General features: G+C 37.6%; 2 protein-coding genes across 8 annotated transcripts; both read right to left on the bottom strand.

Moving 5' to 3' along the window:
* Positions 1-34,019: 34,019 nt before the first annotated feature.
* On the bottom strand, positions 34,020-66,060 carry POSTN (periostin). Of its 6 annotated transcripts, XM_071552416.1 has the most exons (24): positions 65,908-66,060; positions 64,315-64,413; positions 60,328-60,392; positions 58,910-59,067; positions 58,141-58,305; positions 57,147-57,293; positions 56,042-56,183; positions 55,213-55,425; positions 54,918-55,052; positions 53,337-53,485; positions 52,740-52,876; positions 51,853-51,983; positions 49,552-49,682; positions 49,278-49,380; positions 48,827-48,894; positions 48,198-48,243; positions 45,989-46,036; positions 42,746-42,841; positions 42,045-42,134; positions 40,452-40,529; positions 39,975-40,055; positions 37,751-37,837; positions 35,779-35,820; positions 34,020-35,250 (listed from the first exon to the last, which is right to left on the bottom strand). In XM_071552416.1, the coding sequence occupies exons 1-24, from the start codon at positions 66,027-66,029 to the stop codon at positions 35,213-35,215; spliced, it is 2,571 nt and encodes an 856-aa protein (XP_071408517.1). In that variant the 5' UTR covers positions 66,030-66,060; the 3' UTR covers positions 34,020-35,212. The 6 variants fall into 6 exon arrangements, with proteins under 6 accessions (XP_071408517.1, XP_071408526.1, XP_071408475.1 ...); XM_071552425.1 differs by lacking the exon at positions 45,989-46,036; XM_071552374.1 differs by lacking the exons at positions 37,751-37,837; positions 39,975-40,055.
* Positions 66,061-92,621: 26,561 nt separating this feature from the next.
* On the bottom strand, positions 92,622-233,795 carry TRPC4 (transient receptor potential cation channel subfamily C member 4). 2 transcript variants are annotated; one of them, XM_071552354.1, is made up of 11 exons: positions 233,252-233,795; positions 183,066-183,470; positions 162,730-163,248; positions 131,708-132,044; positions 118,650-118,789; positions 110,453-110,766; positions 108,048-108,243; positions 106,218-106,412; positions 97,345-97,386; positions 95,429-95,518; positions 92,622-95,151 (listed from the first exon to the last, which is right to left on the bottom strand). In XM_071552354.1, the coding sequence occupies exons 2-11, from the start codon at positions 183,441-183,443 to the stop codon at positions 94,435-94,437; spliced, it is 2,928 nt and encodes a 975-aa protein (XP_071408455.1). In that variant the 5' UTR covers positions 183,444-183,470; positions 233,252-233,795; the 3' UTR covers positions 92,622-94,434. The 2 variants fall into 2 exon arrangements, with proteins under 2 accessions (XP_071408455.1, XP_071408462.1); XM_071552361.1 differs by lacking the exon at positions 233,252-233,795 and adding an exon at positions 183,664-183,691.
* Positions 233,796-288,358: the final 54,563 nt, after the last annotated feature.

The raw sequence follows: 288,358 nt of genomic DNA, 5'->3' as shown, positions 1-288,358 counted from the left end.
TTGTCTCAGATGCTTTGAGGCTTTATCAGGCAGTTACCGCTCAAGACTACTTAGTGTTTGTGAGAAGTTAGTCAAGAGATGCAAGTGACAGAAAACTTGCTGGCAGTTGTCGTACCGTCCATGAGAAGAAAGGGAATAAATCCATATGGTCTCCAGATGGCATTGGCTGATGGCACTTTGCTGAAGGAGCAGCATTTTGCTTTCATAAAATAAAAACTACTAGGGACTGTGTCCATGGTGTGGGATTAGGGTTCAGTTCTCACTGTCTGTACAATCCAGGGCCTGGATTAAGAATAATCTGACAAAAAACACCACTCTTTGTTATTTTTAAGTTGAGTCATTTTCCCAGCCTGAGTCACTGAGCAGCTGTATATGCAGTTGCAGCAATACGGGAGCAGCTGCAGGGAAAGACATGAGCACAGAGGGGAGGAAAACAGAAACCTGGAGGCAATAAAGCACTTACTGATGCCAAGTGGAATTGTTCCTCAGGGTCTGCCCTCAGGAGGTGAAAGGAATGTCTGTTTGAAAGTGCCTGGCAGGATACACTGTCACCTGACATGGCTTGGGGATCTATGTTTCAGTAGTCTCCATTGACTTCACTGAGAGTTTGCCTATCTCCTCAAAGATGGACACCCTCATCAAAACAGCTGTAATGAAGTTAAGAGGAGGCTGAATTCCATACCTGATGTTTAGAAAGCCACACTTGCTTCTACAACCTGAATCTAAAGGTGAAGCATTCTTTTACCTGCAGACCTTCAGTCAGTTGGCTGGAGCTCTATACTTTTAAATATGGTATGACAGAGATTAGTAGAACAGTGAAGGAGGCTTGCTGCATATATGTCTTCTAATCATGGCTCCAGTTTCTTGAGGTATTGTGTAGGTACTGGAAAACAGTCTACATACTTTGCTGCCATGAAAAAACAAAAGCTCAAAGCCTCTAACAGGAGGGCATTCACAGGCAGAGCCTTCCCTATATAGAATATCTCAAAGTTGAGGTGACCCATAAGGATCCTTGAGTCCAATATTCCACCTTTCAACTTGAGCTCTCATCTTTAGAGATTTTTATATTCTCCAGTGAGACTGAATATCCTTCAGCAGAAACTTAATTTCAAGAAAACCTGATGCTTTGCCATATTGCACTCAGCACTCAGTTGAAGCAAGTTTGCTCCATATGCATATAGGAGGGTGTGAAGCTCCATTTGTGGTAGTGATAATGACATTTAGTATATTGAATAAGGGACAACAACAGTGACTAATTGCAACACATGAGTTCAGATTAAACATAAAGAAAAGCTTTTCATTTACAGAGGGATGTAACATCTCTGTTGTTGGAGATTTTCAAGAATTTATACAAAACTCTCACTGATCTGGTGTGGTGTTGGCTGTAATGCCACTTTGAGCAGGAGGTAGGATTGTGTCAAGAGATCTCTTTCAGGCAACATTTCTATGCTCCTGCTCTATGTTATTTAATTTCCAATTGTATGATTTCTCTGACAGTATCTGAGCAGCTTTTTCAGCACCTGTCATAATGAGGTCTTTATATTTTGAAGATCTTGGTTTTAATATAGTCCATATGAATAAATCTGACATTAAAAAATCTTTTTGTAAATTCTACAATATTGAACAATTTGCTGGGAGTTTTTAACCTATCCATGAGCTTTATTCTACCCATTTACACATTAAAATTTGTGTTCTGCCTTGTTACTGATGAACTGTGCATTTGAAATCCAAGAAGTCTTCATCACTTTGAAGAACTGTAGTCCATGGAAAGAAGTATGAGAGAATGTATGAGTATTCTATCTGTAAATTCTAGTAGGCTGAACAATTCACTGGGTGTTTTTTTTACCAATGAGCTTTTGAAATACTATTTGCACATTAAAATATTACTGCTGTACTTTGAAGTCTACTATGCAAATAGTTCCTTTCATTAAATCAGAAAATAGAATGTTAAATATGTACATGGATAGTTGCCAGATGGCCAGAACAACAGTCTGGATCTACTTAATGGAAAACATTCTTCTTCAAGAGTTCAAGGTAAAAACATATCTGTTAGGCAAAGCCCTAAATCAGGTATTTAGAAGTAAAACATGTCCAAGAGGGAGACAGAAAATAAACCCTTTAATCCTAATGAGCTGAGACCTGTCTATGGTTCAGTTGAGAGAGAGATGTCCCTTCCTCTCTTTCCCATTCTGCAATCTGATATACATCACAGTTCCAGAGAGCAGGTAAGAAACATCTCTGTAAGTTTGGTCTCAAATTCTCTGGCTACATCTTCTAATTTATGGAACCCTTACATAAGGACAAGTTAGTAAATTTTTTAACTTATCTGTTTTGCTTCTTTTGTCTTATGTTGTCCTAAACTTTCAAATTACTACCTTGGATCTCTAGTAGCAACTTTTGAGAAGACAATGCCATATAAATAATAATGACGTTATTGACTTAGTGTCCATTTAACTCAGATTACTGTACATTTTATTTACATTAGGTTGTCAAAAAAGCCAAGTCCTAAAATGTTCAAAACATATCACATGCCTTGGTAAAAACTGAAATATTCGGCTATCTTTTCAACCACTTTTGATGTAGCTACTTTAAATCTTTTTCAAAACCACAGATATATTTTTGGTACACAATATATTGACAAATTATTTTAAATGAGTCACTAAAGAAAAATAATCAGACTGCCCTGCCCCAAATGTGAACTACTCAGGACAGCTCATGCACTTTCTAATGTTTTATTGAGGAGAATGTCACCAGTACCAGAGGTAGCACAAATTTAATCATGTAACTGATTTTTTTTTTTTCAGTGAGATGGTACAGTAAAAATATTACTGCACAAATTAATTTCAAGCTGTAATACTCCTTTGAGCAAATCAACACCACAGATTATTCAGTTCTTTTGAAATCAGGAGCTCATAAACCCCATAAAATATCTATTTAGAAATTAGAGATTAGCCGGCCTTCTCTGAAGGTTGACATAATTTCATTTTCTCTCTTGAGAGATATTACTTTTCCTTTCTCTTTTCTTCAGAGCTACCTTCCAGCCATCTGGACCCTGCACTGTTGCGTAATGTTATTCTGTCCCAAAGACAGATCTGTGCTTGCTAAACCTCAGGAGGTTTTGTCATCTGCAAAGTTAACTCTAGACATATAACTATTTTACAGTATGTATCTGTTTGTTACAGGATTGAAATTAGACCATACAAATCTGCTCTGAAAGCTGTGTCTACACAGCAAATGAAGATGTGATTGCAATTTTTGCTAACTTTAATCAAATAATACCAGGTAAAATATGACAGTTCAGGTCATATCCCAGTGGGCTTGGACTATGCAAAAATTCTTGGCAACAGGCTATATTCATGCATGTGTGTAGAAACCTGGATGGTAGGGAGTTAATGCATTGCTATATCTCAAACACCAATGGACATTCAAGCAGGCAAATTAGACAGGATGTGACTGAAAAAGGGGGCCCATACAGAGGTAGGGCAGCACCTTTCTGGGGCTGATTTCCCTGTTCTAGTTTATGGTGAATGCACAACGTAGAAGACAGCATAAGTGAGAAATGAGATCTAAAAGTGGGTATGAACTATTGGCTGCAAGTAAGACCAGAAGAAGGGGACTGAGAGCACCAAAAGCCCCTCAAACACCTGTGACCCATTTATAGAAAGGTCCAGAAGAATGGACTGCTCATGCTGATTTGTTTACATGAAAAGCAATTAGCCTAATCCCAGGAAAGGGAAAACTTACACCTAGGACCCTGGACATCCTGTTGACTGGAATGATGCTGGACCAAGGGCTAGTGATCTTCTTTCCCCTCCTATCTCATTTCCCTTTCACAGTCTCCTTGTTCCCTCTATCCTTCTATACTTTTATTTCTTGTACTAGTAGAAGACAATGGCAAAACATATACTAATTTCCGTGCCAAGTGTGTAGTTTGTCAATTAGGCTTTGTGAGCTTTTTTGGAGGAGACTATTTTGGCTTCTGTCATTCTTTTTCAACTGTGGGTATCTACAAATCTTGGGTGTTCCCTTTTGTGTGTAGGAGTGGGACGTGACATTTTATTGGCTTTATGCATAGGATGCCATATCATCTTCTCTCATGGTGAAGGAACATCCTTAAGCTTAGAGCAGTACTGTTTCTATAAATTAAGAGAATTACTGTTCATGGATAGATGATGATATTTTATATATGTAACATTTCTGCTGCCTCATTCCATAGAAGCTTCTCACCAGCTCACAGTACTGGATGAGCCCAGTGTATGAAGTACAGGTTAAAGAGAAAAGGAAAACACTTCTACAGATCTCTTTATCAATATTCGTTGCTACTTATCAATAGGCCATTTAAATCAATTGTTGAATACAAGTTGGTGCACGAAAATTTGTTTATCAATTATCATTGATAAGCACTTTATTTGTTTACTGCCATTTCTGAGAGTTACTTCGCTTATTTACCTTCTTCCTTTTGAGCTTCCAACCATTTGCACCTTTTCCACACACCTCAGGTAGAGGTTTCTCCGAGTGTTTAGAAGACAGAGATATAAACAGTTCATTTACAGGCATGGTCTGAGAGAGGGTAAGCAGGAATGGATACAAATATAAAACTCCTTCAGGCACTTCTAAAAAGGGAATTCTCTTCAGCAGAAGGAAATCTCTTTTCCTTTTGGCAGTTCATTTCCACTCTCTTCTCCAGATACTTACGTCCTTTGGGCTAAATATTAAATCTACAGTTTGTGTGGCTGCAATCAGAGAGCAGAAAAAAAAACCCAAATAAATCATTTGAGAGAAAGAAAAATCAATCTTTGGTTGGTCTTACAATGAAAATATATAGCCTTCCTTTGAAATGCAGGGGTAGAGTATTATTTGCAGTGGTTCTTCACCAGAGATTAGTACCTTTGCACATTTGTTTAATTACAGTATCAAATACTGTCAATTTCTGAGCTTGGATGAAATGCAGTTTTTAATTATCAGCTTAGAAATCAGAGGAGATTTTCATCTTCCAAGCTTGACTGTACTATTTCAGTATTAATAGGAAAAAATCCCCTTTAATATTCAATTAAAGCTATGCTTTATGAATTATATTTTTATGCATGAAGCTACTAAATAAAAATCAGTAGGGGCATGAATTTAGAGTATATATATCTAATTAATGTCGTATTTATTACTTTCACAATACAAAATTACTGGGATTATTATTTCACTAGGCTACAAATGAAAAATCCTCACTAAGTTTCAATATAGGCAGTTGTCAACATTGACACTTAAAAAGATTTTCTGTTCACTTTTTTTAAAGATTCAAACCAGAGGAAAAGCTATAGAGGACAATTAAATGAAATGAGACAATCAAGAACAGTGGTGTCACAGTGAAGGCCATTAGCAGCCATGGATGGCAGGGGGAGGTGAACAAGCTTGGTGTAGAATTGCAGTATCACTTCTGTGTTAGCTGAATCCCATGGTTGAGTGATCAACTTTGTGATTATGCTCAAAAGGAATGGGAAATCAGAAGGTAATTTCACAACCCACCTTAAACTGCATTCCCTGACACTGACTTCATCTTGTGTGGCAGACTGTTGTGATCCCTGTGGCATAAGTCTAGCCCTTGACTGTTTTCTCATGTCTCTGATGCTTTTGTAGTAAGAAAGTTGTGCACTCAGGGATTTACCATGCAAAATGGTGTCGAAGAGGAAGAGTATGAGAAGCAGGAACTTGCATGCTACTGGTATGGCTGAGATAGTAGCATAGTCCCCAGCCCCCTAAAGGTGGGCATGGATAGAAAGTCTGGTGTTACAATAGCCTTATAAGATCCAGTGGTTTTACATCAGTAACAAATTGAAATGCATTAAAGAATCCTCTTGACTCATCCAAAGTGTAAGATTTTTAGGGTCTTATTAGTATATTTATCTCATAATTTTTGAATTTAAGGCACACAGTTCAAAAGATTAAAGAAGAAAACAAATCTGTAAATAGCATTTTTCTCAAGTCCATCTGTTGAACTAAAGAAGGGCCAGGTAGGTCTTTGCTGCCTCCTACAATGTAATGGATTCCATGATCTCTGCAGGTAACCTGTTACGGAGCTTTGCTCCACTTAGAATTATGAAGTCACTCTCTAAATCCATGTTGTGGCCCTGATTGCCAGTAGAACTGGTTGTCATCTTCTTTACAGTACCATTACAGTGCCTTCATTTTCTCCTTCCACTTACAACTGCTCCCTAGTTTGTCTTCTCTTCACAGAGAATAAACCCAGCTCCTTCTCAGTTTTCTCATGCATTGTTTCCTTTTTTTAGCCACTTAACCAATAATTTCCTACTTGTCTTACTACTCCATACTTTTTAATGAATCACATAATTACATCTGTGCTGCCTTTTTTTTTTTGTATCAGAATGATATTTGTTACTCATTTGCTTTTAAATGTCAGTGACCTTCTGCATCCTAATCTGCCAGTTTTCTGCCTAGCCATGTATCTAATTCCTTCAGTATGTTTGCCAGCCTCCCAGTTTGGTGTAACTGACCAAATTTATAGAAATATTCTATTCTATTTCTGGTATTTCAGCAAGTTATTAACCAAATCCAGGATAGGTGTTTACGGGAACCTAATAAAAATATACTCGATACTTCAGGGCTAATGTTTTGAGAATCACTTTTCAAACACGTGTGTACTTTGTGGCAATTTTCTCTATCCCATGTTTTATTGGCTTGCATATGGAAATTTCACAACATCTGTGTCAAAAGACTTAAAGCCAAACAATATTATATGTGTTGGCTTTCCATTACTATCAGCCATGAGAGAGAGGAGAATTATTTCAGAATGGCTGAACAGCATAATGGCAAGTATGGGAGCACAATGTAATAATTTACATGACACTCTGTATGTTCTGTCTTGCCCTGTCATTAGAGGTCTATGGATGGATGTTTTCAGCATTTCTTAGAGATATGGTTTTATTTAACTATGGTAAACCAGCAATTTCAGCTGGAAGAAATATCTTCCTAACAGAATATATTTACAGATATTACACAACATGGAGTAGTCTAATGTTATTGCCTAGGTGCAGGAGAAGTCTTTAACCAGTTAATTCTTTTTGTGAAGTCGAAGTCCATATCCAGAGTTTTGATAAAACTTGAAATACATTAGATGACATGAATTTATTCTGCTGTCTAAAAGTTCTGCATCTAGTTCAAGCAAATCAAGCTGGATATTAATAGGGTTAATAAAGAGAAGTAGACTACTTTTTGGATGACAATATATTTTACTTGTCCTAAATCCAAGATCATAAGCTGTAAGCACAAATGGAAGATGCTATACTGCTGAAAAGGAAAATGTCAAAATGGAGAAAAGATGTGCAAATTGAGCAGCCCAGGATGTTGGAAGGTACCTGCTGGGAAGCCCCAGGCTTGGTTGCTGTCCCTGGGGGACCTCAAGCCAAACCCACTCTTCTGCCCATAGCCTATATATAAGAAGAAATTATGGGTATAGGAAGAAATTAAGCACTGTATAGTTTTTGTATCCTTGTGTTTATGTATTCATCACATGACACATAGTTTTGACAGTATATTCACTGTTTCCAGACCAGTTAGATTTTTTTTACTAATTTAGTGTTAGTATAAATTCAGTTTTTCTATTTTTTCAAATGGTTTCAAGGCTTGTCAGTACAGTTTTACATTCAGTCTTAACATAAAAGGAAACAACACCCCCATATTTTCGTTAAGAAAAAATTGCTTACTTAATAGAGGTTTCCGCTCTTGATGTCTCAAAATGGCTTTCATTAGGTTTTTCTTTTAAATATCAATTCAGTTTGCATCTTTTCTTGGCTCTAATCTCACTGTCTTAAACTCACAAGCATTAAAATTTAAAAATGTAAAAATGCTTCAGCAACCCATGTTGAGGACCACCGTATGGTTAACTATTTTATAGTCAAGTATTTGTTACTCTACCCACCAAGTAAAAATCTCTATCTTTTGGACTCAAAAATGAATAACATCTGCTGAAAATTCCATTGTTTGAAATTTTTATATGTTCCCAATACAGTGGAGTATTCCTTTTAGAACTGGATTATGGAGAAGGCAAGAGTTAATTTAAATTATTTTTTCTTGTCCCATACACTCTTGGTTGCTATCTCAAAAGCTATGTTAAAATATACACATACATGAAAAAGCTTAAGACATCATTATTTTTTATCTACTGAGGCTTTCTAAAATATATTTTAATGGGTTTTGTCAGTAAATTGCTGGTAATTATGGCAAACAGGCACTTTTTCCTTATATGGAAACTTTTCTGCTATGAAATATACACAATATATGTTTATGCTAAACTTGCTTGTTCTTTCTCTCTTGGAATGTGCTGGTTGATGTCACTTTTTTCTGAAGCTTTTCTGATTATATGTTCTCATGGTATATCTACTATCCTCTTCAAGAAAAATAATTGCTCACTACTTACATGGCCATTTCTGGATATTTTCTATATTGAAGGACTCTTGGCTTTCCCCCGTTCAATTAGTTATTAATTTAAAACAGGAAAAAAGAATTCTAATGCTTTCAGTAACATGTTTGAATGTAAGTTCATGTTTTCACATAAGGCTGAAATTAAATCAAGAGATAATCCATCTTCCTGAAAAAAAACCCAGAAAGCGTAAGATGTGTTTTTATTGCCATTGTGATAGAAAGAGGTATATCAGGAGAAAAACTTCTATTGACCAGGTTAATTAATCATTATTGGTGAATGATTGATTGGCACGGATACGGTGAATGGGGTCAGTGCTCCTAGGAGAAGGGCTCGAAGAGCAACAGCGTGTGCTCTCGAGGGACCAGCTCCTTGGAAGCTCAGGGACGGCTCCTCCCACTCCCAACCCGGCGATGATTCCTCGAAGGAAGAGGTCCACATGAGTCAGGAGTCCACGAAGAGAAGCAAGCTTTATTGGGGTGCCCGAACTTATATAGGGGAGCATAGGACTTTCTAGAACATGGGCAGAGTAAGGGGAGGAGACAGGGAGGAGTGAAACATCGGATTGGTGGGCATGCAAATGAAGGGGAGGAACAAGGGGAGAACCAATGGGAGAACATAACCATATAAGGGAAATGGTGCACTGCACCAACTGGGGACCAATCAGGGAAAGCTTGGTGGGAAAATGCCCTAAGGGTTTGTGGGAAGGAGAAACCTGGACAGGGATGACTAAGGGAAAAAGACAAGGGAAGCCATCTTAGGGTATATAACAATCAAACTGGGGAAATGTCCAAGTAGCTCCTAAAGCCCCAATGGTCCTCATCGAGCTACTTCCGAGGTTTCCCCGGTTCCCGGACCTCTGCATCTTCATCCACCCATTTAATCCACTAGGTCTCCTCCGACAAATCATGATTTTTTGAGGGTAAACTTCTTATACCTCTCACAAACTCTCATTAGGAGTGGCTGTCTGGTTGGTTGGTTGGTTGACCTCAGTGGTATTTCTGCACTGAAAAACAGTAACTTGTGTGATGAAGGGTTTAGCAGGACCCTTGCTGACAACAACTCTATGGCTTTACTGTTTTTCTTAGGCTTGGCAAATATTTCTGTTGTTAAGGGCCGATTTTAACTTTGCATAACCACAAATGAGGTATTTTATTCTTTCACTTCCTGACTATAAACAACACTGACCCTCTATATCCACTGCTAAAAGCTTCACAGGGTTATGTCCTAGCAAAGAGCTGAAATTTCAGAATTTGTCAAGGTATTACAAAAAAGGAGATGGAAAATTCCTAAACCAGAAGTCAAAGTGTATCTTGTACAATAAACTCCAGCACACAGAAAGGCAAAACGTTATGCTGCTCTCAGGAAATAGTGTGGTAGTCATTGGAAACAAAACAAAAATCAAATATCGGGTCATGAGTTAGTACATGGCCACTCTTAAAAATGACACTTTCTGAAAATTTTCTCAGATTTGCAATGCACTGCATAAGCAACTGAAGAAGAAACATTCTCAAACATGGGTGGTGAATAGTCATTCACAGAAGTTCATACTCAGCAAAATAAAAGACAAGACTGGTAATAAGTCCAAAGCCAGCAAAAAGGAGGTCAGGAACCTTAAAATATTTTAAAATGAAGTTGAACAGGATCATAGATGTGTGAACATTTGCTACTAGTTTCAGAAGTACACTCTTACACAATGGTGTATAACAAGCTGAATATTTGGAGAAAATTTTAGGCCATAAATCATAATAATTCCAGAAAAAAAATGTTATTTAATGACTATGACTCCAAAGATGATGCAAATACAATGACAGATATCATTATCATTATGGAAAGTAGCATCATGCTTTACATCATGATTTACATTCACTGCAGTTTGGAATGGAGCATAAAATGAAAACCAGGTAGAAAGCAAGTGCTCCAAGATTTTGTTTCTCTTCTCCTGCTGCATCCCTTGCACAAAAACAGGGTGGCAGACTCCCCACATGAGTGCCTCAAAGCAAGAGCCTGCCAACCATTTTCTGAAGGGCAACCAAACCAACCCTTCTGAATACACTCCAAAGACACAGATTACTATGATTTTTAGACACTTGAACTTGTAGATAAGCATGTTGTGGGATTTTCCAGAGTGCTTTTCACCTGACCTCTCTCCACCAGCCACAGGATGTCTTGGCACACTCCAAAGCCCTGTGCATGTTTGGCTGCATCTCTGGCTGCTTCAGATATACCTGTATAGCATGCAAGGCTGTGACTGGGCAAACATAACCTGCCTCTGATCAGAGGGGCACCTCAGCCTCACATGTCAGCTGTTGCAGCTAGGCACTGTCACAGTTCAGCTTACACCACAGTGAATCTGTCCTGTATCCAAATATCCACAGTTGTGGATCTCACAGGCCATTTTTTAATCCTAGTAGACATAGTTTGAAATAGTTCCATGAATAGGATTTGGGAAGCAAACACACTTGTTAGATGTAAGACTGATCAAATCATAACCCTTGAATGTGTTTCAGAGTCCAAAACCATGAGCCATTCCATGTTTCAGCTTTGTATAAGCTGTCTGTTTGCTGCTTCCACCCACTTACTGTAGTCACAGTGAAATCATTCTTCATGTTTTCTTCATTTAGTCTTAATAATCTTGTTAGGAATAGTCTTCTGGAATGTAATTCCTTCCAGAAACATGCAAAGTATGAGTCTTCTGTAATTTTATCTTTCATAAGGTGGTTTGTTTTTAATTTTAAAAATGTTACTGCTATAAGACTACTAGGAACACCTTTCTAGTAAAAATGTAGTTGAACATTTCTTAGCCTTACTTTACTATGTATCATTTTAATGTTCTGACTCCCTCTGATTTCCCACTGGTATGTCGTCCCCAAAGCAATGCAAGTGTTCCAACTGAAAACAAATCCACATCTTATCCCAAGTACAGCGTGCAATCAGGTTTTGCTTTGCACAGCAAATATCATGTCTCATTTAATTTTTCTGTTCTTGATATATTCCAGTAGTTCATTTGTCTTTAACTGCAACCACATTTTAGACTGATATTTCATATTTTTTTTTTTACAAAAAATAGGTAACCAACAAATACCCCATTAAATCTCCTTCTTTGTAGTTTTCTGCAGTGCTTTTTCACCTTGGAATCAACTACAACAGCCATTAGAAATGTTCCATATGGTTTCATTATGCTACTTTTCCTTATATCCTACACATTTACCAAGTCACTGCCTTTTGTTGCTGGTGTTGTTTTTACTAGACACTATTTCAAATACAGCAATCTTTCTTTTCCATGAGGCCTATAATGTTGATCTTTCTGAGTCTAAAAACCTCTGCATGCTGAGATGGACCATTTCTATACATTTGTACAAGTATTGATTTGAAACCCCTAAATGTTCAAGTACTTCCTTAACAGATCAGGCTACTGGCAGAAGAGAACAGTCAGTCTATAGCATGTTTGATCTAAGTTGAATTTTGTATCAGGGTTCTGCTTGTCTCCCATTCTGCTGTGGTGTTGCTGCAGTTAACCAATGGCAGTACAGTTTGTTTTCTTGTTTGTGGCAGTTGATTATCTAATTTTATTATTTATTATGTAGTGTTAAAATTAATAGACCAGATTAGCCTACAAATTATGATGTACAACTAAGGAAGTGCAATGTGTTTCCTGGAAATTTTATTCTCTGGAAATCATCAAAGCTTCCACAGATTTGTAAAGCCAATAACCTTCTGGAGTGTTGTGAGGTGACCTGACATCTCCTAGAGGGTGGAAAACATAGCGAAAGAAGCAAGGTGATAAAATATTAGCAGTGAAACTGGAGGTTTGATCCTGGCATCTGTGCCTTACAAAGTGCTGAACATCAGTTGTATCACCAAGGAAAATTAACTACAATGAGTATAACAACTCCTTTTGAGGGCATGGTGTGGGGGGAAGGTAACATACCTCTCTGTTTTAATGTATGTGGAAGAGGTGCTGCTTAGCTTCTTAGCACCCTAAGCACTTCCGTTGCAGTGTAGCCAGATAAGCTACCAAAGAATGGGAAAGCAGAATTTCTACCACTGAAATCCCTGTTGCTGGGTATGAAAAAACCACATGGGATTAAAGAAGTTAGCATGTTATCTGAATTTTGTATATGAAAGAAATGGGTATAATGTACTTAATTTTAAAAGTTTGTTAAGTTGTAACTTTTACACATGAATATTCTACTACCAGCTTGGGATTTATGCAGCAGATTCCCAGACCCTTTTCAGTTCATAAGTTAACACACTGGACTGAGTCCAAGCAAGTGCTCTTTCTGAGTTCAAGTCCAGTGCCTAAGAGAGCACTCGTCAGCTTTCTGGCAGGCATGTCCTAGCCTTGCACTACAGTGCTTCCAGGGGTCACCGCTGCAGGGCAGATCATACAAATACATAAACCCATGCTTACTTTTCTCAACAGAGGTCTTAAGCACCAGGGTACAGATTATTCTGTGTAATGGCTCATGATTCACTCCCCCCCTCCTTTCTTTGGAAAACGTAGTATTTGGCAGCAAAGGCTTGAGGAACTGCTGGGCTCAACGAGTGTCAAGAGGTGCAAGGCTGCATAGATCAGTACTGGACTCAACTGGGAAAGGAAGACTTTGTACAATCATTGCTTTATTTTGTCCAAGCTATGCTGAATGTGCATGAAATATGTATAAAGTGATCTTGACAGCAGGGACCCATGTATGGGACCTATTCCAGTGGGGTGTACCTATTGACTGGAAGAAAATATTTTCTTTTCCTTGCTCTCTTTCCAGTGCTCTGAGGGCTTTTACTTTAAAGTGGTAAAGCTTCAAAAGAAGAGGTGCAGAGTACCTCACTTTACCAAAGCAATTCTCATAGATATTGATTTAAAGCTCTTCAGACTGAGGTGAGGTCTAAGTCTTTTCTTTCCTTGATGAGGACAGATTGCTAGATAAGAAATGGCTGCCACTGTCATAGTCTTCCTTGCTTCCTTTAACAGTTTTTAAAAGAAAAAAGTCACTAGTCTACCTTAACATGTTCTAGCCAAAACACATTCATAATTATAATACCTAAAGATCAGATCCATCATTAGTCAACTTAGGCAGATAAACATGTGGATTTCAAATGAATGACAGAATAGGTGTCAGTTTACTCAGCTCTGAAGTGTTTCTGGGAATATGAACCCAGATACCTAAAGAACTTCAGAGTAAAAGAGTAAATTGCCCACAGAACCAATATACTTTTAGCTTTAGTTGATCTGACCATTGAAATGGCATTTTCTAGATCACAGTTTAGGATTTATGAAGCTAAATTCCATTTAAGTGTCATGTCAGATGCATAAGCCTTTTCCTGGATTTCAGCCAGCCTTCAGGCTAGGGAGCTATTTGGCCCAGTAGTTTAATGGGTATCTTACTGTGTGAAAGTTATCAGCACCCTGTAAAACAGAGTAAGTAAGCCAAGTTCTCTCAGTTTCATGGAAAAACTCCCTTAACCTCCTGAAGTACTGTAACATTTACACTAGTGCATCTTGGATCTTCCCCCTTGGATATTTTTCCCTGCCTTGGTTAAGTACTATCCTTTTTCAGGCTAATTTATAGCATTTCTTTGGTAAATGACAAGAGAAGAGCTAACTACTATATGCTAATGATATATATAATGATATATATTCATGTTTAAAAAAATGTCAATAGATCATGACTTGAAAAAGTTATAATCAGGAGAAAAAAGTAATTTGTTGACATCTCAAGACAGTCCCATCGTGCTGTGTTTATGGCTCTGATGCACATATACATCAGTGATGTGCCAGGTACAAACTCTTACCTCTCTGAGCATGCGTTCAGTGATGTGCTCCAAGAAACGATAGTCCTGATCACAGCTTTGTAAAGAAATAGCACTTAAGTTATTGGATTTCTGAGAAAGCACAGATCTCCTTTCTATGCAATCGGCGGTCAGAAGGTTCTTCTAAAGAGAATGTCAGCACAAAAACTTCTGATCTCATACAGAGTTAAAATTAGATCATCTGAAGCTTACTACAGTGTAGATGAAAAACACCAAAATTGGAGATGATTCCCAGCTAGTGAACTTGTGACTCCGGTAACTATGGACGGTAAAAGAAAGGAAAAAAAAAAGGTAAAAACTTTGTTGTTTCACTATCTCCTGCTTTGCTTGACCTGCTGAAGGTTAGCAGTGCCTTTGTCTGATGGAAATACTAAACAAATGGCTTTATCACCTATGAAGTTGTGCAGAAGTTTTCAGTGGACTTGCAATCCTGGTGAGCTCACACTGGTGTGACACCTCAAGACATCTGAACTCTCTCCAAATGTACGTCTTTATTTCCTGAAGCTATCAGTGTAAGACACCCAGAGTAAACAGAAGTGACCTTTCTTCAAAGTAGTAAACCTTCTCTTCTGCAGGATGGACAGTCCCATCTTTGTCAGCCTTTCTTCATAGGAGAGATGCTTCAGTCCCTTCATCACCTTCACAGCCCTTTGCCAGACTATCTCCAGTACATGCATATCTCTTTTGTACTGGGGAGCCCATCACTGCACCCATGTCATGGTTGGAGATAAGCAACTGCCAACCCACCCAAGCACAGAGAGAAAAGCCTCCCTCCTAACACCAGGGAAAGGGAGGAAAAGAGAGGGGAAAGAAAAAAACACTTCAATCCGCATTTATACTAAAACTACATATATTTTTCACAGAAAGAAAGAGACAATTAGAAGAGAGTACAAATATTCACTCACACAAGTCTGCAACAACAAAGTCCCCACTTCTTAATGAACACACAAATTCTACTATCTTAACTACACATTACTTTAGAAAAGACTTATTCCCCAGGGAGACAAACTCAAGCAGAAAGGAGAGACCCAGAACAACACAGTTTACTTTCCTGAGGTACCCTGTGAGCCAGTGGTGGGCCTGGTCCTCTCCATCCCCCCTGGGACAGCATCGTGCGTCCTCCCAAGAGGAGGGCTGAGAAGTGACTGCCTTAACCACTCCCACACTGGTTCCTACTTCCCTGGAGATGATGTCATAATGTGGTATGGAATACAAAATTACTGGCTAGAAGAGGTCAGCTGTTAGCTCAGCCCAGCTCAAGTCAGCTGACAGCTTCGGCCTAGTCCAGACTTCAGAGCCCAAATTTAGGCCCACCTAGGGGAACCCATAACAACCCAGTACTTAGATTTTCCTCACCAGTACTGAGAAGAGAAGATTCACGTCTCCTGACCTGCTGGTGATGCCTTTTGTTAAGTAAAAACTGCAGTTGCCAGGGTATTTTGGAAGGAATTCAGTGTAATGTGTCACACTGAATATGTTGGGCCTTTTGGATGTTTAGGAGGAATATGTCGTTCCTGTATCACAGGCAGAGTCAGCTGTGGGACCATTATCTTGCCAAGACTGAGGCATCTTTTGGTCTACTCAGAATTTCACATCCTGGGGGAATAGTCAATTTGTAAGTCAGTTTGTACTGTGCAGTTTAGCAGCCTTCAATACTTAGCAGGAGCTTAAGATGGAGGTAGGAATGATAGCACTGGATACAGGGGCCTAATTTCTAGTCAGGTACCATTTTCCACAAGTGAACAGTTATATAAGAACCTGTTTGTTGATCAGGAGTTCAGGGACACTGCCAAACTGTGAGCCAGCACAGAGATTTCTGAGTTAACATTGCCAATGTTTTAGAAAGGGCTGGAAGGCAATGCCAGTAATATGAGTGTTGTTCATTACAGTGTCATTAGTTCATTCTGTTTTGCTGGTGTTTGGAAAAGGGCAAATGCTATTCTTACCACTCTTTAAATGGGAAAGGAATTGATTTCTTTGTTACTAATAGATGAGAAATATGATATTATTTGTAAAAAATATTATGAAAGAAAGGTTAGACTATTTATCTATTTTTGTAACTTAGAATTTTTCAATGTAGACATAAATGTTGAATTAAAAATCTTGATTTATAAATATTTCTGGAAAATTCAACCATGTGACTTTATTAATCATTAGTTAAATATTTTTTGCAGATAATTTCTAATGAAAAAGGGTTGCATCCTTTAGTGAAATGACAATGAATATCCTCATCCTTGATGACTTTGCAAACTGTATGATTTTTAAAGGACCTCTGAAACCTCTGGTGCTGAGCTGAGGCTAATGTTCCTACAATGTGTTTACACAGCTCTGTGTCCAGAAATTGCGTATTCTTTAGGTTGTGTGTAACGAGATTGTGATGGGACCACCAATGAATTCTTAAGTGACTGAGTGACTAAAGTACATAAAAGTGTACTTGCAGTTGTATTATAACCTACCATGATTTTTTCCCAATAACTATTGGACAAAAAATTATTATACTATAATGTTATAGCAGTCAGATCCCCTATCAGTGTCTGTAATTGGGTGTCTTTTTGCACAGTACTATTAAAATGCACTTATGGCTATGCTAATGATTAACCTCTGGCTAACAAGTAGTGGTGAAACTTTTTTAGGAAATTAATCAATATAAAACAGACATCTTGTTTTCTTTGTCAAACAAAAAACTAAAACCAGCAAGTTGATGTTCATAAAAATATCTGATAAAAAACCATTTAATTATTTTCAGCTGTTATTTAATCACATTTTGTCACATTTTGTTCTGAAATTTCATTTTAAAACACAAACCAAACTGAAAATGCTAAAATAAACATTTCCTCCACTTTTAATCATAATTATTCTGTGAGCTTTATATAGATTTATACACATGATTAATCAAAACAAAATAAAAAGTTTTGATATAATGTATTTTTTATTCTTCTGAATGCATTTCCCCCCTTCCCTTAAACATCATTTTAGCTTCGTTAATTTTGATCCTTTGAAGTCTCAAGATCAAATCAGTAAGGCACATATTAGATTATATGACTGCAAATACATGGAAATGAGAGATCACAACGTTCATGAAGAATCCCAAGCACCAGTCAGACAAATGACTCATGAAGTGTTTTATATCTCGACACACTCTTGTATGAAACTAATGAGACACAACTATTGGTCTGAGAGTTACAACAGATCACCTGAGATTTTAAGTTCTTTTTTTAGATGGCAACTTACTTAGTCTCAAAGTATTTTTTGAATCCTTACTGCTCTCTGTGTTTTCTTTATAATTGCTACAGATTCAGTTAAGAAAATTGAGCTTGATGGGCCTTACATGAACTAGAATCCAAATCAGTAGTGAAGAAAAGTTACATCTCTTTACTTTCCTTTCCTTCATTTTCTTCAACAGCCTGAGCTGGGAATGCACCACCTAAACTTTGTTTTACAAGCTGGACATCAGCTTTTAAAGCATTTCCCTCCTCTTCATGAGACAAATTGTTAAGTGATTTGAAAAAACACATAGGTAGCCAAAACTGGACAAATTTCTGTTGCACTTAGTGCTGCATTGCCTAAAAGTCTGGTTCCTGGCTCTGGTATGAGAAGTTACTACATTGGCCCCTACAGGGAAGGGCTTAGTCTGGACTAGGAGGATTCCAACTGGTTTCTTGTCTGCCCCAGTGAGACACCTAAAATGTAACCTTTGTTTTAAACTGGACATGGGTTTGCTTGGTGCTGGGTCAGCAAGCTACTCACTCTGGAAGACATTGCTAGTCCAGCCTGTGCAATGGTACCTCCAAAGTTATATGGTCCCTTGGGAGAAGGCAACTGACCACTGGAGGCTGGAGAGAGGACTCTGCTGAAGTACTCATCTGTTTTATTCACCAGGCTTCCTCTTGAGCTGCAAATGCTGTAGCTGAAATCTCTTCCTTGAGTCTGAGAAACTCCAGGCTCTTTGAATGATTTATGTGATTATGTGAAGCTATAAATCTTCTGCTACAGCTAAATGCAACAATGATACTGTTTGTATAACAATTTGCGTCAACTTTGCCTGACCATATCTGTGTAGATGCTGAATTGCTGAAGGACTGAGTAATGGCTGTAAAGAGAGCGTGACTGAAATAACACCAGGCTCCCTGGACACCAAAGGGAACTGTCCCACCTTCAGCTTGCTCCCAGGGAATTATCAGAACTGGTCGAAGCAGAATCTCTGAAGCTACAGTTAATCTCTAGTAAAGTGGCCTCCTTTGAAAAAAATTAAGATAAAACCCCTCAGGTTTGGCTGGCAGAAATGTCCACCAGCAATGTCCAGCTGACCTCGTCAAATGGAGGAACACTTCTCTTCATGGGATGGAATAATTACTCTCCTGCCCACCACATTCAGTGTCTGGACTAGGATGCCAGAAAAACACTAAGAGCTCGCTCTCTTCCATTTGAAACTTCTTCAATAGTTTTAATACTCGAATTTTTTTTCTTTCGCTCTGAATTTTGGATTGGTGACAAAAAAGGAATTACTTGACTGACATGAGATGCTCTATTTAGCATTTTCATAGTTGAGAATAAAAAATGTGTAAGAAATATTACACTTTCTGAAATTTACAACCTCCTTCTGTAAACTAATAGACATTTGCATAAACACAATATTTGAATGAGCTTTTGTTTCAGAATAAAATATTTGGCCTGTCCAAGGGATATGTATGATCTCATGAGTGTGTGCTAAGACTAGCCTTTGACAAAATCAGCACATTTTCACATGGCCCATAAACTGCCCATATAATGCCTAATTGCAAAAGCAAAACAGTAAGTCTTAGACTGAATCAGAGCAGATTATTTCAAAGGCATGTCAATAAAAACTTCTCCTATATTACACATCATCTTAGATATTTTTGTAGACTACATATGTAACATAAACAAACTGTTTTAGGAACATTTAGAGAGCTTAAAAGAGGCAAGTGTCAATGTTTTATTTTCAATGTGTTCCTCTGCTTGCATCCAGAAAGTCCATTACATAGAAGGAAGACATGTATTTTTAACTTGAGTTGTAATTGACCACACTCTCAATTATGCTTCTCTTTGTTATTTACCATGTGCCAAAAGATTGTTTCCTCCATAACTTTTCCAGGATTTAAGTAGTTTTCTAGGACCGTACTGAATTCTATCCAGTCAATAGGACTGAAAATTCATGTTTTCTGTTTTTCTCCCTTTTTAGCAACACTTGTAATTTTCTGGTACTTCCTTTCTCCCAAAATTCATCAAGATAAGCTTTTTTCTTCTGAGATTAGGTCAGTTTCTTTTAACTACTGTAATGGAATTCACCAAGTCAAATCAATGCAATGACATTCAATTCTCCAAGTATATTATTTTTCATTCTACTCTAGGGAAACACCTTTGCTCTTGTCCCTGGAGTTGATTTTGATAGCAACTATTCTGACCTATCTGGAGACCACAATTCAAAGGTTTACAAAAAGCATCAGGTTGGTTGGAAATTTTCTCTTCCAGTGTTTCTGCACAACACTTTTATCTGCCTCTTTGCTGCTTAGGGACTCATCAATTGTATCCTGGTACTCTCACTGTATCAGTCTCATTTAGTTTTTGCCATGCTCTTTCTGATACTCACTCTACATGGTTGGCTTGGTATAGTTTTTGTTAGCAATTTCGTCTTGGTTCCACTGTCTTTGTGTTTGGTTTCTGTGTTGAAGAGGAACGCAGAGCTTATATGCAAGTAAAGTTACATCTTACTGCATTTTTTATTTGTTTCAAGCTTAGGTATGATTTGTACTTGTGTTGTTCTCTTTATTTTCCCCTGTAGATGTGCCAGCTCTTTTAGGTAACATTTCACACTTCTGTATTTCATTTATCAATACTGTTTTTCGTCACTATCCAAATTATGAGAGCAAAGACATTGATAACCAGCTATTAAAATTAAACCTTCAGATCTTCAGCTTCAGTTCCTGTGTTCTACTGACATAAAGGGGATTTTGTCATTGCTTGCTTTGAGAAGAGAATAGAAACTCAAGGGTAAACAAAATTATTGATAAGTCCTTTAGGAGTTAAAATGAAAATCCTAAACAGTGAAAGACTTACTGGTGTGAAATAACACATGGCAACAGGGAAAATTATATTAAATGCAAATATTGGATAAACCCAGAATAATGTGCCTCCGTAAGTAATTTTTATAACTTACTGAACCATGAAACCAAATTAAATTACACTGTTATTATACATCACAACATTCTTGTGCTGTACCTCTAAACTAGCAAACACACATACACAGAGTAAACCAAAAACTGGTCGAAACTGCCAGATTGGCTTTTCAAGAAGCTGGGTGATAATGAAGGCATATGAAGGAATGAGAGATTTTTAAAGGACCTAGATGGTGTTTTAAGAGCAGCTGAAGCTACCCATTACATTGCACCGCAGAAGCATGTACTTCTGACAAAAATGTGTGCAGAAGTGGTATGTCACTTATCCTAGAAGTTGGAAATGTAAAGGCAAGGAAAATGTACTGTGAATGCATGACTCATGAGTCCTGGTGCCTGTGGCTTTCTCCCATATTCTTTTTCAACCCTGAGATTAGTTCAGTTGGTTACAGCATGGTGGTAATAACACCAAGGTTGTAGATTTGATCCCCATATGGGCCATTCACTTAAGAGTTGGACTTGATGATCCTTATGGGCCCTTTCCAACTCAGAATATTCTGTGATTTCTGTGAAATATTCTTTGAATAATCATAGGATCATAGAATGTCCTGGGTTGGAAAGGACCTTAAAGATCATATGCTTTCAATGCCCCATTATGGCCAGGGGCATAGCTCACAGCTCTATTCAGCTTGACTTTGAACACTTTCACGGATGGGGCATCCACAGCTTCTCTCACCACCCTCACAGTAAAGATTTTTTCCTAATACCTAATCTAAATCTACTCTATGAAAGAAAAAGAAAAATACTCCCACTAGAGCAAGTGTATGGCTCATAATGGCTCCATAAACTCCAAGTTTTAAGAGAAATATTTAACTAGAAATTTTTTATTCCTGTTGTGTTCTTTGACAATGTATAAATAATTCCAGAAAAGGCTTTGTGCACTTCAATGCAGTGTTTTATAAGATATATTACAGATTTCAAGTATTAAAGCATTATATTTTGAAAAAAAAAATCATTGCTTTCAAACTACTTTTGTAACTTGAAAAATCAGAAAGCAAGGTTGTTACCAATTTCCCCAAAGACCATAAAGATGGAAAGCTTATTATTAAACAGAAAAGTTCTATCAAAATGTAAAAGCAAAAATTGCACCACATGTGATGACAATTTGTTTGTCTAAAATGTAGGGCAACAATAAGGCTTCGTAAATGCATTTTCTCATAGAAATTTTCAATTTTTTTAGGGGAAAAAGTTATTAATTCTGCACAAGCACAAAATTTGTTGACTGAGAAACACCCATGGTGATCTCTCCTGGAAACTGAGCATTGGTATCTCACATGATTGTTCTCCTGAGCCTAGGTCAGGAATATAGACTCATACAACCCATAAATTATTGCAACAAAATCCATTTCCATCACAATTTTTGGCCAATTCTTGGCAACTCCTTTACTGTACAATTCACTGCCATGGAGGCACTGTGTGTAGTCACCTATAATTAATGATTCTACCTGCAGTAGAGTTTACTGTCTTCTGCACTGACAAGGGAAAAGACCCCTGGGGAACACTATTTTCTGCACATACACAGATAATGGACAGTTGTGGGAAAGTATGGAAATGAGACATTTCAAGGTACTCAATGGCTACATGAAGCCCTGGGATTCCCACCTAGCCATTACATTTTCTAAGAGTTATTTTTATTCTTATTCTTACTCTTATTTATCTTGTAATTTTTGAAGAAATATTAATTATGTTGCTAAATATTTATCATTTATGAGAGGAAAAAATGTAATTAAAAGAACTGATCTCTTTGCGATAAAACATCCCCCCACTTATTTAAAGGAATTATCTGACAAAAAAGGAAAAACAGCTTGTTTTTCAGACAAACATAAGAACTTGGATGAGGGTAAACACTGGTCTTTTTCCCTTAGCAAACACTATTCAGGCACTGCAAAATCTCAGAGAGGCAAATTAAGTTTGAAGAGGTGTTTTCTCAGGAAAGACAACATGGGTGACTGTAAAGGAGAACTATGAAAGTTAAATGCAAAATAGAGGGTAAAGAGCAGATTATTAATATTACAATAAAGACAGATCACTGCTCCGCACAAGTGTCCTGTGTCTTGGAGAAATGTCTTCAATGCCCCTCAGGAAATGAAATCACTTTGCAACAAAGGGTACACTTGAAAAAAAAAAAAGAAAAAAAAGGAGAACACCTGACCAAAGGTGAAAGTGCAGGGAAAGATCACCAGTTATTTAAACAAATAAAAGAGTGGTAAGAGAATTTTAAAAGACAGCCCTTATAATGAAACAAACTTTTAACTTTTTGTATGAACATATCAGCTCTAATATATTTATATCTAGTTTTAGTTCAAATAAGTCATTGTTATTGTTGCCTAGGTTCAAATTTGAGCAACTCCTAAAATATGCAAATTAAAATTACACAACACATAGATTGAATTGGATATTTTATATCTATTTTCTTCATAGAAAGATTGACAGTAGTGGAAATTACTATGACCAAAACACTGCCCTTGTCTGCATTTTCATATTGGACATTATCCAATTAATTAATTAAGGGTGTGGATACTCTTTCCATTGACTATCATTCCAGCTATTTTGAGATGGATTGTCAGAGTGCTTATGAAAAGAAACAACAAACCTTATTTTCTCTCCCTGGGAATTGGAGCACTCAAGTTCCCCTGGCAGAACATTGTGGCACTTGAGGTGAATAGCAAAGGATGGAAGGAGCTGAGAGAGTGGAAAAATGTGCTGGTCTATAGTCAGATGTACCTACAGCCCATAAAATGACCAATTGTCAAATATGGCAAAGAAGGTCCCACCAGAGAGCCTCACAGTTTTTCTCCCTGTAGGTGGCAGTGCTTAGAACTTTTTCCTGAGGAAATTTTAATAGGATTTTTCTTTTCCTTAGTGATATTTAAACTTGTGCTTAACAGTCTTTTCCTTCCTTCATTTATCCTTACAGGCACAGACACTTTTTGAATCTTGACTTCAATTTGAAAATCAGTGAAAGCTATGTGCCTACATCTTCTGAATCCCTTCAAAACATATATCCTGAAATGCCAAATGCAGAATTTTCCTTTTATATTCACCGCAGTCCTGTGGTCATGAGGATTGCTCAAGAATTTTGCTATGCATAGATTTTGCCTCTTTGGAAAATGCTGATATCCATAAAGAATATTGTGGAGAGTACTAATGTGTCACGTTTCCTAAGCTGGTCCATTATGATATCTACTTGTAGTTTCAAGTTATTTTTTCCCGTCTTTATAGAAACTAATATTCCATATGGCACAGCTGCCTTTAAAAAAAAAAACTCATAGAAACTTCTGTCTCTCTCTCCAGGGCTACAGAGAGATTTCTGCTTTTTCTTTTTCTTGCTTTTTTACTTGTGGCATATAATCTCTTAATATGAGGAACATACATGTTTTAAATGGTTTCGGCATTTCCTTTAAATAAGAAGGCAAGCAGTGTCTTTTACACTTTTCCTCTTTAACAAGATAGGACAATGCAGGAACCAGACACTGTCATAGTTTTTCCACATGTAATGTGTATATAAAAAGCTTGTATTAATGACTTCTAAGTATTTTTTGAGGCTTTCAAGATTTATTATTATTATTACACTGAAGATGATACTCTTTATCAGAAACAACAAAAACAATGCTTTTTATTATTATTTAATTATGTGTATAGGATTTGTTTGCTATCTTCACATAATTTTTATTTTACACACCTCCTCAAACACTTTTGTATTTTTAAAGTTCATAAAAAATTGAGACTGCCTAAATGTTTTGACAATGAAGTCTAAATGCTAAAGATTAATTCTGACACTGGATACCCTAAAAGACTTAAATTATGATAGCCAAATGCTGTGCACTCTATGCATCAGGCTTACATTCATTACAATGTCTCTTCCTTTTTTGGGTGAAGAACACTCACACAGGCCAAGTTAAACAAAGTAAATTCCCAATTTAGAAACATGAAATATCCCCTGGATAACTCAAGTGTTTTTATACTTACTGAAAAGGAGATTGAATTCATTACAGAGAGCCCCACTTTTGCACAGATTTATGCATGGCAGAAAGCGTTATTGCCAAAGGTTACAGTGCCAGAGACTTTCCTGTGGTTCAGGGTGTCTGTATCTCCAGAGCGAGAACATACAGGGTGATTGCACCAGCACTGCACTTCCACCAGCTTGTGGAAATAGTCAGAAAGTGTTGGGTAAGGGTGACATGAACTGGTCTGCAAATCACTCAAAACTGCAATTTCGGTTAGCTCCACATAGAGTGCATTTTCAGCTGGTTTTTCATTGAGCCTAACCTAACTACTAACAAAAAAATATATGGATAAGAGTAATCTAACAATATTGAGATGGAGGTGCTGTGTGATCAGTCCCAAGATAATCTGTTCCATAACCTTGCCGGGCACTGAGGTCAGGCTGACAGGCCTGTAGTTTCCCAGATGACTGTCATATTGGACAACTTCCAGTCACCTGGGACCTGCCTGGTAAGCCAGAACTGTTGATAAGTGATGGAGAGTGGCTTGGCAAGCTCATCCGCCAGCTGCCTTATCACCCTAGGATGAATTCCACCTGGTCCCATAGACTTGTGAGGATCCTGGTGGCTCAGCAGGTCCCTAACTCCTTCCTCCTGGATTACAGGGCAGCAATTCGGCTCCCCATCCCTGTCTACCAGCTCAGGAGGCCATTTGTCCTGGGGAGGACCTGTCTTACTGTTGAAAACTGAAGCAAAGAAGGTGTTAAGTACTTCAGCCTTTTCCATGTGTTTAGACTGTGTTCCCCCCACCCCTTGTTAAATAAAGAATGGAGGTTTTGCTTGCCCCTCCTTTTGTTATTGATGTATTTATAAAAACACTTTTTGTTTTCCTTAACAGAAGTGTCCAGATTAAGTTCAAATCGTACTTTTGCCTCTCTCACTTTCTTTCTACATGACCCAACAACATTCTTAAACACTTCATGAGCTGCCTGCCCTTTTTTCCAAAGTTGATAAGCTCTCTTTTTCTCTTGAAGTTCCTGCAAAAACTCTCTGTTCACCCAGGCGAGTCACCTATTCAGCCAACTCAACTTTCAACACACAAGGACAGCCTGCTCCTGAGCCTTTAAGTTCTCTTTCTTGAAGTACATCTATCTTCCCTCAACCCCTTTGTTTTTAAGGGCTGTTTCCCAAGGTACTCTCTGAACCAATCTCCTAAATAAGCAGAAGTCTGCCCTCCAGAAGTCCATGGTAGAGATTTTATTGGTGCCCCTTCTTGCTTCACTAAGTATAGAAAACTATCGTTTCATGGTCACTGAAGCCCAGATGGTCTTCAACCACCACATCTCGAACCAGCCCATCTCTGTTCGTAAAGAGCAGGTCTGGTGGAGCTGCACCCCTTGTACATTTATTTATCAGCTTCAATGGGAAGTTATCCTCCATACATTCCAGGAACTTGCTAGAATGCCTTTTCTCTGCTGTGTTGAGCCCCCAGCAGACATCCAGCAGGTTAAAGTCCCCAACAAGAACAAGGACTGGCAATTTTGAAACATCTGCCAGCCGCTTGTACACTATTTCATCCACCTCTTCCTCCTAGTTAGGTGGTTTATAGAAGACCTCTACCATGACATCAGCCTTGTTGGCCTTCTCTCTGATTCTTATCCATTGGCACTCAAAAATATTGTCACTAGCATCATGTTCTACAGAGTTGAGACTCCCTAACATACAAAGTCACATCCCCACCTCTCCTGCCTTGCCCGTTTCTTCTGAAGAGGATGTAGTCATCCATGTTCACCTTAACTTCTCAGAAACACTTTTTAAAACATGGAAGTGATGATCTGCCAAGCTGCTAATGATGCCTGATGTGATGAAAAGGATGATTGGGTTAGGTGGGAGAAAATCTTAAGAGCAAATTAGCCAGGCCTTTTGCAGGGAGTTTGGGAACACTGTCATCCAACAAAGACTCACTCTTGTTTAGGTGAAACATCAGGAAGCAGTTTCCCCGGTTACGCTTCTGTTTCAGTAAGTCATTCCCATGAAAAAAACCCTGACCATGAGTAACTTACATCAAGCTGTGTTTTAACTAACTGTATCTTAGACCATAACCCTAAAGCTCAATTTTTCACACTGGTATTTGAAGGCCAGTAGTTTCTGCAGCTTCATCTAGGTGTTTTAGCTGCTGGCTTTCTTTTTTCCTTCATACTGAGATGCCAAGAGCCATGATCTGTTCATTTACTGTTGAGCAGATGACAGACTTTGGTATACACCTCAGTTTTGAAGTCCAAGAGGAGAGTGGTCTACATTCAAACCCCCACCCTTGAGGACTTCCCACGCAGAATGTCTTTTGTTGTAGTTAGCAAGTGCTGGAAGCAAGAATATCTCATGTACCAGCCCACTGACACCAATGTGTTAAAAAGTTTTATTCAGATTCAGAGATACAGCCCCTCCTTATTAGGTAACATAATAATTTAATGGTGAAGAGACAGTAGAAAAAGAAAGGAAAAAAATTATATAATCCTGCCTCCACTAAAATTGACAAAATTCCCACTGGTGTGTAGAAGGGTAGGATGTCTGCTCCCAGATTATGTCCACCTACTGACTCTAATGAAATAGCTGGTAAAGTCTTTGTCCCATCAATACCTTTTGCACCCCCCAAATTAAGCTTATGAAGTGACCTATACATCTGGTACTGTGTGGATCAGGTAATGAATACTTCAATTTTAGCCCTGATGAAAGGTTTGTGTAGCTGGAAGGTTGTTGCAGCTATAGCCATTGCCCAAAGAAAAATCACTTACTTTCTTGTAGATTGCTGAAATGACAAAGATAGTAAAAAACCCCACAGTATTATCATAGAAGGAAAACCAAATAATTGAATTTCAGATGTTAAAGTTTACCATATTAAATACTGCAAAGAAATTAATGTAGGGATGTATCTAACTATGGACAAGGTTTGTTAACTTGATCGTGCCATTCTTGTGTGACCAACCTGAGAGTATTTCTTAAGTGTTGGACTTGGGTATGACATGCCATCACCGTCATGTTCAGGTGAGCCTGGGTCATACAAGGATTTGCTTTCCATGCTGCGGCTTCTCTGAGAGGGAGACATGGTGATCAGATGGGATAGTGAAGGAAGACTGCCTTATGATAGTGCCTCATCACACTTGAATGAATAAAAGAGCATCCAGGAATAGGTATACAAGAAGTCTGGTTTGTATCTTCAACATTCTTTGCTCCTTATGTGGTAATTTTTCACTGCAAAAATATTTTCAATAGCATTCACATAGAAACCACAGAGAGTTAGATCATAACTTCACAACCTGATTATATGGCCATGTGGAATTTTGAACAGGGAGAAAACCATAGATCCAAAAGAGCTGTTACCACTTGGTCTAGGATCTTAGTGCTGAAGGTATCAGTGTAGTGCATTTTAATGATTAAATCAGACTTTACCATTAAACTATCCTTTAACAGAGGGAGGACAGTCCATGATTAATGGCATAGTTGGATACTAAAGCATTTCAAACCACAGGCACATATAAGCAACCATCTGAATCTGGTTGCTTACATAACATTTAGAGGCTTTTTTCATGTATCTGTTAGGAGTGGCAGGTTGCTACCCTAAGCTTGTTTGAATCATACTATGAAACTGGGCTGTAAGCTTTGATATTTGCAGTTGAGCTCATAGTTGCAAAATGTGCAAAACCATACACATGGTAAATTCATGGTAACTGTGTGCACACTCTGTATGGACAGATTAGGCAGACACAACATAAAGATTCCCAATGAACAAACTGAAAATGCATATACTTTGCCCATATATTTTCTTTCTCTCCATGATCAGTTAATACAGACTGATTTACTCTTGTTATTTCAGTTATTTGTGCTCCTAGTCACAGGCAATTCTGTCTGTGAAGCCAGAAGCCTAGGGACTTTGTGAATTTTGAATCTCAGGGTCTAGATGCCAAGAGCCAAATGACTTGAAATGGTTTCCTGCTGCCTGATTCTTGGGCACAGCCCTGGTATCATGGCTGCCAATGGATGAAGTCTTTCAGGTCAGTGAGATTTTCAATGATGAAACTGAAAAGAATGCTGAATTTTATAATCATCTCATTTCTACTGACATTACTTGATTCATGAAGAGTGTCAACAATTACATGAAATAGTTTCCCATTGCTCTGGTGTTGAAAAAATATTTTGATTTTAGAATAAGGAGGAAAATACATAGGGGCCTTTCTAGTTCATAAGACATTATTCACAAATGCAACTGAGTCTTTAAGTACTTTTTTAGAGCTCTAGTTGACCTTAATGGAGTAGGGATTTTGGATCAGTTGACCTCCAAAGGCCCCTTCCAACCTTAAACATCTTGTAGTTCTGTGGATTCATAAGTCACATATTCGGAATTAATACGGCATCATATGATGGGAAAAAAAAAAGGTGGCAAACCTATGAGGCTATCCAAAAACTAAATCCAAGTCAGTAGTTTGTTCTAAACCAAAATAGTTTTACAATTGTACAGAGGTTTCAGGAAAATATGAGCAAGTTAATTACTATCACATTATCAGGGATGTTCAACCTTGGTACAGCTAAAACAGTTGTCATTTCTGCTGAAGGAGTACTTGGTGGGATATATCTGCCTGGATTGATGGCAGTTAAGCCACAAAGGGGAGAAAAATATAGGAAGTGGCTCTGACGAGGGTGTGAGAGAATGACTGTGGGAAGGTACCACTCGTCTGGGTAAAGCATTATGGACTGTAGTAGTGGGGAACAATCCAGCCTTGGCAAGCAGACTGATAACATGATCTCATAAGACTTTTCCATCTGTAATGTCTCTTGGTCTGTAGCTGGAGAAATAATAAATACACGTTTGATATACAGCTGTTTAGTTCCAGACTTGTTTCTGTTCGGATTATGACATGACATCTCTCTGGCTCATGTTTTCAGAGACCTTTCTCAGGACCAGAGATAGAGAAGTATACACATTCAGCTATTCTTCAGATAGAGTTAGGGCATATTTTTACACACATGAAGATCAATTATCTTGGAAATGCTCCCGGGGCTTCTGCAGAGTTATACAGGAGGTGTGTGCCTTGCAAGTGGTCTCATGTGATACTGATGAGGTCTTGACACTATGGTATATGTCTTTCCAAAAACAGCCTCATCCATACTCAATTTCAAATGAAATTCAAAAGAAAAAACGAAACAACCGCAATATATTTTTTATTTTACAAAAGCTCTTTGCCAGGATTCCTTTTTAAAAATTGTGCTTACAGTATTTCCTGTCTCTGACCAGCTCAGATGCAGAAATGAGTTATTCTTCTGCCTTCCCTGGAAAGAACAGACTTTTCCAATTATATCACACTGGTTTTTGTTGTTTGGTGTTTTGTTTTTGTTTTTTTTTTTTTTTTTTTTTGTGTGTGTTGTTTGTTTGTTCCCCCCCCCCCCCCCTCCCCCCGGGAGATGGAACAAAGGGTCTCAGAAGTGTCCCTTACCACTCTATCTTCCACTGCCATACAGGCATTTTGTAATTATGGTCTTCATAGAAGACAAAGACAAATCCTGCTAATTCCTCCAGAGAAATGGATCTAGGTGTCTGCAGACAGTTTTTGCCATTGAAAACTGTGGAGTCTGGATTTGCTATGGACATGGTGACAGAGTGACAGTGACAGGCAGGCACCTGAACTCTGGGGGATTGCAGGGACACTGCAGACCTTAAGAGATCATTTTCACTACAGTCAACAACCTGAAGAGATGGGGGTAAACTTCTGCAAATCATACCTCGAGTTACTCCTGTCTATGCCCCTGAAAACATTTTGTCTCTTGACAGTAGTTTTGCTTTGATGTAATTCTCTCAATTAACAAACATGCTGTTCTAATCCTGTTTAACATCACAATCACATCACATGGCTTCAATGTGGTCCCGATTCAGGCTACATGTTCCACTGGTGGGAACCACACCTGTTGGAAAAACTGTTAAGTATTTCAATTAGAAAAAAATGAAAACACAATTGGACTAGCAATTAGAGGGGCAAATGCCTATGATCCCACCCAGATATGATTAAAACAGCCCTAAAAATTATCAAGAGGAGTTATAATGAAATGAATGACTATAAAGCAGACATGCAGAAAGCAGTGCTTCTCATAGCTTAAACATTCAACACACTATTACCAGCAGTGGTATATCCCTCAGGAAGTTTGCAGATGATACAAAGCTGAGAAATACAGCTGACACAGCAGAAGGGAGGGATGCCATTCAGGGGAACCTGGACAAATTTGAGAAGTGGGCTCATGAAAACTCATGAGATTTAACAAGTCCAAGTGCAAGGGGCTGCATCTAGGTTTGGGTCATCCAAGGCATGACTACTGACTGGGAGGTGAACTTACTAAGAGCAGCCCTGCAGAGAAGTACTTGGGCATTCTGAGGGATGAAAACCTTGACATGACTTGGTAATGTGTGCTTGCAGCCCAGAAATCCAAGTGTATCCTGGGCTGCATAAAAAAAAGAAAACATTGCCAAAAAAGTAAAACACAGGGGCAGTAGATGGCAAAAGAAGCTGAGGACAAAGTGCTGTGTAGTATGGATGCAGACTGCATGTGCCAGTGGATATAAATACACAAGCAAAATCACTTGTTCTGTTTTTATTTAGCAGTATAGATATGGAAAATAGAAACAAAAGTCAAGGTAACAGAGCAGGCAAGAGATGCATCAGATCAGAAAGTGAAGCAAGAACACAACCCAGCACATGAGGATGGGCAAACTTTGTGATCCAAAGTGTAAGTGCTGATGCCATTCCTCTGAATTGCATGTTCTGTTATGGAGGTTCCTTTTGTTTAACAAGGAAGAAATCCATAAAATAAAACTTAACCTCTGTGGTATTTAAAGGATGTTAGTTAACACAGCAAGAAAAGAAGCATTTTAATCTAGTACAACATTAGGAATAAATTGGTATGTCTGTCAAGGAGACTGAAAAATCTGCTAAGTAGAAACGACTTCTACCTCTCAGTTAATAATGTGCTGGGATCCTAAGGATCTACAGAGTCATCCTGATCCTAACTACTTGTACCATGCAAAATTATTCTCCTCCCCATGTCAAATCTCTATCTAATTTTCCTCTTTTGTGCCAGCTGTTAAACACAAAACACATAAAGCACAGAATGTTTTAATTAGTGTTGGTAAAAACAAATTAAGACACTGAAGAAAAAAAATTTTAGTACATGTTAAAAATAGATTATTTCTATATTGATAAAGAACTCTTGGCAATACTGACAAGCTTCCATTTTCTTAAAATGCTATAAAAACATATATTTGGAGAAAAGGCACACACAAAAAGTGAACCTTTGAAATCTTCACACTTGGGATTTATGCAGAAGAGAAGGCAAAGCTTCCTTTAATAATCTAACAGGAAGACCTGTCCCACCATGAATTTCTAAAAGATTTTCTACATCCTGCATGGTCCAGTAACATGTGTCATGCTATCACCAGGAATTCTGCAGCTCTCTACTCAAAGTAATCAGGTTATCTTTCATTTGAACTGTGCTTAGGCTTTGGCATCCCTACTCAGACATTCCATTCAGAACTGGTGTTTAGCAGTCCCGACCTTCAGAAAGTTAAAGAGTTAATCACAATAAACACTTATCTCTCAGAACAGCTTCCTACACCAATTATCTTACCAGAATACTTTGTGGACTAAAAGTGGAATTCATTAGTTCAGTATTGCTATTCTGGATCTTTTGAAAAATGAATGACATTCATTTAAACATATTAGGTTTAGATTGAAGACAGTCACTTACCTATTTTCATTTGTCAAAATGGAAATGGTAAAAAACATTCTTCCTGACATTGCTTCAGATTTCACACCATTTCTTTATATAGGAATCAAATTATTGATTTTGTTTTACTTAGTGACTTTTAATAGTTATTTCTGCAAATGAAAGAATCTTGGATGTGAGAAATGATTGGCAGACTGAAAACTCATTAAACATTATTCACCCAACAGAGACCTGCTACATTGTAGGAGGAGACCGTGTCTGAGCTTTTCACTTTAGTACCCCTTCTCATGCAATGAATTTTCAGTCTAGGTTACAGCCCTTCTATCCTGGAGCAGAATGTAGTCAACACAGATGATGGATTTTATTTTTAAAATATAATACTGCTCCTTTCCCAAGAAGTGGTGATGCACCTTGTCCCTCCTGGAGCAGCAACTCTGCTCAGCTCCTCCGCTTGGCTAAGGAGATTGATGAGCACCTACAGCTGAGGAGGGAACTACATACAAGCTCTTACCCAGCTTGTATTATTTTTAAGGCAGAAAGGCTATTTCAGGTTCCGTATAGGTAAACCACTGAAAACAGACATTTAAGAAGAGGAATAGAGGCAGCAGGATGTTGACTGAACACAAGACTAGTGTTATACACACCACTTATACTAGATAATAAAGATGGAAGATGTCCTGCCCACAGCAAGGGGTTGGAATGAGATGATCTTTAAGGTCCCTTCCAACCATTTTATGATCCTATGATTTATTGCATATTCATTGGTCTGTACCTCAGCTTTATCTGAAAAACTCTTTGTTGAAATCTTTACTCATTAATCTCAAACCTGGCAACATGTATGTATGTGTTTATTTATTTATTCACTCCTTAGTTTTTCCATCCATGTATCAGTTTTGTGTCTGAATTATTTCAGTCACATTGAAAAAGAATTTAGTGCTGGGACAATTTAGAGGTCCTTGTCTGTCACCCCAGGGGTTGTTATTATGATGGTATTTGTCAACTGTCACTGTTTGAAGATGTTCTCTTCCAGTAGCCTGTAGATGAACCCTTTAGCTTTGGAGTATAGACTTGTAATTTCCCGGAACATTGTTGGCTTTCTCTCATGTGTAGCAGTGCAGATATACCTCAATACCCTTTGATCCTCCTCTCCTGCTGTGTTATTGCTTATATGGCACAGGTTAATTGAAGGGAGATGAGACCATTGTTGTTATGAGTCTGAAAATGACCGACAATAAAGGCCTTGATAATGAAGAACACAGATAAAGAATTCAACATATAGTGATATTTAAATGTGAAGTTATTACCATTCCATTTTCTTCCCCATCTCTTACTCCTTTTTAAGGAGAGAACACAGCCACATTCATTCCCTAAAATAATTACTGTCCTTTCAAATCTTACTTGACTGATGGATCACAGTGGCATAGCAGTGAAGAAAGAAGTTTAAATCCAATGATTTAATGACAATCAAAGGGCTTAGGGAAAGGTGACAACTCCAGTTCACCCTCTAGACAGACCTAAAGGCTCTCCTTATCATTCAAAAGCTGTCTAGTCCTTGCCAGGGTTAAAATGTTTCTTTCCACTAAAGCGCTATGATAGTAGATACTGGGGCACCTCAGTGGCAGTCTGACAGCCCAGTAAGGCTACCCAACTCATCAATCCAATGCTCAGATAGCTGTACCATTCTGCGAGCTGTGCTTGTGGTATGTCATTGCGGAATTAAGGAAGGTTGTTAATTGTTTAAGGAGAGTGATGCAGTTTAAGTGCATCAGCATGTGCTAAGCGAGAAAGGGAAGGCATATTTTAAAATTATAAATTACAATAAAAATCTAAAGAATATTTATAATTTGCTTTACTGTTAAAAATATTACAAATGAAAACAAGAAGAGTTCAGCCAAATTCTTTATTAAGCATTTGTTTCAAAACAAAAGTAGAAAAGCACATTAGATAACATCTCTGAACTTTGGTCTGCAAAATTAAGGAACTTTGAATGCTTTTTCTACTCCAGAATAATTGTGGGGTTTTGTCTTTTGTTAATAAAGGCAAACAACTTTTATGAGTACAAAACTAGAGTTATAAAACTGACATAATTTACAGACAACTTCTCATTAGCACCAGACATTAGCAAAGCATGTTTTGATACAAAAGCATTCAGACTTAGCCTCATTTTTGTAAGACCTTTTCCATGCTGAGTTTACCGTTTGCATGCATTTTATTTATTCCTTTTATAAACCACTTTAATAATCAAAAGACACAACTAGGGAAAAGTGGAAAAACACTTCAGAATCTTGGTATATGTATTGGTATAGGATTCCCTTACTGGGAATGATTTTTCTTATAAATAAAGAGGTCAACATGGTCTCAAATACAAAGCAAGAAGCTCATAAGTTTTTTTCCTTTTTTTGTTTTTTTTTTTTTTTTTTGTGAGCTTCCGTTAGTCTTGTTACTAGAAGACAATGTAGGACAAAATACAGGATACATTTAATATAAGGCATGTTTTTTTGCTTAAAACCTGGTGTTACTCGTGTCCTTATGACTTTCAACACATGATGAATTTTGATTTACAAAAAGTAAAAATTACTACTGAACCAAAAGTGCTATGTTAACATCTCATGTTTCCTTAGTTTACTCTAAAAGTCACCTGAGGTGATATTTTTTCCTAGAAATTATCTAATTTCATTTATATTTCTTATTTAGTAGAAATAATAATAATAAAAAAATACACTCTGTATTGTTCCCTGCTTTTTTTAATCCAATCCTGCAAACACTGACTTGCCAGCATAAGAAGGAATCCTGGTTTTACAGAAGTTGATGACCTTCAGCTGTTCCAGGATCCGACCCTACATAGTGCTTTTCATTAAGAGCAGCTACAGCACCTTCAATGGACTACCCCCAATGAGCACTGTGCTGGCAGTATTTGCAGCTTCACATATTTTTCTGGATTCATGGTTCAGTTTACATTATGTTATCAAAACAACATCATTTTCTAATGTTCTCATTTTTATAAAAGCATTCTTCTTCCTCACAAAGACCATGTTGTTAATTTGTAATTCTGTGGATTCTATCTTGGAAAGCTTTTAGGAATAAGCTAGTCTTGTCCTCCTTCTTGCTCCCCCTGCAAAAAATGGGGAAAGAGCCTTAATTATTACCTATAATTATAAGTAACACAGTTAAACTATATACTCTATCTACTTCAGAAAGAGACATGTGAAGAGGAAAGATGAAACCTGGTGCTGAACATTTCACTCTTGTTCTGGTTAAGAGATTAAAGTGATCTCTCAGCTTCTTCATTAATCAAAATAACATAGAATCTGCAAGTTATAAATCCCCTGGTGGGGAATCCCAGAGTGCCATTTTCACAATGTTAGGGCTCCAGAGTCAGATCTCACTTTGAAGGCTTATTCCCATCTGAAACAGTTTGACTATAGCACATAGTCTCCACTATTTTCAGATATAAGAAAAATAACCATAGAAATGAAGTAGTTAAAAATACCAAGTTTTACTGATTTTTTTTTTAATGCAGAAATGCTACTCTTTCCTTTTGAATTCTGTACTCTTAAGAGTACTTTTATTCCTCCTGACTTCAAAAAAGCCCGAGAGTAATACACAAGCTATAATGTTTGAATATATGTTTTGCTTTTACCTTGTGTCCTCCTGGTTGGTTGTGCTCTCCGTGCAGGTGCTTCTAGAAAACAGAAATATGATAATCAGAAGTTATTTGTTTGAACCTGTGAATTAAAACTCATTATAAATGCTGGAAACCCATTGCTGCGTTTCACAGTTTATTCTTTAAGGTTTTCAGTAAATTGAGAATTTTGTCCCATAGTATATTGATTAGATCACCTGAAACATGAATGCCTATAATACAATTCACACATTTCTGTCATATGTAGTCATGCATTAAATCTTAGCAATATCCACAGTGGTCTTCTACAGATGGTCACACGATGCAGGGTCAGTGAGGTACAAGCTCAGGTTAGTGCACAGTCCAGGACTCTGTTTCAGCTTTTGGCAGTGGATGTCCAGGTCTGCTCTATAGACATTACTTAAGAAATTATTTATTTGCTTGAAACTTAACCATCACAAGACATTGACCACATTTCCAGCTGTGTTTGGGCTTGATTTGTAACTGAATTGTGAGTCCACAGTACGATTCTACATTTACAGCTCATTTAATATTCTCAGACTTCTGTTGTAAAAGGTAGAGCACAGCCAGGACTACAGAATAGGTACTACTGTTATTAACAGATACATCCATTTTCCAAAATACTGACTGAGAGAAACTATGGAAAATGTTTTGTCTTTCTCACCAAACCTTGCGACATTTTTAAACTAGATGTCTCCTCATTGGGAGAAAAAACATTTCACCAACATAAGAGATGATTCTTCTATTACTGTGGCAAAAATGTTAGTGTGGTATTTTTTCCTTCTTTACAACCATGAAATACTTGCAGGTTTACTTAAAAAGTTGCAGTCAATTGTCTTTTCATCCTGAGTTGTCTTTTCATGCTATGCACAAAAGCACAGACCTGAGATATAGGCCTGACCTCATAAGAGCTGAGGATAAACACTGGGTATCTGCACCATTGAGACAGAAAATTTCAAGCTCTGCACTGCTCTGGCAAGGATAGAATATGGTTCATCCATGATATGTTTTCCATATTTATGTGTTCTCCATATAATTATGCTTTCAGATATGCCTCGTGTTTGAAGATCACACCTGTCTGTCATTGTCAGGCAATAGTAGACCTTCCAGCATGCCTTGTACTACTCAGCATTGGAGCTATAAAACACTATAGTACAGCTTCAGTAATTGGCATAGACTTCAAAATTTAAAAAGTAGAAACATATTTATTTAATTTTATTCTCCAAAAGAAACAGTATTTTTTCCTATGAATTTAGTTCAAAGGCTGAAAGAATAACTTATTCTGCATTATTAGAATTAGAAAAGGACTTACATACAAGTACAATAGAAACCCTAAACAAGGTACTGCTTAACTGGACAATGATTGTTAAACTTGAATAAACTCCTGGTATAAAGCCGGGCTGAACTGTATTTGGCTCATTTTGGACCTTGACACCATTCATGTTCTTCAAACGCAAGAGCTTCTCTCATTAAAAACAGGATAAAGGTAGAAGAATTCGCAGACCTTGTGAGATATTTACTCAGCCTCAGAGCTTATAGACCCTCCACCCTACCCACCCCTTCACAACACTAGAAACCCTCACAGCCACAGATCACATTAACACTGACAAGAAAGAACTCAAGTTAAAAACAACTCACGTGGTCTTCTTCTGTATGTGCTGCTTAAAGAAAAGTCAATTCTTATGATGAGTGTTCCTTCAGATGTTTGACCTAAGCTTGTGGTTAGACATTTCCTCTTGTCTACTATGCTTGCCAATTTTCTAGTTTACTTTTAGCCACATGATAAGCCTTAACATTTTTCACTGCAACGTCAGTGAAAGAATTCTTTTCCAAAACAATTATAAAAGTCTTCTTGCTAAAATACTAGCTTCACACCTGCTAATTTTTGTGAATAGATACTATAAAACCTCACCTGGAATGATCACTTTAGACAAAGCAAGTCTCAGTGATACTGGATTTTTAGACTAACCTTCCAGATGAACTTCCTTGATTTCTCTCTCGATAATCTGTGGCTCTCCCTCAATTACTTTAGTAACCTTGGTGTACTCAGTTCCAGCTATGATAAGCAGCAAAAACAAATGAGTTAAATCTGGCAGAGCATTTTACCATATGCAAGGAGCCTTCAGTGGAAACAATGTCATTTTGGGGTGTAGGTGTTGCAGGCTACCATGCTATTCATGCCGTAAGGCATGTTATTCTAGGGCTGAGTCTTTTATTGCAATCTTGGTTTAAAGTTTTGTTTCAGCAAAGACTGCAGATTTTCATAAGCAGTGCTGAATATTTTATGAGTAGAACTAAAGCCCATATGAAATCATTCTTTTATTTAGACAGTAATAATACATTTATTTGTGACTGTACTCAAATTTAAATAATTAAGAAATTTTCAGTAAAACTTAAGAAATTTTATGTAGACAAGAGGGCTATAAAGCATTATCACCATTATCACCAACAACCCTAAAGTAGCATGTGAAAATATCTGCTTTTATTGGCTAAACCTATGGTAAAGTATTATCATGGAAGCCAAGAGTAGCTGTCTGGGTAAATAACAAAAAAGATGGAGAAAAATCAAATTAAAGCAAGAGATAAATCTGCCTATTTAGTCCATTCTGTAAAGCAGGATGCTTATGCAAACTAGCATATAATAGCAAGGAAAAATAGCAAGAATTCAAGAGATGATATTATATTTTCCAAATTTCCTATAGAGAAACTATTTATCTCTTTTCCATACATCTACAGGATCACAGTAATATGCATTTCTATAGATTATGTCTCTTTAATTGTATACCCCTATAACTGAAGATGATTACTATTATAGTTATAATTGTTAGATTCAAGTTTCAGACCTGTGAATTTTGAAAAGTTCTACAGATAAAGTTTGATCCTGCTCCTTGTTGCATAGTTCGCACCAGTAGAACATAGTGCAGTATATGGGGGAACTTTCCTTCTAAGTATTCCGTCCTGAAAAATAGGCATCTCCAGAAAGCAAGTGTTTTCACGTAGGTGCAACTCTTAAGATAGGGTAAGATGAAAAACCCTCTGCAAACTTCTATTTCTCTCCAATTATTATAGGCAAATCCTGGCTTAGACCTGTAAAACTAAGATTAAATGCTTAAAACAGAACAAGGAATTACAGTCAACAGGATTCATAGACATATCTTGCCTTTTCTCTAAAACTGACTGTGTTATCAATTAGCATGGGTTTGTTTGGTGCAAAGCTGTTCAGCAGTTCATCACACAATTTTTTACTTAACTGAAGTTTAAGTCACATGCACCGAAAGGTGCATTTAAAGGACAACTAGATTTAGTTCAGTGAACATATAGCTATCTGTGAGCTACTTTACTGCTATACAGCTTTTTAACTTAATGAAAATTTAACATAAAATGAAGTGGATTCAGTTAATTTATTTAATTTCTGTCAATTTCTGTCAAGAGAAATATCCATTTTTGAACTTCTGACTCAGGTTTACACTAATATTTACAAAAAGACACATCACTTGAATTCTTTTATTTTTATTCCCCCTTGCTATTATAGTTTTTCTAATCTACATTAGGCAGAGAACATTCCAAATCTTAGGTAAAGATTAATCTCATAAGCAGAAGTTCTTCTACCAGTTTTCTACAACTATTGGTTAAACATTGCCAAAATTGTTAGAATTAAGAGAGCAAGAAGGAAAGAAAACCATTCCTTGGAATGCTATATTTGAGGAGAATTAAGGTTAATGTCTGGATATCCATCACCTGTAAGCATTGAAAGAAGGATGTCAAACATGCCTTAATTATTAATTTGAGGGCAATGAATATTCATTTTTGAAGAACTGATAAGCAAAATTAATTTGGTCTGTTATAATACTTTCCACTTCATAAGTGTTTTCCACAGATAAAAATTTGGTGGGGAAAAAAAAAGTTAAACAAATCTTCATTGCTCCCCTGAGTTTTAATTAGATAACTTTTTAAAGACTGAAAAAACCCAATTTTTTTTTCCGTTATCAATGCCATTAAAAAAAAAATTGAAATTTTGTCCTTATTTTCATTTCACAGATGTTGTAATTTGTATACAGTATTCTATTTTTTCTCCCATTAAAATTACACTTTCACTATGTCAGTCTTTAAAATGTTGAGATCAATATATCTGAGAGGCGTTTCAGTCATCATAACCTGTTGCAAAAAAGGTTAGTTATAATACACTGAATTACCTCCCTGAAGAAGTCTTTTGATTTCTTCATCTTCCAGTAAATGACCATCACCTTCAATAAATTTAGTCACCTTGGTAACCTCTGATAGGATACAGGTTATGGCAAAAAAATTGATTTACAGAAAATATTGACAATCCCACAAGAGCATATTACTCAATCCTATCATAGCATTGCACTGAATTACAAAATTCATCTGTTATTACATAAAATTTCACATAAACACTGAAGACACCATATTTTTATATATTAGACCCAAGAAGCCTCAACTGTGGAGCTTACTGAAATGTGAAGATCAGGGACTCAAATGAGAATGTTACACTTGGACATTTTTGAGGTTGTGAGCTTTAATCTCTGGGTAAGATTTTGCAGTGTATGAGCATCATTTCTTAAAACGTGGAATATCCATTCAGTATACTTAAGCTGTATATAAAATAATTATATATATGTATATTAAAGAAAGAAAACAAGTATACTAACCTTCTTCAAGCAATTTCTTTAACTTCTCTTCATTGTCTGAACCACCTGCAGTAATTCTGGTATATTTTATTTCAGGACCTGGAAAAAGATTTGTAAGACAGTGGCTTTAATCAGATATAATAAGATTGTCCTTTAAGTTATTATTTCCTAATTAATACATATTGTGGTTCCATGTTTAATCTACTTATATGATAACTTTATCTTTCACCATGTCTCAAATTAAAAATAGTAGGTAGAGCTATTCAGGAAAGTATTTAGACAATTTAACATATTTCTAGAATGTATTTGCTTACATTCTTAAAGTAAGATATAGTTTTAAACTGTTGTATTAGGTCATAGATAAGATATTTCTGAAGTGATTAGTCTGGTTTGACAGTTGCAAATAGACATTGTTGCTTTTCTTACTACTGTTAGGAGTTTGAGCCCTTAACATTTGAGATTCTTTGTCATTTTCTACAGATGGAGGAGGAGATACTAGATGTGAAATACTGGCATTTTACATTATGTTCAACATTTCACATGAGATATTAGTGAAACTTGAATTTGAGATTTGAGAAAATTGTATTTTAGTTTCTCTCCCAGAAATTTTCTCCCCAGGTTTATTCAGAATCCAGTAATGTCTTTCATTCCATTATTTATATTATAGTAAATAGTTGAGTGATAATAACTTAAGTCTGGTTCTTTATTTTTGTCTTGCTTTAATGACTTCTTTGGTTGAAATTTAAGATTTTCTAAACAGACTGAATATTACCACTTTCAGCTAAATCAATATATTGCTATAACAGTGTCTTTTCCTTACAAGTGGTCTGGTAGACAGAATTTTAATGACAGCATTCAAACTGATATTTAACCAAGGGGGTTAAAAAGTGTCAGCAGATAACTATATATATCATATTTTATGATTACATATGCCTCACTCCATTTATCAATTTCTAGTATTCTTAAAGTATCTCTTTAGTAGGTCCAATACAGCTGAAATTGGCCAAGGACTTTGGGAGTTACTGTGTGAGAAAATCAAGGGATGCAGATGCACATTAATTTTTATCTTACATTAGTGTAAGGCAAATGTTCCACTTGTGGATGTCAGATCAAGTCTCCACATTACAAAGAAACAGAGAATATGTTTTTCTAAAATGACTGTCAGGAGAGTCTGGAATGACATGCAAAAGTAGATGTCTACACACTGAACATCTACTTTTGGTCAAACGAAACCTACTTGGAGATACACAAGCCAAAAATTAAGGAAAAAAAAAGTCTTCCCTTTAAAGCAAGTCAGACTATAAAAATGCAATGAAAGCTGTCTCATTCTGAAACAGTAGCAAGAAGCTTGCAAGGGCAGACACTTAGTGAATATATCAAAATAAAAGTTAAATAAAGACAAGTAATTTTCATAGTTTTCATAGTTTTGCATACTGTTAAAATATTGTTGCCATTTCCATACATGTGTGTAGCCATACACAGACAATGGGAAGCATTAGGGAAAATTCGTCTCTCCAGGAAGTGCAGTTTAGGCTTTAGGACACAACTTAAGACATACTACTTTTGTATGTAATGGTAAACTTTATTAAGAATGTATAGCTCAGCATAATTTACCTTGAATAATTCTTTCTTCTGTTACTTTTTTCTCTGTTACTTCCACAGGTCGTCCGTCTATGATTTTGGTGTATGTTTTAATAATTGGTTCTACAAAGATTTTTAAATTGAAGATATTAATGAAGTGATGAACTTTCAAGTACTCTTTTTGAGTTGTGGAAACTGGTTGAAGCACACAAGGAAATACCATAGCATATTTTACGAAAAATAAAAATGTTCAGAGGAGACAAGGAACTAATTTTTCTCAAAGTTTAGGATGGCCACATACTGTTTACCTTTAAAACCATCCTTGATGTGAAGATCTCAATGCCCCTAGTGAAGCAGAAGGCAGAGTTTACCCCTCTATCTGAAAAAATTGCCTATCTCAGTATTGCGCACTACATTTTTCATTGCAGGACAACAACTAGCAAATAATTCTTAACTAAGACAGATGTTATGCCATCATGCAGAGTATTTCTAACATTGTTTTGACTCTAGCTACGGAACACAGCTAGGCAAAAAACTCACCATTTTTTGATATGCATTAGAAGCAAGAATGAAATTATGCAATAAAATTATAGCACTTCACAAAAGTCTTGTTAAAAAGAGAACATCTGTCTAACATGTCACATGTATCACCTAGATAAAGTGCAAACTGATGGGGAATAGTGAATGTTTCAAATTTTAACTAAAACATATTGAGTTGCTGAAAGCATACCAACCTCCATGAATCACTTTAGTTATTGTCTCCCCTTCCCTGACTATTTTGAACTCAGGTTCCCCTTCAATTAATTTAGTTATCTGTGTGATAGATGGGTCTGTGACATAGAAAAAAAACACAACATGTTACAAATAGTCATAAAATATTTATAGTATTCCATGGGACTGAGATGAAGCTTGCATTTTCTCCCCCTACACTAAATGAACCAGATTTTAATAGAGAGTTTAAATCTGAGAAGTCATTTGTGGCAGTGTTGTACAATCTTATGCTTCCTCACATGCAATCTTAAATTTAGATCCTATTGCATACTTAATTTTTTTTTTTTGTTAAATTTTGTGTACCTGATATTTTTCACATTTGTTCACAAGTCTCAGGCAACAAACCAGATCCTCAGCAGCATAAGGGAAGTCTCTTCCTATATATAGGTAAGAAGGATACTCTGCAGCTTTGCTGGAATCCTTAAGCAATGACTCCAGTAGTGATCAGCATGTGAATTATACAATGAAAATGTTTGTGAAGTTATTTCCTACTAATGGTAAAGATATCCAAGAGGAAATTAATTATGTTGGTTTGTTTGAATTTTCTTTTATTTTTTTGCTTTGAGGATTTTTATGTGTCTTTATTTTTTTTCTTTTTAAGCTACCAAGACTTGGACAGTGGTCATCCAGCTTGAACCAAAAAAACAAACTTCTGAAATCAACCGGAACAGCTGCAAGGATATTTTTTAGTATTAATGGCTATCATTAGCACGTGTGAGGTCATCTTGATTGTAATTGCCAAGACAAACCTCTTAATTTTGTGCAGTTCCTATAGATCACACTGATCCAACATTATCTGTCTGATGGGCCAAAGCAGAAGATATCAAATAAATTAGGAACACACCATTGATGCAGCCAATTAATAGTACTAATATGGTTCTTCTGTAGTGAATGTTATGGAAACTCCTTCTACTTAAGAAGCTACTGTAATGCTTCCTTTATTTCCCATTCAGAGTTAGAAACTTAGCATAGTCCGTCTCTTTTACTTTTCTTTAAAATCCCTTTGATATCTTTATATGAATTTTTGTAATTGTCGATACTGCATTGATGATTTTTTTTTAATTCTTACTGATCAGGATTTAACAACAGGTATTGCATATGTGTGCCTGCTGCTAATTGTTGAAAACAGTCAATTCAGGCTAACAAATCAAAGCATTATTTTTTTTTTTTTTTGCTTTTGTACCAACAGCAGATGTTTGCTAAGTTACAATTTAGAGCTAAATGATGGGATCATAAAGATTCCCCATTTTTATAGAGCTCTATTCATCTACTCTGAGTTCTAAATTACTGAATAAGCTATTGCTTCTTTTATTTTTTAACACATCTGGATGAAAAACATTCATAAATATTTTAAAGAAACATTCTAAGACAATTCATTCCCATGCTTCTGTTTTAAACTCAGAGACATTTTTTGCAAGTTTAGAATCCATTAAATACCAATATACATTGGTACAAATGTGAATATAAATGAAATAATATTAAAGGTATATCTATGCATGTTCATAAATACATTTTATGTTTACATTTCCAAATACCTTCTCATTGATTGATACAGCACATATATGCAAACTTAAAGGTGAAACCATAGCTTGCTATGTTTCCTAGTATAGGAACAATCCTTTGAATATTTAATCCATTAAGATGTTGGTTTCAATCAGATTTAACTCTTTACATCTCTTTAATCTTTTATATCCCACGCGTGTCTCTGTATGGACAGTGGATGCACAACACAAATAGAGAACACTAACAAGAAAAAGCAGACTTTGCCCTCTAAACTGGGTGGATAGTGTCTTTTTTTTTTTAATGGAAATCTCCTTTTCATTGTGATCTGATAGAACTTCCTGAAAAAAATTAACATGCACTTTGACAGTTTTTATCTGCAGGTAGTTGTCAGTTTATGTGGTTCAAATGTGAGCTGCTGCTCACTACTGTTACTACTAGCAAGCTCAGAGGAACCACAGTTGGCTTTATTGGATCTATATCTGATTTATCACTGGCCAGACATCACTCCTTGAAGTATGTCCCAAAGCAGAAACACTGTACTGGCAATGAAAAGGAGTAGCCCTTCACTACTCAGAAACTTCTAAAGTTAATTTTTGTCTTCTTTTATATGAAGAAAACTTTATTCTACATTTGGTTATAGAAGTGCTTAGACATTTCATTTTTTTCTTTAAAAGACAATTTTGTTTCAGTGAACCTTCAACTTCTAAACATAATGCAAATCTACTAAACTACATACCCTATATACCCTATATCTGGATTTAACAGAGAGGAGCAGGTACTTTCAGAGAGTGATTCACCCTCATTGCAGGAAGATTTCTAAACTATCTTGGAGGTATTTATGAAATAATCTATCCATTTATACTGCACTGTAGATCTGATTTAATGATGGAGACTAGGCAACAAAGATCAGCCTATATGCTAGATGGTCTGTAATCCTCAATAGGATGAAGCAGACAAGCTGCTGAAAAACATAATATATAACTACTGCTGGGATGAAATCCTCCAAAGACAGAAATTAAGCACTCTGGATAAAAATTTTTGCATGACATTTTTTACTGCCTTTGTCAGTTGAGCTCCAACAAATTCCCTTTGAGCATTTTTGTTTCAATGGGAAACTGGATCTCATTGGCTTTAGTTAAGTTATAAATCAGAAGTGATTTTAGCAGTCCCAGCCCCACATTTTGTTCTCTTCAGTCCCACCACTAATCTTGAGGTCATTCTTTAGTCTTGAAAAATTAAAAAAGAAACTTTGGCTAAATATCTTTTCCAGGCACATGACAGATATTGGTAGTTAGAACTGATTGAAAATAATAGAAAAAGTAATCAATTTTTTTTGCTTCAAAGTATAAGAAATATGTCTACTTCATTTTTAAAAATAATTCTTTTAATGAAAAAGGGTCTTTATTAAAAATAAGATAATAAAAGAAATGTTTTGCAAAAAGATTATTTATAAAGTATTTTTAAGAGCCTGTAGAAAAATGAGAAAATCCATTTGTGTGGAATTACTGTGGGTAATCCATTTATACAAAATATTTCAGTCAGTTCTAATTGCAATATTTGTATCTTTGCTTTTCCAGCAAAGTGCTTAGCATTCTGCATTTGCTATGTACAAAATGCATCCCATTAAAGAAATATATACAATATATATTCTGGATATGTATGTGAACATATGCAGAAATATATATACCAGGGGCCTCATTTACCTTCCTTTGTGATGATAGGCTGGACGTTGCTTTCAATTATGTTAATTTCTGAAAACATAGAAAATGGAATATACAGTACATTCCACTCTTACTATTTTTTTATGTCAATGATCAGTTGGATTTGGTCTCCTCATAAGGATGTGGATGAAATCACAGATATTAATGGGTGGAAAATAACTCTAAAGGATCCATAGTATGAATCTCAGTTATATTTGTGAAATGGTGATGCATGTGAGTCACCGGACCACATCTGCTGGCGTGCTATTTGACTTTGTTTGTGCCTTATGAAACTCTCTGGTCATGAGACCCATGATAATATATGGTACATAATAATAATAATGGCTTGTACAATTGCCTGCATAAAAGTTTGAACAATTCCCTGACATATCTGAAATCTGAGAATTGTCCTTTTCATTAGGGACCTGATCTGGTAAACAGAGGAAACCTTCTGACATTCAGAACTACAGATAGAACATCACAGAGAATATGCCTGTGGAGCCCTTGGGAGATGAAGCTATCCCTCTACACCTAGGACAGACTCAAGTATTCATTGAACATCTCTGATAGTCATTTGACTTCTTTCCTTTTAATGGTAGAGAACCCCTTACTGGTAGAAGTCACAGTCTTCCAATTCCCATACTCAACTAAATGAACAGCTGCCTGACATTCCTGTCTGACACTGACCTCTCTTGCTTCATTGCTTCTTGTGCTAATCTTGCTGGACATAAGAGGTAGAATATTGTGAGTTGGAAGACACTCATAACGATCTTCAAGTCCAGCTCCCTTGTTCTCAAAGGACTTCCTAAGACTAAACCACATGACTAAGAGTGTTGCCCAGAAACTCCTTGAACTCTGTCAGGCTTGGTGCTGTGACCACTTTCCTGGGGAGCTTGGTCTAGTGACCAATCAGCATTCAGGTGAAGAAATTTTGCCAAATGTCCAGTCTGAACTTCCTCCAATGTGCTTCATTCCATTTTCTTGTGTCCTGCCATTTGTCACCATAGGGAAGAGACTAGCTCATCCCCCTCTGCTGCTCTCCTTGGGAAAGGTGAAGGCTACAATGAGGTCACTGCTCAGCAATGAGGTCACTTCCCAGCCTTCTCTCTTACCCAAACCAAACAAGCCATGTGACCTCACACACTCCTCATAAGTATTGATGACAAGACCTTTCACCATCTTGCTCACCCTCCTCTGCACACTGGGCAAAGGAGGGACATCAATAGTTTAATGACCTTCTTATACTGCGGTGACCAAACCAGCACACTATATTCAAGGTGAGGCTGCCCCAGTGTAGAGCAGAGCAGAATGGGACATTCAACCTCCTCAACTGGCTGATGATGCCTTGCCTGATGCCTCTCAGGACACAGTTGGCCCTCCTGGCTGCCAGGGCACTGCTGCCTCAGATTCAACTTGTCATCACAGTAGATTATTCCATTTTTTGTTACAAAAATTTTTTAGCTTCAGTATGTCCATTCTCAACTTTCAAAAGCCTAGTGCAATGGTTTCCATTTCTACTCTGATACATTGGTAAAACCCCCTAGAAATGTAATCATCTGTCTAAATTTTCATTGCCTCACAAACTAGTCTAAGCAGAATCTTTTTCTTCTAACAATTTGTTTCAACAGGTTCTACTTCATATGAGGAAAGTAAATGCAAATCCTGAGAAAGGTTGCAAGAGAACAAAAAGGGATTCTATTTTCTCTTTACTCTCTAAAGAGAAAATAGAACAACTTGCACATCTGGGAAGCACATGGAACCATACACTCTGTTCCTCTGGAAGCATTTATGAAAAAGAAAGGCTCTCAGTGCAGTTTGGTCAATGCTGCATCTTAGAGAGTGAGTACAGTGCAATAGTAAGTCTTGGAGAGAGTGGCAGTACAACTCTTCTACGTACTAAGCACTGAACCTTGGCTAAAATCTAAAACCCAATCTTTTTCATATATATCTTGCCTACCCCAAAAAGTCTGAACAGCTTACTTGAGGGTTACTTTCCAGTCATACATCTGGAAAGGTTAAAAATACATAAAGTTGCTAACAGCCAGAAACACTCTACTTTGACTCTTTCTCTTCCTTTGCTTCATCAGCACATCTTACTTTCCCAGAAATTCCTTTCTTTTTGATTGAAAAAGAGAAGTACAATTCCAAATTGGAATTGGCAATGTTTAAAAGAATTCTCAAATCCATCTGGAAGTATTTGAAATGAACTTACTGTAAAATGTCAGTGGAATCTCTTTGAAGGTACTGTCACGAACAAACTATAAAAACAGAAAAGCAATTGCAAAGCTTAAGAGAAGTAGCACTTGCCTTATAGTTTCCAGGTGAGCGTGGGTAGGATTTACTGCTTCATTGACTTAAAAGTTGGGTGGTGCTATACATCTAGGTTCTGTCATTCATTGTTGAGGGAGAATGTAATCTCAAGACAATAGCTGAGATAGATAAGGATTCCTACTACTCCTCACAGGGTATCGACGCTAGTGGCTCTAATGACATAAAAATTTAGCCACTCAATATTTTATTTAAAGAGGGGCTGCCTCAAGTATTTAGAAGTGATTTATTTTCCAAGAGTGATAAATTGTACCTGAACTACAGAGTAGATTTGGGCCAGCTCAACCAGAGTTACCCAAATGCAAATAAGCTATAATTATTAGGCATTGAAAACTATAAATTCTAACTACTGAGTGCAGGCTATGATTCCCAATTATATTTGGGTTATTAGGAACTATTGTATGTGTTGTCTGCTGAACAAAGGAGGGGTGAGAGAAACACTTATGAATTATGATGTGCACAGTGCCCCAGGTCCTACCAATAAATACAAATGGATAATTACTGAAAAAGTACCTTAATTTGAATGTACTTAATCAACTTCTTAAGGATTGTGAGCAGCTGATCATTTCCAACAGGCAGATCTGACAAAAAAAATAGGCATGTAAGAAGAAATATATAACTGTGTGCATGTTGCTTTCATTTACAGTGATCAGGAGTTGTAATGACTCTCAAACACTCACACAATCATCTAATTGTGTATATACACATTGTTCCATATCAGCAGAAAAAAAATTCTACACCTAGTCTTGTCTTCCTTATACTTGACTTTCACAGATTTTCAAAATATTGGCATGGTTTCAAGAAACATTCTTCCATAAAATGAGAAGTGAGGTGAATTTTCGGTTTCACATTCCATGTAAAAATTATATGCTTAAATTAATTAACTTTTTTAAAATTGTTGGAGTGACATAACATGCAAACAGATTTCAAAGAGTGTGTATTAATTCCATATAATAATACTCACCTGCTGGATATAGGAGTTTGTCAATGACGTGAATGACACCATTCGTTGCCATGAGATCAGATTCTCTTGATTTCAGTTCATTAACCAGAAGAGTATCATTCACCTGATAAAGGATAAAAAGAGGACAGAAGTTATCAGGGACATTAAAAAAAGCCAAAACCCAAACCCTATTGTAACATTTGGAGAAATGCATCCAACTCTGTAATGGGGATAGACATGAAATATCAAATCCCTGCTACAAGGCTGTAGCAGGGAGACTTTTTCAATGCTTAACTGTTTTCAGGTAGAGTTTGCCTCCTTGGATGGTTTTAAGAATATTTGTCACACCAGGCTCAAAGCCACTTCCAATGAAAACGCCTTGTGTCAAGTGGTAAAGAAGAATATTCCTGAGAGCATTTTTGTCTCCTATATAAAAAGAAAAAAAAAAGGCAGGAATAAGAATTAAATGGTAAGAGATAGTTCTTTCTGGAAATTATAAGGATTCACACAGGCTTGAGCTGTAATTACACATAATATGAAAGAAAATGCCATGAACACATACAATTTGAATCTGTAAAAACGATGAAAAAGAGAAACCAGCCATATGTCAAAAAGGCACTTAGAACATCATCATAAAGAATGTATGAGAAACCTTGTACAAAAGAACAGAGAAGTTGTCATTGGAGAAGTTACGAGTGCTGGTTTTGTCTGCTCTTACAGAGAACACATGCAGCTTGGAGAAGCTGAGAAAAGGGAAAACCACGTAATTTTAGGGATGATTTCCATATTTCAAAGTTTGGCATTCATATTTGGGATGAAGAGAGAAAAAATCCAACATTTTCATGAGTGTCTTAAAAAGCAAATGTATCCTGAAACCCATGTTAATGTCCTGATACAACTCTCTGGTGTTCTGGATCTGTGAAGGTTGAAAGACATAGATGTAGAAAACCCCCTAATGTCCCCAGGAGACAGGGTGTCAAGCAGAGCAGCTTAAAACACATCTGCTTGCCATTACATGAACTATTGACCATTCTAAGTTTAATGATATTGATATGGATTGCTCTTAGGGGTTTCAGCATTGATGAAATCCTATCTGGTCCTTATTTTTCTATCTGGTGTCTCTTTCAGTAACATTTCCTTTTTTACTTGTTATATCCCCACCCCCACCCCCCGTCCCTGTGTTTTGCTCCAATCATTTGTATTACTGCAATTTACTTTACTACTGAAATGCAGTTAACCGATCTTTTTCTTCCTGGTAAAATCAGAACTGAGATTTTGCTACTGGACCATTCATAGATACCATCAGATTACATACAAAGCCTAAATGCAGCCACTCCAAAGATATTGTCACCAACTATTAGACTACCTTTGTTCTATGCCACAATTGTTACTGGTTAAAATAATCTTTGGTTTGTGTCTTTGGCATTGGCCTCGACTGCAATTTCAAGTTGCAAATTGAAGACAAAAATAACAGACTTCAAAAACTCAATCTTAATTAATAAAGTAACTACATAGTACAATACAAACAGAACAATGGCATTTATCCAGTTACTTCAGTTCACAAACTTGTGACAAGCTCTATTTCCTTTTATGGCTACCTCATTTAGGCTACCAGTTAATTTACTGTTAGTCACTAGAGACAAACCCCACTAGAAGGCAACTTAGAGCACAACCATAATTTTAAATGACTGAACAGATAAATTAAATTCCCAGTGCCTCATTAGTGAGTTAAAGACTGGGATTGCTGTTTATCAATGCTCTGAACTTGAGTCTTCCAAGTCATTAAGAATTCATGGGGTTTTGCTTCCTGCCTTTGAACTTTGATCTGAGAAGTACAGGAACGGAAAATGTGACTGACCTTCTGGATGTAGCACCTGTGTGAAGGGCACATTCACATTACTTTCAAATAAACTAAAATTATTTATAGTGCCGTGGCCACAGTCTACCATCTCCAAGTGGGAATTCTGCAGGAGATTTGAAGTATTCACTGGGCAGTTCTTCTCTTATGGAAATAAAGCATGACACTAAATAAACTAGTTTTAAATCTTGTGAAAAATCCATACATTCCAGAGGTTAGAAGTGTTAGATGGAAAGAAATCACAAGCACTTGCATCTAGGAAAAGATATTCAATATTTAACTTGGAGAGCACAGGTGCTATCAGAGATCACTGGGTGGAAGCAAAGGGAAGGAAAGGTAACAAAACTCAACACTAAATATCTCTTAATGCAACAGTTACAAGTAGAAATAAAAAATGTGATAGAATGGAATTTTCAGTTTAAAAAAGCTATTAGCAAGGTTGGATGATGAAAAGTTGAAGGTAATAAAATGAAAGGAAATTTTAACTAAGTAGGTAGTAAGACCATAGAATAAGACATTAAGGAGTGAAATTTAAATTTAAGTTCAGGTTGGATGCTTCTTTCCAAAGAAATATTTCCTCTAACCCCCAAGAAGGAATTGATTTAAGGAAGTCCTCGGAAGTGCTCTGTGGTAAAGGTAAATTATTTCACCAGGCAGCTTCTGTGTAAGAAATGCATTAGCCTCCTTTCCAAATGATTTCACCTTTGCTTATAGTTCTAGTTTTCTTATATTACTTACTTATCAATATATCCTTGTCATCATCAGTCAAACCTTTAAAGGCATCGTTAGTTGGAACAAACAGAGTCCAGTGTCCAGGACGTGACAGAACATCATCTAAATCCGCAGCTTTCACCAGACTGAGGAAAACGCTGTTTACAACAGACAAACCAAAAATATATTTTGTTGAAATGTACTAACTACAGTTTAGTCAAGGTACTTAATTCTGTCATTTTTTTTCTGATAGTACATCAATCTTCAAACACTTCAACTATTTCCCAGAAATTAAGATGGTGGAGGAGCAAAAATGAGGGGGAAAAAAAAAGAGTCAATCGTAGCAGACAGAGGAAAAATGTTTCAGAAAAAAAAATATTGGCACTCTGGATCACACCAGGATTCATCAAATAGAAACACCACAGATCAAAGAGATAAAGGAAGGATGCAAAGGTTAGTTGCTCTCTCTAGAAGTATTGAGATACACTCAGGAAAGGGACAAAAATACATACTAAAATGCATTCAATCATGCTGCACCCATGTGGAATTGTACTGCTCAGTAATTAAAACTCCAGGCTCCACTGCATTTGTAGCTCCGGATGCATTATCCAATTCTTTTTGTTCCCTTTCTCCTCTCATTCTGGCATCTTACTGACTCTTATGTGCCATTAGCAACCATTCTACAATAGAGTGTGGGAGCTTTTTCAGCACACAGATGGAGAATAATACTTTTTCTTTCATCCCCTTTTTTTTTTAATTTGAGTAGGAAATAAGTCCTTCCCTACCCTCCTTGCCCTCTAAAATTCAACAAATCCCAAACTCAGTTTATAACTTTTCCTCAGATTTGCTCTTCTGTATATATATATATATACCCTCCACAGGAAATTCTTAGTGCTGTCAAAACTGCAACTCACCTAAACCGCTTATCATTTCTTAACATTTCATGCAATGTCTTTTCTGCTGGATTGATGATCTGTCTGAAGACGTGAATGAAACCATTTCTTCCTTCTTTACTTCCTCTGATCATGCATGAATTTTCAATACATACAGCCTTATTGAAAGAGAAACAAGTGTAGCTATTTACACAATGTTAAAAATAACATTCAGATGTATTTCTTACAGCCTAATTGTGTGTTCTTGCCAGGAAATTTAGCATTACTTGAGAAAGCAAAAATAGCAAAATCTACAGTAAAATACCTGGTGAAAATATTTTGGAACTTGAATTTGCTACACTTGGGAATGCTCTTCATTATTTCTAAAAATTAGCTTTAACATTTGTAATCAATGGAGTGCCAAATCTGAAATCCTGTTCCATTTTCCCAAAGAATTTTCCATGCAAAGTTCCAATCTATAAAGACCAGATTTGCTTTTTTTTCCTATCTTAAAAGCTTAAAGATTTTTTGCTAGATAGTCATAATGGTAAATGTTGGGATTTCATTCAGATTTGCCTTTTATTGACTCTCCATTTTCATAGTTGGGATACATATTGTTAGAAAGCCTCATTCACTTACTGTGCGATACACAAAGACTCTAAGTAGTTTTCCTCCAATTGTTTCCAGCTCTTGTCCATTGTACAGTTCATTGAGCCCAACTTTCACTTTTATAATGTGATTCTGCAGGATTGTTCTAAGAAGACGTTGATCCAGCCTTAAGGTGTCATCTACAAAGCCATTTAGATATCAATATATAGTAATCTATATAGTAAATTTTCATTGAAATAAAGTTAAAAGACTATGGATAAACAGAATCTTTCTTTGAAATGCTTGAGTTAAAGCTTGGACAGGTCTTTGTACACAGAAAATGAATTGCTATGTAGTTCCTGCCAAAGGGCCATTCCTTAAATTCAGTCATGAACTTTTGACATTGCCCTGATTAATTACTATAACTAATATGGCTGATGAATTATGTGTGTACCATCTCCATCTTCTGAGTTACTGCTACAGCTCTTTCCTTTCTGCATGTGCACCTTAAAACCTATTCAAATTTGCTGCTATGGTGGTGGGTTAATGCTCCAATTCTTTGGGGAATTCTTTGCCCATGTAGTCACCTCTGCAAATGTACAAACACCTGCTTTATAGTATGTTTATAACCGTTTCTCTCTGCTTTATTATACTGGAAAATACTAACTCTCTTTTATGTCCTGGTATTGGCCAGGACAGAGTTAATTTTCTTCTAGTAGGTCCTACAGTGCTGTGGTTTGGATTTAGGATGAGAATAATATTGGTAACACAGTGATGTTTTCATTGTTGCTAAGTAGTGCTTAACCTAAGTCAAGGACACCTCAGTGTCTCATGGTCTGCCAGCAAACAGGTGCACAAGAAGCTGGAGGGAGCATATTGAGGACAGATAACCCTAGGTGGCCAAAGGGATATTCCATACTATAGAAAGTCACGGCCAGTATAAACTGGGGGCAGCTGGCCAGTAGGGGCCACCCCTTGACTAGCCATCAGTCAGTGGTGGGGAGGAATGCCGTTGTGCACTACTTGTTTCTCTTGAGTTTTAATTATATTTCCTTTTTATTATTTCTATTAGTAACATTAGTATTATTACTATTAATATTTTATTTTGTGATACTTATTAAGTTGTTCTTATCTCAACGTATGAGGTTTGTTTGGGGTTTTTTGCTTGTTTTGTTTTTCTTTAATTATCCTGATTCCCCTCCCCATCCCAGAGTGGGGAAAGGTGGAATAATCAAGTGGCTGTGTGGTACTTAGTTGTCAGCTGGAGTTAAACCACGATATTGTATGAATTTTTTGAGAATAAATAGTGAATCTAATGGAAGTAATACAATGATTAAGGGAACTGGCAGATCCTTAATATCTTTCCAGTCCCACAATCTGTCTGTGCATATTTTGTATCTTATTTTAGTGATACTAGTTCCATTAACAAATCACACGACTGAAAGCAAACTATGCAGCCTGGTTGTTAGCTTGTTTTGCCTTTCTACATGGTATGTTATTTGAAAGGTGAAGTATCTCTCTTTGGCTATGGCACTTTTTTTGTGAGACAGAACAAATGCTGGGAGTGATTTGTGAAACCACTAGGGTATCATACTTTCTTGTTTATCTTGATAGTGTTTTAGTGCTACTAACCTGAGAAAGCACCATTCAGAGGTGCCAGGAGAGTATATTGGCCTTCTGGTCTTAGAGAAGATGCCAGACCCAGCTGTGCCACCAGGTCAGTAAAAGTAGTCTGCTGGACACCTCCAAGCTCAATGACTTGTTTGGCTGCAAATAAAGCAGTAAGAAAAAGTATTTTAACACACAATTTCTCCCTATTCCTGATTTGGATTCTCCATGCTTATCCATAACTATATATTTGAGGGAATCTAGGTAAAACTGTAGAAAATATCTTCAGTGTAAGAAGTTTTTCATGCACATCACTGACCAGAGTCAGGGATTAGCACTTGATCAATGAGATGGATAACACCATTGCTTGTCACAATATCTTTGCGTTTCACCATTTTCACTCCATTCACAGTCAGGCTTTCACCATCACAACCAACTTCAACGGTGTTTCCTTCCAGAGTTTCATAGACAGCTCCACCTGTGATGGCTTCAGAGCACTGCAGAGTATTTAATACATGAAACTTCACAAGAGCTGCAAAGACAAGAGCAGGAAGTTCACAGATGTAATTGTTTGGACACACATTTATGTATGTATAATTCATATATAGATATGAGATAAATTATTACATCTATACTATTTTTAAAAGTATTCTAGCTTAGCTGGCATATTTGTACTCATAGACACTTTATTTAAAGTTATTGATACTATACTATAGGCCTTTAAACAACATTTATGATCCAAAATATTTCACATTACTTATATTATGAAAACTCTGCTAGTTATGCTGCAACCTGCATGTAGCAGAGTGGTGACTGCAGACAATATACCCCCAAAGGACCTATGAGTACAGAATTCCATAGGCTATGCAAAGGTATGTGAGAATCTCACATTCAGGTAGCCCTGAATTTCCAGAGATAGGAATGTCTACCAAAACTATGCAGCTGAACTATTAGAAATACCAATATGCCTATATTTTCACAGTTCCCTTTAAGGTGTTTTGGAAACTAAATTTTCTGTGCCTTTGAATCTTTAGGCAACTGAAAAAGTCCAAGACAGAAGAAATAACTCCTCTTCAGAAAATGTACTTTGTATCTCTCTCCCTGGATCCACTCATCTGTATTTCTTATTTGTAGAAAAGGTTATGTACCTTCAGAAGCCACCTTGTCACCCATGATTCTTGTTAAAACTCCCCTCGGAAGTCTCTCAAAAGCTTCATTAGTAGGAGCAAAGAGTGTGTAATGACCAGGCCTTCCAAGAATATCCATGACATCTGACGTAATGGCGGCACCCTAAAAAATAACTTTTTCTTTTAATGTTGATTATTTCAAATATTACCAAAATACATTATCTGTCTGTTTTCACCTCATGCCCATGGGCACTTTAATGATAGACTGAGATCAGTGTTATAGAAAGATGAAGAACTGAATCAACAGAGAGTTTGTTTTTGAACTGAAGACTACAAAGAATTGGCTTTGACATTAGTGATGTTCTTTTTTGTTGTTGTTGGTTTTTGCTTGCTGTTTTTTTTTAAAGGGATTAATGTTGTGGATGCTGTAAAAATCATGCTCTGTATTTGAGGGATTCAAAGAATCTCCTCCACCTTTATGCCTCTGTATTTAAAATACCTTTTATTTATTGAGGAGAGGGAGAATGGAAAAGTTATTTGCAAATGAATAGCATGGGTTTTTTAAAGATGTAGCATGAAATCCTATCACACTGCACAGACATATCTTCCAGAAGAAGGAAAAATTAGAAACTTGTACAGAAAAAAGCATACTTCCTCTCTGCAAGAAAGATCCTCCTTGTGTGCATCTATTGGTGCTCTAAAACTTACTATGAGTCAGGTTCTGGAATTTATTTGGTGTTTTTACCATTTTCCATCATCCATTTGAAATTATTTTAATTTATCTAGCACCAGACACTAACTTTACACTAACATGTTTCATTGCCTCAGCGATTGAAGAGAAGACACTTTTTATATACAGGGACACATTCCATCCTGATATGGTCCTATTTGATCCACAACAGACAGTAGGGAGACTCCTCATGTAAAATATGCTTTGCTTTTTTATATAGATAGATTTGCAATACTAGCTGGAGTTCTTAATATAATTAAAAACCTAACCTTTCTTCCAGATATCATAAACAAATAGAAAAGAAGTAAGAAAAAACCAACCAAAAAAAAGAAACCCAAACAAAACCTCAAAACACCCATAAAAAACAGAGAAGAGCTTTTATTTTTGTTCCCTTACTCTAAGAGATGAGAGATCATCCTCGACTTCAAGGAAATCTTGAATGGTACTTCCAACAGCAGTCAGGACACGATCAATGACATGAACAACACCATTGGTAGCAATCTGGTTGCCATGGATGATCCTGGCACAGTTAACAGTAACAACCTGTATTTGAAGAATCAAGTAGTAGAAGAATAAGTGTTAATTAGATCATAAACTTGGAACCCGATTCTTACAGACTGGCAGTGTACGTACTGTACATTGTGTATTCACTATTGGTATTTCATTAGATTTTTAAAAAATTTGAAGTAACATTTTGAAACATTTGAAAGACTGATTACACTCCTGGAAAGGTAGCATCCACTTATTCAGGTTACACTGATTTCATATTCATGTTTTATTTCCTATTGCAATTATTAGGATTTGTTTTCCATATCTGGTTAATATGGTGATGCTATTGGCTTTTACTGATGTAATCTGTAGACCAACAAAGACATTTTGATGTATGTAAGGCAACAAAGATGAGTGACTTAACTGGGACTTTTCTAGCATTTATAAAAATCACTTTTCTTTCAGACAAATAATGGATGTGTATTTTCTACAACCTAAATGTTCCTAACAAGCTCTCAAATTCAAATAAAATATTTGATTTAATATTAGTAAACACATGAAGATTAATAGTAGATTTTGCAAATATATTATGATCATATATTTTGGCCACAAAAGGCTTTGATCTTTATGAAGAAAGTTCATTCTCATTTGAACTCTGATTTCTAAAAAGCAAACAGCACATTTTTATTCACTCTTTCTTAGTAATTAGTCTCTACAGCAGTAAAAATTCTTCAGGAGAAAATTTATTTGTCAGTGGCAACTGACTTGCTAGATGTTAAACTTTCTATAACATATTTTCTTAGTTTAGTCTTAGCTTTCCTTAGTCTTAAGGAAATAAGAGAAATAAAGGCTATAAATGAATAAATATGATCAGGAAAAAGAAAAAAAAGAATAGACTTACCCCATTAGGATAATGGTTAATAAGTAATTTCTGGCCATTATACATAGACACCAGAGTCATACCATTCTTAAGGTCTTTTGTCAACATGCGCTTATTTACCATGTGGAGGTGGAGAGCATTATACAGTTCAATATTTACATTGTCAACTAAATTCCTGTGAATTTCCTGAAAAAGAAAGAAATGTAATTAATTAGAAGCTTCAAAACATTCTTCCACTCAGAAAGATGTACATACTGTTTTACCTTAATTTTCAACTTCTGTTAGGAAACACAACTTTGAGCCCTATCAGCCTCGCTCTGCTTAAATGATCCTTCACTCTGATTTGCCCACAAATGGAAGACCAGAGGCTTCATCAGAGACAAGTCATTGAAGGAGCTTTGATTCAGTATTTATTTAACTAAAACCATTACTAAGAGGACACCTGAATCACTGACAATGTACAACTATACATCATGCAGCAGCTGGAATTCCAAAAAGTTTTCCCAAAACTACGCTAATAGCACTAACAATATAAATATTTCTTATGCAAGTGACAAATGAATCCAGCCTCTCTAACTTCAGAAACCTGCGTTAAACATTTAAATTATTTAATTATAACTTGCATAATGCCTTTTTATGTCTAAAAGATCACTATAATTTCTAATCCTTTTTATTATATATACTAGCTGCTTCAGCTAACTCATGCACATCCATGTGCTCACACACACACACACACACACACACACACACAAACACACACACACACAAACACACAAACACACACACTTACTGGATTTAATTGCTCCCAGGCTTCATTGCTTGGTGAAAAGAAAGTGAATGATCCTGGTCCCTCAATCTCTTCTCTCAGCTTTGATATGTCAGAGTACTGCTGTGTGGAGGTAGCTCCCACAATACCAAGTGTACCATATACATGATCAATAGGAGCAACTAAAATAAACATGAGATAAGAATACCATAAACTATTCAGTCATCCCATTCCTCATGATCAAATTTACATTGCTTCTTTTGGTTGGACAATTGTTCTGAAACTGTTTAAATCAATATTAAAAAATGTGCCTGGATTAAAAATTCCATTGTCGACATACTCAAAAATAATCTAAACACATCTGTTAGTCATTTATTTTTTTGTATTGCTTAATGAAAACTTAGATCAAACAATACTGAATATTGTAAGATTTTCTTTGGAAGAGCTGTCATGCTTTGTACTAGGCCAACATGAAATGGGAGGCCATCCACTGAATATAGGAGTAAATTCCATCTATAATCACAAACATTTCTGTGGAGGGGATCTCATTTGGTCATGATGGACTAGAATTCATCTTGTGAGGCCTTTTGCTCTTCTTCCCATGTCTGGTTTGTGTGTGTATTGATTCACACAGAGTACGAATGGCCATAGCCTCACAGTCAAAACACTGCTACATGAGAACAGTATTCATCTCTCCTAATTTCAGGCATCCAGAAGTGAGGCATTTGCAGGTAATTAAGTTGTTCTTGGCTCTTTTTATGTTTATGGAGAGGAACAGGCAATTCTAGAGTGTGACTGACCACATACTAACATAACAATTTGAAGGGAGATTAATTCATCTAAACAAACTGCACTCTGCATTATTGAATGTTAAAGGATTACTTCAGATACAGGGATCAAAGCTATGAAATATATTCCTTCGCACATTACTCTTTCCTGCTGAAATTAATTTTATGTATTAAAAACAGAATAGCATTAATAGAAAAAAATCAAGAATTCCTGTCTCCATTTTCACTCTTTCTTAGTAAAAGCCTGTAAGACTCTTTAAGTAAATTAAATTCAAGTCTTTTCAGGAAAAGCAGTAAACAGAATTTAGATACATTACATCTGGTTTTCTGACCTTGCTGGTATGCTTTAAGCTATTCTGGAATTTGATGGGAATAGGAGTGGAAGTTCTTGGGCAGCTTTGAGAACTGAAGACACTATCATTCCTCACCAATCCAACATCTAGAAGGAACTGGGAAATTTGACCTAAACTGCATGATCAAATTCAGTACTGGCTGATTTTTAACTTGGTTGATTGTATGCAAATGAACCTGTCTATTCTCAGGAAATAACTCTTAAAAAGAGCCAATCATTTCTCAAGATGGCCACCACTGAAAATCTCCAGTGTTATAATGCTTCCTATATACTGATTTATCCATGTGAAAACAAGCTTGTACCTGCAGGACATCCTCTTGTGCCATCCATCTTCATATAGCCAGGACAGCACTCATATAAAACAGTTCTGTGGGATATAGACAAAAGTGGAATTAAATAATGTACAGGAGAAGAGCATACTAATTTTAGCTAAGTCTAATATTTTTAATTATTATTAGTTTTTCATTAAAAAGTGCATATTCTCCAGGTATTGATTCTTTTTTTTTAAATCATTCAGCCTCTTCTGTATTGACTACACATTGATCTTTTTTTCCTAAATTAGAGCATTTGAATTTCCAGAATGACTACTATCATGAAATTTAAGTACTAGGAAGGAACATGGGAGGGGACGTGGTACTCAGTAGTAGAGTTATTAAAAGATCATGCCACTAGAACAGCAGTTGAAGAAAATTGATTTATCTATTCTATGTTGAATTGATTAGATGACACTGAAGAAAAACAGAAGTGAAGACATTAAATGAAAATCACAGCAGATGGGCTGTAAATGAGAAAGAACAATTTAAATAAATTGAATAGAAATTAGTGACAGAACTACGTGAGATCACCTAAATACTGGCTATAGGAACTAAACAGGAGAAGCTCTTGTGAATGATATAGCAATAAAAAGTGGCATAAGGGAGACTCTTTTTTTTTTTGAGGAAGAATTTTAAGAAGCGCAGGAATGATGGAGGGAGTTAATTAAGAACAGATATGAAACAGTTTATAGAGAAGGAAGTCACTAAAGACTGGATGGGTGGATGGATACAAGGAAGAGTTCATGGGTAAATGTAGAGAGGACAAAAACCAGTCTCCAAGAAATAAAAACCAGAGTTAAAAAAGTATGTCATCACAGCATACCAAGAATTTAGCAATACCAGGGGGTCAGGAGTTGTTATAGAATGATGTAATTCTCGAACACATGTAAGCTACACATATTAGCAAACAAGGGATAAATGATAATTCTATACTGTAATGCTCAATTTAACACTGTGTGTCTTATAAGATATATCTTCTTTATTAATAAGAGAGAAATAAAATTCTACCATAGACCTGCTTATAAAATTCTCCTCTCTTGTAAGAAAGTGCAAATTCACTGACATTATCACAGAAGTGATTTTGGCTCCTCAGGAAGGGGAATGCCAACAAATTATGTCAACTAACCAAAGTCTAAACTGTAAACCTTAATACATTAGACTTCAGATATTACTTTTGAAATTATTGTACACTGTACACTATATGGTACAGTATAATGACAAGGAAAACTTGTCCTAACTCTTTTACATGATAGTTTTATTTTTATAGATGTGGATGATGTTGGCAATTCAAAAGATCTGAACGCTAATTCCTTGAAGTATTTTACTAAGTCTTTCATGCTCTTTGGTGGCATCTGAGTAAACTTCTCTCTTTTTTTCATAAACTAAAGCTGAAAAAACATTAACCACAACAACATTAAAATCAACAGCTTATTCAAGTAAAAAGTTGGACTCAACACCTTCAACATCCAAACTAACTGAAGAGATTAAAAATGAAAACTAGACTGGAAGAACAATAACGTTACAAAGTATGACTGTGAAAGTGAGGATTGTAATTTCATAATTGAGAGCAACCAGTCTTTTATTCCTCTGTTCTATGAAAATATTTTTTCTCCATTCTTTCATATGCCTACACATACGTACTGTATACACTTATCTGCCATGTGCATGTTTCCAATTTAGAAGCCATGTAGTGGAAGCATTTGTATAGTTCTTTTTAGTACATCTTTAAAGCAAATTGGTGGATGGTTATTTTATGGGAATGCAAGAATAGCATACAATTTAGGCTACAGATTTTCAAGCTAATAATAAACCTTATACTGCTACTCCCTCTTGCATCCTTGCCAGAAGCTAATATAAAAAAAATAATCATCTGATTAAAGAAAATTGTGTAGCAGAATAGGAATCAAAAATTCTCCCAACTGTGTGAACCGCTTTGTCATGAGAAAATACTTTTTCTTCCCTGTAATAGAAAATCTCTCTTCCTTATCCCATGGGAAGATATGAAAGATCGTGGTCTTAATTAGCTCTTGGAAAAAGGAAAGAGGAAGCTCAATTTCAAGCACAGAGTAAGTTTAGTCTTTGTACCGCATCCAAAAATGATACAATTAATGAAATACAGAAAATTGGCTGAAGAACATACTTAGGTAGAAAATGCTTCTTCAGCCACACATGTCAAAATCAGTCTTTTTTGTCATGTATCTTCTTATGTACGTCCCAGGTTTCTTTTCAGTCAAGGATTACTGTAAGGTCCTACTAAGAATATTCATGTTCCCTTACAGTTTTCTGCAGTTAGGTTTTTTAGCTGTTCGCAGAATGTGAGAAAGATGAGATGGGAGAAAAGGTGTTTGCCTGGAGCATACCACAATAAAGCTAGAACAGTATAAAACTCCATGCAAGATGCACCTGCCTCAGTACCACTCATGATGCAGACACAGTACACAGGGGAAATACCACCTCACACAAGACCAGAACGTTATTTCATCTGTATCCCTACAAGTTCAATATATGATGGTGGCCAAAGAAAGAAAGAAATTGCTCACATAAGAAGCCATGTTGCATTCTTGAGGTTTTGGTGGAGTTGTTTGTCTGTTTTGGGATTATTTTGTTGTTGTTGTTGTTGTTACTCTTTGGGGTTTTTTAGCACAAAGTTGTCCTGACCTTATCCAAAGGAGTATATTCCAAAGGAAAAAGACAGAGCAACTCTACTTTAAGTCCTTGTTATTCTTGGCTAATAAAAAGATTTCAGTTTATTCAGATCAGGTCTGTGACTCATCTGTTTCTACTCCTTGCTGGCATGGAGATAAAATACTGCAGAGAAACAGTGGAAAGACTTTTGGTCCAACAGACCTTGATTTTAGCAGATATGTAAGTTACATCCTGATTCTAAACTTATAGCAGTGGAAGGGGAATGTACGTAATAAAAGCACTCAGCATTTTATAGATCATATATATGTTAGGGAGGAGTTGTTAACATGGGGATATTAATGTAAGAAGATGTGTTGTCCTTTGGATTAGCATTCTTACTACACTAATCTTTTCAGTCATGTCTGCATTTCTGGTTTTAATATGCAGAGTATAAAACTCTCAGCTAAGACTAAGTTATAACAGATGCTCTATTATAGCCACAAACCCCCCCTCAAACAGCCCTCAGGAGTTCGACTTAACTTACTCTTGTACAAATTCTTTTCCTCCTCTATCTGTGCTCTGTGAGTGCTTGTTCTATAGTAGGAGTGTTAAAATAGGATAGAGAAGGCAGGTGGTAGTTTTGTGTATACTCTCATGACCAAATCCACTCTGTCTCACTGCTCAATGTCTTCCTCTGATTGGCTGTACCAGACTTCTTTCTTAGGGCCTTGCCCAGGCTCTGCAAAATGTTTTACAGCTTACATTCCTCTAAATTCTAGTCAGAATTCGAGTTAGAAAAAAGTCTTTACCCAACTTCAGTTCAATGAATCTAAATTGCCTATTGCTTCAAATTATTTTTCCTAACACATGAAGGTATCTATCACTGCTTAACACATTTTGCTTCTGGATCTTGGCAGAGAAATGAGTTCCCTGTCTGATTTACTCTGACAGCTGAATTTTCTCTCATGAGAAGACATGGCATCTATCTAGGAATAAAACCACAGGAGCAGGTTGTTTTCCAAAACTGCCTTTGAGAATATCAAAGTTTCAGTCTAAGCCATTTTCAGGAAATCCCCTTCTTCCCAATGTGTCTGTGGTAGAATAAAATTTAGTGCTAAAGTTGTCAGCGGTATGGCACACTTTACTGAAAAAAGTGAAGTATTTTGGATGACTTGCAGCATGTCCAGTGAAGGAAAAGGGAAGTCAGTATTACAATGCCACCTGGAGGAGAAGTAAAGATTCTAATATAAATTATAAAACGCTAGTTTGTCTGTGAGAAAAGGAGTTTTCTAATCGTACATTATATTATCTCAATAAACGGGGAACAGTTTGGAAGCAGAGCATACTTACGCTTTCTTTCCACAGATGGCTTGCTGATACCAGTTTCTGCAAGTGCTGAAGTATTTCTTTTTTGTTCCCATAACTTGCTGAAGAGCACAAACATTTGGGCTATGGGTGGAGTGAGAAACATTTAAAAAAGATATTTTTGTACATTTCTGGAAAAGTTCTGTATGAAATAGTGGCAAACATTGTTTCTGTTGTGCAAGAAATTAACATCTGGCTTTAGTTCCCAGGGCAGGTGTGTTTTCAAGCAACTACAGTGCAAGCTCTGGTGACTGCCCAGCTGGGTTCCTAGGCAAAACCTCCCACCCTGCAGGGACAGAAGCTTCCCCTTCATTCTGGTTTGACCCTATGTCTTTGGTGGGCAGTGATCACCAGCTGTGCCTAGTCAAGTCTCTGTATGCCTTCCATTTCTCCCTTCCCCCTGCAAAGTGAATTACCATCCACCAGAGGCTGAGTGGTGAATGCCATCATGCTCTTTTCATTAAGGATTCTTTCTTGCACACATCTGTGCAGCTGAAGGTTGTGGGGAGACGGGGAAGAAAAGTGCCTTTTTTTTTTCCTATGTAGAAGGAAGCCTTGTCTTCTGTAAATCAATCAGCTATTTTGATTAGCAACCCTGTGGATTACCACAGACACCTAAATAAACATTCTGGGAATTACTGGGGACCAAAGGGTAAATTGACATGTAAATAAAAGAAGTCACAGACTTCAGATGAGATATACATGTTCCTTAGCATGGTAGTGTACAGAAGAGGAATTTCTTATGGTCAAATTCCATGGTGCAGGGGTATTTTGCCCCTAGTTTTCATACTTCTGCAATTAAAAAATCCATCAATTAGAAAGTTAGAACATCTATTTTGCATTACTGGGAAGCCAGTAAATTTATTTGAAAAGCTCATTGTGTCTGTATGTAGCAGGCAGAGGGGATTTAGCAAAAAAAGGTAGGATCATAAAAAATTCTTATTCACAGAATGTTTTTTGCTTAAGAAGACTACAGGAAAATATCTTTAGACACATGTGTCTCCCTGACACCAGCTGTTCAAATTATTTCTGTGTCTCCAAACAGCCTGGCTTGTAAGTATTGTCTTTTGGGAACCCTGCTGAGCAGCTTGCCACATTGGTCTAGTGGGAATAGAAGTTTCACAAAGGGTTCTCAGTATATGCTCCCATGTTAGAAAGCAATTAAATAGAGTTCAGGATTTTCATTAGGATGGAATAAAGAGAGAAAATATTATAAAATAGATGTCAACTCTATTCAAAAGTTTGCAAACAACATATCTGATATCCTGTAACATTAATTATGAACTGTAATTAATTTCAGTGATTCTGATTTACGTGAATTTTATCCATTGAGAAATATTAATTTTAGATTTCTCCCTTTTTTATGAAGTTTAACAGTATTCTGTTTCCTTTAGAAACTCTCTGGAAAGCTTTTTATTTAGGAACAATTCTTGTAAAATTTACTTAAAAAGAAAATTCTACTTGAATGACAGTAAGAAGTCATAGTGAAAAATAACATTTAACACAATACAAGACAAAAGGGGAGAATAAAGATGAACAAGTTTCCTTTTATATTAGAAACAAAAGCCAGTTACTTACCCCTGGTCGCGTGCTCTTATTCGACTATGAGTTAAAATCTTGTCATAGTGAGCAAAAGCAGCTGCTTGTTCAAAAGCAGACAACAATAAAGTAGAAAAGGTGATTAAGGAAAAGATCTTCATCTTTAGTCCTCTGTTGCTTCTGGCAAGTCAAGAAGAGAGAACTGGCAAAGGGTCTGGAGAGTGACAATTTATATACATGCTAGAAGGTGGTGGGAGGGAACTACATGATCAACCTGAAACTTCGTACCACCCTTCTTAGAACAGCAACTTTTGCTGCCAGCTTCAGTAACCTAAATTATTACCATACACTAACTGTATAAACCTTTTCTTTTATTGCCTGATTGACTAATTTCTTCCTTTTTACATTGAGCTTAGAATTTTATTCTGCTGACACAACAACAAAGAAACTTTGAGAAGCTTATGCTTTGACTTATGCTTTAGTATTTATAGCACTGAGGCATCCAGAGGTCATGATCATTGCGTGTGGTTTTACTCAAACCCAGAGGAAGATGTCGTCTGTTCCCACAAGAACAGCATTGCTTTCATTTACCATGTCCTCACTATTTATTATCAGCTATGAACTGCTTAGCTAGAGAAGTTGATTAAAGTTCCAAATACTGTGTCATTAACCTGAAATAGCATTTTTGTTTTGAGAAAAAAAGCTGTATTAACACACATTCTGATTATGTAATTGCTCAATCAAATGCAATATTAGTTTAAATATTCATTTTAATTCTAATGATAAGAATTGTTATTAGATAATGCTTTTAGTCAAAGCTTTATGCAATATATGATTACATATCATATTAAAATTTCTAAGTATCTGAAAATCTGAATGTATACCTTTCTATCTTTTTTAGTCTATCCTTCAAAGCCTCTGGTGAAGTAAATGGAAAATGTAATTCTGAGCTGTAACTGAGGAAACTGAGACAGAAGTGGCAGGATCAAGCCTCCTATGAAGTGACAGTCTTAAGGCTCCAGGGGCAATTAGTGTTTGGACTGCAATCTAGGAGTTTGCAATTTTCATGTCAAGAGAAAAAAATTACCAGTTTTATAGAAGTTTTTTCATATGAATACAATTTCAAGGGATAGTTTATATATTATTTCAGATCTTTATGAAAAAAGGTGAGTTACCATGGCTGTACTTCACTTTATCTTCTTCCTCCAACGATAAGTGAGGTGAATAACTAGAAATGGATGCAACATTGGACTGACACACCTCACCTGGGATCAACCTATCACTATAGAAGAGACACAGATGGGGCAAAGAGCAGCAGACAGAGACAATGACTATTTCCTAAATATAATCATAGGCAAAGGTTATAACTAGGCATACGTATCTACATGTTATTTTATTGAGGTCTTGTCTTAGGTAGCCAGACTTCATGTTTTCTAAGATTAAGAACAGGGATGTTTGGCTAAGTGGTAGGTGGGCTTGTATTCTACTGTGACCTCTACATATCCTATCTGCAAAAGCTCAAGGTAGCTCATCTCATCTTGTCTCATCTCTGCTGGAAGTGCCAGCATCTTGACTCACACCATATGAACTCCATGCCTATAACCTCACTGTTGGATCAGCTGATCGAAGTGTCCGGTCAATTCTGTGATATAATATTACCAGTATTAGGAGAATGCCAGTGCTGTGCTCCTGTTCCTCTCAGAACTTTTTATGTGTTTCTGGTCTTTGCAGCAAGAAATAAAGTGAGAAATATCACCTCTTAAGTGTCTAGGTATGACATTTCCAGCTGCTAATTGTCCTCAGTTGATCGCTGTTTGCAGTTCTCCATCCAAAGATGAAAAAAAAATAGAAGATATTCTGTTAAATTAACTTGGAAAACTTCAGAGAGTCACAGAACTGTGCCAGTGACCTGTCTTCTCAGGAGAACCTCCCTGCCTCATCTATCACCTCTCAGCATTGCTCAGGTTCTTCTCTTCCTCATTTAGCATGTAGTATCAAAATTTAGTAGAAATTAATGCTGCTGCATGCTGTTGTTTACAGAACTATCTACCACAGTTAAAGAGAGAGCAATCTGAGCAGGATGAGCCTTTCTCTTTCCAGCTTTTTGAGCTCTCTGATTATCAGTCACCTGATCTCCAATCACAGAGAATCCCATCTGTTCTTTGCACTGAGTACAGTAGGCTATAATTCAATACACCTTACAACAAGCCTGGTGACATCATTATATTCAATGAGGCAAGTGTTACTGAAAACTAGTCAACGAAGACATATAGTTCACTGAAATAAAATGAGGAAAAAAAAGAAAAGCAAATGAACTTGATTTTCCAAAAAAAAATCTAAATGGTTGAGTGAGTTGTTCTCATGAGTTTTGTAAAAATGCAGAGACTCTAAAATGGTTATAGCTGATTTTTAAGTGGAAAATAATTTTTGGAAAATAACCCAGTGTAAATTGAATATTTATAATTTAAAAACTTCCAGGAAAACCAAACCAAAACAAAAAGTCGAAACAAGAAAAAACAGCCCAGCTACTGAATCCTATTCCTCATTTATGTTTACATTAGCCTAGATAAAAAGATAATAATGGATCCAGGCTCTGGTTTGCCTGTGATATAATAGTATTCTAAACAGCACAACAGAGTAACCATATTTTAATTTGTACTAATGCTGTCATGGTTAACCAACAGTTCATTCAATGTTCATTGCTACTTTGTTTATTTCAATTTGTTGTTTAATTAGAAGGTGGCTACCCCGCCAAGCAACAACCTTAGGGGTTTTTGTCCTTTGGCTAAATACTTTATGTAGTGTACTTCCTATGTGATGTCGTGTCGAAGTCGCAATTTCAAATGTTAAAAATTTTATTAATAAAATGCATGAAAACACCTCATGGATTTTAATTATTATTGTAATAATAGGAATCTTTATTATTCACAGCAGAAGGAACATATCCAAATAAATACCTGGAATAAGAATAGAACAAGTGTTGATTTTAATCTTCCACTAAATGTAAATAGTGTCAGGAAGCAAAGCCTAAGGTAGCTGCTATTTCGAGCAGTTGCATTTCTCTGGAGACCTCTAGTGGAGACAACTCTGTAAAGTCGTTTTCTGAAACCAGTGTTGAGTGTTTACAGTAAGAATTTACTGTGTTATTAAACAATTCCTTTTATTATTCCTAAAGAGTATTTGTTTAATTATATGAAGGAAAACCTTTGCATTCAAATATTTAGGGGCTTGAATAACTGCTTTTACATCAAACTGAAATAGAAGCATCTACTAGTCTGTTATGGCCAATATTGCTGCTGATGTGCAAAGATTTAGTAAACATGAATGGAAGTATATTAAGGGTTTTGCAAATATCATTTTCTCAGTTCAAATCTGCAGGTGTTCCAGGTAATTTACAAAGGGTGATGTGTTATAGCTATTCTTCTGCTTTATTTTGAAACTTCATTTTAAAACTTCATGTGTTTACTTTTTCTTGTGTGAGTGTATGCTCAGTGGAAAGAGAAAATGGGCACAAAGTTTCTAAAGCAAAAGAGAGGCTATCTCAGTCCTGCAATTGTTTCTTCATTGCTTAGGTTTCCTTGGAAACCTTGATTAGATCTGGGGGGGGGGGGTGTTTGTGATTAATTTCACTTAGATCAGCAATGTGCATCTGGAGTAACCTTTGGTGTGTCTTCTTAACAACTACTTTGTTTTCAGGAATGCCATTGGTACGTACTGGAAGAAGCCAAATATCCTGTTGCCCTTTTGGACAAATTAAGAGGCTAACAGTAACATGTGTATAGGAGATTTAGTGCCTGTAAGTGCAAGCTGATACACTTTAGAAGTAAGGTGTTCAGTTGTAACGTAAATGAAAATGAATGCAAATAAAACTATCACCACAAATGTGAAATGAAAATAAACCCCAAAGAAGTAGCAGGAAAGATACGTTGGTACGTCCTTTGAAGAGGATGATCATGGATGCATTGGTTGATAGTCATAGTCAATCTTGTTGGGAAATTAAAATAAAACAGCCAAAGAACATACCTCATTTTTTCTTCCACTATCCCAAGTATTTAGATGCTAATAAACCAGCTTAAGTTACCTACTTACTTTCTGTCACATAAGGGTTTGACTTTAAAATTTCCTAGCTCAGTTCTGAAACATCATGACCCTGCTTAACTGCTGATTTTTGATGTGATCATTTTACAAGCTAAGCTTCACATCAACTAAATTTAGCCATCTCAAAGTCAAAGCTAGTCTCCTTTTGTCCCAGGTGGAGAAAGGGCAGATTTTACATGTGAAAGATTTGTGTTCTCACCTTTAACAGCAAAGCAGATCCAGCACCTAGTTTGAACTTGACTCCTAACCTTTAGAAATCCCAATGCCATGTGAAGAAAATCCCAAGCTTCACGTCCTTCCTTTGGTGGTTTGTTTTTCAGGAAACATCCACTTAGAAATATACCATATTGAATAAGATTCCTTAGAGTACAATATATTTTCTGGTGATCAGCTGGTGATCTGGTGATAAGCTGATATTTCCCATCTTAGTGACTAGCCCCACAGGGCCTCTCGCTGGTATTCTGCATAACTGTTCAGTTTTATTAAGGTCATACAGTTAAAGAATAGCTACACCACACCTCCAGGAGCTAATTAATTTTCCTTCTACTGTTCCATGTGCTTTAGACTCTTTTCATAAATCTCATTAGGTTTCTCATTGCCAAACTACCCAATTTGGATCTTTAATATTTCCCCATTACCCAATTCTTGATCTACAAATCCAGGGAAGGATTGTTTCTAATAAATCTCTCAAAAGTTCTTTATAGTATGTACTGATCTTTCCTATCTATTTCGGGAGATAGGTACAGCCCCAAACATTGGAATATTCAGCTTTCTCTGTGTTACAGTGAAATTGCTATTTACAGTCAAAGTTATGTGCATATGGCAAATTTTAGAAAATGCTACGGTTCAACTTATATAGCCTTATTCCTCAATCATGAACTGTATATTCAGCTCAGCTACCAGGAAAAATAAAATAATGATTAGGCAAACTCCTCAGGAAATGAGACTGTTGATTCCTCATTCAACAGCAGGTGGTGCTGTTGCCATAGACAAACAATTTTCTTCCTTAGTGAGGGAGCACATCTGATAATGCAGCCTTGAGATAAAATCCACTGTATTCTCCAATACTTGTGCTTATACAGCACAAGGTGTCAGTGCAACACTGGGTTAAGAGTTGAGTGAACCAATCAACAGGAGTTAAGAAATTCAGGGAGCAGTAGAATGTCCCAAAAACACAGCAGAACCCTACATCAAGGGTGCTTGTGCTGGCCACCACTAATTTTTCAAGGTTGCCCTGCTATTAGACGGTATGGCAGTGAACTACACTGTGTGACCATACTCTATTATTTACTACTTAAAGGAAAAAACACAGACGAATAAACCAACAAAAATCCCATGAGTTCACCAGTACCATACAGTTTATTTAATTCGTGAACATGCCTCCTTGCAAGAATTTTTTTGCTTGAGGATGAAATGATAGCAAATTGTCACTGTCAGTAACATGTATCTAAATGGCCCAATTAAATTCTTGTTTACTGTGTTGAAAAGTTTTTCAGATTCCAAAGGTCATTTAAACTACTACAGTGCACATAAAATTTACCAAACTTTTAGTTAATCAAAAGGCCATTTATTGCAGCATCTACATTGTCAGAAACACTAAGGAGTAGCCCCCAGGATATATATACTACAAAAATAGTAGCTGTTTCATCTGGTTTGAATTTTGTGAGGATTACTGTCAACTTCAGGTAAAATTCTAAGCTTCTCGTTATTTATAGACAGTACAAACATGATTGTCACAAGTACTTCACGTAACAACCAGGCTTTCCAACATGGAATATAAAGATACTAAAGCATGAATGAAAAGTGTGAAAAAGATACTGGAAATTATTGAGGTGGTGATGTGGTGTATGCTCATTGAGAAAACTTTGCATAAGAAATCAAGAAAAGAGTAGGAATAATCAGCATTTTGATGAAACAGATCTTTTAAATTAGGTCTTTGATCAATAGACTATAACAATAAAAGAGCTGGTATTGCTTTGCACTGAGTATAATGCAGGAAGTCTTAAGAGTGGCTCCAAGTGAAACAAATACTTTCAGGTTTTATAAGGTGGTAATGTTAGACACAATAAAGGTGGCATTCTGGAAGATGTGAAAACAAAGATTAGCAAAATTGAGGTGGAGTAAAACTTTAAAGATTAACTTGCTCAGGTTTAACTTGTGTATATATGTCTATGGAAATGGAATTGACATTAAAATGAAGGTTCATTACTGATTCTTTGTCTCATGTTTCAAATGCACAAGACATAGCAAAATAGACTTTTTGCTAAGTAAAGAATATAGTAGAGTCAACTGAATGTGGGGATAGAGGAGTGGCCTAGGCAATTAGATGTAGTTTTTTGATAATTATCTGCCAGATTCTCCAAGATTTCAAGAAACAGAATTCCAATATTGTTAGCAAGATCTAAAAGTAGTTCCTGTTCAAATTATTTTTTAAGTAGAAGCAATGTTTCAGAAGTCATTATAGACACTGAATGCAAGATTTATCACTGATAAGACATTGATGAACACTCAAAATAGATAAAAGTATTAATCATTGAAAAAATATACCTCAAAAAGTTAATATAATTTCATTTCCAGAGATGACTGTAAAACACATTAGAATCTTGAATTTCAAGACCTACTGGATGTCCACAGCTTTCACTTAAACTGAGCAGGGAGGGATTTGACCCTGAATTTCCCCATGGTGTGAAATATCAGGCATCTCTATTTGTCTGACATTCAAGTTTGTGTTCACTGCTCAGAGGTGAAATTAAATTCACAGAGCCAGATCCAGACATGACAAGACAGATTGTCTTACTTCTTGCCATTTACATTCCTACTCATCCTGTCTAGAGATAGGGCAATTGTCTGGTGTCTCTTCCCTAAAAGCAGTTTTAGTATGTAGCACAAATTTTAGGGCTTTCTTAGTATGTGGTTAGGCTACAGTATTGTAAATGTAGAATGAAAAAACCCAAACAAAACAAAACAGCATGGGTTCTGAATCAGGGATTATCCTTACAAACATTCACTCCAAAAAGTAGGTAGTTTTTCTGAGCGTTGGAGAAGCTTAAGATGTAAGCTTTCCTAAGAAAAAAATTAGCTCTTCCAGGAATGGAAGTATATAGCTTTTAACTTTAAAAAATTATAAATTCACTCAATAAGCCAAATAAATAATTCTAAGAACTCAGTGCTGGGGCACTGTCTTATACCCATGTCATAGTTTAATTCCACCTGGAAATTAAACACCACTAGTTGCTCACTCAACTCCTCCTCATTCCCCACTCCCAGTCCCCCCTACCCTCCCACCCTCAGTAGAGTGGGGAGGAGAATTAAAGTAAAACTTGTATGGTGAGAAAATAATGATTTAATATTGAAAATAAAGTAAAACACAGTGGTAGTGGTAAATTATAATAATGATAATAAAAAGGGATAAAAAAGTGATGCACAACGCAATTGCTCACCACCTACTGACCAATGACAGACCTCCATTCCTGAACTCAGATCAGCCACCCTTTTGGGTTACTCCCATCAGTTTATATACTGGGCATGACATTGTATGATGTGGAATATTCCTTTGGTCAGTTCAGGTCACCTGTCTCATCTATTCTCCCTCCCAGTTTCTTTGTGTACCTCCTCACTGGAGAGCATGAGACAAGAAAAAAAAAAGTCCTTGACTTAGGGTAAACACAGCTTGGCAAAACCCCAAAATATTAGTGTGTTGTCAACACAATTCTTATTCTGAATCCAAAAGACAGCACTGCAACAGCTACTGAGAAGAAAATAACTCTACCCTGGCTGAAATGAGGACAACCAGTGAGCCTCCTTCATTGGGTTTACGTTTGTGAAAGAAACAAAGGACAATGAAAAAGACATCAAATGTGGTCAGACTTTAATTTTCGTATACAATGTGATAAGGTAAAAACTTAAATGCTTTTGTGACAAAAAAACATGAGACTGCCTTCACCGTGAATATCTTGAAATTCACAAGATGTCTCCAGAAGATGATATGAAAATATGAATAATGTCACCTTTCTAAAGCAGATCATACAAACCATCTTGAAGAAAATAAAACTTCTGCTTTTAATGGGATCTCATATAGATTCACACTTACATAAGGTAGATGAAAATGAGTTCCAGGTTCAGATTTCAATTCAGCAAGTTATGTGAGAATTTTTATTGCATTTTAGACTTTACAAACCATGCACAGTCAATTTTGATCTGTACTATGCATGTCCAGATGCAGTTTTTTCACATTTGCACATCAGGATTTTTTTCAGTACTTTTGCAACTTTTCATAAGAGGTGACATCTACTGTAGCTTTTATTATTGAAGTGAAACTTTATTCAGTTTAAAGATCATGATTTGCAATGCAAAATTACACAAACAAAGACATGAAAAATATAGTCTATGTTGACAAATCAGTAGATTTAATGTTGCAATGTTAAAGAAAATTTATTTTCTGCTTGACATGGGTAAAGGGTTGAGAGAAAGATTGAGTCTAGCAGTATTGTATTTGGGAGGGGAAAATGAAACCTTTATATATAATGTCAGGCACACAATAATTATTTCAATGGTTCAGTGGGTTACCATAGCAATACAACCCAGTGGCTTTTGAAATACTTTAGTTATCTTAATCACTGGGGGAGGAGTTATTGTATTCAGAATCAAGCTGAATCAAAATGAGAGAACCATAATCTCTTGCTGCAGAAAAGCCGAATTAATAGGAACAAGACTGTAATATTGGCTTTTAGAGTAAAAACTATGGAACAAAACAAGCATCCCCATCCACAGAAAATCAGAGATGTGGCAAAATGAAAATGAGGTTGATGAAAGTTCATGGAAATATCTATGTATGAAATTTCTAGATTTGTTATGCTGATGAACAGAATTGCTGTTCAATGGTTAGGTATGTGAAAAAAGTTTTATGATTTCTCAAATCATGTAAAATAGTAAAGTATAAGCCCAAATACTGCACTATATATCTTGGAGCCAGAAATACCTTTCTTGAAGTTAACTATTGCAAAAGGAAATGCAGTTTTTTGTGTGTGCGGAACAGATTTTCCTTTTCAATCATAGATTAAAGTTAAAACCAGATTGTATAAGTGATTGGTTAAATTTATACATTTTGAAGCACAGATTATAGTGGTAAAGTATATGCTACAGATGGCACCAATCTGTCAGATCATTAAATAAATTTTGACTTCACTAAATATGCTTGTTTTTAAGGAAATGACAGCTAATAAACTATTAGACAGCCTCCTCTTTAAATACCTACTCTGTGACTTACTCATTTCAGTGCTGCTCATTCCTGAGGAGCATCAATATTAGAAAAGTTAAATATTATGTGACTGACTCATAAAACTCAGACTGTTGATTGATTAGTTCTTATGTTGTGGAAAGGATTAGCTTCTTAGACCCTACTAACACAAAGAGAAATAAGTTTACAAATCTAGTTATAACTGATAAGGCACAAAATAAAAATGAACATATTCTATTAACTTTCAGTGGGCACCAGACTTGTAAATCACTGAGTGACAAACTTGCTGAAGTTCTTTGCCAACTTAGAGGATGCGTGCTCACACATTGGAAAAATTCCACGTACAGTTCCATGCATCTTTAAGCTCTTTTAAAAGTCTGTCCCCAGGACACCTTCAAAAAGATGAACTATTTCAAAGTCAGGACTAGGGCACCTGACACTATGCATGACCAAACTTTCATTTTGAGAGGCCGGAAGACAACTTATGGAATATAGGATGCCCCAATATAGAGTCAAGTCTTTGTCAAAATGATATAATAATAGCCAGGTATACAGTGAAGAAAGAGATCTTCAGGAAAAATTCTACTTTAGGGAGAAGTTAGCTTAGGTTGAATTTCTGCCTTTTTTTTTCCTCCTTAGTTTTAGGAGAATGCAACAGTTGAGGCGCACCCAGGTCCCAGGAACTAAACCGTTACCTGGAGGGGATGTGCTGCCACGAGGTCTCTGACTGCCCCGGAAGAGACACACAGAAACCACACATGAGTAGAGGTATTTAAAGGTTTTGGTGAGATTCCAGCTACAACCAATAGGAAATTGGGGATAACAACCAACAAGAAAGGGTAAAATAGGGGCCAATAAGGAAACTTATACAAACTTTTCAAGGCCAAAACTCAGGCAGCCATGGCTGGTGAGATAAGGGTCTTCTCTGAGGGGATTTTGGGAAGAAGGCAGTAACTCAGGGAAAAAGAACAAGGAATCAGTTTTGTAACATATATTTACACAACAGTAAAAGCTTCTGTTTTAAAGGCATTTTGGTTTGCTTCTTCATCATATTCATGAGCTCATTTCTTACAAGATTTTTTTCCATTTCTGATATTGCAGGTCCTCTGCCACAAGAGAAAATTCTCCACTGAGTAGTATGATCTTGATAAGGCCTGAGAAATGTAAGGACTATTTTGGTCCAAGAAAGGATGTGATACTGTGTGCCCCCCTGCCACTTGGCATGAGTCTGGTTGAGTTTTTTCTGACTTCTGTGTTTTACACAAACTTTCCTTGATGTGAGCATTTCATCAAAGGTTTATTGAACAATACTTGGTTTATATTAGGTCTTATGTTACTTCTAACTATAATAATCTCCAGTTCTAGCTTGAGTAATACTAGATAATTCTAACAGGAGTAATCATCAGTTCCAAGGTTTCCTTTTTAATACAAGGTTGTGTCTAAATGAATTTAGAGTTTCCACCTATGTTCTGCTCATACAGAATATTAAATTGAATATGATAATTCTCCCATCTGCAGTTAAGTCCTGGAGTTCAAGAGGATGAAGAGCAAAAAGTGGGACAACTGCAGCCCTAAAGATATTAAGATTGATCTTTGTTTCTAACAGATGGTATAGGCATAGAGTTTAATACTGAAAAACATAATGCTTTGCTCTGTCATTTTTTGCAGTGCTTCCAAATGCTTTGCCCTTTGTCACACATTGCTTAAAAATACTTAAGTCCTCCTTCTGTTTCACATAGATCCCTCTGGCAGAATAAGGATGGCTAAAGTGGTAAGAAAATAATCTACATGCAATTTAAGGAAGCCCATAAGTCTCCCAGAACAAAGTAAAATGGAAGACAAACAAAAGAAAATGAGGCTGTCAAAATAAATTATTACCAGTCCAAGCTGTATATAAAATTTAAAATAGACTTTTAAACATACTGCTAATGTTTAAGGAGGGTTGTGACTGTATGTGGGATTTTTGGTATTGAAGAGCAACTGTACATTCATGTTGATGTCTTGTCCAGACTTGCCTTAAAATTTTATCTGTTACCATCAAAGCTGAAGAAAAAAACATTTGAAGTCTTGAACTTTTCAAATGAGTATAGACATAAGTTATGTGACGGAGGGCACGACCCAGCCTCTAAAGCTCTGTACTGGGGAGCCATGCACATACTCTTTAGGAAACTCCACTTCACTGAAGGTGCCATGGAAAATGATGCCTTACTTTCTTCTGGTTCTCAGAAAGTCAAACACAATGGTCCTTCAAATATCTAATGTCTGTCTGTAGAAACCTCCTCCACAGCTAAGGGTTCAGACAGAGATTTAAGAGAAAGGGACACTGGAGAACTAAGCTCTTATACAGCACATGGCTGCTCTTCATCTCTGGAAGGAACATTTGGAATCATCTTCAGCAGAATTCATTAAATAACAATGGACATCTGACTGTGGGGATGCAGGGTGGGCTGTGCCAGAGGAGCCTGGGGCTGCCCTGTGCCAGTCACAGCTGTGTCCAAGCAGCTAGTAGCAGACAAAACCCACTGCTGCTTACCCCATGCCCACCAAAACTGTACCATTTCAATTTTTGTCCTATAGCACATCCAGCAAGGTCAACAGGTTGAGATTTTAAAACGCTTGCTGTCTTCTTGGTTTTGTGTTTTTTGGAGGTCAGGGATAATGTTTCACTGAGAATGTGTGTATGTTTGTGGCAGTCCCTGCAATTGGAGAGGAAAGGGTAGAGTTGAAGGCTGCTTGCTCAAATAGGTCTTAAATACCCATTTAGCAAGGTGAAGGTTGGGATATGTCACACAACCTTTTGTGTTCCTGAGCATTCATCATGAACTTAAATTTTGTGTAGTATTATCTGTCTAAAAAATGATGTTTAACACCATAAGAAAAATCTGATTCCCCTGACAAAAATTTTAGTCTTTCTTTATTTGTCTTTGAAGACAAGATTTGTTTGGATTTAAATCAAAAGATGTCTTAAGGGTTTTCCTTTTCCATAAGACTTTGATTAATTTGACTGTCTCAGTACAGAGGCTCTCACGAGGTAACTTTTCAGCACCTACCCTGAAGCTTTATGATTTATGAAATGAAAAATTAAACATGCACATGTATTTCAGCAAATAAATTAATCAAGTTATGGTGCACTTTTAGTTGCCTTTTTTTAAATTTTTCTATTAAACTGAGGGCAAACAGTTGCCAATTTTTATAGGTCTTGAATATTTGAAGACATCAGATTTGTGTTCAAGCTGTGATTATTTCTGCAGGCAAGGTTTCTTTGGAGAAACAGCTTCTGGAAACAGCAAATATTTATTGGTGCATTTCAGAGAATTATTATGAAAACCAAATTTGGTAGAATGCATTCTATAAACACAGCTGGGCAAGGAACTTTGCATTCCTTGGTTGTCATGATACTATTGGCACCTGCTATGGAGGCAGAATGTATGCTGTATGTGCCTGTGTTGGTGTGCAGACCACAGAGAATCTTGCTCAAGCAGCTGCATTCCAATGCCAAACAATATGTCTTGCTTGCAAATCCTCATGAAGCTACAGAAATCTTATTGGGAAAGGATTAGCCTATTGGGACACCTGTATGTATGGCCAAACTTTGTGAACAAAGACTTGGGAAGGCCTTTCCCCATGTGGGGGTGTGCCCTTCGAGCCTGCGCAGTGGATTTTTTAGGTGAGGCACAGCATGCGCAGAACTGGCCCCACCGTTTAAGTCCCAAGGTTCATCTGCCACGGCCGAGCAAGCTTAGATGGTGACAGTGAAGTCCTCAGGGCTGTCTACAGCACCCGGGACTGACCGGGGCTGACCCTGCTAAGCATCCGAGATCTGACAAGATCGGATGGCAGGGAGGCATTGAACTGCCCAGTATGGTCTCCACTGAGACTCGAACTCACGACCTTGTGATCAGAGTCCAGAGTGCTCACCATTACACATTGGGACACCTAATGGCTAAGTAAATAACCCCTATTTTAACTTAATGACACCTAAAATAGAGATGTTTGATGGTAAATAGAGGATGGAAGATTATTTATGGTATTCCTATTATTCAAGAGTAACCACAGTGAGGCTAGCATTAGAAGAAAACACAAACTAAAGCTAATGAATTCTATTCAATAAGAAATATTAATGTGTTTTCAACAACATGGGCACTTCCATGTGTGAGTAAAACATTTTTGTCCTACACTAGACATAGAATTGGAGGTGCTAAATGGAGCTCAGTGTCTGAGTTTGAAGTCAGTTCTTCTAGGGAAGAAAAATCATTCCCATCCCTTTGCAGATCAAGGGATGACAAAGAACAGCAAACAGATGGATCTGGTGTCGTTACTCTTAATGCTCTAGAGACAAAGCTGTGACTGAGGAGCTATGTCTGTGGAAGTCTGTATTCAGACTATGTTGCTTAGTTCTTTGGGACTACTGAGAACTGATAAAGCTGTCCTTGCTTGAGTCTCAGCCAGTGCTAATGGCTTGGGATCAGGAAATTAAAAACGGAAACTGAATGTAAAAATTCATTTCAATCAGATGGTTTGCATTTACCCTTTATCAAAATGCTGTAGTCCATAAGTGTTCATAAGTGTTATGGAAAGGAGAGCATAAATCTGAAGGTGAATCTAATACACAAACCAAAAAGTTAGAGGAATTCCTTTTGTCATTAACAAAAAATTAAATCCAGCAGCACTTTGATATGAGTTGAATGGGGGAAAAAAGGAAGTCTCATTTTAAAATATTTTATACTTGAGTATTTTAAAATTATTGTCAGACAAACACTTCTAAATTTAGCAAAAAGTTTTTTAAAAAGCAGACTAACTTATATTGCTCTTCAGCTTTATAGCTGAGTCACAGTTTGCTTAGATTAAGTGACCACACATAAATGTTAAAAAAGAATTTGAAAGGCACCCACTCTGCTAAAGAATGTTATGTTCCAGAACACAGAGTTTTCCTTCATTTGTTTTATACATTATAGCCTTTTCAAGATACTCATTGGTGAAGTGAGCATTCCTCTAGGGACTGCAGATGCTATAATGAGAGTAATGACTCAAAGAAAAGCTGTAGTTGACAGTGGCAGGGGTCCTCTAGGAAATGAATAAGTATCCTCTGGCATAATAAACAGCAAGAGTTTTAAATGAGTCATTGCACTTTATAAAGTAAATAACAATTCTGTTACTATAAAATTGTCCATGACAATGATTAGAGATTATCTGGAAAATATCATTGCTGCTATAGAAATGCCATGGACTTTTAAACACTTGCATGCATCTTAACCTCCTCAAACACAAAAATTTCTTTCTATGCCCACTATTCAAGAAAAAGCACATGCCAATCTAAAAGAGTATGCCACAGACCAGAAGAATCAAAGGAATCAAATGATTTGCTACTACTCCTCCCGTCTCCTATTTTGGGGCTTGCAGTCAGACAGGAAGCGTTGACCATGCTGAACACTGACCTCTCAAGGATGGATGGGTTTCTGTCTGTGGAGAAACTTTGGACTGGTCGTGTGACTTCCCTGAACTCAAAGGTACAATCCATGTACTCTGTCTAGTAGTTCATCACAGGCATCAACCCCCAGCATCATTTATCACAAAGCAGCCTGCATCACTCTATACAGTTCTCATTGTAGGTGGACAAATGAGGTGAGAACTTAACTCCTGAGCTCTCTACAAGAAAGTTCTTCAACGTTTTTCCTTCTTGAAGTCTTCCAGAAACTCACTTCATTGTAAACCTAAAAAATCCTTAATTAAATTGTAAGTGGAGAGGGTATGTAGATATGGCAGTTCTTCCAGATGTGTACTGTTCAAATTTCAAGCTCTTCAGTTTTAAAAAAAATAGAGCTAGAAAAGAATGAGGAAAGAAGTCAGCTCTAGGCATCACCTCATCCAGTTCCCTGTTCAGAGCAGAATCACAGTAGATTGCTCAGAGCTGTGTCAGGTTTTGAGTATCTTCAGGTGTGGACACTCCACAACCTCTCTGGGAAACATGTTCAAGTGTTTGTTCACCCTCAAAATAATTTTTTTTCTTAGTTTTAAATTGAATTTCCTGTATTTCAGTTTTTGCTTATTTCTTCTTTTCCATTCACTAGACACCACTGGGTATCTGCTGTCTTTATGCCCTCCCGTTAAATATACGGCCTTTTAAAAATGAGTTATCAAAGTTCTTTCCAAAAAATATTTAGAAACTCAGCTGCTTCTTGTGTGGAAAAAAATGTGATTTTTTGTGTTTCTGTGAACTGACGAACCAAGAATATAAAATCTGAGTGATCATTTTATCATTAAGAAAGTGGCAACACAAGCAAGAAGTTATGAACATGAAAACTTATCTGCATGAAAGATTTTAATTTTTAAGCCCAATGTCACATTTCTGTAAGGCCTGCAATGGATATTTTATTCCTCCTTACAGATGTAGCACAGGGTACTTCACATTACACTCCCTTTGAACTCTGAACATGAAAACATAAGCATTCAGTTAGGATAATAGATCCTATAATGGTTCAATTTCAATTGTTTTATATTAGCCTTTCATTATTGCAGACTCCAGCTTCTTGGTTACAGAGGCAATAAAAATGAAAGTGGTTTTAAGGAAGTTTAATTTGCTGTGGCTTATTTCTGTGTTACTTCCACATAGTAGTTTTCTAAACCCAAAGATCAGGCATGGATCCTAAGCTAAGCCAAAACACATTCCAATAAATAAGTACTAGAATTATCTGAACATTTGTGCTGCTTTTGGCTGGGGTGGAGTTAATTTTCTTCACAGTGGCTAGTAGGGGTCTGTGTTTGGGATCTGTGGTGAAAACAGGGTTGACAATATAGAGGTGTTTCTTTTATTGATGGGCAGTGTTTGCACAGTGTCGAGGCCTTTTCTGCTTCTCACCCCACCCAACCAGTGAGTGGACTGCGGCAGAAAAGGAAGTTGAGAGGGGACCTGGCCAGGACAGCTGACTCAAACTGAATAAAGGGATATTCCATATTACAACGTTTCATGCCAGCATGTAAAGCTGAGGGAAGAAGGAGAAAAGGGCACATTTCGTGAATGTGTTTTTCAGAAATGACCATTACACATGACGCAGCACTGCTTTCCTGGACATGGCTGAACACCTGCTTGTAGCTGGGGCATTAATGCTTTATTTTGCTTTGCTTGCTTGTGCAGATTTTGCTTTACCTATTAAACTGTCTTTATCTCAACCTCTGTGTTTTCTTGTTTTTACCCTTCCAATTGTCTCCCCTATTGTTGGAGATGGGGACTATATGGACATGCAGGAATGGAGGAGGGCAAGGGATCGCCGTACAGAGTTCGACGTGTGGAAGGTCCAGGAAGACCCCTATGAATCCGGACAGTGACTTGACAATAAGGACTTTACCAGTTATCAGTTATATCCCCACTTTTTATTAAATTAAAGTTGTCTATTGCTCTCCCAGTTCCAGAACCTTCCCCCAGGCAGGCAGGAGCTGACACCAAGTGTGCAGCTACCATTGGCCGGCTCCCTCTAGGGGGCGGGCCTTGCCCTGCCTGTCATCAGTCCACACCCCAGTTCACTCCCCCTCAGTTCTCCTACCCTATAGTTGTTAGCGGATTTGCATGCTCCGCCTTAGTTCCTCCCCTTTTCCAGAACCTTCCCTATCCCAAGTTATATAAACCCCTGTTCCCCTCAATAAAGGAGATCGGCGGATCAACCTGGATCTTCGGATCAGGTCAGACCATCCTTGGCTCCTGGGTGTTTGTTCTCACGTCGCGAGGCAAACCTTACCTAGGGTCAGGGAATCACGGCGAGCGACAACTCAATCGGCAGTCTGCGAACCCCATCACTGGTCTGGTCCCTTCCCAAAGAGACCAAGACTGCGACACCCTATCCTGGTGCAGTGGTGTGAGTGAGGGGCTGTGGGGGACTTAGTGGCCAGCTGGGGTTAAACCACAACACTACTTTTCTAAAAAAAGCTCCAAACAAAATAAAAGCCCACAATCTTAAAAGATACATGTTTCAAAAGACCTACTTAGAACAGACTGACTGAAATACTTTTTAGATGTGGATGAACTTTAAAGGCTGTTGGCAACACTTTTGCTGCTTTGCCTTTGGTAGGTGAAAGCTTAATGAGCATCACCCACTATGAATCTGCTGTGACTCATCAGAGCTAATCAAGACCAGACCAGGTTTGGGTATTGAGTACAAAGAAGAAATTGCTTACATACTATTTACAGCCCAAATTGTGTTACCAGATTTAGAAACTGCTTAGTTTTCTATCAGTTAAATAGACTATCAGGAAATGTATGGCCTGAGCAATAAGTGAAATAATCATGCAAGCATACGATATGAACTATAATTAAGGTAAATGAATATGCTCATATAAAAAAAGCTGCACGTAAACTGGTAAAAACTCAATTCAAAGTCCATGAGATATTTAAAAAAAAATCCTAGAGAGTCACTTATATATGTCTTTTCAGCTCAATACTTTTAGAAGCTGTATATTTAAACTAGGATCTCACCTGCTTTGGTTTTTTTAGGTTATGGTCGTTTCAAAAACTTGTAACAGTTCAGATAGTGCCTGATGAACAGAGAATAATATTTTAATGATATTACTCAGAAACACTGTAGACTCTTTCTTTCTTTTGTTCTTTTCCTCCTCCTCCCCCCATCATGCAAGGAACCTAATAATCTAACAGATTTCTATAAAAAAACCCCTTTAAAATAATTTTCCCAATTGTAATTATTTTTTCCACACTTATGTGTGTAAAGACTGCCATGGAGACATTATTGTAATAATATCTTCCTGTTCTCCTCCCAGTTTTAACAGTAGACTCAAGCCCTATATTTCCCAGTTACAGGATTATACTCATGCCTTTGCTCACAATGGGAAGCAGATATAATTAAAATATGTAAGGGTAACTGTTTGGCAAGTATAGTATAGTTTCCTTTGCAATCTCTTACACAAATTAAATCCGTGATTAAAAAAAAACAAAGAAAAAAGAACCTGAATTAGAAATTTCACCAACTTACATTTTAAAATGTGAGGAACACTTTAAATAGTATCATAACTTCTGAGGATTACTTTGAAATACTTATTCCAAAAGAGGTAGATGCTTAGCTCAAATATAGAGTCATCATTAATATGGTCCCAATACCGCTGTCCCAAAAGGAGAAGTTTAAACTGAGATGCAAGTGTAAATAATAAGAAGGAAAATAGATAAAAAAATAGTGTAACTAAAAGCTGAAATCTTGCACTGATGTATTTGCAACACAGAACAGTATAGGGCTGTTGATATTATTTTTGATGCACACCATATTGGGTGTAAATTTGATTTCCAAGCAGTGCCTGTAGATGGGCCATATTTTATTCTAACACATACCTATAGGTAGGCCCTAAGGAAAGAGCAGAATTCTGTGCAATGCAAGATGAAGAACCCCAGTCATGGTCATTCTAGACTCCTATATGCCACTAGGCATGTGAGACCGAATACACTTTGACCAATTGCAATTATAAAGGTAGAATTAAGTCCTGTTTGTCAGAATGTACAAACAGAATAGTAGTAAGAATTTTTGTAGTTTTTTCAGAACAGATGTAGTGTATTTTACATTCCTGCTTTCCTCAGTGCCTTGGAGGGCTCTTTGTGCTACAGGGAAAACCTCAGAAGTATTACAACAAACTATTTAGCACAAATCTGCAACAGCCTCCAAGTATCAGAGCTGAAGCCTGCAGCTTTCTATCAAAACTCTGGGCAGTTTTTGAGGGGAAAGACTCCCTTTGAGTTTCATAAAACAAAGTATTTTTGAGATTCAAAGTGTTCTGTGTTTGATGACAAGGCTAAATCATGTTGCTCTTTTGATATGGGAAACTAATATAATGTACTGCACTTTTCTAGAAGATTCTAGTGCTTTTAAGCCCAATCAGCTGCGCAGGTGATGGCACCCTGCATTAGTGCACTTCTGTTGCTTCGTTGACTGATTAGATTCAAGGTGGCAAACTGAAAATGAAACAAGGCCAATAATAAGAGGAAGTTGCAAGTGTACATTCTATCCATAGTTCAATCCAGCTTCACTGTCCCTCGGAGTTCAGGTGTGAAAGCTGTTTACTCTTGGTAAGAATAAGCGTCTCTAAAAGCAGAAAAAACTTCTTTGCCAAAAGTCTCCTGAAATAACAGAGTTATCAGAAATAAACAGAGGCTCGTAGGTGTAGAATTTTCTTTTTTTTTCTTTTTTTTTTTTTTTAATAAGAAGACATATGTTTTAGTCCAAGTTATTCCAACTCAGGAAAATCAACATTATTTTTCTGTTTGCGAGCTAAAATTTTTTTAGAAGTAGGTCTAAGTGTGTGGGACTCAGACTCAAAAAGCTATTCCAGTGCTTCAGTCTTTGGTTTTGTTTTATTTCCCCTTCGTTGTATCTGCCATTTTAGGTATGTATAAAATATTTATTTTAATTTATATTATTTTTTATGCTATCTGATTTAAAAAATTTCCTGTGTTTTGAACATATTCAAGATTGTTAGATGCTTGGAAGTGTTTTCTTATTTACTGTAGTGTTAGCTGGGATCTGTAGACTCTCTATAAAGGTCTGAAAATTGAATATGAAATTAAATTTTAAAACACTGAAGTGATAAAAGTAGTCAAGAAGCAATTCTTGACAAGCATCAAGACTAAGCCATCAAAAAACTAATGGAGAAATAAAAAATGAATGCAAAAAGAGCAAGACACCAAAACCATTTTCTTGATTTGTTTTTTCAAATGCAATGTCAAACCAGTAATATAGTGCTTCAAAGAGCAGCTCATTTTATTTCACAGAATATTAGATATCCATCTCCTGAATTTGTTCAAGGCAGAAAGAAGGACAATGGAAAAATTTTTTAAAGGTATCTTTTAGCCTTTTTGCTATGAAATTCAAATCTATCCATTTCCAATATTTGAGCTCAGCATGTGATATATTTGTGTTCCCAGGGATTTAGTAGGTGGGGGTGAGATTCTTGTGGGCTCAAGTTCATTGGGGGGGTGCTGTTGCAGAAGTCACAGCTATACTCACTCAGTGTCTGCCCCGTTTTGCAAATGGAGAACCCTCTGCAGCATGGGGTAAGGTGCAACTCCAAGTCCATTGTGCCAGAGGGATGCAAGCTGTGTCAAACCAATCATTTTCTCAGCTAGGTATGGATTATTTGTAGCCTTTCACACCAAAATAGGATAATACTGAGAGAACTCCAGTAGTCTCAGGGAGACTTAGCTACTTGCTGATTCAATGGCAAAGTTCCATCAGAGATAGTGTACTGCACCTGGGAAAATGCCAAAATCACTAGTTAGCTGGGGTTTGGGACACCTAGGTTTCTTTTACAGTACAGATTTCATGTAAGAATGGGAAGCTTCCTCCAGGCTACCTAAGATCCTTGAGAGATATGGACAGTCTTTCTGTAGAGGTGCACCTCAGGGAGAGCAAGAATGGCAACCTGTTCTAACTAAGCTGTGTCCTTTAAAATAGGTCTATCAATATTTTGGGAAGAGGATCAGTCCTTTTTCTTCTCACATAGAAGACTAAGTCAGAAGAAACACTTCATTCCACTTTGCCTCTTCAGTTTTGCCCAGACTAGCTGAAGTGATTCAGTACATGGTGTTCTTTCTAATCCTCAAAAATTGTGAAGAAAGCTTGTGTGCTAAACAATGACATAGCAAAGTACATCCTTTTTTCCTTTTCTTTTAATATAAATGCCTAAGTCTGCTTCCACATATAGCAGTGAAGTATTTAATTTTCAATATTTTGTTAACAAGGCCATAGTGCAATACAGCAAATGTTAGCTTCTCTTCTGTTGTGATTGTTTAGAGAACCTCTTTGAAAAAAATGCTTGGATATTAAAAATATCTGCTTGTTCACTTACTTGATGTCTTATCAAAAGCACAACCTAAGTGTGCCCAAGTCATTTACTGAAAGTATACAAAGATGACAAGGTCATGATTAGGAAGCAAAACTAAGAACAGAAAATATGCTCTTAAAAGACAAGATTTTCTCAGGGAGTGGAAGAGTAGAATATTTCTGTGAAAGAGGTAAAAATTTAAGTATTGTTTCATAGCCAATAAACAAAGTAAGAATCAAAAAGGGAAAAAAATTGAATAGGTTATTTCAACTACTTTTTAAAAGTTAATTTGTATGTAAAAAGGTTAAAAAAGAAACCAAATCAGTTAATAGATTCTCCAGCAAATGGTGGGAATTCATCAGTCATCTTCATGTTCACTTCCTCTTTTCATTTACTGAAAGGTTTATCTCTGAAAGAAGCAGTTTGAAACTCAGATAGAAAGACATAAAAGACCAAACAGGTTCCAAATGGGAACTTGGAATTATGAGATATAATCCTAAATCTTCATTGCTTACATAATTAAAAATCTGCTGTCCTATTGTGTAAGTAGGCATATTGCACTAAATGTGTTAACCAAACTATATTGAAGATAAATTCCAACTGAAGTTTTAGCTGCATATGGTTTTCTTCCTTCTCGATTTAGGCTCTTAGATTATTCTTTTGTTTAATGTATCCTGTCCAAAGTCAGCTGAAAAAATTCATGTAGTAGGATGATGTCCTCACACAAAAATTGTTCTTAGGTGTTCTGCCTTAATACTGAAAAATGCTTGAAAAAAAATAGTTTTGCGTCACAAAACATGTGAGATAAAGAACAGGATAATTGAGTTCAACGACTGGTTGCATTGTTGTGATACATGAAGAATGAATATTCTAGTTCAGAAATTGTGTGTGACTGAATAACTTGATTGAGTGCACATCAAGGACAGAGGAGGGAAAGAAAGTGTACAAAAAGACCAAGAGATGTAAGAACAGAGAAAAGAATGGTGGAATAGGAAGAGATACACTGAAGGACTTGTCGCAGGTTTGGCCTAGCTGTTGCCAACCCTGGACTGGCCCCCCTTCTCCCCCCAGAACCTTCCCAGCAAAGGAAAGAAAAAAAACTGAAAAGAAATGCACTCTAAAGAAACTGAACTGAATAAAAAGAATAAATTATATTTACTAACATTTACAAACCACACTGTATACACAACACATAGGATCCCACCTCCCAGGGGAGAGGGGAAGGGAGAAAAGGGGATTGATTAGCTGGGAAATAGGGAAGACACCAACCCAACCCAAAGAAACCGAATGAATCAAAAGAAACACAATTAAAAACCTCAAGGAAGGGGAACAAGAATGAAACAATCTCACCCAGGACAGGAGAACCACCAGGCACCGGAGGGACCAGGCTTCAACCACCTCCCTCCAGCTCCTCAGCCAAGGAAGGGAAAAAAAACGCACCCAAACCACTCCCCCACTGCTAGGTGGAAGACACGTGTGGAATACTTATAACTTCCTTAGATACAATGGTTACTGAGGAAGCCATGGGTCAAACCATTACAGGACTAAATTTCAAAGGATGTAGAATCAGTAGTAAATTCAAGGAGAAACAGAAGGGAAGAGAATTTGGAATAACAGATGCAAAAGCCTGAAAAAGAAAGAACTAAAGTGAGCATAGAGGTTTGCATATTGTTCATCTCTGTCATTTACTGGTTGAGTAGATTCCAAAGAACCATTGACTGAATGATTTTGTGTGAAGCAGTTGCTGAGTACATGACTCAGCACGCTGTTTTCTGTCTCATAAATTCAATTCACTATGGCTATTCCCCTTGAGATGGCATGGGAACAGAGGCATAACCTTCCTGTTCATACCATGGAGCTCAGTCTTCTGCCAAAGTGCAACTGCTGCAGGTATAAATATTTCCAATAGTCAGCAGTATTGGCCTGTAGATAATACAGCGAAAATACATAGTAACACTGTTGTAATTTACTTCTAAATTTCCCAGCACATCTCTTAAATTATAGAGATGAGTGAGAGAAGTTTTTCCATCTTGCTCTGCAATGTACTTGTCTCTGGGATGAATCATTACCTCTGTTTAATGGGATAGTTAATCTCATCTGAATATAAGGATGTGAACTAAGTAACATCTTGCTTCCAATTTTATTTCTTCTCTGTTTTTTAAACTGAGAAAGAAATATGCTAGAGAGGGGGAAAAAAAACCAACCAAAAAAAGGAGTGAAATATTTCTCTGCATTTGAACAATCACTTTGATGTTGTTATGCTTTCCTTGATATTGGTGATAGTGTCGTAGGAGATTAGTAAGAAAATCCCAGGTGAGATTCCAGAATTTGATTAATGAAAATACTTCAAATGATATTTTACTACTGTCTTTACATGTAAAATTGATTTCCAAAGTAATTTTGGGTTTTTTTAGTTTCTTATAAAAACTTCTGTCTTTCGCAGTACTAACAGCCAGTTCCGGGTTTATAATTGCTTTTATTTGGTCTTTCATCACTTGCTTCTCCTAACCATGCTGGATAAATCTTGGCTCAGTATCATACATCTGGTTCTCTCTTCATCAGCTCCCGAGTGTGAGTGTGTGGGAATATTTTAGGTTTCAGAGGTTATTCATGTTGTGCAGAAATAGAAAACAAACAAACAAGCAAAGAAAGAAGTAGCTCCCAAAATGAAGTGCTCCTTCTCCACCATACATGGTCCTTAATGAAATAAACCTCTCCAGTATTCACTTCTCTGGGGAAATATGGGCCAGATTTGGGTTAGAGTCTGAATTTCTGAGGCTCTGGATGTTTGATGTTTTGGGTTGACCTGTTGTAGACAGGCTTAAAAACTGAAACACTCTTTCACATATATAGTGTTTTTATATTTTTTGTATTATTATTATTATTCTTTATATATGACTGTTAAATGACTGTAAGTCATATCTAATGATTTGGTAAGTAAATAATTAAAACGAGCAGAGCACACCTCTCTATGTCTGAAATCCTGATACTTCCTCTATGTGGATCTGATTTCACATCAGATCCATGTGATTCAAGGGCAATGAATTAATTCTGGAAATGGTCAAGTAGTTTTAGATTTGGAAAGTTACAGTCCTGTAAAAATAAAATCAGTAGAACTAGTCCTCGGATGAGGTCTCTCATGATGGTCTCCTGATTTAGAATCTCTCAGTTCATGAAATTCTACTTAATTATTAAACACAAAGTTTTGGTGTCTTGCAAAGCAACCCAAGGAAGCAACTATATCATTTGAATAGTAGATGCTGAAAAAAAAATCTCTAAATTTACTTAATAAAAGTGAAGGGAACTAAGAATACTAATAAACACTACACTAACTCTAACTTCATAATAACAGATCTCTCTCAATTTTCTTTGCTTGCTTGTTTTTCTTGGTGTAGAACTCGTTTTAGTTAAAAACTGTTTCCATGCTTTGGTACCTGCATATGGATATTCATGCTTGGGATATGGCTGAATGATATATCTCAGTACCACATGCAATTAATTCAAATAAAACTATTTGTAGTATTCCTAGTAAACTATCCTGTATTCCTATGGACAAGGTCCCAGGTTATAATGAGATCATGTATCATAAAATATTGCACGATTTGCTCTTACTGTCTACTTTTAGAAACAAGTAGAAAAAAGATTTATTAGGGAAGTAACACAAAACAACAAAACAAAACATCAGATAGTGAAGAATAGAGGGGGAAAAAGAATGAAAATTATTTCAGAAATGAGCATTTTTGTGGGGCTGCCTGAGTTTCTCTAAATGTATCTGAGACATGCTGACACTTTCAGAAGATGGTGATGTATGCATCTCCCGACTTGTATACTCTATTTTGTATACTAAAAATATTAATCATTAACCAGAATGAGTTATTTTGCAGTTACTACTCTCATTTGGCTACATTTATGGAGCAGTCTATGCTGTCCATTGAATTTATAAAATATTAGCTCAATGCTTTCAGATGTTGTTAGGGTACTAATTGCACTACAAAACCTCATGAATCTCTGAAATCCAAAAAATCTCAGAGGATTTTTGGGGGTTACAGGGTTTGGTTGAGTTTTGTGGATTTTTTTTAAAGGGAAACTGGAGTTTAGGAATACAGTATTTCAATCTGCAAAGAGAAAGACATCTTTTTACTAACCTGCCAAATTGAAACATATGCATTCCTAGTAGGTTATTTTATCTTGTTCACTAACCATGGACTTTTATTGCCTCCTTAAAACCTTATGGAATGATTTTATCATGAATGCCTTGGGCTTTTTTTTTTTTAAAACCAGCATGACAAACAGATGTAGATGGGGCTATTCATGCTTTTTCAGTTCCACTGAAGAAAGTATATAAGCTCGTATGCATTAACTATTCATTCCATGCAATGGAAGAGTTTTTCAGGAGTTCTCCATGTGTGAGATTCCCTTGCTAATTTCCAGACTAGAAAGCATTAGTAATGGTAAGTAGTAATTAGAAAGCATTAGTGTCTTTAGAGGCTTAGCCTTTCTGGAAGCTTCTATGTTACATCTTGAGTGCTGCTTCTGTCCCTACTGTAAGCATGGCTCTCATACTCTTAAAATGCAACAGCGAGTATGTTGCTGTAAAGAGACTTCATTATCAAGAAGGTCATCATCAACTGCATTGTGAAAGAAAAGTGAGACAAAGCTGAGTAAGCACTATGGGGAACTGTTATTCATTTCATATGTCAACTATTGGAAACCTAGGTTTCCATCTCTGAGAGGGTTTTGGTTGGTTTTGGCTGCCTGCAAAGCAATGAGAGTCCACTACCATTTCAATTTAGGACACATTTTGGACTCATCTATTTTCATGGAATGAGTTGTTTATTTATCATTAAATTTAAATGGAATGGCATCAGGTCCTTACTGATGTCAAGCTTTGATCCTTAAGGATAACATAAAATAGAGCAAATGTTGATTTTAAATATGCTTTATTTAATAGACCCATGTTTCAGTATTTGGTTATTAAAAAAAAAAAAGGTATCAAAAGACTGATGAACTATTGCTATGCAGTACAGCTTGTCCCTATGACTAAGTATCCTGCCCATATGTGCAGGTCTTGCTGTTCTGTCTTGTATCTGCTCCAAGACTTAGACTGATGCCCAGCAAAATGGGGTCATGATGTGTTGCTGTGGCTAATGTTTCACATTAATGGTGTTGGGAACTTCATGCATAGGAGACACAGGCTTTTATGATGGCAGAATAATATGCAGAGCTCAAACCTGTGGTAGTTAACTGGTATTACAAACATTCTGTTCAGGCACATTTTGTCTGGAGTTGAAACCATGTGCCTGAATATATTGAAAGCCCCTTTTGAGGAAACATGGTTTGTTTTGAATTTGGCTACGGAAAGGGTAGTGAGCTTAGGACTCAAAGGTGTTACAAACCATGATGAAGAATGAGAAACTGAAATCAGTGGTGGAGAAGGACTGTTAACTGCGATATAGAAAACTTTATGACAGCATGAGACACATTTGCTTTATGGTATTTTTAGCATAAATGTAACAGTAGAAAAGAGAACTCTCTAAAAGAGTTGACCTAATAAAAATGATATGAAGGTATTCCACCATTCTTCTTATTATTTATTTCTTTTTATACTTGCAGTATTTCAGGTGCTTTCCAAACAGAAAAGCTGCAGGCCCTGCCCTGAGGAGCTTACAATCTAAAAGTGGACAAAGAGAGAGACATGAAAGGAGAGAAGGTCTACAGAGCAGTCGAGGCCAAGATGGAAATCAACCAATGGTTGAATGCATTGTTGCGAAGCTATACAAACTCTTTTCCAATTACAGTTCATATTTTCCACTTTGGTTCAACTATATCTGCTGTGACACAAACAGATGTGCAGGAAGGAAGATTTCAATATGTGAGCTCAGAGAGAGAGTAGCACTTGAGTAAAGTAGAGCTGGAAAACTCATCTTAAAGCATAGAGATGAGAGGGATTTGCCTGAATTTTCAAAACTCAGTTCAGTACAAGGACAGTTTAGATCCAGAATGATATGGCTTTGGGTCAGGTCCTACAAGGTGGAAGTAACATGTGATAGATTTCATCTGAAATGTAAATGTACTCTGTGCATTTGGAGTTTCCTTAATACAGGCTAATATGAACTACAAAATTTCTCATGGCAGGGCTAGGGAAGACTGAAATAATGACATTTCTGTGGTATATTCAGGGAGAAAAAGAATGGTGCTGAGAGATCAAGGGTGGCCATTCCTAGACCAGTTGTAAAATTACACTTTTAATAATGCAGGACAGCAGTCAACAATTACAAAGAAACAGACCATTTAATTTTAAAAATACTGGTTTTGACTAAGATGGTAAGTCACTCATCGGTTATTAAAAATACTATTACATTTTCTTTATACATTTAGGTAGTTTTTATAAAACATCCAATCAGGTTTTCCCAGATTCTGCAATTGTCAAAGAAACTCTCTTAAATCTTGCCTTTTAAAAGTTCTCAACAAATTGCCACATTTCCCCAAGTACTCAGGGGATCATTGCATGTTTGCTTATTCCTGAAGTATCTTTCTCTTAGCAAATGCAAGTGTATTGTGAAGGCAAAAGCTAATAAGCAGCTGAATATTAAAGTGCATAGGTTGTTCATGTTAGGAAAAATTAATGGTTGAAGAAGCAGTAGCTGTGGTGATTACGGATTCCTAAGAAGTAATCCATCACCAGTTTTTACCAAGCCACAGATATTTCTTTTCCTGTAAGAAACACTTTTTACAGTCTTCAACCCCTGCAAATGCATTTCTAGCAATGGTATCAGAACAGTGATACTCCTGTTGCTGTGAGGGAGAAGCTGTAATTAAATAATCAAGTAGACTGATCTTTCGTAATTTACAGGTTTTCATGTTCCTTCAATAAATAAAAGAATATAATTTAACTTTTACTTCTGTATAGCTTTTGAAACAAATCAAGTTTCTAGCAATTTAAATAAATGATTCTAATAGCTTGACATGAATTATGCTGACAGGAGCCACATATAATTATTATGGTGCCCAGAATCTTTAAACAGCCTACAAAGTTAAATAAAGGCTTACAAGTCTCTTAAGCTATTTTTTATTTGCATAGAAAAATATTTATCATAGGAGTCAACTACCATATGAGAGAAATTGCATTTGTTGTAATTGAAAAAGATAGCTAAAAAGTTTCTGTGGGTTATTGCAACAGTACAAGAATACAAGATGCTTCCATTTATTAAAAAATGTAAAACAAATCGTGAAAGCTAAAGCAGACTACAAAACAGAAGGTCCTCATATTTCTCTTGACTACTATGTTACAAGATCATGTGCCACAGTTGAGTACTATAAAGTGTAATTCTGCATTTGCTATTATAATTCTTAAAACATTGCCCCCCATCCCCAAAAGCACTATGCAAAATATATATATTTGTAAATGCTTCCTCCTGTAAGCATCACAACCTTGTTATCATGTAGTCACCCTGAACAATTGTTTCCTGTTTCCCACCAGAGTCAATGCTAATGTTCAACGACTTGTCCAGCTGATCCTGCGGTGTGGCAGGTTCTGAGTTCTGTAACTCCATTTTCTCTGTTTCTGAAGCACAAATACTTCCCTCTTCCTGTGAATCCAAAGAGTTGCTGTTATTTTGTGATTCAGCTAACATGCATTTTTTGTCAGGACTTTGGATGTTTAATTCACAGTTCATGGTTAATTCTCCCTGTTCCAGTTCATCAGTTTTCTCACATTGCTCTTCTGCCTGTTGACGGGAAACTTCTTCAGAAACAGTATATATTTTATTTGTACCCTGCTCCACAGAGTTTGTTTTTGATCGTCTGTGAAACAACCCAAAATTTTTTATGTCTGTTACAAAATTCACACGCTTTTGTTTCTCCTGAGTGGACTCTGACACCATCATTGCTGAGCCATTGCTTACATTATGCCCTTCAGAGGCAATATTGGCTGATCGTGGGTGAATCATGGTTGTTATGTCAAAAAGGCTGAAGGGTTTTTTCTTTCCTTTCTTGTTCCCTTCACTCTCACTATTTTCTTCATTTTCTGACAGAGAGCCAGTGTCCTTGTTCATCTTTGCAGTCTGCAAATTAGGCAGCTTGCTTCCTTTCAACAAACCCAGGACTTCAAAGCGAAAGCTGGAAATATCTTGTTTTAGCTCCTAAAAATTGCGAAGAAAGATGAAACATCAAAACATGAAAGCTAATTTGACTTTTCCTTTTGTAATTAAAAAAAAAAAAAGAAAGCAAGAAAGGTTTATGCTAGGGATCAGTAATACACTTCATCATCTGGAAAATACCTGGTATCTTCAAGGTATAAGAACTTGCTGTAGGAAGCAAGTTATATGCTACCTGAACAATTGAGTGTGAAAAATATGAATCACACTCTTATCTTAATAAAACACTAAATCACTAATAAACATAAAAGTAAATGTGTACCTTAAAATTTTCTTCTGTCAATCCTTCCTCAGTTTTGGCATCTCTTATCATTGCTGCAACGTACCTCTTAACCAGATTTCTCATAACTTCCTAAAAATATAAAGTACTGTGTTAGCTTTCTTGGTATTAGTTACAGTCACAGGGTCTGCTTGGGCTTTCTGTGCTTTAGGAACATGATAAAAATGTACAAACCTTAGATCTGTTTGAAAATTTGTTCTGCTTTTTGATGGAAAGTACTAATGTTTATTAGCCTGAGAAGGGTTATGTTAGGTTTGACCAAAGGTCTGTCTCATGTCAGTAATGTGCAGTCTGACAGTGGAGAGTAAGTCTAGTGCAGTTGTACAATGTTATTTCCAGTTATTCTCTCTCAAGCTTCCTGTGCTGTGAGATTCATTGACTTTCTGACGGAAATGATAGGTCTAGGTTTAACTGGCTCTGTCAGGTTTTCCTACACATTTTGAACTCATGTAAACTTTCAGCATTCAGAAATCCTCTGCCAATGCACTCCCCAGTATAACTGGTGTAAGATTTCATTTGGGGTTTTGTTTACTTTTTAACCTGGACTCTGATAGTTTCCATTGTTGTCTTCTACTTCTAAAAATCCTAGAAATTACTTAGGTTGGAAAAGATTCACGGAGGCTGTCTGATTCAGCTCAGGGCCATGCCCAGTGAAGCGCTGAATACCTCCAAGGATGAAGAAGCTGCAGTCTCCATCAACAACTTTTTCCAGTTCTTTACTTCCCCTCACTTTGAAGATGGTACTCCTTACCTTACAGAATTTCCCTTTCTGCATTTTGTGTCCATTGAGTCCTGTACTTTTGCTGTGTACTTTGAAGAAAAATCTGGCTCCTTGTCTCTAACCACCCACCATGTTTTTTAAGACAGCATTTATATTCCCCTTCACCTTCTCCAGGCTGAAATCCAAACCTCTTTTATGTCAGCCCTCTAACCATTTTGGTGGCCCTTTGCTGGATTCCTTCCAGTTTGTTAACATCTCTGTTATAGTGTTGGGCCCAAACAGGACACACTGCTCCAGATACAGCGCTACAAGTGTGGGCTGGAGGAGAATAATCTCTTTCCTCAAAGGGCTGCTTACAGCCTTACTAATGCAGTGTGGTACGTGTGTGGCATTCAGTTTACAGATAAATAGTAAGCAGCTGCTCTGTGTTCACCTTCCCCTTGATTTTATAGATCCCTGTTTTTACTTTCCACAGCTGTCTTTTTCAGGTTGGAAAAGTCCTAGTTTTCCTAGTTATTTCCCATATGGAATTCATTAATTTCCAAAACTACAGCCCACATCTTGTTTAACTTGTAGCCCTTCTAACACACACACCAAAAAAAAAAAAAAAAAGGAAGCTGAAAATCATTCCTTGTGTTACGATAATCTCACAAAATCAGAACCTGAAGAAGGCATGATTAATAAGAGGAACTGATTACAGGGGATCCAGGCAGAGGGGTTATTAAGGGACAGAAAATTGTCTATGGGAGACTAGAGCTGGAGAGATGAAGAGCAGATTCTGATGGAGCATGTCAGTGAGCATGTCATAGATTCTGATGAATCCTGGCAGGGAGGTGGGACTATGTGTTTGCGTTTTTAAAGGCAACCCATGTTACAGTAGGCAAAATACTGGTTAGCATGTTTATTGCTCTAGAAAATACCCTATTACTTCTAAAAGAATATAATCATACTCCTCAATTTTTTTATTTTTTTGAACACCAAAATTACTAAGGTCATTTGCTGAAGGGGAAATTAGTATGAAATTTATGTGGGTTATTTTTTAAAAAAAATTATCTTTCTTTTCTACTTTTTCATGAAATTCTTCCTCCCCATTCCTCCCCCCTCCCTCCCCCCTCCCCCGAAGACATTCTGGAGTCATAGTAAAAGAACTGCCCAAAAACTAAACATAGGCCTGTACCTGGTATTGATGATGTCTTCTCAAATTGTCAGCTGCACGTCTCTGAAAAATAGAAAAAACAAACAAACACAAAAAATTTAATCCATGTCTGGAAGTAAAACACTTAACCACAACAAAACAGCAGGTCTTTGTATTATGTAGTGTCTAGCAAGCTGTGAGAAATGGTTAAAGTCTGTTGAAAAATGATAGTGGTGGAGCTAAGTCTATCATTTGCTTTACAGAAAGGAGAATGCTGCTGTTGGAAAGAGGATTTTCTACATTTTCATCTAATTCTGTTATTCCAGCATTATCATGGTTGTGGTGGGGCAGCCAGGTCACTGCTTGCAGAGCCCCAAGGTCTCTGATCTGAGATAGAAGGGGAACAATGGGATCATGTCACTCACTTGCACAGGCTTAAGCATATTTTACTGAATTGAGAAAAGTTTGACTTATGTCAAGTTAGATTTTTCTTGGAGGTGCAGAGCAAGAGAACAGGAGTCAATAGACTTGCAGGAAGGGAAATTCTTCTAAGGAAAATCAACACAGGGGGTTAGCAAAACCATGATGTTCACAAGACACTTGCTATGGCTCTTAATACCTCATTTAAGATAAAGCTAACCAAACCCTGAACTATAAAACTATATTAAAGAGAGTTCTCTGTTATAAACAGTCATAGAGAAGTGTATGGAAGAAGGAATTTTAGCTTTCAACACAGTTTGGTGTCAATAAGAGGGGAGAGTAAACAGGAAAGTAATTCTGAAGAGAAGCAGCAAAAAGAAATGTGTTAGGATGCAACAATGGTACATGCTTCAAGTAGGTGTTTCATTAGATTATACTGCTATAACTAAGAAGACAGGGAGAAAAAATCCCCCTGAATTACGGTTATCCTGTAATTACTGTTGTCTTCAATCATATATTGAGTACCACATCCCTGTCTCCTACCCTAAATATCCCTGACTGGTGAAAGAAAGATTTACAGCTTTAATTGGGGTTAATATATCTGATGCTGACAAGAAAAGAATGTGTCTGACCACTGACTGTATTTCTACAAAACTGAACACTTACAGCAGCTTAAAACAGGAAAAGAACATCCAAGGTACTTGTTAAAATTGACCTCAGTTGCATAATGAGGCAGGCACAGTAAGTTATTTTGTCATATTCTTTTATTTGAAAGACGTGATTAACAATTTCCCTGTACTTGCAGTTAGTTAACACTTCAAGGTTGATTTCTTGTTTGCAGTTAATATGAGGGATACCATGGTTGTGTTTGGGCTTGGCAAAAAATAATAGAAAGGGGGAAAATCATTATTTTTTAATCAGTCTGAACAGCCAATGTGGGGTAGGGCTTTATACATAAGCATCTTGCCTTCAGTGTTTTTTCAGGTCATATTTCTGTATCTATGCTTATCCAAAGAGAAGATGGAAATTCTTTGTGTTTAAGGGTGGAGGGATGGGTGAGCCTGCCCATCACCAGGGCCGAAGGGGCAAAAGAGCCATGGGAAGGCTGGTACCCTCCTAACACCCATCTTTAGCCCATTTTTAGAATAAAATCTCATTTTTTGCAGTTGACCACACGATGGAGATGTTTCATTCCTGCTGAGAGAGCACTAAAAGAGTCTGTGGCTAAGAGAGCTCTCAACAACAGATCTGACTCAGAGGTAAAGGGAAAAACACTTCAAGGTGTAATTGAAACACACTTCAGGTAAAATTAATAACTCCTATAAATAAAACAAATGCTGTCTGGCAGAATATTTTCTGCAGCTGCTGTCTGCTCAGTTTTATTGTACAGTGAAATGTGAAACAAATGCATAGGTTTAATTTTGTAACTATAATAAGAAATACCTAAAACATGCTTATCTTTATTTTGGAAACTCCCAGAAAGAGAGGCTATGGCTTCTCTCCTCAATGCAATGCCAAGTGCAATTTGGAATGACTATGTAAAAATATTTATTTATCCATACCACTGAGAAGCTGAAAGAAAATTGATTTTATTGTATGTTTTCATACATAGTCACATACTTGCTGCAGAGGGAATTATGCACAGATGTAACCTATCAATGTTATTACTCCATCAGTTCTCTATCTCCTGTTTAATTGTTTGGGTTCAGTCTCCCATTCATAATCATCTTCTGATTTCTTCTGAAAGCAGAATGAATCTTTGCCTAAACACATCTGAAAATCAAGATATTCACTGTAAATAAAATATCATTAACACTCATATTGTTCTTACTTAGTTCTCAGCTGGCCTGCTTTCTTCTACCCAGTTATAGTCTAATTTGAGGTTTAAAATTTGTTTAGAGTAACCATTGTGCTATCTGCATGACGAAAGTGAAAAGTATGGCTGGCAGAGGGATAAAAGACAAATGCGACTAAAAATAACAACAAGGGGAGAAATGCCCTTCTGATGACAATGTTGAATGAGATAATGAAACTGAAGGGGATACTCCTATCACATTCCAAAAGGGGGCATTAAGATCCTTTAGGAAGCACCACTAGTACTGATGCTTATTTTGATCTTCCTGTTCATGTCATTCCTAGTAATTTGCATTGTTTGGAAAAAAAATTTCTTTAGCAGTCAAAAATTTGATAATGTTGGATTACTTCTTCTGAAGTGTTTTATCAAAATTACATCATTCATAAAGCAGGAATTCAGACAAGGTCTGCATTTGACCTCAAACTCCTTAGGGATAAAGGTCCAGAAAATGTAACTATTATCTGAAGTCATGGGATATATTCCTCATTTAGATTAGAAACATCACATCACTAGTGGTGTTCCCCAGGGTTCTGTGTTGGGTCCAGTCCTGTTTAACATCTTTATTGATGATTTAGATGAGGGGATTGAGTCCATCATCATCAAATTTGCTGATGACACCAAGTTGGGAGGGAGTGTCGACCTGCTGGAAGGCAGGAGGGCTCTGCAGAGGGATCTGGATAGACTTGCGAGATGGGCTGATTCCAATGGGATGAAGTTCAAAAAGGCCAAGTGCTGGGTCCTGCACTTTGGCCACAACAACCCCCTGCAGCACTACAGGCTGGGCACAGAGTGGCTGGAGAGCAGCCAGGCAGAAAGGGACCTTGGGGTACTAATTGACAGGAAGCTCAACATGAGCCAACAGTGTGCCCAGGTGGCCAAGAAGGCCAATAGGATCCTGTCCTGTATCAAAAATAGCATGGCCAGCAGGACCAGGGCAGTGATCCTTCCCCTGTACTCTGCATTGGTGAGTATTGTGTTTAGTTCTGGGCCCCTCAGTTCAGAAAAGATATTGAGGTGCTGGAGTGGGTCCAGAGAAGAGCAACAAGGCTGGTGAAGGGACTGGAGCACAAGCCCTATGGGGAGAGGCTGAGGAAGCTGGGATTGTTTAGCCTGGAGAAGAGGAGGCTCAGAGGTGACCTCATCACTGTCTAGAACTACCTGAAGGGAAGTTCTAGCCAGGTGGGGGTTGGTCTCTTCTCCCAGGCACTCAGCAATAGGACAAGGGGGCACAGGCTCAAGCTCTGCCAGGGGAAATTTAAGTTGGATATCAGAAAAAAATTCTTTCCAGAGAGAGTAATCAGGCATTGGAATGGGGTGCCCAGAGAGGTGGTGGATTCACCATCCCTGGATATTTTAAAACGCAGATTGGACGTGGCACTGAGTGCCATGATCTGGTAAATGGACTAGAGTTGGACCAAGGGTTGGACTCGATGGTCTTGGAGGTCTTTTCCAACCCAATCGATTCTATGATTCTGTGATCAAAAGGATTAGAATTTATCTGTGTTAACAAAGAGGTTTCTTCCTGAGATGGTCCCTGGCTATAAAACACTCCAGACTACTGATTTCCATGCAGGTGGAAAATATTATCTCTTCGCTCAACTTTCAATGGCATACATTACAGAGAAATTACAACATGCTTATATTGACTTAGAAGTTGCATCATTTTCCATTGTGTTAATAAAAGAATAGGAGAATGGAGAAGGAGATTTTCTCTGACAAATGAGAACAAAATTGTGTAGGATACTTAGAAAATGGCATAAAAATCTGGATAGCTGAAAAAGAGGTAGGAGCTTATTTAAACATCAGATGCACACACACAAAAAATAATTACTGAAGAAACCTTTCCATTTCTCCTCTGAAATACTTAAAATTATAGGCAAAACACTTTTCAGTGACTGATCAGATGTAAAGAAGAACGTAATTTGAGGAAAACAGTAAAATTTATTCCTGTGGGATTAGAGTTTCTTTTCCTAAATATCTTTTTTGAGCTAGCAATGGATTCCATGTGGCCAGCAGGAGTAGCATTGACACACCCCAAAGCCTTGTACAGTCAGGAAAATGTCAGCATAATCAATAGAATACATTACTAATCTGGGTTTTGCAAAAGTGAGCTGACAAAATTAACAGAGCTAATACATACACAGAGAGAGAGAGCAGCACACACTGTTATTTCAGAGTTTCAAGTGTAGGAGATAACTGTGATAATAGCTAAAGAGAATGATGCATACCTGGGATATATCAAAATGACAGAATATAAAAATGTGCTGAACTCTGAATCTGAATGGTAGAAGTGCTCTGTCTGATTCATAGCAGAGATGAAAATCACATATAAGCATCCCAACCTTCCTTCAGCTGTAGTTGTGGCTAGAGAAGCTGCCATCAGCATGGGCATATACTGTGTTGCTTGAGAGGAAAAACCTCTCTCTTGAAAAACCTCCCCTTGGCTTCACCACCCACTGCTTCAGCTGTCCTAGTGCAACAGAAGATAGAAGAATCGTGGAACTGACATCTTGGGAGAAGCAAATCAATTGGCTTTCTTCAGAGGCACCTCACAGCCCTACAGACCCTGTTCTTGCCCATGATAGTTTTGTTATAAAAAGTAATATGGAGGGTCCTTCCAAGCAACCATGTCATATTTACTAACATTTCTCTTCTTCCTACAAGCCTGATAAATCCTTTCATCAGCATTTATACTGTGAACTATCCTGACCTTGAACCCTTTCTTTACATGTTCTGCCTGCATATACTGAACTCTCAAGTGTACGCATATATAAATTTTACAGTGGACTGTTGACACATTCAATACATTGTTGATTCAGTTCTAGCTTGTGATTCCCAGTTCTTTGGTACTAAGATTTCTTGTGCAGAAATCATACATGATCCTTGCCAGCTCCATTTTATCATCTGTTTTGCATCCTCTTGCACTGACTCACACTTTGGATGCACACTATTGCTTTTTCTACTGGAAAACACCATAGTATGTCACTGCTGATTAGTGCTTCCTGACAGGAAAGTTAACATTCAGAAATTTCAGAACAGAATGTTTTGAAATCTGAGTTCTTCCTTACAGATAATGCGGCATCCATATATCCATATAGCTAACAAAAGAAAAGCAGTTTATATTGTTTTGGTTTTTCCAGTCCTCGTTGAGGAAAGGATTCAGAGTTTATAATGCAGGACTCAGTGAAAAGGAGTAGGTCTCAACAAAGCTTATCTTCTAGCTCTGAAGACAAAGTTATTACATGGGAGATTCCAGTGAGCTGATGTCAGAGAGCTGTCATTGGAGATCCTTGAACAAAAGTCAAAGAAAACTCACTTCTGGTTGAAAGTTCATAGAGGTTCCAAATTTAATTTGTGATGTAGCTTGTTGGGACAATTGAAGAAGTTCTAGGAAACCAAGGCTCAACTGCGGATGATGGGAATGTTTTTCAAAATCAGAAAGTAGTGCATTCCCACAAGACAAACTGCAAGATCACCATGGTGTGTCCATTTGTTTTCTGATGACTTAACCTTTTGGGGAAGAGCCAGTTAACAGCATTTGGTTTGCATCTATCCAATGTGGAAATCAGACAGCATAGTGCATACCCACATCTTACTCTTTTTTGGAGCTTGGATGCACAGCTAGGCCTGGAAATTGCAAAATGTTCCAAATTCAGATAGCCCCAACAGGGCTTCCTGTCATGCTGAGGAGATATCTGAAGAACTTCATAGTTTTATGAGATGCTCATATGGTGGATTGAATCTGCCTGGTCAGCCACAGTCACTCATTTTTGCCAGGCAGCTGAAAGTCTGGTTGTCATGGTGGCTGTGCTGGTGAGCTCTTTGCTTCAGAGGGGTTTGGATGGATATGGCCCTACTGTCTCACATGCTTTAAGAATTCCACTTTCATCAAGCAATTTTTTAAAAACTTTACAGAAATTAACTAAAAATGTCCCACATCTCTTCCTTGCTGATCTTCTCCACTCTCAAACAGTTCAGTAATTAATGGTTCACATACATATCATAAGGAAGCCAGATTCAGCATCTTCTCTTACGTTCTCCCAAGAGAGCACCTTAACCCATGCAAGCTCTTAACGACCTTGAGATGGAAATATCTCCTGTCAGAGCTGTTATATTTGGAGTAAATAATTAAATACCCACTGGAGAAAAGAAGTGAACTTGGGTATCCCTTAGCCCAAGCTATTTGCTTTACATGGCACCTGCTCCTTCTTTCTTCAAATAGAAATTCCACCCTGAAGCTGAAAAGTCTTTCCTGACATAAGCTTCTTTGAAACTGGAATATATTAATTAAAAAGATAGGGAGTTACAGATTCTGTATTTTTTGTCATTAAAAAAAATTCTTTTTTGAAAAATTCTTAAGTAGCTCTGTGACTAGACTGCCTGCCTTTTGACCCTTTGCTGCACCAAATGCAAGACATGGATTTCTAGAAGGTGGAATTCATGTACCCTAGCAGGAGGTAGCTCCAGGAAGCAGGGGATGCTCTTTCCTCACCATGCCATTTGGCATAGGGCTGGGAGCACCTCATAGTTTTCTTTATTAATCTACAGATCCAGGAATCAGTTTACTCACAGATCTACTGTTTGAGAAGGTAAGAAAAAGGAAACAAAAAGTCCTTATCCTGGATGGAAAGTCTGACAAAAACTATTGCCCTGAAGGTTTAGCTGGGATGTATAAGGGCATTCTAGATGTGTCTCAGTCGAACAGGGATATTTTGTTAATCAACTCTCTGCTATACACTGGCATCATGACATATAATTTTAATATCACTCTATCAGTTTACACTAGCTAATCATCCCTGCCAAATGTTTAGCAAATGCCTAGAAGCATTGTGCACTCTCTCCCACACACAAGTACATCACTCTCTGTCTTGATTTTCTCTTTCTAACAAAATCTCATAGTTTTTCTCTCCTGTTAGTCTACACATTTACTTCTTTTCCTTCCTACATTGCACAGAGATGTTTTATTCTTAAAATCATTCCCCTCTCATGCTAGTTAATGTTATTTTCTAAATTTCTATATGAATCAATGTTTGTCTCTCTTTACTGCTTTTCTAATATTATTTTAATGGGTTTTATTCAGTATGTGTTTCTCATAGTCATTACTGCTTTGTTTTAATGTCATTCTCATGCTTACAGTCTTCCATTTCTGTCTGTTTCTTTCCTGTGGACAAGTATGACAGCTAAGTGAAGCAATTTTCATTTCACATCACACAAACTGGCCAACCAGATCAGTGTATTGCAATAAGCTTGAATGGACGCTTTCTACAAAGAGGACAAAATTTATTCATCAGCTTAGTAATTGTGAATTAGCTTTATATGTCACTGTTCTTCTTTATCATATATCTGTAGACTGATGTGAACTTGTTCCTCCAAGTATATCTAGAGATGTAGTGAATTCTAGGATATGACAGGAGAGTAGGTGTTAAAACCTTATCCTTATTACTCACTTACCAAGAAATAGGGAAGAAATAAAATGTTGATATAGTAATGCTCCATCAAAGAATTGTATCATATCCCCTGGCTTCTGGGAAGGAAATGAATGGAAGATTTTCTTCCAGGGTCAACAGCATGGCGACTACATTCCTTTCTTTTTCCCCTTACCCACAATCGACTCATATTCTCACTTAATGCTCGGCTATCTGAGTTCCTAACAGACCTGAAAACATTTATATTGCCCAAACCCCTATGGAATAGAGAAAAGTGCACTTATCCACATCTTACCCAGAACAGGGTTTTTTTCACTCTGGAGTTGGCTAAATGCAGTCTAGTTACTAAGGTACTGACTTGCTCATGGGCAATGCAGAAAACATAACTAGAGAGAGTTATTTATTGGTGGATTAGGATGCTGCCTGGATATTTGCTCTGACAATTCAGAAAACTGTGTTGCTGACTGAGGTGCCTCAACTAGATGAAGTTAGGAGGGACAATTTGAATTTGTTTTACCCACTGGTACCAGAGAAAGTATGTGTCTGAGAGATCACACAGGCATCTGCTGAATCCAGGTGCTGAGTCTTGGTCTCCTTGTGTATCTTTTCCCTTGTATTTTTTCCCGTATAAATTCCACTGCTAATGAGCAGTAATAGAATTGGGTACCAATGTGATTCTGAAATAGCTCTACATGTAAATTCAAGTAAATAAGTGCCATTACCTTTCAACATGTTTTCTTTAATGAGAACAGCTTTGGTAAGAATGCTTTTATGGTAAACCAATTTCATTACATGTAAAGAACAGAGACAGAAAATAACCCATGATGAATATTTTTTATGAGTCTGTCGTTCATGATATGTCAAATAAGCATGAAAAGTGACACTTGAGCTGGAGATCATCAACCAACAATTCTGTCACTGGTATACAAGTATATACATTTGATCTCTTGTGTTTTGTATTGATTTTAATTTTTCTTGCATTATCTGTAGAAAAGGCACAGTCATGGTTAATATTGTCATTGCACAGGGATAAGATGATGCTTTCTCTTCAGTCAAATACACTGATATGAGTGTAAAAAGGAAACATTCTCTGTTAGAATTATTCTCTAACTCCTGTGCACATTATTTGACAGTTCGAATGCTCAATAAGCCGAGAAAGACTCATCTATATAGCAAAAAGGAAGACTACAGGCAGAGTAAATCCCACAACTTACCCCTATTGTTCCAAAACTTTCGGGCTTTCTTCTAATTTTTTTCTTGCAAAGGTGTCTCCATAACCATTTAATCAGATACCACAGAGACTTTGGGCTTGGTATGACATTAAAAGGAGTGGGCAGAGTTCCTCCTTCTTCAAAGTAACTCATCCAGAGTTTTGTTCGAGCAAACTTCCACTCAATGTCTGCATGGTCCTGCACACAAGAAACACATCAGCACAGGTGTTGCTGTAATTAAGGATATGAAACAAACCTCTACAGAAATCTGAAAAACTAAAACTGGAACAACCCTGAAATACTAATAAATTGTCTTGCTAAAATACTACCATCTTCTTTTGACAGGAGATCTTTAACAGAAAGCAAAGCTAAGCTGCTTTACTTAAGTAGAGATGCTCAATATGTAAAGTATATAACTAGTTATAAGCACTTCTAGCCCTCACAAGCTACCTTTTAAATTATTAAGTCCCTCAAAAAACTGAAAGGGTAATTACCAGGAGAAAAAAACTACATTTTGGGAAGAAATGTTTTATTACAAAAGCAATTCATCATTATTCCACATAGATCAGTCTAATTAATGCTGCTCTGCAGCAGCTTCTAGAAGACAGTAAGTTACATACATTTTCTTTTACTAATTTCCAGCACCTAAAATTCACAAAGAAGTAATTGAACAGATCATGAGGCTACTAAAACTGCTGAGTCAAATATCTTTTTTCTCCTACTTCACAAGTCAATATTTGAAATAGGTTGCGGGGAGGGGTTTTTTATTTTTATTTGAAATTTTGGGGTTTTTTTTGATTCCATATAGTATTGTATAATTCTGGAAAGTTTGGAAAAATCAAAACTAAAGTTCATGGAAAGATTTCTAAATCCTAGCAGTTGAAAAAGAAGTTTAAATCACTAATATTAGATTTGGATAAAAAACATAGTAGCCAGGTCTAGCCCTAGCCATACAGTAATCAAAAGAGCAATTTAGAATTTGTAGAAGGAAAAGTATACTGTCTACAACCCGAGAATGGTGAATGGTATAATTGTGCACCAGACTTTGCCAACTAGTGTTATAAAAATACAGGTAGTCAGTATTTATTTTGTGAGAAACTTGTAATTTCCAGATTAGAAAAAAAGGCACATTTTAAAATTTTAAAACTGTGAAGCTTTCTTTTATTTGTTTGCTTTTTGCATGGTCATATTTGAATTATCATATGATGAATCAGTGTTTATTTTCTTTATTCTCCCTAACAGACAGTTGAGAAATAAAAATAAGTGAATAGGTCTGATAAGGATAAAGACATTTTTCATTAAAGGAGAAAACAGAACACGGCTGAATGAGATGGCATTTTACTAAATCGCTAATGGGTCCACAACTGTTCATGAAACATGGGCATCCAATTTTTGTTAACTGTATATTCATGTATTTTTATGCCAGATAAAAATAAAAAAGTAACAGCCTGTCAAATGTTAGCAAATATATTAAAAATGAAGCAGAAACAGTGGGCAGTGTCTTTCTTAGAAGTAGTCCTGCACAGTGCAGCTTGGGAAGGACTGTAGCCTGTCTCTTGCCAGAAGCATCGGGACATCCTTATCAACCCACAAGCTGGCTTCTTTGTAAAGGTCAGCTCTTCCCCATTCAGTGTTGTGGGAAGATTCCTCTCTACCCATTCCACCCTGGATTTGGTTCCTGTGTCCTTCCAGAACAGTGCAGAAGAATTAGAATAAATTAGAAAAGTTATCTCAGTGTCCTGTCTGTAACAAGTTTTACTGCCAGAGAAAAGGGATGTAGGAATAGCGAGAAGGTATATGTCATAAGTGATCTAAGAATAAGGAACAACTTACAGCAATAAGTTGGTAAGAATTATTCATCATGGCTATTAGCATGTTGAGTAGAACAACCAGAGATATTACATTATATGTACCAAACATGGTGGCTCCAACAAATTCGGTAAATTCATGCCTTGCTTTCACATTGGTCACATAGAGATTGATGAGTCCAAATATAGACCAAAATAATGACTGTAGCGTTTCAAATAATCTGAAAAACAAAACCCAAAAGCAATAGCTGTATAACAACAACACATTTAGTTTTCATAGTGTTCAGTTTTCCCAAAATGCACAGAAGTCCTTGACTATACTTAGGGGAATGATATTTAAAACAGTATAGTCAACATAGATGGAATACCTTTCCAGGGAAAAAATTGCCTGATGTTTCAAATATGAGCCTCTAGATATACAATACAGAATCTAGAAATAAGCCTTCAAGCAAAAGTCTGATTTTGTTCAAACTTCAGGGGGATATAGTTTCAGATATCTTATATGAGGGACACCTTCCCTTGAAGCATTTTGGCCTTTTGCCTTTACTGAAGGGGGTAGAGTAAGGATCCAAAAATAACTCCTGGTGTTTCACCAGGATGCTGAAAGAAGTATGGTATCCTCATACCTAGTCAGTTTATGCAATTCTGGTTTCTGTTGAGAGCCACTGAGATAAAAGGGGTTGTATAATTAGAAAGACATTATTATCATTAGCATATGTTTTGTTTAGCAAAGAAGGCAGACATAAAAAAGACAAGCATGCTGCTCTCAAAAGAAACTTGTGCTTTTATAACTGAAGTATATTGTATTCCCTTAGAGAAGTTTGGGAGAACAGCTAGGAAGCTAGTAACAATGACAAACTTTGAAAAATAATCCTCTGCAACTAGATAGCTTGAAAAATTTTCACTTATGTACAATATTCTACTACAGTGTCATAAGCACGCCCCTATTTAGGCTTTTCACTCCTCAAAAGTTTGGAACAAATTTTTCTGCATATCTTGGCCCCTATCTTAACTGGAGTGAATATTCCCTGTGGCCTCTCTCTGGCTCCTTCACCCAGACATCAGAAGCAGGTTACCCAGAGGGGATGTGTGTGCTTTCCCTACTGCACCCAGAGCAGGGAGGCTCCTGAACTGCAGGGACTCATACCACCCTGCATCATCCCACACACTGGGATGTACTGTCCAGAGCTGGACAAAATGTAACCCTTCAGTCCCCTTCCCACCAAGTGGTATCATCTGTGAAACATTGTCATGCAACCCTGTACAGCTCTGTCCTATAGAGATAACCTGAGAGGGCAGTGCTCTTCCACTTATAGAAACTCCTCTAATACTGTTCCTGTAATACAGTGTATATGAGTGGTGAAGTACTGCTCTGAAGCCTCTTGTATGGTTTACACTTGTCTGAGCACAAACTGAACAACAACTATTTTCCCCTCCTCACAGTTGCTGAAAAAGTTCATAAGGCATCACAGTTTGCCTTGAGACCTACCTCTGACGCAAGTACCAGTAGTCCCTGTTATTTTCCAGATTAATAATATTGTTTCCCTTAATGCTGAGCTCTGTAAAATTTCCCTGTGCTTTTCTGTTAAGATCACATAAAGTTTAGACCTGCGTAGATGTTAATAATATGTAAGATAAATACGTTGTGCCTGAGAAAAACTAATAGATTAAGATGATATAAAGACTGCTATTTTTATAAAATGTTTTACTTTGAGAAGGAATATATTTATTGGTAATAAATATATTTTTAAAACAGCCTAGATATTACAGAAATTAGTAGGGAACAGACATTTAGTGCAGGACTTGATCCAGGTTGGAAGTTGAAAGACCAAATAGAGAATTAGTGTTCATTTCAATAGTACTTTGATACTACAGATGAAATAAAAACCAGAATGAAGTAAAATTGATTTTAAAATGAAAGAAAAAAATACTTTATAACAGAAATTAGAATGGAAATTTGATTGTGTGGAGTAGGGTCAGTAGAAAATTGGACCACGTATTTTTTGCCTGCCTCAGTTTATCATATTTACAAGCAATCTTCATGTTTTAGGACACCAGTCTTACTTAATGCCCACAGGTAGACATGGAAGAAATGCAGAGCGACAGCTGCCTGGATAATAACCTCTGATCTGGTGACCTTAATTCCAAATATGTACCTTCGAATCTCATATATCTTCCTGTTATCTTTTCTTATCTTTTATATTTTGAGCTTTCCTGAATTGTACAAACTTCACTGTGGTTTGGGGTGAAATTATTACAGAGTGATGTAGTTTTCTTCTTTTTTTTTTTTTAATTAGGTAGTATCAGATGCGATTATCAAGACATCACTGTAACACCAATAGAAAACAGAGTCTCTTTCCTGTAAACAGTATCTAAGTGATTAAAAAATTTGGGACAGAAAGGGAGGATAGAAATAGATCAGCCACTTACGTTGAAAATGCATTATTCTGCTTTTCACATCGTATTCCTTTGCAGTTGCCAGGTTCATTTGTCTCATAGTAGAAGTACAGCTGGTTCAATCCATTTGCAAAAGCTAGCAGCACAAGGCAGTATATGAAGAGAAACTTCAAAATGTCCAGCAACATTCTTCCTAGAGATATCTGCAGAGGTCCCAGGTGAGAATTTGCAGTGAATAATGAGATCAAGCGCAGGGAGCTAAAGATGTTTGCGATTGCAAACAGGGCCTCAGCCACAAGAGTTGGATGCCACATGTCCCAGCTCTCCCGTGGAACTAACCCACTATACTGAAAAGAAGCAGAAGGGAAGAAATTACTCTTCAAATTTTATGCATAGATAAATATGCCAGTTACTTTATAGATGAGCAGTTAATTTGCAGATATCACAATAAATTTTTACAGTAGCAAAAGCAATTCTAAAAATTCTGACAAAGCAAAAGGAACAATTTTGAACATCTTAATTTTTAGAATTATAGAAACTTCCAGCTGTAAAATCAGATAAATTATTTATTTTAAGAACAGTGCAGGGCTGACAATTATAGACAGAAACTTACATGAAATTTTGCAAGTAGGAAGAAAATATTCAATCAAGGAATAAATATATCACTTAATCACTAATACTGGACCAATGATGAAAAAGCTGCTTATTAATGAACCATGGCAAACTGCTTGTGTGCCTCATTATCAAAGAGTCTGATCCCTGGAACTGTGACTCTTTCCCGGTCCAGCTTTATGAAAAATTTCTTGAAGATGAAAGATATTACTTTGAACTGAGGCTTAAGTACTGTGGCAGATTCATTATTTTTTATTTAGTTTCATTAATCTGTTTTATGGAATATATCAGAGGACAGAATCTATGCTATGAAACACTCTAAAAAGAATAAATAATATGATATGAAGCTCCTTTCAAAGAGGGAATATGGTGTAGTCTGTATTTACCTACTCTAGGCCACACAGATGCATCCTTCAGAGCTGCTAAACATGCCCTCAGCAACAAGGAAAGGGACTCTTCTGTGTCACTGGAGCCAGATGAGACAACACAGACAAGCACCACAGCATTTCAACACCACACTCACTCTCCAAAGACGTGACTACTTTTAGGGTGTTTCAGGACCACCCAAGGGACTGGAAAATACATAAATCTATGGGACCTGAAGAGATGCATCCCAGAATCCCCAAAAAACTGGCTGACATAGTCTCCAAGTCACACTCCATCCTATCTGAAAAGTCATAGCAGTTAGGTGAAGTCCCTGGTGACTGGAAAGAGGGAAATATTGCACCCATTTTTGAAAAGGAGAGAAGACCCTGGGAAGAAGCAACCTGCCAGCCTCACCTCTGTGCTTTGGAAGGTCATTGAACAGATCCTTCCAGGAGCACATGGAAGATAGAGAGGTCACTCAAGACAACCATCACAGTTTCACCAAGGGCAAGTCCTGCCTAAACAATCTAGTGGACAGAGGAAGGGCTACATATGTCATCTACCTTTTGTCCTTTTTGTCCCCTGCAACAGCCTTCTTTCTAGACTGGAGAGAGACAGATTCGACATGTGGACCTTTTGGTGGATAAAGAATTGGATGGATTGTTGCTTCCATGGAGAGATGGTCAATGTCCAAATGGAGATCAGTGACAAGTAGTGTCCCTCAGGGATCTGTGTTGGGACCAGAACAGCTTAATATCTTCATCAATGACATGGACAGAGGTATTGAGGGCACTGTGAACAAGTCTGCAGATGATAACCAGCTGAGTGGTGCAGTTGACATGCCAGAAGGACAGCATTCCATCCAGAGGGACATGGACAAGCACAAGAAGTGGGTCCACAGAAACCACATGAGGTTTAACAAGACTAAGTGTAAAGTCCTGTACCTGGGTTGGGGCAGCTCCCAGTACCAATACAGGCTGGAGAATGAAGGGATTGTGAGGAGATGAGTTGGAGTACTGGTGGATGTGAAGCTGGACATGAGCCAGCACTGTGTGCTCACAGCCCAGAAAGCCAACCATGTCCAAGAAGTGTGGCCAACAGGTCAAGGGAGGTGGTTCTGTCCCTCCACTCCACTGTGGTGAGACTTCATCTGCATTCAGCTCTGGCATCATCAGTACAGGAAAGACATGGGCCTGTTGGAGCAGGTCCAAAGGAGTATGACAAAAATGGTCAGAAATTTGGAGCACCTCTCTTCTGAGGAAAGGCTGAGAAAGTTGGGGTTGTTCAGACCAGAGAAAAGCTGGCTTTGGGGACATCTTATTGCAGCCTTCCAGTACCTCAAGGAGGCTAACAGAAAAGATGGAAACCGACTTTTTAATTGGGCCTGTAGGACATGGGCTAATGGCTTTAAACTGAAGAAGGATAGATTCAGAGTAGATACAGGAAGAATTTTTTTATGATGAGCTTGGTGAAACACTGGCACAGGTTGTCCAGAGAGGTGGTAGATGCCTCATCCCTGGACACATTCAAGGTCAGGCTGGATGGGGCTCTGAGCAGACTGATCTCATTGAAAACATCCCTGCTTATTACAGAGGCACTGGACTATATGACCTTTAAAGGTCCCTTCCAATCCATACCATTCTGCAGTTCTATGATTCGAATTGTGAGTTGGAACTGGACATTGTTTTGGACACTGATAGTTTTGCATGGGACTACACCACACTAGGGTTTCTCTAACTGACTGACAGTGCATATAAGACCGTCCCAGTGCTTCATAGCAGTCACTGGTACATTTTCATTTACTCTTATACAGGCAGCCATAGCAGCTGTCAAGTCTGTGGATTTGTGGATGAGAACTGCAAAACAGGAGAATGGTCCATTAAAGAGTTAAGAGTTACTCAGCCTTATATTTCGTTCACTAGTGATATTTGTTCCCTGCAGCACAGAGAATTAAATATAAACCTGCTGGAGTCATAGATCAGTACACTCTTCATTAGACTGTGCTCTCCCTGATGATCATGCTGTAAAATCAAGTCTAGGTGCATTTGGCATTATAGCTTCAAGAGACATACTCTTTTGCCTCATCCAGTATTGCCCAGTCTAGTTTTGGTTGATTCAAGATCAGTGATGAAAAACAGGCAGTAGAAAACAAAATTTAGTTACCAGAGACAACAGCTAAGAGATAAAACAAGAAGAAAAAGCAGAAGAAAAATTTTGCAGTGTCTATTGAGAAGAGAGAGCTGAAAACTCCTCAGCATGATTCCTATAATGTCTTTCTTTAAATAATAATATTACAGCACATTACTGAAAATTCTCATGGCACTTTAGAACCCTCATAGCTGCAGATTTGCACCTATTAAATAACTAGGAAATACTGTCAGTACAACCAAAGGTTAGGTGCTGGTTAATGTAGTAGATGCTCAAAAGTACACAAGGTGTGCTGGGGTAATAAAGTATAATATAAAACACATTTGAAACTCAGAAGAGTTTTTGGTAGAGAATCAAAAGCATCAAACTGCAGACATATTTTAGGAGAGGGTAAGTAGTGGCAGATTCCAAGGAAGTTACAGAAGAGGGGAGGAATACTAAGGAATGCTTCTAAGTAAAATATGGAACTACAGGGCACAAAGTAAGTGTAGCATATGATATAGCAAGAGAGCAGGGATCAAGTTTAATGAGTCAGGTGTGGACAGCCATATCTGTGCTCTCTGTCACCTAGTTTTACAGTCAGCAAATTAAAATGAGAATTTCTAGAGTAGAAGGAAAGCAGATATCCCAAACAGATCAGATGAGTTGCTCTTTTAACTTTCTCATTTTCTCCTTGTTGACTGTTGGGGAAGAGAAGAGAAGGTCTTAGAGGTGTAGTCTGGCTGGATGTATCCAATGCCACATTTTCTAGAAGAAATTATGTTGAGGAGAAAGGTGAGAATTAAAGGACTTTGTCTGTGATGTTCTGGATCAAGACACAAAACTCATTTGTTGAAAAAACATTCAGAAAATATTAAATAACCTTTTATTTGTAAAAAGGAAATCAAAGGCACAGCTGTGTTGTTTCAGCTTAACTGACTCTGCCTTTTTTGGGCCCAACTCCTTCCTGCATGTGTGGATACAATTCAAAAGGTGTCATGGTTGTAAACAGAGAGTGATGGCTCTGTTTTGAAGAAACATTATGTAAGAGACTGGAAATACTTGGTGGAAAAGAAGTGAGAAAGGTGAAGGCCTGAGAAATAGGTTTTGAAATTATCTGTAAAATATATTAATGATAAGAAGACAGCAAATAACATAAAGAAAATAATGAGTATAAGAGGGCTCTAACAACAAAACCCTGTTGATTCCACTAACTACAGCAGAGGATACTGAAATCTAGAAATATCAACAAAACCCCTAGATTACAAAGACACTTCCATGTGAAAAGGAAAATAAAGAAGAGGAACAAAAAGTCTAGGTATACTAAAACCGGAAACAGTGAAAATACGAAGGAAAAAAAAGAAGAAACATTGAATTATTTGTTCTTCCACTCATACTTGTTAATGCTCTTCTGTTCTACATAGAATAAATAAGTGGTTATTGTTCTAGGGAATGGAAAATGGTAAGAGCAAATATAGAAACACTGAGCTTGCTGTAAATCATGATGTTGACACTCTGCAGTCCTCTATTATTTTGTGACCCTGATGAATTTCCGTCCTCACTTGAAATGCAAACACAACCTTTTGACTTGTAACAAAGCCAGCTATCACTTAATGTGATTAAATAATACCTATTATTGGCTCATTGGTTGAAGGAAATTTACATAGCACATCAATGGAAAATTAGGAAGAGCAAAACCAAATTGAACAGCATATAAACAGTAGAGTTACAAGGCAAATATATGATGCTTTTGCGATGTCACCCAGGAAATACAAGATAGTAATTCTTGATCCTTACTCAAAGGAATTCAAATGCAAATCTAATATCAGAACCATTTGTGAGAAAAAAGCTGTGGTCACTGCTTTCCCATTAAAAGAAAAGATGTGATCTATAGGTCTTATGAAAGCACCAAAAGAGATCAAATAGACATGTAGATCAGGCTACCTAAATGTTTAATGGGCCGTTGGATCGTGGTCAAAGGTTACACCCTTGTGTCTGATCACTAAAAGAAAACTTAAATAATATTGATTTCAGGAGAAGTACTTTAAATACTTTCCTGAAAGATCATATGTAAATGTGAACTCTTCCTATTTTAAAATGTATGACCTAATCTTCACATTCATTATGCTGAACTTCAAGCAGCAGTAGGAAGAGGGAAAGGGGATGGCCTAGAAGAGAGCTTTAAAATGGTAATTACACTGAGGAATCAAGTCCGTAATTTCTCAGGAACAGAGGGGCGTTAATGCTCCTATGTAAATGGACATTTGGTCAGTGCATCTGATAAAGTATCAGTCAAAACCATTTTAAAATGCAAGCATGGTAGAAGATGTTAGCTGCAGCAAAACTGGTGGCAGAAGAGATATACAATCTTATTTACTACTGAACAAAATAGACTTGACACAGTAATCAAGCCAGTAAATATTGAGACAAATAATGTACTTTTAATTACTTTTTGGAAAGTCTTGCCCTGAATAGGAACCTGTTTCTCCACTAGTTCTTCATGTCAGTGGCTTAGAAACATTATTAGTAACATGAACTTGCATGCAATTTCTAGCAGAACTGGAAACAAACAGCAATAGATCCAATGCTCAGGTTTAAAAAAATATTTAAGATAAAGCAAGCAGGTTCTGCATGAAAGTTGGCATTGCATCTAACTTTACACATCAGAACAAAATAAATTATCTTCCAAACTATAAAAAGAGCCATTATTTTCCTAACACACATGATTTCTATCTACAACCCTTCATCAAAACAAATCTGTTGCTTAAAATTTGTCATCTTGTACCTTCAAAAAATATGTGACAATGCACTATTTATTATGACATTTTTATAAAGGAGAGAGTATTAGTATTTTCAGTGGACATACTGGCTAATTTAGAAAGACCTCACATGTTGTTATACAGAGACAAAAAGCATAGCCCTTTGAAAATTATGAGATGTACTCATTTTATTTGAATACTGGCAATGAAACCACTAACTTTTGAGTTATCTTAGCAGTTCTCTCATCCTGCTTTGTTGTATTTTACATCATCCCATCAGCTGCTGTAAATATCCATCCACTTAACTACTGCATCAACCAGAGAGCCTTAAATGGGCAATAAACACTAAATTTCACTCTGGGAATATTTATCATATAGGAGACTAGCATGATGAGGGCACTCATAATTTTATCAAAGAGAGTTGATGAAGTGTTTTCTTGTGTGGCTTGAGCTGATTCATAGAAGATAGAATACATCTAAGAACTCAACTTATAGATTTGATTCAATAACTACAGAAAAGCTGTAACTTACAAAAATCTATCTTGCAAGGCTTACGAAAAGAAAATTAAAGCTGTACATCAAAACATACTGGTTACATTTGGCATCCTCTCAATCTCATCTGGCATAGTGCTAAGGATCCTGCAGGTATTTGAAGGAAATGTGCCTCGGTATTAAATCACGCTTGTACTAACTACTCTGTTCATTACATCATTGTGTGTTTCAGTTGACTACCACAAGTGAGGCTTTTTTAAGGAAAAGAAAGGTTTTTAGGTACAACACTGAATATGCAGTACAAAAAAAAACAGCTGCAGAACCAAAGATAGTGCTTTATACACTGTGTTATGATTGACACATAAGCACTTAATTGGAGAGTAATGGATGCACAGATACCGTCACCTTGGAATCTGATTACTGTAAGCACAAGCTGTCTGGAAGATGAAAGGATTATAATGTCTTCTAATTAATATTATTCTAAGATGAATAATTGGCCAACTTCAATGCATTGGAAACATTCATTTTTAATGAACTATTTGCTTTGTTACATGGGACAGTGAAATGACTATTTATTTTCCAGTCACTTTATGAGGCATCCTTGTGTGTAAAAAGGCATTTCATTAGCTTTAAATGACAACTTTCCACACTTTGGAATAGCTCCCAGTTTCTCTGAGTGAGAAGACTTCTAAAGGTCTGCAGTCAGAGACCCAGCATGCCAGAAACTAGTCAAAGGAGAAGGCTGGTGTGTCAACATATCCCAGGTCTTTGCTCATCCTTGCTCCTGATTGGCTGATATATGGACCTTTGTGAACAGACACAAGACGACATAAATTAGAAGTTCCTAAGTTCCTCTACACTTATGGTAGGGCTGCAGCAAGAACAGCTGCTGCTTGAAGAGAGAAAGCTGTAGCTGGCAACTTGATGGATCCCTCCTTGTCCCAGTCAAAAGTATCTTGGCAGAGGAGAGACTCTCCCTCCATGCATACAGGGAAGTTGGTGGCAGGGATCTTGAAAAAGCTGAAATAGGATGCTGATCCAGTGGCCAGTAAAAATGGGCTTATCCTTACTTGGATGCGGTAAGAACTCTATGACAGATGCTAAGAAATGCTTTAATTTCCTTTCAGATGTGGTTTTGTTGTGCTTGAGACCATTTTATGATTAAAATATTTCATTTGATGAGGAATTTCTATCATATTATGCATTTATCTTCAATACAATACAAAATGTTCATACAACATGTTCTATGGATTTGAAAAGGACTGCTCTGTACCTGGAAGATACTTCAAACAGTTGAAATATAAAACTATTCTAACTAAACAAGTCCATGAAAAGGATGAAAAAATGAACATATCCAGTATCAAGTGACCATTTTATCGCCTTCAGCTTAACTTTTTCATGTTGCATTTATGGTAAATGTTCAAAGAAATTAAAATCTTGCTCTTTATCTCCCCTCCATTTGGAGTAAATGTATTGCTCGTACTCCTGTCTGAAAGTTTTGCATGGCGTGTAAATTTGTCTTAGGGGCAATAATTTCTTACTGAACAATAGTCAAATATTAACACAAAATGTAAGTATGCAAATATTATGAAATATTATTAGTTGGTTTCCTTTTTCAAGAAAATAACAATATGTTAGTTCAGGAAAAAATAGCAAAAGATTGCATGGGCCAGGAAGAAAAAAGCATAAACCACAATGTTTTCTTTGCTTTTTATGCTCTTCTAACTTCTTGTCATTCCTGCAGAGGATTCATTGAGCACATCATACATTTCTTGCATCACTAAAGCTGGGCAACTCCAAACACAGAAGAAAGATTGAAGAAGCCTGATTTCATTTATCTTAAAATTTTTGCTGGTTTTTTTTTTAAAGTTTACCTTTGAAAATGCAACAATTTTCAAAGAGATTGTTGCCAAGTACAATGAGTTCATTACAAAATCCATGAGGTTCCACCAGTCATGAATGTAGTCCTGTAGTCCACCATCCCACATCTGTTTGATTTCACCCCAGATAAAACCTGTAAATACAACACAATCCATTAAGCATGAATATTAACTAAAAAAGGCTGTGACTACTCTAGACACTTATCTACAGATCTTAACACTACAAATTGATTCTCCCTACATCAAGTATAAAGGGTAGGTGGATAAGTGCTCTAAATTACACATCTAGCTAGCTGAAATGTTATCTTCCCCTTAATGTTTCTGAAATTAAATTGTCAGGCAAAACAAAAACCAAACCAAACCAAAAAAAAAAGGAAAAACCCCAACCAATGAACCAAAACCCCCATAAAAATAAAAAAACCCCAACACACCAAACCCCCCCAATCAATGAAAAAAACCTAAAAAACACCCATCTGCTTGTACAAGGGCAATTTCTGTGGCTTTCTTTGATCTCTTTTGTAACAGTATCCTAAAAAGTAAAAAAAAAGGGCTTACAACCAGTCAACAGTTCCAACTCAGTCCTTGGCAACCAAGTCAATATAAATCAAACTGGAAAATTTATGACCGCAGGAGTCAATCCAATGCAATAATTTATTTTGATTGAAACCCACACAATAAGGAAGAGAATTTCTATTGTTATTGTTAATTCTGAACTAAAGTCTTGCTTTTCTGTATGAAAGAATAGAGTCTCCAGCAGAATGCTTTTTGTTTGTCCCCCTTCCTTTGGGACATAAAGGAACTGTTTTCAGGTGTTCAGAGCACACACATTGTGCCAGACACAATGAAACAGAAATATTCAATCCCAATGGGAAATCATGCCAGTTGTTTGACACGGTCTTGGTTTAACAGCTTCAGAGATAACAGTGTGGAGACTGTTTAATACTATAAACATTAAAACCTCTTTGAAGAAGATACTCCACATTATTGTATAATATGGTGTTGAAGTTTAACCCCAGCCAACAACCAAGCCGCACGTAGCTGCTCTTTCACTCCCCTACCAGAAGGACTGGGGAGAGAATCAGATGGGTAAAAGGTAGAAAACTCATGGGCTGAGATACAGACAGTTTAACAGGGAAAGCAAGGGTCATGCACACAAGTGAAGAAAACCCAAAGAATTCATTCATTCCTTCCCATGGGTTGGCAGGTATTCAGCCACCTCCAGGAGAGCAGGGGCCCATCATGTATAATGATTACTTGGGAAGGCAAATGCCATCATTCAAAACACTCGCTTCCTTCTTCTTCCCCAGCTTTTTATATATACTGAGCATGATGTCATGTGGTATGTAATATCCCTTTGGATAGCTGGAGTCACCTGTCCTGGCTATGTCTCCTCCCAACCTCCCATGCACCCTCCAACTTCCTTGCCAGCAGGGAAGTATGAAAAGCAGAAAAGGCCTTCTGCAAGCACTGCTCAGCAATAACAAAGATATCTTGACATTATCAACCCTGTGCTCAGTACAAATCCAAAACACAGCCCCATACTAGCCACTGTGAAGGAAATTATTCCAGGTGAAACCAGTACATATGGTAATAAAACAACACAGAACATTTAGATGCATATTTCATATTATAATCTACAGAACTTTTAAAATTAAAAAACCATTAAAACTTTTAATTTTTTCACAGTTAATTATTTCTTATAGGAATTTCTTTATCTTGTGATCATTAGAGGGGCAAAATTCAACACAAACAAGGCCAGTCTCTCACATCCAGATGTTGAAATACAGTTAATTCATCATGGCTTTTTTTCACCTGCTTATGTTCTTCTGGAAAATGTTGAACAGATTTCATGCAGGGGCTTATGGAGTTCTGTATCTCCTTTGTCTGAGCTTAATTCTCCTTGAACCTAAACATTTTGTCTCAATGGTCTTCTAGTTGACTGGATGGAAAACTTGTGAATTTTTTGCAAATGTGATCCCTAACAAGTGTCTTCTGGTCTATTCTTGTTTGTGCTAGGTAGGTTTTTGAGTAACTACAATTTAATTTTGAAGTGTTTTGGCTTGATCTGTCTTCTGAGTATTTTCAAAAGGAAAACTTCCCTTCCTCAATAACTTCTCCCTTCAAACCTCAGACACGTAGGCCCATCTTGTTTGTGTGTGTCATCACAGAAACCACAAAGCCTCAGAAGTATCTGAATCATCTGATTGATCCAGCAACTTTTATCTTTATCGGATCCATTTTTAGCCCTGCCACCACCACCATTTCAGCATTCTGCAAATTGGGGCAACACATTCTGAAAAAGGACCAGGCTGTGAACATGTACACAGAAAGGTGAGATATGCTCATTTTACTGTCTACAACGGCTTATACAGGTTGACTGCAATGCTATCTCTAATTTAGAAGATAAAACTAATACACAAAATATAGCACTGTTAAGAAGCTAACACTTATTTTGAAGCTGCAATCGAGATGAGTAACAGTGAGAAAGTAGATGAACATGATTGTATGGCAGGAGTCAATATCCACTAACACCATATACTGCTACATTGCTGCTTTTAGCTACCCATGTGCCATCACTAAGGGAACATACCTTCACAGGGCTACTAGGCAGGCTTCTATGTGCCTGCCTGTTTCAGTTGTGAAATGACTTAACCACATCCCCTTCAAAGACCTGGTCACTCCTGACAAACTGTATGAACACAGTGACAGCAGCTCTGACTCCCTCCTCTCCACAGTCCCCTCCAATCTTCACCATACAGTGCATGAACTTGCTTGCTCTTTCACTACCATTCAGACATAACATGTTAAGCATCATTAGGTCATAAAAGCAGTTGTTTTGTGGGCTGCAATATACCCTTCACATTTCAAACACTGCTCTGAATCAACCCTGCTCTACCCGCAGAATAGCACATAAAAATCACTGCTGTGCTGCAGGAGGAGACCTGGCTTGAGACAAGGCTTGGAGCAGACCTGGAACTGAAGGCTGTGCAATACAGATATGGCCTCTAAGTCTCTGTGTTAGAGAAAAGTGCCTTGCTCCTTTTCATTTAATAAATATGGATGTAGTCACAGGATCTGGACACTGACTGTGTCACAGAAAGCAGAAAGCTGACATGATAGAAAATCCCTAAATAAACAGGCTTTGCAGAAATCAATGTAGACATAGAATTAAATAAATGTTTTGTAACTCATCAGAGTTAGGAATTTTCTTTAAAATATGCTTTAAAAACAGAGCATAAATAGGTTGGGATGAATAATAAGATGAATGCTTAAACAAGAGGCTCTAGGTTCATTAGTCTTCTGCCAAGATATTGCATGGTTCACAACCAGTCAAAGATGAACTGACAGAGACTGCAACAGGGTTGTTCTCTGTAAGACTGTTGCTCAGCATCATATGCTTTGGCAGCATTGCCTAAAATATAATAGGATTAAGTACAGATTGAAAAAGAAATGCTGACTAATGCTGCTGCATTTGATCTGTTCTGTGAGTGAAAAGCCAGACTGTTTTGCCGTGCACTTCCTGGTCTTCAGAAAATGAAATGTAATTGTAAAGTTGACATCAACAGACAAATACTGACATTATAGAATAATGGAAGAGAGTACATGGTTGTTGTAAATTTGATAATTTTGAATTAGAAACACAACTAATTCAAGGTACTAGCAATTTTGAAGTAATTTGACGCTGAAAGTTCTGAATATACTTTGATATCATAAAGGTGGTGGTTCTAATTTTTTCTTGATTCAAGACAACTTCTTTGTTCATATTCAAGCAGGACTTGTTCTTTTCAAACAAATAGTAATGGAAAACTGAAAATCCCACATTTTTGTTGGCTGTAATGGAGATGTGACAGTTTAGTCTTCTTGCCAGCCAAAGCATCTAAGTGCAAACTCGACATATAAATACACTTACTGAGATCTTATGTGGCTCCAGAGAACTTGAAGCTATGCTAATGGATGGATGCTACATTTTTGACACACAGAGTCCATGTACACACAGGAGAGCTCCCCAGACATGTGCAGATTGAAGGCAAATCTTGGTAATAATTCCTAAGATTGATTTCTCAAATTCACAACTCCAGGGCAATCTCACCAGGAAAGCTGTGATCAGTCTTTGCAGCTACCAGGTCTCTATGGCTAGGTATCCTTAGGAGTGCTCAATTGGAGCAATGAATGCTGAGAGAAATGGGATCTCTGGAGTGCTGTAAATCCTCTCAGGTGTGCTCTGAAATCTCAGAGCCTTTATGCAAAGCTGAAAACTTCTTCAAGGCACAGTGAGCTTACATGATAAAGCTATTCTCAGCAATGAACCTCAGGGATTTCCAGTTGTGCTATTTAGGTTTGATTTATGGTTACATAGCCAGAGGTCTTGAAATTTTGCTGTAGATCATGACTATATTTTTTTGCAAGAATGAAGGGTCTGGGAGAAGGAATCAGTCAGTTCTTATCTTCACATGGTCTGACACAATATACCAATTTTGTTCTTTATATTCTTTGGGAGAATCAGGAAAAGACTAGGAAAATCCATGTCTTTAAAAAAAAATAAATTTAGATATCAGAGAAGCATTATCTCTTTGACCTTTTGCACTTCCATGTTCTATTTAGAATATTTATGGATAGCTGGGTACTACCTGACCTTATTATGTAAAGAGACTTGAGGGCAATTCCAAACTATGGCCTGACATGATGGAAGATATGCAGTGACAAGACTGTCTAATAGAGGCACTGTTCCAGGTAGAAAAGATATCTAGAGTCCATGCACTGCCTGCTTATTAGTGTGCCAAAGCAGCAATATTATCACATGCTGTCAGACCTATATATTCAGCAAAAAAAGGTGACGTCTCAACAAAACAGAGGGGACATCACCAGCTTGTGCACAGGTATTGGGGAAAAACTGATAGGAGGAACCAGCCAAATACAAGGGATAGATATAAAAGCAAGACCCTTTTAGACAGTCAGGCTGGGGACAATTCATTGCCCAAAGCTCTCTTTACCTCTCTGGGAGGAGACAAGTATCTCCAAGGCAATAATCCTGTCATCTACAGGTGGGCCAATCTTCCCACTGACTGAAAAGGGAGCCATGGCAATCAGGATGAATTAAAATAGATGTCTGTCTTCCAGGTACCTTTATTTAGCTGAAATAATTCCACTTAGATTTCACTGTTTTAGCTGAATATTCTTTGCTATATTCTGTCTCTTTGCTCCAAGTGTGTATTTCCTATCTCTTCACACCAGCTAGATTTCACACCTGCTTCTTAGACTCTCACCTACCCATTCCATGCTGTTATAATTTATTGCCACTCGCAAGGAAATTATCAACATTATGCAGCTCTTCCACCTCATTAATCAAGGACCTAAATTGAAAAGTTGAGACTGAGACTTTCAAGCACTTGCTGCATTGTTTATAACTAGATATTGGAGCAGTAAAAGAGCAATAATAGCATGAATATTTTGAAACAGATTGAGATGTCAGAAAGAAACTTTATGAAATGTTTCATGTGTTTAATGGGATGAAACAGATATAAATTCAGGGCAGGAATCCCATAGACCAGTTGAGGTCCTGGGAATGACAGACACTATGGAGAGGCATTGTAAAGCACTGTGAATTATTATACATGCAACCATTTGACTAAAGTCTAGTTTTCTTGAAGTAAGAAAAAAAATTAAAATAGATAAAATTGAAGAATCTGTGTGTTGAGTATTATTTTTCAGTAAATATTTCTGAACGTTAATTTAAAAAGTTCTTTCTTCTAAAACAAACCCTACTTATAGCAAAATTAGATTTTATTAAAAGTAACAAAATGGATAGAAAGTAAAATTCTTTTTACTTAAGAACAAAAGGCACCGAAATATGAATGTTCTCAGAAAAATAACATATTTCATTAAAATTATAACACTTTTTTTGCAGATATCATATACTACATATGATTAATGTGTAGATCCATCAATACATATAAACTGATAAAATTAGCTTTTATTTCAACTATTTATCTGCAGACTTTTATTTTGAAGATCTATTTCCAGTCTTGAAATCTTTGGATATTAGACACTGAAATGTCTTTTCAAAAATATGGACCTGCTTTTCTTTTCATAAATTAAGGGTCTGTTTGCAAATCTTGCAACTTTGAGCACGAGCAGTAGCTCAATACTCTTACAAAAGTTCTCTGTTCCTTTGGGTAAAACCATGGATTACACATAGTATCGAGTGCTGGTAGATAACTTTCAGATGGAAAATATTTTAGATCTATCCTGATCTACTGCAACTATTAGACCTGTAATTTTGCTCTTAAGGAACACATCTCAGTCTCATGCAAAAGATACAAACACAGAAATAACTTCCCTATGAAATCCATTAAAAGGTGTTGTAAGACAAAAAACCTTAGATATACTGTGTCTAAATTTTTATTTTGTACTGAAACTTGAGTAACTGCAAAAACAATTTTTCAACTAATGTGGAACAAAAATTTATGCCATCTCCACAACTTTGCTTTTTTTGTTTATAAAAATAATTATGGTTAAAGTCTCACTGTGAATAATAGCATGAAAATTTGTTAAAGAAAGAGATGAAAGGCAGCATCCTGAATTATTTTTGGTTTCAAAAAGATTTGTTGATTCCTAGCTAATTTTGGCCTTACCTTTCCCAGAAAAGGTTGGTTGCTCTGTGCTATTTTTGTTCCCTACCACTAAGAGATGGGAAACAAGGGGTTGCTTAGGGTCAATCTCTGCATGCCAAGATCAACAACAACATTTAAGTATATTTCTTGAAGAACATATTTTTACTGGGCTGTGAAATCATTTAACAAACAAGCTTAACTTTGCTCTACTATGTTATGTAGAGTTTCACAGTTACAAGGAGTGAGACAAGCTGCTAATGATGTAAAGCTCTCTGAAGCAAAGGAAAGTCATTCCGTGGAATTCAGTGAGCATTGATGAGCCTTGAAATAGCTCTTCTGTTTTACACCTGGGCTGATGAACTGATCTCTGCTGAAGGTATATGAAGGCAACCAGAGATGTGGAGAGGCATCCTGGAATAATTCAGAGGCTCCCAATCTCTGGGGGATATTTTGTTAACAGCGTACAAATACTTGAAGAGAATATGCACAAAATAAAACACATTCCTTATGCTTTCCCCTGCGGAAATGGCTGTTTGTGGTGGGAGTAACTGTGCACAGTGTCTGGGTCCTGTGTCAGGTCACACAAAGAGGTGGGAATAACATGTCTAGAGACACAATTTATGTCCCATCTCTCTTCCCAAGACAGTTATATTCACATATTTACAAACACTTTTTGAACTAACGATAGATTTTCACTAGAATACTAAAAAAAATATGACTACTTGTATTTAACTGGAGGCTGTGGCACCATTGAAAGTGCTTCCTGAAGTAAAAGCTTCCTTTTTCCTTTGTTTTGGAAATGGCGAGACCTTTCTAGATCAAATCTTAAAGTACAAAAAGCCACATATCAGCCAACATCACGAACGGCCAAAAAATAAAATAAAGTGATCTACACAGAAAATGTTTATCTTAAATATTTAAAACCTGAGTTAAAGTTCCTATTATGGCAAGATCCATGCCTGGACAAAAAGTGGCTCTTCCGATATTTAAATAAATAATTACATTATTGACTCCAGTTCTGGAATCCTGAGTAAAAGAGACATTAACTAGCTGAAGTGAATTTATTGGAAAGCCATCAAGCTGATTTGGGGGCTGAAACACATGATGTAGAAGAGGCTGAGTGAGCTGATTTTGTTCAGCCTAGAGAACACTAATGGGAGGTATAAAGTCTCATAGCTCACTTGGTTGGAATATGGTGCTAATAATGACAGGGTTGTGGGTTTTATCCCTATATGGGCCATTCACTTCAGGGTTGGACTTGATGATCCTTGTGGGTCCCTTCCATCTCAGAATATTCTATGATTGTTTATATCTGTTGTCATCCACTAATAAAATTGCTGTTTATGAATAATTAGAGCCAGACTTGTCCTGGAGGTGTACACTGAAGGTGCACATTATCAAGAGATAATGGTTTCACATAGTAGCACGGGATATTCCGACTAATACCAGGAAAAAAAGTTTAGCAGTTGCCAGACATAGGCACTGTGAAAGAGAGGCTGTGAAATAATCACCCCTGGGGAAATTTAAGATTTGACTGAACAATGTGACCTGGCTTTGCAGTTAGCTTGTGTTGAGCAGTAGTTCAGACTAAATGGCCTTGTGTGGTCATTATGTGCATTGTCTTTCCTTAACTTGAAGTTGTGCTGCTGCTTTTTCTGAGTATTTTTGTCCTCTGCACTATACTTGTCACTACTGGTTATGTACTGTTTCATCTTGCTGGCCACATTATCTTCTGTATCTGTTCCCTGAAACATGCCAATTTATACTAACTGTTTAATTTTTTACACAATGCTTTTTAGACCAAATTTAGAAGATGATGTAGAGTGTACTTGGCACCTCTGTGATCAATTATTCTGAAGCGTCTTGCTGTGCCATAGGTTTGGATGTACACTCTGCTAAGCACTAACAAGAATGTACACTTCCATAGATCCCACCAGCAGTTTGCTAACCAAAAATGTCTCCAGTTTTCACAGTTCCCAAACATCCACATTCTTTATAGATTCAAATACTCCAATAGCATAAACAATTCTGACAGAAAGGATGGGCAATGCATTGTTCAAGAAATCCTGTAATGCTGCATTCCTACTCTGAGCAGTTTTCTGAACAATTTAAATACAATGAACACTTAAGTATGCCCATAAAAGAACAAAAAACTAACGAAAACAAATTTGCCTAAAAAATGTTCTCTGCTGCAGCCACCCTGAACAACTATAAGGGTGCTTTTTTTACTACAAATACTGAACATTGTTTGTCTGGTTGATGGCTTTCTCCTCTGAATTTTATATCTCTCCCTTTTGAACCAAATGCTCACTGCAAGGACATTTAGTACAGTCACTGCTAGGTTTGAGGCCATGGTTGAGGGCAGAAGAATAAGGTATGACAAGTCTACAGGAAACAATATGATCCTTATGTGAGCTGCAGTTAAGGCACACAGAGGGTGAGGTTGGTTCTTATTTGATTTACCCTTTGCATCATTGCTATCATGCTAAGAGGCTATTCAGCAATGAGATGATGGAAAATATTGTTCTTTCTTGCTTTTTCCCCCAAGACAGTATTTTTGATTTTCCTGTGCTTTTTTTCAGTGGTGATAGATTCTCAAGCATAGCACAGAGGTCTACATTTCTGTAGTGTGAAGCTTCTGGCATGCTTGGGAGATCTCAATCAACAGCTAATAAGAAGAACAAAATTACTTTTCCTTTCAAGCCAAGGCTTGTTTGTTTAAATGCAGAGACAGGAGATTCTGACTCTTATGGAAAGATTTTTCCATAACTACTTCTTAAAGTTATAACAGCCTTGTTATACTGACTTACTGTTCCACAGATAATCACCACATACTGGAGCACCACTTTTGTAATCATCTAATCATGTACAAGACAAAATTAATGCAGAAGTTTCCTTGAGAGACTTTCAAAATGTAAAGTCGATAGTCTCCATGGAAATGTAGGCAGTACAGGCTTTTCCTGTGAGCCTCCTACTCTAGTGACACTTTTAATATGTGCTAATTATGCACAGTCAGCCTTCTACTACATAGTAGTAGGCAAATGCTAACTACTATTTGATTTCTGGAGAGCTCAGATGGACAGTGTTGAAACTCCTTAAATTCTACGAAACATTTGTATGCTGAAATTCATGTTGATGAGATGCCTGAAATAGAGAGCTCCTCTTCCTCTCTTCATTTTAAAAGAGATAACCATTAAAAAGTAAACTACATGCCAAGCTATTTGAATTAAGAGAAAAACAAAGAATTCTATTGTTTGAAATGTTAATAGTTTTGACATGGAGTTGCTGTTCCAGAATAAACTTTGCTTTGGGAAAAGTATTTATTTCATCTTGTTTCTAGTTTCAGAGAAGAACTATAACCCTAGAGCCATGTTATTTTTTATTCAAATGACAAAATCTTTTGTCTACATTCAGAAAATGCAAAAATATCTCTATGTACCTCAGATTTAGTCTCCCTTGTGTAACTGAAGAGTGCTGCATTTACTCTATTTAAGGATACTGCATAACTGTATGTTTTGAAGAGATGAGACAACAGATTGAATTGCAGCCTGGAGACTAACTTTTGGTTATTGATAAGAACTTAAGAAAAATTTTAAATTTATTAAGAGATGACTAGACTATAGTTTGTATTACGTGAATAGGAAATGAGCATGTTTTGGGCCAAGATTCATTCCTTTAAAAACAACAAAACCCTCAAAACCAATCAATTAACCAAACAAAACCAAAAACCCCAACAAACAAAAAAAAAAAAACCAAAACCCAACCTGAACAACAAAAAAAAGACCCAAACAAAAACTCCTAAAATAGACACATCCATCACATGCTGTGAGCTGAAAAGTCCTGTGGAGATGTGTGTCTGTCTCCTTCAGTGCTAGTGGGAATTTAGGTACCTAATGAATTGTCTAAAACTACTATGGGTGAATCTAGGCTAAGGCACTACAGCAAACAAATTCTGAAAGCTGAACACAGAAAATGCAAAACTGAAACAACAGGAAAACACTAGTTAGGCAACACTAGAGGTCAGTGCATAAAATACATTGGTTTAGATGCAAAAGATTTCGGAAAGCACAGTTTCTCTGAACATAACAATCTAGATTAACCACAAGCTATTTAATCACATGGTATCTGACGATTGATCTTTATCCATGCTTGTGAATTTTATGAAAGAGGTTCCCTTGACTTGACCTGTACTGCTTGCCCATGAAGGGCTTTTTCAGCACTGGCAGTACTAGCATAATCTGGTCATATGAGTCTATACTGTAAATTTTGAAGTTGTTTAGAAATGATATTCATCTTGATAGTCATAATTCTCAAGGTTAATGGCTTCTTCAAACAAGTGCTTTGGGATGCTGGGTTACTTAAACCCCTTCCTAAGTAAACAACTCTGTTAAAGGTTGAGGGTAATGGAGGTTCTTCCTTTTCCCACTGTATGTTTACTGGAGACGAGCTGATCACTAAAATGTTAGAATTGTCTTTACCAGAAACTAGCTCTTGCCCTTCTCACATTGTGCCTTTTACTCTGGGCTGTATTAAAAGACAGATTAATGATAAAATTCACTTTGGCATGTCAAGGTCTATGTGTCAGCTATGCATTTGTTCTTACTATCCTTTATCCACAGGATACTGTGAAAGATGATATTGACCACCTGCAATTTTGGAAGACCAAACAGAAAAGCCACTAGTACCTCCTATCCACATGTCACAGAAGAGCCCCTGAGTCCTTCTCATCAATGTAGCATTTATTTCTAAGGAAGTAATGTATCCAGCTCATGATTTTTATACTGATTTTTATGTTCTGATGGTGCAAAACTGGGAAAATTAATTGAAGATTTTTTTTAATATTTATATGCAACTCACCGACTGAAGTTAGTCTGACTTGTCTACAAGAAATGTCAGTCTAGGCAGCCTGCCAGATTGAATAATTCCTTTTCAATAATACTAGAAGACAGGTTTTTTAATGTAGTAGAAATATTTACCCAGCAAAGGATAACACACCTTACAGTGAAGACAGGTGGTGAGGGCTTCTGAGCTACCATGGGGGACATCTCATAAAGCAGTTCACTTGTGGAACACAAGTCCTTCTGACAGATTCCCAACAAGTACACAGGGTTTTCAGTAATGCACACTTGTTCTCCTAAGTGAAAGACAGATGTAGACCTGCCTCCTGCTTCCCACAGTGCTCTACCAAGGTAGAGGAAAAGCCACTGAATCAATGTTGTCTGGAATATTAGGCAACGTCAATTAGAGTATTATAAATTCAATCCTGCATTGTAAATCATATGGGATCAATTATACCAAAAGACTTGTCAGTTTCATTGTTCTAAAGGACCCCTGGTGTTTGGGAAAAAGTGAAGAGAATCTTAACGGGAACCTCTGGGAGAGGTAACAGTATCAAAATCCCAGCAAAATTTCAGAAAAGTTTGTGCATGAACCTGTGTATATGATGACAATTCTAATAAATATATGAAACTTAAATTCTTGCAGTTAAGACTACTAAATCCCTCTTTCTATAATTTCATTTCAGACAAGGCCTGACCTGGTCCAACTGGTGATGATTTCAGAAAAAAGAAACAAGGAAGAGACCACAGCACACAGAGAGAGATTACTATCCAGCAGGGTAGACAGGAAAAGGTAGGGAGGACCTAATCCTTAACTCACAGAAAGACAGGGAGGAAGAATCACACAGGAAGACATTTAAGGATGACGTGGGCTACACAAAGCAGGCTTTCAATAATCTCAGACCAAAATTTTAATTTTAAACTATCAGGACAGAGTCCCAATACTTTCTTCCACTTTAAAAATTCTAGGGAATTGTCTTATTTCTTTCTAATGTAGAATATTTTCTGTTAAGCTGAGTGACAAGTTCTTATCAGTGCTCTTGCACAGAAAAAATATTCTCCATGGATATTTTAATAAAAATACTCACTTGAAAATGCTGTTCATCACTATTTGCAATAGATAGGTCTGTCATATTGGAAAGAAGTGTACTATGAGGAACTAAGGCTAGTAATAACACTTCGGAAATTACATTATGCCTCAGTCCAATACATGAAAAATAGTTATCATGGCAAGGGATCCTTTTTTAAAAGTCAACTAACAAGTTAAGAAAACTGACACAAGAATCAGAACAATTTCTGGCCTGGAGAAAATAGATATTAAAAAGAATAACATGCATGTTTCAGGGTACTATTTAAGCACAGGAAGAAACCTATCTTTTTTTTCTCTCACTGTAATATATCAGATGGTGAAACTGTATTTTTGAACTCTGCTGTTTGTCCATGTTGTCAACTACTCTTGCTAGGTATTGGAGGAAATGGACCATTTGCCTGCATTGGTAGGTCAATAATTCATGACAATTCTACTGTATCCTGCCTCAGGAATGTTTTGCAAAACAACAGGGGTCAAAACACTTCACTGTATTTTCTTTAGTAATACATTTACCCAGGACCCACGGTAATATCATCCACTCGACGATGGTTGGTGGTGGTCCCTGCATGCTCAGGTCTGACCTGTCGATGTGCTGAGAGGCAAGCAACAGCAGGAACAGAAAAGTCAAGTAGGATGCAGTATGGCAGATAAATTTGATAAATGGCTTTCTGATGAATAGCCCTAATGGGCTTTTGGGAGCTATCAGGTAGCACACAGAGAAGACTGGAAAAAGGAGTCCAATCACAACACACGTCAACATCTTTACAGCCCAGTGTCGTCTCCTCCATCCAGGGAACTCATCATACCAGCGGGATGCGAGCAGCTGCTGGCAGTTGGGCTGAGCAACAAACTACAAAGAGAAGAAAAGAACACAGTTAATTTCTTCTTACCTCTGTGAAGTTCTTTGCATGTATGTATGTTAAGTAACTTTAAAAGAAAAAAATCCACAGCCTGTGCAAGCCCACTAATACTGACAATACCAGTAAGACAGGGCTGGGTCAGCCTGCCCTTCCTTCAACACAAAAAGTATTGTACAAAGCCATCAACATTTACTTTTCACAATAAAGCCTGACTTCCCCATCAGTTGAGTCCACAAGGAGCCCAGCAGACTGTAACAAAAATATTTCCATTATTTAACCAGCAGCATTTCTGGAGAATTCACAGAACACAAGGTGGAAGTCAACATGAGAACAAACAGAACTGAAATCTGTAAGCAGTGACACTGAATTCCACAGCCATGAACAAACTCTTCTCAGTATGTTCCCTGCTAATTCTCTAAAATTCAGTCTTACATGCTTCAATACTGACAAAACTCTTACAGATACATTACAAAACATTTGCACAGTATGAACCAAGCACTAGCATTCCCCAGTGTTTCACTAACTCTTGTCAGTATATACTTCTATGCTGTGCAATATTTTATGCTCTGTCTGTTTTCCATGATGGGATTTCATGTTTTTAAAATATGATTCTTAAAATCAAATTTCATCAACCCTCCCCAATCCATATTTAATATTTTTTTCAGATAGCCTTTCAAGGAAGCTTTAAGTATATTTCAAGGTTTTATATTATACTTTGATCACTAGTTCCTATTTCTCTAAGGTTTACTTTTAAAAAGGAGACATAGAGTAGCAGCATGCTAGAGATGACACTAAAGACATAAAACAGAAGCAAAAAGAAAAAAACTCAAAGCAAGCAAAAAAAACAAACAAGAAAAAAAAAAAAAAAGGAAAGGCTAGGGGGGTCAAGATAAGGAGAGAGAGAGACATCACCCACCAGATACCATCACACCCAAAACAGACTCAACGTGGGGAAATTAGTTTATTATACATCAAACCAGAGAAGGATAATCAGAAATAAAAGCAAATCTTAAAAACAGCTTCTTCCCACCCCTCTCTTCTTCCCAGGCTCAGCTTTACTCCTGAGTTCTCTATCTCTACAGTGGTGCAGAGGGATTGGGAATGGGGCTGCAGTCAGTTCATCACACATTGTCTCTGCTGCTCCCTTCTGTTCCGGGGGAGGACTTCTCACACTCTTCCCTTGCTCCATCATGAGGTCCCTCTTGCATGGTACTCCCACATGGGAGACAGTCCTCCATGAATGTCTACAATGTGAGTCCTTCCCTCTGGCTGCAGTTCTTCATGAGCTGCTCCAGTGTGGGCCCCTTTTCACAGGGTGAAGTTCTTCAGGAACAGGCTGCTCTAGCGTGGATTCCCTTTGGGGTCACAAGTCTTGCCAGCAAACTTGCTCCACTATCGGGTCCTCTCTTCACAGTACCACAGGTCCTGCTAGGAGCCTTCTCCAGTGCAGGCTTCCCATGGGGTCACAGACTCTTTGGGCATTCACCTGCTCCAGTGTGGGGCTTCAGGGTCTGCAGGTGGATATCTGCTCCACCATGGACTTCCAAAGTGACAGCCTGCCACAGAATGGTCTTCACTGTCTGCTGGGAAATCTCTCCTATGGTGCCTAGAGCACCTCCTCCTCCTCTTCCTTTTCCACTGACCTTGGTGCAGAGTTCTTTTTCTCAGATATTCTCACTCACTGTTCTCTATCTGAAGTTATTCCTGTGCAGGAGCTTCTTTCTTTCTTTCCCCTTCTTAAATCTTCTATCTCAGAGGTGTTACCACCACCACTGATGGCCTTGGCCCGCAGCAGGTCTGGGAGCCAGCTGGCATGGAACACTGGGGAAGGGGAGAAGCTCTGGCAGCTTCTCAGAGAAGACACTCCTGTAGCTACTCCTGCTACCAAAATCCTGCCAGGCAACCCCAATACACTTACACATACATAAGTGTACGTACATACATTGAATTAATTAAATCATTAATTGAAAACTTAGTGCAGCTATGTAGAATTTTTTTCCCTTATAACTTAATTGTTTATTTACACCAAAATATTTCAGATTTGAACTCTTTCTATATATGTCTGGATCTTGCCAGAATTGTTAATTTGAGCCGAATTCAAACCTGGTGTATGTTAATGAAATGCCAGTGTCTTTAGCAGAGACATATTTGCTTACCAGACACTAGCAATGAAGCTGCCTCTGGCTGTTGCGAAAGACAAGAAAATTAATTCATTCTGTAGGAATCTTAAGAATAGTCTAAAAGAACAGTAACAGAGCGTACTCTTCCATTAGGAAAAATCCATTCTCAAGGTTTCAGTGTGGTTGTTTCAAGGCAAAAATAATACTGCATGCAGTCAGAGCAGATGGCTTCAAAGTTTTGGCCAAGTTTTAACAGAAGTGTCCCTACAAAATTTTTCTAGTCAACTTGCTTGAGTAGGTACAGATTAGTGCTTTGCTTGACTAGTGAAAAAGTGGGACTCATGGACTAATTTCTCAGTAAAATATTTTCCTCTTTTTGTCCCAGAGTGTGCCAGGTCCATGTTTGTTTCCTCATTCTGTTAATATCTTCCCATTACATATCCTCTCACCTAAAAGTAATCAATTCCTAAGCCTTGACTGTGTCCTCTTTCTCAACACCTTTGGGCCACCCTCACAGTGTTGGGGATCCATGTGAAGAAACAGCTTCCAGTGACTAGCAAAGACTGGTGACAGATGTAGGGGACCTACTCCTTGCCAAGCATGGCTAAAAGGGAATTAATTTCCATTGCCATAATATAGAGAAAATTAAGTAAAAAGAGGGGTTTTTCCAGTGTCCACCAAGTACTGGGCTGTCCAGGGGCTGAGCCAGAAATGATGCAGAGGTATCTCATGCCACGAGGAGATGCTTGCTGACTGCACCATCTGGACAGTCCTCCACAATGGAGTGGGCATTGGGTTGCTTAGTTCTAATCTTTAAACAGATTAATATGGAAAACTGTCAGTGTTAATAGAAAAAGAATTTCTGTGCAGGCTTGAAAAATTGTTTCTTGTCTCCTTTATAGTGTTGGGACTGTGTTGCTAAGGTACAATGTATTAAAGACAAAGATTGCATTCTGAGGCAAAGGAAGTTTTTCAATAAATGTAGAAAATTCTCAAATCCCGACACTGAAGAGTCAGGTTTTTTAAATAATAATTTTTTAAAGAAATTAGCTTTCATACTTATCTTCAAAATGACTGTGACAAGACAGTTCTAGCACTGGTTGGATCCTCTGACTATAGGAGAAAATTTACATAGAATATATATTTGCTGCGGCTAGAGTCAGAGGGAACACCATTGGTAATGCACTTTAAATTAGTTACTTGACATAAAATGCATAAGAATCAACTAATGGTATAGTATGGACGAAGCACAGAAAACACTATGTCAGCATTTTTGGACCTGCATGCATAGGGAAGCAGTTTTAGTACCACAGGCAAATGTCCATAACAGAAAACATAATATAGTGCCTCCAGATGATATAATGCATTTCTCAGAGGTCCATATATCCAGTTTCATACTGTTGTGTTCCACATATTGGCAAGGTTAGTTAATGTACTGAAACAACAAAAAATATCTGCCTCTTCACTGTAGCCTTTTCTTTATGGTTTTGAGCTTCATTGGCCATATAAGATATGCTATGGACAACTACAAAGTATTCTGGAAAACTACCCTAAGTCTCTCGCTGACTTCTTTAAAGTTATGCTTTTCTGCTTCATTCATCAAGAAATGGTATAGAAATGCCCAAAATAATTTTCACAAATTTGACTTCTTCCTTCATTTTTGTGGTTGAGATATTGTCATCATATGCTGTGAAATATATTCAGTAGTGATATCTACATTTACTACATTAGGTAAATAATAAAGGAAGTGGAGAGGGGAATTGTTGATGTACCCTGATGGAAGAAAAGTGTACTCAGTGGTGAAGCCTGCACTCTTGTTCTTCAGCTCCACAGAGAAGGGGAGTTTGTTACTGCACACTGCATCTCTCTCTTTGTTCTTGTGGAGGAAGAACATTCCAGAGGAAAGGAATGGAATGTGTTGTGAACACACACCATGTCTTCATGTGTCATAAGTCAGTACTTGCGTGCATACAGGAACTGGGGGCAGGGAAGTGTTCCTGGGACTCACAGTATAAAAGTTGGCTGTATAGGCTGTCTCAGAAACATTACTCATAGGTAAAAAACAGTTACATAGATCAATTACATTTATCTATGATTAATATATTTTTTTACTGATCCCGAATTCTTATTACACTTGAACTTTTGATTTATCCCCTGAAAAGGCATTTTCTACAGAAAAAAAACCCCACATACACCAAAAACCAAACAAATAAAAAAAAAAAAAAGGAAAAAAAAAAGAAAACCAAAAGTTTTCAAGGCAAAATTCCCTGGCCAATTGACATTTCTACTGCAATTATTATAAGTCTGTGGCAAAGAAATGGTAGGACTGGGTGGAAAAAATAGATGCTTCAAGTATAAGACAATTCATAGAATCATAGAATCAATTAGGTTGGAAAAGACTTCCAAGATCATCAAGTCCAACCCTTGGTCCAGCTCCAGGCCATTTACCAGATCATGGCACTCAGTGCCAACGTCTAAAGTCAGTTTAAAAACCTCCAGGGATGGTGAATCCACCACCTCTCTGGGCAAACCATTCCAATGCCTGATTACTCTCTCTGGAAAGAATTTTTTTCTGATATCCAACTTAAATTTCCCCTGGCAGAGCTTGAGCCTGTGCCCCGTTGTCCTATTGCTGACTGCCTGGGAGAAGGGACCAACCCCCACCTGGCTATAACTCCCCTTCAGGTAGTTCTAGACAGTGCTGAGGTCACCTCTAAGCCTCCTCTTCTCCAGGCTAAACAATCCCAGCTCCCTCAGCCTCTCCCCATAGGACTTATGCTCCACTCCCTTCATCAGCCCTGTTGCTCTTCTCTGGACCCGCTCCAGCACCTCAATATCTTTCCTGAACTGAGGGGCCCAGAACTGAACACAATACTCAAGGTGTGGCCTCACCAATGCAGAGTACAAGGGAAGGATCACTTCCCAGGTCCTGCTAGCCGCGCTATTTTTGGTACAGGACAGGATCCCATTGGCCTTCTTGGCCACCTGGGCACACTGTTGGCTCATGTTGAGCTTCCTGTCAATTAGTACTCCAAGGTCCCTTTCTGCCTGGCTGCTCTCCAGCCACTCTGTACCCAGCCTGTAGTACTGCAGGACCCAGCACTTGGCCTTATTGAACTTCATCCCATTGGAATCAGCCCATCTCTCAAGTCTATCCAGATCCCTCTGCAGAGCCCTCCTGCCTTCCAGCAGGTTGACACTCCCTCCCAATTTGGTGTCATCAGCAAATTTGCTGATGATGGACTCAATCCCCTCATCTAAATCATCAATAAAGATGTTAAACAGGACTGGACCCAATACAGACCCCTGGGGAACACCACTGGTGACTGGCCGCCAGCTGGATGCAGCTCCATTCACCAGCACTCTCTGGGCCCGGCTCTCCAGCAAGCTTCTAACCCAGGAGAGGGTACACTTGTCCAGGCCATGGGCTACCAACTTTTCCAGGAGTATATTATGGGAGACAGTGTCAAAGGCCTTGCTGAAGTCCAGATAGACCACATCTACAGCCTTCCCCTCATCCACCAGGTGGGTCACCTGATCATAAAAAGAGATCAGGTTGGTCAGACAGGACCTGCCCCTCCTAAATCCATGCTGGCTGGATCTAATCCCTTGTCTATCCTGAAGGTGCTGTGTGATTGCACTCAGGATGAACTGCTCCATAACCCTGCCAGGTACTGAGGTCAGGCTGACAGGCCTGTAGTTGTCAGGGTGCCTTGCAGCACTTTTGGTGGGTTGGGGTGATATTTGTCAACTTCCAATCATCTGGGACCTCCACAGAGAGCCAGGGCTGTTGGAAGATGATGGAGAGCGGCTTGGCAAGCTCTTCTGCCAGCTCCCTCCCCACCCTGGGATGGATCCCGTCTGGTCCCATAGACTTGTTAGGATCCAGCTGGCTCAGTAAGTCAGTAACTATATCCTCCTGGAATACAGGAGGGCTATTCAGCTCCCTCTCCCTGTCTACCAGCTCCAGAGGCCAGTTGTCTTGAGGGCCACCAGTCTTACTGAGGCAAAGTAGGTGTTAAGTACCTCAATCTCCTCCTCATCTTTTTTAACTATATTTCCCTCCAAGTCCAATAGAGAATGGAGGTTTTCCTTGCCCCTCCTTTTGTTATTAATGTTTACAGAAGGACTTTTTGTTATCCCTAACAGAATTAGCCAACTTAACTTCAAATTGCACTTTTCTTTCCCCAATTTTTTTTCTGCATGACCTAGCTATCTTCATAAATTCTTCATAAGTAGCCAGCTCTTTTTTCCACAGTTTGTAAACTTTCTTTTTATCCCTGATTTCCTTCAGAATCTCTCTATTTAACCAAGCTGGTCATCTTCCCTGCCAGCTGGCCTTTCGGCACACTGGTATAGCCTGTTCCTGTGCACTCAAAATCTCCTGCTTGAAACATGTCCATCCCTCCTGAACCCCCTTGTTTTTAAGGGTTGTTTCCCAGGGTATGCTCTGAATTAGTCTTTTGAACACGCCAAAATCTGCCCTCCAGAAGTCCAGGGTAGAGGTTTTAAAGATGGCTCTCCTTGCATCCCTGAGGATTGAAAATTCTATTTCATGGTCGGTATGCCCCAGGCGGCCTCCAACCACTACATCACCCACCAGTCCCTCTCTGTTTGTAGACAGTAGGTCTAGCAGGGCCTTACCCCTGGTAGGCTCATTTACCAGTTGATGAAGGAAATTATCCTCTATACACTCCAGGAACCTCCTTGACTGCCTCTTCTCTGCAGTATGAAGCTCCCAGCAGATATCTGGCAGGTTAAAGTCACCCACAAGAACAAGGGCTGGAGATTTTAAGACATCTGCCAGCTGCTTGTAGAATAATTCATCTCCTTCATCATCCTAGTTGGATGGTCTGTAACAGGCACCCACAAGGGTGTCAGCCTTGTTGGCCTTCCCCCTGATTCTGGTCCACAGTCACTCAACCTTGTCACTGCTGACCTCAACTTCAACAAAGTCAAGAGACTCTCTAACATATAAAGCCACCCCTCCACCTCTCCTACCCTGCCTGTCCTTTCTGAAGAGTTTGTAGGACCCCATAGCAGCACTCCAGCCATGTGAGTCATCCTACCACATTTCTGTGACAGCAACTATGTCATAGTTTTCCTGCTGCACTATGGCTTCCAGCTCCTCTTGTTTGTTTCCCATACTGCGTGCATTGGTGTACATGCACTTCAGCTGGGCCATTGATTTCATTCTCAACTTGGGCTCTATGCCCTTAGGCCTATCTCTGGAGAGCCCAGTTGCCGTCCCTTCCCCCTTCAAACCTAGTTTAAAGCCCTCCTAACCAACCCTGCCAACTTATGGGCTACAGTTCTTTTGCCCTTCCTAGATAGACGAAGCCCATCTGGTTTGAGGAGACTAGGCGACATGGAGTTTGCCCCATGATCAAAACCCTCAAAATTTTGATGATAGCACCAGTCCCTAAGCAACCTATTTCTAAGCTGGGCTTTCCTATACCTCTCCTCATTTATCTCCTCATTCATCCCGTCTAGCACAGGAACCGAGGCAATTACTACCTGTGCTCCTGTTCAATGAAGTGCTCTAGCCAGCGCCCTAAAATCTTTTTTAATTACCCTGGTACTTCTTTCATTGATGTCATCACTTTCAACCTGGACAATCAACAGTGGGTAATCGTTTGGGGTTGAATTAGTTTAGGAAGTCTCTTAGTAATATCCCTCACCTGGCCCCAGGAAGGCAGCAAACTTCCCTGTGGGATGAGTCTGGCCAACATAAAGGACCCTCAGTCCCTCAGTCACCGATTACAACAAAACCCTTCTCTTTTTCCTCCCATCTGTAGTTGTAATCCGTCTGGTAGACTGGGGGTAACCATGTAGATCTTCCTCCTGACTGTCTTCCATCACACTTTCTGAGTCCAGGGTCATATACCTGTTTTTTAAGGGCAACCCGGTAAGTGAAAGGGGTCGAGAGGGGGTGGTTTTGCCTCTACAACCAGGCACCTGTTTTCATTCGTCCCCATCCATATGATCAGTTCTATCTGCCCAGTGGCAGGAGGGGCTGGGCTTCACCACCTCCTGCTGGGCTTCCTTACGAGTTGAAAGGGTGTGACTCCACCAGTCAATTTCCCTTTCACTCTCCTTTGTGCTTCTGAGCCTATCCACCTCTTCCTTTAGCTCTGCCACCAGACACAGCAAATTGTTCACCTGCTCACATCGCATGCAGATGCTTCTCATACTGTCCTCCAGTAGCAATTCCAGGCTCAAACAGTCTATGCAGCCAGAGGCCTGAGCAGCTGCATCCTTTTCAGAGGATTCTGTCTGTGTTGACACACCTCTACTGGTAACAGGAGCAACAGCTTTAATTTTTTTTGGGAGGCATGACTGCCTTGAGTTGTGGGGAAAGGAGGAAAAAAAAAAAGCACACATAACACCTAGGCTTGCCTGCTCGCCCTACCATGCCACACCCTCACTGACATGCCATGCCTGTGTTCACCGTGCTTCAGGTCACTCATGCTCCCCAGAGAGGTTTTTAAAGCCTTCTCAACCTCCTGCTAAAGAGCAAGCCACACCTCTGAGTCACCTGTTAACAGTTGGAGGAGCAGCAGCCAAACCCTAGCAGGAAATTCCTGTATAAATGGATGGCATCTCATTTAAGGTGATCAGATATTAAAGCTAAGTCTTCTGCTGAACAGGAAGCTATTTTTTTAATATATTTTGTATAAGTATTTTGTGACTAGCAGAAGTAGAAATACCCTGTGGCAATAATTGACCAGTTCTGCATTGCTATGCAAAAATATTTTTACTGTAGTATAATTGTTTTTTCCTTAATTGGAGAAACAACATTCTGAGGTATTCTCTTACTATTCTTATCTTTTGTACTGTTGGTCTTATGTTACTTGACTTTGACAATGTCTCCACATAATTAGCAATCAGCAAGTTTATATTTTTACATTACAATGGTTTCCAATAGCTTCCAGCAATTTGTAATCACACAAGGGATTTTGCTGTAATGATTATTCCTGGTTTCGCATCTTTAGCTCGTTCATAGAGTCTGCCCATCTGAAAATGTTCTGGTATTCATTCTCTTAGTTGTCATGCTGGGAATTGGCTCTTCCCTGAGACTGGTAAAAATCAGAAATTATTCACAGTGCCAGCAAAAATAATTTGGTATAAATAATAGCTTAGCCTGATTGTAGTGATACCCAAGCATATACATAACACAGAATTTCATTTTTACTGTTGATTAAATCTGATCTTTAGTTTTGCTATAATACACATTCAAGTCAGTGGAAATGATGAAGAAATAATACAACTAATACTATTAACTAAGGTATTTATAGAAATAATACTTTCATAAATAATTTATCATCAGAATAAATCCAGTTAGGTCTTTACTGTACCATAATGTTACCTTTAAGTACTTATTTCATTGCATTAGGAAATATGGAAAAATATAAAAAAAAGTCTACTTGGAATGTGTGCTCATTTATACACTTACAAAGCAATGTAACAAAATTTGAGGTCCAAATTAAATTCCCATTGTGACATTGCTAGGTGGCTTAGTATATATTACATAAAAAAGGAACTAGTTTTTCATATAGAAATGAAAGCTGGTAAAGAAAAGTTGTTTCCTTTCTGATTTAAGTACAAGTGAGTTAGGCTGTATAAAATACTATCTCTGATAGCATTCGCTAATGTATGAATGTTAAAGATCTTTTTGGGGGGAGGAAGCCGGTGAAAATGTTTATCCATAAGCTTTCTTATTGATACTTTTTAAAAGTCATGGCCAGATACTGTGTTGTACTGCCATTACAGTCACACTGGTAGGAAAGTTTAGCTCAGAGATCTGCTGCTTTTTCACACACAGATCCCAATGATTGAGCTCCAGTTCAACAAGAATTAAGCTCAATTGTATTTATTTCTCTAGAAAATCTTACTTTTCATATTTTACATATATTCACAGACATTTAATGGAAACCCAAGCTCTTCTATTTAGTTTGACTCCAAATTTACATGTCAAAATTCTCCTGGTTGGGAAAAGTATATTTGGTTGGCACTAAAGACAGATTGAAGTCCCAGTCTCGTTAAGTAGACTACTAAATTTGGTAGATTGTTTCTCCCTATAGAGACACCACTGCATGTTCTTTTCTACACCTTCCTCCAAAGGCTGTCTTTGTGGATTTCAGCACTTACTCTGTGAGGACTGCTTCATTAAGACAAATAATGTTTAACTGCAATTTAAATGCTTCAATGTTATTGACTGGATCAGCACTACATTTTCCTTTCTAAATACTAGCAACTGTGTACTGGACTCCTTTGGGTACAGTTATACTGTCTGTTTTCTTCCTCAGGCCAGAAGCCCTGATTCCTGTGCCAATTACTATGAATCTTTGCATGTCCATCCCATCTAAATCTTGTGCCAACTGGAGCAGATCATCATTATAAATATGATTCTTGCTGTATGAAAACAACTGGTCAGCTTTTTCTCAGCTCTGTCTGCAGCTTTGTCATTAAGGGAATAAGTGAAGTCACTTGCTGTTGTGGTTTAGCACCAGCTAGCAACTAAGTGCCATGCAGCTGCTCACTCACCACCCCATCTCTCACAGGGGGATTGGGAGCAGAACTGGAAAAAGGTAAAAAATGTGGCTTGAAATACGAACAGTTTCATAACTGAATTAAAGTAAAATATAGCAAAACCAACAACAACAACGGTGAAGAAGAGAGAGGAACACACACAAGAGAAACAAGTGATGCATAATACAGTTGCTCGCCCCCTGCTGACTAATGCCCAGCCCAGCCCCAAGCACCAGTTGGTCCCTCCCAGTCACCTTCTGCCAGTTTATATATTGGTAATGACATTCTGTGGCATGGAATATCCCTTTGGCCAGTTTAGGTCAGCTGTCCTGGCCATATTCCCTCTCAGGCTTTTGTTCACCTGCTCACTGCAGAGCATGAGATGCTGAAAAATTCTTGAGTTAGGTTAGCACTACTTAGCAACAACCAAAACATCACTGTTTTATCAACATTATTCTCATACCAAATCCAAAACACAGCACTGTACCAGCTACTAAGAACATTAACTCTATTCTAGCTTTAAACAGGACACTTGGGATCAGTGCACCAGAGGACACCAGTTTGTATATCATCAGGGCAACCTGTGTCAGATCAGGTCCCTATAACAAAACATTTTCACAGCACAGATACCTTCATCATAAAATCCAGAGTTTACATCGCTTTCTCCAAGAATGGAATACAATGCCAGGGGGGTTTATTATAATTATTCTATTGTTTGACTTCAAATATGAGGAGGAAGGAAACAAAAGGAAAAACATAAAAGTGAAGACTGAAATGCTTTGCAAAAGAAGATTAATTAATGTACAAGCAATGACATTGCAGGTTTTAACATTTTAAATTTCCCATTTGTCACATCAACACAAGCAGAAACACTCACTTTGATTTATTACTCCTCAGTAAAATGAATCAGCACAGAGAAAACTATTAAATATCTATTAAATAAGTCAAGACTTATCTATAATTGCAGTGATTCTGATTAATTGCTTAGAAAAGGCAACGACAACTGAAACTAGAATGCAGGAACCAGTATGCATGAATAGCATTGCTAGACTTGCAGTGGTAAAGAAAAGTGAATCAGTTGTTGGGCTTTGGGATGAAGGTGCAAAATAGATTCAAACTTCAAAACTGTGATGCTGGTATAATGCTTCTAGTTGCCATTCTGGGCAAGTGTTCCAATCACCACAATTCAAAACATTTTTGTAGGGAAAACAATTGCAGAATCAATGTAACTATCCGCAGAGAGAATACAGTATGAACTTGTGTTATATGGGATCCCTGGTTTTGCACACCTATTTGGTGTATTTCCATGCGTAGCAAACAAAAAATAAGACTGATATTTATACGCAAAATCCTATCCTGCTCTTGGGACAGAATAACCCTGTGCAACAGTACAGGCTCTTTCACAGTTTAGGGAGTAGCTTTGCAGAAATGACCTGGGAACACCAATAGGCAAAACAACAAAATGACTGGGCACTTACTTGATTAGGTCTCTATCATTTCAATCCTATTATTCCCCAAGCACTCTTCAAATACCTCTGACACCAAGTTTACTGTCTGCACTACTAGTTTCTACAAAATACACTAACTCATAAGAGAATAAAAATAGGGGCAGATCATTCTTCTGGTATTCATTATAACAGTGAATAAATTAAGACTACAAACACATTTTCTTAATAATCTCAAAATTCAAGTTCCTTTCAGGAGACCAAAATCAATATATATATTCTAAGCAACTTCATATATCAACATAGGGGTTATAAAAAATAAAAAATACACCTCTAGACTGGTGAGTGATTAGCATGTGTCTTAAAGCTCCTTTCCAGCCTAGATGATTCTATGTTTCTTATATCCAAGATGATTCTGTGTCCTGTATTGCTAAGCATTAGCTGGTCAGCCAGAAGGAATTAGGATTTAAGTTAGTTACACTCCCACCATATAACAGAATCACTGAATTCCCTCACATCCATACCATACTACTTTGTCTACTTTTTGCCAGAAGGAAAAGTTACAAATTAATAAACCAACCTTTCAACATTCATGAGGGAGCTGCAAATATGCTGAAAGCAACTAAAGCACAGAACACAGTGTGAGTTTAATTGGAGCAAAATTAACTGAGAAAAGCTTTGAGTGAGGGATGGGTAGGAAAGCAAGTGGAACAGCTAGATTCTTCTTATGGGTATTGTTTTCTCCTCTAAGAATTTCTATTGGCATCACCAGAGACCATCCTGATCCTCATTTCTGCAGTTTGTTTCAGACACCAAAACAAGACAGAGAGACATTCTTACCTCCCTTTTCCTTTATTCATTATCTTTTCAGATTTGAGCAGGTTATTGAGCTATTGGAAGAAACCTGACTACCAAATTTTTAATACTTTCTTTTCTCTATTTTCAGGCTCTTTGCTGCTGGGAACAGAAACGTTGGACCAGTGATATTTTGTCACACTGTTTAATCTTTTCTATAAAAACAACTGCAATCATTTCCACTGGCATCAGGCAAATACAGATTTCACTCTGTTAGCTCAGCTTTATGAAGTGCCATCCTGCATCCTCATATGAAAAATGGATATAAGCATAACTTCTTGACTCTATGCTTATGCTGTTCTAGTCAAGGGATGAGAGCCAACAACAGAATCATGTTGAACTCCAAGGTTTCCCAGTTTCTTTGAAGTGACTTTTTATGATGTGAAGCTTGTGTAGAGTTGAAGATACTAAAATCAGTGGAAATTCAATTCCTGGAAAGCAGAACACTCATTTGAAGGTTGTCTTAATATAAAATTAAAGGGATGAGGGAAAAATAAAAACACACACTTTTTACAAAGACATTCAAACTAAATAAAGCAATTAATGGCAAATTTTTCTTTTGAAATTCTCTAGTAACATAAGTAGATCTGGCTTTGTAGTTTCATGAATACTTAGGAAAAGAATGTATATAGTCACTCAATGTGCTTTTCTTTATCTTCAAATGTTTTAATCCTTTTTATCTTTAGGTTCTTGTTTAACTTGGCTGAGTGTTTATCTGAGAATGTTAAGGGCTGAGAAATCAGATTAATCACCCAGTTCCTGCATGAAGACTAAGCTGAAATGATAAGTCTCTGGCAAGGATGCTCAGTGAGCATTATTTTGAGACCATTTGCTGGAGAATGCTTGTGAGTCTGTGACAGATTTTCTGTTATTCTTCATCAGCTTTATCAGTCAAGTGTAGCCATATGTGGTTTCTGTGGTTTAGACACAGAATATAAGACTTGGAAAGTATTGTAAGAGTATAATTACTTGTTCAAAAGCCTTGCTCTCCACAGCGACTTTACACCTAAGAATAGGTTGTGGCTGAAGAAAATTATCTTCTCTTGTGAACAGACCTAGGAAATACTGTGCTTTCACATAATGGGAAGTCTCCTACCACAGCTGTTAATGAAATTCTGTGTACCCAGCATCTGCCAACTTGGATAAATAATTACAGTCCTTCAGTAGTTCTTTCACCTTATGAAGCTCTGCAATTTGTGGCAAAACATTAGAGTTTAGTATTGCAGACAAAAACCTGGAGTTACTCTTGCTGTTCTCATGCAGATGTCTGAACACTGCTGGTTTCTGTCACAGTGAACCAGAGTGATGAAAGAATCAATTAAGAGCTCATTTCACTTGAGCTTTACATGCTTCAGTTTTAAGGATGTTCAGACCTCTTCTACACTGAAGAAATCAGTGACTGAGTCTGAGCACTCCAACCCAGTCATCCCCACTACCTATTGGCTCTTTCCTAGTTCCATTTTCTACCTCTCCAGCTAGCTCTATGAAAGGCAAATCTGCAGCTTGCTGTAGTCTGCATACAAATCCCTTAGTATCACTCAGTCTTGGGGTCAACCTATGGCTTGCTTTCACTTAGGAGTACAGACAACATTTTGAAGATCAGTTCCTTGTACAATATTTTGTTAATTTACGTCTTATGTTTCTGTGTTAGACTGGCCTTTCTAAAATTCATTGCATGCTCCTAGAAATCACTCAGGACATGCTTTTGTTTTTCCAATTTTAATAGCATTTTCTTATGGAGATGGAGTAGAACACATTAGTTTACAGTTCCAGGCAAAGGAATTTATTTTATCTTAGAGTGTGGAAGAAAATGATAATTTGTAGAAAGCTAGAGGTGGAAGAAACATATGTGGAATGATATAAACAAGAGTTGTTTCAGTCCCTGAAGGTCTGAGGCTACATTCCTTCTTGACAAATCACAGGCAATTTGTTCACTGACAGAAAAATACACTCCATAGGCTGTTGTCACTGCCTGCATGACATACATGCCCTAGCTTCTGCTCCAACAAGTCAGAAAGGGTACATTTCTAAAAAAGAGCTGCTCTTTAATCCTTGTGAAAGATTGTTCCCTGGTACTCTGAAGGAATATTTTCTTCTGCTTTCTTTGCATTCTTCTGTGTTGTTTCCTGATCATATGCAGGAAATCACAACTCTTTAAACTGAAATTTATTTGAGAATCAGACATACGTTACAATTAAGAATAAAGAAACTTGTACAGTAAGAGAAAAGTGAATAAAGAGAGGAAAAATCCCAAGCAAACCAAAAAAACCCACTGAAGCTCCTATGTGGGATTCACTTTAAATTTAGATTGCATGTGTACCTTTACCATCCTCTGCCCATATAAATCATACATGTTTTAAGAAAAATTAGCCTGGTGGAGGACTTCTGCCATGGTGCACAGACAGGCTGAGTGATTCTTCAGAAGCTAAAGTCATCTTCAACCATGTGCTTTTCTCCACAAATTTCAGTCTGTAGCTGCAAAGATCTCATGCTAATGCCATCAAAACCTGTAGTCAGGGTTGCACATACCCCTGTTAAATTTCCACCTGAAATACCTAGTTGCTGAGGTTGCGGTAGTGAGACCCCCTTTTCTCTTTACAAGTTACTGCTGCCCACTCAGTGTCAGCCAGTTCCATCCCTGCCAGAATTTGCAGTGCTCCTCAATCCAGTGTCTATCAACACAACAAAATGGTGATTTCTTCAACATCCAAATGCTCCAGTGAGAAGTTGAGAGGATATCAGCCAAAAAGATCTATACTTTGTAACTAAACTATAAAATCTATAAAATTACATTATAATTGTGCAGGGAAACAGCAGCAGCAGCAGGACTATTAAATTTTAACTGTGAGCTCCTTTCATGCTTCAAATTAGAACTTTAAGGATAATCCAACATAAGTGTTAATTTGTGAGGAATTTTAGAAACTCTAACATGGGATCTGATACACAAACTCCTTAGTTCTCTAACCTTGATGGGTCACAAAGGTAAAAACTCACCTCCTGTTTTGAAAAGAAGACTTCATGACTTGATGGCAGATATAATATCACTACTGCTTTGAAGAAATGTTTTTTTTTTGTTCTCTGAAGTACTGAACTTGCTGGACTTGATGCAAAACCCAGATATTTCATGGACATTGAGGGAGGATAGAAGCCACAGGACTCAAGACTGAGAGAATATTTATGTTTATATTGGCAGAATATGTGTATGGGCAGTGTTACAACTGTTCAATTTACATTAATTACATTTACGAAGGAAGGAAAGCAGTAGGGAACTTATCTTCCTATTGTTTTTAATTACAGAATAATAATTTTCATCTACATGTTTTGAAGTGGAATCATCTTATTTGTTCAAAAGTTGGTATAGAAAGTATAATATACCTTTGGATGGAATAGTTATTTTGTTGCTTTTACTACAGTTACTTAAAATAAGTATTTGTATTTTGTTCATGTGAAAAGAATATCTGTAAACTTAACACTTTCACATTCTATCTTCTCATGTAATAAATAATTTTCTAATGATCCACCCCTTTTGCTTCCTTAACTCCTATTGCTTGGTCCCTGGAGTACTAATACAACATTAATAAGAACAGCAGTATTCTTTCTGTACCTTTAAAATCTGTTTCGGGTTAAGAAGATACAAAAATGCTTCTCTCTTTATGCTTTCAGCTGAGATGCCAGGGCATATACTAGGAAATATATGAGAAAGACTAAGGTGGCCAGATTGCTTAATACCACAGGAGAAGAAAGGCAAGTATGTGTCATCCCTCTGTATGCTTGATGACAGAGGTTTCCAAGCACAATGGCTACAAAGCATATGTTTCCTTAGTTCCTGACATCAGATCACAGAAAATCCAGCCTAGAAGGGATCTCAGGTCTCTTCTCCCATCTCCTGCTCAAACCAGGGTTACATGTGAGATCAGACAGGGTTTCTCAGGGCTTTGTCCAGTTAAATCTTAAAAATCCCCAAGAATGGATACAGCACAACCTCTCTGGGAAACCTATTCTATTGTTTGACTGGTCTCATGTGGAAAGCTTTTTTTGGTCTTTATATTCAGTCCAAACTTTTCTTCTTTCAGCAGATAATTATTATTCATAACCCTTCGACCATGAAACACTGTGAAGAGAATCATAGAATTATGGAACACTTTGGGTTGGAAGGGGCCTTAAAGATCATCTGGTTCCACCCCTGCTGCCATGAGCAGTGAAGCTTTCAATAGATCAAGTTACCCAGGCCCCCATCCAATCACCTTGAACACTTCCAGGGATGAGGCATCCACAAATTCTCTGGGTAACCTGTTCAGAACCTGGCTCCATAGCATTTTCTGTCACATGAAAAGGGAAGATTTTCTCAACTGTTAGTGTGTGATTTGTCTGTCTGTGCCTCCGGGAAGCCGAGACCTGTGTGCCTGACCAGTCTGTCAGAGCTGTGTTATGGGGACCCTACACCAAACAGTCCTGTTGGATTTGAGGGTGATTCAACTGCCCTTTTCAGGAAGCTAAGCCAACAGCACAAGGAAGACCCCCTCAGGAAGTCTTCCCACTTTATTTGAGTGTGTTACCCACTGCCAGCAACTGCAAGCACCTGTGAAGGACTCACACTAGCAGTTTACGGAATAACACTTTTTATTAATATAAAATTGCGCCAGGTTAAGGTTCCAAGATTGCCAGTGCTAGTATCTGACTGCAAATATGTATTTAAAGCAATACACAGACAAGCTTTAATCCTAATAAAAGTACTCAGTGCACGTAGACTATGGTTCTTACCCAATACGCATCCTATAGGGAGAGAAGATGGGTTCAGCCCATTGACTGATCTCAGCAATTACAATGGAGTCTTCTCTAAATTTCCCCCCACTCCCAACGTACTTGTATACTATTTCTTTATGTTAGGTGAAGCTAGAGTGGCCTTAATCATAAATACTTTTGTTGCTGATTGGTATAAAATTCTCTTGCTTCACTTTTGAAGATACAGTCAGAAAAACCATAGAGTGCATGCCCAGTGTGAGGTGGGTCATACCTTGGATGGTGGTTTGCATTAATATTGCAATTAGGCTTTATTGAACCAAGTTTATCTGAATGGAGAGATTTCAACACAGCTGTTGGCTCAGCAGCAGGACATCTCTCTTCCTTGGTTGACAGGTGCTATGGGGTTTATCAGTTGCAAAGTACCACCAAGTTTGCTTCACTGCAAGGATTTCTACAGAACCTGGCCGTGGCGTCTTCTCTGCTCTCCACACTATATTCCATCCCCCTTAGCAGGTGCTTACTATTGTATGGGGAATCATCCTAGACCATGCCAACTGTGTTCCATCAGGGAGCAGCAGCGGCATTTTACCCTCTAATTTCCATACCATTATAACTTCTGTGAGCATGTGAATATAACTTCTCCATTTCCTCGAATTTTTACCCCCAGAAAACTTGCCACAATACCCTTGATGACATCCTTGAAGTTACTAGGGAGTGATTCCAGGGCACCCTGAAGCTGTTCCTGCCTCAGGATGAACAGACCTTGCTCCCTCAGTTCTTCCTCAGAGAAGTGCACCAGCTCCCACCATATCAGTGGCCTTCCACTGAACTTGCTTCAGTTTATTCAAAGATCTTTTGTGTTGAGGGGCCCAAAGCTGGATTTGATTCAGTGAGTGCTGATTAGAGTGGGATAATCACTTATCTCAATATAGCACTTAAGTTCCTTTTACTACAGCCCAGGTTATTGTTATCCTTGCTGCTGGCGCTTTTTCTAATGGAGATGGTCACATGTCCAGCTCCTTTTCTGCGTTGTAGCCAGCAGACAGTCACCAACCTATGTTACTGCAGGGCTTCATCCTTCTGGGTTCAGGACTTTGCATTTGTCCTTTTTGAATTTCATTAGAATCTTGTCAGCCTGTTCCTCCAGCCTGTCTTTGTCACTCTAAAAGGCAGCCCTGACTTGAGCATTATGAACTGTTTTTTCTCTCTTGGTGTTGTCTGTAAACTTTTCAAGAGTGGATCTTCTGGTCACTGATAAATCTGGGCCAGTACAGATCCATACAGAGCTGCATAGTTTTTGCTTGTTTTAAGGCAGAGCAGGTCTTATTAACCACAACCCTCTCAGCCTGAGGTCTTCTCCCTGGGCTTAAACCACACCACCACCAACCACTTTTTTTACCTATCTTGTTCTTCCCTCCAGACTGCAGCATTTCAACTTGATTACAACAACATAGTGAGAAATGGTGCCAAATCCTTGCTAAACAGGGTAAATGGCATGTCTCTGGCCATAAATCTAGTTACAGTCCAAGTGGTGTTTCTGTGTTATGCTGAATTTGACTGGGGCAGAGTTAATTTTCTTCATGCTTTGGATCTCTGCAGGAAAGAGCATTGAAAATAAAGAGATGTTTTTGCTATAACTGAGCAGTGCTTCACAGAGTCAAAGCTTTTTTCTGTCTCTCATCCTACCTCACCAGCAAGTGGGTTGAAGATGCACAGGAAGTTGAGAGGGGACACAGCCAGGACAGCTGACCCAGCTGATCAAAGGAATAGTCCATACCAAATGACATCAGGCTCTATATATAAACTGGGGGAAGAAGAAGGAAGGGTGGTAGTTCTGGGTGATGGCAATTTTCTTCCCAAGTAACTGTTACACATGATAGAGACCAACTTTACTGGAGATGGATGAACATGTATCTGCCCATGGGAAGTGGAAAATGAATTCATTGTTTTGGTTGATTGTATGTGTGGCTTTTTCTTTCTTTATTAAAAAACTGTCTTTATCTTAACCCATGAGTTTTTCACTTTTACTCTTCTGATTCTCTTCCCCATCTCACAGGGGGAGGGTGAGCAAGTAGGTGAGTGGTAGTTGTCAGATGGAGTTAAACACAAGATGTATGTTTACTCTAACTGAAAGTTCTAATAGAAAAATATGACCTAAAACCAATATAGTCTTTAGCAGTGATAAGGTCTTGTTTAAACATCACTCGTACACTGTAATTTGCAACCTGGAAAGACCAGTCTGAAAAGAAAAACTGATCCTACTGCCAAACTACTTTTGCCAAGGCTTAGCACAGAACAAAGAAAATTTTTTCACAGTCAGATTAGGAAGCTCTAACCTTAATATACTATGAAAATTATTATTTATCTTCATTTAAGTGTTATTATGCTATTTACCTTCATTGTGACTTCACTAATACATTTGTATTGACAATAGGGTCCCATGCAGTGAAAGAAAATATTTTTCCAGTGTTTATAAAAACTTTACCCTCTATTTCAAGATTTTGACTGCTTTCAAATAAATTCACTACAGGTTTCCAGCTTTAGAAATAATGATGAAGAAATGTCCAAACATAAGTGAAGTCTTGCAGGGTGTCATAGGTCTAACAGCTCTCTCTTGCAAAACTTTCTGTCTAATCCTCAGTATCTTCATGTAAAAATGAGGATTTTTTCCCTCAGACCATAACTGTGAAATACAGCTTTGCATGATGCTTACTCCTCCAAGCAGACCGTTAGATCATACAATGTGTTAGAATGTATTCCTGTAAATAGGTTCATAATTTCAGCTTAAGGAAGCTTTTCCAGTTCTCAGAAAAACAGAATATAAAGATTTTTAAAAAATAGTTTTTGCCCACTGTTACCTACCTTCCAGAAATTACACACAATTCTTCTTTTTACCCTGTACAACACATCTAGTTGTCCCATGTCTCCTCTGCAATAAATGTAACATAGCTAGTGACAAAAGTGATTTTGTTCTTGGATGGCCTGAGTTGCCATCTGGAAGTGTCTGTCTCTTCCCATCAGCTATGAAGGAACCCGAGGCTGGGCTGCTGACATAGGTACCTTAGCTAAATACCTGAGGTTATGCAGAATGTGTCAGGGACTCACAGCACATGCACACCACAGGCATGGCTATTTCTAGTTTATTTCCATGTGCTATTAAGAAGGCAGAAAAAAACCCAAAACTTGAACATATTTTATTAGTAATGTGTCAAAACTTTTTAACTGATGTTACACATTCATCTTGTCTTAAGGTCAAACGTCATGTGAGACATATCTTTTGTGAACCATAACAGGGTTGCCAATGAAGCCCTTAAGGTTAACTATTTGAAACAACCTCTAATTTAAATGAATACATTACCCTGATAATTAAATATTATTATTTTTTATGCGCAGCAGGCAGAGTAAAATATTTTCTATTCCTTTTCATCCACCTAAAAATCCTAGTTAGCCAGCCCTTGTTCTTGACCAATACAGCACAGGCATGTTGCACTTTGTAGACCTTCAGCACTTTCTACTTTCTGAAGATCTGCATTGGTCTTTGTCTTCTACAAATGTTAAGGATCCTCACAATTATGAAATACTACTCAGGAATGAAACAGATTCAAAGAATAAAAGCCATTATTTGATGTAAAGAACATGCTAGAAGATATTCAACTCTGGATTTCTTTCATCTCTTTTTTTATATGCATGCACCTTTGGCATTTCCCTGTTGTTCAAAACATTCTGCAAAATCCTTCCTTATGAAGTTCTTGCTTGTTTGCAAGTGCTCACAAACAAGTGAGACTATTCTCCCCATAACAGAAGAGTTTCCAATTTTTAAAATCTTTTATCAAAATGTCTTATTTTTGTAAACTATCTCAACAACCAGAAAATTTCAATACTGAAGAATGTCATCCTATTATTTACAGAAGAAATTCAAATGTCTCTGTAAAGAGGACTTGTTGATAGTTTTGTGTAAACATTCTATTTTATGTATGGAAAAAAACCTAGAAGTTCAAATGCCAACAGTCAAACTTGAACACTATATGACTATTAAAATGCAAGCTCCTGTTTGTCATACCAGTGTCATATTCAACATCTCTTAATTTTTTTACTTCAGTTCCTGGATTTGTAAAGTTTAGAAAGTATTATTCTCTACTCAAGTGAACATAGATCTGATCTTTTTTGGAGGCACAAGAATGAGTTCAAATAACAAGCATTTGTTTTTCTCATAACTATTTGTTTGATCATGGGTGTACATATTGATGGAGGCAATGGATGAAGAAGTCCTTTACACTTAATCTTGATAGCTAAGGCTTACACTAAATCAAGGGGTAAGGAAGGAAGAGAAGACTGCTCTGTGGATATTTGGTGGAATGAGAAGATAAATTAAAAGAACAAGGAGACAGGCCTAAAACAACTTTGCTTTGGCTCCCTTGTTTTATTGTTCAATAAACATTCATCTTAATGGAGAAAGTCATGCAGTGGAAAAATCTGCACTGCAACATCATGCAGAAGCTTCAGCCAGCATATTCAAATGTGCCTTCATTCTTATTTTAGGCCAATTACACCTAGCACAGGCATGGAATAGCTAATTCGTGGACCAGAGAACAGAAGGCTTTGTGTGAGGGCCTTCTATGAGATAGGTGAGAGGGATTGCTTAATGTTGCCCTGGGACCTAAGGACAGGAAAAATAGAAAGAACAGAAAAGTTGAAATAGTTAACTATATTCCTCTGTGAGTTAGATGCCTGTATGAGCTCTTCATGCTACAGGGACAGTTAACAGCACTAAAACCGCAAGAATTATTTAAAGATCTTGGGCTTTGCAAAAATAGCTTGCAGTGAGGAGTAAAGCTTAGCTGCTAGTGGAGCTGTGGGGAGCAGAAAGAAAGAGCTACGTAAGGGAAGGTTTGGCAGCAGTTAAGAATGGAGACCATGGGAGCAGTGGAGTCAGCCAGCAGGTACAAATCCCACAACAGCCCAGTCTGGGGCTCATCACCCAGACAAGCTAACCAACTTGAGCTGTGGGCTAGATGCTCTTGCAGGGATGAGAGGAAAAAAAGCCAGATCCCTAGAAATTATATGGAGGGAGGAAAGAGGGCTGTACACTCCTGCAGTTATAGGGTTACATGTATAATGAAATTCTGTGTGCTACTTTATTCACCTTGTTCAAGATTTTTATTCTCTAAAGTTTCATTCCTTAAGCAAATGTTTTGTTATTCTAAGTATAAAAACCCCCAAACTCATGGTGCTAAATCTACCCCAGGTTTATGTGGAAACTTGTAGGTGCATTACTAAGGACTCTATCAAACAAAACCCAACTTCTGCTGCTGCCGGTCACGTCTTAACAGAATTGTGGTTGTGCACTGCTGGTTAGGGGTTTAGACTACCGGTTGTTCCTGTTTGAGGCAGACATCCCAGAAATGTTTCTTATAATGAAGATGCAAAAAAGGAACAGAAATATTTCCACCATACTTCATTAACAGCAAGTCTCCTCTTTAATTACTTCTAGCAAGTGTTCAAAATAAAAAGACATTGGTGCCAGTTGATGAATAGTTTAACTAGAACTGTGATGAGAGGGATACTGCTTGTGTGTAACAGCATTCAAAGGTTATCAATGCCTTCTGAGACATCATTAATTAGTTATTGCTGAGATTCATTTCCCCTTATGTGAGCTCTGAGTCTTTGGAATTTGAAATCTCTGTTACTGCAGAGTAGAAACTGCAGTTGATGCAGTAACTTGTCTAACTCAAATCTACATTTTCAATGCCTAGTGAAGTCAGACTCATTGAAGCACCCTGTTTCCTTACTCAGCCAAGAGAGAGATGTTTCTGGAGTGAACTTATAAGTCTTATCTTGAGCAGACAGGATCTCCCTCTGCATATACCTCTGTCTTTTGACTGTATAAGGAATTTGCTCACACACTCTAGGAGAATTTCTTCACCACAACTAAATGCTGTATTTAGCAGATGTGCCCTGTGATTTAAGAGAATTTTTTCCTAGCAGCAATAAGTACAGCTTTCACAGGGACAACCACACATCATTTAGTCCTACTTGACTACCCTGATTTCCTTCCATAACAAGGTGATCTGCTTACTGGGTGAGGGAAACGCTGTAGATGTTGTCTACTTGAACTTTAATAAAGTCACCGTTTGTCACATCATTCTACTGGAGAAGATGGAAGCTTGTGCCCTTGACAGATGCACCCTTCACAGATTAAAAAACCTGTCTGGATGGTTAGGCCCAGAGAATGGTGGTGAATAGACTTACATCCAGCTGGTATCTGGTCACTAGTGGTGTCACCAGTGCTCAGTATTGGGGCCAGTCCTGTTTAATATCTTTATCAATGATCTGGATGAGGACATTGAGTGCACCCTCAGGCAGTTTTCAGATGCCATGTTGGACTGGAGTATTGATCTGCTGGTGAGAAGGAAGGTTCAACAGAGGGATCTGGACAGGCTGGCTGGGTCAGGGCCAAAGGTACGAAGTTCAATAAGGCAAAGGGCCGGGTCCTGCACTTGGCTAACAACAACCCCTTGCATCACTACAGGCTGATGGAAGACTGACTGGAAAGGCAAAAAAAAGAAAGTGGCAGAATAGGACCTGGGGACATTGGTTAATAGAGACTGAACATGAGCCAGCAGTGTGCCCAGCTGGCCAAGAAGGCCAATGGCATCCTGGCCTGGATCAGGAATAGTGTGTCCAGCATGATGAGGGCAGTGATCATTACCTGTACTTGGCACCGGTGAAGCCACACCATGAATCTTGTGTTCAGCTTTGGACTCTTCATTACAACAAGGACACTGAGGTGCTGGAGCATGTCCAAAGAAGGACAATGAAGCTGGTGATCGGATCGGTCTAGAGTGCAAGTCTTCTGAGGAGCAGCTGAGGGAATTGGGGTTATTTAGCCTGGAGGAAAGGAGGCTCAGGAGAGACGTTATCGCTCCCTACAACTACCTGAATGGAGGTTGTGGGGAGGTGGGGGTCAGTCTCTCAAGTAACAAGTGATAAAATGAGAGGAAATGGCCTTAAGTTGCATCAGGGAGGTTTAGATTGGACATTAGGAAAAATTTATTCACTAAAAGGGTTGTCAAGAATAGGAACAGGCTGCTCATGGAAGTGGTAGAGCCACAGCCATGTAGATGTGGCACTTTGGGATGTGATTTAGTGGTGGACTTGGTAGTACTGGGTTAATGTTTGGATGATCTCAAAGGTTTTTTCCAACTGAAACAATTCTACCAGCAGCTAGAGGAAGACTTTAAGTAGGTGTAGCAGATAAGCTACTTACATAATTCATACTATTTAACAATCTGTGGAGTCCTTATCTATACACACAGAGACTTTTACATGATTTACAAAGCAAACCTATGATTTGGTTTAGAGTACCTGGCTCTTGCCTAGAAAGATGTTTATCAAACTTTTTGAATACTGCAGCTGAGAGTCTACAGAAATGGGTCTTTTGGATACATAGACCCAAACGTGCATACATCACTCCTCTCAGTTATATGATTCATAGACTAAACATATCTTCCTTTGGTGTCAAAAATGCCCAAACATTATCAGAGTCTGTTTTTTGTGAGGTTTTGTTATTTTTTACAGGGAAACTTCTGAGTGCACCTTTGCAGTCTTTTGACAAATATTCATATACACAGTGACTTGACACACATAGCTGTGGTGTTTCTGCTTGTTTCAGGTGTGGGTTTTTTTTAAACACAGGATAGTTCATAAGATACTGTTTTTCCAAAGCCATTCCAGCTTGCAGAGTTGGTAATTCAACTTTTTGCATCTGAAAGATTTTTAATGAGAAACCCATTATAATTAAACATTAAAAACATTACTAAGGACATGGTAACTTTTAATTTCAGTACTTTTAAATTATTTTCTCTAGGTACTTCTGAGACACTCAATTTTGAAAAAGAATAGTTCTTGCTATCTACCATGCTTATACTGGTTTCTATAATATTATGATACAGAAGATAGTAAGTATAAGAATTTCATTTTCAAAATGTTAAAGTCTAAGTGAATTAAGAAAAAACTCCAAGCAAACAAAATATTTTACTTTATTGAAATAAAGTGTTTAAACATCGACTTGAAAATGACAGCTTTGAAATGATTTGACATGTTTTCATTGAAAATTTTGCTGAATTTATGAAATTAGTGTGAAACATTTGCATTTCACTGAGGCTTTATTTTGCATAGAAAACTAGATAGATATGATGATTGCATTTTAAAAAGTCATCTTTTGAATAGAAGCAAGCAGATGGTTTTTATTATCAAAAACAACTTTTTTTTTATCCTGCAGCATCACTTTCCTAGAAAACAAGATTGAGCAATGAAATCTTTATCATATTACGTTATTTAAGATTTATCCTAGTCTGAACCGATTCCCCTGATTTTTTTTTCCCTGAAAGTCTTTCTAATATGCTTGTTAAATCTAAATGTTCTTAAATGTGTGAAATTGTTAAACTCCTTCTTTCACTCTGCCTCTTTGCAGTCCAGACTCGGTAGCTGCTCACAACTCAGAAAAAACAGGGCCTGCTCCTGGGAAGCTGCTAGAACGCGAAGTAGTGGTATTTGGGAGCATTTTAGTAACTAAAGAGCTGCATGTTTGGTAAATATTGGAAGAAACGAAAATTTAGAAATGGTTCTATGTTTTAAATCAAACATTTTAAAAGTAACTCAGTATCAGGAAAAACACTCTTCCAGAATTTTAGAAAATTTAGTTCTTGCTTCTTTAGATATGTCTCAACATAATATATAACACTGCATGGAGGCTAGATAATCATTAGGTTTTAAAAAATAAAAGTAGAAAAAAGCTTATTAAAATGTTTCCAGGGTGTCAAACTGAAATATGCTGAATTTAATCTTACATCCAGATAATATAAGGTATGCCAAGTTTACCAATAATCTTATATTTGATGAGGAAAGACAATCAGCGTAAATTAAGAATGGAAAAGTTAAAGAAAATAAAAAAAGAAACCCAAACTAAACCAGCTAGTGTTTATTAATTTGAAAAGTGAAAGAGAAAAGGTTAACAGTTGCATACTTTAAAATTAATATTTCCTCTTTGTTGGTATAAGAATGTCTAATAACAATGCACAATGAGAAAGTACTGCCAATAATTATAACCTCATCCTGTTACTATGTTTAAGCTTCTATAGCTACAGCTTAAATGGCATGGGACAGTTAGTATGAACTGAAATGAGAGAGGTATAAATTACTAGTATAAGTATTTAAATTGGACTAATTAAGCTTATTGTGAAACCAGAGGATATTGATTCAGTCTATTAATCTATTATCTTCTTTATTTTACATATAAGGGAAAATTAATAAGCATTGTAGTAAGCATTTTTTGACATTTTTGCAGTTATATGCTTAACACCTAAACAGAACCAATACTAAAACAAAGTAAACTGAAGAGTGAGAGACACTGGGATTTTGCTGTGATTTCTGTATCAAAACCTCTCAATATAGGACAGAGAACATGTAGGTTCGGGGTAGCACAGATCACTGTCTACTAATCATTAAAGACTGCAACTATTCTCTGCTACTTAATTGCATTGCTGCACCAGAGGTTTGCACTTTGCTTGAACTCAGATTTGCTTGTGAATCATACACAGAACTGGGGACTTACCTTCTACATCCTTGAGCAAAGCTGCAGTTAAATCAGATAAAATTTTTATTTGGTTCAGAAAAATGGAAAAATTTAATTCTCATTGGTCACTGTGTGCTTAGAATCTAACACAATGAAATTGTGACAACCTTCATAAAACCAAACTCTCCCTTAGCTGAGATAATATTATACAGCAGATAATTGGTCCCTTAGCTGAGATAATATTATACAGCAGATAATTGGATAACAAAATGTTTTGCCCAATGTAGGGTGGCTGCGTGACTTCAGGGAATCTCCCTTTGCTGCTGCTGGCTGCAGCCCAGGCAGCAGTATGTGAGCATCAGCAACATGTCTTTGCTTACAATCAATCAGCATCAGTGATACAAACTGAACAGAAAAAAAATAGTACCTTGGATGTTCTGTCCTATGTGCTATGCTAAAAAGAAATTGTGGGTAAGCACAAAAAATGTAAGTCCTCACAGATCCTCTCTGGTTCTGCCACATAATTCTGAACAGATATTACCCACAGTCTTGCCAGACATTATCCTGCAGTGTAAGCTTGAAAACATAAATCTCTTTCAATGTCATTAGTTATTACTGAAAGAAAATAGATGGTTTTGTCAGGGAAGTTTCTTTCTCAATGATACACAGTAGGTTACTTCTGACATGACTCCATGGACTAAGAATTGATATGACTTAGATGCTCTTTGCCAATATATGAATGAGAATCACAGTCTTATGTCAATTATAGCAACTTTCCTTGTGGAGAACCTCAAATCCAATTGAAATAAAGTTTTTGGTTTGTCAAAGGTCCACTTCAGGGGCAAAGTGGTGAACATGGACAATGGAGACAGCTCTGAGAATGGATTTCCATACACAATGACACAGGAGGCTTACAGATATCTACGACAAGCACTGGTTAATCACTTAAATTTTAAGAGTCTCTGTTCATTATAAGGCAATTCTAGATTTACATTATAAACACCTTGTTATTTTGAAAGCTCCTCAACAACTCCAAGCTTGGTAATTATCTTTTCTCATGTTTGTCAATTTTCCCTTCTTTCCACAATGAAAATTCTTCACCATCTATTTGTTTGATTCTACAAGTAACTATCCTTAATCTGCTGTTCTATCCAATCTTGTGTCTTGAGGTTAAACCAAGTCATATTATACAAAGCCTACTCCACTTCTTTTACAAGGCTTAGTTCTAATATGTGTCATGTCCACTTTGCTAAAATGCCAAAAGGAATGACTGCTAATAATTCTTGCTGTTATTTTCAGCTTGAAAATAATAATAAAAAAGTAATGTTGAACTCTAGAGCTCTTAATGATAAAAACCAATATAAAAGGACACATATTCTATGTTTATTTGTCCTCATTCATCACTATTTTGTCACTTTTAGATGCCAATTTTGGACTTATAACTGGATATTCTGTACCACCAGACCTGATTTCTTACTCAAGAAGCTATGACCTCAGCCCTAATATGGTGAAATATGGAATAAAAGTTGAGATATTAGGGATGCTTGCTAAGGTAAGAGGGGAAAACAATGCATTTTTATCTGTTTTGCTGTTTTGTTGGAGAGGCATTTTAAGAAATAGAAATAGTATTTGTTAAGCCTGGAACGGTAACATCTGAAAATAATTTACAAAACAGTGAATATATTGCCTAAAATGCTATACTATCAAGAGATCCTGGCTGGGTTCTGGTGCCTGAGCTGAAAGAATCTCCAGACTCTGCAGGCTTCTGGATTCAGTGTCAGTTGTAACATCCTTGACATAGCAAATAAAAAGACCTATCTGATGTATTTTCTTCAAGATCTATATGCACTGGGACAGCCAGAATCCAAGCAATTGTTATGCCTGGGGAAAGTTTCTTGATCATAGAGCTGCACCTACCAGAACACTGTTGTAATAATCAGAAATAAAATGACTGAACAGTTACAGTGGCTACTGTTTGCTCCAGCATGGAGTATGGAATACATTTAGGAACACAGCAAGAGAATCTAAAACCACTTGATTTTACTTCATCAAGAAAGAAAAAAAACCAAAAAAACCCAAAACCATGAGAGGTCAGAAAATTTTATTTCAATGCATGAATCCTTGAGAAAAAAAAATCCAAGCCTGAATTTCTTAAGTGACTGCAAGACAAGACTGGCATTTCAAGAAACAGAAATAGTAGTTGTTAAGTCTGGCAAAATACCATCTGAAAATAATTTATGAAGGCAGTGAATATCTTGCCTAAAACATTATACTATGAAATATAAAATTATGCAATACATTTCCTGAAGGAAAAAATGCCTGTATAGAAGACTTATGAAGTCAGAGAACAATTGAGAATTTTTCCAGCAGTACTTCAGTAGGTCCCTACTTTCATGGTAGTTTCTTATGATTACTAAATTGTATTTCAAATGGAAAAAAAATCATTACATGTTTAGTTACTATTTCTGCAAACCTTTCTAGCATACTTAACATTTATATTTTGCAAAACAGAGATTTAGCAGCATTAGACAGACTAGCTCAATATAACACAGAAGTTTCTTAAGAATTTGCCATAATTTGTACCAATACTATTTAATTAATCACAGCATTTGTCTTGCCTATAGACAGGCAAGACAATATATTCCACAGTTCAGCTGAATTTGTATGTACAGTTTCAAAGTAAGATGATACAACACATTCTGACATGATGATGAGCAGGGATCAAGTGAAGTTTCAGAAATATCAGGGGAACTGTCTTCCTAACTCATTTTTCTGTCTTGCTTCTTTTGCTGTTGCTTGCACAAAAGAACTTCAGTCCTTTTAAAAGATATGCAGACATCCTCTGATTACATCTAAATATATATATCAGTGAAGCAAACTTACGAATTTTTAACTGTCATGCAAATCACTACCCAAGTATTTCCATTTCTTTATGAAAGAGAATTTGAATGTTGACATTTTTGGTATTGCATTGCTCCTAATCTTCTGTTTCAATATCTATTCATAATAGCTATTTTTTGAAGAAACTTCTCTATAGAGGTACCTGTAGTATGTGTTAAACAAATAGCCTCCTTTTTTTTTGTCAGACACAGTTAATTTGAAGTATGCTTTATATGTTTCTTATCCTATCACTGCAGAGCACTGAAAAGCACAACTATTGGAGACTATGTCTACTGAAGTGTAAAATTAAAAGAAATTTCACAGAATTTGTCCCATAAGAGAACATTTTAAATTCTTATACCATCAAACTGTAACTACTACAAAAAAATGGAGAAATCTGGTAGAGCAACAAAAAAACCCCCAAAACATAAGCATCAATTTGTCTCAGTTACAAGGATATATTTCAGGCTCTTATCTATCACATTACTACTACTGAATATGCTAAAATATTTTCCAGCACACTCACCTCTTTTTGACGATATTTAATTGCCAGTTTCAATCTTGCAAGATCATTACCACTTTGTTCTTCTATCAAACTGTTATCATCTCTGTAATTAAGAATAATTTCCAATTCCCTGGAACTCCGTGTCTGATCCAGGAGATCTTTTGCAAATTGCTTGCATTGCCGTGACAGTTCCTCATACTCTGACTTAAATTCATTTTCAACTTTACTCAGCTCCTGCAGCTCCCAGCTCAGTTGAAAAGCAGTAAGGAAAGGGTCCTCACTGGACAAAGCAATCAATGATGGGCTCGCCAGAGCCTTGTAGATATTGAGTCTGGACCGAGAGTGGCGGAGGCTGTCCACATCTGAGCTTGAGACACATTCAACGCAGTTACAGCGGACCTCATGTGGCCTGGGCACAGACACCCCTTTCTGCACAAGGAGCTTTATGATTTCGTAATTGTTGGTGTGGGCAGCAAGAATAATAGGTGTGATGTCTGGTGTAAATTCTGAAAACTGCTTGTCCAGAAGCACTGGTGGTACCTGTGAAAAAAGGCAAAAACCCCTTATAGGCCTCTTCAAGAGTTATGTAAAATTAAGTTACAAATGGTTTACTGGTAATACACCTACTGATGGATCTTTGCTTCTAACCAAAGTTGAAGATAACACTTTAAACATAACAATTCAATTAGCTAAGATAGCCTCTTTCGAGTCAATATATTGCAATAAACAGGGCATGCTTTTTCAAAGAACCTTTTTGTATATAAACAATCCGGGGCAACCATTCTTCAGAGAAAATTATTAGATAAACAAGGAAGAGTCAGCCACAAATGCTCCTGTTGGGTCCCTTGAAATAAGAAAGATGGAAATGCTTTCTCATCTGTCACTGGTTCATCTCAGTTTTACAGGGAAAAAAGAATCATGGGGTCATAACTGCTATTCTCAGAAGGAAGCAGTGAACAGGATGCAGGAAAGTTCGTGTTATAAAATAAAATTGGCAAGTAAATGAAAAAGAAAATATATGTTCTCTTAAAGAGAATGTTGAAAAAAAAAGACTCCGTAGACAGCAAGACAAAGATACCAAACAAAAGCTCAGTTCTACGTCACATGCACAAAGAAATAAATAGAAAAAGCAAGTAGAAAATGGTCATTGTTAGGAAAAGGGTTCAAAAAGATAGTTTTAAAAACCTCTTTTGATGTGCTTTTCTGTATTTTCAGTCTTTATCAGAAGACTGTAAGGTCTTTCATTTTAAGCTTGTTTCTTTATTTTACTCTACCAGACTCTAAAGTCTTTCCCAAGTCAAGACAATTAATTAGATTAGTAGGATAAAGCATATAGCTGTAATTAGACAAAGTTAATTAAAAAAAATGGTATTGACATTATCACTTACAGACTGCCTTTATTCCCCAACTCAGTAATCAAGTACAAAATCAATCCACATGTGAGAGGTGCTCTGAGTGATGCTCTTTGAAGAGGAAGAAAAAAAGGAAAACATTTGACTTAATGTTATCTAAAAGCTAGGGAAAGAGATGGCCACTACAGGGAGGAAAAATGTATAGTAGTCTGTGGATGTAAACCCATAAACAAAATCCATAGATCATGGGTCTCTTCCCCACCACCCTTTCTGATGAAGACACTGCGCATTTTGGACATTTTTCAGCTGTTCCGCATGGAAAACAGTTCTCATTTGTTCAATGGGACAGTGTCCACATCTAAGATCACCCATGTATGTGGGCTGTAAAACAGGGGCCTGAAGCATTAAGGGGCTGAATGAGAGAATTAGTTTGTGAGGTGGCCACTTAAATGGGAATGATAAAATGGGGTGGAACGTCAGGACTGGAGATCTTGCATTGAGGACTGTAATCACAAATCACTAGGGAAGCAATCCCTGCTTGACCATAGTGTATTGCTGACCTTGAGTGGCTGTGCTGGATTCTGAGAAGGTATGTGGAGGAAACAGGCAGAAAACCCTTTTCTCCCTTCCCATGCACTCAGACATGCACTCCTAGCCTGGCACTAGATCAGGCTGGCACAGAGTCTGTTTTAGCAGAGGACCGTCGAATGACTGAACTAGCTCACTCACCCTTACAAACAAACAGTGCAGTTTGTGCAGACAGAGAAATATGGGTTTAATATTACTCAGGAGGTAAAGAACCCAGCTGATAACATACTGAAGGTATGTATGGATGGGGGAGACACTCAGATACCAGAAGGTCTGTGCCCTGTGCCCAGTCTCAGCTGTAGTCAGGACAAAAAAACTCAACCTGGGATATATGTCTTCTCAGAGGACTTTGGCTCAGTCCACACTGCTCTGTCAGGTCTCTTCCAGGGCACCTCTGGGTTATCTGTTACCTCCATGCTTAACACTGTGCAGAGCCCACATGGGCATGCCCATGTGCCCAGATTGCTTCATTACTCCTATCCAGTGCAGACTGGGGCTTGACATCTCTGTCTGTTTTCTCACCTGCCTTTGGTGTCTGTGGGGAAAAAGAAACCGGTTTCCAACCCCAAATCTCACTGGTTATTGTACTCTTAGATTTATCTTCTTTTTTACTTAGACACAGAAAAAGAGAGCACTGCATGCATACACACACTTTTCTTGCTTGCTTTCTAAATTGCAGCTGTGGCCAATGCTTTTTAGGCTAGAAAGAGATGAAAACAGCAGTAGAGGTTCAAACTTTTCATTAGTAGAAGTAAGATTTTGAGCTATCATAGATCTGGAAAAGGTTTACAGAGAGGTCTGTGTTGTATCCTGACAGTGTCTGCTGCAACCAGTGATACTCCCTCTTGGTCTCAGGTTTAGGGTACCATGGAGCAAAGAAAAGAGCGGCAAGGGCAGAAAACCCAAGGACAGAAAGCTTTAACTTCAAACTCACTGACTGCTAAGACTATTACTCTGTCACTTTGCATGTCACTAGCTTTGTACTTTCTGACAGTACTAAACAAACATTTGCTTCAAGCCCTGCCAGAACTGAAGGCTATCTTAAACATATCATCAGCCCTAAGCTCTGAAAAATTAAGACACAGCTTCAAACAACATGATGTTAGAATGATTGACTTGCACATAGGGTCCATTAACTCAAAAGCTGCTTGTTCTCATAGCTTATCAAAACTTTTCATCTTAAGTTAACTCAGATATAAGACTAATGTACACATTTTGGAATTCATATTATCAGAATTTAACCAAATAGAGAAGGTGTGTATTAAATCATTTCAGCCTAAACATACAGAAACATTTAAAATTAAAGGGCAAACACTAAGACTTCAATTTTAATTACATCATGACTTTAACCCCTGATCTTTTACCTCCCATTTAAAGATTTCTACTAATATAAACCAAAGATAAAATGTCAAAGCAGTAAGGTCAAGTTATTCCCTCATCTGCAGCAAACTGGAGTACTTATCTTTGAAGTTCTAAGTGTTCTCATGGCACTCAGAATATTTCAGCATTTAATTGTTGACCCAGAGTAATTGCTCTTAAGTTGTCAGACATATAATGAATTTTACTTTCAAAGTACCAAAAAATAATTCTCATTAAAGAAGCCAAAACAAATAAGCAGCACACACAGGTAATAGCCACACAGTCTGAAGCCTTGATGGAACTCTCACAGAAAACATGCATATAACATCTTTCTTAAACCTTGGAGGATGGAAGCTACTAGGTCTTATAGCCATTGACTGTCATTTCCCAAGGCTCTGAAGTCGTGTAGCTATACTGTATATTTTAGAGATATTTTGTCAAGTGTGAGGCTGCTTAAAGTTGGTCAGGTAAAAACATTTTTGCCTTCTTAACGTTTTGTTGAAAATTTTCTACTTCAACACTATTTATAGGGCTGAGCAAAGAAGTTTGGTGACTGCGTTATGTGTATCTTATGGTGATAAGTAGACCAAAAGAAAACAAAACAGAAAATAAGAAAGCCCAACTCAAAGTCTGTATACTCAGTGCTCAAAGGCACAAGTGTTTTTTGACACACTTCTTTTCCCTGCACTCACTGTAAGTGGGAATGAGTCAGTGTGACTTGGATATCTAACAATCCTTTTAGATACCAAGTGGAACAGTCTTCTTCAATATGTGCTTATATTTCCTGTATAGTCTGTGTGAAGAGAAGATCCTTTGCTATGACAGGAAGAGAAATCTAAGTTAAATTAATGCCATTTAGGTCTGAGACATTTTCTTGTCCCCATGACATCAAAGTAGAGATTGATTGCTGATGATCTCTTAGACATCCAGGAAACAGAATCGTATAAAAGTCAGTTTGGAAAAGGAGGAACATAACTCTCAGGTGCCTCCTTGTTTGTATCTAGATGTCTTATAATGGCTGTCATTACTGGAATATCTCAACAGAGAGACTGAAAACCGCAGTGCCTATTTACCTACTGTTTAGATGCAAGAGCTCGGAATCTGTGTAAATCTATTTCCTTGTGCAGTTTGCCTGGTTCTGGTATTTGTTTATTTATTTACAATTATTTTGCCTTTTTTCATAAAGGAAAGCAAATCCTGCAATGACTTCAAGTAGTTGGGGGAATAAATTTCTGAGCCATGTCAATCATGACAGCATGATTGGAGGAAAAACCTAAGGCAAAAAAAAAAAGAATGTATGACCTAAAATGAATCCAAGTCATTTCATGCAGTACAACATTATATAAAGTAATTAATACTATAAAGGTGTGTCATTAAGGTCTCAGTTGCTTCAGCACTATTGCTCTATAGCTGTGATCAGCCAAACACCTTGAAAATTCTTAACTCTACATTTCAGTACAGCCCCCAGCACACAAGTTATCCATATGCATACAGTTTCATGATCTACATTCCGTTTTGTTGAGTTCTGTTTTTTTATTTTTGTTCTTTGCTATTTTCAAAACCTTGGAGGTTTGTTTTTTGGTTTATTTTGGTGCTTTTATTTTTGGTTTTTTTTTCCTTTATTGGTTACACTTAACCTCCCTAAGACATGAATCTATGGTTTTCTAATGCTTTTTCATGATCATCTCATTACAGCTGAATCAATTTGTGTGACATAATAGTCACAGCATGGACTGATCACTTCCAGTCTCTGTGACAGCCACGCTGCACAAAAAGCATTAAAGTAACATTATTAAGGAAAAGAATTTGTCCAATCTTTTCTTAAAGCCCCGCAGTGGTTGGTGAATATGTTGCACCATTTCCAGACAACGTTTCTGATACTTAATTTGTTTCACCTTTCTGTAGTTTAAGCCCATAAATTCTTGTTCTATAAAATGTGGATAAAGAGGATACTTTGTTTCTTTACTCCAGTTTCAGTTTTCTAAGTACTTACTCCTTCAGACTTTCCTTATAGGAGTTGGAACTAGGTAATCTTTAAAATTCCTTCCAATCCAGGCCATTCTATGGTTCGAGGATATATGATCTGTGCTCATTCTGATGTGATCAAATGTGGTATTAACTTTTTGTGCTGGTTTAAAGGTGAACCAGCAGGGAAAATGAACTCACCACAAGAGAGATTATAAGTCAGAGCTAAAATTTAATAATAATATTACAATACATACACTGGCACAAAAGGGAAATTGCTTTCAACTCACAAAAACCCAGCAATATAACCCAGTGTGCTGGGGCACAAACCCAAGGGGGTTTGTTTGCCCTTGTGCTGAGACCCCCTGTGGCTCCCCCAAATCCAGAGCAAAAGGAAATGAAAAACCTGTTGGTGCAGGTGAGGGCTGTAATCTGGCTAAGACTGGTGATCTCCTCCTGTTGAGGTCCTGCTGCTTCTCTGGATCCAAAGAGAAGTTTCCAAGGTCTTCTTACCCACTACTTATGTTCCCTCAGGGAGCACCCAGTCCCTCCCCCTGGGCGGGAACTCACACAATAGGTGATTTACTCTGGGAGCCAGGGTGGTATTGAACTGTTGATGGCCCATTAGCAGCTCCGCCCCCCTCAGGCTGGGTGTGAAGGTGATAATGACTCCCTGGGCAGCTGCTGCTAATGGCCCATTGTCCTTGGGGAATGAATAGAGGGGGTAGAATACACAGCTTTGATCACCCCACACCCAGTGTTAACTGGTCCCTCCTGCTGAACTAGGACACTTGCGCAGTAATATGACATTGTCCAGTCTTTATGTTAGTCTTGTTTTAATATTCCGTGCAGAGCTGTTATCTTAATTATTTTCAATTCCCATACATATGTCATTGATTATTTCTCCTCTACTTAGAACCTTACATTTTTTCTCACTGGACTGTTTTACTTTTTACAGAAATAATTTTTTGCTTGCCAAAACCATCATGAATTCTAATTGTGTCCTGCAACATCCCTGTGATCTCCCCAGCTTTGTGTTTTCTACAGAATTAACACACCCACTATTTCTTCTAAAATGTCATGAATGAATGTACTGATTGAGATAGATCCCTGCACAATTGCTAATTTCATCCCTCTGTTGCATTCATTAATCCTGTTTCACCAAGTATTACTGGCAACTACTCTGAGTGTGGTTTTCTTGGACTGTATTTTGAGTGACAGTTTATGAAATCTTAGAAAACTAAGCTAAATGATATGTACTGCTTTTCCCCAACATACAGAGCTTGCTGTCTGGTGATGAATGATAATTATATTGTTACAACAAGATTTTTTTCTTGAAAAATCCTGGTAAGATTACTATTCATGTGTATATTTTCTCCTGGGCATTTATAAGCAGAATGTTCGACTATTTTCTTCAGGATCCTCTCTGGTGTAAAAAAGTATAGATTCCTCTTAGTTGAAAAAGGAGACTAAAGAATGGAAAGGAAATGCTTTAAAGTGAACTGATAACAGTTTCCAGCTACAAGTAGAGGAAAAGATATTGGATTTGATAGATTTAGGACATGCATTTATTGGGTGGGACATGTCAAAGGGCTTCAGCATTTCATTCTCTTCTTTTTTTATGCGTTCTTCTGCTCCCTGTGTATCTGAGAACTGATCCAATATACAGTCTGTACACAAAGGTGGTCATTTTCAATTAAGGTTTTCCTATGAACATTATTAGTGGATGGATATGCTGTTCCACCAGTCAATGCCAGTAGCTTGAGCAAGGGTGGAAAATTGCTTAAAAATAGACACTCAATAAAAGACTGCCAGGATATTTAGAATTTGTTTTTCCAGCTCTGAAAGTTACACTAATTTTCTTGCCACATATCTTTTTGAAACTAGATAGACCGGTGTTTCCAGTAAGAGTTCTCAGCATTGCTTGAGTTGTTATAATGAAAAGTGACAAGCAAACATTGTTGTTTTCATTTAGGGAGAGGGAAAGAAAAAAATTTAAATGGTTTGAAAACCATGAGAGCTAAGAAAGAAAATTGATCTTATTATGGAAAGGATTAAAGGAGAATTTGAGTTATTTTACAGGATCATAAAGCTCATATACACCTCCCACAAGGTTTGCATGAGTGAAGCCAATACTGAAACTTCCTGAATATTCTAAGTATATCTACTGGGGTCCTTCCCATCTGAACATTTTGAAATGGATGCATAGATACTTTTCTCAAACACAGAGTGGTCCAGAAAGACAAAATCATTTTAGTGAAGCTTATGTCTGGCATTCCATTACTTGAGAACCTGTGTCTCTGATCTGATTGCAAAAATGTGGAACAGCTCTTACTTTCCTGTTTTTTTGCCTTCTCCCAAAATGGCTTCAATATTTACCTGGATAGGTGGAAGGAAATTGGCTTGCTTGTACAAGGAGTTCTTGAGAGAAAAGTCAGAAAAAAAAAGTTCTCAGAATCTGAGCTTCATGGATCTAAAAACAAGAAAAGGTGTACCACTGGCTAAGGAATGAGAAAGACTGTTTTAGAAAAGGAGCTTTTGCAGAAAGAACAATAACAGATTTGTGGCCTCTCTTGGTATCAACAAACTGTTTAGGAGACACAAAGCATCTCAGAGGGTGGGAATTAACTAAACTTCTTTACAGCTGATTGCAGTTGTTTAGCATTGGGAAGTAATTTGAGATATCTTCATGGATGGGGAGTAAATTTCATATTTGAGAAAATGAAACTGTTTATACTGTCAAAGAACAAAGTGGGAATCAAGCAAATTTGCAAAACAGTCAAAGAAAAATGTTTTCTCTATTTTAAAATATTAAGAGAAAGAAATACAAAAGAGTATGGCAGGGACAAAGAAACCTTCTAAATCTTCAAAGTATGCAGAATACTTTCATAAAAAGGGGTTTTGTAAGTATATTATTCCCTGTATGTTATTCAGTAGTTTATTTAGCAGCAGCTCTAGTGTTTGAACAATACCGTAAATTTTCCATATTTCACAGATGCAAAATAGGACATTTATTCTGAAGTACACAGAGAAAACCAAGGCTGACACAACTATGCTAGGATATGCTGGGACTGAAAAATGCATTTGACAGGCAAAGGATTGACACCTGAAGGTTAATGATATTCTCAGCTGTGGTCAATTCCTTAACAATTGACACTTTAAGACCCTCCCTGCATGGAAGAATCAATTGAACAATCCTATTGCTTATGAGGTTTTGGAAACATGTGGTGTTAAACAATAGAAGATTGCTAGAAATAAAAATATTGCCTTTGAATTCCCACTGGAAAGAGAGAAAAGGAGACATGCACTATCCTAACCTGTTCTATGCAGTGAGAGACTAGGAGCAGAATAGTTAGAGGTATTTAAGGGTAGATTGCTAGAAAGAACCTGATGCCACGAAGAATGGATTGGTCCAAATACTTTAATACTGTGAGCATTCCTTAGGTTTCAGGTTAGTCTTATCTGAGTGTTGTATTGCTCTTGAGTTTACCAGTTGATTGGATCTTGATCGGTACAGATCTTTTACACATGGTCCAGCATAGTAATGAATGGAAGAGGTATTCCTAAATGCCTTAGGATATGGAAAGTATTTTTCTTTGAGCTTATGTAAATATATTTTTACTCAATTCAGTGCAAAGTATTAAACAGAAGTTTAATAAGCAGAGATGTAATTAAGCAGGGAAGAGAAATTTCATTTTATCAGCTAGATCGTTTGTACTTACTGTAGATGTCTAAAACTAGTTGGTAGCAAATAAAATGGTGGCAGATTATTTTGTATTTTCTGCAAATATTCAGCTGTATCTCAGTAGTACATAATACGAAATGCAAGGCTTTAAGGGTAGATATTCCAGGCTTTTTTGTTTTTTCCTTTCAGAATGCCTCACACAATGTGACAAGCCTGCTCACTTAGGTAATATTTTACTACAAACCCTCAGTAGTGTTTTAGTAGCTCAGTGGAAAGGGGAACTAATTTTGCCTCCTGCCAGTCTGGGGCAAAGATGTGGAAGATATGGATCCTGGCACCGGCATAAAGTACAATCAAAATACTACCATTAGAACAGTATGTGACATATGTATCCTCTATTCAGAAAACAGTTGGTAAATTGACAGGCGAAATTGGTAATGTCCTAAGAAAAGCAAGCCTCTGTAATCACATTAACAGACTCTGTCAGTCAGTCCACTGTGACTTTTGAATTTATTGGACTGCTTCAGCTGTATGTTAACAGAAAGGAATATTAGAAATACTAAATTCCTTCAAGTTTCCCAAAAGAGACAGATGATTGAGATCTGAAGAAAATTCTGCAGTGGGAGCATATCTAATTTACTAGACACCAGAGAATTCATAAAACAAAAGGATAGTACGAGTGCCTCAGCCTCTTCCAAAGCTTTGATGAATGTTCATAACATCAAAATCATAGGAAATTCAATCATGATGCACATAGCTATGTAGAAATCAGATTCCATACAGTTCACTGCTCACATAGCAATTTGACAAGGGGTGCCCTGTGACAAGCATGAAGTTGATGGTGGAGTGTGCAGGGCCGTATATGAGCAAGCTTCTTGACAGTGGTGTGTTTCTGTCTTTAAATTTTCGTAGTATCTTCCTATAGCTGAGGGTTTGGAAAGCCATTTACTTTACAGATTATTAGATATGATGGCATGTTTGACTCTCAAAGACAAATGTTCACTTTTTAAAAGTCTTTCAAATTCTAGTCTTCCTTGCATACAACTTATTTAAGAAGTATCTCCAAAGGCAAGTTCAAGGTAGTGGCCTTTGGAGATGTCCATCAGGAATTGCTGTGCCTTTAAGTTTCCTTCAATAGGAAGGCTCTGGTTGTCCTGTTCCTAAAATTTTGCCTGGATTTCTGAACTGGACACTGTGAGAAAGAGGATATGCTGCAAAACCTACAGGATGGGATTTATCTCCAGATTTAAACACCTAATTATAGGCTCTATATGTGAATTAGATTTTTAAAGTCCTGTTATACCAAGGAAAATGTAGGGCCATCTCAGTTGCCCACAGATCCTGTGTCTGAAGTGCCAGGCCCACACATGTCCTACAGATATTCTGGGATGTCTCATATCTCACTTAATCCACATGTGAACTTCTGACCTGGGCCCCTAGTTGATTTAGTGAGTGGAGTCCAGAGAACTATTTTTCTTAGCTTATGGTAGACACCTGTATTTGGTCAGAAAACCCTCTTGCTCATCACTGATATTACTAATGAAGCTATCCAGCTTTTATATGAGCGGTAAAGGGACTGATTCAAACAGCATTGAACTGTTTAAGACACTCTACAGAATCAGAGAGATCTACACAGATACGACCCAAGACCAGCTGGTGAGTCTCGCCCCTCTGCAGCACAGGTGGAGGACAGGCAGGCTGCCCTGTTGCAGGAGACATCTCTGCACGTTACTACATTGTGTTCAGCTTCAGGCATCTGAACGGGGAGCTGACTCCAACCCCCTTACATACAATGTATCTGCAGACACATATTTATGTGAGCACAAATCTCACTCTTATCAAGGGCAAAATCATTAACTGCCCTTTGAGAGGCTTGTTTATCTCGCCTTTTAGTGCTTATAAAGTGTTAACTTCATACATTAAATTGCACAGCCAAATTTACTCATAATTGCCCATGGGGATTTCTAGACCTTAGAAGAGAAGACTACCTCCATCAAAAAAGGTTCTATTTGTTGAACTTTTGGTCTTCTTAACAGATTTATACTGCTGGCCTCAGAACTGATTCTTTTCAAGCACTGAAGGGCTGTAAAAATCTTTAGTTGAAACTATCTTTGCACTTGTTGAGTTGTCAGGAAGCGAAAGTGGGAAGGTTTGGTAAAAAGAATTCCAAGCTGGGAGGCTTGTGAAGATGGACAGTACAGGACCACTGGCTGTAAAAGGCAGAGACCTTGGATATTTTCCTTTTTTATTTGTGTGCTATCCTTATTCTGATTGTAAACTTGCATGAGTGCTGTAAAGTGGATATCAACAAACATAAAAAAGAAGGGAAAAGAAATCAGCACTGAAAATGTGACTTCTCAAGGAGAAATCTGAGTTTTCCACAGACATCAGTTTTTAATTGAGTTTCTAAAGATTTTGAAATGTTTTTTTCCTAAAGATTTTTATTTCTTTTAGATATTTAAATATTTATTGCTAATCTGCACTCATCTCCTCACGGCAGAAAGTACTTTTGTTTCTAGCATGACCTGAAAACAAGAAGTGTCAAAAAGCCAGCAAAAATTGAAAGAAAAGTACTTCATCTTTCTGAATCTATAACATTTCAAGTTTAGGTAGAAGTTTGGTTCACCAGTTGTCTTTAAAATATATCTGTATTTGTGATAAATATTTTCTGAATTTCTACAAACTGCTAAAACAGAGGATTAGATTCACAGCTGGTGAAAGTCATTCATCCTCAATAGCACTGCCTTCCAGGAATCTATCTGTAAGGATTGTGCTAGTCAAATTTTTTTATGTTGCCAATAAAAAATTGCTCATTATTTTGTACAGGGCAAGAATCTATCATGTTTCCCCATATTTTGACATGTGTCTTTTGCTACTGCTTCAACTTTGGAATATTATGACTTAGCATTTGTTACAAGGTGATGGGTGCATTTTGCAGAACACATTGCCTACCTCAATATTGAAATTGCTAGCAGCTCTATTTGATGGCACCAGTATACCAGCTTCTGGAGGATTTCTTGAGTAATTGTCACAGGTTTCTCTACTCACCCACCCACCTTAGCTCTGATTCATATAAACACAGACAGTTTGGGTTTATTGCCAAGACATAATGACATTTATGTGCAGCTTTTTCTGAACTTGAAAACAGTACCTCTCAAAAAGATCAAAGAAAAATACTTTCATAAATCCCTATCTCCATCCTATATGCAATTAGTCATCTCCAGCTTTATGGTACATCTGTCCTTACAAGCTATGTTTTTTTCAAGTGGCCAAATGGTTATATGAAAGATTAAACATGTGGATAGGATAATATATCTATTTCACCAGTAAACTGAAATATCTCCTACACAGCCTCTTCCATTCATCTCTGTCTATCAGTATGTTAAAACCTGACAGAAAATAATAACTTGTCTGATGCACCTGGGAAAAAAATACTCTGCTACCCACTCAGGCAGTTAGCAGTGGGAAGCGCCAACTTTGTGCCCTCACGTTCTACTTCAAGAATGTGTACTTAATGCCTGAAAAAATGTCTTTGCATTGCCTCCTCCATACTCATTACTAGCTAGACTGTCATTAATCAGAACATTCAAAGAAAGGCATGTAGTTTCCAAAGTTCTGTGGGAGACATTTTCAAAACAAAAATGATGCTTTAATCTCAACAGCCAAAGAGCATTACACAAGTGATTGTGACTGGTATTTTCCAAAGTTACCAGAGAGAGTTTTAGATAAGAAAACTACAAGTCATCATGCAGTGCTCATAAACATCCTTCTTTCTGCTCCTGCTTCACCAATATAATTCCCAGTTCCGTAACTAGGTGAAAATTTGAAAGAACACAAAAAAAATAACAGGTTCAGTATTTTTGTAGTTAAAGTTTATTGCAAGTGTACTGGGTCCACACCCTGTATATGCTCCCTAGTCTTCTCCATGATGGCCAACACAGTTACCAGGAGGAAGTACAACTACGACACAGCAGCTTTCCTTGTACACTTTTGGGTTGTGTGGCAGTGCAGAGCTGGGAAAATGATATCCCATGAGGCTTGAAAGGAAAAGTCAAACCTCACTAAATGCTCTGCATATGTTAAGAGGAGCCTGATTGAGACTGAGGCTGAGCTATGAGTGCAGGTCCAAAGAAAAGCACTGGCTTCATCACAGGACCCTGGAACTCCTCAAAGGGCAATTTCAAGAAGTCTAAAGATTTTAAGAGACATGAAAAGAACAGAGTGAGTGATGTGGCCACATATGGGCAATTTTCTAGGAGATAGGAGCTTCTGTCAGGCCTGATATAGCTCTGTCAGAAGTGCAGAATCCATGCCACTAGCATTTCAGGAATGGAAAATGACCCTTCAGGCTCTGTTCTGCTTTCATGCTGTTTCCTGACTTTTCACCTTAAGACTTTTTATCTGTTTCTGGGAATGCTGCCAGACTGAAGGCACTTTGCCTGCAAAGCTGTCTAGCCTTGCTGTCTGTATCTCCTCCCAGATAGCTTAGGTGAGTGCCTGAATATCCCTATAGAAGCTTGCTCCAGTAGCCTAGAAACTATACTATACAACATCCTTGACTCTTCCTCACACAGGACCATCCCCTCATCCTGGCTGTTCTCTTATATCCTTTCATTCTCTCAAAAACTACATAGCAACACTGCTAGAAAAATCAGATGCTGAAATGCATTTTTGGCAAAAGATCACTCATTGTTTATTCTGATGAGGATTGCATCAGTAGATTCAAGTGAAAGACAACTTGTATTGTCAACACCTCCTCTTCTTTTCTACCTTCCCACACTCCAAATAATTATCAATCAAATACATGCGTCAAGATTTATAAAATATAACTTTAGGCCGTGACAGCAAAATAATGTCCCTTCTCTCCCCACCTCCCTAAAAGTCCCAAGATAGTAAGATTTCCTACTGATCTACCTGATTAACTCTTCCCATCCAAGAGCTTGCAATGGTTGCTAACACACTGAATAACACATAAATGCCAGAGGAAGCTCTCAGGTACTGCTCTGCCCACTATCCAGATCAAGGGGGTTGGCCAGACCACCATGTAGCTTTCTGCTACCTCTTTCAATACCCAGATGTGTAATGATAGAGTGGTGCCTCCCTGGGTGAGATGCTGTCACCACACACCCTGTAAACTCCAAAATGTTCTGGATCCTCTTGATCAAAAATGTCTAAAATGTCCCTGGCAAGTATTGTGGATGTGGCATACAGCACCATTAAAATGAGTTTGACTGGGTTAGATTCATAGAATAATAGAATCGTTTGAGTAGGAAGAAACCTAAAGGATCAGCTAGCTCCAACCCACCTGCCATGAGCAAGAACCTTCCATTACAAAAGGTTGCTTAAAGTCTCAGCCTCATCCAGCCTGGCCTTGAACACTGCCAGGGATGGGGCATCCAAAACTTCTCTGAGCAACCTGTTCAAGTGCCTCATCATGCTCATAGTAAAGAATTTCTTTTTAATATCTAATCTAAATCTACCCTTTCATCTTAAAGCCATTTCTCCTTGTCCTTTCATTGCACTCCTGGATTCATACCTCATTTGCAAGTATCAGAGCTGTTATCTTCTCACATATGACCTCACCAATCCCTCTCATGTTGCATTCCTTATAACATAAAAGCACATAACCACAGCTTGCTGTGGTCACCCCCTACACAAAACTTTCATCTCCTTCCTTTCAGTTCTTTCCCTCACTAGAACATACCATACCTAAAGCCTACCACAGCCAGAGAGATTACTAGAGAGGCCCTTATATGTTGATGAAGAAGCGTTGCTCGCAAAACTGTCTGAAGGGAAAATCTATTCCTATCTGTTTTTGAGGAAATCTCAGAACCTGATAGTGAAATCAGGGACTGGAATCCATAGTTCTGAGTGCAACCCAAGTGCTGTCTAACCAGATTTGCATAAGCCATGGGAACTAGGGGGAGATCTGGGATGGTGGAAGAGGATTTTTCAAAGTGAGTGTATGTTACTTTAAGGTAGGTAAACATTTGCAGGTTCACTGTATCAAGTAGCTTTGACAATCCCTGCTGTCATCATCTCTGTCTTAACTAACTTCTAGCCTTGAAAAGGCAGAAAAAACTCATGAAGGTGCTGAAATGATAAGCACGGTACCAGTATCTTCTACCATTTCCTAAACACCTGTCAGGCTCTTACACTCTGATACCAGTGTGCAGCACCTTTCAGTCCTTCAGAAATGTCTTTCTATATGTTAAGTTTCAGACGTTTGGGGTTTGCCTCTTTTAATATATTTTCCAAAAATAATTAGACAACAGATTTAACTTAACCTTTCCTGTGCCTTTGAGACATTGTCACAAAAATCCATGAAACCCAGCGAAAAAAAAGGTATATGCCACAGACTTGCAATTTTAGAGGACAACACGTTGACAAGCTGAGCCCTGGCTTCCTGGCTTGACTTTGACTGGCACAATAAGACAGCGATTTTGCATAAAGTAGTTTATGATGTGACTTTACTGGTTGTCACAGCAGAACAAAAAGGCTATGAGAATTGCAGCAGATGACTTCCTACTTCCAGAATTATGCCAGCAATTTCTCCTTTTCTCTGCATGTGGTAATGACACCAGCACCTTTGGGGGAGACAACTTCAAGATGACATTTGATCTGTGCATCCAAAGCACCCACAGACTAAGTAATCTGCTACAAAGGAGATTTACCTCCCTTACTTTCTTGATGGCTATAAACATTTTGATACAAAACTGACTAGAAGAAAGCTGCAGGGGCTGCAGTCTGTCAGCTTCCACTTTCACAGGATCATTTAGGTTGGAAAAGACCTCCAAGATCATTAAGTCCAACCTTAAGAATATCGAGTTCAACCTTATCATAACCCCAACCCTGTGTTTAGCAATGTTTTCACATTAATTGAAGGAGCCACATCACAGAAGTAGCAGACCAGGGACATATCACAATGATCACATATCTCCCTGTCCCAAAGTTCTTTCCTCTAGCAATTTCCTTGTACTTGCAAATGCCAGTCTGGCATTTAGCACAGCATTTTTTTCAGATATCTGCAGAAAGATGTGCCTAGGGGGTCCACACATTAAAAATACCCACAAGTATCACAAGATCGACATCCAATAGTGAACAGGAATGCATAAAAACACTGCTATGTGCTTTTGCTAGTCAGGCAATGCCTGTAAATATTGCAGTCAGGTTTCCAAGCCCCAAGTCTAGTCTGTCAGCTAATACAATGCTAAACTTATTCAAGTTTAGTAATTGCAACTCCAACCTCACTTATTTGATTTGCAGCTTCCTTAGAAGGCAGCTATACCTCTGCTTCATTCTTCCCTGAATATACAAGACTAGGAGGTCAAACACCCAGCTAGAGATTGATGCCTGGGTTCTTCAAGCAATAGAGCACACTATGACTTAGATAAAGGTATTCTACTTATTTTTACACTGCCTAACCCCCATCCCATCTGTGGATGCTGAATGCAATTTAACAACATTAAAACTTTTTATGCAGATACTAAATTTAAAAGAACAACTTCCCCCCCTCCCCTTAATCTGGCATTCAGCTATCCATCAGGGTAAGCAACAAGTGACTTGGCATATAATTAAGGACATATGGCATAGAAGAATGGTAATTTAAAAGTACTTGGATGAGTCTCATTGACTCATTCACATTAATTTGTGCTATTCTCTTTTACATGTGCTCTAGCAGCTAGTACAGCTAAAAAAGTATAAAAAATACAGTGACTATAATGTAAGTGACAAAATAACCTTTTCCTGAGCTGTATTAATGTATACTGCAAAAATCTCACTCATAAACTGAGTAACAGAAGGAGTTCAAAGACAATTCAAAGCTGTTAAACACACATGCCTCCTCGGCAGTCACCAGGTGGCACCAGATGTATCTATATATTGATAATCAGCTTAAAACTACTGTAAACCATGTGGTCTTCAAAATGCAAAGCAGATCATGTATAGACATTAGGTAGAGCCATATTAGAGAGTTTAGATTTAACTTTAACAAGATCTGACTGTTGTTTTATGTTTTTTTTTGTTTTTTGTTTTATTTTGTTGGGTTATTATTAGAGTGTTTTGGTTTTCTGTTTGTTTGGGTTTAGCTTTTTTGAGCAGAAATTGTCAGAGGGTAAGATGGAGTGGCATCTCATAATTTGGAGATGTTGGTTGGAAAACTTTTCAAAAAATGCAAAGCCATATTAGTTTAACTATATGCATTGATTCCCGGTCAGAATTAACATATTTTTACATTTTCCCTATTTTCTTTTTCAACATTTACATATTTAAATAATTAAACTTTGGAGAAAAATCACTTCTTTCAAAAGATACATTTCAGCTGTCCTGAAGAATTGTAGCTTTCTGTTGATACAAGAAAACTTTTTTTTCTAGCTTTCTGACATTTTCAGTGTGCTCTTGAATTATATAAGAAAACCTATGCTTAAAAATTATTTAATTTTATAAATATAGCTACATTATTGTATGAGCTGAAGCTGAAATTAGCTATGTGTCATACATAGGATATTATCTCATCCATATAAAAAGATAGAGGGCTAATTAATTTACTTGTGAATCATATCAGGTTTTTTTTCAGCATTTGAATGTTCATAAATTTTATCACAAATTAAATATTTGAGAACCTAAACTGTTTCTTGTGCTCTCCTCTGAGAATAACTTTTCTTGAAGGGGAAAAAAAAAAGAAAAAAGAAAGAAAAAAAGAGAAACAAACAGCAAAAAGGTTGAAATCTTGACCTCATTGAATCGATGACAAAAATCTCACTGACTTCAAGGGACCAGGATTTTACCACACATGAGCAGATTTATACAAAGAAGGAAAACCAAACAGTTAAAGATATCATGTTGTCAAAAGCACAGTCTGAAAATGAATCATCATCTAAACAATATGTCAAATGTTTACAAATAACAGTAATCAAAAAAGCCAAGTTATAGTTTGAAATAGTTTCAAAAGTAACTTGATTCTCTAGGGGAAAACAAGTCTGTAATTCTCAGTATCCAGATTTTATATCTTTAGCCCATTGCAATGATTTTTCATCCAGCAAGTACCTTTGGTTACAGTAAAGTTATTGAAGAATTAATGCAAAATGTTATTCACATTTACATTCTCTTCAGCATGCTATTTTCCTAAAAATGAGCCAACATGACTATCTACACACTTGACACCCACAGAAGCTTAATGGTTGTTGGGGTCCCCAGTGCATACAACAGCATACACACGTAAATAACCTCTTTGTTTAAAAACTAATTTTGCAAGCACTGGCTTGCAGGAAGTATTTGTGTTGGCAATGGGCAAGCCTAGCCTTGTACAGACAACAAAAGGAGATGTCTCTGATCAGATGATTTATTAATCTTCACGCTTTACAGTAAGACACACAGCAAGTGCAACCAGGGAAACCAAGAAAGAGCAAGAGGAACAGCACTCTTCATAGCAGCCAGCAGTGGAGTCTGGCACTGAAACAACAAGCATAAGCTTCAGTCCAGAGAGTTAACCTCTATATTGGAGCACAGCAGTTTGTGGTTAATTTAACACTGTAGTATGCACCCCAAAAGCAAGCCAATCTTTTTGTCTGCTATACCATGAAGCTCAACTAAAACAAGTTTTACTACTTGTATTCAAGCATTTTCATTAGCACAGCTATGGCACATAGGAAAAAGTAGCTCTGAAAGTCTGAAGAACAGTCTGAAATCTAGGCAGCCATTTTAAGGTGAATTGTTGGACTGTAGCAAAGCCTAAAAGTAGTTTATGCTGTCTTAAAACAAGTAATTGAGAAAGCTAGCATGAGGTACTCCTAAGGGCTCTCCATTTTTCTCCATTGCTAAGGGGAGCCCAGGGAGCCAGATCAGAGATGAGACATACCTTTGGTTGGTTACCATTAAGTGACATGAACTCTGCTCTACAAATGGCAACTTCCATTTAGAGGCTGGAAAGTGGAGACACAGGTGTTTTAGCTGGTTTGGCATGAGGCTGTGCACTGATCCTTCTGGGTTCCGGTACACCGCATTGAGAAATTTCTATACACTGTATTCTCATCTGCACTAGCAGTTCAGAAATAATGAAATGAGACAAACATAAAGAGAATCTAGTTTTCTTCCCCTTCTCTGACATAAATCCATTGTCATTTTAAAGGAGCTCTGTTTTTACTGTCTAGAAGAGAAGGCAGGTGCACACATTTGCACGAAGAGCTACTATATTTCTTTTATTCCATAACAGAAAACATAGAATTCATGTAATTTTATCAGCAAAAATTATACTTTTTACCTACTATCTGCAATTCTATCAATAGCAAGTACACTATACTGTAATTAAGGTATATTGTATGCATTATCGGTGAAAAGGCTGTAATCATTCAACATACTATTCATTGAACTACATTAATAGAGTACTTATAATACATAAAATTTGAAATTGATGAAAATATAATACAATATCATAATTACTTTTGATAATTTTCTTCCTCGAAAAGTCAAATGAATATCACAATTAATGGACTATGTTACTCTGTCTCCATTATTTTCTTAAAATGAGAAGGATATGCGAGAGGCTAGCTACTTCCTAGAGCTGTCTCAATGCAGTGCTGAGGTAGGTATCACATCACGAATGAGACTATATGGAACAAGCTTTCCTTTAAGACAAAATGAAGAGAAAGGGAGAGGAGTTTGTACCTTCTTAGATGTACTTGATAGGCAGGGCTGAAGTTCTGATCAACTGGGTCATGTGTCCCAGTGCTTTCTTGCTGTGTTGGGAGATGATGACCTCCATGTGTAGGGGTTGAAACATTCATTGACTTTTATGGGAGTTTCATAATTAATTCAAATAGACCACATATTACCACGACTCTTCTGTTTGGAATTATTTGCTAAATGATTAAAATTTCCCAGTAATATTCGCAGAAATAATGATATCATTATGAAGAGGGGGCTTATGGGAAAGACAAAGAGAGGGTTTTAACCAAAGCCTGTGATGACAGGGAAAGCAGCAACACCTTTAAACTGAAGTAGGCTATGTTTCGACTGAACAGAAGGAAGACATTTTTTATAATTAGCATAGTGAGACACTGGGTCAGGTTGCCCAGAGATATCGTGGGTGTCCCATCACTGGAAGTGCACAAGGTGAGGTTGGATGGGGCTTTGAGCAACCTTGTCTAGGCAAAGATGTCCCTGACCAAGGCAAGGTGTTGGAACTAGACTATTTTAAAGGTACTTCTGACCCAAAACAATTTGTGATTCTATCATGTCTAAACACAGATGAATACAACGCATACAGCATCAAAGTAAATAATTTTCTGATTTTAAATACCCAAGTGCAAGGTTGAACACTGGTTTAATTTTTCTTTTTGTTTACTCCCTTTGCCCAATTCTTCTCTTTACATTAGAGCAGACTAAAAACCCAGAGAAAATCCTGCACGTACCTGCTTCTCCCCACTGGGCTTCTTGTGGTTTAACAGCAGCTCCACAGCACCAACTACTTCCTTCCGTATGGCATGCAATAGAGCATCTCCCACATATACATTAAAACTTAAGAGCAGCTCAATGAGCTCAAGGTTCTCATTTTCAATTGCAATAAGAAGTGCAGTTCTTCCCAGGGGATCAATGCAGTTAATATTGATCTTGAAATAAATTTCTGCTTCCTCCAAAGCTTTCTTTACACTGGCATAATCTCCTTTCTCCACGGCATTCAGATAGGCTTTCTCTGAATGAGACAGTTCAGACTCTGCCCGTACAATGCGAAGAGGGATACGATCTCTGTAGGGAGCACTGACGCTTCTTTTGTAGTAGAATTGGGCCATATTTTATGCCATTCTAATACTTTTTCTCTGCAATATGAAAATAAAGATTAAATCAATAATTAACTTTGGAGATACAGTGCAACAAATTAATATTTGCAATACAAAAGTATTTAAAAACATACTAAAACGTGATGTTGAAACACATACAAATGGTGTCTATCAACAGAAATTCTAAGACCAGCAAAAGTGTAAGCCAAAACATTGCTTGTTTGTAACTTACCAACTCAAAGCGTATTTGTCAGCATACCATTTGCTTGTATGCATTTCTTAAACCTGTGGCAAACATGAAAGGATACGATACAGTGTAGTTTGCACCAAAACTGTAGCTTCACTTTACCTTTAATTTATTAATTCAGTTCCACTACCTGATGCTTCCCACAGCTTGAGAGTATGCTCATGCACAGTTACCACTGCCCAGTAGATTAAAGGGCACTCACATCTTTTAAGCTTGATTGTAGTGGCTATGTCAGATATCCGTTCAGTTGCCCATCTAAGGTACTGAGATGCACTAGTTATATCATCTGCACTCCAGCATGTCTCAGGTCTTTCACATTTGGTTCCTCTGTGAAAATGCCTCTGACATCCTACACAACCCATGATTTGCTCAAGGTTGTGTGTGGACAACTAAATACAGCCTTTCTTATCTGTTTCTTTAGCCTAGGCGAAAGAATATTTTAGAATTTGAATAGTTATTAGCATTTACAACTTCCGAGTGCTCAAACTCCCTTTAAGACTTATCTTGCACAGTTTAGCGGTGAGCTTCCCTACAAAGATTTTGATTCAATCTTATATACTATTAGAAAAATAATCAGATGAAATGCTTTTCCAACCAGAACTTACTAATGTATAAATTAAAGTTCAGAACCCAAAAGGAAAAACAAAATCCATAGGAGATAAATTCCCAAGGACTGGTAGATAATAGTCACAGTTTTGATTCTGAACTATTCAGTCCTAAACTAGAATTAATACTAAAACATAGCAGCTATAAAATCACTATAAAGTATTACAAATAATAAAGCATTTAATGTCTGTGGTTTTATTCTGTATACTTTATGTAAGAACTTGGCAAAACTAATTCCTTCAAACAGAATAATTTTCTCCTGGGTCTATCTTCTACCTGGGTTTAAAAAAAAAAGGCGGGAGGGGAAGAGAAAAAGTTGACCTCAAAGAACAAGGTACACAAAAAATATTTCCCTCTTCTGTTCAATTAGAGGTTCAACAGCTTATTAGATGAAGAACTGTAGCTTCTTGTAATTTTCTTGGTTGATAATGCAAGTTGCAGTAACCAACTATCTTTTCCTCCACTCCCTTCAGTCATTAAAATAAAATCTCTGTTGAGATCCTAGTTTGAAAAAGATAATACATATTTTTATTATTGTTAGGGCTTTATTCATAAAAAAAGAATCACTAAACACTGTGAGGAACATAGTAATTATGTGCTCAATTTTTTCTTATGCAGTGCAATAAGAGGTAAGTACAAAAGTACAAAGGCTGTTACTGAGTTGTTTTCTTTGTTTTCCACAGCAGATCAACAGGGCTTGAGGCAGGCAGGAGAAAGCAAAGGAAACACCTGAGCAAAATTCTCCTCCAGATTAATGTACAGAAGCTGAGGAATTGCTATCCTTTGCTAGAGGTTTCCCAGTTCTCCCTACAAAATGGTATCAGTTTGCAGTCTGGGCTACTAAAGATTGCAGAATATGTTCTGTTAATCTCACTCTAAATAAAATACAGTGCAGATCCATTGCACAGATTTATACTCCTCAAACAGATACGACATTTTTATTCTTAATGCACTGTATTTTACCAGTTAGATTTTCACTCTTTCTTTTCAAAACTTCAAATCTAGAAGGAAAAAAGTGTATATTCAGATCCAAATTTACATATTTAAACGTAGGAGTTTACAAGTATTTATCTACAAGAAAGGTGGGCTGCCATATTCCCATGACAGCCATAGAGATTTAGAGTTTCATTCCTCTGCTCACAAATTGTGATCTGGTGCTGGATGCTGAAGGACATCCTGCCTGACCAGCTGCCACTTAGGTCTCAAAAATGGCTCTACCTTATAGCTGTCAGACAGATGTTAACCCACAACAATGTACACACCTTATTTCTCAAGACATGTGGAGAAAACTAAGAGACTGCAACTGGAAGGTCAATGCTAAAAGCTCCTCTCTTTTGAGAGCATGGATATGACTAAACAGATCATTATCTCCCTGTTTATCGTGAGTAAAACCAGGAATTAGCTTGTACCAATGAAACAGAGCATCACAGAGGTGCTTATAGTAGAAGAGTTCAACAACCTACAGATGGGATCTATCATGATTTCACTAGGGTGATTTGGGGGGTTTCTTTTTTCTTTATTTTTATGGTAAGTCTGAGGAAGATCTGTTATTGCTTCACTGTATGCCATACAGAAGATACTTGTTGGAAGCGATTTTGCTTACTTTTCCATGCTTCTTGAAAATTAGATCTGAGCTTAGTTTGTCTCTTTCAGGAGAGACACATTAAGAACACATTGACATTCTTCTAAATAGCTGTCCTCTGCTAATCTTTCTTTCTTGCCTGCACCACGTCCTGAAAATAATTAATAGATAAAGTCTTGTATTAACTAATATTTATGTTTACAAGCAATTAGAAAGCAGAGATTGACTGATGATACAAAACACTCTTGAAAGATGATATAAACATCAAATATAGCGGTTCATGTGTGTTTGGAAAAAATAAAAAAAAAATAGTGTTGTATAAAAACTTCAACTGTACTGTCACATGTAAAAGCACCCATATGATAGATTTACACCATGAGGCACATACTGACAGCTGTAACAGATAGGAGGAGTCAGCAGAGGTAAGTCTCCAACAGCTTTGAGCTTCTCTTCAGGAATAAGACACTAAAGAAACAGGAAGTCCAATACACTAGGACGGTGTGATGGAAATGAAAGAAAAAAATTATGGTGCAAAACTTGGAAAAATTGTAACTATAGTTTCTACAGAGTCTGTAGACCTGACACATAGTAAAAACTACACAGAAGAAATAAAGATAAAATAACTCTCTCTAAATAAATATATAGTGCTTCCTGTCATGTCAAAGAAATATCATCAGTACCTGAACAGGAAAATTACATTAAAAAAAGGAAACTATAATACTTTGACAGAAAATAGATTCATAGGAGAAAAGATTTCTTTCTTAACGTGCAGGTTTATTTACACCTGCTACAGACAATTTCAAATTATATGGGACTGTTTCCCTCATGTTTTGTTTTTCAGGCTGGAATGGCAACATTTTGCCTTCTTTGTAAACCTTTAACATTTCCACTCTATTTATCATTATTTAATAATTTGATAATTCTTAAGAAAATCTGATGTTATTAATTTTACTGATGCTGAATAAATAATAGGAATTTTTTTCTGTTGCTGCTATGCCACGTGTGTGTGTGTATATATATACATATATATCTATGTCTCCATCTTATAATCCCAGATACATTGAAGTTTCCCCATCAAAAATAAAGCTAAAAAAACAAACCAAAACAAAACCAAAAAAACAATCAGAATTCCTTAGCATTTTCCCAGCCTCTACGTTTGCCATATTTGCTTCCTCTACACATATGATCATATCCTCCCTGTTTTTCCAGGAAACCCTGACTTGCATTTCCCTTGCATGCTGTCCCCTAGTCCAAAACACTATCATAGCCATGTGCAGGATGAGTATTGGAGTGACCCATCAACAGGCACCAAGGGCCTCTGTGACAAGCAATTTGTACTGCCAGTCACTGCAACGGTGCTTAAAGATTGCAACCCTTTCAGAGATAGGATAAGACCAATGACAAAACATCTTCAGCAAATGACCAGCTGGAGGGACATGGATGTACTCCATAGTATACACATGTTCAATTTCTGAAATTCTCACTGATGCTACTCTTTTAAAGACACTTAATTCCAACGCTGACCACTGTTACTCTTACTATACCAGTATTATACTAGACAGCTTCTTCTCTGTTGTCATCAAAAGCACACTTCTGATTTTGCTCATGAGTTTGTTTTTAAGACTATTTTCATGGGGAAAAAAAAGGTGAAACTTCATTAGTAACTATGGTGTCACCCTGCTCAGCAAACCAGAACATTTATGACAAGTGTATAACATTCTGATTTCTCTGTGATCTTCTGAAACTATTTTATATGCAATTTTCATGGCAAAGGAAAGTTTCCTACATTTGCTATGTTTATGGAAGTATGAAATTTTCTTTCTAAAATAGATGTGTGACATACCAACTTTAATCTGATACAGAACCCTATTTGATACACAGTAAAAATGATGTTCAAAGAGAATTTTGGAAAGCAAGACACTAGCTCTGATAAATCCCTGTCTAAACGAAGCATAAAGTTCCTTTACTGTCAGTCACCAGAACAGATTGTTTCATTTCAACAAGAACAAAAGCAATGCAGATAAGCCTTTGATTTCTGAACCCAGTATCAGTCCAGATACTGGCATGTAACCAAACATCTAGACAAGTAACAAACATGCCTCTGGCACTGAAGTCAATTGGATAGGCTCTGCCTATATTGTTAAACATACCTCATCCCTGAATAGGGCAGCTGAATGAGAACTGTCTATTGGGAATAATTTGGGGTCCATGCTAACTCCTACACTTGGCCTAGGAATTGCATAGGAAGATTGAGCCAACAATTGGATTGATTCCAGGGACTGCTCAAACAACTTCAGCTGCAGGTGATAGAATTTCACTGCCCATGCATGCCTTTAGCACTGTTTATTTTACAATTGCTATAGCTGGCAATACAGTATATGGGGTCCTCACCTGAAAGTAATTTTTCATAGTTAGAACTACAATTCCCTTCAGACTTGAAAGCTAGCAATAGCAAAAGCAGTAATTTGGACTTTAATAGTAGGTCATACATGCAGGAGATAAACTGAATAGCTCAGTGTGGTGTATCTCCCCTCTGAGGCAGTTGATTAATTTGAAAAAGGGCTAAACCTCTTGTTTGTGCTCTGCTTTAAAGTACCCTATAATCCAAGTTGTAATAAAAGAAAGAACATGATCCAGTATACAGCTGTAGTGGATATTGGGACGCAGGCTGTCATGTTGTCTGCTTAAGTATGTTCTGGCTTCACAATCATCAAGGCAGGACATCAGCTAGAAAGAACAACTTTCAGGGGCCAAGATACAATGGATATATGACAGATTAAACTCTACCACCATTTTATGTGAGCATCTTAAAAGATCAAGCCAAAGGAGAGTGCAAATGCTGACACAATGTGACAAGCTTTTAATGCAGGGACACAGGCCGCTGCCTTAGGATTTTTTTGGTTGTTGCTGCTTTGCAAATTTTAAAACAGGATGCCATTTCATAGCATTTTGTGTAGGTTTAAAGCATGGTGCTTCATATATAGTGTACAGATATTTTTTAACTTCACTTGATGCTGAACAGGAGGAAACTTTCTTCTTCTGGGGCTGATGCCACATAAAATCTTTGTTGAGAATGACAGGTTCTTCTTTTAACATTGACCTTTAAAGTCAGGGCTGGTATTGGCTTGAGGTTTGAGAAATATCAAAATATTAAAAAAAATTCTTTGAGAGATATTAGAAATTATTAACATATTACAGAGGGGTAGGATGATTTGGGGTCAGGCATGTTGTATTGCAAAGCTACATAATTTTAAAATTCAGAGATATTTAAGAACTTGCTTATTCAAATGCATCTAAAACTGAGGCAAATTTCATTCACTTTATGGGCAAAAATATCAGATAGCTCCCCCATAAAATAACTCACAGACCACTAACCACCAAGTCACAGAAGTATCATTAGATGACCATATTACATTAGTTCATCTTCCCACTTCTATTTAAACTAGAAAAAGGCACTCTTTGGAGAAAAACAAGATGCATAGTTTCCTCTTCCTGAGGGGTAGCAGTACACAAATATCCTTGGGAATCTGTGGGAATGACCCTGAAGCCTGAGATATTAGTTCTTGCTCAGAAGGGAATAGTGAAGCATTTAAATCTGCTAGCATACAAAGGAATGAGACTGCTTTCCAGTGATTGACAGGACCTTTTTCTTTGAAATGATGGTGGATGAATGATGTAAATCCACCCTACATGTGGTAGGCAGCCAGTTTGGGGTGGGAAGGACAGAGAAGGCAATAACACAGATAATGATCTTAATGAGTGACTGCACCATCCAGTTGAGTTGACCTTCCTGTCTCCTTGGCTGGTGTTCTTCCTCTGGGTAAATTAAAGTTGCTCTCCAAAATAGTTTCCAAGAGTAAGTACTTCAGTGTCATCTGGCTACACATAAGGCTGCCTTTCAGCATTTCCAACAGTAGCGCTGACCTACTGCTCTGTGGATGTGATTCTGCAGCAGTCACACAGCATGGCAACATTTCTCAGGAGAGATGGGGAGTGGGCTGTCCCCTGCTCATGGAAAGAGTGGGTGGTCTTTCTTCAAAGGGAGAAAGCATGGGAGAAGAAAGAAATGCACAATTTTGCTTGAGAAATCAAACTAGGTTGAGTAGAAAGGGTTTGACTGTACAAGTTCGCTTGGGAACAAAAGGAGAGAGGATGCAAGTTAGCTTGGGAAATTTGGAACAGGAGCATTACTTGTGGGAGTTACGCTGGAAGTGGCAGTGACTTTTCTATGTTTCAGGATATGTTCTCACACAGAACCACGTCTTTGCATGCTTCACATGATGAAGTTCCAGGCAGCATGCTGTTTGGCCAGAAAAGGGAAGGTTTGGGCAGACTGCCCAAATATTTGTAGTTAAGACTTGTTAATAAAAACACTCCTTGTGGGTCCATTTTCAGATGTACAGGCCAAGTCATCCGGAGGATAAGTTAAAACACTTTCTAGTATGTAGGGCCAACAGAGAACCAGCTGTGAAAAGATCTGTTTACAAACTTATAGGCTCACATAAGCATTTGAGTACTAGCTGCTGCCATCAGAGTGATGTGTCTATTTTGTGGGGAGCCTTGAAAGAGGCTGAACTAAAATAAAACAAAAGCTGACAATAAATAAAATCTAGTTAGGGGAAATTTCAGGTTTGGAAATTAACTGGCCTTTTTCCACTCACATTCTTAATGGTTCTGCCCTCTCACTGCTTAGAGACATTCGAGTCAGTGCATTTTAGTATATTTTACTAAAGGACTTCATAAACCTAAAATCAGACAAACTTGTTATCTAAGCTTACCTACAAATAACAACCCATTAACTCAAGTAAAAAGAATTCTCATGATCAATAAAATTAAAATCAAATTTATATTGAAGCAAACCATTTAGAATCTACAGGAGACAATCAATCTAATTAGTTAGATAACACAAAATGTAGTTATACAAGTCTAGAAAAAGATGGTCACCCATTGATGATAATCCCCAACAAAAGAATTTGATTGCAATCAGTGATATATATAATTTTGTTAGTTAACTAGTCTAACACCAAAACCTAATTACTATCTGGACCAAAGCCCAACAAAAATAATGACAACATTTTCCTCAACAAATTGCATAATTATGTGATGACTAAGCCCTTCCAGCCCTTGTATCAATAAGGAGATTTCAAAGAATAGAATAGAATAAAATAACAAAAGTCTGACAACTCCTGTTTACCAGAAGTCATAAAATGACAGCTTCATGTAACTCAGGACCTTTAAATGTATAGAACAGAACATGCCCTAATGAATAGCTTGATAATGTATTATATAAGGCTTCTTAAATCCAGGGGACCAGTTCTTTCCAGAAATTTGCCTACATGGCCAAATTGTCATTTTATGCTTATGCCTAAATAGTATTCAGGATTAAAAGTCTAATGTTAAATTAAAACAGGAGTGAAAAATCTAAATAGTAACAATAAGAGAATTTTCATTGTCAAGGGCTGATGAAATCGGAAAGCTGTCATAGGGTTTCCCTGGCTTACAAAGGCATGTCTATTATAGTGCTCTATAGATCTGTGAGCCATCAGCAATTATGTGAGATTTGTAATAACTCAAATACTTTGAGCACCCTTCAGGAAGTTTGTATTTTCTTTCTTGTGTGGGGAAAGGTCAGAAGAATGCACCAGCATATTACAACATAAAAACTTTAAAAACCAGATCACCTGAAGAACAAATCTAGATCAACATTCAGTTATGAACTGCTTTCTGAAGTATTATGTAAGGTCTTTTCTCATAAATAATGACTCTTCTCCCAAACATAAAATTAATTATTACAGCATGTTATTCACAGAAAAAATATATTTGACAGGTAGGAAAACACAAAATAATTGATACATAAAACTTTCACTGGGGAAAATGCATGTTGTCATGATTTCCAACAGGCAGAAGATAAATTACACACTCTTTTAGCCCAGTTTTTCACTCATTTAGTTTAAAAAGTAATCATTCATATTTATCTCTGGAAATAAGTAGTAAGCAACTTCATTTTGAAGCACCTGAGTTATGCCTTCTGTACCTCAAGGTGGAGTGGACAAGTTCATCTAAAGCTAGTCTAACTCAGATTCTCAGTGTAGGAAAACCTCCTTGGCAAGACAATCAAATAAAAATTGAAGAGAACAGGGATGACATTAAAATTTTAGGAAAAAACTCTTTGAAACAGTATTTTAATTATCAAGAAGTCCAGATGTTATGAGAGATTGACAGACTTGAGGATTACTATAAATACCTCATCTGAACTATGACACAAGGCAGGTCAAGAGAAGATCTGAATGGCTTCCTGGTCCTGAGAAGCCTGAACTGGAAAAGGCATCCTGAGCCACCAAACCCATCCTCTCGCACAGGCAGCTCTCTTGAAGAATCTGACTCTGAAAAGGTCAGACTCCCTGTTAGAAGTGGCTGGGATTCCCCTGCTTGATCCAGCTTCACCTCCACTGCTTCTGTGAGTGACAGTGCCTCATTCCTCTGGCATGACAATTTCATCAGTCCTAAATTAGGTTCAGCTGTTGAGGACAACTCAAAGGATTATCCTTCCTAGCATATTTGGAGAAAAAGCTATCTTTTCGTAGACTTCCTTTTCCAGGCTGCACAAACCTGGCTCCTTTACAGCTCCAGCCCATTCCTTGCACACTGGTGCCACCTGAAACACCCCAAGGTGCCCTATCTGTCCCCAGGGGTTGCCCTGAAAGAGCACAAGTCTCCTCTAGCTCTTATGTCACACCCCAAACCCATAGTACCCTCATGCATTTAACTAGCAACAGATGTCTAAAAGTGGTCAGCTGACTTGAACCTTCCATCTCCTTCTGTTTGCACTATGCCTTTGCCATACCACCTTTCCTGGGTGACTGAAGTGTACGTTACTCCAAGACACACTTCCCTGCATTCTCATACAATGATTTCAAAATACTTCTCTATCTTATGCTTAGATCTCTATTTTACTTTATTAAGTTCTAGACCTACTATCACCTTGTTCAAGACTGTATCATAATCATCAGCCTTCATTGTGGTAATAACCCATGTTCTTTTCCTCCTCAGCTGTTTTCAGTCAATAAACTTCTAGTGAAAGATAAAAAAATAATTTTTCAAAATATTCTATAAATGCTTGTGGTACTTAATTCTGAAATGATGCATATAGGTAAGAACTTCTTTACTTCCAGCAGTCTGCTTCCCCTGCAGTGCTTCAGTTTCAGTCGCTTTTCTTTTTTCTTCAATGTATCACACAGGTCTCTGCCTCTGTTAGTACTCAGTAAGTCTTTGACTCTATGACCTCTTGTAGTTATGAATGTCAAATGTTCCTTCCCTGTGAACAGCATGAACTTTATATTTGAAAACTTGTTCTAAATATACCCATTACCATTTTATTTTATTGAGTAAGATAGGTGGAATATAAATACAAGTGAGGCAAAACAAAGGCAAACATCAAGAGGTTGAAAGTTACAGTGTTTACTTCTGTTTTCAAGTAAGTAAAATGACATCTACTTCATATCAGTGAATGTAAGAGGTAAATACTGTAGATATTATCCACATTCAGTTGTGCTGTACCTAGATGCAATATACCTAAATTTAGACAGCTTGTTAAGATTTCTAAGTTGGAACGTATTTATCTTGGTCTCTTTCTAGAGTTAGCAGAAAAAGAGAAGGAAAGTCCTGATGCAAATAATTCAGTCAAATCTCCATTTATTTCTTTTGACTGGAATAGGTGGTTATGAATCTAAGCCTGAACATCTGCATTTGAAGAAGTCTCTGAACCAAAGATGTTCATAAGGTTCATTTGGAAAAGGAAAAAATGGCAAATAAGAAGTTGCATTTGATCAAAACCAAAGGAATACAAATGTACAAAGAAACATATGCCCTATCTTGATTAGGAATATCAGGAATATCTCCTGATATGTGGGATATGCAGGTTCCTGTCACTATTGTAATCAATGATCTATCAGCAGGCTATGGGTCAATCTTATTTTGGAAAGATTTCCCTTTATTGGAATTTTTTTCTTACTCCAATCCTCTTCTAAGTATGAATACATACAACAGCACATAAGGGATTGCACTGTGAGTTATGGCACATCTTCCCTTTCAGATACTGTGTTAAAACAAAAAATCAAACCATTGGTGGCCATAAAAAATCTCATGAACTGTCTTGAAACATTAAAGAAGGTCATCCATTTTCAAGGGATATGTATGTGCAACTCATTATAGCTGGTAAGGGAAGTAATACTTTTCTCTGAAATCAGTTTTCCAAGAGGTGAAACCAACCTAAGCTACATAAAGAAGTTGAACTTCAAATACATATATGCAAGCTATTAACATTTTTCTTCACTGTGCAGGTGAATCCTACATTCTCCATAGCCCCCTGTGTGCTAATGTTGCACAGTTAGTTACATACTGAGTGTATGAATTTTTTTTCAAACTCAGTTGTTAGTGATGCAGTTTCCACTTTTTGGTTTTTTTCTTCTGGAGATAAGACTATATACGTAGCTAATAACAATCCCTGTAACCCAAAGGTAAAACCAGCTGTTAGTAACCAGGCTATACATTTCTACTAATTGTCATGCTCTGTCTTGAAAGTAATCAGTTTCTTGACTCTATGCATCTACTACAGTATCATTGTAAAATACACTTTTTAAAATCCTGATTTTCAGTCTAAAATTAATCAAAGAAAATTCATACTCCTTTTTTTTTCTATTTCTAGCATCTGGTTATGGAATAACTATTTGAACTACCCAACATATATCTTCATGATGCATTTGTAGAAAATAATAATATCTTAGGCTCTTTGACTGGGTTTCTGAGTCACTCTGGGATTCATCTAAAATGAAGGATTAAGGTTATATTTAATGGTAATAGACAGACTGCCTGCATTGGTGTTTCCCCTTTAAGAAGGGTTTCAGCTTTCTTTCTGACTGCAGGGAACAGAAAGAAATTGAAATAAAGCTGTTTTGATACTGATATTCTGGACTAAATTTATTTGTGTGAGCAAGGAATAAACTAATATTACTAATATGAATGAGAACAGTTTGGTGTAGCTACTAATGAATAGTCTATAAACACAACATAGGTTTAGATACTATCCAATAGCTGCAGCATTTTATATTTCATTTTCTCCCTTATTAAATTGCCATATTGATATGAGATCAGGCCAATGTTTTGAATAATAAGCAAATTATTCCAAAGCATAATGTTTCTAAACTTTCATTTAAGAAAATTTTAACATGATTTTTAAAAATAACATCAGGTTCTATCCAAGCCAATGCAGGCTCTCAGAAGATTGTATTTTATAAAAAACAGAACACATTTGGAAGTATTTACACATAGATCTTGGAACATAAGAGATCAACATAGGAGATCAACTGGTTTCAGCTTTCAAGTAAGTGCAAGATAGAAGACAGAGACCCCAGCCAAGAAGAATTGTAATTACCAGGAAAATTTGCTAGAGTGAAAGTGAAAGGCAAACCAAGACAGAAGATTGTCTATCAAGCATGTAGAAGTGAACATATCAGGATATGGACATATCAGGACCTGATGAAAGAAAAAAAAAGTATGAAAAATAGATATTTTGGGAGAAGAGTAGAGAACTGGAACAAACAAACAAACAAAAGAACAAATGAAATTGCAAAGAAAATTATGAAAATCTAAGGATGACTCTGCTAGAAATTCCATGCACAGGAGGTACATTAACTAAATAAGGAGCAGGTTATTCTGGCCTGACAGTAACATCTTCCCTGAAAGCACAGCTACCACATTTTATTAAAGCAGTGTGCACTCCAGCCATTGCTTCCCTTCAACTCAAGCAGTGTCCTCAGCAGGGATCTCCATTGATCCCTGCTGGGCTGTGCTGCTTCGCAGGGCTCACATTACCCATGAGGCCATCCACAGCCTGCTATGATGGACACTGCTCACTGCTGAAGTGGGTCAGTGCCCTGATGTTCTGGGCACTAAAACACCAGTGGTTTCTATTCAAGGAAATCTAAAATTACGACATTCTTTCCATTGAGAGCTGCAGCCCCAGACATGCAGTAGCCCTTAACAAATAATCAGGAACTGTCAACATATTATCATCCATTACAAAAACAGTTGATATTGTTTTACCAGACCTCTGAGGAGAAAAAGAGGGAAAAAAAATGAAAATAATACCTTTTAAAATTTATGCTTGTGAATGGATAGACGACTTCTTTTAGGAATGATAAGAATCAAAATATGCAAAGTGATTTTATTTTTTTGATAGCAGCAAAAATTTAAGACTATCAGATGTCATGGATAGCATGTTACTGAAGTGGACATCCCTCAGTTCTCTACACTCATTGCTAGGAACAAGGGGGTAAATTAAATTGCCAGTGGTACATACTATGCTTAAGTGCTTACTTAGCTCTGGTTTTGTAAAGAAATGCTGGAAAACGCTTTAATGTTATTCACAGTAACCATTTTCATGGTAAAAATGGGCAATTTTGTTTTTTAGAAGTGGAACTGTTTCTACACTAATCACGGTCATTTGTTTAGACAGTTAGACAAATGGGACTAATTCAAGGGTAGTGTAATTTAGACATTGCCTTTACAGAGTAGTTCCAAAGCTCATTGCACAGTGGCATGTCAGGGAGAACTTAATCAAGCTAATTGTCTCAAAACATAAGGTCAACCTCAAGGTAGAAAAAACAGCTGTTAATAAAGCACTCCTCAGAAACAATTACTGAGTTTGACTGAACGAGAGTATCTTGATCCTGCATTTTACAGAGATCAGTAAGAGTAAAAAATGTCCATCATTTTTAGCAGTGGCTTAGCAACTGACAGGACTGGAATAGAAAAGAAACTATAACAACATAAGAACAACAAGAAATGGGCAGTGCATCATGCAACAGAATGTGTCTACTAGAATATGGTAAATAACATAGAATTGAGAATTATACCCAGTGGCAGGGGATCCTAAAAGTAGTCTCATATTTATTTCTGAAAAGCAACTGATTGTTTGGATGAGAGCTGTGTCAAAGTGCTGCATATATTTGACAATCATTTACTGGCAAGTTTTTGGCATTTTGCTTCAGGCAATCCATGTCCTTAGACTTCTTTTTGGCAGATAAAACCGTGGGTGGGATGCAGTTCAAGGTTAAGACACCTACGTTAAATGTCTAAATATAGACATCGACATGTGAGTTAAGTCCCCAAACTCCTTCTGTTGTCAGTGGATAACCAGGATGGGATTATATTTTCTAAAGAGAGAGTCTAATGACCTTTAAGGTATTCTACATGCCTGAGACAACCATGGGGACTGGCCAAATAGAGTATACCCTTCTTTGTCCACAAGTAGTATCCAAGAAGGATGCCATCTGAGATGTCACTAGACATTTACCTATTAGTCAACTTTATCACAGCTTTATTCAGTAGAACTAGAAGCACTTGCAGAGCAATTCAGCTCTACTTAGATATCCACATGCCAGTCAGTTTCAGCTCTTGATGGGCTACCTTCTCACCTACTACACTTATTATGGGCACCTGCATGTAGATCCTGTGTGGGTCTGGAGGCAAATCCTGCATGCTGAGCAGAATTCAGTTGCCTGAATATCGATGTGTAGAGCCACAAGATGATATATTAGGGTTTCAGAGATGAACTGCGTCAGGTGAGAGATATGACAGGCAAGAAACTGGCTGCCTCTAGGGCAGGTATGCTCTGCCAGGTTACTCACTAGGAAAAGCCAAGGAGCACACTGAGTTTAGATATCTGCTAAGAAAGAATACAGATCATCTGCAGCAAGGCAGCTGAAACACCGGGGGTGTTACTGTAAAAATGCTCCTTGGCTTTGCAGTCTATAAAAAAGTCACCCACTGGGGCATAGGGATGGAAAGGAGCATGTCTCTTCTCCCCATGGTGTCAGTGGGTCAGCACAGACAGACCTCAAAGCTGCTGGCAGCATACTGCAGTGGATGGGAGATGCCTGTGCAGCTGCACGTCATTGCACATGTAGAGTTTGCCATGCACTTGTTGCTACTAATAGTAAAAACAAGACTGACTCCTATTAAATCAATACCTGATGTGAAAATGAAGTCGTAATACATTGGCAGCCATCGTTTGGCACTTATGATGCTGTTGCAGGCACTGCTCCACTTTTGGGGCAATTAAAGTTTTGCCTTGACATAAAGTGCTAACAGGCAGCCAGGTGTTATCATCCCACAACTTGGTACCCTGTTACTCCACATTTGAGCAAACGTCAGAGCCCTTCTGGGCTGCCATCTGGTTATTTCTGATCTATGATATTTGTCTCACTACTTGCCCCACTAGAGATATACACTGCTAGGATTAAATCAGAGGTGCAAAAATTTCCCAATAATTTTCATAGATACATGATTACCATATCACATTAGAAAAGCAAAACAGCTCAGAATATAAATTATAAACACATATGCATGTATTTCAACACTAGGAGATAATGTTTCACAGTCCAACACACTTCACTATTCAAAATACTTTCCAGTTATTCCACCAATATTTTATTTTGTTAACTTTTATCACATTACTTCCAACTGTACTCACACTGACCTACTTAAGTAAATTTTGATATCAGCCTGATTATTGACAACCACTCATCCAAGTTGTTTTCATCTATGACATCTATTAACTGGAAAGATTTGGAGCGTACTTGACACACGACTGCCTTTTGCTAGGAGACAATGGGCAAAGCTTTCTAGTGTATTCTCAACTTTTTGCTGTCACATTTTCATTATGTGACAGTATGACTTCAGTATCATGCATCACCTCTGAAGCAAAAGTCTTTATCCGTACCTTTACCTTCACATTTCTTCAATCGACTTTTCATTCTATCAACACATCTACTCAAAAAGAAAAAAAAAAAACATTAACCCAAACCAGACTAAACCAAAAATAGAAAGTATAAAGGAAATTAAGCCAGTGTTCTTTTGAGAACACTTCCAGCAGCCTATCTGCAAAACTGGTTTGTGTCAGGTGAGAAGGTAGAAGTGAAGAATTGAGTTGGCTAGTGACCAGCTCTACTTCTACAAATCCAGCATGATTTGATGAGAGCAGATGTATGACTGCTAAAATAGCTAATCTCTGCCACATTTTTTTTAACTGTGCAAAGCAAGGCTGATCAAGAACAACCACCAAAGAGGAAGCAGGAGCAGGTGTACCTGTGCCTGCCATGACAAGAACTCTGCTGTCATATATTCAGAAAACCACCTGCTACCACACAGATCGCCATGTGACAGAACTAAGGCATTAGGAAGGCACCAGTTTGCTTACTAAGAAATTCTTTGTGCTCCTCAAAAGCATGTGGAAATCTTCAGTGGGTCATGACAGTGCACTGGAGCTTAAGCATTATGCTTTCATGATGTTATGCCTAGAAGAATAGACACTAACACAGCATCTGCCTCAGCAAATATCACAGTGCAGTAGCAACAGACCTCCTTGCTGAAATCCCTGTATTTCAGATGACTTATATCAGGTGAGCTCTATCCTGGTCCTGCAGGCTAAGTGTTAGCAGCTGGAGTGTGGTAGGAATGCTTCTGGAGTGAATGATCAGACTTTGGATCCTGTGGAGGAATCCAGTCCATATACTTCAGGCTGCGCTACAGTGCCAAACAAGATGTGGTAGGAGGAGGAAAAGCAGGAGGGAAAATCACTTAAAAAGGCACTTGGCTGTTATGATACTAGACTAATGTAGATGCAGCTACAATAATTCAATCTCTTGTTTTCAGTTTTGAAACTCTAATGCTCTGATCATTAAATACCTATGAAAGTTACTCCTAGTTCATTGGTACTTGACAGTATTGCAGTTATTTTCATGGGTTCTGGTGGGTAGTACATGGAGTTGCTTAATTTCTTAAGAAGCACTTGGATTAATTAAGGGAAGGAGGGGTCAGTTACCTATATGGCAACATGATTTTTAGTACATGAGTAAATTCTTATCCTCTTTGTTGAGTCCCTTCCAACACAAACTGTTCTATGATTCTGTGATTTAAACCCCACTTCTTTGTTAAAAGACAGTTCTTCCCAAACCCATTGCCTCTCCTTCTCCACAGATGTAGAGGAAATTGTTCAAGTAAAACACTCAGTCTTTATCTTGAAGGTAAGGCATTGTAATATGATTTTCGGGAAAATAAGCTTGGATTACTCCTTTCAAACCAGAAGGACATGTTATTCTTGATGTTCACAAAGTAGTTCGGTGTTCAGAATACTGAGTCAAATCTTGCACAAAGCATTCTGAGATGGTCTATATGCATATATGCTAATCACAGTGTTCTGAAGCATCATATTTCTCAAAATTCCTTCTAAATTTTTCAATTGCAAAAGAAATTAAAAATTCACTACAGTAGGGAAAAGGTAAAGGAGTCTGATGCCAAAGACTAGTGCTTATAGCACTTGCCTGAAAGAGCCAGTGTTCAGTTCCGCATTCAGGACTGCCTAAGGAACTAAAATAGAAACCTTCAGATAGGCATTTTACCAAACACAATGATAGAATTATAACAGGACCGGAATCAGAATATGTTCAAATTTATTACATGGTCTAGAAATTTGGACTATGAACTCAAAATTGAAACATAATTTTTTCCCTATAAACTTTTTGTATGTAATTTGCCATACTGATAATTTGCTCTGCCAGTGTGTAATGTTAATTTTGAACATGCATTGAAAAGTATTTGGACTTATGCTTTCTATGCATTTTGTAGTGTAAGTCAAGTAACCAGCATGTTTAATTTAAAACTGAAAAAATAAAAGTAATTTTTTTTTGGATGGCACTACAGATTTTAAAACTTATAGTTCTTAGACTCTATCCTTGATTTGTACTGACCTCAACAAGTCAAGAGTGATTTGTCTCCAGCTACCTCTAATTTTTTTTTTTCCTTCTTGATTGAAAACAAATCTCTGCGGCTGTTTTTCTAATTTTGTAACTGTTATATATAATGGAACAACAAGGGTAGAATACTATGAAAGATTCATTGGCCTTTTCACTATTCTTCAGAAATACTTCAAGTCAGCCTTGGTGGTGAAATTTTGCTTCAGATGCTAGGATAAGACAAAACTATTTTATGCTTAAAAATATATCCTGAAAAGCCTTCTATAATTGAAGGATTTCCAAATGATTTTGTTCATTTGGAAGTTCAAATCACCTCTGTCATCTAGAAAATTGTGAGAGTTTCTGAATTAATTACCATGTGGCCTTTTTAAAGCAGATCTGCTTAACTGTTAGCACTATGCTGTGTGAATAAAATGCTTTGTGTATTCTTTTACTTAAGATCATGTTCTCCACACACCACCTACAAATGCCTAAAGAGAGCTACATTGTATTGTGATACTATTTTTGATTATTAATAAAAAGAAATCTGAAAAAAAAGCTCCTCACATGAGAGGGAGTTTTGTTCTTCTTAAATGTTTGCTTCAATAGACATGGCAGTATTCCAAATTACAGGGATCGTTCAGATCAAATACATCTTTCTCATGGATGCTTCCTCTGAAAATATACTCATGACTTGAATATTCTACTTGTGTATTTTGCAAAATGCAGGTGGGAGACAAAGATGTCACGCCATCTGGTAGCTTGTCAGGTGAAGGGGATCTGAGATATTTTCTGTTGCTTAAACAACCTTTGAAGTGGATCCAGTTATGACTGTTTTTTAATAGCTGGATTTTTGCAGAATAATGAAACTCAAAGGACTATTTCATCAAACTTGCAGTATAGAGTTTAGGGGGAAAGGCTGTCATCTTGCATCAGGTTAATGCACTACAAATAATTCCCACTCCTGTAACACCATCACTCTCCATTTCAAACAGATAGGCTGCCAAGTGCAACATTCTAAGCTTTTGTCAGCCAACTGGTAAATACTTCTAACTCCTTCATCCCAAGCTTGTAAATCAAGAAAAAATGTAGCTAAAATAAGATATTCTGAATTACATCTTCCACTGTGGTCTAGCCAACAAATAAAACATACCTTATACTTATATAATTTATTTTACTAGAATACCTAGAAGGTAACATCTGAAACACAAAGCAACCACGGTGGTTATTGTACAAGTTATTTTAGAATGTAATGGAAGATGTATGAAAAAAGGAAATAGAACTACAAATGCCCTGTATCACATGCTATGCCAGAAACATTTTTGATAAAAAGAATTGAACTTTTTTCTGTACTTTTTGTGCTCCCTGGCCAATAATTCACATTGAGTGTACCCAGGGCTTCCCATTTAAGAGCATAACAAACTATTTCAAACTGTTTGAGAGGCCCCACGCAAAGAAAATAATCTAATCATAAGAAGATGACAATGCAATAACATCAGTCAGTTTTAAATTGAATGGCATGAGGAACATACTGGAGTGACTAATGCCTGTCTCCAGTAGCTTTTCGAGACAGACACAGAATGGGGCAATTGTGAAAGCTTTCCCATGTCCTGATACTGTCTTTACTCTCACCAAGACAAACACAAGTTTCATATTTGCCCACGACAGTGAGATCATCATTTCTAACTGGCATGTAAACTGTTGTGGAGGGAGGAATTCCTCCCACCTGTTTAGTTGTCTAAATTTAGTTGCCTACAGTAGTCTTAGTTAAATTTAGTTGATTAACTAAGGAAACGCCTCCTTTACAGTCTGTGTAGTGAAACAGGCTGCTACAGATCCCTCATACATAACTTAGGTACTTTAGGATCAGATTAGCTCCTCCTAGAGATTTTGTGGGCTAGAAGGGAGGCTGACACTGATTTGTTTAGATTTAGACATGCCTAAATGAAGTAGAAAGACTTTCAATATGTCATCCAGAAAAGGGATTTAGCCTACAAATTCTTTCCATGCAGAACACATGAGTTATGAAAGGCAGCAGGAGAAGGTTTAATCATGTATTAAACTGTGTTTGGATAGACAGTAATTTAGATCTGTAGTATACATATTTATAGATTCAGAGTTGTTTTGTATAGTGGAATTACTATTAATCTTTGTGACAACTTCAACATTTATATTTGTAAAATAAAAATTGTGACATGCGTGGTTTTAACACTTGATCAATAATGTGTAACTTAAACCTTAATTTAAAAAGGTATTACTTTAATTAATCTTTCAAAGTAGTTACTGTGACGCTCGACACATTTTATCAGTTTTGTGGGACTGTAATATAGTATCTTTAAGAAAACTTTCTTTTTATTTTCATCTGTTATAAAATTATTTTATACTAACATTTTTGACTGAAAACCCTATAGTCATTTATACACTTGCTATACAAAAGGAATTATGACCTTCTGGAAAACATATTTTTCCCTTTCTTTTTGGGTGAACACAATGTCCCTGCTACAACATGTAACTTAAATTACAGCATCACCATATGACAATGCCAGGCACATTGGAGAACTTGGATCTAAAATGGCATGATTTGCAGATTTTAAATCTTTCATTCATGCCACTGTGTGAAGGTCAGATGTTGATGTTTTGAGTTGGTTAAGGACCTTGGAATGTTTTGCTTCTCAGCTTAGAATATTCTTCCCAAGCAGTTGCAGGGCTTGTTCCTGGGCCTAAATCAAGACTCAAAACATTCCACGACCCTTTGCCTTGTAAACTGAAACATCAATATCCGCCCCATATACCGCCCATCCAGAAAGAGGGCACATGGGAGGAAACATCATCACAAATATTCTTACATATTATTTAGGAAAGAGCCACCTTCAAGACATGACAGGAGTTGTAAATAATTAATTAAATTTAAAACCTCCATACATTTATTAATAGGGTTTTCAGCTCATGAAACTTTGAAAGAGAAGATTCCAGGAGACATCAGATTTGCAAATTTTTATTTTATTTTTGCAAATAATTAGACCCTAAGAGTAGCCAGGAAGCAGAATTCTCCAGAGTTTCTGCTGCAATGGAATGTGCACTACACCTTTTAAAACCTGGTGGTGGAACTTAAATTTACTACCTTCAATTTCATGTTCTTTCATAGAGTTTCTTCAAGACACTTATCTTACTGGAGACAGAATAAATATGTTGTTACTAGAAACGAATATTTCAGTAGCATTTCTACCACCATTTCCTATTTTTAACAATTATGTTTATCACTAGGCTTTGTACTTCAGATCATTGCTTATGTTCAGAACTATTTCTTTTCTATTTTTGGATCTTATCCTTCAGAACTAAACATTTCATTCCCACACAACAGCCTTAAAGAGACAGTAAGACCACATAGGAAACTACAAAACTAAATGTTTAAAAACAACTAACCTTGCAACATGTGCACAAAGCATAGCTGCCATGTAACAGAACCTCAACACCTCTAATATATCACAGTTTCTTCCTTGTGGTTCCAAAAAAAAGATCATGGTCAACCAGATGACATGTGCACCCTGACAATAAGCTGTGAAAATAGTTACTTATTACTTAATCCACTGTGTATTTCCTGTTTGGTTCTAAGCATAGAAGACTTTTCCACAGCTGTCCTTCAGACAGTCACTTAGTTGTGAGAAGCATCAACCCCTACTAAATAAGGAGTCAACAACACCACTGATTTTATAATGAAATTCTACTGAACAGCTAGTTTAAATTACAGTATATTCATTAATGAATTGAGATCATTGATCAGGATGAGTCCAAACTGAGACAAAGGAAATCTCTTCATGTGGAAAGCTCTAACTAATTTAGGTCTGCAAGGGGTCAGTGTGATCTAGCAGACCTGCAGAGAGGGGAATCATGTGATCCAGTACAATGGCTTGGGAAATTCAGATGCCAGCACCCAGGAAAACCAGTTGCAGAAAGCTGGCACAAAAAAGGGTGCAGACTGGAGAAAGTGTGGAGAAAGAAAACCTTCACTACCAGAAAGGAAGAAGACAACAGTTTAGGAGAACACCAGAGCTATCACCAATTTCCCTCAGAAGACTGCATCCTGGATACAAATATGCTTCATGAATACTGGAATGTGGGATAAGTTTCACATTTCAGAGGACTCTTCATCCAAAGTAATTTCAGTACTTCCCCAATGATATAATCTATGCCAACAAAAACACTTGTCTGTTGCCATAGCATTTTTACAAGTATTTTGTGTTTTCTGGTGAGTATGGCCTTTCTCGTCCAGCTAAATTACATGAGACGAAAATATTTGAAAAGACATCTCTCCAAAGTTAAGCAAGAAATATGTGGAATCACTGAAGGCTTCTAATTAATGAAATATTTTCTTTCCTCTCACTGGATCATGTAAAAATTCTTAACTTCCCATCTTTATTAGAGATTATACTTAGGAAACTGCTTTGATACTTTTGTGGGGCTTTTTGAATGAATCAGTGACATTTACTCACTGAGTGGATATAGTACGTTATCTCCAAATGAACATTACTGAAGACAGTCCTTAAATTAAGGCCTTAAACCAAAACCAGCTACTGACTTTTACTTAATTACTAAATGTGATAGGACACAAGGCTGAAATGATTACTAAATTAATTACTAAGTGATAAATTGTTTTGTAAGGAGTCAATATATATTAACACAGAACACCAAATGCAATAGAATTACATATAGTTCCAATAGCTGGTCTTTGATGCAATTCTTACTTTTAAAAAAAATAACATGACTTGTTGGCTTAAATTCATAATCATAAACTTTTGTCATAAAAAGTGGCAATAAAATGATGTTTTTTCTTTACTGAATTATCTTTTAAATAGAGTATGAAAGTCATTGATTCAAGAAGTGCCCTGCAAGAAGAACACAATTGAGTTGGAAACAAGCACCTTTCTTTCCATCTTGATTTTTTTCTCTCAGGACAGAGACGAGAAAAAAAAATTCGTCATTTTCCTAAGTCCCATCAGCACTTTCCAAAGTAAATAATACACATAGCTGGGATTATTTTAGTAAATTGTAGAACAATCTCTTATGGTATTTCTTTCTAGAGAAAAGTGAGAATCGATTTTTTTGTATGTTGGTTTGTTTTGCTCTATTTTTTCTATTTAAGCCTATGTGTTAGCAAATGTAGAAGAGATTATACCGTTCACAAATTTTCTCAAATCAAGTATTTTTCAACATGACCTTTTGAGGTGTGTTTATTTATCTGATTTGATCAAATTCATTTTTGAGAACAGTAGATTTACTGATAGTCAGGTGAATTATTGCATCATCTTCCACTGCCTAGAGCATGCAAATAATTCTGCTTCAGAAATAGCTTATGACAAGTTTTTGAAAAAAAAAATTCTCCTTCTATGAAGTTTAATTTATATAATTTTAACTCTAAACAAATCATCCAAATTTCATTTTTTTTCCATAGAACTAAGAGTATAAACTAGTAGTAGCAGCTACTACTAGTTTAGATGAGAATTTATTTTGTTAAAGAACTGCTGTAGTTCTTACATAGTACCTCTACTTCAACAGAAGAGCAAGAGAGGGTGGGAAAGGTACTGGGAAAACAATAACTTGAAAGCTAGAGGGTGTGAAAATATCTAATTAAAGTTGGAGTAATAATCTCTGCTTTGCTGATTTCCTTTGTATGAAAGAAGAGAAACCCAGCAATTATAATCTAAAATAAATTACACTTCATGTAGCCGTTCTGAATGAAAACAGTGTGTGCTGTGCTGATACACGAAAACATAACCTACCCCTGTCTTTGGAGGTGCTCAGATGGTGTGTGGTACAAGCCATGCTGGTAGGTTTAGAGTGGATTCAGTCCTTCATGAATACCAGGAAGCAACTCTTGCCCCTCTGTTTTGTGGTGTAAATGCTGGTACATGGCTGGACAGCTCTCTCCCATGGATTGCACCAAACCGTACATAGTATACGTATAGGGCTTATGAACCATGTATGGACACACATCTTCTCTCTTCTGTATTTTGGTCAGAGCTATGTTTGCTGCTGGATTTATTTGCTCTCATTGAGTTAGATATGAGCAGCAGCTCGTGGTGTGGATATGTAGCTCCTTATAGTGTGGTGCAGGAACCAGCTTAGCTTGAAGAGAAATGGTGGAAATAAAGTCTGGTTATCAACACAATTCCAGCTTGTGGAGACCATAGCTGAAATATTGTGCTGTCAAATATGCCAATAAAAATCAACTTCTTTCTTGGTATTTTTTAGCTCTTTCTCCTCCTTGGGCTACGAAGAAAGTGAAGGGCCTTGAAGGGAAGCCATATGAGGGCCAGCTGAGGTCACTTCTGTTCAGCCTGGACAAGAGGAGACTGAGGGGAGACCTCATAGCAGTATACAAATTCCTTATGAGGGGAAGCAGAAGGGCAGGCACTGATCTATTCTCACTGAACCTGAGGGAGTGGCATAGGGCTGTGCCAGGTGAGGTGTAGGTTAGAAACTAGGAAAAGTCTCCTCACCTGGAGGGTAGTTGGCCACTGGAACAGGCTTCCCAGGGAAGTGGTCACAGCACCAAGCTTGCTAGAATTCAGGAAGTGTTTGGACAATGCTCTCAGGCACATGGTGTGATTCTTTGGGCTGTCCTGTGAAAGGCTGGTAGCTGGACGTTGATGATCCTTGTGGGTCCCTCCCAACTCAGAATATTCTATGATTCTTTGAATCTTCATATAAATTCAAAAAAAATTATTAGATAATTTGTTCTTACATTTCCCAGTGTAGTTATTTGTTCCACCTTGGTGTAACTCCAAGCAGGGAATATTGCTGCAGACAGAGCTCCAGGAACCATTTAATTTAACTTCTCTCAGAGAAGAGAGAGGGAATAACAGTTAAATTGTACTAGCTAATAATCTCTATCTTCCCCATCACAGAAACAACCCAAGGAAATGTTCAGGAAAATAAAGCTAATGTGAATAGACTGCTGCCTGTGTACTTACTTTCTCTCCTCCTCTCCTCTCATGGTATAAAAACCTTCAACTTGGAGGCACAGAGCCCTGGACATTCCATTTTTTGGAAATTTATGCAAATTTAGAGCAGTCTGAATTCAGTTTGTCCCTCACTACTCTGTTCATCTTTTCTATTACTTATTTCAAAGTAATTTTGCGGTAAAATTTAATAACATAGAAAGACTGTGCCAGAGGTGGTAGCTTTGCCCCAGATGTCCAGAAAGCCAGCTGGAAATGCACAATACTTCTAATAGCTGGTCAGTCTGAGTGCAATATTTGGGTCTTCTCTTCTCTTAGTTTTACTGACTTTGATTTACAGTGAATGACAATTCATGAAGCTTGGTAGCAGAATGGATTACGTTCATTACTTTCCACTTCAGATTTCACATGCAGTGATGTAAACTTTTTTTACTCTTAATTTTTTAGGTACACGATACCAAATCTGTGGACACAGAAAAAACCACAATATGAATTATCTGAAAAAGTATTATTACTGAAATATTTATATTTTCCTATTTCTATTTGAATACTTATATTTTTATATTTGCTATGAAAAATGATGACATTTCTTTTATGGATTACATATTTAAAGACCAAAATCAAATGTAATTATGTTATAAAAGACTGAAATAGAGACACCAAACAGATATTTGGATCAAAATGTAAGGTTACAAACATAGCATATATAAAATTTAATGTAATTTCATTAAAAGCCCTCACATATTTAAGTCTTATAGATACCAGATTATGTTAAAAGAAATTTCTATATCTCATATATTTCCCCACTAGTTCTTGCAAGGAAGAACTTCATATTTCTTTGATGAAGTCAGAGAAATGCCACATAGAAATTCAGGGTTCTATATATAAAATATGCAAATAGCAGCTATAAAAGATTCAGGTGATCTGCATAAAGCACCCTCAGGCGAGGTTCATTACACCTTAATGGCACTAAGAATATAAAAAAAAGTCCCATGTGTCCATGTTTAACTGCCTGAAATAAACCAAGAGCCGAACTATGTAATGCTGATTCATTTCCTCAGTAGCTGTTTTGCTCATGTAAAGATCCTCATACAGAAGACAGATCAGCAAGAACCCAGAACACACTACAAAAGGCACCACAGCACCATCACTAAAGGATCTCCATACCGCAAGAAATGTTGGTTCAAGTCTGCCACCATTCTTGCTGTCTCTGAAGTTCTGCCAACCACCCTGTGTTGCTTACTGCAAAATGCTTTCACAGGTGACATTCAAACCTGTTACGAGAATTAAGAGCTTCTGATGCATTCAGGCTAAAGGGGTGGATGCCTTCATGCTTTGAGAGCATTTATCGTCTCTAGAACCATCTTGCTCACACATGCTGAGAGGTTTAAATAAAACCATTTGCAGCCTTCTCCTGAGTCCTGGGCTACAGGCACAGAGGCAATGACAGAGCTAAGGATTCTATTGTCCACCTTTGGCCAGACACAGCTTGCATCACACTGCATTTCTGCTGGCCCAGCAGATCTATGCTCAGGAATTGTATGGTCTGTTCACCCAGAAAAGCGGAGACTGAGTGGAAAAAAAGGTTCTTCCTCCAGAGGGTAGTTGGACACTGGAACAGGCTCCCCAGGAAGTGGTCACAGCACCAAGCCTAACAGTTCAGGAAGCGTCTGGACGATACTGTCAGACACGTGGTGTGACTCTGGGGGATGGTTCTGTGCAGGGATAAGAGTTGGACTTGATGATCCTTGTGGATCCCTTCCAACTCGGCATATTCTGTGATTCTGTGACTTGTCCTCCCTGGATATCTTGACCTCTTCAATAAGAATGAGGTCCAGATCTTACTTAGTGTTTTGTTTCTTGTCTACAGAGGTGGGTAAAATAATATGCCTCAGCTGCACTCAACCTTGTACTGAAGTAAGACAGCCATAAAATGTTTACAGTTTTTTATTTTCTCTATTCTTCCTTTTGGGCAAATATATGCAACCAGCCTGACTGGGATAGGTCTTTAGAATAGCATAGCATAGCATAGCACAGCATACCATAGCATAGCATGGCATAGAACAGAATAGAATAGAACAGAGTATTTCAGTTGGAAGGATCTGCAACAATCATCTACTCCAACTGTCTGACCACTCCAGGGCTGACCAAAAGTTAAAGCATGTTATTAAAGGCATTGTTCAAACACCGTTAAACACTCCCCACAGGCAGCAATGCGCACACTGCTGCGCCACAGTGACTTTTTCTCCCCAGGAGAGGGAGTGTTCAGGTGCCACTTGACCAATATTAAATTACAAATAAGTTTTCATATCCATAAATTGCCAAACGGCTTGAGCTGAGAATAGTGTTTTCACACAATTTTTGCTGACACTCTGGGTGTAAAGATTACTTTTGTGGTTACATGGTAAAGATTTACCTTGTTTGCTTTTCATTGCCTGAAGGATACATGAGGCTGCTTGATGAAGCAAATTGCAGATCAGCTGCATGAAAGCAGGAATAATAAAAGGTCTCAGCAAATTCAAAAGCCCTTTCACAGGGAACACGTCAGCAAAAGATGTAAGTTTCCTCACAGTAATTTTGAAGATTGTAATAGTTAAAGAATATCGAACTGAAAAAATTAATTAGGAATGATGTAGCTTTATATTACATATAGAGGATTGATCACAAAGAAATTAAAATCAAGAAATACTGAATAAAAACTGCCACATTTTCCTTAGTTTACTCTAACATTGCAGCTGAAATAAGGTAAGATTGTAATATTTTGAAAAGCATAAACTTATTGGAACAGTTAGCTTTAATTGATGATATCAGAAGAGGCACAAGCTAGATGCTTGAAAGGGAAAGCCTGTAGCTTTCATTTGAACTTCATTCCTACTCTATTGATTATTCTTAAAGGAAATTACTTTCCTGTTTGTGATACATTGCACTAACACTCAAATACAGCACAGTGAAGTAACATGACAGTGATCACTTCAAAGTACAGTCCTTGCAAGACATACATTTGGGGAGGTTCTACAGTCTACTGCTATTATTCAAGAATACATGACAAAGAGAGAATTCTACTGCTATTATTCAAGAATACATTACAAAGAGGGAATTATAATACTTTATTTTCTAGTCGATACACTTCTGGACTTCACAGTCCCTGTGTGAAGTCTTACCTCAAAACCAGCTGTAAACTGAAAAGTGTAAATATGTTTATTTTCAGGTCTGTCTTCAAGTGTATGGCACCCTGTTTCTGCTAAAGCAGTGCCAATGGGACATCACCTCCCCACTCCTGAGCGGCATGGTGCTGACAGCTCACTGTTTTATTCTGATGTCCATAAACCAGCAAGCCTCAGCTGAAATTGTTCCCTGAAGGAGAGATTATCTCTCTTTTATAAAGTCTGAGACTGAATTTAAATGTATTGATTTCCACAGCAGCACCAAGGCAGCTGATGGCTCAGAGAGGTGAAGTCCTGTCTCTAATGTCAGTCCAAGTGTGAAAGAGGAGACTAGCTTTTATTTGACTGAAATTGTTGGCCGCCATTCTGATGAAGACTAACTCATGGATTTGCTATGGGAAGAAGGAGAGGGCAAGGAGAGCTGTCAAAATCATGGACCTGCCCATCAGCAGCACCCTCTGAGCCTCTTGCTTCTTGTTGCGCTATGAAAGAGGCCCTGTCCCCTTCTTCCTCCCTCACTCATCTGGAATCTCACAAATCACATCTCTTTCACCCCCAAAGCCAACAAGATATTAATGAGCCTATTTTGCCATATTTGGTTGCATTTAAGATTTATAGACACCTTTGGGCATGCAGTGACAGGGAAAACAATCTAGTAGTAGCAGCAACAAGAAAAGAAAATAGCTCTTACCTGAGAACATCTGCTTCTCCAGTTGTAAAGAAGACCAAATTATGTTTTATTACAAGACTGCACAAGTCACACTAGATGAAATTTGCCAAATACATCATCATCTTAAAACAGGCAACAACTTGACTGCTATCATTAAATAAGGTGATGCAGTCCAGATAGTGTTAATGCAGCTTCAGAAAGAAGAACGTAAAAGCAGAATTCTCCAGATCTACCAGTTTATGGAAGAATTTTAAATTGCATATTTAATACCTGTACTTAGAATAAAAGTCTACCCCTCTGGTATTTTAGATAGAATATGATTTTATGAATTTTCATTTTATCTGTGGTGATCTGTCAGAACGAACTTGGGAAACATCCCAGTATGGGAGCCCCAGCCTGGCTCTAAGGGGACACACGATGGATAAGGGAAACCATTCTTATGCCTGTACATGCTGCAGAGAAGATTATATGCTTGGGAGATAATGTTAATATGGGACACCAATCATGATGGATATTTTTTTTCCTGGCAAAGGAACATGGATGATTACCAACTCAGATGGTAAAAGCTTTTACTCACCATACTCAGTCAGGCTCCCCTCTCCTCAAGTTCTCATGACCGCAATGTCCATAACAATTTAGAAAACATTCACAGCACTGCTCAGAAAAAAACCCTGCTAATGACCTGTAGTGAAGGACCTGGGTTTCAGACAGCTGGATCATGATGCAGAGAATGAGTGAAAGACTGAATAAGGCAAGAAAAGCTCTTCAACCATGAACTTCTCTAAGACTCCTCAAAAATAACTTTGCAGGTATGCCAACAGCATTTCATCCAATCCCAAGTAAAATTCTATCCATAAATGCCAAATGGCACTCAAGGAGATGATCCTACCAATTATGACTTGCTCAGATGCTGAGAACACCGACTCGAGAAAGCAACAAAAGGATATGCCCTCCCAGCAAGGAGATATTCCTTCTTCTGCCTCTCCCAAAAGGGAAAAAACCCCAGGTCCTTTTTCATGTCAATGAGAATACAGGTTGCCTGAGTGTTTCTATGTTTCCTGTTTATCTAAACTACGTCTATCAAAGTGGAGGACAGGTTTTGAATGGGAGCATGGCACAAAGAGCAAGAGCCTTCTACTGCCTGTATCTTAAGTATGAATGTCACACATCTCCATTGACTTTCTGAGATTTACACAGAAGCAAGAGATCTTTGGCCTGAGTGAGCAACCTCTGTGAGATCTTGTGGGGCAGTGTATTAGCAATGACACCTTGAGGAGAAGAGCCAAGGGACAGTGGAGCTGCAGCATTGCTAGGGATGCTCTGCAGAAAACACGCATACTGTTCTCTACCATTTCTTCATTTGCTCACACATGGCTGCTATAGGTAGGGCCAATGTTGTTTTTTGGGTGTTTTTTTTTTTTTCTAAAATGGCACCTTTGATGAGGTGAGACAGAAATATGACTATAAACAGTAAATTTATTTTCACAAAAACAGTCCTACAAACAGAGCTAGAAGAAGACTAACCTTCATTCGAAAGCACTTATTTAAATCTCAGTGGGGTTTAATGGTACTTTGAAGGCTTTGCTGTACACAGCCATTACATGTGATGTTGTGAATGTACAGGGCATATAAAAGATTGAATGTATTCAGCTTATGAAAGTCTTCTCATCTTTCCGTGAGTTGTACCACTTTACATGAAGCAAACCTCCAAGGAGACCATTATTTCAGGTCATTTTGTTGGCTACATTTACTTACAAGATTTCTGTTTTACATCACTCCTTGTCCACCATATCCTGAAAAGCAAAAATCCAAGACAGAAACTACAGAAAGATCTGGGTCAGACTGAGTAATACATTTAAGAATTTAGCTACAAAATTATGTATAGGATCTCAAGAAATGTGTCACATTTTCAGATCCTTGAATGCCAAATTCTATGAAGTATTCAGAAGAGAATTTCTTCCTACTCATGTGGAGATTTCTTATTTTTGTGGAGCCACCATATAAAAGTAACTTTTAATATAAATGAAAAGCTATTTTCATTTGAAATGCAAGCAGTGAGGGCAGTTAAAGGAAATAAAGGTGTAGTGACTGAATCTAACTTTTTGTGGAATTGTTGAACTTACAGAACACACTGCAACATTAATTTTTTTCCCCACCTTAAGACATTGATCCTGAACTATTAAAAGTAAAGGAGCCTCTGAGTTCACTGTGTGTGAGTACAAATTTAGGAATGACAAATATGTTTTATTTCCAGAAGAATGCATCATATCCCAGTCAATTCCATTAAAAGGGCCAATAAGCCATAGATATTGCAAAACTGAGCAAGAAAACTCACACTGGCAGGTCCATATTGCAGAACTACATAATACACTCAGATATAGTCACAGTTGTTCCTTGTGTCAAGAAGTCTGATCATGCTTATATAATATGCTTAGGAGAGACTATTAGAAAGAGGAACAAAAGATTTCGGAATAGCTGTACTTCTGTTCAGTTACCTGGTGAGAAAAGCCCTGGGCTGGAATTCAAGATACTGTCGGGTGATATTGGGTGAGTCAGGTTGCTCAGTGACTCACAGAATTAGGATTGTGAAACTGACAAGGGCTGCATACAGAAGAGATGTTACTCTCATTCCTGCTGGGGGAAAAATGCCTGATTCTGTCCTAGCTGAACTTAGTGAAGAAACTGGCCTGATTCAAAACTCAAAAGGAAGTCAATAACCACAAGTTAGAATGGATTTAGGGTGATGCCATTGGACCTATTTGTACATGCATCCAAATTGCACAGGGACATGCTGGTCTGGATCAAAAATACTGATGCTTCCTATATATATAAAAAAAATAAAAAATTTCAAACCACAAAGCTAAGAGCTCTACAAATAATATCTATTGCTAGTTATCAAAGTTGGAAGCTTCTGTTCAGTTATAAACATTTGTGCTTATATGAGTCCACCCACTGTGACTGACAAAAAATAAGAGGGGTGGCCACTTTATAAGACAGAATTTTGTTTTTAAGTGACTCAACTGTTTAGACACTGCAAACATTATGTGTATTATGTGGTATTTGTACTTGCCTTACTATTTTGGGATAATCCAGGGCTGTATGAAAAGCGGCACAACCAGCAGGACGAGTGAGGTGATTCTGCCCCTCTGCTCTAACAAGACCCCGCCTGGAGTGCTGCATCCAGCTCTGGGTTCCTCAGAACAGGAAACACATGGACCTGCCAGAGCAGGTCCAGAGGAGGGACACCAAGACGATCAGAGAGATAGAGTACCTCTCCTATGAAGACAGGCTCAGAGATCTGGGGTTGTTCAGCCTGGAGAAGAGGAGACTTCTGGGAGACCCTATTGCAAGGTTCCAGTACTAGAATGGAGCTTATATAAAAGAAGGACAGCAACTGTTTACATGGGCAGATAGTGATAGGACAAGAGGTAATGGCTTTAAACTGAAAGAGGGTAGATTTAGATTTAGAGTACATATTAGGAAGAAATTCTTCATTGTGTGGGTGGTGAGGCACTGGGACAGGTTGCCCAGAAAAGTTGTGGATGCCCCATCCCTAGAAATGTTCAAGGCCAGGCTGAAAGTAGCTTTGAGCAACCTGGTGTAGTGGGAGGTGTTCCCGCACATGGCAGTAGGGTTGGAACCAGATGATCTCTAATGTCCCTCCAACCCCAACCATTCTATTATTCTATCATTATATAATTAAGCAAACAAAAAACAGTTTGAAAAATTTATGTGGTTAATTCACTTTTGCTTTGCCCAGTACACAGAGGTTTTCAAAATTACAGAACAGATGCTCATACTATGAAATTTTAGAAAAAAATTTGAATATTAAGTTAAAATGTTCAGAAATAAACAGTGATTGAATGGTATCTCTATGTAAGAAAAATGATCGTTTTCTATAATAATTGTTAATGAAAGGAAGCTCTACACAAAAGAAATACCTTCTCGCAAACTACTTGGATGGTATCATTTTCCCAAGCTATCACTTTCCTTAGGCAGTTATTTAGGAAAAAAAATAAAATAAAATTTCAGGCATTTTTAGGAAGAATTTGGAAGTGTTTTCAGGTACTTAGTATGACCTGTGTGAACAATATAGATGTGATTATTTTCAAATAAGGCTGTATATATTAAACTTTTTCTCATTGCAAGCAATTTTTTCTGCATATTTGAATATGACTGGGGCTGAAAGATCTAGAAATTTTGTCCCTAAGAAGTAATTATTTGATGTTATACCCTTTAGCTGTAAAAAACCCCAGCAATACAGTACCATTTCTAAAAGGTGACTTCTTGCTTGTACTATGGCAACTATTTTGCAAGTATTCTTTCTTAAGGAAATGTGAAATAGTATTTACTGCATAAAAATGGCAGAAGTAGCACCACCCACATACTAAAATGTTTATTATACTGTTCCCTGCTATAAGTGTGGTACAGTCTCTGTTTTGGAAGTAACTGTTGGCAATTTTTTTTATACATATTGTCTTTCAGTTCTCAACCGTTCCTACCACATCCTAAAAGTACTATGAAAAATCCAAACTGTAGACTCATAGAATCATTCAGGATGGAAAAGACCTTTGGAAAAGATCATTGAGTTCAACCATTAACTCATCATGAGCTATGACTTCTTCCTTTTGGTATTTTTTCTTGTTACAGTAAGCTAAGTGAAAAGTACAGTCCGAGCATACTCATCTGCAATTTTTATGTCCCTTCATAAAGTATGATTTTTTTTTCCAAGGTAGTAGTTATTATCTAGACCTTGCAAATACATAGTCAGATTATGAGAACAAGATACAGCCTCACATCCTGTAAAACACAAGCAGTCCTTTTCAGGAAGGATGACTTATTCCATATTCTGGTACTGCTATGGCTCCTGCTGTTTTCTCCTGCCCTCCTCCTCCCTGTTCTCTTCTAGTCATAGCACTAACATTTATGATGAGTATAAACAGACCATACTTGGCAATTGAAAGATCTAGATGGCCTGCTTGGGAATATATCTCCAATGTCTGCTTTTGTGGTTTGTTCCTTCATTAGATACGCTTCTAGCAGTGCTGATGGAGCTGAGAGGTCTATCTTGTCTAGCTGATGGGAATTTTCTCTTCCCCTGTTTCTCTATGACTCACTCTTGATTCTCATAAACAAGATAAGTTCTGTTGATAATTATTTCCAAAATGTATGTTTAAATACTTTTTCACCCCAAACAGCCTTAAAATGAAAAGATACTTACTTTTAATTTTACACCAATGAATAATTAAAATTTTGGATGTCTATTTCTTTGTTCATATTTGTTAAACTAGGTAGATGTGACCAGTCACTGACTGATCCCTTTGTTATAATGTCATTTTGTTAACAATAACTGTGCCATGAGAAAATGTGATTGTTCAAGGTAAACAACATCTGCTTTGGACCATTGCAAGTAAGTACAATGACATCAAAAAGAAAAGGAAGAAACTGCTTAAATCAGATGTGAGACCTCTTAATTGTAGAGACATTAGGGTGTAATGTGAGGAGGGCTGTTTTTGAACCAGCATAATGAATTTAAGGGAGCTAAGTCTTGGGCTATATTTGGTTTGCACAACAAGGTTTCCATGGGGGTGGGGGTGGAGTCCAGGGATGAATTCTCTGAGAAGATGCCAGAAGCTTGCCCCATGTCCACTACAGCCAATGCCAGTCAGTCTGAAGATGGACCCACTGTTGGCCAAGGCCCAGCCCACAGCAACAGCGGTAGTGCCTCCATAAGAATGTATTTAAGAAGAGGAAGAACTGCTGCACCACAGTTGGACCAGCAGCTGGACAGGGGAAGTCAGAAAATGTGAGAGAAACAGTCCTGCAGACACCTCCATTGAAGAAGGAGGTAGGGAGTGCTCCAGATGCCAGAGCAGAGATTCCTCTGCAGTCTGTGGTGAAGACCATAGTGAAGCAGGTGGTCCCCCTGCAGCCCATGGTGGTCAAGGAGGGTGCAAAGACCCGTAGCCTGTGAAGGACCCATACCAGATCAGGCGGATGTGCTCTAAGGAGGCTGTGCTCCACACTGGAGCAGGCTCCTGGCAGGACTTGTGACCCTGTGGGGGACCCACACTGGAGCAGTCTGTTCCTGAAGGACTGCACCCCATAGAAGGGACCCACACTAGAATAGAGCATAAAGTACTGTACCCTGTGGTGAGGACCCAAACAAACCAATGCAGGCTGAGCCTTTTTCTTTCTGAAAGAGTAATGCAAATGTGTGATGTACCAAGGGTTTGCATAGAGAAATGTTGTCAGAGAGTGTGATTTCTGTCCATAAGATAAACATGACTCTGGCAAAAATCAGAATTGTCCTAGCCCATGGCTGGGTTATATTTCTGTCAGTACCAGCTGAGGGGAACTTGACTATGAATGGGTGTCAACAGTACTATAATATAAATTCTATATTTTTCAGGTAGATGTGAGAGAAAAGGAAATTGAATGATGACTCCTTTTCCCAACAGGAAAACCTGGAAAAAAATTGAACTGCTAACTTTTTATTAAAGGATCTCTGATTTATTTTCTTTGGCTGTCTTGAAAAGAAATACATACACTTACATTTTACACCTCAAGTCTGAAGAAAAAGTGGGATTGTAACTTTGTGATACATGTAATTAGAGTGAAAAAGAAAGAAAAGAATAGTGGATTCTTCATGGCTCAGTGAGTAGTCTCCCTACTCTTATTTTCAGTATTATATGACTCAGTAAATTCCTATTTTATTAAATTCTACAGTACCACAACCTGAGATACATTTTTAACAAACTCAGAATGACAAGTTCAGCTGGGCATAGAGTCATTAGGGTGCAAAACCAGTGAAAGTTGAAGGGAATAGTGAAAGTTCTTCTACAAGTTGCATTAAATCCATATGCTACAGTGAGTATATGGGAACTAAAAGAACTGATTTCTAGCATTAGCAAGCCTTTCTACAAAGTAATGATTCATGTTTTTCAAGGCTGTTTGATTTTTATTTATTTCTCGCTAATTAGAAGAATAGAAGATATGTTCCCAACATATTTTACAAATCTTGCTTTCTTGTCTCTGCCTAAATGATTCAGGACCAGTTATATTCTCACATGCCTTAGCTATCTCTGCCAAGTTGGCTTGAGAGGGGAAAAAAGTACTCTGTAACTCTTCTTTGATAGAAAGAGACAAGGTAAACAATTTGGACTCGTGATTCTCAAAAGATAAGATGAATTTTCTCTAATAACTATGCCTAGTTCCTGTCAAACAAAATTTGCTTCACTCATACTAATGTAAATGTATATATGTTTGTAGTTTAAGAGTGGCACAAAGGATTGAACATACGTTTCTCTGCTCCTCATTTAAAAAAAAAAAAAAAGAGAGACAGTAGCACCAAAAACACTCAAACAAGGGCAGCAGAATGATTAAACTTATAGAAAACCTCCCAGAAGTGGAATGACTAAGATGCAAATCTTCACTCTGTAAAAGAATTACAGATGGATGGTGCAACATGGGTCTGTGTAATTATGGCTGTCATGTAAAGGACAGACATAAGTTAATTGTTCACTGGCTTTTCAGATATAAGATCCAGAAGCAATCAAAAAAAAATACAGGCAGTAAGAGTCAGGTTCAAGAAAAAGAAAAGCTGATGAGTTTTCAGGCAATTACTTGAGGAATTCATTGTTGAAGAATTGTGAAGATGCTAAAACTACCTATGGGTCATATAGAAGATTGGATGAGTTTATGAAACAAAAATCCAGAGAGTATGTCAAAACACAGAGAAACTGCATGTGGCAAAGTAAGACTGTCCACTAAAATTGGAGTCTGGTAGAGTACTGCAAAAAATGATGGTACATGATTGTATTCTCTTACTGTCCTTCTATTGATAGACTTTTTGACACTGTTAAACACCTGCTATTAGGTTTAAAAAATTTAGATGCAGGCAGTGAGGCTGTGACTGTATTTGAATCAGCTGAAAAATGTTCAATAATGTCAAAATAGCTTATTTTTCTTCATTTATCATCTTCCAGGTTGTAATCTAGCACAGATTACAAATTCATTGTGTTACTTTGCACAGGTAATGAGATTTACACACCCTATATCAGGAAATCAGCACAATTTTTACAGTACTTTCAAAGAGACAAATTATTAAGATCAGCTGACACTTCAAATGGTAGTCTTTCACTTTGATTGTTTTTATTTGGAGAAAAAGGATTGTTTTCATTGTTCAGCTTCATCTATCTGTTCAAGTAGACTATATTAATTTTCAGAGCTCTGTTTCAACTCTTTCTTTGTTTGGAGCCTCTCCTACTTGACTGCCAGGACACCATCTACCTCTTGGTCTGTGTTGCTCCTTATTTGACAGCTAGACAATACTAAATACAATTAAGAATTTATTCCACCCAAATACATTATTCATTTGACTCGCAAAACTGCCAGAACTATTACAGTTCAGCAATTATAACCATGACACTGCATAGTTGACTTTTGGTGTCACTCAGATGTTTTTTAAGGCTCCAGTGGTATTATTGTATTTTGTTTTCTTTGTGCTTTCCTAGGAAATTTTAAGTGCATTCTCATGTATCCTTTGATTTCTTCCATGAGAAGTCTCCAAGATGGTATTTTGGTAAAATGCTCCATCCTCTACTGGCAACACTCCAGTAAGCCAGTTTTTCCTGCTTACAGTGTCTCTCAACTTGGACTGCCATTAAAATATCAAAGGCGTTACAACTACTCGGTAGCTGAAGTAATATCACAGCTGAAGTCAGTGGCAAAGTGAACTCTGACTTATCTAGGTAGGCTGGGGTTAAGGAAATTATAACGTCATTATTACAGAATTTCTGTTTAAATGTGCAAGATACTATAGGTCAGAAAGCAATAAAGAACTAACATACATATATCTACAAATACACTACAAATGCAACTCAATAGCTCTAGTTATTGCATAGCCTAGAAACTACTGCTTATCAAATTACTACTGGCCCTTTCAGTCATCAGCACTAGAAAATGACAGACCAACTGATTTTGACTCACTGTGATCTAGCTATGCTGTACCATTCAATCTTTTAATCTTCTACTTCCAGTTATCTCTTTCCCCTTCAACAAACCATAGTTTTATCTACTCCTAAAACCTCTTTGAAATCTCTTCAGTGTTTGTCTGTTCTCCAGTGTGCTTCCTTCTAGTCTGTGTGTTTTACTTGAACAGTTTTTTAATCTTTTGGAATTGAACAGCTGTTAAACCTTCTTTCAAACTGATGTTAGTTACTATTGCTTTCTGTTCTCAACTCTAATCCTGTTTACACCTCTAATCCTGTAGCAACTTCTTCCCTTTTTAATTTTTCTTTTTAAATAAAACTTGAAATAGACATTTTGGGAATGGCCTCTTCTTGTTTTCATCATTATAGGAAACTTCAGTCATGTTTCCGACCACTACTAAAACCCCAAAAGGCATCACAGAAAAATGAGCAAGATGAAGCTTACAGTTACCCTTTTTGCAACTTCAGCACTCTGATTAGAAACAGCTTAATTTTCAGCAATCGAGAGATATTAAGCTATGATTCCTAGGATCTCTCATTCAATAAAGAACTTTCAGAGGTTGTCACAGCCTCTCGTATACCTGAAGACAATAATTGCCCCTGAAAAGAACTATTTAGTTTCTCCGCATTGGCATTCAAGGCTTAGACAGCTGGAGGAGCAATCCCAGTACCCTCAGTTTTGTCTGTGTTCCAGCACTTGGACAGACCTGGTGTAGTTTGGGGGTTTTGTATGACATGGTGAAATAATTACAATTCTTAAAAATAGAATATATGATTATAAAACAAGGAGATAAAAGTAGGCTGTTAAAGGAAAGAACTGTGAAAACCTGTCTATGAAAATCTATCACCCAATCCATGAAGAAAATAGCCTGCTGTATGAATCTCATCAAAAAATGGACTTTGTCTGTTCTTCAGAACAGCTGTTGCTGACTTTGCTTGAGCTGGCAAATCTATTTTGTATACAGCTTTTGGCTATCATCTTCATTTCTGACCTGACAATCCAAGTCAAATCCTTGCATTTTATTATTTTTTTTTTTGCAAGCACTTAGCACTTACCCTTATTTGATCTTGGAAGTTACCAGTTCCACTGCATAAGTTACCAGACTGCAGCAGATAAATTATCTGCAGATGATAGATATTGATGATTAATGACTTAGAAGTAATTTAACTTTTTTTTTTCATGTGACAATTCTGAAAGCTTTAAAATATATTTTTAAGCATATGAGATCAAAAACTGAAAAGTAATTTCTATGGAGCAGTTTGTGACTAACTCAAACACAGTTATCCAGAGAAGTCAAAGGGATTAACTGGCTTTGACCCCTCCAGTTCTGTTACACTCAGCCACCCTGTGCAGCTACGTCACAGGTTCAGGCAAAACAAAGTGGGAGTTTGTTCAGTGTTTTGTTGACAGGCAAGCGCAGAGATGATCAAGAGGTTTAAGGCAAGAAGATGGAATCTTGGTTAAGTGTTTCTTGTTTGTATCAAGAAAGGTGATTTATCAGGGATTTCAAGTAACTACTTTTCTGAACCAATCAGCGAGGAACTTATGCAGGTGCATGTCACAGGGTGACTGAAACTATCAGGCCAGGCTGATGTTTTCTATATTGCCTTTGATCATTTACACCACTTATGCTAAGGGACCCCTTTGCCTTGTCTGTATCTTCCCTCTCTATTTTTACAACAGTTCTTACACTCAAGTGCTGGAGATTACAAAAGACAACCAGCTCCAAGGCTTCTGCCATTGCAATGACTCTTTGTAAAACATCCAGCAGGATCCTGAAGGATCATATCACAGAATCCTAGAAGGGTTTAGGTTGGAAGAGGCATTAAGATCACCTAGTTCCAACCCCTTGGCCATGGGCAGGGATGCCACCCACTAGAACAGGCTGCTCAGAACCCCACCCAACCTGGCCTTGAACACTCCCAGGGATGGGGCAGCCACAACTTCTTTGGACTATCATTTCAATTTATATTACACACACTTTGGTCTCTACACTCAAAAGTTGATTTCTGAGAAAGTTTTAAAACAGTGTAACACAAGAGTATCCTGCCTCTTTTCAGAAGGTTTCCCTGACAGCCACCGAGTGCAGTTCATCCAAGGAGAAAACAGTTAAAAAATGTTTTTGTTAGACTTACATGAATCTGAACATTGCTGTGTTTTTTAACTGGATGAGTTATTATTTCTGCATAAAAGTCTACCAAAACTTTCCTTCTGGATAATAAACAAAGTGAAAGATAATGGATCAGTCTTAGTCAAGCTGTATTTGCTACTAGACTTAAGAAAAAATTCCCTTGTAGGAGCTGTGTCTGTTTGCACAGTGTCAGGGCTGTCAGCTCCATGGCCAGAAGTTGCTGGCTTTTAAGAACCCTACATCTTCCACGAGTCTCTAAACTCATGAGGAAAGGAACTGTCTACAAATTTTCTGTGTCCTGGTAGTTTGCCATTAAGCTAAATTCGCAGTTCTTCTCTGTTTGGGGTGGGAAAGCATTACTTGGCCAAGAACTGGATGCAGTCACATAGTGTTTAAATCACATAAGCAAGTGCAGAGAGAGGTAAATATTCCCAGAGAACAAGATACAGATATAACTCTGTGTATACTCACACAATATAGACACTTTGATGGGCTGTACTCCTGACCTCTGGGTAGCTTTTCTCTTTCACTCACCAGAGCAAGCATTAACCTTTTGTGTGTCTCACTCACCTCGTGTACATAAATATCTCTCTATATACGTAAATACACTGTTTTGCATGTATATAAAGACATGCGCTACATATATATATATGCACAAAACTGTAAGAATCTATAAGCATATTTTTGCACAGAATACAATTGGAGCATCCACAAATCTGGAAATCATTCATATTATGGATGCAAACACTATCATTAACTTCAAAATTATCAAAATATAAACAGAATTATTTGCTTTTCCCTATTAAACCTGCTAGTGGAATATCCACACTGGAAATTAACTTTACTGCAGTGTTTTGAGCTATTACTCAGAAGAGATATTGAAATGTCACAAGACATTAAGCAAAGCTGAGGAAACTGAACAAAAATTTTGATCATTCCTTAGTAACAAAATATCTGGTTTCATTGGTGACATAAGCGGATGAAATGAAGAAACTATTTTACCTCAGGTTCAATGAAGTTTATGTGGTCTACTAGGAGTATTAATAGTAGCCAATATATTGAATTTATAACAGTGCACTAGAGTGTTCCTTATAATAGAGATTTCTAAGCCTGATTATTTTTTTCATTTGATGTGCTATAAACTTGAAATGGCAATCAGTTTTCTGGCAATTCTATAAACACCTGTTCAGAATGGCTCCTAAAGCTATTAAAAAGGAAGTGTGATTTTAAAATTGCCCATATGATCCCCTACTTGATTTTCACTCTTAAAGCAAATTCCCCGGCAACAGAAAGAAGCAGGAATTCTTATAATCAAATGCAGTGAGATGTTAGTTCTTGTCAACTATAACAGTATACTTGAAAGAAAGCTTCACTGCTTCCCTCTACAAAGATTCAATATATGACTCTGTAAGCTGCAACAGAAAAAAGTATTTAGACAGAGAATGAAGAAAATTGTATATTACACAGGACAGACGCAGCTTGCAACCATAGCAACGATGGCAAATGTTTTAGGACTACATATTTTTTCTAAAATACTTAAGAGCAGCAAGATTTTGGATTAGATTCTCCACAACTTGTAATTGCATTGACTGCATCAGAGTGGAGAAATAGAAATATATTTTTCATAAACTGCTAAATTATTGAGAAGAAACAAGAAACTGCCAGAGCATTGTAATTCTCCTGGAACCAAGAAGACAAATTTTCAAAATTACATCTTCCATCTCAACCAACGCATGTATGATTGATGAGAAGGCACAGTTGTTTCAGTTTGTATTTTGTAAAATTTCACATAAAGGTGTTAGAATTTCAAATTACTTTGACCATTACCATAATTTTAAATTCATCTGTGATCTTCATACTTCTCTAACACGAAAGAACACACATAGGTGCCATCTACAACAAATACACCAATATTGAGGAAAATGTCTTATACCAAGAAGAGGAACAAAGCCAGTTCTTAACAAGAAGCATCCTCTGAAGCGCTTCTTTGAGTAGAACACCAAGGTTTCTTTACACTTGAATACTTTCTTGAATTAAAGTTAAATTAGAAAACATGGAGAACATTTTATTTCTTAAAATTAATTTAATCATGTGCTGACCATAAAGCTTTGCTGTTATGAGTTGTTAATTGGTTTAGGTAATTTTTATTGTAGACTTTGTTTTCCAGCAATAGATTTAAGTAAAGTGTTAAAATAACAGTAAATAGGCAATTAGGCAAGAAAACACTAATATCGTAACATAACTAGAATGCCATTTTTCCCCAGTATACTTGTCTACCAAACCACTATGTTTACAGAAGGAAATCAAGCCTTTAAAGATGTCTATTACTTAACTGTCAATGGGAGTATGATGAGCATGATCTGACCTATTTAAATGCACTAGTGTCTCTCAGCAATCATGGTCTTCATTGTCCTTTATTTACATGACTTTTTTGAAATGAAAACACCTACTGTTTTGTCCATTCTATCCTCCCAGAAGTCCCACTCATGCCGTTGCTACCTTGCTCAAAGTCAGCAAACCTTGGTTTTAAGAGAAGCCTGGTTATATATTATTACTGAAAAGAATTATTAATCAGCAATGACTCTTCCTGAAAATAAGGACATGTGGGATTTGGGCAGCACAAGATATTTGGGATGAGTGAGAAATCCTTCTTTGATCCTAACCACCCCTATAAATCCACCTTGTGCAGTCAGTTAGTTCAGTCGGTCAGTGCAGCTCTGAGTCTAGATTAGTGCCCACCCAAAGAAATGCAACCCAGTTCACAAAGCATCTCCTGTTTCCCTCCCCTGTTGGCAAAATCACACTCAAAAAATGGAGTTTCAAAACCCTGCTCAGTCTGCTTAAATATTGTGAAAAAAAGCAAATTTTAAATTAAAAAAAAGTAATATGGAAGTTTAGTCTCTGTAAAGACATTGCAGCAAAATAAATGTAATCATCTCAGACTACATCAGAATTTGGTACCACTGGCATCAGTGCATAAACAAATATGCTCAATGTTAATATCACTAAGTTAAACAATCATTAATAAAATATTATTATGTAAGTGGGCAGACAAAATATTATTTTTCAATTGCTCTGCACTGCCTTGGTGCCTTTTACAAGAAAATACAAGAGTAGTTACAGCCCAGGAATTAGTGCAAATACCCACCTGTGCCATTAATTTGCAATATGTGATCTTTGTGCCATACTACAGCACATTCCTCATATTAGACTTAGGAAGCTTTATTAATCATTATTTGACACAATAAAGTACTTCAATTTAAAGCATTTGAAAAATAAAGGTGAGACACATATTTGATAAGAGAGGAATCTAAAACACTGACAGCCAAGGCTGGTTTGTCATCCCAATTTTTGCATTATTACAAATAGGAAAAAATGCACCTCCTGCAGAGGGCAATTAATTTCCTTCAAGATAGGTCATATGAATCAACTTATGAAATTACTAAATTCTTTCTGAAGGTGATACAGACTCACAGGTCTAACCTTACAGTATCTAGATGAATTCAAAGACAAGCAGTTAATTACTGCCTTTTGAATGACAGTTTTGTAGCTAAGAGGCTAAAGATAAATTAGACATTGTTCTGTAGGCAACTTGTTTGTGGTTTTATCTGAGGACAAAATTCCTTCTGTAGGGAATCTGTTATCTAGTTAAAGCCACTATAGGGAAAGCATATGTTTTTGAAACTGATGGTTTTGCAGGTATAAATGTATTATATAACACATTAAATTGGAAAAACAAACTCATTATGCCAGCACAAACAAGTCCAAGGTATTGACTGCAGCTCTCATCACTTTCAGTGATTACTATCAAAAATGAATGGCCAGTATCTCTCCCAGTTTAAGAAAAAAATGCTGTCAGTATAAGCAAAATACAAATAGAATATTTCACTTATTTTCCGGTGGAAGAAAGGCAGGATACACGCAGCAGTAAGTGCTGTTTTGAAGTGTTTAATAATAATGAACATTTGCACATGAACAGCAGTTAAAACAACTATGTGATCACGAGAGATAATTTCTATTGCAATGATGTGTTCAGTAGACCAAGGTACACTGTAAGACTGGCAATGCTGAGAGCATCTGAAGAGAAACTGTGCTTGCTTTCCCTTGCTCCACAGATGCAATGTGTTCTCTCCCGGAAAAGGGACACCTTGCACTCGCAGGAGGCAGGATGTGAGCACCCAGAACTGTGTGTTCTTCTTTTAAAAGAGTCTAGCTGACACTCCCATTTCCCTTGGCACAGCTAGAAGCTGTATTTCAGCTACCCAATCCAACCACACAAACTCCTAAAAATTTTGAGAACAGACAACAGGATATCTAAATTATATTGCAGCAATCTGTTACTGTTAAGAGGTCTATATCAAATCATAAAAGTCAATAGGACCTTCCCTCGGAAGAAAACATGTCTATTTATTGTCTCCCCTGGAAATGTTTCGGGGTTTTTTTGAGGGGGTATTTTTTGTTGTTTTTTTTTTCTTTTTGACACCACTAGGATAAAGTTCCTCTCACCTTCAGCTGTATCAAATCAAACAACGATCAGCAACAATAAATACCTGATTCTTTCCACTCTATATCAGGTGTAAATTAGATGGATTGGTTTGTTCACTGGGGGTTTCTGTCTCTCTCCAGTGACTATACAAGGAACGTAGGTGATTGATGTTTACAGCTACAATCAAATCTGTGGGGACTAGGTCAAAAAAGAAAAGATAACAAACAGATATTTGCTGTAAAACCCCCTTTGTAGGTATTTCAAAATTTGCCTTTTTTTTTTGTTTTAATTTAAATGACTGGGGGTAATTTTAAATCAGATACAAAATGATCATCTGTCTTCCACTACACTCCCATTGATCATTTCTTTACTTAAAAAATAAATTGGCCTGCTTTACTTTTTATAATGGGAGTAACTGTAGCAAATCAACACATGGAATACAATATTAATTGGTAAGACAAACTACATTTAAATTATATCAATTTTTAGTAAAAAAATATAGAAGGCAATATAATTTTCACTGGATGTAAACTTGGTGCTCTATCTGCTTAGTTCAGTACTCTCAGGTCTGACACCAAACTGCCAATCTGCTAAAAACATCTGTATGCTAGGAAATACTAGATTTTATCTTCAAATTAGTAGCTTTTAGTATTCTTCCTCTGGTTTAGAGCACCACAGAAGCAACACAGGCAAAAGTTTGCCCATTAATTTAATGCAGACAGGACAGTATTGATTTTCCTAGGACTGCTAACCTCCCCCAGTGTGAGTGGGTACTTTGATTAAATGATGGTTTAAGGGAGAAAAGGGAGAAATTTGAATTCTCAATTAATCTCACATGCAGTCTACTCCAGTAAGGTCCTTACCAGCAGAATGCCTACATCTCTTCATAAGGAATAAGCAAAGCTCTCAGGCCAGGCAAATTTCTCACCATACAGACCTGTAGTAATGCTCCTCTCATGTTTGATGACCTCGGTTAATAATCATACTCACTACTTGGCCATCACTGAAAAATTTGCTGGGCTGCTTGGCAGCTGCTGCCTCTCTCTCACAGAAATGAGAACCAGACACCTGAGCCGAAAAGTTACATAAGTTTTAAGTAGTTATTGACAGTTTGCATAAGACTCTGTTTTCTGAAGAATTCTGTGTAAGGAAACTGGATTGCCGAGGTGGTAGCTGGCAAAATTTCAGAAGTGGAAGTCCAATAGGCAGTTCTAGGTTCATGCTATTTACAGACTGTTCCAAAGTTAGCATAGCAGCTTGGAGCATGTGCATGAATGTTTTGGTTTGTTTGGGATTTTTTTTTTGAATGTACATTTTAGCCTAAATGTAGCAACCATTTGTCCTGGATCTACTGACCTCTGTGCTTATTCAACCTTTATGATGTACTACCACAGCCTGCTCTGCACAGCTGGGATTCAGCTAATCTCTCTCAGGAAGGAAGGTTCCTTGTCTTGGCTCTTGCTGCATAGTTAATAAAGACAGGCACCTCTAGAGGATGCTTGTTCAGCTATAAAGGAGATGAGAAAATACAGAGGATGTTTTACTCTCTGCTTCTGCCTTTCTCTTTCCAAGAAAGGAAGAGAGATACTACAGGTTCATTTCAATAACTGACAAATTGGTATCTCCTGTCAGTTCAGGGTTATCAGATGTACCCACAAAAGGTTAGCCGGAATGTTACAAGACCTGCAGGAGACTGGTGTTCTCCTGGGGTGCCATCTCTAAGTCAAATGAACTGCACTTTGCATGACTAGCTGGCACAAGGACACGAGGAGCCTAGTACCTGCTTTTCCAGCGTGGTCTTAGGATATGTAGGCAGTTAAATGCCTCCCTGACATCCGATCCCGTCAGATCTCGGAAGCTAAGCAGGGTCAGCCCCGGATTAGTACTTGGATGGGAGACCTCCTGGGAAATACCAGGTGCTGTAGGTTCTAGTCCTGAGGACTTCACTGGCACTATCCAAGCTTGCTCGGCCGTGGCAGATGAACCTCAGGACTTAAACAGTGGGGCCACTTCTGCGTACGCTGAGCCTCACCTAAAATCCACTGCCCAGCAGGCTGGAAGGGCACACCCACGGGGGGACAGCCCTTCCCAAATCTTCGTTCGCGAAGCTGAGCCACACACACACTCATTACTTAGAATATGAATGAAGGTAGCATGTTTTATTATTCTCTGAGCAAAGGAAGGATGTACTTGTAGCCCTTGAACCAGGTATTAGAAGAGATCTCTTTAAAAACCAAAATGAAACAGAAAGATCTTAGGTATCCTGGAAACCAGTGTGTATTGAGCTAGGACTGGAAGATCTTAGAAGCACCCCCATGAGGCTTGGCTGCTCAGTGACTGTCTGTACACCAGAGGTGGGATAGGGGTGTTTGCCTCCCGGGCAAAGGTTGCTTGCTCCTCAGAAGTTTTCAATGATATGTAGGAAGGATATCCAGAAGAATCCCATAACCTCTGTCTCAGAAAAGCCCTGTGAAAAATCTTTCTCCATCTATTGTTCCCCTTTCTACCTATTGAATAATATACCAGATAATATTGTTATAACATTCAAATGGTTCATCTGACAGGTACAAGTATGGCAGAAGCTTTTGAGATCAGTGTATTGAGCACAGACTCAGTAACCAAGCAATTGCAGAAGCTGTGACAGACTTCATAGATTAGGTTTCACTGGTTCATAATCTTAAACGTATGTAAAATTCACTCAAATTCAAGGAAGTTTTCCTGTCCCACTTCAGCCCACATTTGCTGAAAAATAGCTGTAAAAAAAAGTATTTTTTACCCAATGTTCTCTTCAGTTTTTGTCTCACACCAGTCACAATCTAAATCAGAAATAAGAGGTTGTAAGAGAGTGGAAGAAGCACTTTGAGAATTTAAACCGAAACAGAAGCTTTAAGGGAAAAAAAAAAAAAAATCACCAAAACCAAAAAATAAACCAAACCAGCCCAGAACTCCAAGAAGAATATGACATAATAGATAACTCATTTATTTGTTATTTTTGTGTCATGGCACACTGAAGTTTTTAATTTCTTCAATATGCACAGAAATTATGTCTTATTTTCAGTTGTTGTTTTTGATAGCCTCAATTTCTATTTGAATGAAAAAGCACCTATGAAGGTTTCTGCATGAGTATCTCTTACAGAAAGAAGATCTAATTTACTCAGCCTTTCTCTCTGTTGACTACACAAAACTATATTCACTAATATAGTTTTAACCAGGGTTTTTTGGTTGGTTGGTTGGTTGGTTTTTGTTGTTTTTTTTTGGGGGGGTTGGTTTTTTTTGGTTTTTTTTTTTTTACTTTAACAAAACACAGTGGACATGAACACCCAGGCAACATTGTTGCTGGTGTTATACTAAAATGCTACACTACTTAATTTCGTGTTGGTCTAGTAAACTAAGAGCAAGGTTGGCCATCTTAATGGATTCAGGACTTAGATAGTTTCTGGAATCTTGTTTATTTGTTGTCACAAAACATGGTGATGCAAGATTGATATATGCCAAGTTGTACCTTCAACCTTCTTCCAATAATTAAAAATGTAATTGAGAAAGTAACCAGAATATAGCCAATACAAATTCAAACTGAACAAAAAAAGTAATGATAAAATTGATACTCATAAAATCATTAAGTGTCTGAACAGAACAATGCTTCATCTGTTCTTGTCTGCTCTTTCTTGAAACAGGTTATAACAGAATCTTTTCTTCCCGCTTCTATGTTGCCTTTCCGTAAGAAAAGTTTTGGTGACTTAGTCATATTTTTCAAAATCAATTCAGTTCCTTTTAGCACTAATTACCAGCATCACCGGAGGCAGGCAGAGATGCCACACAGGATTTTTCCCTGTTGATTTTGTCACCTCACTCCAGTGAATCAAATCCCAGAAAAAGGTGACAGAATAAACAGTGTACTGGTATGGTGACAGGTCTTAGAAATTGGGAGGAGCAGTCATGTTCATTTTTCCTTGTCATTTAAGTCAGGCAATACACACACAAACACACACACACAAACACATACACACAAGTGAGAACTAGTCCCTTAACAGTTTTCTTTATGTCCATCTTTCAATATATACTTGGTGGGCTCTCCACACTGCAGTAATGCAAATGTACTGTCACCAAGAGCAGAGCCTCATTCCTCAGGACCCAATATTTCCAGCAGATAAGCAAAGATATCTCAAAAAGATACTCAAAATCATACCAGATCTGTAGTGACCTCAATTGACTTAAATTTCAGTTAGCAGTATTTGGCTCTGAATCACATGAGATAAGAAATGGAATTTTTTCCTGAAGCTATTTTAAGGGCAATGACTACTATACATAGAGACAGAGTAAGTGGCTGAAGTTAAATTTAAAAGACAGACATATTTTTGTTTTGCTGTTTCCAAATAGAGTCTCATCTGTTTCTAAGTCTGAACAACTGACAAAAAAGAGGAAAAACAATAGTAAAGAACCCCATCCCTCTGCAAACAAAACCAAGGTTTTTCAGTGGAGAATGCAACATCAAAGGAAAACCAAACTGTTTGATTTCATCTATTTTGATATTAAAGGACAAAGCTTATTTCTGAGTCTTGCCCAGAAAAGGGATGTAAATTCAGATCTTTCATAAATCCAGAATTTCTGCTAGTCTTAAGACAGGTCCAAAGCAGTCTCACTCCGGTGCCTGGCTTCTCTGACTGTGCATGAAACTCTTGCTTAAGTGAATGAAGTTAAATATAGAAAAATTCAGTGTGCTTGCATAGGTAACCTTACTAAGCTATGCAGGTCTGGGCTTTGGAGCAAGTAACATAAGCACTGAAACCTATGTCACTGCAGTACAATTAAATTTGAAATTTCAAGCAGACTGGACTTAAAGGTGCTGGAACATTGGTATTTAGTTTAGTACGTAGACGTTGAAATAAACTATTTCCCAATCTGTCTATGCTGCAGTCTATAGAAAATCTGTATGTGTATTGTTTCATTGTTTCTTATAAAAAGAATATCTCTCTCTCAGATGAAACTGAGCTGCAATCTGTTACTTTTTTTTCTTTTTTGAGGAGTATCCATTCTCTGTAACAAAAATACAGACAAGAAAGTGTTTTTATTTACTTCCACCTAAAAGGTGTTTTAGCATTGCAAGAGCCATCTACAAGTCATGCTTAGAGAAATACAAAATTTGGTTGCCATGCTAACAGGAAATCATTCAACTGAGTCCAGTAAAACAAAAGTGCATAAATGACATTTCCTGGTAAAAATAGGAAAATACTACATTAACAAGGCTGCAGATTTTGCCAACTGCAGACAATTTCATAGTTATGTTCCTCTGTAGAGTGCTGAATTTCTGTAGGCATTTCAATATCTAGAGCATCAGCTGCTTCTTCCCAACAGGACTATGGCTTCTGTCCGAACGTCTCAAGAATCAGGACCTTGCTGCTGTAAACCCCACATGGGCATGAACCCCATCAGCCCCTTTCTGTGTTCCCTGAGCCATCCCATGGCCCACTTCATGCTGCTCTATTCCTGCCACCTACATCCCACCGTCCTCCAGGTACCTCCTAGGGGGCTTCCTGACTGGACCCCAACCTTCCCTGCAGGGTCCCTGTGCACTTCACTAGCGGGGAGAGAGGTCTCCTCGGGGGGCACCCCTGCGGGGACACCTAAGCTGCGGCCCGGGGGGAGCAGCAGCAGCTCCCGTTGCACTCCGGCTCCCGCACCCCACCCGTGTGCGTGTCATGTGAACTCTCGCTGTGGCGCTGCCGGGGGCCGCGGTGCCTTCAGCGCCGTCCGGGCCGGCAGGACCCGCGGGGGCGAGGGCGAGCCAGCGGAGCTCCCACCTGCGACCACCCTCGCCTGTGCCGGGCGCGGGTGGCAGATGCGGAGCCTCCTCCGCCCCCGCAGAACGGCCTCCGCCCGCTCAATCCCGGACCTCCGGGTGTTCCGCTATCCTGCAGGTGTCACCCAGCGACCAAAGGATGCTGCTTCCCACCGCACCGGAGGAAAACACGTTTATTACATACAAGAGAAAGGAAGAGATGCTAATGCTTCTCTGGACTGTCACCAAGGGCGTGCACGATGTCGCTTCATGTTGCTTGCGCTGGCGCAAAAAGTTACCTCAGACAGTCCTAGAGACTTTCTTTTTTTTTTTTTTTTTTTTTGAGGAACAAAAGAGTAATCAAAATCTCAAAAAGAGAATAGATTAAAGGATCAAACTTGACGCGAACTTACTTGGTTTAGGTGCTTGCGTTGACAGCCGGCATCTTCCATTAGCAGTTTTAACAGGTCACATTTTCCCATGGAAGCTGTACCCTTTTCAATCCCGTTTGCAAATTAAATCCCTTTAGAAGGTGTGTGTTTTATTTCACTGGCTGTCGTCCACGTTGGCCAGTACCCCCGCTTATAACTTTATTTTCTCCATGTTTGCCACCCATGCAGGCACCCTCGGACGCACGCCCAGGACTCAGCGGGTGCCCATCACCTCCGGCCGGGGGGACCGTGCCTGCCGCCGGGCTCCGCTGCAACAGATGAGAGGCAGGTTCTTCCCTGGCTGCTTAGTGCGGCGTCTCCTTGTTCCCGCGGGGAGCCTCATGCCGGCTGTGAAAAGTAACAGCTCCTCTCGATGCGGCGGTCCCCTCCGGAGCGCAGGCTGCGCGGCGAGGGGAGGGAAGACACCGAAACACCGGCAGAAGGAGCGCAGAGGGGTACACGCCGGGGTTCTCCGACCTTTCCTGCGCTCTCTCCTTGGCCGGCGGCAAGCTCTGCCTCAGCGGGCGCCCTCCCGCCGCCCTCCGCCTGCCCGCCCCCGCCGCGCTGCCCCCCGCGCTGCCCCCCGCGGCCGCGCCGATCCCCTCGCCCGCCGCGCCCGCAGCGCCGCTGCCCGTCCGCCTGCGCCCCCCTGCGGGCGCGCCGCGCCCCGCGCCCGGCTCCGCGGGGCCCCGCGCAGAGGCCGCCCCGGGGCGCTCCGCTGTGAGAGGCTCAGCGGTCCCTCCCCGCCGAAAGGGAGGAGCGAAAAGGCACCCACCGGGCGCTGGAGGGCGGCTCGTCAAAGAGCCGAGAACGCGCGCCGCTCGGGACCGCTCAGAGGCAGACGTAGCAAGGAGCAGCCTCGACTCCGGAGAAAGTTCGCTGCTACGTGGCTGCTCATCTGGGAGAGCCCTGACCCGCTCCATGCAACTGCGGTGCGGCTCTGTGAGTCCGCCTCCGCGGGGGCTTCGCCCGGCGCCCTTCGAGCACGTAGTCGGCATTTGGTCCCGGGTACTCGCCCGATGGTGCTTTCCCGAGACGCGGCAAAGGCTCTGCCCAAAGGTGCGCCCCTGGGCTCGGCCTCCTGCCGGGTGGTTCCTGCCCTTGTGCTGCCCCACCCTCGCCCGGTGCGGCCGGGTCAGCTTGGCCCAGACGTTAATGGGACCGAGCTGCAAGCCAGGGTTTGTAATAGAGGAGCGGAGGGAATGAGGCTGCCAGACACCAACTCCTCACTTTTCTTTTTCCCAAAAAAATACGACATAAATGCAGGAACTTAGAAAATGTAAGAAAATATGCAATGTGCAGAGACAAAGATACAGGACAAAACATCCAGGTTTGGGTTTGTTTTTTTTGTTTTTGTTGTTTGTTTGTTTGGTTTTAGTTTGGTTTGGAGTTTGTTTGGGTTTTGGTTGGGGGTTTTGTGGGAATTTTTTTTTTTTTTTGAGAACCCTTTGGTTTCGGCCCCGTGTTTGGGGTCTGGACATGGTGCAGGCAGGGGGCACCTGCCACAGTATGCCGAGCGCGCCGTGCCCGGACGAGCATCCCTCCACTGCCGCCCATCCCTGCCTCACCTCCCCTCCCGGAGGCTGCCCTCCAGGAGGCACTGCCAGGCAGCACGCCACCCCTTTCTGACTTTGCCCGTCTCGTTGGGTGAATAGCTTTCACTTGGCATTCCGGGGAAGGAGAAGGTTGAAATAAGCCCAGGGAGCATCGGGAAGAGCCGGGTCCCGGCAAAGTGCGCACAGACAGCCCAGCCGCCAGCAGCCCCCTTGCTGCCTGCCCAGCCGGGTCAAAGAACGCGAAGAGCAAGAGTATCCAGAGTGCAGGGTTTCACCTGCATCCCTAGAAGAGATTTCAGCACACTGAACAATGAGCGCTTGCTGAAGCAGGCGAACCTGAAAATGCCATTACACATTCTAATGTAAAGGAATCTCCAGGCACACCGCTCTCGAAGACACCAGACCTCCACTGGCAGCAGAGGTGATGGAATTAATCTCCATTAAGCTGACCAGTGAAAATGCCAGATGGATTCTGCTCTGGAACTTCCACAGTTGCAGCATCGAGCCTCTGCATCAGGCTGCTGTGGTAATCACTGGTATGCGTATTTTAGACGTCCCCCAAATTAGATACCATTGAGGTGTCAGCAGAAACATACTGCCTTTGGGGAACTGCTCAGAAAACAGCCTCGTACCATTGACCAGTGCACAGTACAGGCAGGCTATAACAGGTCTCTACATGCCTGGTCCTAGGAGATGTTAATGGAACATGAGATAACTCATTAGTTCAAATACAGATCAAATGCGAAAAGGAGCTGCTTTGAGATGCTGAGCCAGTCACTTGAGTAAACACACGTGTATGCATATGTATGTGTATACACACATAGACCCATACATGCATACCCACACAAAGGCAAGGAAGGAGAGTTGAGTAAGTAGAAGCACCCTAGACAGCCAGAGAGCCTGCAATGAAGGCTATGGCATTGCACTGCAATTGGTAGTGTGAGCGCATCTACCTGTTACTGAAGTATTTGTACCCCTTGTGCAGGCTACCAACACTAATGATATTGCAGTGTTGCTACAGGTTGGAAGTGTAGCCACGTCTTACTTTTAGAGTTTTTTCCCAGAGCAGAGTACTTCTTTTACCCCACACATTTCCTTATTAGATCTTGAGAAGCCGAGTTTTGGTTTTAGTGTATTATTTAGTTTTTACAAGCAAATACTTCTATAATTAGTAGTATTTGCTTTGTCTTTTTATGCAAGTGTGAAAAGAAATGTGACATTTCTTCTTTGCAGGGGTGAATGCAACATGGCACTATCAGTGTGCTTTATGTTTTCTGGCATTTTATATATAATCACCCATTAGCAGTCTCCTGTGGGTCTTGCCAATCTTATCATTCCCTATTAAATGAATGTTCAGATAAAATCTCTGTGTTATTACTCAGATGAAAATTAGGTAAACAGAATTTTATCTCTGATTCAGGACAGTGGGGTCTGGATCTTGGCAACATTCTGAGTGTATGCTAGTATGTTTTATTCCTAACACGTAGCTAGCTGCCAAATGTTTCTCAGCAGTAAGTACTGTGGCAAGAAGAGCAAGCTAGAGGGGAAAAATTAAACATTCTGTGAAACCCATATCACATATTGAGGTTTTAGGGGTGGTATGGTAACAGCATGACTCAACCGTCCTTTAATCTGCTCATAGTGTCACACCAAATTGGGTTCCCTTTGGGATCTTCTCCATTTCTACCTCTGATGTTGCACCATCCTCCTCAAAACATCTGCTGATACATGCCCAGGTGCTGACTCTTTGCAATTTGGTCAATTCTTATATATTCAAAATACCAAGCAGAGGGTGTTTCCCCCTTCTCTCTGCAGTTTCTGCAAATATCACTACAATGTATTTCTCAGTTTTATTTTGTGAACTACCACAAACAGAAAAATACAAAATTAAAGGCAGCTTGAAAAATGAGATAAATTTGGGGCATTTAGAACATACTAATTGATTTCATCTTCTAATATTAATGGATACAAGTAAGAACAGCTGCAGCAGCTGTGTTTCAGTATTAATTTACCCAAATCAGTGAAGAGGAATTGTCTTACTTGGAGAGATGGCTCTTTATCTTTAAAGAAGAAAGGAAAAAGCAATGCAAAAATTTTGACCATATTTTCTGTCAGTACCAGGTAAAAGGTGCCATAATATTTCTATGTCTCAGCTTCCTTTCTTTATGTGTTAATGACAGCTTTTCTTACTAGTAGCGTGAATATTTAAGGGATTATGAAATTTTCTCCAAGGATGGATATTTATATGCATAAGAAAGAAATTTAGATTATTTAAAATACACTTAATTAATTAAAACATTAATTACATTGATTTTTATTAGTTTTGGATAATGGGGAAAGAGTTCCTGAGATTTATATTACTTTCATGTAATTTTAAATATGCCTCTACTGATCAACTGCTCATTAGCAATAATGTAAAATGTGAAATCACACAGTACAATAATATCTCTTGTTGCAGTTTAGATTTTTTTTCTGTGTTTGTTTTGGAGACTACACTAGTACACAGAATAAGGATTATAATTTTTTTCTGTATTAATCTAATTTATGAAATCCGTAACAAGTTGATTCCATTAGTTCTATTGTTACAGACCATGCATTTCTCTCAGACAAAAGTTTTTGCAAGCAGTAAATAGTTCTTGCCAACCCACACCAAGCATTCCATACTATTAAGTCTTTCCTTCCACATAACTCGGTGTATTGCCATTTATGTACTTAAATACCATTAGACAAAACTCAAGTTTTCAAGACTTGAGAAAAAGAGATTCCTTTTATTGAATGACTTAAGAATATGAGGAATCTGTGAAAGAAGTCAGGGGGACCTCAGCAGAAATCTTTCTCTTTTTATGGAACGTTTATTGGCAGAGATACAGTTCATGTGAAGGTCTAGCGGGGCAAAAGGGTTGTGAGTGGAGAGAGACAGGAACATGCAAGGCAAGGGAGAAGTGAAGGAAAATACATGGATCCAGGGATGTGCATAAATAGTAACACTTTTCTTGAAACAAGCAAGTACTGATTTTAGCTGTGGGTCTCTCACTCAGGCAGTTTTTCTATGCTAGATAGACTAGAGTCATGAACTATATTTCTTTGTTTTAGTTTGTTTTCATTTAAATAGAGTGGGTGAAACATAAATGAACTACTAGAAAAAAATTCCAATACCAGATTTTGGTATTTGCTCAACCTTAATTTCAGGTGATGACAAGTAGGTTTTTTTCTGACTTTTCTCAAGACTTCCAAGTTATTCAGATGAGAAGATATTTGGGGTTTTATTTTAATAGAGGGAAGCAAGTCCTGTAGCTTTATTGACAATTAAATTGTTATTTAATTTTATTTTTGCAGTTTACATTAGAAGCATGCAGAATTCTATGTAAACATCCCATTTTATTACTACTTAAATTGTAACAATTCATATTTTTGATGGACAGCAATTAAACTTCTTTCCCTATATTTATCACTTCTACAGAATTTGCATCTGTTATTTTTACTGACATGCTACAAGCTCTTTCAACTCTCTTCTCCTAACCAGAGTTTTTGAATGATTTAAGCTTATTTTGCTCGAGATCAGAGAGTGGAAATTAGTGCACTAAGGTTCACTGCTTTCTTTTGCAATTTTTTAATGAATAGCAGAATAGTATCATTGAAGTTTCAGTGTTCTTCAAAGCTCCTTAACTTCTGTCCTCCATGATTATTTTCAGATGTCTGTGCTTCACACTAAGCACTTACATTCTATCAGAATACCCAGCTGTTACATTTTTGAGTTTTTTCTGTCACAGTCTTTCTCCAGGAGTTTTAGAAAGGTACAGGTCTAATGGTTCAAACCCAGTGCTACAGTAGGGTCCAGCTCCAGACCAGAGACATCTAAATTTATGTGTATTCATTTGAATTGGTAAGTGTCTTAAGCTTTCTCCAGAACTGTTCAATACAGTTATGGGAGCTTAGAGAAAAGTTCAGTTTTGAGTGTGGGTTTTGACTTCTGGATGAGTTTAATAGTGTCTAAGCGCTCTACTGAAGGGGGAAAAACCAAAACATAGGTGCCTTGTGCTGCTTGAGGTTCCCAAGGCTATCCAAGATGCCTGCAGAAGGTGAACAGATAGTTTTTGACCTTCTCGCCTTGCCAAGGAAATTGTCTTATAGGTGACCTGTACCTTTCTTGATGTTAGACCAAATATTCTGTGAAATTTTATAGGTTTTGGACACCTATGCACAGATACTTGAATCCACATTATGTCCCTTTTGACTCTAATAGAAGTTTGAATCTCACATGTAAATACCAGCATTACAGACACACAAAACTGAATGTTTGAATCATCACCCTTAGAATTACATGACAAAATCCTTAAGAGAGTAACGGCAGAACAAAGTTTGATGAAGAGTAGAAAGTAAACTTAAGCAATAATCCCTTTCTAATTTTTGGAAAGAGCTGAAATCTTTACCTGTGTTTATAAGATTGGTAACCTTGTAAAAGACCTAAAATCTTGAAAAGAAATTGTGTATTTCAGTTGGGAGATAAAAGAAAACAAGAGGCAGGATTCCAGGGCTAAAAGCCAGAACATTTCAGGTATCTCTAAGTACGTGGAATAAACAGAAAGAACGAGCTGTCTTGTTACACAAACAAAGCTATAACTTAATCGGCAAGACAGAGTATTTGTAGGATAAATCACAGGGTTGGAGTGTTGGTAGAGAAGAGTACAGGCTGTTCAGAAAAGAAAGGCTGGGAAAAGGAGAAGGCAACATTGTGTTACCAAACATGTTTATGATCTGCTAAAAGAGAAGGCAGGCATCAAAAGTTTTTGTGGGGACTTAAAACAGGGTTTGAAAAGATTGATCAACCTTAAATCAATGTGGGAGAAGAGGTGCTTGAATATCTTAAATACACACACAAAAAAAGGAGACTTTTCTTGGAACTGTGAAGCTATATTTTTACATGGTGCTACTAATGCCAACATCACAAGGTTGATTCCCTTCCAGCTCAGAATGCTCTGTGATTCTGCGTGTGATCCTCAACAGGTAGAGTATATACTTAATTTTATTGTCTCTTAATGGAGTGAAACAGCTGAAAAATGTGAAGAGTGAGGCCTCTCAGATCTAATAAAAGTGACTTTGAAATAATAGGATTGAGAACAGCAGAGATTAACACTTCAAAAAAAAAAAGAAGGTGATTACATACTTAGATGGCTGGTAGAAAAAGTTTGAAGATTTTAATGGAACATATGTTCAGACAGTCAGACATGAGGAGTTGTTGCAAATAAAAAAAAATATTGGCAAGAAAGCAGTAGACATTTGAAATGTATTACCAGGAGTGTAACACACGAGAAACTGTTGTTTTGCTCTAGCTACGCAGAAGTTTACATCAGCTTCAGACATCATTTTTGACAGCAGTGTAAAAAAAGAACCTTCAGGGAGCCTATCTTGGATAATAAGGTAATGTGATCTCACAGGAATATTTCAACTGGGCTTGTTCTGCCTATGAAAAATACCTTTGAGTTATGTCATCTAGTTTATAGTTCTGAAAAAGACAGTAGTAAAGTGACAAGTAGCATATTCACCAGAAGCAGAAGTAGTAATCAATTTTTCATCTTAGTAAAGAAGACCTAAACTATATATAAGTAGGATGTTCCTGACTATAAAAAGAGTTAAATACTGGGGGATTTCACATGAAAAAGTTGTGGAATCTATATCTTGGAAACATGTGAGCCTTTTTTTTTCCTACTTTAGGATTCTCTAACTGTCTGTAATGAGCCATTTTTTCTCCAAAACTTAGTGTACCCCTTTTTATAGATGATATTTTGGGAAACTGAGTTTTCATGCTTTTAAGAAAGACATGCAGCCAATCTGTTTGCACTCTCAGATGCCATTTGAACAGCATGATTCAACTTTGGAAGCATATGTAGCTTAAGAGACCAAATAGCATTTCTGTCCTGGCCTTTACATTAGAAATGGGGAATTTTTCCCTTTGGACAGAGTCCCATAAAAACTAGGAGTGTACCAGTGCTTTCAAACACAGGGCTTTGGATTGTGTTCATTGAGGTTTAAGGCAGTAGGACTTTAAATGAGGAATTCAACTTCCTAACCACAGACACCCTTTTAGATTCCTTAGGGTACCCCAAAGGGTCATGTAGGGCCTGCCGGTGTACCCCAGTCTGACAGCAGGTCCAAACACACCCAAAGGGGCAGGTGGGATATTCCACTGCCCAGAAGCTCCACAGAGCCTAAAATGGTACCACACAACTGAATCCTGTCCTAAAGGTGCTTTTTGGCAGTCTTATTCTGTATTTTTTGTACTAACATTTTGATAAAGCATATATATTTTTTTCATTAACTTCTATTTGGAAGTATGTTTTAAATGCAAATCACAAAATAATAATCCAAGCTTTTTTAAAAATGTAATTCTTCTCCTTCTCTCTCCACCAGACAAATGCATCAGTAACTCTTTTAATGGGAGAAAAAGAAAGATATTTCTAAAAATGTATGGCTGTTACAGTATGTTAGTGAACTGGTTCCTAAAACTGCAGATGGCAACAGTTCAGCTTGGTGGTGGGTTTTGTTGAAAGTGTGTAGAACCTGAGAGCATGTACAATTCACTCATTTTGCACACAGATATTGGAACAGGTAGGGGATGGAAGATATTCATGCTTGAGTCATCAGTTCCCTTCTTTCCTTGTAAATACTTCTTTTGTGCTGTTTCTGAGACTCAGTTTTCTTACTTATTTTAAGTCAATCCCCTTTATTTCTTCATTATGACTGTGTGCTCAGTATCTAGGAAGAAATCATAAATGCCTGTAAAGCCATTAAATCCCTGTAAGTAGGGGCAACAGTTAGAATAAGATGTTTGCCTAGAAGGGATGCTGCACCGATTCTGCATTTTGGATAAAAATAGTTAATCTTTTTTTTTTTTTTAATAGTTTCCATGAATGTAAAGTAGTGGAAGAGGATTATTTCTATATTTAAAGGCTTGCTTGCAACAAGACTTGCTCCTGGGACTCATTAATAATATATTTGTTATGACAGGTCATATTGATGACATTCAGGGAGCCAGAGGGTATCAAGAAGATATCAAAGGATATTTCAAGATTGAAGTTACTTTCCTTTAACAGTTGAAAACAATTTCTTTTCCCATACCTTTTATGATTTTATATAACTAGGCAGAAATAAAGGGAATTAACTCACATGTTTTCATTATTATCATTATAGAGTGCTTTGGTAGATTTCTGGGTTTTTTTATATTTTTTTCTTCTTTTGTCTGTGTGACAAAATAGTATGAAATTGGCTTTCTGGATTTCAAAGTCCTTAATGCAGTCTTTAGCTACATTTCTTGGTGTTACATTCTGCAAGTGATGTCACACTCTGACAGAAATTTAATTCAAATATGATTATGTGTAACAGAAATACAAGATAATTGTTTGCATAGATTTCCAGAACGTTGCTTAATGATTAATTCTGAGAGATTAAGTTTCTATTAATCCTATAATCAATAGATACCACTGTATTCCCGAGTTACTCCACTGTGTTGTGTCCATAATTATTGGCTGAAGAGAAGTGGCAGAAACTGTGCAGGGCAGAGGGAAGAACAAGCATGCTAAGAATATGGCTATGTTGCTGTACGCTTGAGTTCTGAGCTGTGTGGTTTCTAGCTGCAGGTTTTCTACAGCGTGTTTTAGAGACAAGGAAAGGCCGCTGGATGGTGCTGTGGAGACAATTTGCAGTCATCGCACAGACCTGCAAGTTGCACAGCCTTTCACGCATCTGCGCGAGGCATGAAAGAGGCTCACACAAAGAATTAATATTACCCTTTTCTTTCTTTTATTTCTATTCTCACATATTTAATAAAACTTCATGCTAAATTCTAAATCAATGAATAAGAGTCAGGTGCAATCTTGCTGAAAAATATGCATCCTGTGTTTGTGTGTGTATGTACTTTTAATTGAAGGAAACTGGTCAAGATTTTATGTTGATTCAGTATCTTTTCTTGCACTGTACTCACAATAATATAGTACAGTTTTACAAACAGCTTTTTGTTTGATTTATTTGGTGAAAGTCTAGTACAGCATGTCATCTCTCTGGGCATTTTGTGCAGATATGTGTGGAGAGAGCTTTAGCCTCTTATCACTTGGTTACTGATTACTCCATGGGAGGTGAGGGAAAACAGCTCTGTTCTGTTTGTCCCCTGCCTCTGGTCACTGCTGCCGTCACTGTGATCAGGGTGATCGATTTGCACAAGAGTTTCTTTTCCATCAATGCTGTGGTTGAACCACTATGTGGGGGATCAAGAAACTAGAGATGTGTTATAGTCAGACTGTCATCTCCTGGAAACCCCGAAGCCTCCATGTCTCAGGATGTATATGTAGGTATGTATGTACGGCTAGGCTTTGCAAACGAATATTTGTGAAGGGCTCTCCCCACGTGAGTGTGTTCTTCGAGCCTGCGCAGTGGATTTTTTAGGTGAGGCACAGCGTGCACAGAATTGGCCCCACCCTTTAATTCCTCAGGTTCACCTGCCAGGGCCGAGCAAGCTTGGACGGTGACAGTGAAGTCCTCAGGACTAGAACCTACAGCACCCGGTATTCCCAGGAGGTCTCCCATTCAAGTACTAACTGGGGCTGACCCTGCTTAGCTTCCGAGATCTGATGGGATTGGGCATTAGGGTAGCATTTAACTGCTGTATATGTCTCAAGATAGTTCAGCACTAAATATAGTGCTTAGATCCTGCATCCATGGGTTCCTAGTTTCTGTGCAGGTCTTAAGATGTCCAATGAGATCCATGTTACCAGATGTTAAACTGCTACAGTACACATGTCTGTGTGAGATACTTTCTTACATATGAGCCACACTGCAGTTGATGTAGACAAAATGCTTAAGCAAAATATTTCCATAGGTGGGATGCATCTTGCCATAGGAATGCCATTTTCTCCTCAATCACTACAAAGACAGAACATGACACTTAGCCTTGTAAATATCTGCAGTGAATGTCACTCTCATAGCCCACAGAAACAGAACTGAGCACAGCCTTCTGCGACAGGACATGTAAGCAATATTGTAACTTGGAGGGAAAATTTTATGAACATCATGTCCATTAAGTGTATGAAGCAAACTGAGTTATATCATCTCAGCTGCATCCTTTATGTCAATATCTGGTTTGCTCAATAAGCTGATTGCTGTAATTTTCTAAAGGTCACAAGCACTATTAATCAGATAGCAGAGGCAGAACTGAAAAAAAAAAATTGAAATAGCTATTTCATCTCTTTGTAATAATTGTTTGTTCAAAATCAGTTCCTTAATGTTTCTCCACAGTATCTCGAGTTCATTCCAGGTCAGTGTTGAATATTTAGATCTTGAAAATATTCTGTTGCATTCTCTTAAATTTACTAACTTTTTGAAAATTTATGGCTACGAGTACAATAGCTAGAATCATCATGCAGATAAGCATAAAAAAGGAGAAGATGCAGTTAATGTAAATACATTTTCAATATCAGAATGAGAGATAATGAGGATGTATTTATAATAATGAACTTTACTCATAATGCTTCTCTAGGGGAGAGAATATTTGAAATATCTTGTCAGATAATATGTAGTAGAGCTTAAAGACTATTTGCAATGGTACTGAATTTATACACGTTGCTGTAGAAGAATGGTAATAAATAAGTGTATTTAGTGATATTAGGATATTAGTGCAATAGAATAGTCTGTGTAAACCAGCACAACACTGACAATAATAGTGACTTATACAAGCTAATGCTGTTTTTGTCCAGTAGGACTTAATAGAAAAGAACTTAAGAAAATGACGAAAAAGACTTGAATATGAAAATCCAAAAGCTTTATCAATAACTTCATTCTGGAGTTTGGTTGACTATTCATCATAAAATATAATCTGATGCTGGCACTTTGACTGAGATTATACCACTTACTTTTACCACTGCTACCCAAAGGCTTTGCCCAAATGCATACTGTAATATTTAATGGCATGCTAGAAATCTTTTTTCTTACTCACTTTCTCAGATAATTTTGTGGGTGGAAATACTTCTCCGTGTAATTGTATCATTTGTGCAAGTGACTGTCAAGATTTTCCAGAATTTTTAGCTTTATTATGCATGTTAAAATTTATGAATAGTTTCCAAAAACTAATGAGGTTGCTTGAAAAATTATTTCTAATTGTTGAGGTACTGTGAATGTTACATGATTTTCTTCCTTAGAGTAACTTCTGTAACAATTTTATGTCTATAGAGACCTTTCCTTCTACTAAAATATTTGTATTTTCCATCATTTAATTTTAGTGTTAAATCACTTCATAATTTAAGAACCATTTCATCTGTCACTTCCATGTTTTCATACTTCACACATGTACATTTCTCATGCTTTGTGTCCTAAACAGTGATTGCCAAAACAGTCAATATCAACAATCTAAAATGTTAAATGTAAAAGAGATTTAAAAATAATTATAACAACTCTTTAATGTCTTGCTTCTATCTGGGAAAACTGACAAGGTCTGATGGCTCATGAAATTAATATATTTAACTTAGAGGAAATAAATCTTTTAAAAGTAACTTTCTGCATTAGTAGTCTTAATACTGTTAGTGAAAAGAAATAAGCTGTGTAGAGCAAAATGGAGGACCTAACACTATTATGTTTTCATACAGATTTTGTGAAGAATGTAGAATGTATGATTAGATTATTCCCGCCTCTTGGAGAACTCCTGGGAAGGGGAACAGGGGAGAAATCCTTTTCATGGAGCACAGCCTTATGTTTCCCTGTTCTTTGGTGTTCCACTGTCCCTGGCCCATGAGAAGATAGCAGTGGTGCCAGATGGTGCTACTTTGATCTGTGACATTAGACAAGATACAAGATCATAGTTATTTTCCTGATGTGGGAGCCATCACTCTCTTTATCACTGTTTTTCAGCCAAGAGTGAAGGCTGCTGGAACCAGGAGGTATGCAACAACCCAAGGAGGCACAGAAATGCTGGAGGAGCTGAGAGATGCACTCATATTTGTTTTCAACTTCATGAGGCAGGTTATTAGCATGAAAAAAGAAAGCTATTGAACTACTACACTAATAGAGGAAAACACTGTAAAAAAGGCAGGATGCTCAGTCTCAGACTCCGTATAAGGACTTTTGAAAGTCCTGAAGCATGTGTCAGTTGATGACTGCAGTGCTTCACTGGAGAGGAGCTTTCTGGGGCTCATAGAAGTGCTGTGTTGGGGAACTTAGTGCATCCTAAAGAACTGGCTACCCCTGAACGTGCCTGTCAGATGCTTGTGCAGCTCTACACCATTTATAAGTTGGAAGTACCATAGGCATGCCACCTTAATAGACTTAGTTCTCAGTTCCAAGTGTTGGTAGAAAGCTTCTCCTGAAGTCTAGAGTAGTTCATCTTGTAATTGCACAAACTATTGTATAAACTTAATTAGCCTGTTAATAAAATTACTTTTCTGGGAGTCATGACCCTAAGGAGAAAGAAAAGAAGAAGAGCTCATGTAAGGGACAAAAAGCCTAGGGAGAGGTTAGGAATGATACCAGGTAAGGACTAAAAGGGATTCAGTATCACAATGTGTCATCTTACCTGAAAATAAAGATTTACTGCTGTTATTTAGGTGAATGGGCCACCTTACTTAAACTTGAAAGGAATATACAGTTTATACTTGTTCAATAAATAAACCACTTCATCCAGGTTCTGTGGAAAGAACTTATTCAATTCATTTTTGCAGCCCACATGCACATACTTAAAGATTGCTTTCGTATTTCTTCTCACTTTCATTTTCTCTAAAATGCCCAGGACAAATACTTTGAATCATTTATGTGTATTCCTGACCACTTCTATACAAATAAATATTCTTCATTGCTATCTGACTGAGTTATACACTTCTATTAATACAAGGCAGTTAAAGTATGGACTTGTATCTTCTGGAGGGTTTTTTGAGGTTTAATCCATATTTCTTGCATTGATATGCAGGCAGTCTGAGATAGTCAAGAGATTTCTCCTTTGTCTTTTTTTATCTCGTGTTCAGACTGACTCTGCACCAGCTTAGTGGCACAGATAGTAGTAACTCTACTGCCTTGAACCTTGCTAAAACATTACCAGTCATCCTCCAAGCACCAGAAAGTGATAGTCAAACACCTGGATGGACCATTTTCCAAACCCCTTTCCAAATCCCTTTGGATTCCTCTAAGACCACATATACCCAGAGATGCCATGCCAGCTCAGCACAGTAGGCTTCTTCATCCACAGCCACCTGTGGCAATGTATCTGTAGTATCTGGAAAGGAAAATGTCTTGTCAGAAATGGGCTTGTGGAGAAGATGAAGAAGCTAGCTCAAATGCCTTAAAAACAGAAGCCTTTACTGTTATATAAATGCATGTTACAAAATGGATGATTTTGTTCTTTTTCCCTTAGACACTGTCCCCTTCCCAAAATCCCCCAAGATAACTGTTATCTCACCACTCAGGAATGCATGTAGTATCCTTGAAGAAGCTTCAAGAAGTTTTCTTATTGGCCCTTATGTACTCTTTTCTATTGGTTGTTTCCCCTGGATTCCTATTGATAATAGTTCAGATCCCCCCTGGTTCCTTATTGGTAGTAGTTTGAATCCCCCAAAACCTTTATATACCCCTACCCATGATCAATAAACTCTCTCATTCCTCTCCTGTGATCTGTGTGGCTCTTTTTGGGCAACTCAGGGACCATGTGGTGGCAGACAATGGGGGAGCACATCCCCTCCAGGTAACGGGCTAACTCCTGGGACCTGAAGCCCCACTCAGCCGTCACAGCCACCAGCCTAGCTGGCAGTAGGCACCTGTCCTTTTGGGGACCCTGAGGGCAGGGACAGGCACAGGGATCTGCAGGTTGGGTTGCTCCTTCCCTCTCCTCCCCTCATCCCCAGCCAGCTCGCAGCTCCCTGCTCAGCATGAGTCTCCCATACAGAGCAATACCCAAGGTACATCCTCCTATAAACTGTATCAGATAAAATATGTTTTATGTATTAAATTAATCCAAATTTCCATATTTTTCTCTAACTCTAAAAAAACCACCTGATACAATGTGGGAAGTGTACACTGTACTATAGTTGTTTCTCTATATAAATAAGATAAAACCTTCCTATTTTAGAAGCCAAAACTGTTGTATCAATAACCCTGTTAGGAGCACTAAATCATATGCACATGCCTGAACTTCTCTGGCTTTTTAATTCTGAATTCAAATATAATATGGAGAACTACTTTCTTTTGATGAATTAGATACTTTTTTTTGCAGTCATATCCACTGTCACAATTTATATGGCTTGTACTAAAAGATTAAAAGCTGTTTAAATGAGGAAATTTTTCACCAGGAGTAGAACCAGTGATTCTGAAAGTCAAACTCAGCTGACCTTCCTAGATATGCTCCAAAAATACTCTTTAATTTTGCTCCTTTGTTTGACATATTGCTTTGAAGTAATTCTTTTCAGATGTATTTTCAGAAAGGACTTTCAAAACTACTGAAGCTCACCTGAAGGTTTGGAGGAAGTCAGCTTAATCCAGAATTGCCTTCCATGGAAAGTTAACCCTATATTGTGCATAGATTTTAATTTTTGTATTTCTTGGTGACAAGTGGTCTCAGCCATCATCTGTTGGACCTTGCCAGTTTCATCTGAGAAGTAAATCTTCTGTAATAGCAGTATACGATTGGCAATTTTCTGTCTATTGCCTGTAAATTAATGTGTCTAATAAAATATAAATCCATCTTAGAAAATGACAGAAGAGGAAGAAAAAATATATAGTCTTCCTTCTTGTGATTAACGACCCTTTTAATAATAAAGAGATAGTATTTCAATTGTAGCATTTTCTCCAATGTCTTGGTGTCTCACGTGGAATATTCTAGATGAAGCTATAAATTAATATACCTGTTGTTTTTATACTTTCTTTCTTTTTGTCATTAATCTTCATTAGGGAATCTCCAACACATGATTTAGAAAGCCCCAGACATGAAAAAATGTGTTTCCTGGACTGGTATCCAATCTACTTGAAGATGTGGGTGACCTTAAACTATTTATAACTGTCTTGTTCATTAATAGTTTTAATGTTACCGTAGAGTTTGATAAGGTTTCATCTTATATCATAAATGGCACACAAAGTGCACTGTATCTTTAAACAAAGGACACAATCACAGAATCTGTGCATATATGGACAAACTTAAACTGTGGTAATTGGATTTTACTTGCTTGGGGTTTAGTCCAGGTCTGATGTTTTGGAGAACATTTTTTTCTTTTTTTTTTCTTTCTCTTTCTTCCTCTGTCTCAATCTCCTATTCAAAACATGCAAAATATTATGAGGACTGTGCTACAGCACTATTTTTTAAGACAAGAAATGGAGGTGTAAAATGAACGTGAGGGGGTGTGACATTAAGTCATGGGTGGGTCTTTGGAGATTCACCTTCCAGATCATGTTGAGATTGTTTTGTTAAGAGGTGAGGGAGCCAGGGCAGATGCTTCCAGTCCTGCTGTGCCATGCTGAGTTTTGTTGTGAAAGGAACATGCAAAACAGCGACTCCAACATAAAATAACTTTAATGCTATATGTAAAATGTATGGGCAGAGGCCCAGAAGTGCAATGAAGAGCTGAGTTTTTTGACAGTGCAAAAATAGCACGAGCTTCACAGGTAAAAGGTGACTATGTATTTTCCTTCTGTTTTTTTAAACTTTATAAACATGGGGAAAAATATACTAAATAAAGTCAGGGAATGAGCTTGAACACTGGACTTAAACTGCCCCCACAGGTTAGGGTTTCTTTCCAAACTCTCTAGTCATCCATAAACCAAACAACAATAACAACAGCAACAACAACGACGAAATCCAGTTACAAAATCCCCACAAACAAAAAAATAAACAAACTAAACCAACCAGAAACAAAAATACTCACCAGTGTTTATCCACTCTGTGACGTACACATTTATTTTTGTATTCTTCTCAGGGAAGTGCCTATTGTGAGGAGACCATATGCATATTGCTCTATTACATCAGTATGAGATGAATAAATGAACTTACTGGGCATGAATAGCTTGGTTATAATAACAATGTTTATGTGCTCTACAGTGTATATTTACTGATGCTCATTTTCTCAAACTCTTTTGCTCTGTTCTATTTTGGACTTGATTATTGTTGAAATTCCTTAAAATAGAGTATGTCAGAGAAATTATACTGGTTGGTTTTTCTTTAACAGATTTTTTGTTTTATTTCCCTGGGGATAATTCTACTATTCACTTGGCAAATGTGCTCAAAAGTAGTCATAGAAATGCCCCACTTTCCTTAAAATAAATGTTATAATACTTTAAAGACCCAGCAGTAAACTTCATTTATTTCATATTGGAGTCATCAATATTCACTGGAAGATATTTCTACAGATCTGTTTTTGCTTAAGTACTCTGCATGCACATGAAAGTATTTACAAAAAAATTAAAGCACATTTTAATCTACAATTAACTGTGGGTTTGTATCCTACTTTGTGTAGCTTAATGTTCAAATGTTATACATTTTAAATATTTGCTTATTTTTTTCATTTTTTAACATTAAAATAATTCAGGTAAGACTTTATGTGTCATGTTCCTATATTATTAAATGGATGATTGCATGTATTTCCACAGAATTTTGTTAAATTATTCTTTATAAGCTATAACAGTCATTTTACCTTTGTAAAATAGGAAACTATTTATTTTTCTATTTCTTTTCAATTGTTACATACATTCTTTTCACTCTTTCCTTATTATTGCTGTGTCCCTTAGATACTTGTTTTGAGAAAAAATAAGCACAGGGCAAAACAGACGCACAAATATGAATTGTCAACCTTCATGTTCTTTTATTTAAATAGATAAGTCATCAATATCCCCACTAAAATAAGAGAATTTGTTCTTTCCCTCATTGAAAAAATAAGCCACTTTTTTTTTCTTAAATTGAGTATGACATTGTTGACTAAGTGTATGAGTAGGAGAGTTGTGCACATGTGTGGAGGCAGGCAAGTGTCAGAATGAACTGAGACTTATCAGTGTGCTGTGGTGCATGAGCTTTCTGCTAAAAAAATCCATCACAATATTAGTGGTGTCAAGCGGTGATGGAGAGCTGTTGGTTTTACATAGAGGTACCAATTGTCACACCTGTCTTTCATGAAGAGGTGCCACTATTTGTCAGAGAATACTTAGACCTCTAACCATGAAAACTAAGGGCTTCTTATATCTCTGGCAGTCACTGTCTGGCTGTCACAGCTAGGGTGCAGACCTGTCTTGGGAGGCTCCCTGGGGCTCATGGCATGGGCAAGCAGAGTGGCCAGGAAGCCTGCCATGAGCATGCAGCCTCCCCGTGGTTGCTACAGAAGTCCTGCGCTCCCCTGCAGACCCTCTGGCTTCATCATCTGTGAATTTAGGAAGTAATGGCAGTTTATAAATAGTGATGAAAGACAGGAGGATAAAATAAACTAGAAAGACAGTGCAGCAGTCAGCAGGTCAGTGATTGGCTGAAATAATAGCCTTGCTGAAGACAATGAGAAAGTTGATGCAAGATTTTCTAACTACAAATCTATGCTATTTGCTCTACATTGAGGTAAGTGAGGCCTTTTGCTCATATGTTGTAGAGAATATAATCCAGTGGCTCTTAATAATTTATTTAGTTCAGCACAATCAGAGAACAAACATTATGACAGAAACTTGGAAAGTATAAGCGATCATTGTCTAGCCCCAGGGAAGTTGTATGGAATAAACCAGGGCAGTCTGGCAGACAATATCAGTCCTGAGGCTGTTTCAAGGAAACAATATAAACTAAAGCAAATAACATTTTGAGAAAGAGAAAAAGAAAAAAAATACCCAGTGACAGTGTATTACAATGAGAATGTATAAAAACTTTACATGCTTTCACATGTTAATGGAATCCATGCTTCTGGGCAAGAATTCACTGAGAAAAAAAACATTTCTTACCAACAAAATACAATGTCTGTATCAAAAATAGGAGACAGAAGTAGTCATTAAACAGAACTTAACAGTTATATATAACTGAGTAAGGCTAGAAAAATCTCACGTTCAACTAACCTCAGAAATACATGTGGCAAGCAAAATGCAATTATCCAACACAATTTCACACCAAGAATAAGGTCTGTCTTTCCATTGGTAAGAACAATTGCACTGGTGTGAGTTTTTGTAACAATAGGTTCTCCATCTGTGGTTTTTTTGAATAAGTATTTTCTTGCCACAAAACAGAAGGAACAAACCTTCATGTTAGTGTGTGATCAGTTACAACTGTAGGGTCCTTTCCCTGTCTCTGGTACTCCAAAGCAGTCAATGAACTGTGCAAGGGCCTGTTACAAGATTAAATAAATCTCGTGGCCATATTAAAAACCCCTAAATTTGTACTTCTGAAGGCAATTATGAGTCATCCATAAAAAAATTGCAATGACCCAGGAAACACTGATAGTGCTCCCCAGACAATATAATGGTGAAAGCAAAGACTCCTTTATTCACCCCTCTGTAAAATTTCCCTGAGATATAATGTAGTTGCACAGTTACAAAGATAAAGAGAATACACATAATGGTTAGAGATTAGGGTACTAAGTTTTTGTCTTGGTTTGAGATAAGCAACTGCCAACCTCCCCCAAGTACAGAGAGAAAAGCCTCCCTCCTAACACTAAGGGAAGGGAGGAAAAGAGAGGGGAAAGAAAAAAAAAACTTCAAACCACATTTATACTAAAACTACATATATTTTTCGCAGAAAGAAAGAGACAATTAGAAGAGAGTACAAATATACACTCACACAAGTCCGCAACAAGAAATTCCTCACTTCTTAACGAACACACAAATTCTAATGTCTTAACTACACATTACTTAAAACAAAACTTATTCCCCAGGGAAACAAACTCAAGCAGAAAGGAGAGACCCAGAACAACACATTTTACTTTCCTGAGACACCCTGTGAGCCAGTGGTGGGCCTTGCCCTCTCCATCCCCCCTGGGACAGCATCGTGCGTCCTCCCAAGAGGAAGGCTGAGAAGTGACTGCCTTAACACTGGTTCCTACTTCCCTGGAGATGATGTCATAATGTGGTATGGAATACAAGGTTACTGGCTAGAAGAGGTCAGCTGTTAGCTCAGCCCAGCCTAAGTCAGCTGACAGCTTCGGCCTAGCCCGAACTTCAGAGCCCAAATCTAGGCCCAGCTATGTGAACCCGTAACAGTTTTACAACATAAGTCCTTAGCTAGTGAAAGAAAACACAGAAACCAGTGACAATAAAAATCATCTCAAAATTTTCTCATCTAAGCTTCTGAAGGAGAAGTAAGACCATGTCCATATATGATAACTGGAATTCCACCCTCCTGTTTTCAGCAATAATGAAACCAATGGAAAGTACATATCAACTGGCAAAAATTGGTTCTGACACAAAGCTTTAAAAACTTCGGTAGTCATTAACAGAGTTGTGTGACAATCATCAAGTCACTTGATAAACGTCATGTAAGATTTTTCTTTTGTTCCTCAGGCTTACTGAGGGCACTGACTTCATAAAACTCTTAATGCTCACAAGAAAACGTAGGGTAATGTGTTATGTTCCCATGTAAAACTACAGAGCTTTGTATGGTTTCCAGTGGAAACTGCTATACCTCCGCAGCATATCCTCCCCTGGCATCAGCAGGTGTCGAGTTTTGTGAATTATTTAAATCACATTGAAAGGTTATAGTTAGGACCCAGCATGAGTACAGAGAAAAGGAACAAAAGGATTTCAGTAACCTGTACACAGAAAAGTTAAAAAAACCCACCTGAAGTCTCTCAGTAACTATTGGCAACTCAATGAACTTAATACAGACCAACAAAGCACACCTTGTTATATCCTGTTATTTACTAACAGGAAAGTTCCTCCTATGCTGGTAATAATTATTATGACTTCATCTTACTGACTGTAGAGGGTAATGTTAAATAATCTCTTCCTAGCTTTACAGCCAAATGATAAAAACATATATTTGAACCGGTAATAAAAGTATATCTCAATATCATAGATAATGACTTAGAAATCTAATGCTTTTCTGAATGTCATTATTTAAAAAAAAATTAATTCATGACTTTTATATTGAGAAGTGCTGAAGAAGTTGTCAGCTGGAAATACAGACTGAAAAGCATTGCTCTCTAAGAATGAGAAAATATTTGACAAAGACTCTAGAAAAGACAAGGGCGTACTACTCCATTCAGAGAAACCTTGTGCCATATGAAAATAGCATGCTAGCCCACAAAAATGGGATCTGCAGCTTCCAGTAACTGCTGGAAAGGAGGAGACAGTTACCTGTAATATTTAGGAAATATTTAGGAAACAATTTGTCAGAACGCAAGAAGTCAATCACCCAGCTGGCCCATTGTGTCTAAGAAGTATTAGGTAGGAAAGTCCTGAATCTGAAGGTGGACATGATAATGGTGGTAGCCATGAGACACCCCATAAGAGATTAAGGAAAAGAAAGGTGATTATAAGAATTATAACATTTTAATGTGTTTGCTGCATCTAGAAGAGCATCTCAGGAGGTACTATTTCTCAAGGGTGCCTGAAACTCTCATGTGATTATGTGATTATGACATGATTATGTGACTGTTTAGAGCCTGGGCTGGCTCAGGGTGCAAAAAGACACATTAAAAACAAAACAAACAAACAAACAAAAGATAAAAGCCCCCAAACTAATGAAAAAACCAACCAACCAGACCAAAAAACAAACCAAACCCAAACCCCCAAACCCAAACCACAATTAAAAAAACCCCCAAGCAAAATCAAAAACAAACAAAATCCAACCAAAACCAAAAATAGAGGCAAGTTATTGTTGCACATCAACAAAAGACTGTAATTCAGTCTTGATTTCGTTTGGTCTGTGAAAGGCCTGAAGATGGAAGAAAGGTGAGTGTCAAATTCTTCACTGCTCCTCTGTTCCCCTATGCCATTGACAAAACAGCAGAGGATGAAAAGGCAAACAAAAGAATAAATCCTAAGTCACTTCAATGGTTATTTTATTTTTTGTTATGAAAGTGGGTGTGATCCTCTTTTCATTCTGAGTAGTGTGAATCAGGAATACAAATGTCCTTCAGATCTCCAAGAAGGAGATCTGTTTACCTACTAGGAGACAGAATAAATAACCATAGTACTGAGAAGAGTGTATCTTTTGCATTTAATTAATATCAACCCCAAGTCAAAATTATGTTCTGTTTCCTGCTCATGCTATGCCTTATCGGGAGCAACAGCAGTTGCCTAGCTGACTACATTAGCATGAATCAACATAAGTAATTTGACATTCAGGTCATTATTTTGTAACTTGTGAAAACAGTTTGATGTTGAAACACTCTCTCTATATATATAGTAATAAAAATGTAGGACTAGGGAGAGCTGCAAGAGGCATTACAATTTATCCTATATTTTAAGAAAGAATTAAGCATAGACTTCATATGACGCCCTTCAAAATATTTGCTTAATTAGTTCTTGAAAATTCTGTTTTGTTGGAATTTGCTGACCTTCTGATGGAGTTTGCTTAAATGTTTTTACTAGCCTCAAGTTAGAAAGATTTTTTACTGATTTTATTAATATTTCTTCTAAATCAGATTTTCTGCAAAATAAGTTGATACAGCTCATCCTGATCATAAGGAACACACAGACGGAAAAATCCATCAGCATTTTCTTTTCAGAGACACATTCATGTCTTCTGGTTGTTTTTTCAAGTCACACAAAATTACAACCCTTTCATGCTTCATTTTATCCATTATACTTTTCTGTTTCTGACTCCTACCTCTCCAGCAGTTTTTAAGGTGTGGATTCCAACACCAGACATATGTGCTGTCACCAAAGCATAACTAGTTATGAGGAATTCTCATGTCTTACATGTAACATGCCTGCTAGTTCTCAACAACTACATTACACCAATGACTCACATTCCATCTGTGATCCAGTCCAAGCTGAGAATCATTTAGTGGTAGTTATACCTACAAAATTTTCCCCATTTTGTATTCTTGCCTTTCAATTTTCTTGCTCCTTGATTTCTGTGAAAACTGTGTCAGACCATATCTGAGGGAAGAGGTGGCTCACAATGTGCTCAAGCCAACTCTTTTCATGGCAACTTGGGCGACTGAAATTCTGGACTTCAGGACCACATTTCCCTGGTGTGCTCTCCAGAGGTAGACTATGAGATGCCATTGATAGAATCCTGCAGTTCAACTGAAGTCTATGGGTTGTCTTTGAATATTTTTTTATTAGTATCTACCTTACAAAATCACTGCATCCAGGTTACAGTTCTCTTTGTTGCTTAAAATTTTGGACACAATAAAGCCTTACTCAAAACAACATCAATGGGGTGATCTACTTGTATCCTATCAAGTGATCTAAAAGTCAGGCTAAAGAAAAAAATGTATGTAATTGGCATAATAATTTGTTAGTTAGCATTCTCACTTTATCAACAAGAATATTTCAGTAGTTACAAACTTAATATTGCATGATTTTTTTGCAGGATCCTTTTGGTACTAAAGTTAGTCAGCCTGATCTGTTCATACCTAGATCACTCATTTTATACTCTTTAAATATAGCTATTGTGTTTGCCCATTAAGGATCTTTGAGGTTTTGTGTTTCCTCCAGGGATTCCTGAAGATATCTGCTAAGAGGCAGGGTGCTCTGCCAAGGACTGTTGGAATCCTGCAGCATTCATCTTGTCTTTTTGACAACTCTAAATATTAAGTAACATTTCTTCTGATTTGATCTGTTTCTTTTGTTAATTGTAACTATGCTTTGTATGGCTATTGTTAAACTTTTTACAAAACTTCAAAATATGTTGGATAATATAAAAAAGAGAAAAGGCAAATTTATTCTTTTTCATGTCAACAATGGATTCTCTTCCTTACAAAGAGACCTATGCTGCTCTGCCATTTTTAATATATTTTTGTGAGCTTTTTAATTTTATATGATTCTTTGCATATTTCATTATGTACTTTATTTTTCTTCGATTCTCTCACAACAACCTTGGGGCTATGACAAAACTGGAAGGGGGAAGTAGAAAGCGTTGAAATAGAATGTCTGTTGCAGGTCTTTTTAAAAAAGTTCATTTTTTTGTTTTGTTTTTTTCATTAATTCCTATTCCTTGAAAGCTATGACCATAAAAAATGCAAGGTTCTATCTCTCAGAATAGTGAAGAAGGGAAAGAAGGCATTTCATGCCCTTTGGGATTTGTGGAACCAGAGCTGAGGATGTCAAATGTATTGGAAACAAGTTGCCATGGAAAGGGGATTGAGGTGAAAAAGTGTGGTTTATGCGTGTTCTACCTCTGTAAAATTACTTTCTATAGTTCAGCAGCTTTCAAAGCAGTTCTGCTGTGTTTTCTTCTTGAATGTTACATCTACACTTTGTAGTCAAAAAACAAAACAACCACACCCCACGCTTTCCTAGTGGAAACTGAATTTTAATTAAATGTGGTTTTCTTAAAAAGAGACACGTTTCCATGAAAAGTGTTAATTAAAAAACTGGAGAACTACACACAGGAATCTCATGTGAACTCATTGAAATTAGATATTTCCATTTTGGAATGCTTCTGCCATAGAAGTTATAATGTGATTTCCTGCTATCCCTACTTTCTCCTTCTGGTTGTGTTCCCCAGTCAGACTCAGCCTTCAATGATTCACTAAAGATAGAAGTCCCAGGAGCGGGATGTAAGAGTGCATTACAGAAACATGTGTTCTATCCAGGGAATTTGTCATATGGAGGATGGCAATAACAGAAAGCATGTGAACGGCTTTTACTATCAGTCTTTCTGTATAAAAATATCTATTTTCAAATTTTTATGTATTTTCATCACTTGATTTTTCCATGAAATATAAACAGTTGTTTGATGGGGAACAAAAGCTGTCATTGATATCTATTTAAAAATAATATCTAAATTTCAATGTTTCATCCATAAAAGAATGAATGAAGCCCAAATATATAGCAGCTGTTTTAACCCAGGTCTAATGATACTTTTTAGAAAACATGAGAATTATTTTTAGATAGCATGTCATTGTCATCCAAGTTGGAATCTAGGCATTACAAAGTAGAGTGTAGAAATAGACATTTCTCCAGGTAACTGAGAGCTGATTTTTCTGTTTTAATCGGTTCTTCATATTGATAACCATGAGATTTAGAAGTCGCGAGCAAAAGTGTAATGTTTAACTTGCCAAACTGTACAACAGCTCCTATAAACAAAATTACTGCCAAAGAGCCAATGAAATGACCTTCTGAAAGACCTTATGAAGCCTTTATGTGTGCCGATATATAACAACACTGAGGAATATATGCCTAATTTTGTGTCTGATTAAATTGGGTTGAAAACATGGCAAAACTCCATTATGATTAAAGGGGGTCTGTGAAGTGTACTCTAACTGAGGAGCTGTCTCTAAGCCTGATTTTGCAAACTTTATAAAAAACAGGCCATAGCAATATTATTGGTGGGAAAGGATAGCCCAGATAAAAAGGCTCTCTTGGAAAGAGAAGGTGAAATAGGAATGTCATGATCTAGCTTTTCCCTAGTTTGATAGGGACAGCACTTCAGTTATAAACCAAATATCTGTTTGTTTGTCAATCTCCACAAAAAGAGGATAATGATGAAGAACTGCTCTCAGGAAAAGAAGAGTCTTATAATTTAAAATTGGTGGCACAGGATCATTAACTATGTCTCCACATTTTAAGCAGCAAGAAGGTAGAAAAAGGACAGGTATGTCGCTTTTCTATATGTCTGCAAACTGTGTAATTTGCATGTTATCAAGGCTATTTTTAGAATAGCAGAGAAACAAATAACATAATTTATTTCCAAAATTGCTTGAACAGATGCTCTCCAGAAACTTCCCCATCAGAGTCAATTCCAGGGCTTTCTGAAACATCTGACAGGAGACTATAGTAAAATGAAAAGTTGTACTGATCATTTCCATCCAGTCTGATAGTACTACCCTGTGCCCTTGGAGTGGATTTACATTATTACCTTTCTTGATTCCTTATTAGATTGTGGTTTTGAGATTTTAATCATCTTCACATACTTTCTTAGTAGCAGCACTACATTAGTAGTAGTATTGTGATTCCTAGAGGTCAAAGCTAAATTCTCCACTAATGTCTAGGGAATCGATTATGTATGTCTTGAAGACTCAGAGATTTTATTCACTTTTTTGTTTTTATGGAGCAAAACATAAATTTCATTTTGTCATAACATTGTCTGCCTAAATACAACTAGCACACAATAATGATGTTTACTATTGATTTTAACATACACAAGTATCCAGAATCCTTGCTATGCTCCTAGAAATTTCACTGTAGCCTGTGCCATCATGCCTGTTTTAAAGTTAACTGGAGTGTGGCTTCCTGAATCCAGGTAGAGAAATCAAGTGAGTATGGAGAATACATGAATAAATATTAACTCATCAGCATGATGAAAGTGACCATAGAAAACCTGTTAACTAGATTTTCCAATTTTGGCAGACATATTGGCAAAGAGTATTTCAGGGAGGGACCTAGGAAGGATTATAAAGCAATATGGTTGCATGCAGCTGGATTTGTTATTCAGTCAGTCTTTTTTTGGACTGTGACACTGTAGGAGCCCTGTATACAACAATATGTAAAAAACAACCATTAGAGAAAAGCTTAAATAATGGAGTATGAAATTACTGTTTTTTTAATGGTGACATTTCAGACTATATTTAAAGCCAAATACATTTTTTCTGCCTGTTATTGATATAAGGAGGCAGTCCTCTCAGCATGATATTCACTTTTGATAGGGAACAACAGGAAAATATACGCAATGCTTTAAAATCTTATTCTGGGCATACAATAGAACTAAATGTACATTTTGTTGCCACAAGAGAAATGTAACAATTCACTGTCCCTCATCATTTCTGAGAAGTACAAATATAAGTCTGATGTCATCAGCTATGTTTCTGAATCAAACATGTTTCTATAGCCTCTTGATTTTTTTCTCCTCTGTATTCAGTTTCTTCTGAACAAGATTCATGCTGTCTACTTCTACAGTTTAACCAGGCTGTGTATAAATTATTAGTCAAAATGCTTACATTTTTAGGCTGTCCCTTAGCAGTAATCCACTGAAAGAATTACTCTTTCCATATCATGATATTGTGTTCTCCTAATACTGTTGTTTACGTGTTTTCCCAGAGAGACTGTCGAGCACCCCACTGGAGATTTATCAAATCTCCCATATGCACTGAAAAATAAGTTTGGAGCATGAAGCTGGGCCTCTGTTTTATTCATAGCAGGTGTTGGCTCACTAGCACTTTTAAATTTAGTCTCTCCTGACTCTGTGAACAAAATGTTTCAAATTGGCCTGTTTCTGACTTTAAAAGCACTGTTTATATCTGAGATGGGAGATAAAACCAAGGGGTTTTATGACTTTAAAATAGAATGAATGGCCTTAAAAGGTTTCAGGATTATGTCTTCTAAAACAATGTTCATATGTCAATGGCCCAATGATGAGCAAATTAGAGAGCACAGACAGTTGTATTTCTCATTCCATTAAAACTTTCAAGACTTCAAAAAACATTTGCATTTCTCATCCAGTAAAAAAAAAAAAAAAAGGAAAAAAAAGAAAAAAGACTTTATCTCCAAGTTTTCCACAAAGGAGTAGGTACAAACTGAGTCTCAAGTGGTTCTAGTGCCAAACTGATGCCGTGAGTGACCCACCCCAAAGCAGGACTATGAGCCACATTAGTGTAGGGTAAGATAAAAAGTAAAGGTGCTTTAATATCACAGGCCTACGGCCCACAGGAATACAGGATGACATGCATGTGCTCCAGTTCTTGTTTCCATGGCTTTTATAATAAGATCCCTCCAATCATTGCTTTACACATTTCTCAGTCCAGCCCTGGTCCAACCCCTGGAATTGGGTCTGGGGTCATCAAGACCCTCTGTCTTCATCAGCTCCTCTTCCTCGGGCACACAAAGGTCCCTTGGAGTTCATCCAGTTCTGACTTCTGGGTCACTCTGACCTGTGTTTATGTTTCGTTCTGTAGGCCTTCTGATATCCTTCAGCTCTACCTTGGAAAGGAGTCTAAACAAGATTAAATAACTAAAGGAATTTGAGCTCCCTGTTCTGGGACAGGGGTAGTGATACAAAGGCATTAAACTTAAACTGTTAGAAATATTAACCCTCTAAAAATCCACAACTACTGAGTTCATAAAATCTACAAAATGTGAAAATCAGAACAAAAACTCCTTCGGCATAAGTCCCCCCTTTTAGAAACTGACAAAACTCAAAAATTTTGTCTAGGTTCTACTACTTAAGCTTAACATTACACTAAAAGATAAACAAAAACTACAGTATTAAATCTTACAGCTAGCTATTATGCAAAACACTAATGATAAACATAACAGTTGGTTTACGTTCAGTAACCATGAAGTAGGTTTGTGAAGACTTTCTAAGAGTTACTTGATTTAAAGTATTTCATGAGACAAACTATGGACTTTTCTGAAGCTGCAATAGCATCTGAGGGCTGATTTTGGATGATTTCAATGACAGTGCTTTTGCTCATTGACTTACTTTTAGAGATCGGATCTCCAGGTCTCTGGAATTCCATAGGACTTTCCAAAGTTTGTTTCACTCATCAAATGCCAATTAGAGGCAATTGCATTTCTCATCAATTGCTGGTATTTGAATACAAATACAGCAGTCAGTTTTGAAGGATTTCAGATATGTGACTAGATCTGGTTCTAGAATTCTGCATCCCACATAATTTCCTTTATCATTACATTAGTTGGTGTTCAGGGCTTGGTTTTCTTTCTCTCTTCTGTCTATTCATCCCCTACATATTTAAACTTTTCCATTTTAAGCTCCCTTTACCCCAAACCTGATGGATACAGTTTTTGCTCACTCACTGTTTTATCACCACAAAACCTAGAACAGAAAACACTGGGAGAAATTCTTGATTGTATGTACATTGTAAAGCAAGCAGGACTGGAGTGTGAGCTTGCACATTGGCTGTAGGTCACCTTAGTGGGGCAGGAGTCAGCCTGCTCCATGCTTTGACTGCATCCCATTCCATCTGGCACTGTCTCAGTCTCACATATTTTTCCTGGCAACCCTGGACAGCAATGATTTAGTCAGAGCAGTCTCTTGCTGATGGGGTTGACATAGGACTTAGCCAATCAGTAAAGCTAGAAGTCTTAGCAAAACAGCTTGGGAGGAAATATTATAAGGAAATGTCCTGTAAAAGCAGGTCAGCTGCTCCACATGGATGCACTTCAACATCTATAGAGATTAATTTAGGTCACACAGCTTGTCTTATTTTTTTCAGTGTCAATTGAGTTAAAAGATAACCAATCATGTTGCACTAAGTTTAGTTCAGCTTCTTTGTTGCCTGCCTATCTGTTAACAGCCTCTATTTTGGGGAAGAAAGATTTAGTGATACATTTATCTGGCATATGTTTATTGATATCCACCTGTTTGAAGGGCAGGTTAATGAGAGAAACTCCTCTCAGAGCAAGGGGGTGAGAGCTGAGAGTATGGTTGTAAAGTGATGTTTCATCTCATCCTCTGGTTGGCAAAACTCCTAAGAAAGTTGACTTAATGAGGAAAATCTGCTTAAGAGGCTCTTGGAGGATGACATGGGAACAGTACCAGGTATAAGTACCACTAAGAGTTTCCAGGAATGGATGGAATCTGAGGCTTTCTCTTCCTGCCGCTTCATATCCCCACTTCTTATTTCTGCCACTAGCTTGTAAAGAAGGACAGTCACTCTTCTACAAATGAGTTGAAATGTTTTAATTAGATCCCAGAAGGGCAGAAGCTCAACAGCTGGTCTGTAGTATGGAATGGTGCCTGTAAGAGACAAGCTGTGATGTGGGCAAAGTACTTCTAGTCTTTTCTTTATGATTTGGATTTTTTTCAGAGATTTAAAGAACTTTATAGTCTTGTTTAGGTCCATTCTCCAAACTGTGTACTGTATTATCATACTGCAATATAATAATGCTATGATAGTGTTTTATATTATGAACTATGGTATCTAGAATGATAATTCTGAATTAAGTGTATTTGGTAGTCTTAATTTTAAATTTCACTGATTCATATGAAGTTAATGTCATCTAGATTCAATGCTGAATTTGTCTTAAAAGCTGCTTTCATATTAGAACATTAGGTTCTGCCACAAGGAAATTGAATAGCTCCTGCTCGTCATATAGATTGCTCTTATACTTACTGACTAATGCATATTGTAATGTAGCCTGGAATCATGGTCCCTGACTACAGTAAATAATACGATGGCTCCACCTCGGAGAGTGAGATGGGAGATGTTATCAGAGCATGCACATCAACACAGAAACTAGGAAAGGCTCTCACTTCTGTAACACCGCCATGATTTAAAACCCTCAGTATGTGCAAGCTCTCCCATAGCTTGAACATAGCTTCTAGCTGCATTTAGCTGTATTTCCATTTGCACTTAATTTACTTTTTAAATAGCTATAATAGGGTCATTTTAAATGTTAATATAAGGTATTAAAATGAAGACTGAAAATATAATTTAGGGTGCAGAATGGCAAAACCAAATAAATGGATAGAAAAATAAATTGTTTTCATATTAAACAGCAATATAGACACATACAAAATTAGGCAATAATGCTCTGCAAAATGCAGACTACTTCTTTCATCCAAACTGAAAGGTTCATGCTTGGAAGAGTCCCTTATAATAAATAGATTAACACAAAGAAAGTTAGCAGAATGAAGCGCATAGTCAGATTAAACAACACTAGACATAACAATGTTTTAAAAAGCTTTTGAACACACGTGTTTTCTTCTTCTTTATGGACATTTCAAGAGAGTCAGTATTTTAACACTATAATTATAGTATGTAACTACTTTGTTTCCAAATATAATTACTAAACCCCCAAAAGCATATTCATGCATCTTTAACTTAATACAATCTGATTTTAGAGGTTGAACAATTTTTGTACCACACTTGTATTTAAATCTAGTTAAAACATGATGACTTCTTGAATTTTACAATATAGTAACATAAAAAAACTTTTCTTTGTCAAAGTGAGTCTTTTTGGTAACTTTTTAATGCTGTTTTTAATGGTAAAATCCAATATATTGGAATAGAAATGATCCATCCTTCTATAAGAAATGCAAAGCTGGCTCCCTTTGAATTGTGCAAAAAATTCTATTTCCTTAAGTTTTATAGTTTTCCAAGCATGCAAATAATTCAAATTATTTATGATTACATCAGATTTATTTTCTCACATCCTGGCAGAACAGACTAAGAAGCAGAGCAAGTTATTTATCATTGTGAATAAATTTAACATCAGAAGTTTATTTATCAGGTTTTTATCAGGTTTTTTGATCTTCAGTTATGTAAGAAGGATTAAAAAAGAGTGATTCAAATGCAGTTTATTGTTAAACAGCATAAAATCAAAGAATGTAGATTGGATATATGGCAGATCATGTCTGAAAATGAGTAATATGGCAACAATTATTTCTTGGAAAATGATAGCTGATATAAGATCTAGTTAGTGTTTAGCATTTTTGAATGCACTGCAGCACTGAATATTCAAGAGGTCACCAATATTGGTAAAATATTGGTAAATAATACAGTATCAGCTTAGCTCAATCAATGTATTAATTACTTATTGAATAACATATATGTAGTTTTGATGCATATATCAGGAGCCTTCAGCATTAATATATACCAAAGCAAGACTTCCACAGGAGAGATATTTTTTATTTGACTAACTGATGCAGCCAGCAAAACAAACAGATTTTTTGGCAAAAAGCCCCTTCTTAGAATTTGAAATGAAAACACCAAACTCAAATTCCCTTCTTAAATCAATGAAGTATTTATTCTTTAGGACAGATGTGCTTCAATCAGAAGGCCTTCATGTCTATCACAACTTTCTCCAGTGCACTTTCATAAGGAGACATAGAAGGTACGCATGGTGTTCTGTGGACTTTATTCACAGACTAGCATAACATTATGTAGTTTCCTACCATAGGTTTTCAAAAGCATTTCTATCAATATGGTACTCCTCTGCTTCACCCCTCAGGTTCCAGTCATTATAAACCATATAATATCATTCCTGAAAAAGAAGACTGGCAAAGCAGAGGTTATTCACTTTCACCATAAAAATTAAAACCCTTTCCGGATGGCTCCACAGCTGTTCAAATAATTAAATCTTTGATTTTTGTATCCTTCCTGCACATTCTATTTGAGAGAATAGATTTGGAGGAAAGCTAATTGATTTTATTTACAAAAAAAATCCTTTACAGACTAAAAAAAAAAATCCTTTCTCATTACAGTGACTTTAATCAGCTCATTGAGCAGCCTAGTGAAGAGCAAAGATGTTCATCTTGTAGACAAGCTATGGGGCGATGGAAAAAAGATCACCATCTCCCAAAGAATATGGTAGGTCAGAACCATAATGGGCCTTGAAATAGTCATGTATGCTAATGAACATTCATCAGCTTAACCAAACTGTGAGCCTATGTGGCAACAGTGGTAGATGGTAGCAGGTTAGTTATTTAAGCTAAACAGAATGAACTTTTTTAAAATTTTATTTAAGAAACCCAAAGCTTGAGATTTATTTTGAGAAATACCAAATGTAACATTCTCTTCAATGTCCAAAAATTGGTGGTTTCCTTCTAGCAGCAATTTTCCAGCAGACAGCCCTTCACATTTTCTTTCTGAAGAACCTTCCTCCCCCAACTCAAGGAATACAATTTAGGAAACAGAAAAAATTATTACCTTTGCTTGCATGTCTTCACATAACTAGGGTTCTGACAAATACATTCCCAAAATGTCTGAACTTCCCCCTAGATTTATTGAAGTGGGTAAGACCTGCTTCCAAATCAAAGACTTGGTATTTTGTACTTTTCTGTGAGAATAGAAAAGTTGCATTTACTTATACAAGCTTGTAAAACTTATGCGTACTGATTGGAGTCTGGTGTCAAAATTATATCTTCTGGAACTGGATTTGTTTATCCTTGTTTAAAATCCATCAGTCCTTTGCATCTGTAGGATTTAGTTTTAACCAGAGACAAAATAGACAAAAATGAATGGAGGTAACCAAATAAGTCTTGTAAAGTATGTCTTGAAAGAGGGAGCATTATGAAGATCACTTCTGCAGCATGAATTATTACTGTCATAATGGCAACTAAAATAATGGTCCTGCTGCAAGCCAGATGAAAAACATGAAGGCTCAGACAAAATGTAGCTCATTTGCAATTGAACCAGTTGTTCTTAATTTCTGGTAGTGTCTTCTAGCTCATAGGCCTCATATAATAAATGCTGTACTCCACATTTGGCATCCACTGCTGGGCTGTGTCCCTTGCAGTCCCATATTAACACTCTGTAGCCCTTTTGTTTCTCCTTTAATTCTGACCAAGAAAAGAAACACTGGATTTTTTCTTCATTTATTATTGTCTGCTGATTAAGGGGAGTATGATTGCTTTTACATTGAGTAACAGCCTGTGCAAAATTTATCCTGACACAGGGAATGTCAGGTTTTCTCTGACACTAACAAATTGCTGTTGGCTATGGTAAATGAGTCTTTGGGGTAATGGATTATGGCCTGTAAACCTAATTCTTTTGATATATTTAGCCATTTTATTTGAGTCTACAAATACTCAAGAAATGCAAGCATTTTAAATTACTGACTTGCTGTTAGCTTTAAACCGAGTATTTGAAGAGTAACAGAACTCAAAATATAGATTCTGAAAGTCTTCTCAATGAAAATAAACATAATGACATCCAGGCACAGAAATCCAGGGATGAGCTGAATCCACTACTCATATCTTGCAGATCTGTAAGCTAAGAGAAATTCTTTGATTTTTAATATAACCTTAGACTATTTCAGCAGGAGGCAAAACACCAGACAGATTCATTCACAGCTCCATATAATCATATGCTTTGCTCATTATTTTTTCTGTTTCTATAATTTTGTAGCAGGTAACATTCAGGAACAAGGTCAAAGGACATTTTTCAGGGAATAATGTAGTGGCCTTCCCCTGTATGAATATTGCAAACAGTGGGTGGTATTCTGGCAACATCCATGTCCTCTTGTCATAATGATGTAGTTTATTGTTATTATTAGTAAGACTTATTAGTAGTAAGTTAATGGCATGAAGCTGAGTTGTGAGAGGTTCAGGTTAGGTATCAGGAAAAAGTTTTTCACCGAGAGAGTGGTTGAACACTGGAACAGGATCCTCAGGGAAGTGGTCACAGCTCCAAGCTGGGTAAAGTTCAAGAAGTGTTTGGACAATACTCTTGGGCACATGGTGTGACTTTTGGAGTGTCCTGTGCAGGGCCAGGAGTTGAACTCAATAATCCTGATGGGTCCCTGTCAACTCAACATATTCTATGATTCCATGATTCTATGATTCTACAATTCTGTTTTCTCATTTTATTGGGATATAGAGTTAGCATTAAAATCAATTTTTTGTTAGGTAAAAGAGGAAACACACTTTATATACAAAGTCAAAAGTTTATTGTTAGTATATTTAAAATCATAACAGTCTAATTCAAGCATTGTTACTGTTCCAAGGGTAACAGTTGCAGAAAGAAAAATAATACATCAAATAATATATCTACGCAGAAAAATTTCCAGTAAGAACAATAATTCGGTTAAACTCATTTTGCATGCACTTCTTATTTTCTATCCCTTTTTCTGATTTTTTGCTTAGTCTTCCTCTGCTCCTCAGGGTCATAAAGTTGCTAGTCTCATCCTGGTGTTGGCAGTGAGGATATTGCAGGAAAATGTCAGCGTTTTGAGTCCTTCCTGGGAGGACTAGTAAACTCATATTGATGGTTTCTTCACTGTAGGATCCAATCAGGGTCATTTTTGTATGTTTAATAATGCACTTTTAAGTGCCAGCCTTTGCCCCATCTCTTGCCATCCCATTCACATACTCCCCCATGACACATTATCCATTATCACTTCTCAAGGCCTTTCCTGTGGTATCATGGCCATTTTTCTTTACACTGCAGGATGAAAGCCATGACTGGCAAAATACCTGCAAAAACTCCAGCTATGGATCACTACTGAAGCAATCCTGAGTTACAACTTCACAGTCAAATACGCATCTTGGAACAACCCTGAGGAAGTGCTGGCCTGTGGGAGCAAGAGGCAGTAGATGTACGTTCCCACAACTTTTATGTCTCCAGGTGGTTCTTTTGATGAAGGAAAGGGATGGAGAGGAGAGGGACAGCCATCAGAAATTAGAATTGCAGACAGCAACTCCTATTTCCTCTTTGGCTGATACCACAGGTCTGGTGATAACCACGTCAACAGAGTAGGGAGCTGAGGACTGGAATAGATTATATGGGAGGAAGTATAGAGTGCCTTGGACTGAAAATTTTGCCATTTCCACACGCTGGAATTCAGCAGAAATTACTCCACAGAGATTAAGTAATAGACAGAGATTGTAAAGGCTCTCCATTTTGCATGCCCTTATACCTTGGAGAGGGCAGGAGAGACAAAAGAAGATATGGAGTATTGAGAAATGAAAAAACAAAATCCCTCTTTTTCCAGAATATTTCACAAAGCTAGTTATTGAGTCCAGAGGACACAATCTACTGTAAGATACTGGCAAGCTTGTGAACTTGATTGTCGTCATGAAGGACTTGAATTTCAAAGAATAAAAATCAGACCACAGCAAGCACACAAATATCCAGAGTACTTCAGAAAAAAAAAAAAAACAAAACATTTTGCTAAGATTTATTACAGCTATGTAGCAGTGATAGATTACTGGCAAAATCACCAGTTTCATGTTGAGGGTGTTTAGGAAGTCAGTATAAGCTGAGAATTTGAAAACACATTTTTCTTCCTTTCAGGTCATTATGTAGAATGCAAAGCAGCTTTGAGAAGGGTGAAAAACTTTGGTTTGTTCCATCAGGTATAGCAGCAAAAGTAAAGATTGTTTGTAATCTTCTGGAAAGGGTTGCTGGAAATTTCTGTTTCTTATTTGCCCTTCCATTTTACTCTTCTTTTCTTTGCCTTCTTTCCATCATCCTTGGTCCCAAAGGATTGTTCTTCTCTGTCAGCAATTTGAATAACATGACATTCCCCTTGAATCACTGGATAGTGGGAGCTGAGCATTATAAAAGCTTCTGACTGGGACAATGTTTTTTAAAAATTTAATTTGAAATGAGAAAGTTCAAATGAAAAAGAAATAGTGCTTATTAGCACAAAGTGGGGACTTTTATTTTTTTCCATCAGAATTTTGTTTCATAAGATATGATGACTACTTTGTTTTTGTTCTAATGTAGAGGACGTAAAAATAGGCCTAACTAAATAATTTCCCACTATGCCATGAATCCAGTTCTCTCTCATTTCTATATTAGAAGAATTTACATTCACCTTGAAAGAAGTAGCATTTTTTGTTCAAGATGTAATTTTGTTTTTCAACAGACCAAAAATATAGCAGCTATTTTGTTCCTGACACTCTCTGGTTTCCACAGTTATATTGTGTCCAAGTTGCTGGGGCAGCTGCCTGCTGCAACCACAATATGGGAAGCCAGCTGGGGTGGTTGTCAGGAAACCTATGAGACATTAACAGGGTAGTCAGTGACAGGCTTGGTGGCATTGACCAAGGAGCCAAGAACAATATGTAGCAAAAAATCAAGAATGATTTTTCAAAAGCCACTTATTCACAGAAACCTTCTGCTTTTCCCAAGCCAGAAATTTCTGAAAGAAAAAAGATCACATCAAAAAAAGCACAATAAAAAGCATGTATCCCTTTGTACTGGAAAATACCTTTATGGCAGTCCTTGGCATGGCATGTCTGAAATGGAATCTTTCTTTGAAATGTTTGTTTACATTTGCATTTATTTTTAGATTTGTTAGCAAATTCAGCTGTCATCCAGTGCAAAAGGAACAATAGAGTTCAAATTTAAAAATCTCCCTAGACTCTATTTTAAACAATCAGAACTTATAAACCCTTTCTTTTCATGATAAATTAATGTATCTTAAAGAACATTAAATATTAAGCCTTAGAAAATTAGTTTGTGTGCAACAATAATTTTTGAAAAAAATTAATTTCAGAGGGAGTACCAATTTAGGGATACAAACATCAAAAAATATATTTTCTGTAAGTAATACAGAAAATATTCATTTTCACCAGTATTCCGGTCAACATGACCTATTGTTGTAAAAGCCAGTAATAAAGCTCAGCATGCTAGTGAATGTGAAAAGTAACTAGGAAATGAAAAACTTGAAGATGTTGAGCCTAGGTTTTAGGAAGGGGGTCACCATCATCCACATTGCCTGCTAGATTTTTCTTGCCCAAGTGTTCAAGTTCGCAACACCTTTTGTTCCTTTGTACTCATGGGAAACTTCTTTCATACTCTCAGGTACAAAAACTTTCCCTAAAAACATTTTTTTCAAGAAATTACTTATTTTTTAGAGAATGATGTGTAATAATAAAGCAGCTTAAGGTTACTTTGATCATTTGAGCCTGCTCTGAGACATGAATGTATAAACTTTTGCCCTCTAAAAATCTACAGATTCCCCTTTCCCAAGTCCATTCCTTAAGTTGTTATATTTTCACAAGGAATTAAGTATCTCGGAGGTCTTTTCCAACCCAATCGATTCTATGATTCTGTGATTCTATCCATTTAGGCAATGTCAGGTAGACCAGGTAAATCTCTGCTGAATATATCATTTCTGGAATAAATTAAAAAATCTCAAATGCTGTCATAAAAATGGCCACTGAGACATGGGAGAATATGAGTCAGGGGAAAGGAGACCATGATTCCATTAGTTTGCAGTGGGTGTTTGAAAAATGGTACTTTCAGAGTACTGTAGCTGTTAATTGGTAATAAAAATCTGCTCTCCCTTAAAGATAAGGGAGAGATCCAGTGAGACTATAGAACCTCAATATGCCACTATGGAAGTGTAGTGATCTTGCTAAGACTTTGCAAGGTGTGGCTTTTGAAGAGTGGGGATTGCTGACAGTGAGACAGCAGAACACAACTTTGCTTCTCAGGTCCTTTTGATGTCTTAACTATGCATGTTGACTCATCTGAAACATTTCTTTAAATGACAGTTTCCAGGGTGTTGTTTCAAAATTTATCCTGATTAGTTTTAAAAATGGACTGTAAAATTCCATGTCAGAGGAAGTTTTGGTAACAATTCGTCTGTCTTCACTGCAATGGCAGAAGGTCAGCTTACAAACCCAGAGAAAGTCATCCTTGCTGCTGTGTCAGAACTATTCTCATGTATCTTATGAGTTACGGACTCGACATTTTGCACTGCTATTTTTATACATATCACATTATATGGCTGACTTTCTTCTAATCTTCTGAAAGTGTGTTCAGGGCTTTGGATCATGTACAGTATACAGTAACATGAAAAACTGTCTTCATTAGGAGATTTGGCACACATGGAGTCTGCTTTGAAGTTTGATTCTGTAACAAATTTTGCATAAACTGTTGTTCAGATGTGAATATTTGTTAGTGATCCTTTCCCTGTAATAGAGATGAACATTATTCCAGTTTGGATTATGTGTTACCATAAGGGAGATATTTGAATTACAAATATTATTAACTGCATGTCACAGACTTTTGAGGCATTGAAGAAAAAACCAAACTGAAACAACAAAAACCCCACAACATTTCAAGGGAAACAGATACAAATGACTAAAAATAAGAATGTTAAAAACTGTAAGAGAAAACAAAGCCTAGTGATTTGTTGCGTGAGCTATTAAAATCTTCTTATAAATACCTTCTTACAAATTAGATGTTGATCACTGGAACAGATATCCCAGGAAGCTGATTGCCCTGTAGAAATGCCCCTAGCTGACCTTACCAGTGTTGTGAATTTATTCAATGTTTCTGACTTAAAAAGCTAGAAACAGTAGGAAAACATGAAACTAAATCTGTTTTGGCAGAAACTTCTAGCTCTTTGAGCCTGAAATGATTACTTTCTAGCATGTCAAGCTGAAAGTATTTTTATCTGGATCCTTAATGAACTGCCCTACAAAAAAGTTTGTGTTTTCAATGTTCCTAGATCTGCTTTAAGCGGTTTCTCATGTTTGCTTTGGAAATTAAAATTAATTGCTTTAAGACCCTAAAAACAATGTGTTCCTAAACTTTCAACAATCTGATAGAATGACAGTGTTTGTGGCACTGGGATAGCTATGGATTTTTCCAGGACTGACAATTATTAAATACTGAAGCATGAAGAAAAATCTGACTGAGTGAGGGGCTGAGCCTTAGCCCCACTGTAGTGGATTGATGCTGCCTGGATGCCACGTACCCACCAAAGCTCCTCTCTGACTGGCCTCTGCAACTGAACAGAGGAGAGAAAATACAATGAAGGGTTCATGAGTGGACTGTGGATGTGGGGTCTGCAGGAAGCTGTGTATTGGGAGTGGATGCAAAGGCACAAGTTATACAATACTTCTGTTTACTATTTCTACCTGGTAAAATAAGACAGCACCATAAAATAAGATAGAACTCCCATGATAGCAGTCTTTGATCTCCTGACCCAATGCTTATTTTCAGTATAGAAATATCTGCGAAATGTCAAAATAAATACCATTTAACATAGCATGTTGTGCTTCCTAGGTTGCAAAGAGGTCCTCTTGCTTTAGATGAGGGACTGACACTCTCTTCAGGTAACACAGCTTGCAGAATGTTAAAGGTGACAGTTCTGGATCTTGACCCCTGTTTGAATTGAGTACTTTTGGAACATTTGTAAACACTCCTTTGACTAATACACTTAAGCAGAAACATCCTTGACAAACAATGTGGACTGATATGAACTCTTCTATTGGATGTTCACAATCTGTCTCCAGCACTGTAAATAATGCTCCCAGATCCCAAAACGTTTTATATCTTCTGTAATGCTTTGCAATGTAATAATTTAGCTTAAAATAAAAATGAAGCCAGTATGCTTCGACTATGCTGTGCTAGACTGAAATACCAAAACACAAGCCTTAAATTATGAAAGTCCTTTTGACCACAATAAAAAAATGCTTGGTGGACTGGATATGAGATGGAGAAAAATAAGGACCTTTCTTTTGCATATTACCCAGTCTAATGAGCCAGATTTGTTTTGCAGGCTGACTGACACATGAATTCTCATGTTTCTAGCTTCCTTATCAGGAAGCCTGTGGGTGAATGGTTCTGACTTGAGCTCACATTTTCTGGGGGGAGGCAATACCCACACTAACAAATATTTGGGATTTTTTTTCTGTAACGTTTTAAAGTACTGAGCAATTATGTTGGCACCACATGAAGAAAGAAACTGAGTAACCCTTCTTACTAGGTTACTGCATAGCTAACAGATTTCAGCCACCTACATCTTTACAAATGCACTGGATTAAAATTTTTAATGTGCCTGTGAAATATATTGCTATCCCAGTTTTCTCTCTTACCACTGTCTTTTCTTTCTTAATTACTACTTTTTAGGAAGTTAGAAAAAACCCTCAACACCTAGAATATGTGACTTGAATAAATTTTCCAGGTTTTCTTCACATTAAGTTAGGAAAAATGACTCTTTTTTAAATACATAAAAAAATAGTAAAGCTGAGGTAAAGAAAAATTGTGCCACAAACACATAAAAAAGTCCTGTGAAATGCATGATTGTGTCTGGGCAGACAGATAATTATGTTGTAAGATACTTTATTTTTTGAACATCTGAGGTGTAGGTGGACTTGAGGAAACAAAGTATTGAAGCTTAATTTTACATTTATTTTATTGTCTTTGCACACTTGTCTCTCTTTCCTGTGGTGTTGGCCATCTGTCCAAGCCCATGTGTTTGATAGAGTGTGTCATAGTATACCACAAGGATCTTGAGTACCATCCTGTCTAGTTTTAATCTCAGATTCTGGGTTCTATATGCAATTCCTTTTTACTTTACATTTGTCTTATGCCTGGATGTGAGTTTAGGTCAAATATAAAATATTATGGCATTCTGTCCTTCAAAGAATGAGAATGCCTTATATTTAAAATAAAGAGATATTATCATGTTGCCAAGCACACAGCTAAGAAAAAAATAAGTAAGTATGAATAAAAAGTAAAGAGTGCTTCTCTGTAAGGTTTCATGGGCCATTTTGGAGTCTGAGGTGTTGGCTGTTGCTACAACAGATAAATTTATGTATTGCAAGCATTAGGTAGACTCTGTACTGCACAAAAGAGGAGAGCTTGCATGACAGGATATCTTAGCAAGTCTATAACAAAAATCAGAGCTATAAGGCCTGCAAACTAAAGATTTTGGAGTTAGGTGTAAGTAATTAATTTTCAAGTAATACCATCCCTATCCCCATCTCAATTGAGTCAACTATATCATGCAGAGCACCCAATGTAGATTGAATTCTGTTTTATCAACTTAAAAGTTATTTGAAAATTAATCAGAAACAAAAGCTTTTGCAACTGCATTAATTTCAAATTTAATTTCAAAACATAATTTTCAGAATGGGAACACTGCTGGATTGGAATGATTCTCAAATGGTGAAAAAGAAGAGTATTTTCAGAGCACAGGAGATTGAGTTAGCGTCTGATTCGGCTTCACGCATCCTGTGCAACCTTGGGTAGGTGAGTGTATGTTGGATGTAAAGAGCTTCTTTTAAAAATTTTAAAAAATAAATATATCTGCATCCATTAGCCAACTTCATAGAATCACTGATGTTTAAAAACTCAACAGACAGTTTCTAGAATAAAACAGTTGGACTGTGTATAACATCATCCAAGATATTTCACAAGATTTTTAATTTGAATTACACTTTTAAAAAAGAGTATTGGTTTCTAATGTTAACTGTTCAGTGTCAGGGATTTATTGTAAATTTTCCCCAACTAGGCTGAAAGTTGTAAAATTACACCTTTATTTTAGCCCTCATTTGTCTAACCCAATTTTGAGTATGGATTGGACTTTTTTATAACTTTGGCAACTGAATGACTTGAAGTACCTGTTATCCAGGTTTTGCTCTCAGTATAGGTACTTCTGGGAAGTATTTTATCTCTCTAGAGTTTTTGATATTCTAAATATCTTCAGTTCCCAGCATGCCATTATGAGGCAAGACTTTGGATTTCTCAGTTTCCAGACTATCAACAGCCCTCATAAATTGTGACCAGCATATGTGGATATGGTGGCAGTAACGGCTCTGTCAGGACAAAGGAAATGTAGACACACAAATTCTTCTTGGGACTGTATATTGTTCTTACAGATACCTATAAGAGGTTCACTTGTTGCTCCTCCATCCCTCCAGAGTCCTCTCAATGGACAACAGTCCTCTCCATTTCCAACCAGAATTTCTATTGTTCTTTAAATAACCCATAGTTTCTAGATATTTCACTTCTACTGGCAGAATAAAAAAAGCTTGTTGTCTGCTTCCATTTAGCAGTCAAAGTAATCAATTTTTTCAGCAATTGGAACTTGTACCCTTTATCATATTTATTATTTTCCAAAAATATCTGCCATCAGCAAACTTTATCAGTTTGATTTGTTTTGCTTTATTCTAAGTTATGGAAAAGAACTACATATTTCAAAAAGCTAAGAATCAACTCCTGTAAATTTTTCTGGTCCCTCAGAAACACACTGGCTGATTCTCTCATTGGCTTTGACATATGCCATGGATATAATTAATGCATTTTTGATGCTTCATATTAATATAATATCATTTTAGTTCTTAATCGAAATGTGAAACAATACTGAATCATGATCATTACAGAAGTGGAGGTCTGTTACACAGCATCCCTTGCCTTTATTTATCAGACTGGGATCATTAAAAAGCAATCTGATTGGAAAAGACCTAAGGGGTTTTGCTGAAGCATTAATCATTCTCATAATTGTTCATTAACAGAGTCTTAGCTGTTCCTGTATTTACTGATGCTGGTCAGATTGGTCTATTTTTAATTACTTTGTTTGAGCAGCACTGTGTGTGCATCATTACCCTTTTTCAGCCTTTAAGAACTTTTCTGATATTGCAAGAGTTATTGAAAAGTAGAATTCATTAACCAGAGAACTCCTTAGTCAACTATTTAAAATTTGTAGCTGGAAGTTTAAATGTTTTTACCAGTTGCTGTTGTACATTGTACTGAGGCATAGCTGGCATTTCTGAAAATTTCTAGAGATGTAGAATAATTTTATTTTAAAGTAGATTACTGGAAAAATTAGTCCTGCTTTATCAGCTTAAGGAAAGACCAGAGAAAATCAATACAGCTCAAAAGAAATGGAAATAAATTTTCCTCTAGTCAACAGAGGATAACAGAGCTGACTTATTATATGAACAATATAAGTGATGTCAGTAGAACTACCCTGTAAGTAAAGGTCTATGTATTTGAAGTATATTAAGAACTTGCAGTGGATTAAAATTAAACTTACAGCATTGTGGTGGTTTGACCCTTTTTGGATGCCAGGTGCCCACTAAAGTCATTCTGTCACTCCCCTCCTCAGCTGGGTAATAAGAAGGAAACCCAAATCTTGCAAACACTTTACCCCCATCCCTTCCTTCTTCCTGGGCTTAATTTCCCTGCCAATTTTCTCTCCTACTCCACCCAAGCAGTGCGAGGAGATGCAGAATGGAGGTTGTGTTCTATTCATCACACATTGTCTCTGCCACTGTTTTTTCCTCAGGGAAGGATTCCTCACACTTCTCCCGTGCCCCAGTGTGGGGTACCTCCCATGAGAGACAGTCCTCCATGACCTTCTTCAGTGTGAGTCCTTCCCACTGATGCAGTTCTTCTCAAACTGCTCCAGCATAGGTTTCTTCCACAGGGAACAGACTGCTGCAGTGTGGGTCACAAGCCCTGTCAGCAAATATGCTCTGGCAAATCTGCTCACTGTTCTCACCAGTTGAAGTTGATGGGCAGAGAGATCTCAACAAATCAGAGGACTGGGCAATCACCAATCATATGAAACTAAACAAGAGGAAGTGCCAAATTGTGCACCTGGGATGGGGCAACCCTGGCTATTTATACAGTCTTGGGAATGAGATGCTGGAAATCAGTGCTGTGGAAGAGAACCTGGGGGTCCTTGTCTCTGGTAAGCTGAATGTGAGTCAGCAGTGCCCTGGCAGCCAGGAGGGCCAATCATGTTCTGGGGGCATCAGGCACAGCATCATCAGCTGATCGAGGGAGGGTCTCGCTCTGCTCTGCATTGGGGAGTCCTCCCCTTGAATATTGTCTGTTGTTTTGGGCACTGCAATATAAGAAAGATATTAAGCTGCTAGAGAGCATTCAAAGGAGGGCAGTCAAGATGGTGAAGGGCCTCGAGGGGAAGCCAAATGAGGAGCAGTTGAGGACACATGGTCTATTCAGCCTGAAGGAGACTGAGGGGAGACCTCATTGCAGTGATAACTTCCTTGTGAGAGGAAGAGGAGGGGTAGGCACTGATCTCCTCTCTGTGGTGACCAGTGACAAGAGCCAAGGGAATGGCCTGAAGTTGTGTCAGGGGAGGTTTAGGTTGGATATTAGGAAAATATTCTTTCCCCAGAGGATGGCTGGGCACTGGAACAGGTTCCCCAGGGAAGTGGTCACAGCACCAAAACTCACAGAGTTCAAGAAGCATTTGGATGATACTCTTACGCACATGGTGTGACTCCTGGAGATGGTCCTGTGCAGGGTTAAGTGCTGGACTCAGTGATCGGTGGGGGTCCTTTTCAACTCAATATATTCTATGCCTCTTCGATTCTGTAGATATTCCCTCTGCGCCTCCTTTTTAAATATGTTGACACCACTGTCACTGATTGACTTAATGGCCAGTGTCAGGTCTGTCTTGGGGTCAGCTGGCATTGTCTTTGTCAGACATGGGGGAATCTTCTGGAAGCTTCTCTCCGAAGTGACCCCTGTGACACCTTCACACTGCCTTGGCATGGAAACCCAATACAAGCACGCATACAACTATGAGTTGCAGTACTGTGAAGAACTGAGTCACACTGAGATAGAGACTGGGGTTCATGACTTCAGTTATATAAAATTTAGGCATATCTTCTAAACTCGACATTTATTCCTTGTTTATAATTACTAGGAAGTTACGATCAGGATTACAGTTTATCCTATAGATACTGAACAGCTGAGGCTGGGTTAGGTGTCTTTTGTGGGTGCCCATCTGTCTTTCAAAAATCCATGGAAATTAGATTCAACTAGATGACTAACACGTATCTGGCTAAAGACAGGTGAAACAAACCATCCAACATGACTGACCGAAGAAGAACTGTAGTACAAAAGAACTCACACCATTCCTTACTTACATAAAGTAGAAGTGTCAGTTTAAATATAAACTTTATTCAGATTTGGGGGGGTATACTGCCTTTCAATAGAAAGCAACCCTCAGAGAAATGCCTGTTATTTTAGAGTACATCTCTCTAATAAGAACAAATCATCTTTCCCAAATGAAATAGGGATGTGTTTATAATTTTTTGACTGATGATATGACTGTATGTCAGGTTTTTTATTAAAAGGAAGGTAGTATTCATTTTAAATTATTAACAGAATGTATTATGTATATGTAACTTGTGTCTGATTCTTTGCTTATACAGAAGGCAAAAAATTCCATTTTAGATTGAAATTTATATGGGCTCAGTCAGAGAGAGATCGTCCCTCAGAAAAGAAGGCCCCCATTTTTGAAAAGTAGTCTTGACTCTGTTTCTCCTTATTTTACGGCAACACAGAAAATGCAGTCCCGCTTCCCAAAGGAAAGCAAGTTCCCTTACTTTCTTGCTTTCTTCTTCCTCTTTCATATGAAACCAACCACACTGTCTAGTGTTTTGAGGCAGCAGAAGACCGGGAGCCTGAGCCCAATTCACAATCAATAAAGAGGAGAAGGGAAGTGACATGATTGACTAGTCATTACTATCTTCCTGCTCTTTCCAACACAATAGAGCACCTGTGGAAAGCAGTAAGTACTTCTTTATGCCTCTCACTTGATGCACATTTTCACTTGATTCACTGATTCAGAAGGTAGTCTTTAATGAGTAACGAGCAATGTTCAGTAATGAGGAGTGAATTTTTCCTCAGCCAAATGTTATTTATTGAAGGAAAAAAATGCTTTCTGGCAGAGAAGAAATTGTAGATCTTTAAATAATCCAGTGCTATTAAAAATCTTAGACTTTAGCAAATGATTGATTCTATTTCAACAACAGGGAAATGGTGACTGAGAACTTCTCTGTGGAAACAGATGGTGCTTGACACTTCTCTGGAAGAACATGTCAACCCCATTAGAAGATTGGTCATCTAGATTAAAGTATAAAAAGAGAATATGCTTGTACTAAAATGTTCACCACATAAATTAAAAAAAAATTTGTGCATTATTTGCCTAGGGAAGACTACGGCCTACAAAAGGTGTAAGTGGTGTAGCAGCCTGTGCACAGAAGATGACAATAATACCACACAAACTGCAAAACACAAAAGCTACTCTTCTACTGACTCCTTTTAATTATGACTGCAACAAGTTATGAGTCATAATTTACCTTCTGTGAAATCTTCTGAAAAAAAATTTTTAAAATCTTTTATAGATTGTATTCTACATTAAAACAGAACAATAATTAGTATGAGAAGGTAGATTCCTGGGGATCATGAATATTGAAGGAAGATGGGAAGTCAATACAGGTGCTTGGCTTGGAAACTTTCTGTGAGAACTGATGCTTTTCCATAACTGAGTTGTAGAGTGCAGAAAATCATGCAGATAAGTTATTGCTCAAGTGGATCAAATGACTGAGAATAAAAATTACAACTCCTCTCTTTTACCACTTAGATCAAAACTTTGACTCTTTATTTTTTAAGTAAGTAGTGGTTATGGAATATACAGATAGTGTTACTTTTCCTCAAAACATCCTTTTCAAAGTAAACATGCAGTATGATTATGCATTGCTCTAAATGGGGCAGTTTATTTTTTTTAATTCATTCACATAACACTGTACAGGTTATGAAATATTTTAAAAATTATTTCAGTGATCACTAGAGTCACCCAAAGTATGTGTCCAGGTTCACCTTTACATAAAGGCATGCTTGAGGCAATATCTATGCGGTCTCTGAGTAAGCCATCGGCATATTAAGTACAGAGAATGAAAGGATTCACCCAAATAGAATCACAGGTTATGTCCATATGAATAAATTGAATATGTTTGAGAATATTTCAGTGCAAACTAGTATTTATTAGGGTTGATTCAGTCACAAATGGGACAATAGATTTAGAAGAATAACAGATTTCTTTAGACTCACAGTTGCTGGATCCTAGTCAGGAACAGTACATCATATTGCTCAACCTCTGGCTTGACTCTACGGCTAAACTCCTTGGCTGTCCACTTTGCCCAATGTTTGGAATGTCTTTACAAATGTCCCTTCATGGATGAGTAAAGTGCATCTATCCTCCCTAATTTCTTTCAAAACACTGCCACAGGCAGGTTTCAGGTAGTTCAGAGGAAACCAAGGATCATTATATAGGATCTGAGTCTGAATCACAAAACCATCTTCCACCTGCTCACTGTCTGCTGAGAGACTGCGAATGGCATGATCCTTGTTTTGGTTCTGGGACATTACCAGTGAATCTTTCAAAGCCATTAAACTGACCTGTTGCCACTGGAAAGGCAGGCAGAATTGGACTGATAATAGGAATAAAGAACATTTGTGAAGACTTTCCTTTTATTAACTGGAGAAATGGCATTAGTCATCACACTGTTTTAATGTATTCAAATTTCCTGTTTGTATATTCATTTTCTTAAATTTCAGCTTAAAAAGGGAGACAGTGTTATGCATGTATGTGAAAAATGACAATGATTGATACATCTTGGAGAGAGCTGTAACATTCTAAAAATTCTGTGGTCTTTCCTTAATTTTCATAATTTGTTAAACTGTAAGAAAAATCACGTGTCTTCTAGTTGGCTGGCCTCACTGTGGTTTATTTTCTCCTTTTAAGTTAGGGAATATGTTGATCTGCTTCTCTGATTAGATAACCTGGGTTCTTCACTTCTTTATGTTTGGATAACTAGAGAATCCCTTAGATGAATTTTTCAAGTAGTTTGAGGTAGAGTCTTATGTATCTGATCTGCTCATGATGGTGGAGACGTCTTCAGATGTTTTAAGCCTACATTTTATCCTATATTTTATGTAACATGCCAACTTGGCTTGTTAGGTTTCAGAGAAATACCTGTAAGTATGATTATAATATACAATAGTGTATGAAAACTGGGCTTTATTTCTCCTATTTTAGTTGTAGTAATCTACAGATAAGCTAGTCCTCTCATCAATATCCCATACTTGAGAAAAATGGGCACTTAGAAGTGATTCATCTGACCTATTTTAAATGTCTACTTTAAGAAGAGGTTAATTATGCCTTGCTAGCACTTATTTCTCTCCACTGCCAACGTGACTGTATTACTTCAGGGACAGACATTTGCGTCATCTTCCTTTTCTTTGGATTTTTTTTTTAAACTAGCATTTTTGTTGGTAACCTTCTATATTCCAAAGTCTTTAACTGTGTTCTTAGTCACAGTTTCAGTAAAATTAGCTTCTATCAAAAGTAGTAAGATTGACCACTTTACCAGAGAAGATACTTTGGATCCTGGTATTCTTTTTAGTGTCCAAATTACTTGAGTTTATGTAATATGTTTTTGTTCTGAGAAAAAAAACCAAGACATTTTTGTGCTGAGAATTAAAGGAGAAGAGGCCAGAGTCATGGGAGAGGGCCATACCATAAACTAATGGTGATCAGTCTTGTGGTGAATGTGATCATCCTTAGAAAACAGAGAAAGAAAGAAGTGAATGTGGCTCTTGACCCCAAAGAAAAGCTTATAATAATAATAATAATTAAATTTCAGCAACATCTTTTTAATACAGTGGATTAGTGAAATGGGAATAAACAGCATCCTGACACCAGAAATACATCACAGAAAACATTCCTTCCTTTCCAGTATTACTTGCAAATATATACTAGGAATTTTCATATTCTTTTTGTTAAGAACCATTTAAGTTTCCACATATATTTTAACAGTGAAGATGACTGGATGATGGACAGCAACCTCTTTGTGTTGTACTTCAGGTTCCCTTCTGAGCACTGATATCATGTGGGGGCTAGAATTTAATTAAAATGCCTATTAAGAAGGTATTTCTATAAATATCTTGTCTTCAGTGGGTAGATAATTTATTTTTAAAATGTTGGTTTTACTGTGCAAAGTAGAGCTTTATGCTTTATAAAGATAAATTGAATATGAGTGAAATCCTATCCTTTTGTTTTCCAGTGAAACATACTGCTGATAATGCTTTTAACTCATGTTTTATCATTAGCCTGTTGCTATCAGCAGATATAAAAGAACCGAAATTTCACAGCAGCTTCTGAGTCATCAAGTTCAACCCTGTGTCATAGACAGATTGAATAAATGACTATAAATATACGATGTTCCATTTGAAATACACTGCATTGAGTACTTTGCATTACACATGAGGAAAAGAACATCTAGAGCCTTTTGGGCTGCTATAAGACCCCTTTTTCTAACGTCATATATAAACTTGCTAATAGTCCCCTGACATGCTACATACTTTAGAACTATTCCTTGCCTTGTTTTATCTTACCCTTGGATTTGCAGCAGGTACTCATGTGACTGTATTGCACTTACATGGCAAGGGTTTGGTAGGTGTGGCTGCAGGGGTGGCTTCTGTGAGGTGACACCAGAGGCTGCCCACATGTTTGGCACAGCTGGTGCCAGCTGACTCCAGAACAGACCTGTCACTGGCCAAGGCTGAGCCCATCAGTGATGCTGGCAGCACCTTGCATATGATAAGATATTTAAGAAACGTAGAAAAATGCTGGGAAATGGGAGTTATAAAACATGAATGGAACAACTCTGCAGAAGGAGGTGATACTCTAGGCACTGGAGCAGAGATTCTCCTACAGCCTGTGGTGAAGATCACAGTGAGGCAGGCTGTTCCTCTGCAGTCCATAGAGGACTGTTCAGGTGGAGCAGGCGGTTGTGTCCTGAAAGAAGCTGCAGCTTGTGGAAAGCCTGCACTGGAGCAGGCTTCTGGCAGGACTTGGTGACGCATGGAGAGGGGAGCCCATGCTGGAGTAATTAATGAAGAACTGCAACCCATGGGAAGGACTCACATTGAAGCAGTTAGTAGGATTGTCTCCCATGAAAACAGGGGAAGAGTATGAGGAGGAAGAAGCAGCAGATACAAACTGTTAAAACTGAACACAATCCTCATTGTCTGTCCCCCTGCACTGCTTACATGGAGAAGGTAGAAGAGTTAGGAAAATTTGAACTTGGGACAAAGGGTTGGGAGCAGGGAAGATGTTTTACAATTGTTCTTGTTTCTCATTATCCTGCTCTGTTTGACTGGAAATGAATTAAATTAATTTCTCCAACCTCCTTTGCCCATGATGGTAACTGTTGAGTGATCTCCCTGTGAATTTTTCATCTTTTCTCCCCTGTCCTGTTGATGGAAGGACACTGACAGAGTAGCTTGGTGAGCTCCTGCCAAGGTCAACCCACCACAGTTCTTTGTGTTGCACAATAGGGAGCTCTTCAGAATTCAATATAAGAATAGTAATTGGGAGAAGTAATGGGGAAAACATGGACTGAAGAGAATACAGAGAACACACAGAACAGAATAATTGTGGGGAATTTTAATTGTGATTGTGATGAAGGAATGAGGTGAAATATTTGTCTACATTTGTTGATGTTGAAATTATGTTGTTTTGATATTTTGTTGTGTGTATAAAAAACCTGAGGTCTTTAAAGGATTTATAATTTCATCTAAATTTAATTGATATCAGTGGACAGCCAGCAAGCAATAGATTCTGTAAAACTTTTGCTAGTCTATGAAGAATATTAAGTACTTCCATAGCGTCCTCCTCTTTTAAATTCCTGCCTTTTTAAAGAACCTAGCCCAGTGTAATTTTCTTTGCAGGCTGTTTGTTCAAATACTTTTAGGCTTTTTTTTTTTTTTTGGTAGCTCTTTTTGCGATACTGGCTTCTACAGGATCTGAAGTCCTTCTCTGCAATGTACATATACATACAGAATTTTTTCCCTTAATTTCTCTTGAGTCACATTCAGGTGGAAGCAGCATTATAAAAGCTATACTGTTGTATGCAAGTTATCTCCTTGTTATAAATAAAAAAATTGATTTTATGACTTAAAAAACATAATTTCTAGATACACAAGTAACCATAGTGCTGATCTGAAGTATTAAAAAGTACATTTCTTTTTCTTGAGATAGTTTTGGGCTTTTGACTGTGAAAAGACAGAGGGGTTTTTAACTAAATCTAATCCATTTGAATAATAGAGGCTAATCCCATCAGCCCTAACAACCACTTCAAAATGTAGCTGTGCTAGAGACACCAGGTAGGATACTCTTCTTGTAAAATCTCTTTCTTTCCTGAGGTATACCTGAACCCTGGGGTTTTTTGAGTTTTTTGTTGGTTTGGGTTTGGGTTTTTGATTGGGTTGTTTATTTGGTTGGTTGGTTGGTTGGTTGATTTTGGGTTTGGGTTTTTTTTTGCTTTTGACCACTATTTTCAAGGACTGTAGACTTGTGTGCACCACAATATGTTTAATATGGTAAGTATTTTTTTTCAGCAAAAGTTGGAAGTTTGCCCTACTAACTTCACTTCAAAATAGATTTGTTATTTCTCCAGCACATCATTTTTTCATCCTATATATTAGTGATTAATTGCAGAGATGACAGGAAAACAGGACACATTAAGGAATTTCAACCTCTAGGTCCTAATAAATTAAAGTCCAAGCTAAGGTCTCTGCAACAGCGCAGAACAATAACAGACTTTAAAAGCCTACAAAATATTTTCCCATGGTCAAGTTAAAAAAAAAATATATATCATTATATATATATTGTATAGTGTGTGTGTGTGTGTGTGTGTGTGTGTGTGTATATATATATATATATAATTATATTGTAAATAATTGTATATATATAATATATACAATTTTGGATTTGTTATTTCCTTAAAAAAAAGTTACCAAAATTACAGCTGCTGGTTGGAATTTTGGCCACACTCAAATATTGCTGGAATATTTTTTACAGATATCTTTAGTGGTGCCTATTTTTTTATTTTCCCCATTGGCAATTTTGGTTTTATTCTCAACTTCATCCCAACATTCCCATTGCACCTGCAATGCTAATATTTTATCATCATGCAGATTCCAGCTAAATTTCTGAAGTCTTGCATTGAAGCAAAGGCCCATTCATATGAAACCACATGTAAAACAAAGAGCCTATTTTTATAAGAAAATTAAATGGTGCCAGGCAACATTACTTGTCTGTAGAAATGAATTCACCCTAGGTTGTTAGAAAAGTCCAACCCAGAAATTCGACCTCTGCCAACCAGCCAGGTCTCTCAGGCAATAGGAATAGGCAGAGTTGGAGCAGACCAGGGACAATTTCTAAGAGACAGTTGCTTGTTCTTTTAGTACTGGAAGTCATTTTGAATATGTTTAATTTACTGTGTGGGTCTCAACTGGTGAATTAAAAGTTAAATGCTGCCTTAGTATCCAAGGTTTTGTTGTGGGATATAATGCAAATATCAGGCAAGGATTAGCACCAGGGGTTGTCCTAACTGGATTCTAGTGGTCTTGTCTTGGCCACTTCCTCTCTGCAGATTATTACCATTGATAGCTACAGGTGCCATATCTTACAGAAACATTCATATCACAGCCCTCTAGAGACACAGTACAGAAATAGTTTAGTGATTCTAGCTCAGCAAGCTCCTTAGGTACTGTGATGTATTCCAATTGCAGAGGGAGAAGCCACAAAAAAGAAAAACTTTTGCCTCTTTTTCACAAAGGTGTGAATGCAGTACTGTAAAGAGAACCTTTCATATCCGTACTTGAGGTTGAATCTACATGTTTATTCATGCTCCAGATCATATCTGTCCTCCCTCCTTTCCACTCCTGGTGTCTCATGCCACCAGCAGCTATCATTTCATCAGCTCCCACCATCACTCTTTCCTGATCCCTTTTCTAGTTCTCCTGGGAAGAAGACCTTCTGACAGCCATCCTCTGCCTTGATTTTTGTGTAACATGACGTGGTAACTCTATCAGAAAACAAAATATTGATTGTTTCAATCAACCTGTAAAGACTATCTTGAATGTTGAAAAGGGGTTTTGGAAAAATGAAAAATCTTTATGAGGTTATGCTGTATACATCAAGTGAGGTGAATAAGAATGTGAGACTAGAGTCTGAAAGGAAAAGCAGTGCTATACCTTACTGTGCTATATTTGCAGTAGCATTGTACTCACTGTGAATGGAGAAATGCAAAAGGCTTTCCTTCTTAATATATCTAGAGAAGTGATATTGTGGTGATGAAAATCTAGACAAAGATTAAATAAAGACATTGTATATCAGCTTCTGTTTCCGTGCTAATACAGGCCTGGCTGAGTGGAATTGTCAGCCGAAGGCATTGATTTGTTTCAGCATAGTATATCTTAGTGGATATCCTGCATTAGACATAGAAATTAAAATCTGTAAAAACATTTTTTTTCAGCATATAGTTGCACCAGTTAGAAACAATATTTAGTTCTGTGAAATAATCTATCTGTAGCAGCAGAGCTACTGTCACAGATCATGTGGCTTGATTTTACAGGTGCTATGTATTCACTTCCAACATAAATGTTGACAGACTTTAGAAGCAGGTGCCTGTCATTACTCTGACTAGTTTATTCTTCGTGGGAAGTCTCTTCCTAATTTTTGCACAAAGATGAATTGTCATTAAAAGAAGAAAAACAAGCTCAATTATTTTAAACAAAGAATTCAAATCAAAACTACTCAACTAAATCTTACATTTAGAATGAGCTCATTGTGTGAAATATTGCTTTATTCATAACAGGACAAGAAAAATAATTAGGCTTTTATAATCTTACTTTTATAATTTTTTACCTTTAAAAGTACTGAAGTTCAGCATGATGGATTTTTTGGGTACCTAAAGCAACTCAATAATATTTGTTTTCACAATCCAAACTATGCATTTAGGAAGTTTTTAAACTGTAAAATTTGTGAATGTAAATAAAGTCTGTACACCCAATATGAATATGTCCAACATGATTTAACAAGAAGAAAAGCTGAAAAAGAAATGAAGGTTGACCATATTGATCAACCCACACTACCTTTTTCAATAAGCACATGCAATTATTTTTCACTATTCTTGTCTTCTTAAAAAAGAACTTGATGCTCACATTTTTAGAGTTGCTAAAAGGTAAGCACAGTGGCAAGAGATTTTGATTGAATGTTCTTAAGTGAGGTAGATCAAATGAGAAAAAAAAGTAGGTGTCATGTAAGGTATTTGATTTGAGAGGAGAATATAGAGCAGGACATGATCTGTGAGTTTAGGAGAAGAGGGAGAAAGGCATACAGGTTGTTTCATGGGAGGATGGAGGAAAATCCTGGGAACCTCTCTTACTACACTACTTCTGTTTTTCCGGTGTATAGCACATGTCAATCTTCTATTTCCATTCTTGTAAGGTGTTGGTAAGGTTTTGGTAGCAGGTGGTGAAACTGTATCTGTGAGGAGTCTCCAAGGGCTGCCACTTGCTGGATACAGCCAATTCCAGATGGCTCCTAAAGAGATCCACTTCAGGACAACATGAGCCTGTCCACTAAGCTGGTGGCACCTCTGGAAAGCTGTAGTTTAGAAAGGGAAAAACGCCAGGCAGCAGTTATTTTGTAACAGTGCTTCTGTTTCATTTTATCTCATAGATTATCCTACCTACCATACAAAGAAAAGGAAAAAAAAATGGAAAAAAGTGCATTACATTGTATCCTAGGAATGTTTGGGAAGTAGTTGTATGAACGAGGCACAGAGGTATCTCTGTCCCAATCCTCTGTTCCTTATTTAAAATTGGGCAGAAGACCATATGCATGGCTGTGGAGAAAGGTCAGACTGAAACACACCATTGTTTCAGAAGCTGCAAATGTCTCAGAGACAAAAAACGCTTCAAGTTAAAGTGAGATGTGAAAAGTGGAAACTTGTTCCCTTTGCCCTCTGGGACTAGACCTCTCTTGGTGCATGTGATGGTCTTTGGGATCTGTCCCTCCTGATACAGTGCAGTTCAGTGGCCTCCTGTTCTACCCACCTGGACATGAATGTGTCATTTCCTTTGTTACCAAGTGGGCATACTACCAGTATTTCTTCAACAAAACACCATACATTTCACAGTTTTCATTTGTATCACATTCGCAAGACATGCTGTGAGAGCCTAGATCCAAAGAAGAGCAGTTTCCTATGAATTTGTTACACAGAGATGATCTTTTCTGCCTTTGTGACCCCTGATATCAGGCTTGCACAACTCTTCCATAACGGGACATCAGCAGAAATTCCCTTCTTTTGCCAGACTGCTCCCACAAAATATTCTTGAGAGCTCTGTCTGTCTGTCATATTTGGTTAAAACATATTTCTCATAACTTTAAATTTAGATAGCCTTTCATTAAAGAGGATCTGGTTTCTGGAATAAGGAAGAATGTGAAACTTAGATAAGAATCACAGAACCCTGATCACAAAGAAAAACAACTAGCTCTATGGCCACTGGACCTAACAGAGCTGGGGCTGTAGCTGGTTTTTAACTTAAAGGCGCAATACTTTATATCTACTAAGGTGCAAACTAGATCAAAGCCTACTCTTCAGCTGGAGTCATCATGA

Source organism: Pithys albifrons, chromosome 1 (genome assembly GCF_047495875.1).
Source record: "Pithys albifrons albifrons isolate INPA30051 chromosome 1, PitAlb_v1, whole genome shotgun sequence".
NCBI classification, from domain to species: domain Eukaryota; kingdom Metazoa; phylum Chordata; class Aves; order Passeriformes; family Thamnophilidae; genus Pithys; species Pithys albifrons.
Note: the sequence above shows the minus strand (reverse complement) of the source record. Positions and strands in the feature narration are given on the sequence as shown.

What these genes read in the sequence shown, in the direction of transcription:
- TRPC4 (XM_071552354.1), bottom strand. Translation starts at nt 183,443, where the DNA reads ATGGCCCAATTCTACTACAAAAGAAGCGTCAGTGCTCCCTACAGAGAT. An exon ending in AGCCCAGTGGGGAGAAGCAG is followed by an intron (nt 163,249 to 183,065) that starts GTACGTGCAGGA and finishes CTTTTTTCACAG; the next exon opens with GTACCACCAGTGCTTCTGGA. An exon ending in GAAGACATCATCAATACCAG is followed by an intron (nt 95,519 to 97,344) that starts GTACAGGCCTAT and finishes TTATATTTTTAG; the next exon opens with GAAGTTATGAGAAATCTGGT.
- POSTN (XM_071552416.1), bottom strand. Translation starts at nt 66,029, where the DNA reads ATGAAGATCTTTTCCTTAATCACCTTTTCTACTTTATTGTTGTCTGCT. An exon ending in TGACAAGGATATATTGATAA is followed by an intron (nt 49,683 to 51,852) that starts GTAAGTAATATA and finishes CTTTTTATATAG; the next exon opens with GAGACAAAAATGCTCTCAGG. An exon ending in AAAGAAATTGCTTGAAGAAG is followed by an intron (nt 40,056 to 40,451) that starts GTTAGTATACTT and finishes GTATCCTATCAG; the next exon opens with AGGTTACCAAGGTGACTAAA.